This window comes from Neolamprologus brichardi, chromosome 9 (assembly GCF_056152115.1).
Source record: "Neolamprologus brichardi isolate AB-2024 chromosome 9, ASM5615211v1, whole genome shotgun sequence".
Taxonomy (NCBI): Eukaryota; Metazoa; Chordata; class Actinopteri; order Cichliformes; family Cichlidae; genus Neolamprologus; species Neolamprologus brichardi.
Genome location: NC_142112.1, coordinates 33137315 through 33387189, shown reverse-complemented (window position 1 = coordinate 33387189; position 249875 = coordinate 33137315). Strand labels below are relative to the sequence as shown.

Here is a 249875-nt window from a genome sequence, read left to right as displayed (position 1 = left end):
GATGGCATACTAAGACCTGTAGCACGGTCCAGAACCAGTAGTAGGATTATGAATAAGAACCAGCACCGGTCCATTGAGTGTTTGGTGACCATTAGCTTTTGATCTGCTACAAACCTCATAGCTCTAAATGTGATGCCTATATGTAATAGTTTCAGTATCCAGACTAAGAATTATTAGTGATAAACTGGAAGAATATAGATTTAAAACGCCAAATAAAACCAACATAAACTGTGAAAATGTGCATTTGTGGTGTGGCCAAGATCTATGTTACGGTTTAGTGAGCAATGGGCCGCCATGAACAAGACTTCAAAAGCAGAAAAAACAGGTTAATGAAAAACAAGCCCATCTTTTTCTTTTATCCACCCATCATCAAGTTTTCATGTGATGTAAGCTAAAGACAGAGGATGAAATCCACCTGGAAGAAAGTCTTGTTCCTCCCATTATACTACCATTTCATCTTTTCATTCTCCCTCCACTGACTGAAAGAGAAACCAAATCACGTCGCTGAATCTCCTTATTCTCTGTGTTAACTGTTTTATTTCTGTTCCAATCAAAATGTGCCCTGTACTTCCTGTTTTCTTTCTTTCTTTCTTCTTTAAAAAAACAAAAAACAGCAAAAACAGAAACTTAAGGACAGAAGTGTAGAGGGAGCCTTGTCATTTCTGTGCCTGTGTGTTTGTACAATGCCGTGAAGTTCCTGTTGTAGTTTCCTGTGTGTGTCAGCTCTGATGATGGCTGACAAAGCAAGCAGCAGCTGTTTTTAGTGAAATATTAAAGCAAACACTGAATCTAAGCAAGAACTCTGACTGTCTTTAATTGAACCTCCATTGCACCTATTTTCTGCTGATATATCAACTTTTCTATTAAAAGAAATTGAGCCATGTAAAAGATTTAAAACAAAAGCGTATTCCCTGTTGCTTTATGTATTGAAATCCCATACGTCATGGTTGAGTAAACTCTGTGGAGAGCAGACTCCCTTTTGTTTACCCTCTTTTCTTTTTTATTTATTGATATAGTGGCACCGTGGTAATTAAGGCTCCCGAGGGGCCAACTGCATCCAGCTTTGCTGCAGTAAAACACCTCTGTTTCTTACAGGCAGCAGCTGCTGCTAATGATGGCCACAGTTACAGAGACTTTTGTAGAGTTTAAATGGTTCTAACAGGTTACACAAACCCATGAAATTAAACAGTCCTTGGGGCTTAATTCTTGACCACTAGAGTAAATACTAATAGCATTTCATAAAGCTAGGACTGTCTCCACACCAGCTTTACACTGTTTTTGGGGATTGCTGCTAAGGTCATATTCTAGAAACCTGGCTGACCTCGACTTCTTGTACAGGGGTATTTGTGCCTCACTTTGAGTGTCACAGGTTAAATCCCAATCATTGTGCATGACAACACGACTCAGGAGAGCAGTAGAAGCCAACTGCATGGATCTGACATCATTCGGACATGAATCCTAATAGAAAGAGAAGTGAACCAGCCGGAGAGGAAGAGCTGTCTAACCCACAGGAACTAAGAGGCAGGCTAGAGGAGGTGCATGTGTTGTGGAAAAATAGGGCAACTACACTTGGTGGTTGGCAGCTGTTGGCCTGAAAGTGGAGCTTGAACTTCATTCATAACTTTGGTTACAGTCAAAACTTCCAAAACACATAATAAAAATAGACGAAGCTCAAGGATGACCTGGAAGAAGACTTTACAGCTGAAAAACATCAGCCAAAATATTTTGGATTGATTTTCTGCAGTATTAGTTCAGTTTACAATCAAGACTATATTGGTAGCATACAAATGTATAGGGATTAACAAAAAATGCAATTTATTAAATCTGTCCGAGAAAGCAAAGTGTGCAAGTGCCACGTCATTCATATATTATGACCACTCTAATGTCTTTTGGTAAAATGAATATTATATTACATTCGGTAAGATTTAAATTCACATACATTTATTACAAAATTGTTTATTGAGGTCATAGGTCAAAGGAGATTATTTTCCCACTGGTTCCTGTATAATCAGACTTTGTTTTGGAACATGCCACTGGAACTGCTGGCCATTAGAAAACATGCAGGATAAACAGACTTTCTTAATGGTTTCAGTTTTCATGCCTGTTCGCTATATTTATCTTGTACATGTGGCCTAGAAGAGCAACACGAACAGTGCTGTGAGGTGTAAGGAGTTAAAAAAAAAATCATAATGAAGTCAGAAATGAAAACAAGCATAGAAGCATTTCAGTCAAAACAGTGTCTAGACTAAAATTAGTCATGTGCAATCAAAACTGAGCTGTAACCTGTAGATTTAAATGGTTCTGTTTATTCTCATTAGATCCCTTCTGATGTAAAAGAGAAAACATACACAGACAAGGCAGGAGGTCATTTACACCGCAGAAAGAAAACAAATGAATATATCAAATTACAGACGCCCACATGTGGATAGAATTCTTTACAGCATGTTTCAGGTTTGTGTTGTTTCTTTACATTCTACAACTTTTCTACCTTGTGTATATTTCAAAGTAACAGTAACAGTACACAGGCAGCTGTTTCTATCTTTGCAACTTAAAATAACTACATTCAAGCAAATGATGACACTCACCTCGAGATTTACCAAGTTAAGGAGTGTACATAAACAACCAGCACATTCAACACCTTGAAATCTGCATTGGCATTACTGGAACTCCAAAAAACAAATTTCTAAGCCTTGCCAATTACCTTCTAATCTAATCGTCTAGACTACACAGGACATTTTCCAATCTGAGTTCCTTCTTAACTATTATAATATTAGAAATAAATATCAGAGTAGAGCTACAGCTCTGACTCATGTATCAATGCTGCTAAGATCATCTGATTTTTAAAAACAAATCAAAACTAAACTAAAACTACTGTAAATGTGCTTCAACAGATAATAAAAAGTCTGCAGTTTTAGTTAAGGTACTATTAAGTGCTTTGCTAGCCTGCACCACTTTTTAATAACTTTTCGCATATAAAAACTAAATGTTTTAACGAGATAAACGCAATCTTCCACTATGATACAGAATTTCCAAATTTTTAAGAGCATTTTCACACCTGTAGTTCGTTTAGTCTGGTCTGAATCAGTTGCTGAGTCTGTAAACTTGTAGCTTTTCCATGTGGTTTATCTGGTTTTCACAGCAAAAAATCCAAGTGAACAAAAATGTGTCACTACAAACCACCTGAGAATGTTCAGTCTGCTCACTGGCCAGATCTGTTTGAGGCGGAGCAACAAAATGAGAAACTTGAGAATTTACATTCATTTCATGGCTGGTTTTTAGGCCTTACAGACCTTTGCGCATCTATATCTGTACCTCCCCTCATTGAGAATACAAAGCATACAAGACATTTTCTGTAGCTCACACTAAAGTAAGGTAATGTACACCTTGTAGTTGGTTTGGTTCAGGGTCAGATCATTTTAACACCATAAATGAACTGCACTGAAACCGGCTCCTCCAAAAGGGTTGGTACGGCTGTTTTGGTCTGCACCTGAGTGTGATTTTTGCATTCACACCTGCATCAATGAACTGCACCAAGAGGGGGGGGACCCGAGTTAGATTTAAATGGGATTTTCATAATTTACCTCTTTCAGAAATTCTAATGTTTGTATTAGTATTAATATTTGGATCTAGTTTTCAGTCAGCACTACTGCGTCTAAAGTCTTCTCAAGCTCTGTTTCTGACTCCACCAATACCACAGTTTCATCTGTGTCAGACAGTCAGATCTTATACTACAAATAGAAGTTAATTAAATTATGTACAGCAAACATGTGATCTAATGTTTAATAACCTGCCTTAAAACCTACTTGGTCGTCGCCAAGGAAACCCATTTAGTTAAATAAGAAGTCAAACACTTTTTAAATATGGAAGTAAATCCTTTTCTGATACAACTAAGGAGTGTAATTACTCTTTAGTTGTCTGTACAGATGTTAACTCCTTTACCACAATATAATGGTTCGATAATTCCTATTGTCCAGTTTCTTGGTATAATCCCTGTCCTCTGCACCAGAAAAACATGCTAACATCTAATATCTTAATACTCTTAATTTAAACAGAAACATCGCCCAACTGATTAAAACATCCAGAAGTATGTTTTATACAATCTATAGGAATAGAAACATTAAGAATAGAATAAAATGTTGTCACCTTTCCATTGCTTCAAATCAAATCCGTTTCCACTCTCCTAAATCTCTAATTACATTATTCCTGAATGAATGACTTTCATGGTCGTTGTCATGTTTTCTGGAGATGCTTCTTGTTCATGTTCTCACGGTCTCAAGGTAGCATCTCAGGGTGGATTACCACAGTAGATCGATAATTTGATTATACCCATGCATACAAGTGGTCTGTAATTTAGAGGCATGCCACATAAACTCTTCCCACGCAGCAAGAAAAACAGGCAGAAGGTTGTTGCTATTCAGACTGTGGAGCCAAAATGGAAATTCAAAGATCTTTCCAGTATCTTGTTTATGTAGAAAGTTAAAGCTCTTTAAAGAAGTTTCCCCGTTCATCATGTACCAACAGCTTCTGTAAATTTGCATAGCTGCTCTGCACCACAGATAAGATAGATGCTTTGTACACATATGACACAAGTTGCTCTTTAACCAAAATTAAGGTCTCTGTGCTACAATACAATTTTCTATGATGAACATTAGGCAGATTAATTTAATTTAATTAATTTAAATAGGAGTCCTACTTATAGTCACCCTGACTTGAAGTGTTTTGAATCTGAGTCTTTTATTTTGAAAGATTTAACAGATTCTTGATGGTTTTCCCTGTGTCTCACTTCCAGCGTTCCTCATCTGCCCTTTTCAGCATGATGTAACTTTTGTAAAATATCAACTCAATTTTTTTTAAGTGTCACCATGGAGACCATTCCTGAAACGCCCTGCAGCACATCTGAAATTGCAAGCATTGTCTTGAGCGTTCAGTAGTCAGTGGTGCTTGGATTTGCACTTATAGGAATGCTGCCAAATTCAATATTTAAACAAAAACTTTTGAGATGAATGCCAGGCAGATGCGATTTATCACAACAGGAGTCTCATTTAGGATATTACACAGTGTGTTTTGTGTAAACATCTCCAAGATGACTGTGTTCATCCTTCATGCAACATAAAAATCACCTGGAGTTTCAAAGGTGAAATGTTTAGTATCTGGGTCTTTTATTTTTATAGCCTTTATTTGATAGGACAAAGTTAGGGAAGCAGCACTAAGATGGTTCAGACATGTGCAGGAGGGATAATGGATATAGTGGACAAAAATGTTGAAGATAGAGCTGCCAGGCATGAGGAAAAGGGAAAGAATATTAATGGATATAGTGAAGGAAGACAAGCGGAGGATTGTGTGACAGAGGAGGGTGCTAGAGACAGGGTGATCTGCTCTGATGACCCCTAAAGAAAGCAGCCAAAAGAAGAAGAAAGATTTGGAAATGGTCTCGGGCAGACTCAGACCCAGGCCAGTGCAGGATCTTCGGTACATGAGCTGCCAGCTCAACTAGCAGAGCCTGGGCAGCATCTTTAATGTTGAAAATCAACCAGATTGCAGGGTTTAATGTCTTTCCCTCCACATCTGCTCTGTGCAGCCTTCATAAAAATTGACCTGGAACTATTTTAAGCAAAGTGGATTATACAGCTGCTTCTATTACACAAAATACATATAAAGATACTTTATTTATGCCAAGACTTGTGAAAATCCTCTGTTACAGCAGTTAAAATATAATAGAGAAGTATGATGCTATGTCTCTCCCTAAAGCTTATTCAGAATTATCCTCCCTTTAATTCAAACTGCAATTCACAAAATGAACATTATGTTGTATTCAGTAAGACTCAAAACTATTGACTACTTTTGAACATAAACTCAGCAGAAAAGTCTTTACTGTGGTCATGGATCAAAAGAGCAGGAAGGTCATTTCCCCACAAACTCACAAACAAAATGAAATCTGACTGTTTGGATCTGTCTGAGCAAGATTACGCAGAATGAATAAGCCACATTTCATGGCTTAGTAGAGTTGTGAAACAATGCAAAATGCGTATCCATTTAGTTTAGTTTCTGGATTGCTGTCTCTGAAATAGTAAAATAAGGGCCTGACCTCTGACCTTAGACGTTCTTTCTGAGATTGTTTTATTTGGACTTTTGATGCCCAAAGTTGCCCCTTTATAACAGTTTCTTTTATTTTCTCCCCTTGACAACTGTGCCTTCCTTTGAAAAGAGAAACAGGAAACACAGAAAACCAGTTACGCACCTCTCATTTTTGTCCCACTCCAGTAGTCTCAATTTGTGACCAATTAGCCCCCCCCCCCCCCAGCATGGTACAATACTGTATTTTAAACCAGCTTGTTTGCACTACTTTTGCTGCTCACCTCAAACCTGCACCTGAGCCTGGCTTTGCTGGAGGTTTCTTGCTGTTAAATTGAGGTTTTTCCTTCCCACTGTAGCTAAACTACAATAGAATAGAATTGAACAATCCTTTAATTGTCCCACAAGTGGAAATTTGGTTACATTTTGGTTAAACTGTAGCTCATAGGGTGTCATTGACTGTTTGGGTTTTCTCTATATGGTTGTATGGTCTTTAAGTTACATTATAAAGTGTGTTGAACCAATTGTTGTGATTTGGTGCCATATAAAACTGAACTGTTAAATAGTATCTTACAAGACATCCATTGTGACAACTAAATATGCTATTTTTAAAGAGTCCAACCACCTTCCTAAACTTGTTTTTAAAAAATAAATTCTGCATTTATGTAATGGAATACATGATTTTATGCTTTTTCAGCCAAAAATAAACTTATCCTAAATGTAAACATAGAAACTGAATGCAATTTTACACAGCTATAAGCTGCATACCAGGATTAAACTAAAGATGAAATCCAAATGTAACTTGGTAAAGTTTGCTAATCCTCACCTGGATGGCTGCTCATTTACATTTTTTCTGAGTCAGAAGTGAGAAATTCTAGCTTCGTCATATCTCTGGCACACAGCGTTAAAGGTCTGTCACAGGGACTACTTTCCTGTATCACTGTATTATGTGAGCGCTCTCGAGGATGTATCATGGATTCTTGGCATAAGCTTGCGAGACTGTCATCCGTTTAAGCCCGGCAGAAGATGAGACTTCTCTTCCTCACACTGGGGAAAGAGAAAAAAAAAGTTATGGTTCCCATTTATAGGAGGCAGTGTTGGGTGACAGTGTGCAACAGAGTGAATAAAAGCAATATCAATTTTTCAGCGAACACTCTTACAGTATGTCAGGCAACTGGAAACTTAAATATTTGAAAGGATTAAGGGACAAAGTTCTGCGTTACCCAAGCAGAGGTGTACATCATGTGCATGTTTTAGGCCTGGAAGTTTGTTTTAAAAGACATGCAGAGGATAACGGGTGAACTTTTGAGTGACTGAAGTGCAAAATACAATGCATGATGGTTAGCATGCACCAGCAGAAACTCTGCTTTAAACAGTCCTAGTGAACATCAAATTAATTTTTATCATTCAAGTAAGGGATACTTTTTAATTTCATGTATATGTCACATAGATGTTAAGTGCTAAGCAGCGCCTTGTTCCATGAAATTAACCTGGCTGTCAGACAAAGCCTTTTGGGCGCTCTTTTAGGGTTACTTGTGACGATTTAGCTGCAAATACCATCCAGTGTTGACAATACAAAGAAGGATTTGTGGTTATCGCAGTAGACTGAGTTTTAATCTTAGCTTTTCAAGATTATGAAGGTGTTTTTGATGGGATACATTTTCATGGTAACCCCAGATAACAGATCAACAGGTACAACTTATCGATTCTTTGTAAAATAGTGTTGCCATTCCTGGAAGAAACTCCCATTTTTACTTTATTCCTTGGTTTGTTTGTACTGGCTGCAAGAAATAGAAATAGTTGTAGGCATTACTATAGCATATTATATAGGCTATAATATTGATATATCCGCCTATTATTAGCCTTGCATCTATTGCGTTAATTGAGGCTGTAGTTGTTTTTACGTGATGGAAGTGTAAGGCAGTGACTGGAATAGGTCACAAGGTGTTGCTGTTGAGCTGCCTATACATTGTAAATTTTAGCAATTTTGACTATTTGTCCTCTTCAGGACACCGTAGTTCAGATTTCTCGTTCGCGCGGGCGCCATCTTGGTTCAGTGTTTACTGTGATTTGCAAAGGTAAGCACTGTCAGAGGTGTACTGCATTGGTTTTTTGTTTAAAAATAAGTGTTCCATTGTGTAAAATGGCGGTTTGCTAAGCATATATTTTGTTTATTGAGAGGTTCATGTGCTGTCTGATGAGAGTATGAGCAGTTTGTGTGCATGTTCCATTTTGTAATATCTGCCGCAATTTCGGGCTACATTCCCGCTAGTTAGCAGAGCACCCATTCGGGCAAAGTAATGCAAGATGAAGCATTAGCTTTTTAGCTACAATTTGCTGGTAGTCCAGCTATGTTAGTTTTGTGTCATACACATTCCTGAGACCGAGGAGTTTTGTAAAGACATAATTATTTTTGCTTAATGTGTTTTTTATATATTTGTTGTTGGCTTTTACTATGTTGATAATCACGCAGTGTTTACTGTGATTTGCAAAGGGGCAGCAGCAGAGTTGGAGTGGTGTTTGCCCCAGCATCTGAATAAACGGCGCGATCCGAGCCACAAATTGAACGCCTGTGTCCGACTGGTCTCTCTACTGTGCACCCCAATCCAACACAAACTTACACAACGCAGAGTCCGGGGTGTAGGGAGGCCCCTGCACTGGTTGGGTTACAGAAGTTTATCTAATAGAAACAGCAGTTGGATTGGCTTGTGGTGTCCTGGACACCAAATATTGAGCCACTTCAGAAAAGGATCGCTCTCCGGTTGACTAGGATTTCATCTTAGGATCAGGAGTTTTTCAAAGCAAGTAATCCAAACCACGCAGCAACATATTAACCTCATGTTGTTCTCTTAGTTGAGGTCATTTACATCCAAAGTCATACCAGAGCTGTACATTTCATTTTTTAGATATTAGATAAAAGATGTTAAACTTAATTGTTACATTTGGGAGAAGGTGGGCTGAGTGAAAGCCTTGCTGCTCATTTAGTCTTTTTTTATAATGATAAAAATCATGACCCCAAAATACTTTTACCGTTTGCATTTTTTCCCGAACTTGTAAGCAGTTTTCTTCTTTAGGATACACTAGAACACTTTTAAGCTGCCTGCTTTGATTGCCGCCTCGGGACATACAGTGCCTCTAATATCAAAGAAAAACAAACAGAATTTTGGCATCAGATCGTTTCTGGTGTTCTGACTTCTGGGTTCTCTTACTCAGTTCAGATGAGGTTTAACTACGTTGTGGTTGGCCATCCTGTACACCACTTTTCATCTCTTTCTCATAAACATTCACACAATGGTGTGGAAAACTTTCTAATATTGTAATTTGATCTTAATCCATGACATCAGCTGCTCTGGTGCCAATATAACCGTCCATGCTTCTGATTGGTCAGATACTGTTCAGCTAAATGGGGAAATCCTAGGTTGACTAGCTGATTTGATAACCACCTTTGCATGACCAGTTCTTAGAATAGAACAGAATAGAATAGAAATCCTGGGTATGTTAAATATGATTTGATCATAAAGAGGAATTTCTGCTGAATTCCTCTTTATTGGTTGCTGATAAAAGAGTCTTCTGGTGAGTTCAGATCTGATCTTTCCTTCCTTCTTTATCCGGGAGAAGCTGCAGCCGACCTGACCCGACCCAGCCGGGGACGATCAAACAAATTGAAAAATGACAGGCTCAGAAAAATGACCCTCACTTCGCTGGCAAATACAGACGAGAGAAAATCAATTCTGTTGCTGATGAGATCGTTGCTTTGGCACGCGCAGGTGTGGGTAATGACAGGTTAATTAGTCTGCTTGTGTGGGGTAGTAGCAGAAACTGATGGCTGGTGGGTTTTTCAGGGTACAATGGCCTCTCATTTGCATTTTGACAGCATCCACAATGCAGGAGAGCCTCACCAATCAATCTCATGAAATTCATCTTTTTCTGGCCAGCTGAAGGCTTGATTGAGGACTCTTAATGGAGCAGTTTTAGATTTCTTTGGGCTTTGAATTTAATAATATTTATTTTTAAAGCAAACTTTGAAGAGGCAGACCCCGAGGTCATTTTATCCTGCTGAATTTAACTCCCACCATCAGGACAGAGTTTAGTTATATGGTAATTTAAGTGGGAAGAGAAGGGGGGGGAAAGTAATGAACAGATTTCCTTCCAAATTCAATTAAAAATGACACCCACTCTCAGGAAATGATTGAACATCGGGCCAAAGTGTTTTTACTTGAAAGCCAGCAAAGAAATGAGTCGGCTGAAGACCTTTGCTTGCATAATTTCTCAATGATTTTAATGTTTTATATACTGACCCGTGACACCAAGGCTTTTTAAAAAACACACTGGATTTGGGGTCTGCAGATTTTTATTTTTCGGAATCACTTTAGATGACTTCATTATTCATTGGGAGCTACTTGACACTGTGATCCCTGAAAAGATGAGCTGTGTACTTGCAGAAACATTTCTGTGTCATATCTGGCTTTTAGGGTGACATTTAAAAATGCATTTTAAGATGGCACTGACAGAGCTCGCGTTCAGGGTCATTACAAAGATAAAAACTTTGTTTGATTGTTGAATGGATCGTAATCTGCAGCTAGAAAGATTGAACAAACCAGTGCCAATAAACTGTAAGATAAGGATCGTCTCTTTGCCTGTGGACAGCCATGTTTGGGGTATTTGGCTACGTTCACACTGCAGGTCTTAATGCTCAATTCCGATTTTATGATCAAATCCGATTTTTTTGTCTGCTTGTTCGCACTACAAATAACATGTGACAGCAAATGCGCTCTAGTGTGAACACTCAAAGCGGCCCGCATGCGCAAAAGAAGACGTCACACACAACGCGCTCTGTTTAGACCCAGAGCAAACAGTATTGTTTGACTGATGGCCTTTAATATAAAGACTTCAGACTTTACGTTTCCCAATTTTTGCTTTAAGTTATTAGGTTATTTACATAATAATGTAAATAACCTAATAATGATCCTTATTGCTGTTTTAGAGGAGCGGTGCTTCAAAGGATAGTTGCAGATTTCTGTCAGAATCTGCAGATTATACAGAACAAATAAAATGTTCACGTTTCTCCAACGTTGTCTTCCCAACAGTTTCACCGGATGGCCAGGAAGCGTTCGCGATGTCTTCTCCGGCGCTGATAATTGGCTTCTGTCTTGTGTTGGTGACGATTTAATGCGACTTGACCATTCAAACAGCAGTCGCTTTCTGAAACATCGGATATGTATCGGATTCAGTACCACATACGAAAGTGACCCAGATCGGATTTGAAAATATCGGATTTGCGCCGTTCACACTGTCATAGCATGATCGTATATGGGTCGCATAGGGTCAAAAAAATCGGATTTGATGCGCTTTCGCCTGCAGTGTGAACGTAGCCTTAGTTGGTTTGCTTTTTTGACTTCCAAAGTCAAACTATGAAGTCAGTGAAGGGAAACGGAGACGGTGATAATAAACACAAGAGGTAATGAGGAAAGAGGAAACACAGCTGAGACTAATCAGGAAAGACCGGGCTAGGGAAGTGAACTACATACCAAACATGCAAGATACAAGTTACCAAAATAAAACAGGAAATAACCAAACAAGAAAACATCACTGATGGAGACTTGTCACGCAAAGATGGAACTCGAGGGAAAAGATAATACACAAATCCAGGGATCAATATAAACCCAAAGAAAACCAAGAACCACACTGAAGCTGCATTCGCTTCAGCTTTTTTGCACTTGCATTTCTCAAGTTAGTATCTTTTTGTTGTATTTTGAGCATTGAACTAAAACGGTATTACTTATGGATCTAGATAGGAACCACAATACCCCGATGTTTATCTAGTTTAATTTAGCTTCCTGTTCAGGAAATGACCATCACCGCGTCATTCCTGCTTCTTTGTTTCCTCGGAATGTTCTGGGAACAGCATGTTGCGGTCTACAGCAAGTCTTTTGCTCAGACATACTCTCGCTGTGACCTTTCCCACAATCAGGGCAGATGGCCAAACACACCCTGGATTGCTTCCAATTTTCATTCTTTGAAGAGATGGCACGCTCTCGGCAGCTTTGCACTTCTGCCTTGAAAAACAAGTTGAGATGATGTTATTTGGAGCTTCTGCTAACTTTAGAACCGAATTCAGAACCGTGTCTGAAAGTTTGAGGGCTAACAAAGGGCTCATTGGGGGATCATAAAAAGAAAAAAAGGGATTCAAGTTTTAATGGAAAAACCAGCTCCTGTGTGTTTGTCTCATTTTCTTCAGAGGATGCCCACGAGGTAAGGATGGGGTATGAACAGATGGTATGTTTTATCACCGGCGAGGACTCAGCTCTCATGCTTTTCTTTGAACATGAGTATTGTTCACTTCAAGTGAAGCCCAAATTGACTTCCTTCCTCCCTGAGCTCTATCCCCTCCCTGCTGCTTCGCTCCTGGAAATCCCTCTCTGACGCTGACAATACCCCGATTCCCCCGAGCAATTACACTTCAAGGACTTAATCACACCGTTTCACACTCTCCTCTTTTATTGCTCCGGGATTCTTGCTCGATTCTCCTCGATTTTACTTCTCCAATTGACTTCCCAGCTTTGACTTAATTACTGGTTTGAAAGACAGTGTTTCTTTTTCCTTCCTTGTCTGCCTGTGTACACATCAGCGTCTTTTTATCATTAAGAAGGGGTGTCAAGGATCGCAGAGAAGCCTGTTAAGAGACTAAAGGCTTAATTAAGGAGTTTAGACAGCCGAGAGCACTGCTTGCCTAAGTGGCCCTTTAGTTGGAAAGTTCTGTCAATCTTGGCAGCATCATTGGGGATGAAGATGGGAAGAGAACACGATGGTTGCCATGGGTTTAAAGCTTTCACTCAGCCCACTACTTTAGCTTCTTTAAAATACTCGGATTCCTCATGCAACATTTAAAACCCCCTCTTACCACAGAATGTGCGGGTTAGGTCTCAAGTAGTGCAGAAAGTTATTCAACAGCGTTTTTAATATTCAATTAATGCATTTGAAAATACAAAATATTTGTAAGTTACAGCTGTGCAGCTTCTTGATATCTAATCTCTAATCATTGAAAGGCTTTAGGATCTTTCCGTGCTGCCCCTATAATGAGAGCCCATCTGAGCCCTGTAGTATTCACACACCCAGGATCCGATCCTTCTGTACCGTATAGAAAGAGCATGTAACTGCACCACCAGTAAAAGGAAGAATCTCAAGACAACAATAAGCTCTACTTTTAAGGTAAGACTATTGGTAGGGCTGCAGTGTTCTATAAAAAATTACCTGGGAGAGCTACCACAGATCATCTAATGGTTTACCAACACTAAAAGACGCCAGATGGGCCTGACCATCAAGCCAGACTAAAGGCAAGAATGTAAGACATAGAGCCTTCAGAGAACAGATCATAGCCTTGAATCAAAATCTGAGGACAGTAAATATTGTACAAGGAGAGTCTCTGAAATAAATATTGCCAATGGTTCAGCACAACACAAAGCCTTGAACAGGACCAGATGGAAGTTGGAACCACTTTGGACAAGACAGGTAATGACTTCACAAAGAAATGAGCAGCACATTTGAAGCTTGAAGCAGAAGCTCAGAGATTCACAGATTACACATGATGAGATGTTTCTACACTTTTAAAAACTGAAAACTGATAAAACTTCAGGACAAAAGTTTGGAAAAAGCCCTCAGGTTTCTTTGCTTCTGGTTTTGACTTCTTCTCTTGGTTTTTAAGTGTATTATTATTATTATTATTATTATTATTATCATTATTATTATCATCCTCCTATATAAGCACCAATGCGGAGATTTTGTCTGAGTGGAGGTACCTATTTTTTTGGAGAATACCACAGTGAGTAGCTGTGCACTCAGTGCTAGTATAATATTCTGTTGGAATATGGTAATATATGGGTTTTTGCTTGGTCTGTGTATCCAGAGGGGTTTCCACCAGCTGTGAACGAGCTGCCTTGCAGTACTCCAATATCTCAGTGGTGCATTGTTGGACGCAAATGACCTATTTCCAGTGTCGGTCGAATGTTGATTGGTTGACAAGTGGGCCGAACCAGTGAAGACAGTGAGAAGCACAAACAATATACAATAATAAGTAAATCAAAGATAAAGAAAAAACACAGCTTGAAATGTGCAGTGTAATGGGTTAAAGGAGGGAGGATCCACAGATCCATTCATATAGGTGTGAAACTGTAAAAATAATTGATAAAGTATCAGAATTTCAGGAGCGTGACCACAGCTTCAAACACGCTCCTTACAGTTCTTATCTAAATATGTTCAACAAGCTGTTCTTGTTTACGTGCTCCACCCTCCCACCCTTTTCAATTCTTTAACTTCTTCAATTCTATTTAGTGCACGGGGATCTACCACCAGTCCCCTTCAAGACCTTCCCCAAATTGCAGCTCACGTCCAAGCCGTTTACCTTTATCTACTAAAACACAGTCAATTTTTTTTGTTATTATTATTATTATTTTTTGTTACAGTTGATGGGAAGACATTTGTTTTTGCTGCCACCACTTATAAACTGTCCCAGAGAGAAGTAATAGTGAAAGCAATCTGTCATCTATGTAGACGTGATCTGAAAAAGGTTCATTTATACATATTAATTTGTTTTTCCTTAGGAAGAGGCCGCTGATGATGGCAAGGAGTTTGTGTGCTCAGAGAGGGCTTTGGTGATTAGCTTTTACCATTTTCATTTAGTTTTTAATTTACCTTTCTTAGATGATCAGAAAGTGGATACTTGGCAGTAATTGTAAACTGTATCGGGTGATGATCTAAAATAAGTTCCTTTTTCTGGCGTGATAATTATGCATGGAGCTGGAAATCTTTCTCCCCCTGAACACAAGGCAAGTTAAAGGTTAAGAGAATCATACACGGAGTAAAAAAGCAATCCTATTTTAAGCAGAGTCGTCTCTGACATTTACACCTTTCTTCAAACAAGCTTAGAAAAGGTGCATTGTTTAAATAGAAGAGCAACCGTGCCATTTATTTTTCAAGTTGGAGCAGATAATGCAAGAAGTCTGTACATGACAACTCAGGAACTTGATACTGAGAATGAAAAGATCAATACTGAATTAAAAAGTAAAACAACAAACTTTAAGTTAAACTTGTGACAGAAGGACACTCAATAACATCTTTTATTCTTCTGAAATGCAAAACAATTCAGCTTAAACATTTTTTCCAGTATTTTTAATAGTTTTTACAGTTATTCAGCCAGGAAGGTGGGCATCAATATTTTAATTTGATCCAGATTATTTTGTTAAATTGCTAAAGAGTGGCAGAAGATGTGTGTGTTTGGCTGTGTGTGGAGTGATGGGGTGGTAGAGGTCTATCATTTCTATTTGCTTTTCTGTAAAAGCCACTGCTCTATACAAAAGTATTCTAGAGTCAAACGTGAGGCCATTTGCCCAACAGCTGAAGGCTGGTGCAGCAGGATGCACAGCAGCAAATCTAGAACTGAATGGCTGAGAAAGAAAAGGATGAAATGAACTAAATCATCACTGTAAATACCAAGGTAAATAATAATAATGGATTGCATTTTATATAGTGCTTTTCAAGGCACCCAAAGGACTTTACAATTCCACTATTCATTCACTCTCACATTCACACACTGGTGGAGGCAGCTACAGTTGTAGACACACATGTCCTGGGCAGACTGACAGAAGCGAGGCTGCCATATCGCGCCATCGGCCCCTGTGGCCAACACCAGTAAAGGCTAAAGTTGCTGCACAGCAATGTGAGAGACTGATGAAGTCATACAGAAAATAATTACTTCAGGTTATTGAACTTATTGCCGCTAAAGGTGGCTCTACAAGCAACTGAATCATGGGGTGTAGTTAGTTCTTCACATGACTTCATAGAGTCCTGTAGTGAACTCATGAACGTGGCCCAGACTGACTATTGCAACCTCTTAATTGAAGCTCTTACATTTTCTCTTGCCCTTGTTACATTTGGTGATGTAGTTGATATTTCAGTCAGAACAGAAGAAAAACACGGCAAAAAACACGGCAACACACTGCTGCAAACCACAGAAAAGCTGAATAGCTTGTGTCAGTGTGACCTCTGTGGTTTGGAGTATAAACTGATTCAGGTCTTTGTGGCACACCGTTCACACTTTATCTTTTCAGTACTCTCTGCCTTTAGATGACGACAGGGGATAATAAAATACACGAAATGATCTGGCAAATTCAGTCAGCGATGCCTATTTTCTATGATACAAGATTAAAAACAGAGCTATGAGGAAAAATAAAGACTGGAAAAACAAAGCCTTTGCTTTTATACATTGTAATGGCATTGTTTCAAGGTTATGCAAACATCAGCGGGGACTATTTTGAAAATCTCGTTAGCTGCCGACTAGCAGTGTTTCCACTGGGTTTATTGTCAGTCAGTGAAACCCAGTAGATAAAATGTAAACAAAGGCAGACCTCGAGGGATGATGCGAATTTGTTTTCTTATATTTAAAAGGCTTCTGTTTGGAAGACAGCAACAAGACAACAGATGTCGGTATCCTCGCATAGATAGAGTCGTTTCCTGCAGGAGTTTGATAATTTGCCAATAATTTACCAATTATAATCCAGTCCTACTGTTTCTACCTAATTGTTATGTTTATGTAAGTCTCATGTTCTCTTCGGTTTATACTCTAGTTTTATTTATTTTAATGTTTGTACTCTTAATTTTTATCTTAAATCATGTATAGTTTTAACTTTTGGTTTTTAATTTTAGCCCCATCTTTGCACTCAGATGAGTGATGTTTAAATAAATTGTGTTTGCTTGTTTAATGGAGCAGAAAGCTCAAGTTAAAGCTTTATTTTAAATGACAATCCTGACAATCCTGTCACGCTGCCCATCCATCCATCCATCCATCCATCCATCCAACCATCCAACCATCCATCCATCCATCCATCCATCCATCCAACCATCCATCCATCCATCCATCCATCCCTCCATCCATCCATCCATCCATCCAACCATCCATCCAACCATCCATCCATCCATCCATCCCTCCATCCATCCATCCATCCAACCATCCATCCATCCATCCATCCATCCATCCAACCATCCATCCAACCATCCATCCAACCATCCATCCATCCATCCATCCATCCATCCATCCATCCAACCATCCATCCATCCATCCATCCATCCTCTTAACTGCTTCTCCAGCTTGGCTTCATCCAGCCTGTCCTTTACATCATATCTTTTGCTTTGTGACACTTTATTTTTGGCTCATCGTGGAAACATTCACTGATTCACTACACTGGAGAGTCACTTTCCTTCTTAAAAGTTCTGCACACTTGTGTTTATATCTATGATGCTCTAGTGGCAACATGTACGGCAGGTTATTACACGTAGACCTGTCATAATCCCTTCAGTCCTCCATCTATCTTCCAGTGTTTGTTTCCCTTCCAGGGAAGGTGTTGCCTTCTTCTTTGCAGGCTGGAAAACCTATAATCAGTCACCATGGCAGACTGGTTGGTGGCTGAATACACTGAGTACCAGCAGGGACTTACTTATTTCTTTCTGGATGTTCTTCTTCAACTCTCGGTCCATCTAACTGCAGGTAACCTCTCCTGACGTGACGTATTGTCCAGCTTTTTCTCCACTCAGACTCCCACTGTGCCCGTAATGGCTGGAATCACTGCTCTTCCACTCTGGCCTAAATGGCCCACAGATGGAGCCACTTGTCTTTTTCAGTGTCTTCATCCTGATGTCCCACTGGGTTTTGTTTCCCATCTCGTGTGAGCCTGTGTTGATTATCTACTGATAGAAAGGCACAGCCATCTGGCTAATATCTTTACCAGACATCCTTTATAGATTTTTCTCCCCACGCCATACCAAAACAAAACAAGGTGCAATATCAATCTCCTGAATTCAGCAAAACCCAATAAAGACAACATCGATCCTGACCGGTCCCAAGAGGGTGAATCCTTCCGCTGGTGAAACACTTCACCCTCCATTAGATTATTTCTTAATTAGATTTGCAGTGCAGATTATTTGCCGTCGCTCGAGACAGGCTGTGAAACAGGCTGGCGGGATCGATGCTGTTCGGAGATGACCTCAGCTGCAGGTGGCAGAGATGTTCATTAGCATATTTTTACATCAGAAATATGCTTCTGGATTCGTCTGCTCTCTCTCTCCCCCCCCGCCCCCCACCCACATGCTCTTGTGTGTTTAGATAGTTCAAAGAGGCATAAACTGAAATTAATTCTGTCGGCGCCAGCGGAGGAGCAAAGCACTCGCTCTCTCCATTTCACTGACATTTTTGCCACTTGGCGATGTATTTCCTCAACTGTCCCATCGCCGCTTTAATTTATTGACGCTCCTATTGATTCAGATAGTTCCCAGCGATGCATGGCCCCGTGCGTATTATTGGACTACACTGGAGTATTGACTGTAGAAACCTTTTTGTTGTGCCATCATCACACAGGCCTGCGAGCCAATTTCTGCAAGCCGTACATTTTTTATGCTCACGATCATAAAAGCAGACAAGCAAAATTATGCAAACACACACTCGCTCATACACTCAGGCAAACACCTGCATCGCTCCACCCTCACACAACATATACAGACATGCACACCAAACTTGTTTCTTTCATTCCTTGCTGAAATGAAGCATGCTCGCTAAGAGACGGGCCCCATCCTGGCTTGTCTAATCCATCAGCTGTGGGGAAAACGCTGTGCCAGCCATATTCACTAAATCCCTCACTGTCAGAGTCATCAGCCCGCCTGTCTGTCTGCTTGTCCTCACTTCGGGCCCCTCCAAAGATCTTAACACTGCTCCATAAATATTCTCGACTTGTTCCAGACTTTAAAGGGTTAGTTTGCTCAAACTTGCCTCCAAAAATCGCTCAGCCACAGTTGTGTCTGCTGGTATTTACTAGCATGTGTAAAGTAATTATCAGTGTTTCCCTTCAGACCAGTTTCATAGCAAAACCTCACACGTTTGCAGTTAATTTCAACAGGAATTATGTTTTGTTTCCTCTGAGGGGTGTCTGAGGTCAGCCTTAGAGAGAGGGCGAGGTGACCGGTCATTTGAACCACTGTTCCTCATCAAAAGGAGCCAGTCGAGGTGGTTCGGGCAGCTGACTAGCATCCCTCCTGGGCACTTCCTGGGTTAGTATTTCAAGCAGGTTCAACTGGGAGGAGCCCCAGGGGCAGACACAGGACATACTGGAAGGATTATGTACCTTAGCTCACTTGGGAACACATTGATGTGTCCCCAGAAGAGCTGGTGGCTGGCGAGAGGGAAGTCTGGGCATCTGCTGCTTAAAGGGACCAGGTCACAGATGAGTGTCCGAAAATGAATGAATATGGATGGATTGATGTATCTGCAGCACATCCATGTATTTTCTCCATACTAAGATCCTTGATTTAAACTTAAATAAGTATCTTTATAGATATTAATTCAAAATACATGTTAACTTTCACTTTACATTGGAGATAATTTATCTGACATTTATCTGAATATGACAATCCTCTTCCAGTTTATTCTCAGTTTCATGCCCCAGCTTCCTTCCCTGGTTCTCATTTCTCATATTTCTTATTTGTACGTGAGGATCTGCTCCGTGCACTTGCCCTCACCGCCCAAACACTCGCAGCAGAAAGCTGTCCCTCCCTGAGCCTGGTTATGCTGGAGTTCTTCCTCCCCGCCACCATCACTTGCTGCTCATTAGGGATCCACTGATTGTTGGGGTTCTTTCCGAAATATATTGTAGGGTCTTTGCCTTACATTTGTAAATAAATAAATACATTCAGCATGAAAAGTTGCCAAACTTTAAGTGGTTTCAGCCAGCCTATTCCTGCAGGTTCTATAACCCAGCAGTGTTGGGGAGTAACGGAATACATGTACCGCCGTTACGTATTTAAAATACAAAATATGAGTAACTGTATTCCGTCACAGTTACCGTTTAAAAAGGTGGTATTTAGAATACAGTTACTTTGTTGAAATAAATGAATTACACGGCGGTACTTCCCTGTTTCATATTGTGGCGGGTCAGGACTGTTTGGGTTTTGTTTGACAGCTACGTTCTGTTGTTCCAGGCGGCAGCGGTACGGTTGCCATGGTTACAGGGTGACGCTCTCGCTCTGCGTGTTTCCTGGGTGAGAGAGCGCCTTTTTGTTGTTGTTGTGCTAAGCTAATAGGCAGAATGCAAAATGTAGCATCATGGGCAGTGTAGTCCGTGTTGCAGGGAGAATGGACCGCCATACCCGTGATGTGTCTGTGAGCGCGAGGTGGGAGAAAAAGGAGAGTTGAAAAGTAGGAGTTATCGTCGGGCAAAAACGGGAGCTGGAAGCATGTAAATATAATAATAACCACTGCAGCCAAGAAGAGAGCCTGACGAGCCCAGCTGTAAGTAAGCTATTAAGACTCGACTGTACACCGTGTTCGTGTTTTCCTCCAAAAACAATAAGTTCTGTTGGAGCAGCCTTTCAACGCCTCTCTCTGTCTCTCGCTAGCAAAGTTGACCCAGACAACAAAGTAAAGCTAGTTTTCGGCTACGAGCCCGACACAGAACCCACCGTATTAGCCAGAGGTCCCTTTACTACGGTTCGGAGCCGCGGACCTTCAGTAACAGTAATAAATCACAGCAATAGTACATTCATGTAGTTGTAAGCAGCATGATAATATATTAAGTAATCCAAAGTATTCAGAATACGTTACTCTCATTGAGTAACGTAACGGAATACGTTACAGAATACATTTTGGGGCATGTATTCTGTAATCTGTAATGGAATACATTTTAAAAGTAACCTTCCCAACACTGTAACCCAGATATTGATTTCAGATGATGCTAAGTTGCAAAAGATAAAACGACTTTTTAAAATTTAAGCACAATTATGATGTGAAACGTTTACCTTTATATTTAATCCATACACACCAAATAACTGCATCTGCCCATCCGTCCAGGTCTCTGCCTCATCGTTTTTTATACACACTCTAAAATCATTTTACTCCATACGTATGAGACCCCGCAGCATTACAGTGTGGACACACTCTCCTCATACATTTCCTGAGAGACACAATCATACACAGATACTGTATTTTTAAAGACACACCTGCTCCCACAGTCAGCCCATGCTGTCAGCTCTGATCTAATCAGACCCGACTGCCTGAGAATGGGCCGCTCTGACATTTACACCACCTGACCACAGCTCTACCAGCTGTCAGTCTTCCTCTGTGTGTGTGTCCTTAAAAATGCAATTTATTGAAAGCTTTTATTCAAAATGGCTCCCAGTCTCGGGTGTGTGCATGTGTGTGTATATGTCTCTCTTAAGTAGGTCCAGTGGGGAATCGAATACCTCGACTCTGACGTCACTATACCGCGGTCTGAAAATAACTTCCTGCCCATGTTTTAGATTTAGAGTCGAATCCAAAAGCACAAGTTGAAGGTAACCTCTTTCTGCAGGGCCCCTGCTGTTTGGATACAAGCTTCTTTAGTTTGCTTACATGTGGAAAAAGGACTGTTTAATAAGAAGGATTGTGTAAATTCAAGTAAATCTGCTATAAAACGTATGAATTTAGAAACTATTTTATATTCAATGTCCTACATTATTATGGACAAAAATAAACTGTGTGCTCAAACATTAAATAGCAGGTGTCTAGTATAAGTGTTTAATGTAAGCCACTGACCTCAGTACTTTAACATTTATATGTTATGGAGCACAGATGTAAAAAATACATTGCAGATACATTTTAACTTGAATCATCAGAACGAGATGTATACAACAGCTAAAATGACAGATAACTATAAATACTTAAGATGGAAAAGTAAAACTCAGAAAACCTGTAATCGGTGTTTGTGTTTCTCTCCTAATGGGGCAAAAATGAGCTGCTCTTTCCACTGGAATGCAGGAAATGTGCATTTACGAGTTTCCACCTTTAAAAAGACGCATCAGAGCACAGGCAAGAATTTCAAGACTGTGAAACAAGCCTGTAATTATCCTTAGATCTGATGGCGCAACAGGAGAGAGCAGATACAACTAATAGCGGGCATGCATTGCTTTAAAGATAAAGGACCAAGTGGTTCTGAAAATAACTGGCTCAGAAAATCAAAAGCTTTAGTGCAGCTGGAAAAGGCATTGGAAAAATAACTGAAGCAAAAATGAAAAGTGCTAAAACACAGATGTTAAGTTAAATTAGCATGCGGTATAGCAGATTTTAAAAAAAGCTAAATTAGCTTGACGATATTAGCACTATCACACACTTCAGCATGCTGAGTTATAAGCAGGGCTGCAAACTTTAAAGCAGCATGAGAAGGATTTAGGACCAGTAGAGCAAATACTATCCACATATATTGGTCCTGCTGAATGTGCTTAATATTCACCCTTAATCAGGTTTAGTTTCCATTGATTTAGCTGTCAGGTGTTCTACTTCCTCTACAAAGACACTCAACTTATTTAATCTGAAACATTTAGTTCAAGCCTGCCTACTGGGGCCTTAACACGGGGAAAAACACTAGCTGTGAGATCAGAGGCCATGAAACATCAGAGATTCTTTGACTTGTAGCAATGGCATGCTAATTAACCAGTGACAGACTGATCTGTCCAGGGTGTACCCTGTCTCTCCAGCCCCTCCCCACAACCCTTTGTTGGATGTGTATTTAATAAGCCAGATGAATGGGAGATAAACAATCCAAGTTAACATTTGCACCAGTTAATGAAGGACGCTGGGCGATCGTGGCTCAAGAGTTGGGAGTTCGCCTTGTAATCGGAAGGTTGCTGGTTCGAGCCCTGGCTTGGACAGTCTCGGTCATTGTGTCCTTGGGCAAGACACATCACCTGTTGCCTACTGGTGGTGGTCAGAGGGCCCGGTGGCGCCAGTGTCCGGCAGCCTTGCCTCTGTCAGTGCGAGGACAGAGTAGCATTGTGGCTACATTGCAAGTGGCTACAATTGTACATTGTAGCATTGTGGCTACATTGCAAGTGGCTACAACTGTACATTGTAGCCACAGCTACAATGTACAATTGTAGCTGTGGCTACATTGTGGATACACAGCTACATCTTTTTTTAATATCAGGTTTAAAAATTTCTAATGTATTGGCGTCATGACACATATTAATGATGAATGTATTCGGTTTAGATCAGCTGAACCATTACGTGTATAATATGGTTTGAAAAGTGAACCGCCATTCTTTTAAATGGCCACCAGGGGGCGATACCTGTAATTGCAAGATTGTAGTAAACTTGTCTGCCATTTTGGACATGTGACAATCATGAGGATAATGTAAGACCAGGTCAGTAATCATCTGACAGTCACCTATCACTAGGTAAAAATGTTATTCCCTCCTTGGTCTGAACTCTAGCATATTTCTGGTTGCATTTTGTATGGAAGTGTTGGACTTGTTGCTTGCTGCTCTCTAAGCTCTAGTAAAACTTGAAAAAGTATGAGACAAACTGGAAGTCAGGAAGGTTTGCCTTCAAAGTAAAAATTGCACATTTTGAAACAAACTTTAAAGGTGAACCTTCTGAATTTCTCTCTCGTGTCACATTTATTCATGTTTCACCAGAGCTGGATTAGAAATTGACAAGTATTCGCAGGCAAACATGGAAAAACTACAGGCCCGCAAAGCAATCAAAGTAGTCGATGTAAAAACAACCCTTAGTCCTTACCTGTGTAAGTATTTGTTTATGGGCTCACTCATAGTCCATTGTATAAATTTAGTTTGTTGGCAGAAAGGAGGATTATGCAGGGAATTCTCTATTAGCTAATGATTTCTGATTTAATAAGTCATTAGTTCCACCCATCATATCAGCTTTCAAAAAGCCAAGATGGCGACAGCAGAAAAAAATCATCTTGAGACATTATAAAAGGACTTTGCCTATATCCATCTTTATACCGTCTATGGTATACTGCTTAACCCTTGAAGACCTACCATAGAACCAAGTCCGCCAGAGCTTATATTATATTTTTACATGCTGTAGAGCCATTTTGGGAAGCATTTCAAGTTGCTATACATCAATACAACCATTATAGCCCAGATTTTAATAATATGTCTGCATTAAGTGCATAGAAATTACATAAATTGATGAAAGTGCAATGAAGTACAAAAAAATTGAAAATCATTTTTGTTTTTTTTAACATATATTTCTAGTTAGAGAAATTTAAGAGGCACAAAATAGTTTCCCACCACAGGAAATTTATTTTGAGTGTCTTCATAGTTTTATTTTTGAAATACACCAATTTTCATATACTGCAGGAAAAACAAAAATAAATATTATAGTGCAAATTTGCAAAAAAGCAGCATATGCATCAAAATAAACTATTTAAAGCGGTGCAGTTTTAGTTCTAAGCATCCCAGAAACGACACAGAAAGTCATAAAGTCAAACATAACTTAAAAACACCAGTATAGGCTCATGAGGCCCTGATGGTAAAAAAACTACATTTCTGCGAAAATGACGTCACTTCCGGTTTCGGGCAGGTCATGGCGGACATGCGATAGTTCACGCTGACATCTATTCTAACGTAGGAAGTGTTATGAACAGCTGATCGGATCGGCAAAGCGTGTTTCTGGAATATTATGTTTTTGTTGCTGCAAGTGCTTTTTATGCAGCTTTTGCAAAGCTATATGTGGAAGGAATCCGTGACCTAGGACAAGCTGATGGCATAAGATGTAAGTACAACTCCTCCGGTTTCATATGCAAAAAAAATTATTGTGCTAGCTTACGCGGTTGTAGTGCTACAACCATTTAAAAGTAGTTGCGCAAAACGTGCCGCTCTGACCGTTTTTAAAGGGTTAAGAACCTGCTCAATTTTACATTTAATTTAATAATTCATATTTATCCTATATCTTATTTAGTCTGGATGATCCACTTTCAGTTTTTGACATTTGTGATTATCTCCAGTGTAAATTACATGTGAGCAGTGACTGCATTTGACCCGATTTGAGGTTCCATTTCTACCTGTTCTTTAGCTATCGATCTGTTTACGCCTCTCAGCCTTAATGAATGCACCGGGGAGGCTGCAGAGGCGGCATGACGGATTAAAGGAGGTCATACTCAACTCAAAACAAATGTGTGCAATCCTGGGAATATGCATCATGCTGCTCTGTATGCACCGTGCCCTGACAAGATGCTTGCTCACTTTGCAGATTCCTATCCTCCTAAATCCACCTTCATCCTGACATCAGCTTGACACATACCAACCAGATAGAGACCTGCTTCAGACTGGACTTTTCAAAGTTATCCAGGCATATAAATCGCTGTGTTGCCCTTGAGCAAGATCCTTAATGGCAGCAGAGTTCAGTCTGTGTTATGACAAAAAATAAAGGTCAAAAATTGCTCCTTTGAAATGGAAAACTTCAGTGTAGTATTTGTAGAGAAGTCTGCACCAGCTCCTCTGTCCTCACATTTGTCTTTGGAGACTTAGTGTGGCTGCTTTTCGAGAGGTGTAGAGTCAGAGGCGAGGAGAGAAGCTTTACTTCATGTTTCTCACTGGGAGAAAGGGGTCTCAGAAGGTCAGTAAGAGGGCGAGAGTCTGTCTGTGTGACTGTAGTTACACTGAGGGAGACAGAAAGAGGGCACAAGCCAGTATGAAGGCTACTGCTAGAAAAAGGGAAGAGAAGATTTAAGAAAAAGCCGTTCAGAGTACTTAACAATTTGGGCTAAATTTGTAAATTGACTCCACTGTATATAGCTTCTTTTTTTTTAGTTACCATAGCTGTCACAATGCACTTTACAGCGTTGTTGCTTTATTTACCTCGCTCACATTCAGCCCAGGGGATCTGGAGATGTAATGCAAGACTCCAGCCTGCAATAAAGAGCAACTTTAGGTCCAGTGTGTTACACAGAGTCTCTCTCAGTGTGTGGTGGAGAAGGTCAAAACAATGTATACCCCCTAGAGCTACTTATCAGACCTTAATGTCTTTATTAATGATATGAAAAGAAAAGGTAAATATTTTTTCCAGTGTAAAGCAAACCATTGACAAACTTTTATTGACACTGTTAAGTATTAGAAGATAATTGCCAAAACAAAAGTAAAATAGGTTAGATATTGAGCAGATTGAGGTCCATTTCTGCACTCTTACAACATATAATACCATTACCAGGAATTCAAGACTAGTCTCCATGAGGTATTATCCACATGGGTATAAATAAGTACACAACAGCATTGCCCAAGTTACAATAAGTTACCTTATTTTCTGAGAGTGTATCCTTATCTATGAAATGAACAGCTGGTGGAATGTCATCAGCTGTTACATGGACAGCTGGTTAGGCTCCAATCCTGTTGCAGCCAGGCTAGGTACAAGCAGCTCAGTGTCTCAGCTACAGGTGGTACACTTTCTGATTTTTGCAGCTTCTTTAAAGATATTTATTAACGCATCTGGGCAATTGGTTTAACTCTCAAGGCGCCATGATCCTTAAGCATGCAAAGCACTTTCTATTACAAGTCTTATTCACAAAATTACACATGAATGGATTGGAGGCAACTTGGGGTTGCCCATCGATACTCTCACATATGGTCCACCAACCTTAGTAGCATCCCTCCTGGGCACTTTCTGGGTCTGCAGTCTGCAGACTTGCAACTCTACCACCTGAGCCACAACCGCCCCTTGTTTGTTCTTCCTCTTCCCTCATTTTTCATCTTTTCTGGCTTTTTGTTTGGAATTCAATTTGCAGTTGTTATTTTCGGGCTGAAGTAGGACTCTGGATTCAGACACAGGGTGCCAAAGTCGGTTTTAAAAGATTTGTTGAAAGGCAACCAGTTCTCAATATTGAGCAAGTGTGAAACTTGAGATCTAGGTCTCAAGGCAGGAAAATTAAAGGGTAGACATCAAGTATAACCCTTATTTGTAAGTGTGAGTGACTGAGGCTCAGGAGGGGTTTGTGGAGGACAGGTGAGCTTCCGGAAAGGTGAGTGGTGCAATGACAGAGAATGGATAGGCAAGGTTCAAGTAAGTCCTTCTCCTTACGGGTAGGAGATTCCTAAAGTGATGGTGGTAAACACAGATTTCCTCAGTGCAGCAGGGTTGGAACAGAGCAGGTTAGCTTTGCAAAGGCTAAAAACCACAAGACTGATGGTGAAACAAAGTTAGTCAATGGAAACCCAAAACACAGCAGCAAACAAAGAGGGCTTGATAACCATGAGAACGTAAGAGCAAAGACTCAGAGCCTGCCCAAACCATGACAGTAGTATCATGCATTTGGGTCCTCTCCATATTAACCTCCTAAGACCCGAACTCTTCCACAGCATGCATTTTTAACTTCTCTTTGATATTTGGACATATTGGGACCCGATTAAAAGATTTTTTTTTTTACCTGATTTTTGTTTCTAAGAAAAATGGGAGCCACATATGAGGATATTCATTTAAAATTTGGATAGAACAGTAGCAGTATAATGTCCTCGTAAGTGGATATCAGGCCCTTGTAGAGCAAAATTTAGTATTTTGGTATAAATAACCCAAAATATGTGGACGCAGGGTCCTAGGAGGTTAAGCTAGAAATATGTTTTAAATAATGAAAAACTCTGATGGCAAATGGTTGCATCTCTATTATTTAAGAAAAACTATATCTAAGAGCATTTTTCTTGTTTAACATCAGATATGAGATACGCCTTATAACATTTGATTTTTATTTAAAACACATCATCGTTGAGTCTGTGTGTTAGATCAAGATCCAGACTTGAATTCAACAGATGGTTTTCAGTAGATAAACTCGCCTGCAGGTGGGTGCAGACCGAGGCAGCTGCTCTTCACTCACGTGGCTGGATCTCCATGAAAGTGTGTCAATGACTGACATACAGCTGGCAGCTCCTGTGATGTATCGAGTAATCCTGGACTGATGACAGCCCTCACGCTCCACCTGTCTCCTCTGAAGACGTAGCCCGAAGCGTGCCCTTCCCTGCCAGCTCCTCCCCGCACCTGAGAGTGTCAGCGCTCGTCATGACTGACCTCTGAAACTCTGCACCAAGGGGGAATGGCTGCTCAACTTCTTGCTCTCAAGGTTCCTTGAAAAAGCCAGACCTGGCGAAAGTTAACCTTGCCTGTGTAATCCGTGTGCGTGAAACAGCTGCTGGGCACTTCCTGACAAGATTCAATAATAGATTTTTCAAAATGCCAAGGAGATATAGGATTCTTAGAAGAACTGTGCATCTGGCAATTAAGTTATTTTCTCATCAGGTCCATGCTGAGCACTAATTGGACAGAAAGTATGAAATGTCATCCATGTGGTCATGAGTTCCAGTGTAGCGGATCTACATAGGCCACGTCTCTGCAGCATTGAAATGTACTCACCTACACATAATGTCAACTTTTTACACCTCATTTTATTTCAATCAGTAAATTTATTGTTCTTCTAAATCTGGTCTAATAGTACAAACGTGTTTACACAGGAAGCACGATTCTCCACAGAGAGAAGTTCATACTCCATAGAGTGGAGACTGAGACCAGAGGGTTTTTTAATTCACTTGGTTATCTCAGTTAACCCTTTAAAGCCGGTCGGAGCGGGCACACTCTGTTTTGCGTAACTATTTTTAAATCCCGGTAGCTCTGCAACCACGTAAGCTGGCGCAATAATTTTTTCTTGCATATGAAACCGGAGGAGTTGTACTTACATCTTATGCCATCAGCTTGTCCTCGGTCACAGTTTCCTTCCACATATAGCTTTGCAAAAACTGCATAAAAAGCACTTGCAGCAACAAAAACATAATATTCCAGAAACACGCTTTGCCGATCCGATCAGCTGTTCATAACACTTCCTACATTGGATTAGACATCAGCGCGAACTATCGCATGTCCGCCACTACCTGCCCGAAACCTGAAGTGACGTCATTTTTGCAGAAATGTAGTTTTTTACCATCAGGGCCTCATGAGCCTATACTGGTGTTTTTAAAAGTTATCTTTGACTTTATGACTTTCTGTGTTGTTTCTGGGATGTTTAGGACTCACATTGCACTGCTGGAAATAGTTTATTTTGATGCATATGCTGTTTTTTTGCAAATTTGCATTATAATATTTATTTTCGTTTTCCCTGCAATGTATAAAAATTGGTGTATTTCAAAAATAAAACTATGAAGGCACTCAAAATAAATTTCCTGTGGTGGGAAACTATTTTGTGCCTCTTAAATTTCTCTAACTAGAAATATATGTTAAAAAAACAAAAACGATTTTCAATTTTTTTGTAGTTTATGGCACTTTTTTGCAATTTATGTAATCACTATGCACTTAATGCATACATATTATTAAAATTTGGGCTATAATGGTTGTATTGATGTATAGCAACTTGAAATGCTCCCAAAAATGGCTCTACAGCATGTAAAAATATAATATAAGCTCCGGCGGACTTGGTTCTATGGTAGGTCTTAAAGGGTTAAAAAAAGAAGAAACCCAGACAGCATGAAGCCAAGAACCGGTTTCTCCCAGGGTATGCCGTCTCCCCCCAGGATACAAGTGCTCAAAAAAAAAAGGATGTAGGCATGTACTTCAGATTTTATGTAAAGTAAATTGTTTAGGTACTGATTTTCTTTCACTCTCATATATCGACTATATTAGCCTGTCAAAGCTCCAGAGATGTTGTAAAAGATAGCTAGGCTTCTATCATAGCACAGCCAGGCAGTACAAGGATTCAAGGTTTTTTTTATTGTTATTTCTGGATAGTTATAGGAGGTGGAAAGATATTTTGTACTCAAAATATAAAAAAGAATAAGAATATTTTTAAGGAAAAAATGAAATGCCAAGTGAGTTTCTAAGAGTACAGAGTTGTGATGCAAAAACCCTCCTGAGAAGGTAAAGGTGCTGGTGTGCCATCTTAAAGAGGAAGTGCTGTGGCTCCTGGTAGGAGAGTGTACACCGAAATGCTTAAAGATGGAGACGACTTCAACGGCTGGAGGGGAGTTTTTGCTCCTCTTGAAATCCAAAATCATCTCCTTTGTTTTCTTGACATTAATGCAGAGACTCTTGTCCCTGCAACGGCTCTCCAGTCTTTCTACCTCCTGCCTGCAGTCACACTCATCATTGCTGATGATGCATCCCACCACATCTGCAAACCTCACAATATGACAGCTTTGATGTTTTGCTGAGCAGTCACGTGTCAGCAGGGTGAACAGGAGGAGGCTTGACACAGCCCCCCGGGGAGCTCCAGTGCTGAAGATGATGGGGGAGGAGGAGCTGGTCTTAATTTTGACAGGCTGTACCCTGTTGGTTAAGAAGACCAGGACCCAATAGCAGAGTGACGAGTTCAGGCCAAGCATTGCTAGTTTTTGCACCAGTCTGTGCAATAATTGTATTGAAGGCAGAAATGAAATTTAGGAAGAGCAGGCATGCATACAAGTCCTTAGTCTCAAGGTGTGTGAGGGTATGTATCACTGATGACCTAGTCTGTGATGCAATTAATGCCCATCCACATATGCCTTGATTTGTTGAAATGTCCCTTAATCTTCTGTTGGTTTTGCCATCTTCATGATTTATTATATATAATATTAATTCAGCAAAAATGGAATTATGATCATTTTACTTGAGAGCAACTAAAGCACCCAGAAAAATAACTTGTTTTTCATTTTGGTCTGTAGGTTTTCAGCGCGTCACCTCAGCAGGTGATTCCTCTGAAGAAGATTTCTAATTGAGGGTGTGCTAATCAGTGAAATCAGCAGTGGAGCCTTTGCCCTAAATTAAATCCTGCTGACACAACATGTGGAGCACAGTTGTTTTTTTGTTAATTCACTTGGTTATTTCAGTTAAAAAATAGAAGTCCAGACAGTATGAAGCCAAGAAGTTTAGATATGCCTTTATCCACACATGCTAACGGCTGCAGTCTGCAGAATGTGGCATCCCTGTCTCTCAGCAGAGGCTTGACCTCTGCATGCAGCCAGAGTTTCTGGTTCTGGTAGATGGTTTCGGTCTTAGCGGTGGTGACATGGGTAATACATTTGGAGACGTGTCAGCTCCACCTCTCTCCACCTCTGTGAATTGAAAACTGTCCTGTAACACAGAGATAGAGTCACTCGGCCACATAATGATGGTGTGTTAGTCAGTTTGTGGCACTGTAACAGACGACATTAAGCACAGACCAGCATGACTGAGATGTGGTCAGAGAGGTCGAGGTGGGGTCAGAGGTGACTTTTTATGCACCTAGTATGTTTGTGCACACACGGTCCAATGTGTTGTTTTTCCATGTTGCTATGGTGCCATGCTGGTAAAATTTAGGCAGGATGTCCGTCACATCAGTGTGGTTGAAGTCTCCAACTAAAGACCTCCAGGTGCTTGTTTTGGAGGGAGCTGATGTTGTCGTCCTCCAGCATCAGCAGCTGGTGGGATTTAAACAATCATGACAAACACAGCTGTGAACTCATGAGGTCTAAGACGAAGGATCCATCACAGTGAAAACACATGAACACAGTGAAATGTTCATAAAAGGCCACACAATTCTGCTTTTTTACATGACTAAACCATGCTGAATTTGATTTCACCCACGTGTTTTCTTTTTTAAAGAATCATTCAAAATGTACATCATCTATAAAAGGCAAACATTGATCAAGAAAATGTATGCTTATAGCATCAGAGTAGATCTTGAATCAGAGTCATCGGCAATAAGAAGTCGGTGCACTGTCAATTAACATTCTTTTATTTCAAATAAATCTACAAGTAACACAACACAAAGAATTTGTTCGGATGTCTGTGTCTGCTGTGTTTAACATTGGAAATGTATGACCAGAGAATGTTTAGATAAATTCTGTTTTGTGGCAGTGAAAGGTAACATTCAGTCATCATCAGGGGACTGTGGATGTAAGTAGACTGTACTCATGCTATGTTTTTCCACTCAACTTGAGCATCAAAATGCCTTCTTACTACAAAAATGCCCTTTTGTAGTAAAAAAAAAGGTGCCTCATTCCAGAGGTGTGGACTCGAGTCACATGACTTGGACTCGAGTCAGACTCGAGTCATTAATTTTATGACTTTAGACTTGACTTGAAAAATGTTCTAAGACTGTGACTTGACTTGGACTTTTACACCAGTGACCTGGGACTTGAATTGGACTTGAACCGGTTTACTTGAAAAGACTTGATATTTCACCCCAAATATAAAATTTAACACGCATATTATATAGAAAGTGTGCACCATTAATTCAATTCATTTATTCCAACCACACTCCGTACGTATGTGTGCGTGAGCTGTAGCACAGCCAATCAAATTAACCAGATTTTTTAAGAAAAAGAAAAAGAAAACGCTCAAAAATGCTGCAAGTAGTCAACAAAAAACCAAAATGCAATATGCAAAACATGCAAGAAGAGAATCACAGACAGAGATGGAACAACTTCCAACTTTCTCCAACAGTTGAAGTTGCATAAAGAACGGTAGGTGGTGCTTCTCTTTTGCTACGATGAGATAGCTGACTTCAAGAATTATTCTTGGAGCTAAGTTTAATTGAGCTGCATTTTATAGAGGTGCAATTTCACAATTTGTGTATATTTTCTAAGTTCACTATTTTGTCATGTGTTGAGAAAAACACAGATTTAAAAATTACATGGTCTAATATTTACATTTAGCATATAACTGCGACATTTTTTTTTTTAAAGACTCGAAAGGACTTGAAATTCAAAGTTTCAGACTTGTGACTTTACTCGGACTTTTACACCAGTGACTTGAGACTCGACTCTGACTTGCCTGACATTACTTGAGACTTGACTTGTGACTTGAGGATAAAGACTTGAGACTTGCAAAACAATGACTTGGTCCCACCTCTGCCTCATTCACAGATTTCTTTCTACATCTAAGCCTTTGCCTAACTTTCACACACATGTACAATATGATAGATCCATCTGGGAAGGTCTCAGTTCAGTATTTTGTCTGAGAATATGTGAACATGCAGACTATGGGGGCCGAAAGTTGACCCATCAACCTCCTAAGTGATAGACTACCCACTCCAGCCCAGGAGCCCCTCCATCCAATGGAGTTTTCAAAATCCACTCACCACATAAGGCACTGTAAATTAACTTCTACATCAACTGGATTAATGAGGAAAGTGCACAAAATTTCCAACATTTCTCTTTTCACAAAGCAGGATGAGGCCAAGAAGAAGCTGCGAGCAAGCTGCCAGTAGGTGCAGAGTTTCCCTCATCTCTGGCCTTTCACTAACCCTGTTTTCTGGAGCAGGGACCAGCTTTGAAGGGATCAAAATCATTAGAAAACGGATCCGTTTGCGCTGCTTTTGAGGATGTCGCTCACAAACTTTGGAGCAGCTTCCTCACCCCATCAGGTTGTTTGAATCTGTAGTTCATTTTAAAATAACTGTTTTACACAAGCTTCAATCTGTTTACGAATTGTTGAGTTCTTCGAGTATTGTCACGGTATTAGGTTTGCTCTCTGTTCTGTTCCTGGTGTCTTGTCTCTAGTGAAGGCTTAGTCCTGTTTCTTGTTCTCCTCATTTAGTCTCCATGCGCTGTGTGTTTGCCTGTCATGTTCCACGTCTCAGTATCGTCTGTTTGTGTCGCATGCTTCCTGTTTTATTTTGACAGTCTTTGTTCTACGTCAGTGTATCTAGTTTTGCTTCCCTTGTCTCTTTATGTCTGATTAGTCCCAGCCGTGTTTCCACCTGTTCCCCATCCTCTCATTATCCTGCCTGTGTATTTTTGTCCTCAGCTTTCCCCAGTTTGTTTTCGTGTCGTACCATCAACCTGCACAATACTGTGGTTTTCCCTCTGTGTTTCCAGCTATTTCCTAGTTACTGTTCCTGGTTTGGTTTCTAGTTGGAGTTTTGTATTTGTAGTGAGTTATTTCCAGCCAAAATGAAGCTGCCTCTTTTAGTTTACTCTTTTGTTTATGAGCGCTGCATTTGGGTCCTACATCCTGCCTGCCACACAGCAAATCCTTAACAAGTGTGGATCTTCATATTTCACTGTAGATCAAACTGGTACTTGAGATAAACTTTCATAAACCAGTATATATCACGGTCCTGTGTACTGAAAACATATTCTTCTGTTTCTAATTGTTCCTGTTTTCTGTGTTTCTCTCTGTTTTATTTTAATAATTACTTCTCTTGTTCATGCATGCTTTCCCCCCTTCTTCGGGAATGTCTGCTCCACCCTCATTAGTCTCGCCTGTGTCCAGTCTTCCTTGTATGCATCTACAAATAAAACTCAACCCCTACACAACATGTTTCACATTTTAGATTCAATTCTCTTTTCCCACCGGAAGCACAACAATTCATATTCCTCTTTTTTCCCCCTTTGTACATCCTCTTTACAAAAGCTAGAGACAAGTGGTTTGAGATGAGCTTCTCAGCTTCTGAAAGTTAAATGGACGTGGCTGTCACCTCCATGGAAATTCAAGGGAGAGTTAAAAGTAAGATCTTTTAGCTCTCCGTGTAGAAAATGTGAGCTGGAAGAATATTAAAGCCAAGACAATGCACTCAAGAAAAAAAATGTAGACTCAAATTTGGATATCTGCGCCGCTTCACAGGGAGCTGAAACTTGGAGGTTACCCTTTGTTGAACTCTCACACTCAGCTGCTTAAAAATCAGTTCAGTGTTGGAGAAATTCAGCAAATATGGTTCTGTGTTTTGCTCTTGTTTGCAAACAAAATGTGATGAATATATGCAAGAACCCACAGTTCTGGGAGTCTTTTACAAAGTGAAAGCCACTTAAGATTACTGGCGCTTTAATATTACAAAGAAATTAAGATAAAGTGAAAGAAAAATCTGCTTCTCAGATGCTGAGTTGAATATTTAAAAAGCCTTGTGTTTTCAGCTAGTTTACTATTTTAACAATGGTTTTGCTTGTGCTCTCCTAAGCATAATGTGTTTGGATGTAGTCCAGCTCCTTCAGCGAATGCATGATGTGCTTTTACTGCAGCTCGTGCTTGCACAGCTGGAATTAGATCCATGCGTGACCAAAAGTACACTAGTTGCACGTCTTCCATCTTTCTTCAGCCAACTGATATCAAACCTGCTGTGCTCAGTGGCTTTGGCCTCTGGGGTGGACAGCCATGCACCACTGAGAGTCTGCAGGATTTAATTTAGGGCAAAGACTCCACTGCTGATTTCACTGATTAGCACACCCTCAATTTCAAATCTTCTTCAAGGAATCACCTGCTGATGTGACAAGTTGAAATGAAAACCTGCAGATCAAAATGAAACAGAACTTCTGGGTGCTTTAGTTGCTCTCAAGTAAAATGATCATAATTCAGTTTTTGCATGTGTAACAGCTTATGTGTAGTTCCAATTAAAGTGTTTAATTAATGACCTTTGAGCTATGCAAGCCCACAAAGTACCCAGAACTTTTATCACTGTCAAAACATCTTTAAAAGTCTTATGCAGACAAATCTGTCTACATGATATCAAGTCAGGCATGAAAGCCCATGTTGAGGTGGGTTGCAAAGTAGCTTACAGGGGCAGGAGTAACTTATGCTGAAGAACCCTACATTGCCTGTCCCATATCAGATTTTTCAACAGGATACACAGAAGGGAATCAGATGAATCATCTGTTGATGTGAACTGGCTTTGAAATTGGCTGTAATGCTAGAATTGCTGTCTATGCTCCATTTCCACACAGATAGTAATTTTCCTCAAGCTGTGTTAACCTGTGTTTACACCATAGTCTAAAACCTAAGATGCATTTCACTAAATTGACAGTATAAACATTACAGTTTTTTACACAACAACTCCAACAAAAAATGTCAGGGGCAAAATGATTACAACCTTGCATTTTTAAATTGGAACCATGCCATGTTGAAGCACAGTCAACAGAGACTAAATGTGTTACTGTTGCAGTTTTCTTAAAAAGAGAAAAACTATCTTTAAAGATTTTGAGAGCTCACACAGTGGTTTGGATAGAGGGGACATTTCTAAAGCTTGAATTTCAATATTCTGAAGGTATACGGTTAGTTAGTTAAGTTAGTGGCAGAGGTTTAAAAAGCTCCAGAAGGAACCAAAACAGTCCATCAATAAACCGTCCGGTTCAGTGATTTGAATTAGTAGAAGCAAAAGCTTCTTATGTCTACACAGCTGTCTAGAAAAAGCTGCTGTGCCACTGGCTTTGAGCCTCAATAAAATACAGATTGAGTTATCACAAAAATCCATCCCATGTACAATAGAACAGAAACTTTGATTATGTTTATTTTACTGCTCAAACGAGGCACATTAACAATGGAGTTTATGAGGACTCACTTTGTCGAAGGTAGGGGTAATTACTTTGACATCACCCGCTGGTTTCTGCTGTCCCATTTTGAAGCTTCAAGTTGAGTGTTTACCCTGTCACCATGTTGGTTGCAAAACGCTCCCAAAAAAACAGAAGCAAAAAAACTAAACCAAAGAAAACCCCTAAAAGCTTGTGATTGACAAGTCATTAGCCAATGAGCATCTGGTTATATACTACAGCTTATCCTCCTCTTTTGTGAAGTCATGCACACATTTCTCATGACTTGTCTACCATATTGGATTTGATGCTACCACTGGATGCTTGGGAAATATGTGGGTTCTGACCAGTGATTACTGGACTGGACAAGGCCAGAAGTCTTGTTCCTATCCGGTGGCCTTCAGAGTGAATGCAGGTTTTAGGCATTTCCTTATTGGCTTATTTTCTCCTTGACCTGGAAGTTAAGTCCGTGTTTTACACCACGAGCCACTTTCAAGTGGCCACTAGAGGAACTGCATTTTTAGGCACTTTTCCCTTAGATAAATTTTTAAGTTATACAGCTCAACCCCCATGATTGTAGGTGACACGTTTCCACTGATTTCTGTATTTACAAAAAAGTTTGTTGTTTTTTATTTATGTTAAGAGACCATAAAATACATATTAAGAAATTAAATCACAATAGAACAATTGATTAATAAATGTTGGAGATGTGGGGGAGACGGAGCTAACCATTTCTACATCTTTTGGGACTGTAAAGTTATTCGCCAGTATTGGTCTCTAATCCATGATCATTTACAAAATGTTTTTTCATTTGTTTTTCCTTCAACTTTTGAGACCATATTTTCGTGCAATGTACCAGTGGATAAACTGAATTCCAACGACAGAAGACGAAGAGAAGAGAAGATGGCTTAAGCCTGAACCACCAACGATGGAAGACTGGATACATTCTGTACAAGAGATCTATACGATGGAAAAAGTGTCATTTTCTCTTAAACTTCAGAGGGATACCTTCTACGGAATATGGTCTAAATGGACAGACTATGTTAAGCATATGAGGTGTGATTTTGTATATGACGTTACAACCCTGAGTATTATGTAAGGCAAGGTCGAGGCTGGTTCATAGAGGTGATCGAGCATTTGCAGCCGTAGCGCCCAAGCTGTGGAATAATTTACCCCAATACATCAGACAGGCTCCCACTGTCAATCTTTTTAAATCTTATCTTAAAACACATTTTTATTTACTGGCTTTTAATACAGCATGAGAGTTATTTGTTAATTCATATTTGGTGTTTGCTTTTAATACCCTAAGTTGTTTTATTAGGTATGTTGTATTCTTGTACAGCACTTTGGTCAACGCCCTTGTTGTAATTAAATGTGCTATATAAATAATTAAACTATTAAACTATGTAAACCTACCTGCCCTGCTGCCTCCTAACCCTAGTTTTTTTTTCTTCTTCTTCTTTTCTTTTCTCTTCTTTTTCTTTCTTTCTTTCTTTTTCAATTATAAGTTAAAATGTGACAGCAAAGAAAGTGTAAAAAAGCATACTACTGTTATGTTCAACAGCTGTCCCAATAAAAGAGATAATAATAATAAAAAAAAAAAGAACAATTGATTAAATGTTTTCATTTAAAGAAGTAAAATCAAAGGTTGTTCTTTATATCCTGGCCTATTTTTGAGCCTAATGATGGAGATGTCATCAAGACAGCTGTGAATCAGAAGACACAAAGAATGAAATACTTCATCTCAGGCTCACGTAATGCTTAGAGCTGTCATTAAAGTTTGGGTGGGTGGCAGAAGATTTGTCCCAGTTGTCCCAGTGCAAGATAGGTTTGGTGATTTGCACATGCAGTATTTATTTAAGTCCTAATCTGAAACTACAGAGAAAGCAAATTATGATGGTGAGTTAGTGAAATGCTAAAAAAGAAGCTGATATTTTCTGAAGAAAGTCACATTCACAAATGGTTCATCTTCGCTATCAGACAGAAGGAAGACGGCCGGTAAACAAATCAGCCCAAAAGATCGTCATCTTTATCGTCTTGGGGCCAGCTTTACAAACACTCCATAGTCCTTCCAGTCCTCTTGCTGTGTTCCTCTTTGTACAAACAAGCATTCATTGTGAAGGTCCCAGATACTCAGCACACTGTGTACCAAGTCCAATTTGTCAGATCCTGTTTGTGGATCCACAGGGATGATGGAAGCAAACAAACTGGACACTGCGAGGCAAAATGAAAAGAGGAAGTATCGCTTCTTCTAATCATTGCCTTTGATAGCTACACCTCCTGGGTCATGGCTCGCCTCCCACGACTCTCAAAGATGAAAGGTGTCTGTCAGCACCATTAATAGCAAAACGTGCAAAGCAGGCGGGGGCGAATGCAGCGAACACTCTTACAGGATCAAAACAGTTTGAAGTGCAGAGTGAAATTCTTGTTTCTGTCATGAGTTTATCTTATAAAGGAAAAAACAACACGCATGACTTCCTCTGTCATGTTTCATCTCTACCTGGAGGATAGCCGCCATCCATGACATCTTTCCTATACATTCTTGTGTGTGAGGACTTTGCTGCTGTCTCTCCTTTTTTATTCAGGAAGCGGGACGGATGCTTTGATGCTGCTTGGCAGTTTTGGCTCCTCTGTATGTATGTTTAAGAGTTTTTATCTAAATACAGTGACATTCAAGTGACCTAATGCAGAGTTTAAGCTTCGAGCTTGTTTGACATTACTCATTTGTCCTCATTCCAAAGTCAACAAAAGTGCTTTTTCTTAAAAGCAGCTCTGCACAAGTTGTCCTCTGGTAGTGGATGAGGCATCGGGCACGAGTCTCACTCCAAACTCAGCATTTTTACTGTCATGAAAGTCATTTATATCAGTTTTGTTGAGTTTTCTCTCCGTGATAACCAATAACCATCCTACCTGATTAGTCTCGTCTGTGTTTTCTTCTCTATCTGCTAATGACTCACCTGTCCACTCCGTACAGCTTCCTTTTTTCCTGTCTTTTTCTTTAATCAAATGTTCAAGCATTTACTCAATAATACTCCTCAGGTTTCCATTTTCAAATGGTTTTGGATTTGTGGCTGTCTCGTTTTCTTTTTCTTTGTTCTGTTCTCCTCCCTTGTGATGCACATAGCTAAACAGGCTTGATTTGGCAGTTTTACACAACCAGATGTTTGACACGTCGCCTTTGGGCTTATGTCTCAGTCGGAAAACAAACCATCAGTCTTGCCAGGCAAAACGTGTTATGCACTAGACTATGGAGCTATGCACATTCTCATTTCCCAGTCATGTAAATTAGTGTCAAAAAGAAGAGTGAATTAGATTTTGGTGGTTGATTTCTCACAGGCTCTTTGAAATGACAAAGACCACACAAAGATGCTCCAGAAAATACATGTCATTGTCCAAAAATCTAAAATATTAACTTTTCTACCTGCGTGACACCGGCAATTAAGTCATTAACTAAATTATTAACAAAAAAATATATTTTCTAGCATAACCAGAGGAGTCTGATTCTTTTGTGCCAATGCCGGTTAACAAACAGGAAGGCTAAAACAAAGTGCATAATACAATGGTCTGACTGCCACGCCTCAAATGTCCCAGTGAGGTCCTCACAGGTCTAAAACTTTATTGTCACAGGTCTTGATTTTTTTTTTTTTTTTTTGTAGTTTTATTGTGTCTTAACATGTAAGGTGTAGCCAAAGGTGTGAATGTGGTCTGTCTCGCTGGCCACATCCACACAAAAACGGCGTTTTTGTCTGAAAACGCTCCGCGTCCACACTAGCGTTTTCAGTCGTTTTCACAGAGTTGTGTGTCCACATTGAAACAGCCGAAAATGCTTACGTTCCAGTTCTGTGCATGCATGAAACGCAAGACGATTCGGGCTACGTCCACACGTACACGGGTATTTTTGAAAACAGAGATTTTCCGTTTTTGTTTTAAAAAATAATCCCGTCCACACGTAAAGGCAGAAATGAAGGAAAACGCTGCTAGGAACATGCCAAAGCAACAGGTGGCGATATATTCCTAACCTTGCAGAAATGTTGGCCAATCAGAAGTCTAGAAGCCTCGGTGGGAAATAGGAAACAAAGCTGGGGCATAGAAGCAGAACCGAGTCGTATGTGTGGAGGGACAGTAACTGTGTGTGTATATGTAAGCATTTAAACACTGCAGAGAGAACAATTAACAGTAACAGTATTGTAGAAATTCATTTCACTGAAACAATAACGTGGCGCACACTGTGACGTCAAAAAAGGCGCACACCTTTGACGCTGTGTTTTTCTCGTCCACACGTAAATGCAAAAACGGAGTTTTCAAAAATATCCACCCTGGCCGGAGTTTTTAAAAATCCCAGTTTTCAGTGACCGAAAACACCGTTTACGTGTGGACGAAAGGTGCAAATGCATAGAAAAATCTGCGTGAGAAAACGATGCGTTTTCAAACAAAAACGCATTAGTGTGGACGTAGCCTCTGTCTTAGCCCTGTGATTGACTGATGACCTTTCCAGAGTGTATCTTGCCTCTTTCCCTATCACAGCTGGGATAAACTTCGGCCCCATGACTAAACAGATGGATGGCTGGTTGGTTCTTTTGCATCTTTGGTTTTACATACTGTTTGTTTCCATTCTCTGCGATGATCTGACCCTTCTTGGCTTTTGTTACTTCACCTGCCTCGGTGTCCTGCATTTTGATCCCACTGACCTTTGTTTGACACTGCTGGTCAAAAGACACCCTCCCCATGACTTCTGATAAATTTGCATTATGTAACGCCTTTCTTGCAACTTCATGATTACGTCCAATGAAAAGTAAAACCTAGGTCTGTGCATACCAACATTTCCCTCAATATAAATCACAATGGTGACTTGAAGAGATTCTTTGTTTGGCTGTTTGACGTGAACTATCATTAAAAAAAACGTTTAGCACCAAATTTGCTTCATACTTTCCTGAAACACCTTGATGTGCATGTGGAGCATGGAGAGAACGTCCAGTTTTATGATTCTGGCTCATGCTCACCCACTTCACCGAATGTGAAGGCTGTCTTCATTGTGACTAACTCTGGACTGCATGCAGACATGGGCACTTAAGAAAGCTGACGTCACATTGACAAAGATAGAAAATATGAATTGGCCATAAGTGTCTGAGATGACTATAATTTAGTACCACTTTTATTCTTATTCGGTAGCGTAGAGGGTCATGAGTTTTCTCCAGTGGTTTCACTTTTAGTCCAGGAACTTTTTGCAGATGTCAGTGTGCTCATGATGTTCTTACACAGATTAACTGGTCTTAATTCAGATATCAACAGGAAAAAATGTTGTGAAATATTTTTACAGTGATTAAAATATTAATATTGTTTTTGTTTTAAATTTAGACAACAATAAATGTCAGTAGGTTTCCAGCATAGCAGCTGATAGAGTCTTAAATCTATTTAATATTCACTTCATGTTCTATGCAGAAATAATTTAGCGATGGGTCTATTAGATCAGCACAACCAGTCATGACCCATGTCCTAAACTGTCATAGAGAGATTTTCTTCTAAGCTGAGAATGGATCCTGAACACTGAGTTTTTGTGAGAGCAGCACTTTCTTCTGATCATTAAAAGTAATAAATGTAAGAGAAATTGGCCTTGAGCAGCAAACTGAAACTAATGTGAACTGAAGTTCGCTGATGTGAACTGCAGATTAATCCAATATGCACTTTGATATCGACTGCAATTTTCAGGCACACCAAGAGGCCTCCGATTCTTTTATTTCTGCAACAACAAAGCCCAGAAAGTCTCAAGTTTAGTTTTCTTTGTATCTGCTTCAGATAGCACAGTGGTGCGGTAGGTAGTACCTTTGCCTCACAGCTCAAAGGTTCTGGATACAGAACTTCTGTTTGGTTGGTTTCCTTCTGTGTGGGTTTCCTCCCATGGTTCAAAGACATGCTTGTCAGGAAAAAAAAAGAAGCCAAAAACTGCAGTTCGTCTAATAAGTATCAAAAAGTGAGGATTTTGATTTGAAAGATAACATCTTTCAGTTCCTAAACCCATGCTTGTTTGTCAAGAGGCTAAAATGCAATCTAATCCTAAATAATTCAGCAGCAACCTGTTAGATGTTTATGTTGTGACGCCGGCTATCTACGTGGAGGATTTGAGGTGGCTCTGCAATAATGGCTAATAAACACCAAAAATCTAATGGGAGAAAAAACACCCAGAGGAACAAAAAACAAGGCTGAGAGGAATCAAGCAGATTGTTGCTTGAAAGTAAAGCTAGTGCGAGTGTCTGCAGCCGAGTGTGAAGTTTCTCTAATAGCCACTTAAGGCTGCTTCCAGAAGTGAGCTAATCCCTATACACTCCCATGTGAAAATGTCTATCCTAACAGCATAAAAAAAGCACATTTACACCCTATTTTGGCTTAAAGTTACTGGTCTGCTATGAAGGTAAACATTTTGCAAAATGTGAGAGCTTGCAGACACACGGAGCTGGAGCTATTAGCTAACTATTAGATCTAATCACCACTAATTCCAGTCACTGAACTAGACATCTCAACCAGACACTATCTCTACTTTCAAGATTAGGCTTCAAACTTTCCTTTTTGCTAAAGCATATAGTTAGGGCTGGACCAGGTGACCCTGAATCCTCCCTTAGTTATGCTGCAATAGACGTAGGCTGCCGGGGATTCCCATGATGCATTGAGTTTTTCCTTTCCAGTCACCTTTCTCACTCACTATGTATTAATAGACCTCTCTGCATCGAATCATATCTGTTATTAACCTCTGTCTCTCTTCCACAGCATGTCTTTATCCTGTCTTCCTTCTCTCACCCCAACCGGTCGCAGCAGATGGCCCCGCCCCTCCCTGAGCCTGGTTCTGCCGGAGGTTTCTTCCTGTTAAAAGGGAGTTTTTCCTTCCCACTGTCGCCAAAGTGCTTGCTCATAGGGGGTCATATGATTGTTGGGTTTTTCTCTGTATCTATGAAGTGCCGTGAGGCGACTTTTGTTGTGATTTGGCGCTATATAAATAAAATTGAATTGAATTGAATTGAATTGTTTGTAAGGCTGAGGGATTTTACCTGACACATAACAATTTATTCGGCAAATATTTATATGATGCACTTGTACGTTTAATGGTGTAGCTTGTTAAAGGGCATACTCATCTCTTGCCCAGTGACAGTTGAGATTGATTCCAAGCCCTCGTGACCCCGTGTTGGATAAATGGTTAGGAAAATGGTCCATGGATGGCTTCATAGTCAAGTGCCCAATTCCCTTAATGGCTCCTTTAGCTACAAAGAAGTTGGACTGGTGACTATTTGTCTTACAATATTAATGAAAATGCATGTAAAAGCTGCGTTTCGTATAGCCTGCTGCTCTCACTGGCTGTGGCCCAGTGCTTCTCTCGAGGTTACGTCAACAAGAGGAGCTCCTAAGATTATTTGGCATTATTTTCTGGCATTGCTATCGGCGACTCTGTAACAGCTCCCACAGTGTCTGGCTGCTCTAACCTAATGTTCCTCAAATCAGGACACAATTCAGGGTTTCGACTTAGTTCTAAGATGCAAAAAAACACTAAAGCTTAAACCTTTCACTTTGAGCTGGTCTTAAAAAAGCTGCTTGTGTTATCAGACTGATGTTTCAATCAATAACGGCTTTAGTCTAGCATCCAGCAAAAGACAAATTCTTATTTTAAAAATGTATCTTTTAATGTAATGAGTATTTGAAGTGGTGTTGTATGGCTAGACTTTCTAAAATTCAAAAATACTTACAAACGTTCTCCAGTGGCCTGTAATATGAAGCAGGCTTTGCCTTATTGAGGTATCTCAGTATTACTAAGGTGTTTCACTTCCTACCAAAGCTTACTTCTCCAGACCAGGATGTCTTAAAAGATCGGAGGATATTGATTCGGAAAAACCCTTTACTGGTCGATTGTTCCAACACTTGAATCCAAGTTCATTGGAGAGGATTTGTAACTGGGAACTGTGGGATCACATTGCTACAAGGCCGTCAGACCCTTAAATAACTAAAGTGAGGGCAGTATCATGCAGAGGTGTGGACTCAAGTCACATGACTTGGACTCGAGTCAGACTCGAGTCATTAATTTTATGACTTTAGACTTGACTTGAAAAAATGTTCTAAGACTTGTGACTTGACTTGGACTTTTACACCAGTGACCTGGGACTTGAATTGGACTTGAACCAGTTTACTTGAAAAGACTTGATATTTCACCCCAAATCTAAAATTTAACACACATATTATATAGAAAGTGTGCACCATTAATTCAATTCATTCATTCATTTATTGCAACCACACTCCGTACGTATGTGTGCATGAGCTGTAGCACAGCCAATCAAATTAACCAGTTTTTTTTTTTTAAGAAGAAAAAAAAACGCTCAAAAATGCTGCAAGGAGTTAATTTTTTCAGGTACATAAACTATGAAGTAGTCAACAAAAAAACGAAATGCAACAAGCAAAACATGCAAGCAGAGAATCACAGACAGAGATGGAACAACTTCAACTTTGTCCGACAGTTGAAGTTGCATAAAGAACGGAAGGTGGTGCTTCTCTTTTGCTACAATGAGATAGCTGACTTCATCTAACTTTGTGATGTCAACTATCTTTAATGTGTATGATATTTTTGTCATGCTATTTTAAAGCCGGTCCTACAAGCGCATCCAAGAATAACATGCAGCTTATCTCAGAACTGTCGGTGAAAATTATTCTTGGAGCTAAGTTTAATTGAGCTGCATTTTTATAGAGGTGCAATTTCACAATTTGTGTATATTTTCTAAGTTCACTATTTCGTCATGTGTTGAGAAAAACAGAGATTTAAAAATCACATGGTCTAATATTTACATTTAGCATATAACTACAACATTTTTTTTTTTTTAAAGACTCGAAAGGACTTGAAATTCAAAGTTTCAGACTTGTGACTTTACTCGGACTTTTACACCAGTGACTTGAGACTCGACTCTGACTTGCCTGACATTACTTGAGACTTGACTTGTGACTTGAGGATAAAGACTTGAGACTTACTTGAGACTTGCAAAACAATGACTTGGTCCCACCTCTGGTATCATGTATCTGGGTGGGTGCTGGACTCCACCATGCTTTCCCCTGTCTCCACTATCCTGTTTGTGATTTTCATGGACAGGATCTCAAGCTGTATCCAGGATGAGGAGGGTCTCTGCTTTGGGAACTTCAAATTAGCATCCATGATTTTTTTGCAGATGATATGGTTCTATTGGCTTCATCGCCCTTCAGTATTCATTGGAACAGTTTGCAGCTGATTGTGGAAAGACCAGAACCTTCAGTTTTCTCTGCTGGTTGAGGGTCTTGGGATCTTAGGTGGAGTATGTCTTAGACCAGTGAACTAAACTGAAGCACTAATGCAGGCATTGTACCAGACTGTCATGCTAAAATGACAGATGATCTGAAAGGTGAAATCCATCTACATTCCAACCTTCATCCGTGGTTATGAGATCTGGGAAAATGACAGGAAGACTAAGTGGCACTTGTCTCCCTTCAGAGGTTTTGCAGGGATACTCTGCTCCGAGGAATCCCTGAAGTAGACCCAGAATGCGCTGGAGAAATTATATGTATGCATATATCATCTGACCTGTGAACACCTCAGGACCTCCCACAAGGAACTAGAAAGTATTGCTGGGAGAAAAACGTCTGGAATACTGTGCTTTAGCCTGCTGCCAATGTGGGTGGATAGATTTCTTGTTTGGCTTCAAATAGTCTCAACTTTATTGATATCGTAGCTTTTTTTCCAGTCTTAACTGACAAGTGCTTAAAGGTCACACATATTTAAACAGCACTTAATATTCTTCTCAAAGACATTCAGACTGCAGCAGCTGTGTTGCTTTTACTTATATTATGTTGTATTAAATTCAATTCAATTCAATTTTATTTATATAGCGCCAAATCACAACAAAAGTCGCCTCAAGGCGCTTCATAGATACAGAAAAAAACCCAACAATCATATGACCCCCTATGAGCAAGCACTTTGGCGACAGTGGGAAGGAAAAACTCCCTTTTAACAGGAAGAAACCTCCGGCAGAACCAGGCTCAGGGAGGGGCGGGGCCATCTGCTGTGATTGGTTGGGGAGAGAGAAGGAAGACAGGATAAAGACATGCTGTGGAAGAGAGACAGAGATTAATAACAGATATGATTCAATGCAGAGAAGTCTATTAATACATAGTGAGTGAGAAAGGTGACTGGAAAGGAAAAACTCAATGCATCATGGGAATCCCCCGGCAGCCTACGTCTATTGCAGCATAACTAAGGGAGGATACAGGGTCACCTGGTGTTAAATGTTTGCTAGATGTTTCCAGTTGGTCAGCTGCTCCTGTGGCTACTTTTTCATGTAAACATACGGGTAGCTAGATTGATGAACGTTGGGGTAACGACCTTTATGCTCAGCCTGATTTCGACTGATTGGATAAATGAAGCTGGATAAATAGATCCTGAATATGTTGAAGTACGTTCACCCAATTTGGTGCAAGCCCCAGGCCAGCAGCAGGGTTTAGTTCACATTTACCTCACTGGATGCCATCATAGGGTGAGAAACATTTGGTTCCCCAAACCGTACTTATTTAGCACGTGATTTAGTCCTGCATGGTTCACCAGCAACATGCTAAATGTTAAAGTTAATGTAGCTGTCTATGTGAAGGTGGGAGCGGGCCCTGTGGTAATGGCCAATAAACTCCACAAACTTAATGTGAGAAAAACAGCTAGAAAAATAAAAGCTACGAGGAATCAGCAGGTTGTTGCTTGGAAGTAAAACTATGTGCAAGCATCCTCAGCTGAGTGTGAAGTTCCTCTAAACCTCTGAGACGGCGATGATGTGCCGCTCAGGAGCAAAACACCCTGACGGCAAAAGCTCATGTTCTGCTGCAGCTTAAAGAGATAAAGTGGAAATAACCCATCGCTGGGCTGAGGAAGGGAGACAAAGATGTAGAAAGAGGGGGAGAAAAAAAGGTAATGGAAAACATGTAGGGCTTTTGAGCGAAAGAAAGATTACGAGTTGAACTTGTGGGAGAATAAAGGAGGTGGAGATGCAGAGATAAGGGGATCAGAGGGAGGCAGCCCGGCAGCGATTGGGTCTGTATATGTTTCGCTCTCTGACTCTACATGTCAAATGGGTCGGACCTGCTTTTCTCTCCAGGGGCCTGGAGTTTGCCTTTCTTTCCGCCCCTTAATTTCCAGCAGAGCGTAGTGTGTGTGTGTGTGTGTGTGTGTGTGTGTGTGTGTGTGTGTGTGTGTGTGTGTGTGTGTGTCTGTGTGTGTGTGTGGTGGGTTTTTTTAAAACTTTGCAATAGGGGATGATTCAGTGGGTCTGCTGCAGTTTACCCTCGGCAGGATTAGAGCTGGAAGCCGTCTTATTATCTTCCACCGTTTGAGTCTGTTAGAAAGAGCAGTGGAGCTTAAGACAAATTACCCCCTCAGTGTCTTTCGGATGGCATGGCTTCGGCCTGGAAATGGCCTTGGGAGAGGTTGGCAGTGGGGCAAATGGGAAGGAGGAGGCGGCCTGTGAATGGGAGAGGCTGGAGGGATTGTTAGTTTAATTTATGCTGCAGAACAAGGCAAAGTGTAGAGGAGGGCACTGAGGAGGAAAGAGACTGGAAGACATGAGTTTTATGTGCTGACAGATGTTTTTGACTGCATATTTATAGTGAGAAGTGATGGAGCGTCCTTCTTGTCTTTGAAAATACACGCCAGAATTTACAAAACCCCATAACCTCTGATAGATGTGATTGTTTTCTTAAATTCTTGACGCCAGAAGTGATTGGATTTTGACAAGTTGTGTGGTAATAGGGGCGACCGTGGCTCAGGGGGTTGGGAAGTGTATCTGTAACCGGAAGGTCGCCGGTTCGATCCCCGGGGTTCTCTGTCCTGGTCGTTGTGTCCTTGGGCAAGACACTTTACCCTACCGCCTGCTGGTGTTGGCCAGAGGGGCCGATGGCGCAATATGGCAGCCTCGCTTCTGTCAGTCTGTCCCAGGGCAGCTGTGGCTACAACTGTAGCTGCCTCCACCAGTGTGTGAATGTGAGAGTGAATGAATAGTGGCATTGTAAAGCGCTTTGGGTGCCTTGAAATGCGCTATATAAATCCAATCCATTATTATTATAGAGTAGCTAGCTTTACTAGACAGTAAATTTATTACTTTATTTCTATATGTTTGCCACTTTTTCTCAAATAAAAAAACAAAAGAGAAAATTTTGAATTTTTTTCCTGTCAATTCACCACTCCTCCTTAATAATCTGTTATTATTTTTGCCACAAATGTCTGTTTCTGTCATGAAATCTGAATCTTGAGTAGCTTTTGCGTATTAGAGTTATAACCTCGATTTGGTGTTGTTTACATTTTTTCATCCACTTTCAATGCTTGCTAATTATTTCTGTATGCGGCAGCTATTTAGCCACTACCTCAAAGTCTGCAGTGGATTGTCGCGGTAGTTTAAAACACTTATTTTGAAGCAGAGATATGATGCAAGATAGGGAAAGAACAAAAGATTTGGAAACTCTTTGTTGAGTGCTGAAATTAGAGAAAACCCCCGCTGTGTAATTGAAGCATTCTGCTCCGTGTGAAGAGGATATGAATTCATTCAAGTTTAAATTCAAATCTGAGAAATATTGCAGGCTCATCTGCCGTGCAATTTCACTGTTGAGTGCCACCCAGCAGGTAAGCCAGAGCCACTGATTTCAGTTATTTCTGTTATTTGTTTTGACATCACAAATGGAAATTTTAATGTAGTGGAAAAATATCTTGAGGTGTAGATTATCACTTTCTCCTTTCTCTCAACGTCCACTTCTTGATTTCCCTTCATCTTCCTCCCTCCTCTTTAGTTTTGCTTCTCCTTTCTCTTCATTTTGATTGACATTAGCAATTAAGTGGAGCCTCTTGTTTATAATTGATTGATTTCCCATTGGCAAATATTCCATTCGTTCATGTAAACGTTACAGTGAGAGCAATCAGATGGAATGATTTTTGAGGCTGGAGGCTCAGGTACAGCAGGCGGCGTGTGGGATGAGCTTTTAATCAGTGCCGAGCATTATCGCTGCAAAACAAAATAAGTCAAGCAAATTAAGCACTTTGAGAGAAACTGTAATGGAAAGCGAATCATCTGCAGCAACACTTTAGAGGACAATTTAGCATATGATTGCAACTTTAAATAGCTGCTTTATCTTCTCAGGGACTCACACTTCTGTCACACTTCGGGGGACTGCATAATGCTCCTCGCCGCCCAAAGAAGCAGTTTATTATTCCAAATTACGCTGACAAAGATGCTCAGAGAGGAACTTTTTGTTGTCTTCCTCATTCCACTGTTGTCGTCGCTTCACGGGGCATGTTTACAAAAAGATTGCTCCCTGCAAGTTTTGTTCTGACCACTGGCACAAGCGTATTTATGATGTGGACTGGATTCATCCGTCTTTTCTCTTCTGCTTATCCTTATCATGGTCATGGGGGTTGGAGCCTTTCTCAGCTACCATAGGCTAAGAGATGGGGTACACCCTGGGCAGAAAGAACCGGACAGAACCCTGGAACCATGAGCAGAACGTGCAAACTAACATGCTAACCACCTTGCCACCGTGCTGCCCGGTGTGTCATCTCAAGCTAAATTGGAATTGAAAGTATGCAAAAATGTTGTAGAGGGGAAACCCACAGACCCAACATATGTGATAGAGGAAGGAGGCAGCCGTCTGCAGGTGGCCTAACGATCTCAGATATTGAACCTACACCTGCAAAGATGACTACAGAAAAACACAAGGAAAGAGAGGCTGGTCAGAAACCACAATGCCACTGCACTCCAGCATGATGTCACAGTTTATAAAGTTTTCATTGGAAGTCCCTTCTCAGATTCTTTAGTACATTAACTGTCAACCAACCAAACTATTTCATTGACAAAAATTACACATCAGGGTCATTTGGGAGTCCACCAACCAGTTTTTTGTAGGATCATCTATGTTAAAATTCATGGACATTATATATTCTAAAACTTTAGAAATGATATATCGTGTGATGAATAAGAATGTTCCAATTTGTATTTTAAGTATGTTTCAACGAAGAGATGGAAAAGTTTGAAATGCCTAAAGTGAGAACCAATGTTAAGTATAGATGTGTGTCAGTTTTGGGAGTGAAATTATGGAATGGACTTAATGATGAACTGAAGATGTTTTTTTCTTTGTCATTCTTCGGGAAGATTTTAAAAATTAGTATTATACAAGGTTATAGAAATTTGGTTTGTTAAAAAATTTTTGTGTTGATTTAATTTCTTGATTTGTCATTGATTTCTTTTTAAACTGTTATACAACTTATTTATCAATGCTATTTATTTTCTTGGGTAAGGATTTGATTATTTCTATGGGGGTAAGGGATAGGATAAGTATAAGCCATAAGGCTTCAGCCTATTCCTTTTTTGGTTACTGTTTGAGTACTTTTATGTAAAATTATAATCTGTTGTTGTTGACTGAAATAAAAAAATTTAAATTCAAAAATTCAAAATTCAAATTCATTTACTATGCTCTAATATGCTTTCAAATGTCTCTATTTGTATTTATACTATACTACCTCTACTATCTAAATTGTTGTAATTTAATTAATTATAGCTTTTAATCATTTTTATACTAAAGAGAGTTTTCAGCATTCCGCTAGATCTTTATACCAAACTTGACTGAAAGTGGACCTTCCTCCAAAAGTTACCAACTGTTTGTTCAATCAAACAGTCACAGAGATCAGCATCAGAGGGTAATTGGGCCTCAAACATTGGGCCCTTGAAATGCCTTAAAGTAGCCTGTCCTGCATGCCTGCTTTAGTTTTATTTAAGGGTATCTCTGAAATTGATTCTAGCTTTCTTGGCCGTGAAAATATAGTGATTACAAATTAGAACAATACAAAAATAGTTGTAGGGAAAAAAAGACTGATTTAGTAAAAGATTTTTGCAATTAATTTCACAATAGTACACAGAAATATAGCTTAAATCCTAAATGACCCCACTCAGCCACTGCTGGACAATGGAGTGATGGATTTACAAGAAAAAAAACTTTATGTCAAATTATGAGAGGAAAAAAAAGTGACTTTAAAGGAAGAGAAAAATATGTGAGGAAAACAACTGCAACTTTATGAGAACAAAACCCTTCAAATTATGATACAAAAATGTGGCAACTTTATAGTGATGGAAGCAAATGACAACAAGAAGAAAGCAGCAAAAGCATTTGATGCAAAAACTGACAAATATACAAGGAAAACATTGAAAATGTACGAGGATGCAAAAACCCCCTCCCTCAAAATTTGAACCCGACTAGAAAATGAGAAGAGTGGCAATTTCCCAAGGAAGACGCAGGCAACTTTGTGAAAAAAGTGGGATATTTAGGAGAAAAAAAACACCCATCATTTGACACGCCCCTTTTAAAATAGCTAAGATGGTGATGTCAGATGTTCAGAATGGGACTTGACACACCAGTGAATGACATCATGATGGATACTTCCACCGTTTTTTTAGAGACTCATGAAAGATCAGCTGACGCTTGTTTGTTCCACAGGTTTTCTTTTCAAATGTGCACATGGAAGAGTCCAGACCAGACCTTGCAGAGACTAGACAGAACGTTTTGCCTTTAGTCATGCAACTCTTCATTTATTGGACTCTGCACTGCCCTTCTCTCACCCCAACCAATCACAGCAGATGGCCCCGCCCCTCCCTGAGCCTGGTTCTGCCGGAGGTTTCTTCCTGTTAAAAGGGAGTTTTTCCTTCCCACTGTCGCCAAAGTGCTTGCTCATAGGGGGTCATATGATTGTTGGGTTTTTCTCTGTATCTATGAAGCGCCTTGAGGCGACTTTTGTTGTGATTTGGCGCTATATAAATAAAATTGAATTGAATTGAATTGAATTGAATTGCACTGCATAATGGGAGATTGTGCAAGTCAGAATTACCTACTGAGCCTCAGTGCACAAAAACAAAGAAACATGAAGACCAGAAGGCAGGCAACACCCATTTTTGACTTTTTATTACCAAGAATACAAAATATATCTACATTCACATACCACTTACTGTAGCATGACTCACAACATAGATTTCAAGTAAACTCCATCCAATTGTATTATCAAAATCTACCTCCACATCTCTCCCAGTTTGGAAAATCCTTTTGGTGTTTGTGTGTGATTTGCGTTTTTTTTTTTATTCTTTCCTTCTTCTAAAATGTCTTTCATTTGTCCTTTTTACAGTTGGCACTTGATGCAGGTTCTCAATGTCTCTGTAGTCCACAGGATTGGAGGATTAAGCCACATTTGTGTGGGGACAGAAAAGCAACACGGTATCTCTAACAGGACAGATCAAGCCTCGTTGCCACCAGACTCCGGCTGGCACGGCGGTGGATCCAAAATGAAAGGCGACTCGGTCGGGCGTTTGTCCACGTGTAGTCCTTTTCGCTGTGCCGCATGTCTCAGATGAGATTTAAACATCCACTAAGACAAATCCAAGATTTTATTTAACTTTTTTAATAAAATGCTTCCCTCTCATCCTAATGAATGGATACCTGCTTTATGTTTTGGAGTTACAATACAAAGAGCTTAAAAATGGTACAAAAACAATAATACAGTAAACATATTAACTCTGAAACCCCACATGGGACTACGACATCGCCGTCTCCGCAGCACGTCATGTGACATTTAGAGATGCAGCTTCTCACACGGATTGAAAACAAAGGCAGTTACATCATGTATGTTACAACGTATGCGTGATCTTTGAAGATTTCCTCGCACGGCAGAGGCTTAAAGTACAGTCTCGGCTTGAAGGACCCAAATAACTTAGCAGAACATATAAATACAGCAAGTGGAACAAAGAAATAAATTAAGACCTGCCACGGATGGAACAAAAACACGACTGCAGCAACGACTCCTCGCTTTGATTCTTCGAGCCCAGAACAGTGGATCAGCTTATTCAGAGTAAGTTAGTCCCGCTGTCTTGTTTTCATCTCTGGCATCAATTGCTCGGCGTCTTGAATCGAAGGGGCTCTGCCTGTGGCTGGGTCAGGCAGTTGAAGTTGGTGTGTGCTTTGAAGCCGTTCCTCAGCTTGGCCCCCAAGAGGCTGCCAGATTGGGCCTGCCTCTGAAGCCCGTCTCTGGGGTAGCTTTAAAACCTGCTGCAGGCCTTCAAGGCTGTGGAGAATAGAGGCTTCGGCAGGATTTTGATTTCTAACAGTCATGGATGTGGCCGTGAGCACATCTCAGCTTTGTCGTTGTCACTTCTTGGTTGTTTCTGTCTCTTTTTTAAAAAAAAAAATCTTTTTATACGTCCGTTTGTAAAGGAAAAGGCCCCGTCGTCCTACCACAGTGGAGGACTGTTTGTCTCCAGCACGCCGTACATCTCAGCAAGTTTTTTAAAGCGAGGCCCCCAGTCGTTCAGGTAGTCGTACTCGTGGTCGGTGTTTGAGGCTCCAGATTGCAACGAGCTGAGGGACTCCGCGACAGAGCCTTCCCCCTCGTAAGCGTACGTCTGCAGGGAGTCGTAAGGCGGGGCGCACGGGTCCATGTCGGCTTCCAGGAGCTTCGCCAGCACGTATCCGTGAACATTGCTGTCCCCGCTGCCGCCGCCCATGACGCATGCCTGAGGGACGTATCGGGACAGGCTTTCGATCTCCGGCAGCATGTCCTGTCTCATCTTGCCCAGATGGTGGTGCGCCTCACGAGGGTTCCACATGGCGGCGATGTCGAAGGCCTCAGTGTCTTCCTCGCCACCGCCTTCATCGTCATAGCGCACGATGTTCTCATGCACGTTCTCCTCCTCGTCACACAGGTAGGGCTTCTTACGATGGGTCCGCAGGGAAAGCATGAGCAGGATCATCACTGTTATAAAGGGAAAAAAATAATGAGTATAGAGGCCATAAGGAATCAATGCTTTAACCCTTTAAGACCCACCATAGAACCAAGTCCGCCAGAGCTTATATCATATTTTTACATGCTGTGGAGCCATTTTTGGGAGCATTTCAAGTTGCTATACATCAATACAACCATTACAGCCTAGATTTTAATAATATGTATGCATTAAGTGCATAGTAATTACATACTTTGCAAAAAAGTGCAATAAAGTACAAAAAAATTAAATCGTTTTTGTTTTTTTAACATATATTTCTAGTTAGAGAAATTTAAGAGGCTTATCCCTCAAAACTGCAAATACAAAAAAGTTGCAACAAATAGTTTCCTACCACAGGAAATTTATTTTGAGTGCCTTCATAGTTTTATTTTTGAAATACACCAATTTTTATACACTGCAGGAAAAACGAAAATAAATATTATAATGCAAATTTGCAAAAAAGCAGCATATGCATCAAAATAAACTATTTCCAGCAGTGCAATATGAGTCCTAAGCTTCCCAGTAACGACACAGAAAGTCATAAAGTCAAACATGACTTTTAAAAACACCAGTATAGGCTCATTGAGCCCCGGATGGTAAAAAACTACATTTCCGCGAAAATGACGTCACTTCCGGTTTCAGGCAGGTCATGGGACATGCGATAGTTTGCGCTGACGTCTAATCCAATGTAGGAAGTGTTATGAACTGCTGATCGGATCGGCAAAGTGTGTTTCTGGAATATTATGTTTTTGTTGCTGCAAGTGCTTTTTATGCAGTTTTTGCAAAGCTGTATGTGGAAGGAAACTGTGACCGAGGACAAGCTGATGGCATAAGATGTAAGTACAACTCCTCCGGTTTCATATGCAAAAAAAAATTATTGCGCTAGCTCACGTGGTTGCAGAGCTACCAGGATTTAAAAATAGTTACGCAAAACAGAGCGTGCCCGCTCTGACCGGTTTTAAAGGGTTAAGTAAATGCTGTGACATTACCTTCCTTTATACCTTCTATTGATGGTATATTTCACTGTTGCTAAACAAACTAACCCTTGGTGCTTATGCAAAGAGACAAGGTTATTCATTTTAAAATTCTTGGTGTTTTAATGTTAAAATGTAAAGCCAAGCCTCAACCTCTGCAGCTACAAACCATACCAACAATTGAACTTATAGGGGCTACTCCCATCTTTTATATACAGTCTATTATAGCTACTCATGGCAAAAGGTCAAGACCGGGTTTTCAAACATAAGGCCGGGGGTCCAGAAAGGCTCCAATGGGGCCGCTGGATGGCTTTGGAATATTTGAAGGAGTGCATAGATTTTTAACTTTTATAATAAGGACTCAACTTACTTATTCACATCTATGAATAATTAACTAACTCTGGGAATAGGAGCGAGTATAAAAACATTACCAACTGATACAAAGCTCAAATAAAGATATTTTTAGAAATAACCCTTCAGCTCAAATGCATCAACAGTGTTCAGGAAGAAAAGCTTGTGCCATCAAAACCAGAATTACTGCATCTACGAGGAAAAAACATAAAATTCACAAGAAGGCGAGCAAGGATGTTTTAAGAAAATTTACTGCTGCCTGTCAGAGCAGCAGAGCGAGTCAACCTGCTGAGCCCTCCTACCCACAGCTACAGGTCTGCAGGGAGAGATAAAGCGGGTCCTTATCGTCCCCTGGGGAACTGCAAGTGTGATGCTACAGGGCAGCTGGTGCTAATGAATGCTAGACTTTCTGCGAGGGTGAGAAAAGAAATCCATATTTAATCCTACAATGCTGATGTCACACTGGGAGATGACTCCTTTTTTGCAAACAGACTTTTTAGCCTTCGGCTGTTGTGTCGTGTCACGTCTTGGGTGATCTAAGATCTCTCGGCAGGCTGCATATTTTGCACACTTTGCTTTTTAAGTTCAGCTTCAGGGTTGATTAGCTTCTTCAGAGGGGGTATCACAAATATTTCAAGTAGCACACCGACTCGCTGAAAGGTCAGGGTGTAAAACAAAGTGCGGCAGTGGTTTCAATCACGGCCCGCTCCTACCCCTGAGGCTCGCCCTCAGCTGGTTCTTTCACATCCTACAACCGGAGATTAAAATGTGGTCTGACTTGGAAAATGTTTTCCAGCCACATATTCCAGCGGTTTACGGCAGCTGAATGATGTCTTTCTGCATTCGTGCACTTCACGTTTGACCTGTCAATGAGGCAGGCGTCCAAATGAGACGAACCGTGAAAATTTCGGTGCAGAAAAAGGTTCTCGTCGTGCTGGCTTTCCAACATGACATTCACAGTTTGTGCAGAGCATGATTGGACAAATCAGGGACAACTGTTTCACCAATGTTTTTCTTTTGCATTTACTTTTTTAAAACAGCGATCGCAGGACTCAAGGATAAAACCACAGAATGGAGACCAAAAGCAACATTTTATAAATATCCACAAATATTAAACATGCCTAACCCTTATCCTTTAAATCTCACTTGTTACACAGGACACTTCAGGGTAAGTATAGTGGAAGGTTTCACTACAGATTCTCAGTGCTTAGTTTAGGTCATTAACCTGAAAACAGCGCTGATGTTAACTATGACTTTTCTGAATAAAATCACACTGTCACACAGCTGGTTATATTTTCATATAAACACAGGTTCAAAAAGGCAGCTGAAGACAGAATTGCTTTACATTGCTTTAAGTTAAACACCCTACAATATACATCTGATGACTGTGGGGAGGAAGAACTTCTATTTAACAGAAAGAAACCACCAGCGGATCAAGGCTAAAGGACAAATGTGAGACTGTAAATGGAGATGGATAGTTTCTTCTATAAACCGTAAACCAGTATAATTGTCATGAAAGAGAAATTTCACTATAGATAATCTTATCCCCTTCTTATCTTAATGACCTTGTAGTACCATATCACCCTATTAGAGCACTTCGCTCTCGCTCTGCAGGCCTACTTGTTGTTCCTAGAGTATTTAAAAGTAGAATGGGAGGCAGAGCCTTCAGTTTTCAGGCCCCTCTTCTGTGGAACCAGCTTCCAGTTTGGATTCGGGAGACAGACACTATCTCTACTTTTAAGATTAGGCTTAAAACTTTCCTTTTTGCTAAAGCATATAGTTAGGGCTGGACCAGGTGACCCTGAATCCTCCCTTAGTTATGCTGCAATAGATGTAGGCTGCCGGGGGATTCCCATGATGCATTGAGTTTTTCCTTTCCAGTCACCTTTCTCACTCACTATGTGTTAACAGACCTCTCTGTATTGAATCATATCTGTTATTAACCTCTGTCTCTCTTCCACAGCATGTCTTTTATCCTGTCTTCCTTCTCTCACCCCAACCAGTCGCAGCAGATGGCCCCGCCCCTCCCTGAGCCTGGTTCTGCTGGAGGTTTCTTCCTGTTAAAAGGGAGTTTTTCCTTCCCACTGTCGCCAAAGTGCTGCTCATAGGGGGTCATATGATTGTTGGGTTTTTCGCCTTGAGGCGACTTTTGTTGTGATTTGGCGCTATATAAATAAAATTGAATTGAATTGAAATAATAAAATCTTGTTTTGTAGCTGGCTGTAAATATGTTTAAAATTTGGCATTTTAGCATGGAAGTCTAAGGGCATTGGTTGTTGTCTTATGGAGCCAGCCTCAAGTGGCCATTACAGGAACTGCAGTTTTTGGCACTCTCTTTATATTAAAACTCAAACGTTCGTTCCCTTTAATATGTAAGAGTAATAAACCATGTAGGGCAGCAGCACTTGTGTATGTCACCTAAACTTAGGCTTTGTGAGCTTTTAGCTGACACGGTTATTTGCACATCATCGTAACAGCAGCTCACCCAGCAAGACGAAAATGCAGGCCAGGATGGCGATCAGAGCCCCCCTGCTGAGGCTGGCGGGCAGGCTGTAGGCCTCGGCGTTGCACGACATGACGTTGCCCTCCTGGTCGCAGCTACACACACGGATAGTCAGCGTGCTGGTGCTACTCTGAACCGGCTGCTCGTTGTCCGAGATGAAAATGGGCAAATAGAAAACGGTCTGGTCTTGCTGTGACCAACCGCCACGGCGTGTCAGGATCCACGCTGTGTTGTCTGGAAGTGAACACAGAGGTCACAGAAAGATCAAGTTAGTGTTCAGAAATCCAACAATAAGATGCTTAGTGTGAGGTAGCAGATAGCAGCAGGGTTTCATGTATGTGCTGCGTTCAGGGTAACCGAACACGCGGAGGAGTCGAGGGATGCTGGTGAGAATTGAAGACGAGCACAGCTGTGAACATGAAATGTCAACTGAAGCTACTAAATGCAGAAATATCACACCTATTACTCACAGAGGCTTATTTCAAGACACTGATCTTTACTGTCAATGTATAGCAGGAAAAAAGAGTTTTAATAGCCTCACATACATTTGATCAAACCACGGTTTCTACAGCTGTTACTGTAGTTAAAATATCCTTTAGTGCAATATTTCTGTCTAGCCTGAGGGAGAAAAAGTTAGCAAAATTATCTGATTGTTCTAAATTACTATAAATATAAGTCTGCTTTGCATTCCCTTCCCCACGCTCCTAGAATGCAATTATAATGGAGAAACACTGAATCCTTCATTATATTTTTATTAAGTAAATGAAGATATTTGAGAAGAATCATCTTTAACACTATCAAGAACATGAAGATTCATAAGAATGTGAATCGTGTGTTTTAATGAAAGGAATTAAAAGTCTTTAGCGAGTTCTAAAATGTGATAAATACAAACTCAGATGAACTACAGCACATGACACTTCATATTTGCATAACTGATTTAGGAAAAAGAAGCCAAAATGCAGCATGTGTGGTGAATACTAAGTATACGCAAAGAGGAAAGACATCTGCAATGATCTTATAGAAGCAACTATCGCTGGATATTAGTCTGGAAAGGTTACACAATCTTTTTCAACCAATCTGAAGTCATTCTGCAAGAGAGATTCTACATAAGTGGAAGTTGTCAGGAGTGGACATCCCAGCAAACTCAACCCAAGGTCAGACTGTGCAATGCTTAAAGAAACTGAGATGTAGCTGTAGGTGTCAGTTAGCATGCTATATGTTAAAATTCTGTTACAACTAGCAGAAGACGGAAGATGGTTAGTTTGCCAGGGTTGCCAGGTATAGGCCTGTTCTCTCTAAAAAACATGGCAGCATGGCTTAGGTTTGCAAAGTTGCTGTCACTACCCGATCCGTACCGGAAACCCGATCGGTACCCCGCATGCGCAAATCTTACGTCACTTCCTCTCTTTGCCAACATTGCGATGTTCAGTATATTTGAATGACACGGTTAGCGCCCAGTTAGCTCCTAGCATTTCTCAACAGCTCTGCCTCCTTTTCAACTGCCCGGGACATTTAAACAATGGATAATCCGTATACAAACAAATTCACGCTTTTCTCCTCAACAGAGAGCGTTCCCCGATTTAACAAAAGCGCCGTAAAATAAAAAGAATGGCGCCTAATTACAGACTTAATAATATTGACTTAGCAATGTGTCACGTGAAGATTCAGCAGCCAGATTAAGTGTTTACTGACAATTGACAGTGATAGCGGACATCATCATCACTATTTCAGTCAATCCTCCCCACACAGACAAGCATAAACACACTCGACTATCACTAAATCAAATTTAACACACGTTTGTAATGACACTAATTCAGTTTACGATAGGGTTCATTCGCTCGGTCAGCAGGTGGCGCTATCCTCGAACACTGGGGAGCAGAGATGGGCAGTAACGCGTTACTTGTAACGCGTTACTGTAATCCGATTACTTTTTTCAAGTAACGAGTAAAGTAAGGGATTACTATTGCAAAAACGGTAATTAGATTACCGTTACTTTCCCGTAGGAACGCTGCGTTACTGCGTTACTAAAACCGTGATTTTCTTGCGAGAATGTCTCATGACAGTGACGTAAGCGAGTGTGATGTTCGTGACAACAGCTGTGTGCAGATCAACAATGGATCATATATCGAGCGCGGGAGAGAGTATGAGCGTGCAGCGTTTAAAGCGTGGAAGTACTGACCTTACTTTGAGTTTGATTCCGTAAAAAGTGACAAAAACATTAGTGTCCGCTGTGCGTGGGAAGAAAACTTCTTTTTACAGCGAAAAAAAAAACCCCCCTAAACTTCCAAGCAAACACCGAGTAGCTATGACGTAATGAGAAACTCACAGAGAAACTCGCGGATTCTTCCACTGACCGCGGCACACCTGCACCAGGATAAACCTCCGCCTACTCTACTCCTGCTTTACAGGTGAAAATATGAAAATAGAGCAAAAGGACCGCTAGTCTTTGATTTTATTTATTTTCTGCTGTGTTTTACTTGCATCTGAAAGAGTGAGTGTAAACACAAAAAAAAAAAAAAAAAAAAAAAAAAAAATATATATATATATATATTTATTATGTGCTGGGATGTGCAGAAAATGGGTTTAAATGTTAAACTAATTTCTTCAAGTCAGAGAATGTTGCATATAATTAAAATTTTGCTTGATGCATAAAGTTAAAAGATTAAAACTAACAAAACAAGTTTTAAAAAGAGACTTTTCCATTTGATTACATTTTGTATGATGGATTATGCAGAAAAAGTAGAATTGGGCTGAAAGATCTATCGCTTTATCACCTATTCAGGTTGTAAATCATGTTTTTAAAAAGTAACTAAGTAACTAAGTAATGAATTACTTTTGAAAATAAGTAATCAGTAAAGTAACGGGAATACTTTTTTGGGGAAGTAATCAGTAATTAATTACTGATTACTTTTTTCAAGTAACTTGACCAACACTGCTGGGGAGTAAACTGCCATTAAACGAACAGAAGAAGAAGAAAAAACATCTGCACATGCGCGGTACGGATCGGGTAGACCCGATTTGTACGGTCCGACTTTGCACATGCGCAGTAAGGATCGGGAGTCCCGATCCGTAACTATCTTTTTATTTTTCGTTTTTGTCTACATTGTACTGAAATCCTTCATTATTGCAAACATTTTAAGATATACTTATTATTCTTAACATTTTAACAGATACTCTGACCCATAACTATCGTAAAACGCTATGACCGGAAGTACACGCCTTTCGCGCATGCGGGGTACCAATCGGGTTTCCGGTACGGATCGGGTAGTGACAGTTGCATCTGAACAAACCGCGAAACTTCTGCATTAATGTCTTCTGGACATAAAAGACCAAAGTGGAGATGTTTGGCTATAATGTGCAGCAAGTACCAATCACAGCATGCCAGCACTAACGCCCCATACCAAGTGGTGAAGGGGTGATGATTTGGCACAGGCACAGGACCTGGCCACCTTACAGTAGTTGAGTTAACCACGAACTCCAGAGTATCTGCCTCCACTTCCAAGTATTCTAGAGCCAGTTTTGAGGCCATATGTCTGTTTCATCGAAACTGAATCATGCAGCAGGACAATGATCCCAAACACAGCAGCAACTCTACAGCAGACTGGCTGAAAAGAGAAGCGGTGTTATAGTGTAGTTTTTGTTAAAAAACAAACACATGCTGCAGTTCATTTGAAGTTGTATTTGAATAATAATTAAAAATTTTTGACTTGCAGATGATTTTTAATTATGTCCTGATTCGTAAGACCTTAGAACAGAAGGAAGCTGTACTTGCTTTTTACCACGACTACATTAAAATGTAAAAACCATGAATATTTACTGCTGGGCTGCATATTTCCATACTACATATTTTACTGTGGATGCTGCTCTTCCATAGATAAAGACAAACAGCGATCTTATTTTACTGGTCCGACCCACTAGAAATCAAAGTCGTGCATGACACAGAACCATGACTGAACGTGTACCTTGGTTATCTTTCAGGGTGAAGTTAGGGTTGTTGACGGCCTCTGGAGCCAAGCTGTAGTAGAAGTGCTGCCCACCAAGCGGCTCGTCTGGATCTACTGCTGTCACGGTCTGGATCAGCTGGATTACAGACATGAAAGTCATATTTAAAATCTGCTAATGGCTTATTTCCCTTTCAGCAAGAAATGGTAGAAGTAGTAGTCGAACAGATGTCATGTAGTGGAGAAAAATGTGTTTTTCTGGAGTACAGGTGAGGGTGGTATAAAATGTGTCTCAGATTTTACTCTAAGAGCACCAGAATATAAATTATACAAGTATTTTATCATCACTAATGACTTACAAGGACGTATTTCAAACACTGATGCAAACTGGTGTCTCCGTACCTGCCCTGCTTTGGCATTTTCACACACATACGCCTCCAGGTAGTGCATCAGCGACGGAGGATTATCATTCACATCCAGGACCCTCACGGCCACCGACACGCTTGCGATCTGTGTGGGGTTATCTGCAGGGAAACGCAAACTGGTCAGAGGCTGACGGACGGAGATAAATGACTCTGAGAAATCCTAAGGTGCAGCATGTTTGCTGTAAAAGATTAACGGAGGAGCTCAGCAGGATCCTCGCAGATATTCCCCATTACAGCCTGCCATTTGCATACCCTAACCAGCTGTGTAATAAGCTGTGAAAACACAATTAGTGCAAAGTAACTACTTTCTCAGGTTTCATCACATGATCCATCCATCAGAGGTGTGAGATTAGCTCTCGAGGTCAAAGCTCCGCGTGGTCTTACTGTGCTTTAATATTCAGTGAGCGTGCTCCAACGTTGCTGAAGTTGAAGAATTGGTAAATTAATAATCTACGAATTAGTTTAGTTCAAATTGAACTACACTGTGTAACAAATTAAAGTTCTGACACAATCTCCGAATTAATTATCACTTTTGGTAACAAAATGTTGACTCTATCCTAGGGCTGGGCGATATGACCCAAAATTCATATCTCAATATTTTTTAGCTGGGTGGCGATATAAGATATATATCTTGATATTTTTTTTTAAAGCCATAAGTTAAGAACAAAAAGAGAGTTCTTAGTCACACTGTGTCCCAGATGTCACACAGGCATTTTTATTTACATACAGCATAGATTTACATGAAGAAATTACTCAAAAATAAATTATCAGCATTTATTAAATAATCATGCTCCATAAATAAAAGAAAACAATGTTGTTTTTTCACACAATACGGTAATATTACGTTGAAGAACAGTACGTATCACTCCGCGAGGCTCCTCGGTAGCCGTAATGCTCCGACAATCCATCAAGCGCTGCAGCTCCGTAGCTTAGCAAAGTCGTACTAAAACATTTTTTGACAGATTGCTGAGCGCCGTGTAGCACATAAAATCGGTTCGCGGTCAGTAAGCACAACCAGAATTCATACATAAGGCGCGCTGTCAACTTTTGAGAAAATGAAAGGATTTTAGGCCGTGCAGCCCATGTCGTTAGCGTGGTTAGCTCGTTAGCGCGGTTAGCTCGTTAGCGCGGTTAGCTCGCTAACACGTTGACGCCGTCCAGCCCCACAACTCGCTAACTGAGATTTGCCGTGCAGTGTTGCCAACTCCTCAGTAAGGAAAATCGCTATTGGTTGTCCTAAAAGTCGCTAGAAGTCGCTAAATGACGTCATCACCTAATTTGCATAATTGGTCATGCTAATGTAATTGTAACCTACGCTGCTGGAGAGAGAAATAACATCGTGGACGAGACATAAAGTGAGCAAAAAACGTCCTAAATGCATTTAGAATTTATTTAGAACTACAAATTAAATTTCTTTTAGCAATTATTGTTTTTTGTAATGTCTTTCACATCTTTTTTTTAAGCGACTTTTTTTTCTAAAAAAAAGTCGCTAGGGGGTCTGAAAACTCGCTAAATATAGCGACAAAGTCGCTAAGTTGGCAACACTGTTGCCGTGTCCATCTTGTTGCTGCCTGCAGGTGAAGTTGGGGGAGGAGGGGGAGTTGTGTTCAGTGAAGGAGAGGCGAGGCCGAGTAACGTTGCATAGAGACAAAAGTGGACGAAAGAGAGGGAAACTTGTGGCTATGTTATAATGTAACATAGACTATATCGATATAAAGGATATTATCACATCTTATATCTCGCATGAAAATATATCGATATTTTTTAAAACCTCGATATATCGCCCAGCCCTACTCTATCCTAAACACAAAAATTCTTAAAAGATTTTTCACTTCTCACATAATCACTTTTTTAATTACTAGTATTGTTAGTGTCCGACTGCTTTGTGTTTAATTTAGGACATTTAGCAGTTTTTGGACTCAATTTCATTAACACAAGTAACACAAGTTTGTCATTAAGAAGCTAATGTAAAATTGTTGACACATCATAACACACATACCTTTCACAAACATGGCTCAATCTTAGTAATCTTATGTCCACAGGTCTAAAAATACTTATATCACAACTATAAATTTACAATTTCACGTGAGTTCTTCGTTATTTTTGCTCTTGAATTTACAGCAACATATAAAAAGCTGCTCGTTTTTAAAGTATGAAGTAGTGAAGTAGAGAGAAAGTTTTTTATCGTCAGCTTTGCTTTGTTCCGGTTCATTGAAATCTTTTCCCTCTTCCTCTCTGTGCCCTTTCCGTCTCCGTCACATCTTTAATTAGCCACCATGCGGGAAGTTCTTTAATTAGTCATTAATTCAATTACCATCTCCTTTAAGGTGTGTCTACCAAACAAAGGCACAAACAGACAAACAAAGCAAAGGGAGGAGGGGTGAAGGTGACTTTCGGGGCTACCAGCTGTGTGCGGCTCTGCGCGGCATCTCCTGCTCAGCATTACATAACTCTGCAAGAGCTGTTCTCAAAAAATCACTCAGTCTGCGTTCATTCAAGTTTACTCCATCCACCTGTGTGTTTGTGTTTTCTGCATAAAGCCGCTGAATGAATCTCACAGATTTCTGCTGTTAAGTCCTTAAATTCAATATAACAGTTATTTAAATTTGAGCTGCAGTTTTACAGGTTATGATAACTGTATGCATGAATGATTTCTATATTTTTTAAATGTTAGCACTAATCTGTGTCACGTAGTGCTCCCATACCACCTATGGATGCACAACTACAACTAAAAAATAGAGACTACACTGTAATGGCATAAAAGCAGCAAAAGCAGAACTCAGTTACAGCCAGATGCGTCTTTATTAGCATGCGTGTAAGACGTACTCATCTCCATGGCGAGGATGGTGATGTTGTGCCAGCCGACTTCCTCTCGGTCTAGTGAGCGCACCGTCATCAGTGACCCGGAGGTGATTTCGATGTAGAAGTACTTGTCGGGGTCACTGGATCTGTCAATGGAGTACCTGGTGACACAAGATGATGACATAATGACAACAATGGTAAATAAAATGCACCTTTGTGTAATTTTGAGTGGTTCATAGGGTAATGCACGCCAGTGTTGGGGAGTAACGGAATACATGTACCGCCGTTACGTATTTAAAATACAAAATATGAGTAACTGTATTCCGTTACAGTTACCGTTTAAAAAGGTGGTATTTAGAATACAGTTACTTTGTTGAAATAAATGGATTACACGGCGGTACTTCCCTGTTTCATATTGTGGCGGGTCAGGACTGTTTGGGTTTTGTTTGACAGCTACGTTCTGTTGTTCCAGGTGGCAGTGTTACGGTTGCCATGGTTACAGGGTGACGCTCTCTCTCTGCGTGTTTCCTGGGTGAGAGAGGCCTTTTTGTTGTTGTTGTGCTAAGCTAATAGGCAGAATGCTACAGGTATAGCTCTAAAGAATGTAGCATCATAGGCAGTGTAGTCCGTGCTGCAGGGAGAATGGACTGCCATACACGTTATGTGTCTGTGAGCGAGGGAGGGAGAAAAAGGAAAAGTACGAGCTGTCATCGAGCAAAAACGGGAGCTGGAAGCATGTAAATATAATAATAACCACTGCAGCCAAGAAGAGTGCCTGACGAGCCCAGTTGTAAGTAAGCTATAAGCTGTACACCGTGTTCGTGTTTTCCTCTGAAACAATAAGTTCTGTTGGAGCAGCCTTTCAACGCCTCTCTCTCTGTCTCTCGCTAGCAAAATTGATCCAGACAACAAAGTAAAGCTATTTTTCGGCTATGAGCCCGACACGAACCCACCGTATTAGTCAGAGGTCCCTTTACTACGGTTCGGAGCTGCGGACCTTCAGTAACAGTAATAAATCACAGCAATAGTACATTCATGTAGTTGTAAACAGCATGATAATATATTAAGTAATCCAAAGTATTCAGAATATGTTACTCTCATTGAGTAACGTAACGGAATACGTTACAGAATACATTTTGGGGCATGTATTCTGTAATCTGTAATGGAATACATTTTAAAAGTAACCTTCCCAACACTGATGCACGCACACATAATCCAGCGCGTGACCCACGCGTGGATGTGTGTGATAAGATGTCAGGCTGGAAACTCCTGAGGGAACTATGAGAAGAGGCTCCAGATAAGACTTAATCAGAGCATCTGCCTCCTCTGCCAAACTTCCAACATGTTGGGACATGCAGACCTGCAGAGTGCCGCCCTGGCTCCTTTCCTGCCACCGTGGGCCGTTTTCCAGAAACGCTCTTTTGAGAGAGACACGCAACAACAACAACAACCGGCGACACTCACATACACAGGAGGAGAGGGATGAAGAGCGCATCCTCTTCCAGGCTGTGGAGCAGAAACCAGTTTATTCACACAGAGATGGAGCTCACCTGTCACTGCCGTGCTCTCCTCTCACCTGGAAGAGCCGCCGATGTGTGTTTCAACCAGGAAACAAGCACATGTGTGTAAATCTGTGATCTGATCTGATGATAACTCGCATGTTGTTGCACTTTCATTTTTTCCAAACATAAGGAAAAAAAGGAAAGTAAACTGTATTGTGTTAAATTCCTTAAAGGAACGTTAAAATGATGGTACAACAGAGCGTCGGTGACGTAAGATTTTCTTCTGCGGTTATATTGGACCAGTGAGCACTAGACAGCACTTATTGAGCAGAAAATCTCTCATATGCTGAGGCAAGACTAGCATGCACAGATGATCAATAATAGCTTATGAAAAACCCACTTTTGTGCTATTTTGAACTTTTATAATTTGATCTGAGAGCAATGCATTCACGCGGATATAACACATCTTCTCCTTCACTGCATCCACGAACCTCCTCCGAGGCCTTCTTCTTTTCCTCCTGTCTGGCAGCTCCGTCTTCAACATCCTCCAAATAAAAGTTTTAGCATCTTCAGCTCTGCCACCTCCAGCTCGACCTTCTATCTGCTTGTTTCACTCTTGCTGCTAACCTTTAGTCAGAAATCACTCCTGACACTCATTTCCACCCACACCACCCTCTCCTTCATCACTTTTGTGCATCTCAATTGTTTTGGATTGTTTACCAGAGGTATTTAAACTCGGGTACCTTCACTAACTGTACATCTGTCTCCCCCCTCATTCACACACATGCATTGTGTCTTGCTTCCATTAACATTCATTCCTCTTCTCTCCAGACCATACCTCCACCTCGGCAGCTCTCTTCTACCTACTCATTACTTTCACTACAGATCACAGTGTCATCTGCAAACATCGGAGTCTTCACCGTAGATTTCTATCTGACCTTATCTGTCAACCTGTCAAACAATACCCCAACCTTGAACCCATCTGTCACTCGTACTGCACATCCTATCACTCTCTCGTTGTCCATATTCATGTCTAGCACCACTTTCTCTCCCACTCATAACTAGGGATGGGTATCGTTTAGGTTTTATCCGATACCGGTGCCAAACCGGTAGTTTTGAAACGGTGCCGGTGCTTAAACGGTGCCCAAACCGGTGCTTAAAGAATGGAAAACACAAACTTTGTCCAAAAACCTCTCATGTTCAGCTGTTTTTTTGTAAAAAGATAACAATGTTAGCCTTTTCTGCAGGTATAGGGGATTTATGGTATCACTCTTGGCTGGAAGCAGTGCTTAAACAATGGGCCGCTGAGTTTGCATACTTTGCTGTGAAGTACAGCCAGACTTTTGACCGCTTCGCCTTGGGCATTTTTAATCTGTAGCTCTGCTCTAAAAGAACGTACGTACCTGGACCCGCCTACTATCCTCGGAAACGTAAAATGATTGGCTAGAATCTAAAGTGTATCATTCCATACCAGTTGGTGGCGGTAATGCACCTTTCAGTTGTTTGCCAACCACCAATACAAATGTAAGGAAGAAGAAAGTGTGTTACAGCTCAGGGGGAAAAAAAGCACCGAAATGTGCGCTGCTTTTCGGTCTGGTTACTACCGTTTATGTCAGGATACCGGTACCCATCCCTACTCATAACTTCATCGTGTAGCACCACAGTTCCTCCTCATGTAACCTGTCATATGCTTTGTTTTTCACTGCTGCAAATCCTGATATTTTAGTCTGAACTTGCCCTGGTTAAGTCTTCTCTTTTAATAAATATGACCAGTTTTATTTGTCTTGTAGAAGCGCATTAAATGCATCACAACATACTGACACAGGCAACATACTGAAGGAAGAAATATTTTTGCCTTTAAATGACTAATTAACACACATGCTGTTGTGATCATCACCAGATGCAGATATCAAATGTTTAATATAAGTCTGTCGCTGGCACACTGATGCATTAGCAGCAGACTGTGCTTGCAGACTTGCTCGCTGTGCGCGTTTTTGACCAACTGCCGACAGGAAACAGTCGTGATTGGCATGTCTGCCGCTGGCGAGGATCTCCCTGAAGGATCTCTATTAATATCACCGGTCCACAGTCCTGAGGAGAGGGGGAAGGGGGCGGTGTGTGTGTGAAAAAGCAGGTGAAAAAGTGTGAGGTGAGTGCATACAGATGTATCTGCCAGTCACGCTGCAGCGCAGAGAGGACGGAGAGATGACAGATGAGGCAGACAGAGACACTGAAGGTCACCTGCAGCTTGTTGTTATCTGCCATCTGATGTTGCTGTTGCTGCAACAGCTGATTCCTCAGTTATCTGCAGCTCCCGTTGCCAAAACTCGCTTTTTGAAAATCTCTCATTGATGCTCGTTCGTCTGAAGATTTTAGTGACACGACATTTTCAGACTGCAACTTCAGCTGCTCTCAATCCTGTTGCTTCCAGATATTAGAAATCAGTTTTCTGCTGACGGTCGTGATTGGGTCTTTTATTAATCATCAAAACCTTGGATGGCTACCTGTAGATCTCCCATAGCAAAAAAAAATAGTCTTAGAGTTACTTTTGCTAGTCTCTCTGTCACATCAGTAAACATGAGGATTACTGGGGTGATCGTGGCTCAAGAGTTGGGTGTTCGTCTTGTAATCGGAAGGTTGCCGGTTCGAGCCCCGGCTCGGACAGTCTCGGTCGTTGTGTCCTTGGGCAAGACACTTCACCTACCGCCTACTGGTGATGGCCAGAGGGGCCGATGGCGCGATATGGCAGCCTCGCCTCTGTCAGTCTGCCCCAAGGCAGCTGTGGCTACAAACTGTAGCTTGCCTCCACCAGTGTGTGAATGAATAGTGGTATTGTAAAGCGCTTTGGGTGCCCCGATAAGCACTATATAAATGCAATCCATTATTATTATCATTATTACTTTATAAACTCGGCCACTTGTGTCAGTATAAAATAAAACATTGAGCTCATTTTCAAATTCTTACTCTAAAAGTCATTAAGGAGGATTATCCAGTGTTAGAGTTGAACACAAATCATTAACCGATGACTGTGAAGTTTCACAAATTGATCTGCCTCTTCTCATCACAACAAACAAACAAAGGTGAGAGCAGTGGCTCACACTATGGTTGCTGTGAACAGAATGCATCCATCGTTAATGTCTTTAGTAACACCCGTGCTTTCCTGTTTCGAAGTGTTAAAAAGAAGCTGATTAAAAAGAAGATGGGCTGTTTGTTCTGTTCTTTTCTTTGGAGAAAAGCCACTTCAACAGCTTCAGAACTTCAAGTGAACGAGCTCAGCTTTTACTGATCATAGACAGACATGTGAGAGAAGTCTCCCTTGTCCTCATTACTAGGCCGTAATAAGAAAAACAGCTTTTACTGTCAATAAATAGCAGGCTTTTATAACAGTGAGTCAGTAAAGAATGATTTGAACTTGTTCTAAGAACTTCCAGAATACCGCAGCCACTTCAGTCGCAGCAGTACACAATAACCTCATTGATGAATGTGTACACGGAGCGTCAGCTGCATCTTGTGATTTTAAGAAGCCTCAGTCTTCAAACAGCAAACAAAAGGGCTGTTTTTAGGGGAAATGGAGGGAGAAAAAAATCAGTTTTCTGCTATAAGGTTCATTCAAAAAACACAAAAATAAAACACATTCTCTAGGCCGAGAGACTATTTTTAATGTGTCCTGAACAATAGTTCTCCAGGCTTTTCTTTGGACAGTGGCTGCTTTTTCACTTATTTTCAGTCCAGTCCTTGTAAGAATATTTTAAAACCATATATAACATATATAATCCTGACCTATGAGTCCTTCAAGGATAAAAAGGCATCTAACTGAAGGGATGAACCAGTGTTGCATCTACACAAAACAGAGCACTTAGCAAAGAACCAATTTTAAATGGTCTCCTTAGCCACTTTTTTCACTACCAGCCTGTTGCAAAAACACATAAACATATTTCCCCATTTCTTTAGTTGAATGTATGAAAGATGTCAAACCGTCAAATTGAATTTTTCTACCAACAAGATGATTCTTGAAGCGCTTTTAGCTGAAAGCCTGATATATCTAAGCATGGCAGTGTCCTTAAAAGATTGTGAAAATGAAGGACAAAAGAAGAAATGGCTCATTGCCACATTCACCTATTCATATAGGCACTTTTTCCTGTCCTTAAGTGCTTTCTATCTAACATTCATACGCATTCACAGCCATCTGTAAAACACGGTGGTTTGGGCCCACTTTACAGACAGGAGAAATTGTCAAAATTGATCAAATTATGAACACAAAGAAGTACAGTCAGATTTGTATCCACCATGTAACACCATCTGGGATGTATCTCATTAGTAATGGCTAAATCTTTCAGCATGACAATGATTTCAAACACAGTGCAGTAAAATCATACCTGGGTAGAAAAACACAATCAGTCATGGATTGTCCTCCTCAGAGCTCGGACCTCCACGTTACAGAAGAAGTGTGGGGTCATCTGAAGGTAGCTAACATCCAAAGATGAGCTTTTCCTTCAAGAAGGTTGGAGAATTGTTCCTATAGACTACTTAAATAAATGATAAGGAAGCTTTAAGAGAGTTCAGGCTGTGTTGAAACATAAAGGGGCTCCTACCAGAAATCAACTTTCAAGCTCATTAGAATCCTCAAAACGGTTTCTGTAAATATTTTCTGTGTTTTGTTTTGCATGTGTTGCAGGTATGCACATGTATGTCCATGTACATTTGCACATGTTTAAATAAATCACCTATTTCTCTCACCCCAACCGGTCGCAGCAGATGGCCGCCCCTCCCTGAGCCTGGTTCTGCCGGAGGTTTCTTCCTGTTAAAAGGGAGTTTTTCCTTCCCACTGTCGCCAAAGTGCTTGCTCATAGGGGGTCATATGATTGTTGGGTTTTTCTCTGTATCTATGAAGCGCCTTGAGGCGACTTTTGTTGTGATTTGGCGCTATATAAATAAAATTGAATTGAATTGAATTATTTCCTCATCTCACAGCAAAATATGAAGAAATGGGGAATGACTTAAGACTTCTGCAGTACTGTTATACAGTTGAGTTGCATGACGTGTTACCTGTCAGTGAAGGGGAAAACAATAGAAGTCAATATAGTGAAAGAGGACAAAAAGCCTGACACAGCACTCGGGTTAAACTGCTGAGTGTCTGTGCAGACGGATGAAGTGAGCAGCAAACACACACAGAGTCATCTACATCGTCTTCCTTTACTTTTCACCCTGATCGAGGTTGAAAAAAGGGAAAGCTGGGACGAGGTGCAGCTTGTGTGAAGCGCTCAGTCACCCCCGCAGTCGCTCATTCCTTCAGATGATTAATAGCCTAATTAAAAGGCTTTATGTCTAATTAGTTTATGAAAGGTGCAGTCTGGACGATCAACGCGCCACGCAACATCTGTTCCACCTGAGCACAAACCAGACTGAAATAAATGACATGCGTCGTCAGCGTCTCCACTTCTGCGTGGTCTTTGGTTGTTACACAGATTAGTCCTCTATCTCGTGTCAGCTGTCCTGCTCTGAACATACATGTGGATAAATGGGAGCTCAGTCACATCAGCCTGCAGCTGCAGCCAGCTGTGAGTTGTGTTGTGATGCTGCCCCCTGCTGGTAAACAGGTTACTTTACTCTTATTTTACTTTAAACTAATGAAAATGCAGATTTAACTAAATATGTTGCTCCAGATAGACTGCAGTTATTACATTATTAAATGACTGAATTGACAACACTGGTAAAATTGTGATGAAATCAATGAAAATTACCTACATATTTTAAATACATTTTGGTTTATAAGTTTCCAAGCTTATAGAAGAGTTGCTTTGGGAAGTGGGAATTTTTTTTAACCTCTGTTTTAAATTCACTCATAAGTTTAATCTCTGAGAGAACCCAAACACATTCTGTGAGTCTTTCTTGGTTCCAGTTGACTGGTTTTAGTCAATGGCGGGATGGGTAATTTGTTTGCCGAACACAAATTTACTCATTGATGCATCTCAGAATTGGTTCAGTTTACTGCCTTCTGAAGCCAGTGGTCTCAGAAGCTGATCGAGGCTGGGCTGTTGGCACGCAGGATGTTGGCATGCATATCCATGAGAGCACCATACCTGATCTGATTGTTTCTGGTGGAATCTGAGCTACCGAGACCTAAGCTTGTGCCATATACAGACTTCTCTAGCCACCATTTAGTCCCTGTGTCTCTGAACATGTTGGGTTGATGCCTTCATCAGGCTCAACCAGTGACCTTTGCACCCACTGAAGGCTACACTTATCCAAGAATGGAGAAAAAATCCTCAGATACAGATTGTGCAGTCCATGTTTAGACAGTGACTGCTAGCATCACATCCAGATAAGGCCACACCTTATATCAAGCATCTTGTATCTACATATATTACAGTGTTGGTGCATAAAATCTGAAGCCAGTAGAAACAACAAAGAGGACTTTTAGCAGACTGTTTCCGCCACACATCTGCACAGAAATCCTGCTAAATCAAACCATACGAAGCACATAACTGGAGCATTAACACAAAAAATAGAAACTTTGCCTTTGATTTTTTTTTTTTGTCGTATCAAGGGTATTTATTGACTTATTTAAATGCTTAAAATGTAGACGAAACTCTTGCACAGTAAGCATGTTTGCAGTAAAACTGCAAAACTACTGAAGCACATAAAGGAGTGGTTTATTTGTCATCCTCACCTCACAGTGTTGTTGGCAGCATCCGGATCCCTCGCTGACACGGTCTTCACCATAGTCCCGATCTCTGCGTCCTCTGGCAGCTCGACGTAGTACGCCGGCGAGTCGAACAGCGGGGGCTCGTCCACGTCCTCTATGCTCACATGCACGATGGTGACGTCCTTGAAGGGCCCGCGGTGGCGAAAGACCGGATCCAAGTGGGTGTTGGCTCCCTCCACCTTTAGAGTGTAGCTTGGCTTGATCTCAAAGTTTAGCGGCTGATGGGGTAACACGCAAAAAAGATTTTAAACTTTTAAGAATGATCTCTGGGGTTAAGAGGTTGATTGAGATTAAAAGGTTAAACTGCTGGTATTTCATGGTAAAATCAGCGAACGCTGGGCCTATCTGCAGGAACTGTCCAGCTCAAAATGAAAAATAAATATTAAGTATTTATTTCAGTGCTGAATTGACTGAAGAGATGCTGCAAAAAGAATGTGATCTTTCCCTCACTCAAGGTGAAATTAAACTGAGAGATTCCTGGAGGGACTTTTGAGTGTAGACAAAGAAGCTTTTCAGCCTTTTGTAAATGATAAAAAATGGACTGTTTCTTTTTAAAAAAAGAAAAAGAAATCGGATAGTTAATATCTATATCATAATATCATCTTTATCTCTATCACAGATCTTTAGTCTGTACCTTTTTCACTGTGATGACGCCAAAGAGGTTTGTAGGGTCGGTGCTGATGTCAAAGGTGTCCCTTCCATCCCCATCGATGATGCTGTACTTCATCTCAGCATTGACCCCAATGTCCCTGTCCTTCGCCCAGATGCGTCCCACCACCGACCCCACAGGAGCCGACTCGGGAATGCTCATCTGGTAAAGCCCTGAAGACACAGATTAACATGAGTGTAATCAAACTGGTTCACTTTTCAGTCCTCTAGAGGGAGCCAAACCTCTTCGGCTCCTCTTGTCTCCAAACCACATCTCAAGCCGGATAAAATAAATGGCTCCATAAACGCCTCACAATTGGGTTATCTACTGTCTCATGGGTCGGCTTGAATTTCATCTACCGTTTAACCTCAAAGAAGAGGTGACAGCTGCCCAATTTGTGGAGCTCCCCGCAGCCTTAAAGCGAAACGCTTGCACATTGTGTTTGTCGGAGGGGAATCCCTGAAGCTCTTCACAACCGATCAAAGTTCCATCGGAGTGATGGCGTTAATTGGTTTGGGGACTGGTGATGGAGGAGGAAGTGGGCGCTGGGTGTTTTCTTTGTCTAACAGCGAAGCCACCGGTCGGCCAAGCCGAGATGACCGCAGACAGCTAGACAAACCCCTGACCTAATGAGAGAAGTAGAAATTGGTATATTGAAAGAGACAGCATGGGGCGTCTGGTGGCTGGGAAGAAGGAGAAGAGGGAGGGAGGGAGGAGGCCAGAGGGTAAATGACTGGGGATTGGTGGCTAGAAGTGGACAGAGGGGCTAATGGCTTGGGTTCTCCAGAGAAATGAAGTGGATAGATGTAGAGATGAGTAGTTTTGCACAGTTCTTATTGGGGGCAGTTTTAAAAATACACAAAGCACACCACGAGTGAGGTGTCAACCCTGAAACTAAACAGTGATCTCAGGGTCATTTCAGGGCTCTGAGTTTGGGTTCCTGGCCTGTCTCAGCTGCAGCACGCTCAGGCTGTACTACGATGCACAACGCAGAGTTCAGTGTAAAGTCAACACCATTTTAAGGCCAAAAACACCAATTGGCTCAAAATCGAGACTTAATTCTTCTTCTTACCAAAAATAATAAAAGAGTATCAGTACTATGCTGAACCATAAAAATATACAAAACTGCATGATAAGGTCGACATCTGAGCTTTCTCCAGAGACTCCAAAACTTAACTTTGAAAAGAGGACTTCTTATGAAGATTAAAAAAGTGTTTACTGCAGTAGAAGTTAAATGGTTGTTTGTTTTTCCTTTTAGTTCAGTCATTTGTCTGACAAAAATTAAGAGCTAATTTGTGGACTGCTGGTTGGACAAATCAGCTCACTGGAAGAATATCTTCTGACATTTAAAGTAATGCTTTGTTTCAGCCCTCATTACCTCAGGGAGTCATGGCTCAAAGCTGCACAGTTTGTATATACTCAGAGGCTTTTTCTTTTGCTTTTCGAAGTTTTCCTGCAGTATATCACATGCTGCTGTTTCATAGCTGCTGAGACAAAGTACATGTTGCTCCTCCTCGAGAAAAGGCTGATATGGGTTCAGGTAGAATATCGATAAAACTAAGAAAAACATCTGCAGAGGGTTGCTTACTTTGATCAAACATGGGCGGGTTGTCGTTGATGTCGCTGAGCGTGATGTTGACAGTAGTGGTGCCGGCTAGCCCCCCCAGCTGCCCGCCCATGTCCTTGGCCTGGATGACCACAGTGTAGTTTTCTCTGGTCTCACGGTCCATGTCTGCCAGGGACACACGGACCACGCCTAAAAACAGCGAGGCAAATTAAAGGTCAGTTGACACAGACTGAGGTGAAACAGCCAAAGGATGGTGTCCTGAAATGAACGTAAAACCTTGATGATCAACTTTGCTGTTCTACTTTTGACAACCAGCACAGTCTTGTGGCTTTTTATTAAAAAAAATAATAATGAAACCTGTTTCTGGATACCAATTTTCATCTACCTGGTCTCATTTTATACTGATCTCTGTCCTGTGCACACAAAAATTAATTGTTCATGAGGGATTTTTCCTGCATCTCGTTGAATCTGTGCATGAAGAATTATGCAAGTCATGAATGCAAAAAGAGTTCAAACCCATCGCTAGCAAGGTGTACCAAATAAAGTCGCCAGTAAATGTGCATTCTGCTACATCCAAAAGGTGATCTGCTGGTGCCTGGGGGGCTCGAGAGGAGTCCAGTGTCATCCTAATCCACATGTATGCATGAATCATCCTCGCACCACACACCGCAACTAATTAGTTTCTCTAATTTAGAGTCCCCCACCCGAACACACATTACTGTTATTTCTCATTTGGATATCCAATATGTTAGTATGATATGATGTTATGGCAACTGTAGCAGAATGACAGTCTAGTTAGTTTATGCCTGATGAAAAATGAAAAACGTTTTTTTAGAAATCATAATTAATATTTTCCTCATTAATGATGCGTCTCACAAACCATCCTCTGTTTTTCAGGATGTTAATTTTTATGCAGATTAACCACTGTGCCCGCGGACATACGTGCAATCTGTGCATCATTACTGTGGATGCCACTTAAGCCCAATAATCTCATTGTCATGTTAATGAAACCAGGTTCAAATTACTTTTTTGGCTTTGTGACATGGTGCATTATCATGCTGAGAGCAGTCATTAGGAGATTGAAAACCAATGCGAATGACCAGCAACGGTATTCAGGTATTCAGATAATAATGAATCAAAATCTACGGGCAAATGTCCCAGACCACAAAGAGTCAATCAACACCCAAGCTGGGAAATATGAAAGCCAATCATCTTGTTGCACTGAGGCATGCACAGAGCAGAGGTTTGAGACTATTTTAATTGTGCAGCAGCAGACACATCTACTTGTTAATGTGGTAGAAATGTTGATAAGCATTCTTTTTGCTTTGCTGTTGTAGCCATAGCATGACTTTAGATTGTATTTGTCCAGAGCTTTTGTGGGACAAGCAGAGACACTGACCAAGTTAGCACAGATGTGCAAAAAGCTGCAAAATAGCCTGATATGAAAACATGTTTCTGGCCTCTACGGATAGTTTCTCTACAAAGGGCACATTGTTTTAAATCATCCACCTGGATGAGTTAGGGGTCTGGCACAAGCAGATGAATGCACAGGTATTTGCCATAGACAGTACATAAGATGTAGCCAAATTAAAAATTGGTCATCCAAAGGTCCAGAAAGGACTGTTATCCTGGTGATGCTCACTCGTTCACTTGCTTATTGATTTTGATTTATTTATAGCGTTACTTCACCAACCAGTGAGACGCATCATGTTCCTATGTTCCTGTTTATTCTGTCTTTGGTAGTTGGTAGACTTCACCTCTGCTAATGGGAGTCAATGAACTGGACCTCTGAATTGAATTGAATTACCTGACAAATAATATGAGCTGCTGCTAAAAACAGCCTGCCCAAGAAGCTTTTGTTTCAGTTTGGGTGAGAAGATCTAGATAATTAGCACTAATTAGCAGGTATAGGTGTTGCACTCATACAATTTGCCAATTTCTCATCCAAGAGGTTTCTTCAGTTTTAACAGCTGATGGGATTCTCAGCCAGTTAAACCCTAGTGGAGTTGTCACCTTGGAAGTAGACCTGAGGTTTGACTTACGCTGTTATCGTGAGAGTTATTAGGGTCAGATGCATCTAGATGTGAGTGGGAGTTGAAACAGATGGGATCTCAAAATATATCTGTAGGCGACTGATCGATGACATCATTTTCAAGGACCTAAAAGAGTTGCCTTCAACCCAAGCACCTAAGACCACCATGACTTTGGAAAAAAAACAACAACAATGTGGTGGTGGTCATGAAGATGTAATAATGTCCTTTTTAGATTCTATTTTGAGTCAAAAGAATCAAACTTTGTGGCTTCATATTTAGTGGACTTCAAAATAATTTTGCAGTACCCGACTTAACGTGAGTTGCTTCTAGAACTACCTTGAAAAGGTCAACTGTGGTACTGAAAACATCATCTCTGACCATAGATTTGAGCCTGCTATCTCCAGCTTTAGGACAAAAAGGAGACTAATTAGACCAAGATACATTTTTGTCCAGTTTTAGTGAGTCTGTGACCTCTGCTGCCTCAGTCAGACTCAATGTGGTCCTTTGCTGTTGTAGCCTGTCCACCTCTGACTCAAATGCTTTCTTTCTCAGCACGGACGTGAAGATTGGTTATCTATGCTACTGTCTGCCAGCTCCAACCGGTCTGACGTCTGACCTCTCACCTAACTGAACTCGAGAAGCAGCTGTGGTGGAAATCTCACAATATCAGCAGTTGGAGAAGTGATCTAAGACCACATCTCCTGATTCTGATGTTTTATGTTTAGATTAAGTAAGCATTCGGACTTATATCTGCAGATTTTAATGTTTTGCTCTGCAAACACATGATTGCGTGATCAGATGAGCACATAATTACACAGATGCACAGGTGTTCCTAATGAAGTTTTCACTCAGTTTCCTAATCAAGAAGTGGAAATAATCACATTTACTTTAGTTCAAACTGAAAATGAGAGCAAAGTAAAGTAAGAAATTGTTGCTTCTAGAGGATTAAATAATAAAATAATATTTTTTTGCATAGCTGCACAGTTAAGCTTAGCTTACAGCCTAATTTCTCTGAATCGCATTTGCGTGCTTTTTTAAATTGCTTTTATTTTAAATCTGCAGCACAATTCATGCAAGGTAAAAGTTTTGTGCTACAGAATCAGAAAAGGAGTTCAAGTTGCGGGCAGCTCCAAGGCTGTCTGTGTTTAAGTTGTACATTGTGGCAGCACCAATAAAAGCTGTGCCTATAGTCGAGGCAGCGAGGCTGATTGATGGCTGCAGAGCCGACCTACAGCAGTCTGACTGGCTGTTGATGGGCAGTGCACCCTCAGCGGTTTGGCAACAGATTCTGTGCTGACAAAGAAACGGGACAGCTGTGTTAAACACTGGCCAGAGGTACTAATGGATTTTTGGACATGGTAGTAAATCCTTTAACCACATCCTAGAAAGCTACAGGTTTAAAGAAATCTTCCTCTTTTACAAGTTATGTTTACCTTATTTTTATATGCTGTTATTTTGTAAAACGCGCTGGCCAACCAATAATCTTTATTCTTCTTCTTTCAAAAGATACCTGGCTGCAGTAATTTGATCTAATTCAGACCCAAGAGTATTAGAGAGGTCTCTCACTCTTCTGGGTTGATAATTTAGTTCATCCCAAAGCTGTTAGATGGTGAAAGTCAGAGCTTTGTCTGGACAAGTCCAGTTTTTTTCCACACCATGCTGTACGCTGGCTTCACGCACTGAAGCACTGTCATGTTGAAACAGGAAAATGATAAATACACAAAGGTGGAAGTGCACTACCAAAAATGTCTCCACTTTTTTAAACACCCTCAGTGTGTAAATATTCCTGTCTCCCTTTTTGGGATCGTCTGTTGTCATCCTGAGGTCCCTGGTTAGTCTCCATGTTGCTGTACTCTGTTTCTTATCTGCAGTTAGTATTCATGCATTATTCTTCCTGTCTTTTTGGGGGCAGCTGTGGCTGGTTGGATGGTTGGATACTTGGCTCCTCCCATCAATGGTCTGAAGCACCATTGAGTAAGATGCTGAACCAGCTAGTTACCCCAGTGCTTCATGTGTGTAATGTTATATCTAGATAAAAACACTGTATGAATGTATGTGTGACACTAGGAGTGTTAAAATGGTGTAGTTAATGCATACTTGACAACATTTAATTAGTTAACTGGATGCAACATAATGGAATATTAGTTGGTAAAAGGCACTAACATCACTAAAAAAGACACAAAATCTAGTTCAGTGACTCAAATTAGAGAAAGTGATGACTAATAGAAAGCTAGCAGGCAGCTGTGGCTTCCAGCTGCAAGTCAAGGTCGCCACAGCAATAATAGAAAACTTAAAGCCTGAAAAAACCCAGGTGGTTAGGTTGCAGTTTTAAATCAAGGCGACAGCACAATTATCCTAAATATACAGACAGGTTGTAGCAAGCTGTAAACGTATTTATTTCTGCTATAAAGCCAGACATTTTAATGTGAGAGTCTCGGGGAAGTGACTCCGTTTTTGCCCGTGAACCAAAAACTGCTTCTTTTTTTTTTTTTAAATCTTCGCTGCAACCAAAGGGAGTACGCCACACATAAGTTTGGGGCCCTGACTTTTGTCAAATGTAGTAGCCTATATCATTTAACTTTAAGTACAGGGTGCAACACTCCCCTTTATTATCTAATGTATACTAATAATTATTTTTAATTACTTCTGGTACTGATTGAAATGAAGAAGGTCAAGCTGTGTGCTCAGAAGCATTTGCAAGAAATACTTAATACAAAGCCAAGTGTGCTGTTTGTTTCTTGATCCAGTCTTTATGCTAAGCTAGGCTCACAGGATGTGGGTTAAAGCAGGTTTCTCAAAAACTTCAAATAGTCCTTTACTAATAAAATGACTTAAAAAATAAATAATTATATATTTTCTGTCACCATTGATGGATTTATCATCTCAGAAGAAAATACTTGTTGATTTTCAAAATATAAGCCGGTAACTGGGACTCAACTGCTGCTTGGAAAGAGATAAAAAAGAGAAAGCAGGTGAGAAGAAACCAGCAAGATGGTTAAAAGTACTGCAAAATACATAGTATTTAATTTTATATTTCTCCAAGCGTTTGCTCTCCATGCTATGAGGCGCCGTCTGTCTTCTTCTGTCCTCATTTTCAACAGAAAAGTCACACTTTGAGCTCTTTTTTTGTCGGGTGCCAGGATTTAGAGACGTGGCAAGTTGCGTCGCGTTTCAGACAAGTGTTCGGTAGTCTCATAGCAACAACAGGAACCATGCTGAGCTTCCTAAATTCAAAGTCGGTTTGGTATACACAGGGGTGTGGACTGCTAAAATCAGACGAAATCAGTGTGATATAGTGTTAAAAAAGAGGTGGTAGGTGCCTGGTAATAAATCTTAAGGAAGTTTGTGGACTTTATCAGGTCATCTGACATCATTCCGAGTAATTACAAATTCATATGAAGCTCATAAAATAGTTAGTAGCTGGTGAAACTTGAAATTTCCAGCTTCTGCATGCAATGAGTGGTTTTGCAGCTTCGTACCAGTCTTGGCATCTACAGAGAAATAAGGCTGGCCCTCCAGGATGCTGTAGACCACACGTGCGCTGTTGCCATATGTGGGGTCGTCAGCATCTGTAGCGGTCAGCTGGATCACAGATGTTCCTGGAAGCAGAGGTTAGGGGGAGATGATGCAGTTATAAATAGGAAGCATCCTTTTAGGTGGAGATTTCTCCATCTGTAGACACGAACTAACTGTGCTTATTTACTTTAAAAGTATCTTTATGAATTGTGAATGAAGCAGATGGAAACGAGGCTGTAAGAACAAGCAACTGCGTCAACTCTGAAGGGCTTTTATGCACTTTGTTATTGTTCGCCATGGCTGCAAACATGGACAAACATGCACAGAGAACATTTTAGTTTCTGTCTCCTACCATGCGCACGCCTTTCCTTTTCCTTCTGCTTACCTATTTTGGACATCTCAGGCACAGTCGCCTGGTATGGGCCATCTAGAAATCTCGGCTCGTTGTCGTTGATGTCCTGGATCTTGACGATGAACTCGGACTCGGGCTCTAGGGGCCTGTCCGTGAGGCGGTTGCGGGCCTGTGCACGGAGTATGTACAGGGCCTTGACCTCTCGGTCCAGCCTCTGGATTGCGTGGATGTCCCCCGTGCTGTCATCGATGGTGAAAGTGGTGCCCGCCCCTTCCCCCGTGAGGATGTACTTAATGGAGCCATCACCTTTGTCCATGTCTGAGTGGAGCTGTGAGGTTCAGAGTTGTTAGTTAAAAGTGAAATTCTCATGACCAGCATGAAAGACCAGTCATAAGTTGACAGTACAACAGACAAATGGTGCAGTCCAAAAGTATTAGAGCATTGACATGTTTTGGGAATGATAATTAGGTCGTATCTTCCAATTTTAGAAAAATGCAGCAGCACAGCGATCCTAAGCATACAGAAATGACAAACAAACAGCTTTACTGGGACAAATGAAGCAACGTCCAAGTCAACCTCATGATCTCAGTCCAACTAGACATGTGTTGTAGTTGCTGCAGAAAAAAAAACACACACCCAGAAATGAGGATACACAAGAAAAGAGGCTGTAGTACATGCCTGGAACAACGTGGCTCCCTATTTAGGAAATTAGTCAAGTTATCAAAGAACAGTAAAGTATGTGATGAAAATTTGCTATTTCACATTTTTGCAACCTGACTGTTAGGAGTAGGGATGGGTATCGTTTAGGTTTTATCCGATACTGGTGCCGAACCGGTACTTTTGAAACGGTGCCGGTGCTCAAACCGGTGCTTAAAGAATGGAAAACACAAAATTGGTCCAAAAACCTCTCATGTTTAACTGTTTTTTTGTAAAAAGATAACAATGTTAGCCTTTTCTGCAGCTATAGGGCATATATGGTATCACTCTGGGCTGGAAGCAGTGCTTAAACAATGGAAAAAACACAAACTTTGTCCAAAAACCTCTCATGTTTAACTGTTTTCCACTTTTTCTTTGGTCATTTTAGCCTTTTTGGCCAGGGGGAAGGGAGTATCTGCCATCAAACAAGAAGACAGCCGCATGTAGCTATGATGATGTTTGCTAGTTCACCTTACATGCATTAATGTAATAACGTGGTTAGCCTACTCAACGTAAATTACACACGAACAACATTAAGCTACTCACGCAGAGAAGAACGGCTGCTGCTGCCATCATCATCCTCATCATTTCTGCTACACTGGCAAGGCTAGGGGCCAGGACTCTCCTCTTCGGTCCGATAACAGGCACCACATCCGCAGTAGATGCGCTAGGTGTGAGGTCTCGCAGCAAGCTATCAAATACGGCGCATTTCTCGGCTTTAAAAAAAAACGCTATGCGTCGCCAGGTGTTTCATCGGATTTGAGGAGTTACCTCCTTTGACAGTATCACAGTATCAGCTTAAAGCACTTGTTGCAGGCTGCTGAGTTTGCATCTTTTGCTGTAAAGTACAGCCAGACTTTTGACCGCTTCGCCTTTGGCGTTTTTAATCTGTAGCTCTGCTCTAAAAGAACGTACGTACCTGGACCCGCCTACTATCCTCGGAAACGTAAAATGATTGGCTAGAATCTAAAGCGTATCATTCCATACCAGTTGGTGGCGGTAATGCACCTTTCAGTTGTTTGCCAACCGCCAATACCAATGTAAGGAAGAAGAAAGTGTATCACAGCTCAGGAAAAAAAGCACCGAAATAAAGCACCGAAATGTGCGCTGCTTTTCGGTCTGGTTACTACCGTTTATGTCAGAACCGGTGCCATCATGGCACCGGATACCGGTACCCATCCCTACTTGGGAGTGTAAGAGTAGCCATGATTCAGTGTGCACAACAGAGTTACAGGGTAACTTTCTTAAAGTAGACTTGTTGTGCTCCTTTCCAGCTCCATATTTTTATTTTGGGCTTTTTATTAGAAGGGCTCTATCAGGGGCTTCGGATTCTCTGTCTGAAACAAGCCATTTAAGCCCCTCCCCCTGTAACCAGCTTTAGTCTTATTGACTGGCCCTAACAAAGAGACGGTTTGAATAGCAAGTAGGTTGAGTAGGTTTAAAAAAATCAATGCATACGCTAGCATTGTTGACAATGGTTAAGGTGATGCTTCATGGATATTGTCAAATTTGGGTAAGTAATTTGTTATCTAAAATCTGCTGCAGCCCACTCAAACCTTTGATTCAAGAGAACAAGATGAATTAAAGTATCTTTGCCTTTGTCAGGGATTCGTTTTGATCTTCTGATGATTTGCTTGTTGAAGATGATTCTTCATTAACAGCTTTCATTTGACCACCTGCTCCGTTTTACTCCCTCTTCTCTCGTCAGTAATGGAATATAAGATACGCTCTGAATCAAAAGTAGGTCAAATAAAATCAGAAGAACATAATTCAAGTGATGTCGCTTTATCAGGGTTTTTTTTCATCTTTTTTCAGCCCCAGAGGTTACTCCACGGTTTCAGCCAGGGGTGTCAAACCTAAGACCCGAGTGGGGCCAGAACGTCTCACTGGCAAAGACCTCACGTTGCTCGTCGTACTGCATCAAAGTACTTTGGTTGTAGTTAAATTGCTTATTATTGTTCGTATTACATTAAATAACAGAAAATTTCCCTTTTTTGTTGTTTGTTTGTTTTTTACAGTAAAATCACAGTAAAAGAAAAACAAAGAAGAAAACAAATAAACATATAAATTCAGCACTTTTTTGCAAATTAACATCTACATGTCCTGTAATTTATTTGTGTTGACAATGTTTTTTGAGTGCGAGCATGTCGAGCTGTGCTGGTGGGTTTGCGCTGCACTACAATTTGTAGTTAAACTTCTTTTCACTGAATGTTTTCTGCGATATGTAGGATATGTACCAATAAAGTTCCCAGTCTGGCCCACTTCAGATCAGTGGGTATGTGATGATTCTGACACCTGGATCTAAGCTTTTCCTGATGTAATTTGATGTAATGTGATTAGCAATTAACTAATTTTGACCTCACCAGGGGCTCATTGTTGATGGTTTTTACTTTGTAGTCTAAATAATCTGGAAAAATATGAAATGTCCTCGTGATAAATTAATGCATTACTGTCAAACTGATTTGAGTCCCCCAAAATTGTAAAATGCTTGACCTCCAGGGATGGTGTGTGCTTATGTGTTGTTCCTAATATTGTTGCTGGGAGTAGACATGTAATCACAGCTTACAGCCTGAGACCCTGCAGTGCAATCAGAAGCCTTTTGTGGCCTCTAAGAGCAAATGTCATCCTGTTGATCTGCAATCAGACTTTACTTTGTACTTAAAGGGCCTCTGCGTATGATGAGTGCTTGCTGCCATCACACTAGCGGAGTGAAATTAAATGCCCCCAGTCTGTCTCATATATAATCAACAGGTGTGCAGCCAGGCCACAACACAGCACTAAATCTGTAAACACTCCTTTCAAGTCCTTTTTTCTCATCTGGGGCCGAGCCGAGGTGGTTGAACTGCTAAAAGTTTTGCTATTTGTTATGCCAGTGATAATGCACTAGTAGTTTTTACAATATCTTTCATTGCCGAGAAGCAGACAATACAGCTTTTCCTATCACTGCCGACAACATGCCCACCTGCACGCTCTCCTGCAAAGCCCAGCTCAGCTCAGAATAGATTTTCTAATCAGCACCTCATTGTGGACTTTAGCCCTGTGTCTGGTAGTGATATATCACAGGCTCAGCTTTCCTCTGCTTATCCACCTTCTCCGGCTCCAGTGCCTCCTTTCCTTCAAAGCCTTTGAAAGTAGCGAGTTTGACACTCGGGCTATCAATTACCTGCTCCTTCTCAGCTTTGCCCCAAACCTCCAAACCTCCAATAACCCAGCGGCTCTGAATACAAAGTTCCTCAGCAGAGGTAGGGAGAACTGAGGGGAAGCAAACTAAGGACGGAGGCTGCAATACATCTTCTGCTTTGTCCCGGACTTGAGTGGCCCTTTGGGTTGTAGCTCGGCCTGTTAGAATCACTTTATCCATTCAGTGTGCAAAAATTAGAGATGAGAAGAAACACGAGATAAATGGAAGCAAAGAAGAGGTACGGAAAATTTTCACGCCATATTTAAGTGGAAGTAATATTTTTCCTGCAGATCTCTCTGTCTGCATAAGCACATGGCTTTTAGGAATCTGACATTTTCCTCAGTATTCCCAAGCGGTGGTAGTGAAATTATTCCAGAAGACTAATTAAAGCAGGTTTGCATCACTCCCAAAGGGTGATTTCTGAGGATGAGCAGTTAATACTGCAGTGCTTTAAAAGCTGATGAGGGATATTGAGGGAGTGGTAGTTCTGGAATCAGGGCTTTATACTTTTAGCTATTCAGGAATATCTAAAAGTAGAAATTAAAGTATAAAAGTAATAAATAAATAATAATAATAATAAAAATAATAAAAATAAAAAATAATAATAATAGTAATAATAGTAAATAAAGTATAAAGTAGAATTGGGCTGAAAGATCTGTCGCTTTATCACCTATTCAGGTTGTAAATTGTGTTTTTAAAAAGTAACTAAGTAACTAAGTAATTAATTACTTTTGAAAATAAGTAATCAGTACAGTAACAGGATTACTTTTGGGGGGAAGTAATCAGTAATTAGTTACTGATTACTTTTTTCAAGTAACTTGACCAACACTGATTACAGGTAATAAAAAGAAACCCAAACAGGTTCATGCACGGAAGTATGTAAATTTAAACAGTTTGAGAAGGATTTTAAGTATTAATTATTACTTTTCTGTGTATAACTATTCAAAAAAAAATCAGGCAAAGTCAGGCATTATGTACCTGTTGGGCATCACAGCAGTCTAAACTAGTGTTGGGTAAGGGGTGGAAAAACATTTACTCAAATTTTCAAGATTAAAATAAAGAAATTTAGGGGGGAAAGTAGCAAATATACAGGAAACAAGCTCAAATTTATGTATTAAAACTGGAAGGGAAAAACTGGGAAAAACCTTGTAAATTTACAGGGAAAAAGTGTTTTTTGCAAGAATTTACAAGAATAAACAAACAGGTTCAATTAAGGAGTAATATACTTCACCTTAGGAAGGTTATCTTGGAGAGAAATTCAAATATTTGGACTTCGTGGATCAATAAATCATCATTACTTTAATCTAAAAAAACAGATCATTTTTGTCCCAGTTCAGCTCGTCCTGCAGATACAGGTGTGTTGTGCAGGAAACTGAAAATGTAGGATCATTCTAAAGAAAACAAGGTGTCAAAAAACTGTATTTATTGTTCAAACTCAAACTGGCTTATCATTTAAAGCATCTTAACAGCTTTGTGTTAGCGACTTAGCTCGGCTGCCCATTCAGTTATAATAAAATCTTGAAGTTAGCGTGCAACAGGAGGAGATTAATTTGTTACTTTGGTTGTCATTTAACCATCGATGGAGATCAGATTTGCCTCTTGATAAGCATTTTCTTGGTGTTTTGAAACCAGCTGTGATGAGTGAGTGATTCATCAATCACAAGTCATTAGCCAATCAGCGTTCTCAGAAAGACCAAAACTTCTACAATTGAGTTAATATTTTACTCAGAATGACCCAAACCTGGTGGTTGAGTTCAGAAAAAAGAAAGACTTCAATAAGCACTGGCTTCACATCCATCTTTCATGGTGTCTGTGGTGTTAGCTGCATTGATAATACGTATTTGTTGCTTGCAAATTGGTTAAAATTGGCTTCACAGTAAGAGAAAATAGAGGGCATGAGCAATTTTGTTTAAATTTAGATACATTATTACTTCTGTATTTGTTAAAACTAAAAGAAAACATGTGCTCCTGCAGACAATTTCTATACTGCAAGAGTAATACTCAGTGAAAAGGCTCCTAAATCGGCTCAGATTCTTGCAGGCACTTGACACTAAATTATTTTTTTGCTTTCTTTCTTTCCAGAGAAATCTTTTTTAGTGATATAATGGCATTTTTTTTAAAGTTTGAGCTTGCAGAAATGATCCTTTTCTCTGCAGATGATGACTAGAATTACAACTATTGATCAAATGTTCAATTCACTTTAGCGAGCGAGCAATCAAAGTGCTCCATTGTGAGCACCTCTCCTCTGCTCTTGTGAGAGCATGTCAGCGGTGCTGCAGATGTGCCGTCCACTTCTGAGAAACGGAGACCGACTGAAGCTTCGGTTCGAGTCAATTAACTCAATCACTGCTGTCTGGCTCTGGTTCAAAGTGGACAGAAGAGAGGCTGTCTCTCATAAGAACTCAGTGCATCCAGGGATTAAATTGGAATTTCTTTTTCTTTTTTCTTCTTCTTGTGTTTATTGAAGCTTGCCTTTGCCCACCCATGATCTTTTCTTTTTGTATTCATGTGCTCAGCTCTAGCCAAGCTGCCGATGACCTCCAGCAGCAGAGCTCCCCTATAGATCTTTTAGTTTGCTCTGTTTGAAGGAGTTGGAGTTAAATTCACTTTGCAGCACCTATCAGTTCAAAGGTTACTTAGAAACCATGCTCTCTGCAAGGCTAGAAACCCGCACTCTTTGCATCTTATACCTCCACATGTACGTGCATGTTCACGTCCATAAAGTGCAACTTATAGTGAAGACTGACCTTTCCAATATAAAGTGGTTCCAGTCCAGTATACTCCTCCAGGACAAAGAACTGATTCCACACCCAGCTTCGCTTTGCCCGTTGCAGCAGTGCTGAGCTCCCTACATGTTCCTCCTCTGCCAGGGTACCCAGAAGGCTATGAGGCAGAAGGGTCAAAATGCCAAGAGCCACGGGGAGCAAGGTCCACGCAACTGCTGGAAGATGCACTCGGTCTCCCATCGTGAAACACGGAGTAGTATTTGAAAAGACTTTTCCCTTTTTCTTGACAAGTAGAGCTATTTCCTGGGTCCCGTCTTTGTGGCTGCTGGAAGAGAAAAAAGGAAGAGCACAGATGAGTCTCAGATTCTGTTAATATGTGTCATCCACAGGTCTCCCACAGTGCCACGGGATACAAGGACATTTCCATTGACTCCAGATTATTTCTCTACTACTGAGCTTTTGTAGAGTTATGAGCTGTGTATCTGTGTGAGCCTTATAACGGCTGAATGAGAGGGTTCCTCTTGTACTGGCGATGTGGAGTTGGAAAGAAATGAGGAGAATGGGTACATGTTCTTCAGATTTTTTTTGTTGCTTTGAGGCAAACCAAAATAAGTTGTGCTGTATTTTTACTCTTTAAAAGTTATAAAACAAAAAGACTGTTGATGTCACAGGTTTGTGTAACTATAACATCTCTAGTGAGGATTGCCTTAAAATGAAGATGACCTTTTGTGGTTTCTTACAAAATTCAGGAACTGAACAGACTAATGTAACTTCCAAACCACTGTTTGTCATTTCTATTTGAATGTATTATATAAAGTAGTGAGGATCAGAAGCACTGGCAGGTGCATTTTTAAATTTTAATAGTAAGGCAACCAGTACCAAGCTAGGCCAACAGCCAACCAGCTTTAACCCTTTAAGACCTACCATAGAACCAAGTCCGCCAGAGCTTATATTATATTTTTATTCAGCATTTTTGGGAGCATTTCAAGTTGCTATACATCAATACAACCATTACAGCCTAAATTTTAATAATATGTATGCATTAAGTGCATAGTAATTACATAAATCGCAAAAAAGTGCAATAAACTACAAAAAAATTAAAAATCGTTTTTGTCTTTTTAACATTTCTAGTTAGAGAAATTTAAGAGGCTTATCCCTCAAAACTGTAAATACAAAAAAGTTACACAAAATAGTTTCCCACCACAGGAAATTTATTTTGAGTGTCTTCATAGTTTTGAAATACACCAATTTTTATATACTGCAGGAAAAGAAAAGAAATATTATAATGCAAATTTGCAAAAAAGCAGCATATGCATCAAAATAAACTATTTCCAGCAGTGCAATATGAGTCCTAAGCATCCCAGAAACGACAGAGAAAGTCATAAAGTCAAACATAACTTTTAAAAACACTAGTATAAGCTCATGAGGCCTTGATGGTAAAAAACTACATTTCCGCAAAATGACGTCACTTCCGGTTTCGGGCAGGTCATGGCGGACATGCGATAGTTCGTGCTGATGGAGTAGGAAGTGTTACGAACAGCTGATCGGATCGGCAAAGCGTGTTTCTGGAATATTGTGTTTTTGTTGCTGCAAGTGCTTTTTATGCAGTTTTTGCAAAGCTGTATGTGGAAGGAAACTGTGACCGAGGACAAGCTGATGGCATAAGATGTAAGTACAACTCCTCTGGTTTCATATGCAAAAAAAATTATTGTGCTAGCTCATGTGGTTGCAGTGCTACCGGGATTTAAAAATAGTTATGCAAAACGGAGCTTGCTGCTCTGACCGGTTTTAAAGATGAAGTCACTAAAACTGTAGTTCCTCTTATGGCCACTTGAGGCTGGCAGCAAAAATTAGTCAGTCTAATTTATCAGCTTCCTCCGCAAAGCAAACTCCATAAACTTTGTGAGAAAGGACTAATTAAACACTAGAATTTCATTCATTTCAGTTAATGCACAGACCTCTTGGATGGTCTGCACGACACAGCAAGCCGCAATATTAGTCACATAAAATGGTCAAAAAGGCACCAACAGCACAAACACAGTGGAGAGGTCCAGTACAATATTAGTGGATGAGCCCAAGCAGATGCCAGGATTCCTGTCAGTAACAGCAGCTACACTCATGCAGGTGGATGAGTGACAAAAAGTTTCACTCTACTCATGCTATTCAGAAGTTTAGTTTACTTTGCAGTTGGGCAAACTTTTAGAGCCTGCCTCAGGTGGCCACTAGAACTGCAGTTTCTGTCGCTGGCTTCATTTTCCACTTCGTTGTTATTGTAATTATTGAACAAAGACTACTGCTTTCTATCGGCTAACTTAATCTGTGCTTCAATTAATACTGATTAGCACTCTTAGCTACACAGCATCCAACTAAGGAAAAGGACTCAGGAACTGCACGGTTAATCCATTTATCTGTCCAGTTCTTTATTTTTGTTTCTTAGCAGCAATTAGTAGGTATCTGTGTTTGTGTGATACAGTAGCTGTAGCGCTCCACCCTCTCTTACAAACAAGGTTATTTTTAGCTACAAAAACCCAAGATGGAGTCACCTAAAAAGCTAATTTGTTGCTAATGGTGGCTAATAGACTATGTGCACGTTAGCATATGCTACTTCCGGGACGGTGCGGAAACTCCTGTGGGGAGCTTTGTTTCCGGTGTCCTATTCGCGCCTTGTTTACGGTCCAAAACAAGTTAAGCAAATGAATGAATCAAGCGGCGATTTACATTTCTATAGATGTCTTGGCCATTTACCCAATATATCTGTAAATGATGTTCATCGACTTGTCGACATTTTTCCCCGCGCCTCAGAGCAAAAGAGAAAAGGGATTCAAATGTTATATTTCTCAGCTGTCCCTCGTTTATCGCGGGTGTTATGTTCTAAAAATAACCAGCAATAGGTGAAATCAAGTAGCCAATTTTATTTTTTGACGGTGCAAAACGTTTCGTGGACATTGTGGACATACAGCACTGCACTTCAGAGTCACACTGCTAGCGATTGATGCAGCGATTCTGTACTGTACAGGAGAGACGTCACGGAGGAGATCGTCTGCAGCGATCAGGACGCAGGACACAATGTGACGTAAAAAGCATGCAAACTTGCACTAAAAAATCCACGAAACAGCGAGGTGAAAGGTGAACCACGTTATAACGAGGAACCGCTGTAATTTTGAAGGTAAGTCACAACATACCCTTCCTACATACTAATATATAGAAACCCTTACCAGCAATCATTCATTTTTTGTGTGGGCGTGGGTGTGTACTTGACTAGCTGATCTCGACATAACGGGGGAAACATCTGGTTTGACTATTGTTCACCTGTAGTTTGAATGCTGAACATTTGCCTGTTTAAATCATAAGACCAGTCACTATACAGAGATGTGCTTCTGAATGTGGACGATGTGTCTTCTGCTGCAGTTCTGCTTGTGTTGAGTGATGTAAACAACTGATCGATCGAAACTCTTTAAACGTCAAAATTGATCATTAGATTTTTTATGACACAACAGTGGTGAGTGTTCCCACCTTCTCCTCTTTGTAACTTAACGCAATCTTTCCGTTTTCAAATTTTGGACATGATTTTGGAGGATATCTTCGCAGTAGCGATTGACCGCAAAGTAAAGCTACCGGAAATGTACAACCCCACATCCGGTCTCAAACCAGGAAGTTAGCATTTTCTCGTGCACAGGGTCTATTCCATCTTTTATATACAGGCATTTCATCTTTTATCTCATATTATATAGTCATACAAAAGCCTGCACATTTCATATTACATTAGCCCAAACTTCCCCTAAAAATGTTAAAGCAATGTAAAGTTTTGGAGCCTGGAGGAGATAACAGAAATAATGAAGCACCAGCTCCAGCTTCTTTCCCTCCAGCTCGGGACACAAAACATCAGCAAGTGTAAGCACACTCTTTCTCTTCCTTCCTCCTCTTCCTGTCATGAGGAGAGGTGAGCTCCTTCACACCTCCTGTAAAAGGCCCGGGGGTGTGATGTTCTGAGATTGTAGTGTTTCTGTTAACACCCCTGCTCAGCTCTACTCACACCGTGTTCTACAAGCTCCCGTCAGCGCTGCACACCGTTCATTACAAGTGTGCCGTGTACGTTTTTTTTCTTCTTCCTTCCATATCGCAGGTTTTGAATGCCCCTATGGTGCTGCCTGGTTGCAGGATTTCATGCCTCTAAATACCATCTCCCTCCACATTGCTCTTTTTGACACGAGCATCACAGGAATCCTTAAGATCAGTGAGGTCACGTCTGTGAATTTTTGCAGGAGATGCTTTTTAAGGTATTGATCTGAGTTAATCAATACCTTTTCACATGCAGCGCATGGCACCTACGCTGCCTCTTCCCATCTGCATCCTTTTTTTATGTATTAGGAGGACGGCTGCATCTGCCCGCATCTTCCTGCATTAATGAGCTCAGGGGAAAATAGGCAGATTTAAGGTCTGAAAGTAGAAAAAAGGAAGCGAGGAGGGGAGGGGATAAAAGGAAAAGAAAAGCTAGGAGAGAGGAGGCTGTTAGCAGAAAGTTTGCAGCAACGGAAGAAAGAGAGACTGTTTGACTCATTGGTTGACTCCATTATGTTTTGTAAGAGAGAGTGCATTGTGCTGCTGTGGAGTCCCTGAATCGCCAAACTCAGTTAATCATTGTTGAAGAGGCACAAAAGGCAGGGAAGGGTGGGAGGCGTGGCTGCATTGTCAGCGGGAGGCTGAGCTGTGTGTGTGTGTGTGTGTGTGTGTGTTAAGACAATCCCCGCGAGGGCCGCTTGGCAGGACGACTGACACTTGACCTCGCTGCTCCCCTCTTTTCTGCCTATTCAAGCCGACTGGTTGCCATTATGAAGTCAAATTAGCTCCCAGACCTTCCTCCCCTTTCGGCTCCTCCCCTCAAAGGTCGCAGCTTGCACCCGGGCATTTTGCTCCATTTTGTCGCGCCTAATGAGGTGACATGCTACGTAATTGTGCCGGCAAAACATTCTTCACATCTCCGTTCTGTTAATCTTGTGGCATTTCGCCTGTTTAAGCAAAACGGCAGCTGGTGCGAAACAGCGGATAGAAGGGGACGGGAAGATGAAGGGTTGAGGGGATGAGGAGCTAGGCGGAGGGCGGCGGAGCAATCATATGAAAAAGCTTTGCGAGACTTAAGGCAAAGAGGTATTTTCCCACCGGGCTGAAGCATTCCTCCAAGTGGAAAAATCTGCCTTTGTATTCAAAAGAAAAGTAACAAATCAAAATAGAAAGGAAGCTACAGAAACATCCAATTTGTCCAGTGTTTGTCTTAAAATGAAAGAAAGCGTTGGAAGGAAGGGTTGGAGGAAGAAAACGAGTGACAGTGATTGTCAGAGGGAGCAGCTGGCGTGAGAAAATGATAGACCATATTGTCGTATCATCGTACTCCGAGTCCACCTGCTGCTCCATTAGCTGCGATCTGACAACAACAGACTATATCAAACTGTTCCTGCGTGAGGGAGTGAGCTGAGTGATTTCTTCCAATGGAGGAAAACAAACTGCTGCGGTACGACTGACAGACAGAATCTGTACCTCCACCTGTTCATACTGAGTCACTGCTGCTCGAATACACTCAGAAAGCACCTCCATCCAGGTGAACTAACTGGTGGAACTCATAGGAGTGGGTGTTAAACCCGACTGAGCCATCATAAAGTGAAGAAGTCCCAAAAGTTAGTTACGAGAGGCTTTTGGAGACACGTTTAGGGTCATGTTGGGCTCCATCTTGGGTACTTGTGCAAAGGTTTCAGTGTCAACAGGCAGAAAACAGAGCATGTAAATTTGTACCAGATAAATCTGAGAGGTAAGAAGAGATATGGAGGAACTAGCTGTAATTGAAAACTAGTCCCAGACTCTTTACTGTGAAGGAATGCTTCTGAGGCCTGACCATTGAACTGCTAGCTTCCATCAATGCTGTTTCAATCCAGTTTGAATCAACACACTTTTCAGACAGCTTAGGTTGAGCTGTTTGAAGGCAGAGTTAGAGAGGCAAGGCTGAGATGGTTTGGTTATGTCCAGAGAAGGGATAGTAGATTTATTACACAAAGGAAGTTAAAGATGGAGCTGCATGGAGCAGGAAAAGAGGAAATTAACAGAAGCAGGTGAAGAGGACATCGCTTCACCTCTTTCTAGTCAAAAGTCTTTTAGGGTTCCACAAGAAATCTTTAATAGAAGAATGTATTTGATTCCAGAGAGTTTTACCTTACAGGCCGTGTCCATATGTATTCGGTATTTTGCTAAATCATAGTCTTTTCCATGTTTTGTCCTTTCATCCGAATGTAAGCCGCCTTTTAGGTCACTGAGAACTCTGTAACGGCTGAAGCTTTTCAGAAGCTGAAACTGAAGGTTGTCTCGCTGCCTCAAACGCGAGCGTCTTTAACTCCTTTCATGATGCCAGACTTTATAGGGTTATTATTTGCAGGTTTCTGATTGTTCAACATTTCTATACAGTTAGGGTTATATTTTTCCACCTGTTGCTTTGGCGTGCTCTTGACATTCGTTTTTATTTTCATGTGCACAGAGATTTCTCAAAATGAATAAATAGGATTAAATAAGTTACATTTGTACTTCATGCTACTCTTTTACGAGCATATAAACTGAATGGTACACTGCTGTTGGAGGTAACTCTTTCTTTTTTTCTTTTCTTTTTTTTACCAGTTAACAAACAGTTAAACGATCTAGGTGGAAAAAACTTTGTCTAAAAACTACCTCTGCACTTCTGCATATAGACTAAAAGCTTTTTTTTTTCAGTGAACAGACTTTAAACAATACATATTTATTGTAAATGGCCGCTCTTTGCCCATCTGCAGTACCTTCACAGTACTCCAGGGGGCCACTCTCTGGAAATCACAGCAGTGAAAAGTTTACAGAACAAAAAACAAGCATCTGCATAGCTTTTCTGACACGGATACTGTGCATGACAAAATTTGCGCTAGAGGCTTGCAGATGCTGAGCCCATAGCAACCATACTGAATTGCACGCTTCATTACCTACAAGTAGTTTCAGGAATTACAGACTGCACATTACATGTGTTGTTTCGCGTTGTTTTGTGTTAAATGTTCATCTATATTGATATATAGAATAATATAGTGTTCAGAGAGACACAACAAGCTGCAAAAGCTTATAAAATGTAGTACCGAGCGTGACGGTCACAGTCAAATGTTGCTAAAGTTTCTTCTGGCAACTACACAACACACTGTTCACTTTGACTCAACCCTGTCAAAATAGAAAATACTACACAACTAAGTACAACAAAGCTACTATTTAGTCACTAAGTTAGCACATAGTTGGTTATGCCTGTAGCAAAGCTCGGGGAGCATAACATTCCAAGTTTGGAACCTCATTAATTTTTAAAGGGAAAGTTCCAAAAAGTTAACTTGTTATAATTTCTAAAACATTTATGGGATCTAAACTTTACATTATGTAAAAAACAAGCAATGTTAAAAACATTTCGAAAGTCATCTTTTTCATTTTTCATATATTTGTTTATTTTATAGGCCAGTTATTCGTCGATAATAAAAACGAGGTGGCTAATTTGATTTTAAATGCTATTAAATACGTTCCAGAAACGTTTCAATTCTTCAAAGCCGTTACTTTGTGAGGTTACCAGGGGCCAGCTCAGTGTGTGGCACATTAGTATGGGTTCACCCTGTTCAAGTGTTATGTGGAGCATTATTAAGTGTTAATTTCACAGTGGCCATGTCTTTGCTCCACTCACCTCAGCTTTAAAAAGAGGCCTCCCAGACTGTGGAGAAAGGTTCTTAAAAACTGGGTGGACCCATGAAAAAGGGATCCACCCACCCCGGCAGGGCAAAACGTCACGGCCAATTTGTTAACCACAATTGATTTTGCACGGTGAAGAGCGATGGTCATGTGGAAGGTCTGAATATCTCCGACCCGGGCGAGGTTGCTGCCTCGATGCACTTTTTTGAGATGCAGAAGCCCCGGCATGAGAAAGTGTCTTTCACTAAGCCGAACACAATAAGCCGAGCGGCTGCTGTTACAAAATGCAGAAGGGCTTTCTGAATCTAATTTCCCTTCCAGGGCGAGCGTGACGGGCTGCATTCCCTATAGAAGTGTCGTTTTTTGTATATTTCTGAATGTTTATTTACTTATTTACGTGTAATTAAACGGAGACTCGGCTGCTGCGTGCGCTAACTTTTAATAAACAGGCCTTTACTTCAGCGTGGCCTCTGGTGTGGTTTGTGTGTGGATAAAGCTGACCGCTTCTTGTGGTTTCTATACCGTCACTGCCTGGAGCAAAGACCCAGTTTCCTGAGCTGGCTCACAGGGCGAGCCTTCAAAGGCAGCATCGAGCTAAGGGGGGGGGGGGGGGGGGTGTGTGCAATCTGGCCGAACTCTCTCAAGATCACACAGTTGTTTGTATGCTGGTATGAATATAAGTTCACAGCACGCCTGTGTGTGTGTGCCCATCAGGCTGCTACCCTGTATTCGCCTTCCTTCCTCCAACCTTGGACCCCCTCAGGACACAGATGCTGGCGTGGGCCCGGCTTTGAACCTGCTCCTTTAATTGCGGGATGCTCGGCCCGTGCAGCTGTGCACGCCGCCACCGCTGCGCCGCAACGAGCGTCTCCCTCCCTGCGGCTCGTTTACTGTAAGGTGTTTTTAATTACTCCGCCCTCCCTCCAAACTCTGCTTCTCTTTGTGTTCTGGCTGAGCTTCAGATGTTTGGTAACAAAAATAATCCATTCACCCTTTCATCATTCTTCCCTCTTTTTCAACATCTGTGCTCGTGCACCGCTCCCGCTTATTTTTAACTTTCCATAAAGCTCTTTCATTCCATCTCTACTGTAGTTTTGGCCTCTATCTCCTCCTCCGATGCACATTCAGTTCATTCATCGCTCAGTAGAGGCCATAAAAGGAGCCTTGTCATTTATTGAGAAATTAAATCACACAAACTGGCATTCATCCCGGGCACTGGTGCATGGAAATGATGTCACAGTTCATAAGCGTCATCTGGAAAAGTTTGCAATCAGTGTCACAAATTAAACCGCGGCGTCTTGGGGACGGATCCTTTCAAATTAGCAGCTGGAGAAGCCCCCGCTCCTCGTTAGGCCCATTTCCTGTGCTGGAAATGTAATTTGAGAAACCTGAACGGTGTTGTGAATATGGATTCCAGCGCTCAATGCTCATCTTTCAGAGAATCCTGCTTCTGATAAAGCCGGTCAGCTCCTGCGAGGACGCACCTGCCAATCTGGTATCTTATTTGTGGGCCTTACAAGAGAGGCGATAGCTTAATGGGTTTGATAGCGGGGAGAAAAAAAAAAAAGCCCTCATCTTGAGAAACTAGAACCTCGACTCAGGCTGTCGAATGAGGTCTGAATGCCAAGCAGTGGTCCTTTAAAAGCAGATAGGCATTCCTCTCCTTCGGCGTGACTTGTTTGAAGCAGCGACAGCGCAGACGTGCTGAGAATTGGAGCTACGGAAAGTTTGTTGTGCCCCCTCCTCTGCTAAAAAAAAATACTCACCACGACCTACTTTTGACAGCCACATGTGTGTTTCTCTAAGCACTCCCTATTAATTAATGCATACCAAAAGAAATCCCAACTATTGATCGGAGGGTGCAGTTACTGCTGAGGAATCCCCAGTGGCACTTACACCATCCCTAACTGTACCCTGTTTACAGCTTGAAAGTGTTACAGTTCAAAACGTGACCGGTGAAAGACACACGCACACATACACACACACACGCACACTAAAATCTATGCCTTACCTTTTTAACTTTATTCCTCCGTCTGCTCTTTGTTCTTCTTTTCCCTGCGCGCTTGCTAAATTTGCCTTGTAAAAGTTGCGAGAGCTTTTGCCTGCAGTGAATCAGCTTCCCTAAAGTCACCCTGAGTCCACACTCCGTCTCTCACTGGCCTCTTTGTAAAGTTTCCCTTCTCTCCATCTGTATATATAAATAAATATAGATCTTCTGGTGCTGCCTGTGTACTCCGTCTCCACTGCTTTCTGCCGCTCATGCCTGTCTGCACACTCTCATCCCGGGTGTTGCTTATCTGGGAACCCAATCAGACTAAAGGACCAATTGTCCCTCTCTTTACAATCAGTGGGACGACCTCCCCCCAGCTCCAGCGTAATCCAGCAATCTACAACCTTGGTCAGTGGGTAGAGAAGAGGTGGAGAAAGAGGACGGGAGCGGTGGGGGCTCTGAGAGCAGGACGGGGGTGAAATTACAGCGGGAGGGGGTGCAAAATCAAGCGAGCAAAGGATGAAGGAATGAGACGAGAGAGGCATGAGGTAGGTGGTAGATAGTATGCTGCGGAGGGGCGTGCAACCCATTTCATTTCGGGGTATTTGCAAGTGAATAAAGTGGCCAGTGTGGAGTGGAACAACATGGGCTGAGTGTGGCAACTGGCAGGGGCGCAAGATCACCGACTAGAAGCAGAAAAAGGACGGAGGACAAAGAGGAAAATGCCGGCAAACCTGCCCTAATGCATTTTAATGAGCCGGTGTTGTACACCGCTGGATCTGTAGAGGGATTTACGGGCATGAAAGATGAAGCTTTACACTGCATTATATTCCGCCGCTCGCCCGGTCAGAATCAAAGCAATTAGTTTTCCAAATTGGCAAAAAGAGCCCGAAAAAAATCAGGCGCACACCAATACACACAATAAGCGCGGCGGAAGATTAGTCATGGTCACGGAGATCTGATCCCTGTTTAGCGCCGACGGAGAGAAAATAGCAGCGTTTCATTTAAGCAATCATGGAATTAATGCAGAGGTTCTCGGAGTCGAGTCTCTTGCATATTTCTCCTCAGGAGGAGGACAGCGAAAGTGAAATCATATTGGAGATGTACTCAACCATGTTTAAACAGAAATGAGAATATATTGCACAGAAAGTGTTCTAGGCAGCTGCTTGGCTTCCTGTTTCCCTCTTTCATTACACAGTTTGAACTGTTTACATATTGTATTTACAGACAAAGTAAAGTGATGGAGCAAAGTTTATCCACTGTTCCCTCTGGGGCAACTTTGCTCTTTTTTTTCCACTCGACAGCCCTTTGACTCTCCTTAATCTTCCTGACAGAGTAATTTGGTGTGTTGTACAGCTCTAAAAATACAGATGAAGGCTGTTGTCACCCACCGAGCCAGATGGTCAAAAGGTTGCACTTCTCCATCGGTTCAATATGTTTTTTCTCTCTCCCACTCTGTCCCTTTCAATATGTCTTCTTTCTCATTTGGCAGGTCATTCTTCTTCACCACCGACCCCTCTCCCCTCCTTTGCTGCCCTCCCCGTCGTCTTTGTCTCTTTGAAGACCTGACTGGTTAGCGCCCCGGCCAATCTGTTAGCGAATGCTTGACTGGACCCCCGGAAAAAAGGCAGGGGCTCCCTCTTTGTTGGAGAGGGTGGCATTCAGGCACACTGAACAACACCTTCCATCACTGTGGCAGAGCAGAGGATAATAATTGGCAGAACAAATTGAACCTATAGGACTTATGGAAGGGCCTCTGTCTGTGTTGGTGGACGTCTGGAGAACAAGTCCCTTTGGGCACCCGTCACAATGGCCCAGAGCTGCTGTTTAAATAGATTGGATACAGCTATGTTCTGCATGTTGCCAGACTTTGGTTCTGTTGTGATATGCGGGATGTTATAAGGATACGCTGCTTTTCATGCGTCGGATAAAGTACGCCTTCTCTAAACGTTTTTAAAAGCCGTGACTTGTCGTGTCACCTCAGTGCACCTTTTGCCACAACTTACAACAAACGGAGGCGTCCGTGAGGAAAGCGGATGTCATGGTTGTTAGAAGGTTTTGGTACCACACCACTAATCGCTTTATTGATTGTTTTTCCGTCGTTCGCCAATCTTTAGAGAAGCAACTCAAAACAAAGCTGCATTATTGATCCCCCCTTTTGTTGCACCTTAAATTATTTTCATTTGCTAGTTCGGTGTAACACAGTCCACATTGTATCTATGATTGATAAATGTAATTTTCTTACACACAATGACATGAAACAGTCACGCTAGCTTTGTTCTTGATTACAACATTTTACAGTCAACTCACTGATGTTGCAATGAGTGACGACCCCCCAAAATTATAAAATGCAGTTCATCCATTGGCCACCAGGAGCTGCTTTCAAAAGTGAGTCAACCCCTGACACCTATGCTAGCTAATATTCCACTATAAAAAAACCTTCTGGGGTGATGTTCTTATTCATCCAGTTTAAATCTGATCAAGTATTAAAGGTATGCAACATAAAGCCCCGTCCACACTGGAAGCTGTTTGCTTGCTGCGCATCACTTTGTATCTAATGGCTGGTCTGCAGGCTCCATCTCTCATGTATAGGGATGGGTATCGTTTAGGTTTTATCTGATACCGGTGCCAAACCGGTACTTTTGAAACGGTGCTGGTGCTTAAACGGTGCTCAAACCAGTGCTTAAAGAATGGAGAACACAAAATTGGTCCAAAAACCTCTCATGTTCAGCTGTTTTTTGGTAAAAAGATAACAATGTTAGCCTTTACTGCAGCTATGGGGCATATATGGTATCACTCTTGGCTGGAAGCAGTGCTTAATCAATGGAAAAAACACCAACTTTGTCCAAAAACCTCTCATGTTTAACTGTTTTCCACTTTTTCTTTGGTCATTTTAGCCTTTTTGGCCAGGGTGAAGGGAGTATCTGCCATCAAACAAGAAAACAGCCGCATGTAACTACTACGGTGTTTGCTAGTTCACCTTACATGCATTAATGTAATAACGTGGTTAGCCTACTCAACGTAAATTACACACGAGCAACATTAAGCTACTCACGCAGAGAAGAACGGCTGCTGCTGCATCATCATCCTCATCATTTCTGCTACACTGGCAGGGCTCCGGGTCCGATAACAGGCACCACACCCGCAGTAGATGTGCTCGGTGTGAGGTCTCGCAGCAAGCTATCAAATACGGCGCATTTCTCGGCTTTAAAAAAAACGCTATGCGTCGCCAGGTGTTTCATCGGATTTGAGGAGTTACCTCCTTTGACAGTATCACAGTATCAGCTTAAAGCACTTGTTGCAGGCTGCTGAGTTTGCATATTTTGCTGTGAAGTACAGCCATACTTTTGACCACTTCGCCTTGGGCGTTTTTAATCTGTAGCTCTGCTCTAAAAGAACATACGTACCTGGACCCGCCTACTATCCTCGGAAACGTAAAATGATTGGCTAGAATCTAAAGTGTATCACAGCTCAGGAAAAAAAAGCACCGAAATGTGCGCTGCTTTTCGGTCTGGTTACTACCGTTTATGTCAGAACCGGTGCCATCATGGCACCGGATACCGGTACCCATCCCTACTCATGTATTTACCACGCGGTCACATGTCGCACTTCATGTTTCTGTAATTATTGTGCAAACAAGAAAATAACTAAATATATTAGATATTACAAGAAGATATTATGAGCACTCACGGGATAGTGATTAGGTTGACTGCAATTGAATTTACAACCTACCAGTTTGTTGTGTTGGGCGCACTGGCCTGCACAGCCCACAAACGCCACATTGTGACGACACAAAACAACCAAAATAAATAAATAAATAAAACTAAATTTCTCTAAGTTGAAAATGACTGTTTGGTTTCAATAGTGATCTATTAGAGAAAGGGTTGGAGCCATAGGAGGTTCTTTTTGTTGCTTTAGTAAAAGTGCTCTCCAGGGGAAATTGGCTGCATCCATCTCTCCGACTGCATCCACGTAGCACTATCTTTTGTGTAAGCTGAAGAGCTCTGAAAACAACTTTTCAGATAGACCAAATATTGTTTCTTAGAAAAAGGATTGGGTTGGCTGGGAGACAGATATTCACAAGGCCACCCTTCTAAGGGAAAGTAGAGAAACCTACACTTAATAAACCCCAGTCTTCCACATTCAAATGGCTCTCAATACTGCCATGCTTCAGAGAGCCGATTAAAAATAATGACAAAGCTAAGGTCCAAAAGAAGTGATGGAAAAAAAACCATCCCGGGAAGGTAAAACCCGGCTTCTTTACTCTCACTTATCATGTAACAGCTTTCAGGCGGAATAACCTAAACAAAATTCAGCCAGTCTCACTCAGCGTATCGCTTTGCCACCACAACCACCACAAGGAGAAAGCATGAAAGAGGGTTAGGTTTCAGAAGAACAAGATGAGAGAGCTCCAGAGAGAGGGAGCAAAGCCTCCATGTCATCTAAGATAAGAGGAGCAGCTCTCTTCCCTTCTGCCCGAGATTAGAAATGGCATGGAGCAGAACAAGCCTGAGTACAAAGAGCTCTTCTGTGTCTTTGGGGTGCACAGTCAAGCCTTTTCATGTCTGATTTTGGCTACGGGTCGAAACAAAGGGAAATTAGACGGGGAAGTCATTGTGTCTTTGTAGAGAGAGAGACACACACACATGTGAAGGTTGATTTGTGTACGTAAGCCAAGTTGCGGTAACCTTTACAGTAATTGGTAGAAAAGACAAAAATAAGATGTTTGGCCTTAATTGTGAGGCATCAGAATTGGCATGGGGTTGAAAGAGTGAACCGTGACATTAAGTGCCTGCCTGGCTTCATCTGGCTTCCTGCTTCTCGTGCTATTGTCTCAGATAAGCTGCCTCTTTCCAGATCCCATTTTCCCGGTGACCTTTTCACCATTTCCCCCTCTCGTGTCTGAGCTACGCCACCTCAGCAGGGTATTGACTTTCACTCCACCGTGTTAAACTTCGCCATCCGTGTACGCCTTGTTGCCGAGCCTCCGCTGTGACAAGAGGCGGCATTCTGTTTGGGATAAAAGGCTCCCCGGGCTGTTTGATGCGGTATTCCAGCGGGAATAGGCAGCGACTTGGCCTTGATGAGCTGACAGGAGCTGAGGAGACGTGGGGGCCTCGAAGCAGCAGGACCACAAACCTCAGGAACTGTGTGTCTTGCTCTGATATTTACCCCTCCCTGTTCTGTCATTCCCCATAACCCCTACTCTGCGCTCTGTCCCTGTGACCCTGTCTGCGAGGCTCAATTTGAAAGACTGGAGCAACTTTTTGAAGTAGGAATTAAGGATGAGCACATGCGTTGTGACTGATGCAAGCAACAAACGCGAATGCGTGCAGAACATGAAATGCCTGAATTATGAATGTATTCAGTCTGCAATGCTACTCCTGCTTAATTATTTACACGAAGCCAACAAAATGAATATAGAAAGAAGAAAGGAATACATGCTTCTTCAAATGTAAAATAGCATCCTGTTCAACAGTATTTTAAATCACACACTGGCAGCATCTGGTAACTTTTGCATAAGCATAAAAAATATTTTCTTCAGGACTTAGTGGAAGTAATAGACACACATCTGTGGTTAAAAAATTCTCATGACGCTGATATAAGCATGTTTGACTGAGTCTGAGTCCTTATCTCCCCTTCCTAGAGTAAACAAAATAACAATTAGGTTGAGTGTGCGCGCTCCATTACATGTTAGGTATGCCAGAGGCAGCGACACACATGACAAATGCCTTCTTTTGTAGGTTTCTGTGTGTTTGTAGTTCCACACTGATCCACTGATCAGAGAAAAAGAAACAGTTCAGCGGGGGTTTAAACAACACCATCCGCCACTTTCTTCCACCTTGAAACAAACTCGGCTTAACATAGGGGTTCCTTTCAAAGCTTTGTGCATGAAAAGTTTTCCGGCTAAATAAATGTGGCGAATCCAAAAAGAAGAACAGAGAATCATCTTCTAAAACTTGTGCTGCCCAGTCTTGGCTGACTCCTCGTTAGTCGGAAAAAATGAAAACAATTAGGTTGGTTATGAAGTCCTCGCTGAAGTCTAACTCGTGAGGTCTGTCACAGCATAACATTTTTTGCCCCTGTCACCTGGCAACTAAAAGCTTCAAAGGTCCCGTTCATCTCAGAAGGTCTACGATCCAAAAAACCCGAGCTGTGCCTGCTGCTTTATTCTTGCAAACAGACTGTGTGGAGGTCAGAGATTCTTGGGCTGCAGCAGTGAACCCTTTTACCAAAGAACATGACTTTTTCATCAGTGCACTTAACAATTAAGTTGAAGAATCCCATTTTGGTGACTTTTCAAGCTGCTACGGAATAAAAGGTACTCGCATATTTTATATGTGTGTCTGGCTTCGTGTAGCTTCGTAAGCAACAACCAGCCTCTGTGCAGCCTTGCAGTGTACGCCAAACGGCATTAGTGTCAAACTTCCTGCACGAAAAGGGGGGAATAACAAGACACAGAAAGAGGTAAAGCACAGATAACAGTAAATAGTGATGCATCCGGGAGCTGAATATAATAATCAGCTATTAATTAAGGGATAATCATTTCAGCTTGCATATAGTGAAGTCAAAAACCCTCATACAGATACATTTTCAAAATTGTAAATGAGCTACCAGTCTACAACAGTCACACTTGGAGCTTAAAGGTAACACTAATGTGAGCGTGCTGACATGCTCAGGCTAAAAATACCAGAAATGTCTGACTCACAGTCCAACTCAAGTCACAGGTTAATGTAATCTGTGATGTACAGAAAGAAAGTGATGGATTTTGTTGTCATGGGTTGGCAGTATTGCACAAACGAATAGGAATTAAAATCCACTGAGAAGTCAAGGAAGCACCCAAACAGTCAAATCCGGTACAAATTCATCTTGTTTCACTAAAGTCTGATAATAATGTATAAGAAGTAGCAATTACCTGGAACATGAGAAAGTGCCCATGAAAGTAACAAATGCGACTTTGAAGACCCATTGGAAGATCATTGTGTTTAAGTGTGAAATTCTTACCAATCCTGTGGGAGAAGTAATGTTTTGTGAATTGTGGATGGAGGAATGATGCCTCAACATCATAAGAGCTCATCAGCCATTTGGCTGGATGAGCTAAAAATTTTGTTAATTAGGTAGCCTACTAAGAGACCCTAAAATTTAGCTATGGCAGAATAACACAAAGTGGGCTGAACTCAACTATGAAGTGAGTGATTGAAGCGACTACCAATGGAATCAGAGAATATCACTGCTTGCCATAAAGGGGTAGCGACGCAATTGTAGATTGGCATACATGCTATACTATATTTGAATAGTGAAACTATATTTGAATGGATGCACAATGTGACAATAAAAGCGGTGAATCTGACTGAAAAATCAAGGATTCTACCCTCACCTTTGCTAATGACTTCCTGTTTTTTACGCTACATCCACTATTTTTACTGTCTGTAGCAAAAATGTTTTTATACATGTAATCATAACTAAATCATCCTAAAATTTGGATGTTTATTCTCAAATTAACAAAACAATCCTAATCCGGAAAGGGACATGAATAGATAAAACATTTTATGGTTATCAAGTAAAAAAAAAAAAAAATCAGACAAAACAATAGTCACTCAAATTTATCCTCTGGGGAACATGAATGTCTGAAGCAGATATCATAGCAAGTCACTGAGGCATTTCTCTTCAAACCTGAAACCTATAATTGTGTGATTGGGAAATCACTAATAACCAAAATCATTAGGGTTCACCCTCAGGGGAACATGAATGCCTGCACCAGATGTCATGGTTATCCATTAGAAAGTTGACCTTTCTATTCATGGCAAATGTCAACCTCACGGTGGCTTTAGGGAAAATGTTTTAAGATTACAGCACTCGTTAGGATTCACCCTCTGGGAAACATGAATGTCTGAAGGTTGTGGGCTAAATGTGTGAAAGGATAACATTTTCACTGCTTGAGAAGCTACTTTGGCTAAAAAAGAAAATACAGTTTTACAAGGACAAATTTAATCAGGACTTTTTCATTTTTCAGTGTAGTTTTATGTATTTTGATCTAGGTGCCTCTTATAGGGGATTATTGGATTGCTGGGTTTCTATCTATAACGTAGGGCTTAAGCTTACCCTTTAAAAAGCCCTGACTTGACTATTGTTGTGAATTGGTGCCATATAAATAACTAATGAACTGAACTGGCAAGAAAGCTGCCAGTTTCATTCTATTTCAGTGTTTTCAAGACAAATTAATATGTTTTTGGCAGTCTGTTTCAAGTTGTAGTAAAAGGTTTCCGTCTAGTGCATACTGAATAATGAATTTACTGTATAGTTACACTGATTCTTACAAAGAGAAAATGGAAATGGAGCGAACAGGCAAAAGTGAAGGAGCACAGGAAAACAAAGGTTTGAAATGCTGCTTGATTTGTGGAAAAATCTGGCACCTGTTTTTCTAGCTGATTTAATAATGTTCCCATTAACTCCATGCCCGGTTGACAGCCTAGAGGTTGGTGACAGACTGATCTGAAATCATCTCTCTCTCTTCTAATGACTCTACTGCTGTGCTCAGCTCTACACCGAAGTAGGAATCTGGGCTGCTGAATCTGGAGGCGTAGCTGAGACGTCACCATCAGTTATTTCTAAAGAACAGTCTTTTTTGTGCTGGATAGACAGCCACGGAAAGCAAAGAAGAATTTTAATACCTCATTTACGGAGCTGACAAAAACTATCCTGAGATGTGGAAACGTTTGGTATTGACGAACGTAGAAGAAAGCAGGCCTACGCTCCTAAAGTCGGAATTAATTGCCATCACTTTGGCTGCTGCCATGAATGAGTTTTTTTAAACGTGACACTTCTGGGACTGATCTGGGCATTATCTGTAGGAAAATTAATCCAGAATCCATCCCCCGTGCACAAAATGGGATAATATGATACCTCCACATTCACCAAATTGACATCTTCGAATTTAGTAGAGATGCTGAAGTCAGGGAGTCAGTGTGACATGGCCTATTAGGAGCAGAATCGTGTCAGGGGACTTTAAAGTTCATTGGAAAAGTGACCCAGTGCATGAACCATCTCCTAAACCTATTTCAGTAATGGTAAATTGCATTACCTATAAACAGATGAAGAAAATACATCACAGAAAGCACATCAAAGTTTTGCACTTTATTCTGCTGTGGAGCATCAATCGAATCTAATCTCAAAGAGCTCCAAAACTCATCTGTGTTTATAATCGAGCAGTCAGGAAGCCCATCGGCTAGTCTGCCTACTCGTGGCAGCAGCGGCGTTTTTCAGAGCATCTAGGTTCAAGACGTCCTGTTTGTTTAGTAATGGAGATAAATATGAAAGAGCTAATAAAAACCTAAATTACTATCAGATGACACAAGTGGTTTTGAGATTTGCTTCTGGTGAAAGCATTCACACTCATAATACACTTTTCTTTTTGCAAGAATGCAAATTGAAAGATTACAAGTGGAATCAGAAAACTTCGGGAACTAAAATTCTTGGCCATTTCCCTTTGATTCCACCATATATGCAGATATTCATTCATAGAGATGCTTTGTTTTTTAGAATTATTTTGGAGATTTTAGGATAGTAAAGAGGATAGACAGTAGGCAGAAGGTAAGGGTGATGACAAACCTAAACTCTGGCAGTGAGAACTTTGACTCTTTAGTGAGCTGTAGGTCTGCTATAATGACATGCTCTAGTCTAGACTGTTTTTTCTGTAGTATAAAGATTACAAAGATTACTTTTTTCTCTTGGTTCTTGACGGAGGCGGTCGCACTTTTCTCCGTCTCCCTCTCCCTTATCTTTCCTGCTTGGCTTCTCATGTCTTTTGTATAGTCTCGCTTATTCTCTAACCCTCAAAGATTTTCTCAGTCTTGTTCTCTAAAACCTAAAGAAGAATTATGGATTTGATCAACTGGTCTCATAACTGAATTGACACCCTCCTGGGCTTGGGAGAGCCCGATTGTTCTGCGGAGACGTTTGCTGCCGGATACTCGATGGTCGGTTGCGTTGTGTGTCTGGCGACACTCTCGATGGAAGACATTGAACGACATCTACCAATTCGGAACCACAACAACAGAGTTGTGGCTGATTGGAGCTGGCTAATCGAAGAACAAGAAGCGGCTACAGCTGTTCAAAATCCCATAAGGCTGGCTGACATGATAGACGATTGGCAGGGCTGTGAGCACTCAGTTTTGAAAGCAATATGGATAAGATCTTGGAGAAGAACAACGGGAATTGAGAGACTTGGTGACCAGTGATGGACATTAGTCCAACTGTAAAAATTGGATGCAGTTGTTTGCACTAAACCCAAACATTCACCATCTTCACTCATGCGGCTATCCCACTGGCACCAGCTGAAGGCCTGCCAAGGTCGAAGCTGGCTGGAACAACAAAATTCTCCATGATAACAGGATTGTTGTCAGAAGTCTTTGTCCCTCCTTCAAGGCCATCTGCGTTGATCGAAGATTGTTGACTTTTGCTTAACCGGGTGAAGGAACACTTTATCTCGGTTGAACACACACACACACACACACACACACACACATATATGCATGTACACTGACACAGACCTAAACTCACCCCCCCATCCCCTCTAAATGCCTTCGAAGCTTATGTCTTCTATGTTGTGAGATGTGATGATTCATGTGCTGACGTGTTTTTTTCTGTTCTTAAACTGATCTCCCTGTTGGAGCTCAGTCTGGGGGGAGTTCTTTTTTCTCCTCGTCTTTCCTCATGTTGTGCATTTTCCATTGTTATACCTCTCTGACCTGTCTTCCCCATGTGATGTTTGTGTAATGTATGTATGGTCGGAAGGGTAACCCAATTTCCCTCAGGATGAGGGATGATTATCAATCAATCAATCAATCAATCAAAGACCCTTTCCTAAGAGTTTATCTTGGGTTTCTTTCACTCCTTTGTTTTCTAGGGTAGTTACCATACTTTTTATATCCTACTTTAAAGGATTGCTTCCTAGCTGACTTCACCACAAGGTTTTGTCTTGTTCTGTGCGTAATCCCCAGTTCATCGTCAGTGTTTATGCAGTGCTGTCCTCTCTTTGTCACAACGTCTGCTCCTGGTCAAATTCCCTTGTGGCGTTTGAATTCCCTTATTGGACTCTGATGCACTGGACTTATTAAACGTAATTTTCTGCTGCACATTCTGCAAATAAAAGTTTGGTGAATTCCAGTGTTTTTACCTTGCTGCAGTGACAATGAAATTACATGCAGGTGTAGTTCCAGGAGTAAAAGGACAGAAGTAGTTAGGTTTTTAATTTATTTGGTGTTCAGAATTGTCTGATATGTTGTAAGAGATGTGAGCTGGCAATGGATAGTGCATTGAATTTTATCCTAATTTAATAAGTGCTTTGCGAAGATGATTTATAGGAGTTCAGTAGCACTATCCTTCCAAATCCAATTGCAAATGAACACCTTTGACAGACAGTGACAGTAATAGATGATACACCTTCCATCAAAGCCAAGTGGTCTCCTACGAAGCAGAAAAACATGCAAGTTATTGTGTCTTTGTTGTCCCCTTTGTGTCTTTTGTTACTTCAACAACCACTGCAGATCTTCAACTCCGTCCAGGAATCAATTAGATTATCTCTGCTTTCGGAGCAGCTCTGTCATCGAGAAATATTTTAAGCAGAAAAACAAACTCAAGTTTGCTCATAGGTTCAATTCCCTCTACAGCCAGCATACGTCCATCAACAACCATGTGTGCTTTCAAAGTGTCCTTGAGCGAGACACCAAATCCCAAACTGCTCAGTCATGCAATATAAATCACTGTGAGCTCCAAAGGATTTCATTATCTCCATCCCTGATATTATGAAGCTTAAAACAAAAGAACAATAAAGAATGTGTGTTTCTTGTTTCAAAGGGGCACTGAGCTATTTTTTCTAAGTCAAGTGGATATGAGGACAGCTGAACCTTGCGTAGCAGCCTTCAGTCCCGGAGCACGCCAGACTAAGCTTTGTGCTGTAATGCAAGGCGACACGCCAGCGGAGATGAGAGGAAAAACAATTGACAGAGCTTTTGTTACATCTTTAATTACAGGCTTTGTGTTTGTCTTGTTCAAATGAGGGGCCGTGGGGAGAGGGAGCTCTCTCAGTCTGATCTGCTCTAGTGTCTGTGAAATAAATGGCCAGACCTCCCATCTCCTCGAGACTTATGGACCTCTAGCAAAACACGTGGCTGGAGAGAAGGTGCTGTATATCAGAGCAAGCACATTCTGCAACTCATCTGCTTCGGTGCATTTTGCATGTATCTGCCAACCTTCGCAAGAAGAGACTGTGGATGTCTTCGAAGATGAGGCCCGCACGGAGAATCCACGAGGCGTGAAGTGTACCTGGGAAGCTGGGGAGGAAAAGGCATGCAACTGAGTCCCCTGTATATGCGGCGAGTTCTGGGATATGCCTGCCGGGACAGGTATGGGATCTGGGTTGCTGCCGCCAGTTAGATCCGAGGCTGTGTCAAAGCAGATGATCCGCGGCTAATATGCAGCTGTCTGACCCTATTACCTTTAGTGGCAGGGCCAGGCTGCTGCCGCCCAGAACTCCTCCAGTCCTTCAGAAGAAATTTAGTCTGGCTTTTAAACATGCCTCCATGCATTCTGTACAAGTATTTGTATCTGCATTGAGGGTTTAAAGTGGACTGCAGCGATCCAGAACATCACCTTCAGTTAATGAGTAATTAAATCTGATAGACAGTTTAATACAAAGCATTGTCAAGCGAGCCATGGAGGAAATAATGTCACCCCAGGCCCAACCTGCACACTCTGCACATCATTTTTTAACTTCTCATCCCTGTCATGTGTCAGCAGACGCAAATATACAACGAAAGTTGTGGTCACAGAACCTCAGAATCTAGCGAGCTCAGCACACAACAAAGACACAGTTGCTGTATTTTCCAAGGAGAACTAAAGGTTAATAGGGGTCGGGGTTACTTTAACTCGCAGCAAACTTTTAAGCGTTTTTTATCAGATTTGACTAGATAGACCTGCACATGCAGATTTTATGTCCCGCTGAAAGCAAGTTAATTTAGTGCTTTAAATGCATTTTAGTGAGGGTGCTGAGTAACAAGAGTAGCTTCTGGAAGGGCTCTGTTAGGGGACATTAATTTGAATTTAAGTTAGCGATGTTCTTTAGTAACGCTTGCCAAGATCCACCTTTATACTAGTTTTTACTGGGAACTGCAGGGGCTGGAAACTAGATGTGATTGCTCATGTAACACCTGCATACATCATGCAGTATATATTGTAGAATGCAGTTGGCTAAATCCACAAGGATTAGTAAACCCCAGAGCAGCAGCAGAAACAGCACAGGTCAGCCTGCCAACAAAGACAATCGGCTGGAGCTAACAGTGGAAATTATGTTGCTTATTTGTAATTCAATTTTCAATTCAATTTTATTTATATAGCACCAAATCACAACAACATGTGCCTTAAGGGGCTTTATATTGTCAGATAAAGACCCGACAATAATACAGAGGAAACCTCAACAATCATATGAGCCTCTATGAGCATGGGGAACCCATATGGAAAAGATCTATATAAATCTTATAAAGTTTGTATCTGTCTTGTGTGAAACTTGTATGAAAAGCATACAAGAGTGAAAACAGATATAAGAACCCTTGAAAAATTATATAAATTAAACTTGTATGTTTTGGATACTTACTAAAACAATATATGAAAGTGGCCACTTTCATGGGTAACTCATATAAGCCGTATATGATTCACTATAGGCAGCACGGTGGCACGGTGGTTAGCACTGTTGCCGCACAGCAAGAAGGTCCTGAATTCAATTCCCCCATCAGGCCGGGGTCTTTCTGTGTGGAGTGTGCATGTTCTCCCCGTGTTTGCGTGGGTTTCCTCTGGATACTCCGGCTTCCTCCTACCAAAGACATGCAGCTTGTGGGGATAGGTTAATTGGATAATCCAAAATGCCACTAGGTGTGAATGTGCGAGTGAATGAGAGTGCGAATGGTTGTCTGTCCCTGTGTGTTGGCCCTGTGACAGACTGGCGACCTGTCCAGGGTGTACCCCGCCTCTTGCTAGTCTGTCACAGGTGGGATAGGCTCCAGCGCCCCCCGCGACCCTGAAAATGATAAGCGGAAGTGAATGGATGATTCACTATATGAAGTAGGCCACATCTGATGCAAGTCTTTTATAAGTTTTTTCTATTTCTTTTCCATATGGGTACAAACAGTGGGAAAGGCAACAGTGGAGAAAGAAAAACTCCCTCCATTTGTAAGTACCCAATTCTCTCTCAACTTTAACTTCTACTTGCTCCAAAAATTCTCTTTTGTTTAATTTGTTTGGGTTACATACATAAGAAAATGTGGTCTCGATCTGCATCTACACTCAAAGCTTTGAAGCTGATCGTTCATTCCAGACTCTGGTTGGTAACCCTCTAATATAATTACTACCAGGTCATATGTCAATCAATGGTATTCTGTGTGCTCATTGAATGTTGCTCGCCTGGGATTTCAAAAAAAGTTTATCTTGGTTTCACACACTTTACGTCACCGATGATACTTTCACCTATAATTGCTCAAAGTCACTGAATGTGATTGACTTTATACGTCACTTCTGGTGTGGACGTAGCTTCAGTGGCTGACCATTGCTGCAAAGATGGTCACATATAATTTAGTCTGGTCATATGTTACCCTACTAAGACCTAAGTTTGCCTAAAGTTTTGGAGAAAAAACTAAAAGGACCTTTTTTCATCACGTGTGCCAAGACTTTGCAGAATGTTTTCCAAAAGCCAAATAAGTCTCCTTTTAGATATCATACAGTTAGGGATAAAGTTTAGTTGTGATTATGGTTGGATACTGAACTCGAAAATCCATGATAACTTCACTAACTCTTCCTAAGCAAAACTGAGCATTCAACTACACCCAAAGAAAATAAGTCAAGTCACAGGAGATGGACATGAAGTTGAAAAAGTCAAAAATAAAACCGGAAGTACAAAGAAAGAAGACAAAGAAAGTAACAAAGATATGGACTAACACAAACATTAAAGAAGAAACCATGAGCATGAGACTTTCCCAGTTCATATTTGTAAATGAAAAACTACTAATAAGGTCACATCAGTGAGATTCAACAACTATGCCTATTGCTAAAGTGACTGCTAGCAAACTTGCATCCAAACAGATTGAAGATATTTGAGCATTTATCAGCTAAAGAGAGAGATATCCCCCTTAGGAGTTCTATAATCTGATAGTGATAAAAGAAGAGTGAATGTTGGACTCAAACACGACTCCTTACGAATGAACGATAATGGGGCCCATTCTGCGCTTGATATGTAATCAACCCACTATTAGCCGACGTGTTCACCTGTGCTGTAAGATCAACTTTCAGGTTTAAAGTGCAGTATCAGCTGACATATTTAAGCAGATCTCCATGTCAAAAATCAAGTTTAGAGACCATCAACCTTGGGTCAGGGGGTATTCCATTACTGAGAAACATTGCGCACGGAGTGGGAGTAATGGGCAGTTAATGAGAGAACCAGCACCTCATCTTTGCCCCTGGGGCCTTGTAGCAGATTAATGCAGCCATGCTAGATGCTATAACTAACTAATGAGCACCTTTTAAAAATACATTTATCTGCTTTGTATTGTGGCTGATGCAAAACCTTGCAAACTTTAAACCTTTAAAACTCCATACTACTCAAAATGAACTGAGACTAGACTTCTCCCTAATAATCTGGAAACCAAGAACTTTAGCTACATATTTAATCCCCTTTTTTCAAGTGCAATTTCAGTCATGTTTTTTGTAGTAAATTAAAGAAACCTGTCACACACATTTCTTCAGAGAAAGAAGAAGAGTAGTTTCTGAATCATGTTGGCAGTTCCAATACTAAAGTAGCTGGTTTGTTTCCATGGGAGCAATCCCATAAAAGGTTCCTTCAGTTCTGGAGAAGAAAGAAAGACTTCCAAGTCCAGTTGTCTTCAACTGAAGTGCTAAACATTATCACGACCTGGATAACCTACATACAGTGGGGCAAAAAAGTATTTAGTCAGCCACCGATTGTGCAAGTTCCCCCACTTAAAATGATGACAGAGGTCAGTAATTTGCACCAGAGGTACACTTCAACTGTGAGAGACAGAATGTGAAAAAAAAATCCATGAATTCACATGGTAGGATTTGTAAAGAATTTATTCGTAAATCAGGGTGGAAAATAAGTATTTGGTCAATAACAAAAATACAACTCAATACTTTGTAACATAACCTTTGTTGGCAATAACAGAGGTCAAACGTTTACTATAGGTCTTTACCAGGTTTGCACACACAGTAGCTGGTATTTTGGCCCATTCCTCCATGCAGATCTTCTCAAGAGCAGTGATGTTTTGGGGCTGTCGCCGAGCAACACGGACTTTCAACTCCCGCCACAGATTTTCTATGGGGTTGAGGTCTGGAGACTGGCTAGGCCACTCCAGGACTTTCAAATGCTTCTTACGGAGCCACTCCTTTGTTGCCCGGGCGGTGTGTTTTGGATCATTGTCATGTTGGAAGACCCAGTCTCGTTTCATCTTCAAAGTTCTCACTGATGGAAGGAGGTTTTGGCTCAAAATCTCACGATACTTGGCCCCATTCATTCTGTCCTTAACACGGATCAGTCGTCCTGTCCCCTTGGCAGAAAAACAGCCCCATAGCATGATGTTTCCACCCCCATGCTTCACAGTAGGTATGGTGTTCTTGGGATGCAACTCAGTATTCTTCTTCCTCCAAACACAACGAGTTGAGTTTATACCAAAAAGTTCTACTTTGGTTTCATCTGACCACATGACATTCTCCCAATCCTCTGCTGTATCATCCATGTGCTCTCTGGCAAACTTCAGACGGGCCTGGACATGCACTGGCTTCAGCAGCGGAACACGTCTGGCACTGCGGGATTTGATTCCCTGCCGTTGTAGTGTGTTACTGATGGTGACCTTTGTTACTTTGGTCCCAGCTCTCTGCAGGTCATTCACCAGGTCCCCCCGTGTGGTTCTGGGATCTTTGCTCACCGTTCTCATGATCATTTTGACCCCACGGGATGAGATCTTGCGTGGAGCCCCAGATCGAGGGAGATTATCAGTGGTCTTGTATGTCTTCCATTTTCTGATGATTGCTCCCACAGTTGATTTTTTCACACCAAGCTGCTTGCCTATTGTAGATTCACTCTTCCCAGTCTGGTGCAGGTCTACAATTCTTTTCCTGGTGTCCTTCAAAAGCTCTTTGGTCTTGGCCATGGCGGAGTTTGGAGTCTGACTGGTTGAGGCTGTGGACAGGTGTCTTTTATACAGATGATGAGGTCAAACAGGTGCCATTCATACAGGTAACGAGTGGGGGACAGAAAAGCTTCTTACAGAAGACGTTACAGGTCTGTGAGAGCCAGGGATTTTCCTTGTTTGAGGTGACCAAATACTTATTTTCCACCCTGATTTACGAATAAATTCTTTACAAATCCTACCATGTGAATTCATGGATTTTTTTTTCACATTCTGTCTCTCACAGTTGAAGTGTACCTCTGGTGCAAATTACTGACCTCCGTCATCATTTTAAGTGGGGGAACTTGCACAATCGGTGGCTGACTAAATACTTTTTTGCCCCACTGTAGATACTCTGTGGTTTGCCCTGTGTCTCATCAGCTCTGTCTCTATATAGTCTTACGTCTTCCCTCATCAGTTGTCAGATAATCTGATTGCCTTCTATGTTTCCATCTATTACTGCTTGTGCTCGACCATCGACCATAAACAGTTTGCCTTCTAGTTACTAACTTACGACTTACTTTTGTCACAAAGGTGATGGAGAGTACAAAGTTAGATTAGATTTTTCGGGAGGTGGAGTTGACATTTCAGTCCTTGTGGAACCTGCGTGAAGCATGATGACCTGACTGTTTCGGTGCCTTCTGTTTTGTCTCCACAAAAGACCTCAAGGACAGTCCAGCTGCTTACTGATAAAAGCTAACTGTGGCTCCTTATCAAGTGTTGGGTAGACAGACAATTCACAGGACCGCCGTGTTTGTCCTCAGCCGTCCACTCCTTGATTTCGAGTATTTAAATAATAAATAGCATCTGTATTTCATGCCACTATAAACCTATAGATGATAGACAGGGTACACCTGGTCTCGCTGCTATTCCCAGTTATTATAAATCCTTTTTCTCTAAAAGACAGAACGTGGGAGAAAATATCTCAATAAAAAGAGAACTAAGAAAGAAAAGGCTGTTCATGAAGGTTTAAGCTGCTGGTAAACCATCTTGAATTGGTCTGCAGGTGCTCACAGTCAACTCAATAATGGGAAATAAACAGGGTGAAGTAAACTGGACTTTAACCTAAGTCACCATCTATGATTATCCTAAACCTAGACCTATGCTATCAGAATATCATTTTAGGGTTGTGACTTTAACAAGCACACACCACAGGACACCCTCTATCATTAAAATCTTGCTCTAGTCCGCTGAAGAACCCTTGAGCAGGGAAAAAAAAATCTCTGGCGAGTAGCTCCTAAGTGAACAAACAAAGCACGAAGATGCAGAAATGAGGACCTCGAGAGCAGGCGCGTGAATATTCTTTGAAGTACCTTTTTTTTTTTTCCGTTGCCACAGTGATTCATCTTTTCCTCTCTTTTCCATTGGGTGTCTGTCTCACCTACCCTCCTAACTACTAGATCTCGTTATGTTGGCTTTTCACTGAGTCACACTGAAAACTGGCTTCATCAAAAGAAGCACTGTCAGAAGTCCTGTCCTCAGTCCCCGTCAAACTCTCACCCTGCCCGATGGAACACAAGGTTTCTCTGCAGAGATCTTGTTACAGGAGTTATGACCCATTCATAACAGCCTGTGCTCTGATGTGCTTCTCAGGTAGATTTTCTCCTGTTCGTGACAGATAAGCACATTTCTGTAACCACATATTGAGCTCTGAGTCAGAGATATGTCCAAGTGTTGCCACACTAGTGACTGCAAAGTTATATTTTAGGATACTCTTTGAAATTTAGAAAAGAGTTGCTTTGGATTGCTACTAGCTTTTGTTCCTATGGATAAATTTTGACTTTGGATCCCTTCACCTGTGGTTTTAGTTGCTTCACATCACTTTTATCCTTCCATTTCTGTGTTTAACCGTGTTTGCATCACCGATATAATTACCCATGCTTCATTTGTGTATTTTATTCCACGTCCACTTTTTGTACTATGTATTAAAGCTATAAGGCTTTCTGCAGAACATGTAGTTTTAAGCAAAGTTTGTTATTGACTGGCAACATCCCTCCATTTTTTTCATGTCATGAGGCCGGCAATTCAAGCAAAGATACCCAGACTTCCTTCTCCCTAGCTCCAGCAGCTCTTGTGGGAGGACACTTAGGTGTTCCAGCTGTACAGGCATAATCTTGAGGAGACCTCCTCAAAACACCTCACTTAGGAGGCAATAAGTAAGTCACGTCAACTTGCTGTTTTTAATGTTTAAAAGTTGTGACTTTATCTTACTGAACAACCAAACTCGTCACCTTATCTCTAAGGGGGAGCTCAGGCACCTTCCAGTTGCTTCTATTGTGATTCTTTCGAAACTACCAACAGCTTGTCATTGGCTGAGGTTGAACCACAGCAAACCTTCCCTGGAAAATATCCGCCAGCCTGGGTTCATCTCAAACCCAAGGGCCTGTGCTGTCTTCCCTCTTTCTCCCCGCTTTCTGATCTAGTCACTGCTGCGCTATCAAAAAAAAGGCAAAAAGACCCCAAAAATATACTTAAAAAAATATATATAGTACTTAAAGCTTTAGAGTGTCTAAAACTTAATTTAAACAATTATGCAAAAAGTACCCTTTCTTCAAAAGTCATATATAAATAGAAAAACAAAAATAAAATTATGAAATATTCCCCACTACGCACCAAGAGGGAGGGAAGTGCCAGGAATATCAGCTAGGGCTCTTAGGAGAGTGAAAAGGAGAGTGAGCAGTAGTGTCGGTAAAAATGATCGAAACTAAGTCTTTTTGTTTTTTATAAGAACTATGTGCTTTTGGATTACACAGTAGTGTCAGGGGTTGCTGAGTGGATGAGAAGGAGGACCCAAATGCTGGACTCACAGGTAGGTAGGTGAAGGTTGGTGTTTATTGTCGATGGAGTGAAACAAACAGAACAGAGGTAGGAAATGGCTGGCTGGCTGGACGACTGACTGAATGAATGAATGAAGGACTGACTGAATGGCTGGCTGACTGAACACAGGCGGAAACGACAACATAACATCAATGACACGACAGAGAACTGGTGAAACCGAGGAACTTAAATACACAGGTTGAATGATGACAATGATTGGAAACAGGTGAGCACAGGGCTGAACATAATCTGACTAATGACACAAGAAACAAGCTGACACGGGGAAAAAACAGGAAGTGAAAACATTGATGTGGCAACATAACCTAAATGTGACAAAACTGAAAACACTGGGTCACCGACCCAGGAACCCTGACAAGTAGTTTAGAATAAAAGTGTCATAATGTTAATGACATAGCTGCCTGAACTTTGTTCATGTGTGGGCGTAATCTCAAGAAAACTAAAGATGAAGACTGGATTTTTATGTAGAATCAATCCTGTTTGTCATTCACTAGTCGTAAGATCATTGTACAAGCCACGATTTAGTCTGCGCTTGATTATGGTGATATTGTTTATATTTGTGCTTCTATATCCACCTTGAAGCCTTTTGATTCTGTGCATCACAATGCATTTGCATCTTATATGAATAAGAAAGATAGTTCCGCCTAGTAACTTGAAAAGAGCAGCATTGCATGATGCTTATTTTCAAGGCTTCGCTGCAAAGATTCCCTGCTTACCTCCACTCCTTGCTTGAATTTAAATACAGTACTTACGATGTCAGTTTGTAGGACATTTTAACATTAGCTGTACCTCTTGTTCATACTGAAATGGGAAAAACTGGATTTAAATAATGTGCTGCCTATAAATGAAACAGCTGTGATGCTGTATTCTTTGACTTCACTGGAACATTTTAAAGGTTGCATTAGTTCATCTGCAGCTATTCAAACATTTGTGTATATGTGTCCTTTTGTTATGTAGCTGTATGTATGTGTATTTGTATAGGTGTTTTTTAAGTTCTTGATCTCCATGATTAACTTAGTACTTGTTTAACTTAGTACTAAGTACTGACTTGGGGTGATTGTGGCTCAAAAGTTGGCAGTTCGTCTTGTGTTGTGGAAGGTTGCCAGTTCGAGCCCCGGCTCGGACAGTCTCCGTTGTTGTGTCGTTGGGCAAGACACTTCACCCGTTGCCTACTGCTGGTGGTCAGATGGCCTGATGGCGCCAGTGTCCGGCAGCTGTGGCTACAATGTAGCTTGTGTGAATGTGTTTGCGTATGGGTGGATGACTGAATGTAGTGTAAAGCGCTTTGGGGTCCTTAGGGACTAAGTAAAGCGCTATACAAATACAGGCCATTTACCATTTTAAATAAAGGAGTTAATGATAATAATATTAATAATAATATATGGCTTGTTGAGCCACATGTTGCTAATTGTTAATACATATTGTTATAGCATTGTGTAAAGTTGCACGTGCTGGCCCAGGTGGGATTTTCAGGTGGCATGTCCAGGCTCTGAATGTCCAAAGGAATGGCACCAACATGGGTTTCAACCTGGCTCCGGTGGATACCAGTGGAGGATCTGGAGGATCTCCATCACCTCTTGCTTTTTATTAACAAATAACAGCTCCTCTATCAACTCCGATGGCCCTGTCAGTCCCACCAGTTTTGCTCTGAAGTGTAAGAAAACTCACAGGAAGGCTGACGTTGTGAGATCTAATCAGGGAAGAGCAACACAAGTGAAAACAACATAAGTGAAAACAGATGTGTGGGTGTAATGTGGTTAATCATAAATTCATTTTTAATTTAACGAGAACTTTGGTGAGAATTAATTAGTCGGATGATTAAAAAAAAAAGCTTCTCTGGCTCTCACACTATTAATACCTCCTAAAGTTTTCTCTGAAGAATTAGTGACAAACACAGAGAAACTTATTTTACGAGCCCGGTGAATATTAAACAAATGCCAGGGAGCCACTATTAAAAGCAGTAGGCACTCAATTCGAGTCCAGCTGGTAAAATCTCAGTTGGGAGCTGCTGATAAGCAACAACCACGGAGGTCCACTTTGAGTAAGGCTTTTCATCTTTGCTATCACTGCTGCTCTATAGGAGACACAGTGTTTCAAAAAATCATCAAAACCTGTATTTCTACTATATTCTTGCTCATATAGACCTATGCAGAAAGTCTCTAAGTGCAGTAATCTTGCAGTAAATTTGGGAAAGGCCCGGAAAAGATCACATTAAAAGAACAAATACAGAAGTAATTCAGAGTATCCGGGCCTGGAGCATCGTTACAGGTTGATCCACACACAGTGAAGGATGTATTGGACAAATGAAAACAAGCGCCGGCAATAACAGAAGCGGGTTTTGAATTTTAGCTAAAGGTGATTGGATATTTTCTAATTCATTGGCTTTAGTATAATCTAATGTGGGCTCTGAGAGTAATAAGCAATTACCGTGTGTTTATCCCCACAACTCAGAGAGAACTAATCTGCACTCAACAGCCAGGGCCAAAAATAATGAAATTAATTACGAGCATTAAGGCTATGCAACTGCCAGAGAAAGGTAGAAATGTAATTATCCACATTGAGACAGAAGCCGCTCTGTGTTTCCCTTCTGTTCTCTGTCTCATTGTTTGTGTCTCTTTTTAGCTATAATGCTTCCTCGCTTTTCTTACAGGTCTTTTTCTTGATGAGCAACATCATCCACTGGCGCACAAAAGGAAACAAAAGCTGTGTTTCGTCTTTGGAAACCATCCATATCATTATTTAAATTGTCCCTAAAACAAATTTATGGTGATTTTTGTCATGTGGCCCGCCTTATCTCCATTTATTACGGCTTCAAAATTCTCATAACAGACAAAGCAGCTTTAGAAAGTGATACAGTTTGATAGGAGCTATTTATTATGATGGCAGGACCGGCAGATATTAAGATTATAAGGGGTTTATTCAAACAACAACAAACCAGCTTGTAACGGGATTATAGCGTGTCGTCCTGTATGCCAGCTACGTTACATTGGACTGCGATGCTGTAATCTGCCATCAGGTCAAAAGTAAATCTAGTGGATATCAGTTTACATGTTATTTCAGTTGCACAAAAAAAAAAAAAATCAAACAAGCCTCACCATTAATCTGCGTCAAGTGAGTTTAAAATGATCTACGAGTCCGCTAGATATTAAGATTTAATCATTAGTGACATAAAATCAATCCACACAAGACCCAATTCAATTTTTATTAAATTTTTCTTTTTCATCTAATTGCTCTCATATCAAAGACAACATCTACAGTCCCAGAGGAAAATTTGCTTTCACGAAAAACCCCCAAAATACAGATAACCACACTGTAACAAGTGAACTCAGTTCTCTTATGCTAACACGTGTGCGCGAATACAAATGAACACTATTGATTTAGTAAGTTCACGGCTGTTACGATTTACAATGCCAACGTGAGCACTTCTATGTTCTTTTTAGTCCCACATCTGCAAATTGACCGTGGCAAGGTGGATTCAGGTGGTTATCTGTGCCATTTGCTAGTACTTTAACAAGACAGAATAGCAGATTTCGTGTAAGCTTGTAGGTTTTGGACATGGCTAACAAGGTTGAATTATGCTTTTATAAAGCTGCAGCAGACAGTTAGGGGCATTGGACAGAGACAAATATTTTTAAAGTCCTTAGAACCGAGCCAACAGACTGAGTCATCAGCTTTGAAGAGCAGCAGATTATAAATACATCGTTTCTGAAAATCGAGTATTTTTGTTGTCTGGTTTATGCGGCTTGTATTTTTCCCCCTCTTCTTGTAGATCTTGTTTCTCTGTAGGATGTAACACATAATACTAGTTTTCTAGACAAAACATTACCCATATAAAACTTTGTATTGTGTTGTAGCGCATGCTTTTTGTGTCCATGTGACAATACATGTGCGATATTTTGCCTCCTTGAATTCGTTTTGTGCTAGTTTCTCTTACAGAGGCTTTTTTGTTAGTCCCTGGACCTTGTATTAAGGTTTTCTTTTTTTGTGGGTTTTTCAAACATAAAGTATTACATGAGTGTCCTAATTCGTCAGTATTTAGTTGTTTTTACTCACTCGTGGTTGTACATCTTCTGTATTTCATGGGTTCTTTATGGTTCGTTTTCTAGTCTTGTTAAGACTTCTGTTACTGTGTCTTTCAGCTAGTACTTAGTTTGCTCCCTTTTTTGTTCCATTCTGTTCCAGTCTCTGTGATTTTTGTCTTTTGGTGTCTCCTGTCTCAAGTTAATGTTGTTTCAGTTGTGTCTTACTTTCTGTTTTATTTTGGTAGCTATTGTTCTCTGTGTCTTGTGTTAAGTTTACCTTCCACCCGTCTCATTACGTTGTCTTCAGCTGTGCTTTGTATACCTTTTTTAAACACTGTCTCAGTCATTGTCAGATCATCTTGGTAAGCTGTGTCTTCCTTCTCTGGGCTCCTTGGTAATTATTCCTGATGTTCTCTGACTTTGAAATCCGCTTTTCCAAACAGTTCATGTTTCGATTGTTGCAGGTGAACTTGCAAAATTAAAGCACTTTGAAATTTCTCTTTTCTTTCCATGTTTAGTGACTCTGTGTTAAAGCAACTTCTGTAACAGCACAACAAATTCATCTTAGGACACAATAAGGTACATGATATTGTAAGGCTGGGCGATATGGCCTAAAATCCATATCGCGATATAATTTGAAGCATGTGCGGTAACGATATATATCACAATATATTCTTTTCTTCTGTATAACGTATTTTCCACACTATAAGGCACGCTTAAAATCCTTTAATTTTCTCAAAAATCGAGAGTGTGCCTTATGTGTGAATTCTGGTTGTGCTTACTGACCTCGAACTGATTTTGGCTGCAGAAATCTGTTAAAAAATGTTTTAGTACAACTTTGGTAAGCCGCACTGCTTGATGGATTGTCAGAGCATTACGGCTGCCGTAGTGAGGAGCTTCACGGAGTAATCTGGGTCCAAAACTCCATCCGCTTCATGTCCCAAAGTCAAACGAACACTGAGAGTTAAAAACGGTCTGAATTCTTTCATCTTTAATTAAATCATCAGGGTTGTTGCTTTACCAGGTGCAACAATTAAGTTTAACATCCATGCATCCATGAAAAGAGAATTTATTAAATTTAATGGAGTTACAAGTTAACAGGAAGTTAGCTCGCTAGTTTCCACCTAAACATTTCATACCATACCACCAAGAGATTTTTGAAACTAATTAAAACGTACAGCTCTGCTGTCACTTCCAACATAAATGAAGACAGAAAACTAAACAGCAGTGGCGTTTGCAGGGTTCCTGAAGTTGGACTACCTGGTATATAATGTTGTGCTACGTGATTGCTAGCGACACAGCTATATTAGCATAACATTAGCTTAATAATAATATAATAATAACACTAGCTAACTTTTTTTCCACTCGATAAAAGTTAAGGTGAGGGATTCTGGTGGTCAGGGACAAATGTAATCACATAGCAGGATGCTATACACGGGCCAAACTTCAGTCAGGAGAACAACTGAGATTATTCATCCACAATAGGAGGTTAGTTATTAATATACTGCAACAACATGGGAATAGAGCAGCTGAGAGAGAATTCAACATTAATAAATCAATAGGGCGACCGTGGCTCAGGGGGTTGGGAAGCGTATCTGTAACCGGAAGGTCGCCGGTTCGATCCCTGGGCTCTCTGTCCTGGTCGTTGTGTCCTTGGGCAAGACACTTTACCCTACCGCCTACTGGTGTTGGCGATATGGCAGCCTCGCTTCTGTCAGTCTGCCCCAGGGCAGCTGTGGCTACAACCGTAGCTTGCCTCCACCAGTGTGTGAATGCGAGAGTGAATGAATAGTGGCATTGTAAAGCGCTTTGGGTGCCTTGAAAAGCGCTATATAAATCCAATCCATTATTATAATGTTACGGAAGTGGATAAAGCGCCGTTTTTGTCTTTTCCCCATATTTCAAAAGTGTTTCATCTCTTTGGTATGACTGTCGCCCGGCATAATTTGCAGATGATAATGGTCGACCAAAACAGGCGCAGCTTGATGACATCATCAACATGCGATAGAGCGGTATAGTCAAAATCTCTATCGTTGGCCAAATTTATATCGTTTCTATCGTATATCGTTTATATCGCCCCCCCCCTATGATATTGTATTACTTACAAACTGAACGAGAACAGATTGTTTCATGATTTGCTGTTAGACTGGGCTAACTGGTAACAGCAGTTTTCCTTTGCATCTTTAATGTTTTTATTTAGGAATCAAATTAATTTGTTCTCAATGTTAAATTCAGAGACTGTCTGATAGCCTAATTTTCTCTGGGTTCATCAACTGCACACTAGCCCTTTCTTAACATTTGTTATTTGATTCACTGTGAGTATGAAATATTTATTTAATTAACATTGATTTGTGGAGACCCACAAAGGATCAAAACATACTGATAAGAAACTGCTGCCACTGGCAGCTAAATTATAGAAGTATGAGGACTTTAAATGTCAGACTAATGAAAGCTAAATGTTTTGTTAATAGGAGCTTGTTTGTGTCATCAGCTCATCTCTAGTAGCAACTACCCGCTGTGGTCAGGTAAGACCGGCGAGGCCAATCCCCGGAGCTTGGGGCTTGGTTGTCATGGGAGACAGGATGTAACGGCCTTGTATAACTGCGGGCAGCAATTGTGCTGAAACATGACTCTGCCTTTGAGGAGCTATTGTTCTCCTTCCTCACACCTTCCTCTTGTGGGAGACCGGTGTGCTTTGGGGAAGTGGAGTCGACTTTCACCAGTACGCCATTTCTCAGGAATATACTTCATGAAATGAACATCTACTTCCCCTCACAGATTCACTCTCACTTCTCTGATCTCCGTCTCTCGCTGTCATCTACCTTCACACCCAAACTACTAATTTTCCTGGTGTATATTTCACACCAGGCTGACAAGACGGAATCTGATGCTCTTGCTTTTATTGAAACCTGTTTTTCAGGCTCTTTTCGAGGAGGTGCGGTGCATGTTGCGGTGGATTAATCGCAGCCTACTTGACCCTGATACAGAAAGCTGGACTGGTCGAGGTGTTAATGGTCTCTCGGGCAGCTTTAGGACGACGCAGGCAGGCATACATATGCACTCGTCCCCTCTGTTAGTCATTTATCATGATTCGGATTACTGTTAATGAATAAAGGTGTCTAAGTATGAGTTATATTAACACAGATCCCTTCTCTTTTTTATCTGCATGCACAAGCGCTGCTGACTGACTGTGTGTTTAATGGCTGTATTGTGAAACCACACAGAATCAGATGCAAGCTCCTTATTGAGTAGTGGATAAATAGGTAGAAAGGGCTTTGAAAGAAAGTAAGTGCAGTTTCCCATTAACGCGCCCGTGCGAATGCATCCCTCCAGGTTTTTGCTTTCCTCTCAGCCTCTCTCTCTCCTCTACCCTCCCTGTCCTCTGAGTGGGTGATTGAATTAATTATGTTTTATCACCTTTTAGCTGATTGAAGTCTACCTTACTCTCTTTAGACAGCTTGTGTTTGTGTCTTCACGCGCTGCGCCAAATGGATCGGGCCTGTCACCCAGTGCAGACGCTGCCATCAGTGTTGTCAGAGACTTGGACTTTGAGATCTGAGCGCTGAGTCTGGGTTGTCAGTCTGTGTTTCTGCTGCTTTTGTAGTGTTTTTTCCCCTTCGTTGTCTTCTTTCTTCCATTCTCGGTAATTCATCTCCATCAAAAAACGAGTCTCAGGCCTTATCCTGTTCATTACTCACACAATGATTGTTGGAACAGTTTCAGGTTTTCTGTAGCACAGTGTGTCTGTCAAGAGAGGTGAGCTCAGGTTTCTTTCATTAGCAAGATACAATAGGACTGCTGGATTAGTTTTGCAACTAATATTCATCTTTCTTATCGAGTAATCAAAGTTTATTAGTTCTGTTAATTGCTGTTTTGTGCTCTTTCTATGAGATGTCAGAAAATAATTGGGTTGTCACAACTGGAAGAATTTCGAGGGTGAAACTTTGATATGATAGTTTTTTTTTTAAACATCTGGTTAATTAGAAAGAATTCATGATTTAACCGGCCATTTTATAACCAGGTTTGATTAACCCCTGTCTAAAAAATAAATGAAATCATCATTGAGAAATGAACAAAAAACTATAAATATATATATTTATTTATTTGCATTATCTATGTCTGATATAAAGCTTGTTTTATTCGCTGTAACGTGCGGCAAATGTGACAAAAAAGGTAAAAAAAAAAAAAGAAATCAAGAAAAATACTAAATAAATACTTTATTACAGTACTGCAAATGCAGGGAAATCTATTCAGTTCCTTTTTTGTGCATGCATGGCATCACCTTGCTGACACCGCGAGCTGTTGCTGTGGGCTTGTGTGTATCACTGGCACAACAGATGCTGTCACATGTCAGAGTGTGAGCATTTTAAAGATAAGAATTGTGAAACCCATTCACTGAACAGACCCTGTATTTGAGGTGCTTAAAATTCATTAGAAATGCTTTGTGACACCACTTGTAAAAACTGGCCTTTGGTTGTCCTTGATCATCTAATTCAAATATGTCTCAATACCCATTCCACATGAAAGAAAAGCAGGTGCTGTTACATTTGTGAAAAATCAACTTGCTGCTAAAGTATCAGTTGTAAACTTGTATAGCTTGTCCTCACTTTCCCGAAACCTAAAGTGATGTATTCAAATTTCTTGTTCAACGTTATTACAAACAGTGTTGGGCAAGTTACTTTGAAAAAGTAATTAATTATAGTTACTAGTTAGTTCTTCAAGAAAGTAACTGAGTTACAAGATTCTAAAAGTAATTAATTACTTGAAAAGTAACTATTGTGTTACTTTAAAAAAAAAGTTTAACCCTCTGGGGTCCAGGGGATAATTGGCCATTTTTAACTACTTTTGATTTTCCCTCCACATTTCACCTTTAAAAACTATTTACTTTGCCTTGTTTGGCATCATTCTTTTCAGCACAGCCTCACGTGTCTGAATTTACAGTTATGTTTTCATTTTGACATACTGTACTAACACAATTGATCTAAAATCAGACAAAAAACATAAAATCAGAGTAGAAAAAGTGATTTTTTTACTGTAATAACCACAAACATGTTTACCTTGATTTTTTAAATAACCATTTCAAACTATTTACATGACAATCAGCTGTTCTGTATTCAATAAGATGCCACACAAATTATTTGTGCCACTCCAAAAAAATAATTTCTGTCCACTATAAAGGAAACATCACAGCCTGATACCTGCAGGTCTGACAGCAGCAGGTGTGTCACTCCTGTTTCTACCTGGAGACAGCAGTCGCCTCATTGTTCTGACACACAACACAAAACTATCCACAACACTACACACTAACTACACAAGACAACACATTAAGTACACACTCCAAACACGCTAAACGTCACAAATCTCTCAAAACTCTCTCTCTCTCGCTGTCACTCCTAAAATTTCCCATTTTTTTTGTTTTTTAGCTCATAAGCAGAGAGGTCTCGCTGCTCTATCCTTAGACAGTAAACGTGACGAAACTATTGAGGAAAAAACGCAGCGTATATATTGTTTATCATGACTCTGGTTTTACGTGGCCTATCAACACAATTTAAAAACTGGTATATATCACCTTGTTGCTTTGTCTTTAAGTGGTCATGTGATTGTCTTACCACGACTACTTTACTCTTCCTCAGTCAAACAGCAGCACTCATGCGATTGTTTTGCCTCCTTAGCTCCAGGTGTTGTGCTAGACAGTGATCGTGATTACCGTCCGCGGGAGCGTGCAGCTGCTTAAAGCTGTAGCGCCCAGATTACTTCCAGCTACTTCCGTGCAACTGATATAAGATGCGGTAAACTGAACACAGCTTCAACCGTCTGTTTGTTGAAAAATAGTAACGGACCGCATTTTCTTGTTAGTAACTGTAACGGCGTTGTAACGATAGGAATAGTAATTAGTTAGATTACTCGTTACTGAAAAAGTAACGCCGTTAGTAACGCTGTTACTTGTAATGCCGTTATTCCCATCACTGATTACAAACAATATTTTTATTTAAAAAGCATCTTAATTGGTATCTACAGATTCTCATTTAGTGATCAGTTGTTAAGGTGACTTTTTTCAGATAAATAATATTCCTTGTTCCACAAAATAAAAGCATCCCTTCCCAAGTTCTTACCTTAGGTCAACAAATAATGCTGGTCTGGTTACTATTGCACACGAACCACTGTTTTTCATCAGTTTTAGCAATTTTAACTAAGGATGTGCGCAAATATTTGACTATATGTTTAAACATTGCTGCTCTTAGTAGCTGGCATTGGAAATACTCGTCATTGAAAGTATTCTGTTTTATTAGTGTACCATGGAAGTTATCATGTTCATTCGTTCACACTTAACGAATACATTTATGGTCTCAATCATGAATTCCAGTCCTTATTTAACACATCACAGTGTGCATTTTGGAAATTATTTTTCAATTTAGAGTAACACAGACAATAAAAAAGGCTGTTTTAAGGAGTGGCGACCTTACCTTATGAGTCTGCCGGGTCCCTGGTTTCAAGATGTCAAGATGGTGCTGTCCGAAATGTGAACCTGAACCGATAGGTGACTTCAGGGTGTCTTAAAAAAAGAAAAACAGCAAAGAATCACAATCAGGCAGTCAGAATGAGTGAATATGAATGTTTTTCATATATGAAATAATGAAAGCATATACTTTTTCAATTTATTTGTTTGTCCAGATTTTGAGTCAGCAGATAAAAAAAAAAAATCTGTATTTTATATAAGACTCAGTGTGATTAAGTGTCCTAGAAAAAACAATTAAACTAAACTTAATTAATAATATTACAGTGAGCATAAGTCACAGTCATGTTAACGTATGCCTTGCTTCAGTGCTTTGTTTCATATTCATCAACATGACAAACATCCATCAGCCTCTCTCCACACGTGTTCTCCACACCGCTGTGATAAACACACGTCGAAACAGGAAGACTCCTGTGCGTCAATACGATCGATCAGCTGATGGATTACGTCGAGGGATGAATTACACACAGTTCACAATTGCCGACAATTAACTAAACAGGCAGGGGATTGATCTACGAGCAGCTAACCTGGCAGGCAGGCAAGATCCTTAATTTTAGGAAGGCGAGTAAAGAAAATGTGACTGCAAAGCTTTGGGAGTGGAAAATGCGATAAGATAGGTGTAATGGGTTTGGGGGGGGGGAAGATGATAGGGGAGCAGGAAACTACACTGGTAGCTGACACATAACGCAGTTGATGCATCCCAGATCCCAAACAACAGAACTCCTTTTGTTAGTTCTGTGCTTGGTAATGTTTGACATCAGGGTCCTGGAAGATACTGTTTACAAAAGACTGTTGGGAGCTGGTTTCAAACTTGGATATCTCTCTCTCTTTCTTTGCATGCAGCTCATAAGATTTGCCTGTTTGACGCGGCACATTGGGCTTAAGCAAATAGCAGCTTTTATGTGTCCCAGTTCTGTCGTACATGCAAACTCTAAGCTATTTAACAGGCAAGTGCAGGTCAGAGGCACTGACCAGAGAGGAAACAAAAAAAATCACATATGAACCAATGCACGAGTCTCCCATCCAAGCATTAATGACAGCTGGTTATCTCCATGAAAGGAGCACACTCTCTCCTGCAGAAGGTCATTCGATGCAGTTAAAGCACTAGAAAAAGCAGCAACAAGGCCTTAAGGACAATTTTGCTTTGCCATGCAGTTTAACTGATCTTCTCGTAGATTTCTGGTAAAATAATTGCCAAAGTATAAAAAATGCAACATAACTATCCAATACTTCCATACTGGGAAACAGATGCTATGTTTATTTATCTGTAATTGCAGTCTTCACATTCTATCCTCTGCTTACATAAAAGTATAAAGATTTTTTTCCTATGCTATTTTATAAGAATCAACACAGAATGTGTTCATTATAATGATACTTGAAAAATACTCGCAATTAAAACTATTGGTTCACTATGTTCTGTGTGTGGTTTGTCCGAGTTATGCTGCTGTACATTAGCAGAAGGGACTATGGTGAGTAGGTGTAATCAAAGAATGTATACAAAAGATGGCTTTGGATTAGTTTTGAAGCCCTACGGTGAGTTCACACTAAACATGAAGGTGTGATTATATACAGTCTTTCCAGTGAGGTAAAGCAAACTGTTCATGCAAGTTAAACATTTCCTGTTGTGTTGAAAAAACTTGTCAGCCTTCGCCTGGTCAGACCAACAGTTGAAAATAGAGGACAAGCAGATCAGGGAAACAGAGGAGGGCTTGACTAAAAGCCAGTAAAGTTGTACGACTGCTTCTGAAAATATGTTTCTGTAGTTTGATTTCAGCTTTTGACTGAAGTCCTCATCCCACCGGCAGTCCGTGCCACGGTAACTGGCCGATTTTGGTTGGGGTTCTTTGTTCTTCTTAAATTCTTGGTTTTCGGTTAGTTAATCTCGTTAAAATGACGTCATATGCGCAGTAATGCGGAAAATCTCCGTTAGCGAGTTAACGCGGATCGCCCCATGCAACGCGTTAGCATGGTTAGCTCGTTAATGCGCCCCTCGCACGGCGCTAACGTGTTAACAGCACTATTTAGGATTTGTTTTAATTTTGGTTTGTTTCCACTATTATGTCAGTGTCTTGCAGTATTTAAATTATGTGTATTATCAGAATCAGAAAGGGTTTTATTGCCAAATGTTGAGCAGGTTTACAACATTAGGAAATTGCTGCGGTACTTAGTGCAAACATACTGTCATATAACGCTTAAATAGACATAAAAATAAGAATTAAAAGTGCTAAGTAGATAGATATATACATGAGTGCAGGTGGTGATCAGTGCCAAACGTGGAATGATGCAGTGAACACAGCGTAGGGTCATGTGTTAGTGGTGGGAACAGTCATACGGTTATTGTTCATGAGTCCAACAGCAGAGGGGAAGAAACTGTTCTTATGGCGAGAGGTTCTGGTGCGAATGGACCGGAGCCTCCTGCCTGAGGGGAACAGGTCAAACAGACTGTGTCCAGGGTGAGAGGGGTCAGCTGAGCTCGGAGCTGCATGCCCCAGTGTCCTGGAGGTGTACATGTCCTGCAGAGATGGGAGTCTGCAGCCAATCACCTTCTCAGCAGAGCGCACAACACGCTGCAGTCTCTTACGTAAGCTTGTTTTTGCCACTGAAAACTTAAAAGACTGAACAATCCATATAATCTGCTTGACAGTTTCAGGTGGTGGTGCCATGCGATTTTTAATGGGATTGAAGACTTTGAATTCCTTTGTTTCATGTTTGGTGTGAACACAACATTATTGTGTTAGGGTTATGTTTTGCTATTGTTTGTTATTTGGAGCCAGAATTATTATTGTTATTATTAATCATAAACTGTGCAAATGCAATGCCAACTAACAGATGCCTGCTAATTAAACCTAAAAAGTGCTTTGACAGTTCAACCATCCAGCAGTTTATGCTTTTTGTTAATTAAAAATGCTGTCAGGACCTGGGGGATAGCTACAACTCTGTATGTCAAGACATCGGAAAAAAGTGGCACAAAAAGTTAATAAATACATAAAAGTATAATTTGTTGTGTTTTAAGAAAGATAAAAGTAGTCACAATAGGCACATTTGCTTTTTCTTGCAGGCTGTAAATATGATTTTTTTTTTACCTGTAAAGTTTGGCAGTTTAACTCTGGCGTCTATGGAGATTGACTCAAATTTCGAGGCAGCCTCATGTGGACATTAATGGAACTGCAGCTTTTCTTTTTCATCTCCTGTGGCTTCATTTTACACGCTTAACCTCCTAGGACCTGCCGTCCACATATGTGGACATCACATTTTGGGTTATTTAGACCAAAATACTCAGTTTTGCTCTACAGGGGCCTGATATCCACTTACGAGGTCATTATACTGCTACTGTTTTAGGGCTGCCACAAACGATTATTTTGACAGTTGACTAGTCACCGATTATTTTTGCGATTAATCGACTAATCAGATCGTGCATCCAATGGACGTAAAACGTACAGCCAATTGCACCAGCAGCATCTGCTCTTATATAACTATCATTAGCTTACAGCTTTAAGTGTGTAAGGTATGTGCTAACTAAAAATAAAGACAAGGTGATAGTTTATTAAATTTTAATGAAATTTGCAGATTGTTTTGGTGAAGTTTAATAAACTCCTTGCTATCTAAAATATAACAGGACACCGGAGTATATTCTCGAGCATCTCACACTTCTGATAATCAGTTGTTTGCTTGACGTTTATTCAGCTGTGTAAAAACTATAACTTTAATCTCAGCCAAACCGATTTACTCAGGAACAAATAAAATACTAAAAAAAGCCAAACAATAACATTTTTAAGTTATCTAAGTGACTTATATATCATGTTTAACCTGAGTAGTGAAAGATGGCGGTGGATTTGAAAACGATTTGCCGGGAGTCCGGTGTTCTCACGGCTCTAGTGAGCCTAGCCCCCGGCTAGCTATCGAGCTAGTGGGTAACAGACGTCTCCGAAAACGTCGGAGCGCTTTTGAAAATATGTGGTGTCTTGATAAACTGAGCAGATATTTGAGGTTTACACAGCTACATTCTCGCCTGAAAGTATGTTAAGCGTTTATTTTGTGACCCAGAAAGAATAATAAGAGTAATATTAAAACTAACTAGCTGCCGCCATTGTTGTAAACTGAGCTGGGCTGCGCTATGAATTCTGGGACAGAGCTACTTCTTCTTCTTCGGGGTTTAACGGCAGCTGGCATCCTTGTACAAGCAGTGCTGCCATCTTCTGTTTCAGTCCGTTATTACACTCTTAAATCCTACTACTTATTCCTGCGTCTTTTGGGATCTTACAAAGCTTCAAACGATGTGTTGAATCAGTCGTCGACGATTTTGAGAGTCGACATAATCGTGGCAGCCCTATACTATACCTATACAGGCAAAAAAAAAAAAAAATCTGGTAATTCTTTGTTTTCACATTCATCAGGTCCCAATCGGCCCAAATATCAAAGAGAAATTAAAAATGCATGCCATGGAAGAGTTTGGGTCTTAGGAGGTTAAAGGTGGTTAAAGGTGGAGGTTAAAGGTTAACTTTTGGGTTCAATCAGTCCCTACTCACACCATAATAAAATTTTATCTGAATACAATTTATATAAAATTTAATGTGTTTTATTTCATAACCTCTAAAAAGACCCAAAGCTTTTCTTATCACTAAATGGCTTATTTACTGTGACAGAGCCATAAAAGTAAAATGATGTTCTCGACGTGACAAAACTTAATCCCAGTGATTGAGTAAAAGCCGGTGACTGAGGATTACCTTCTGTTTGTACTCGACAGAACTTTTCATACCGAACACACGAGTGTGTCACTGCTGTATAAAAGTCATCCGCCCCCTGAGGATGTTCTTCACTTATTTGGTGTCGCACCTACCCGCATCAGCATGGTGCTCATAATCACAGTAAAGCCAACCCTCCCAGGTATTATTATGATGATGACATTTGCCAATAGAAGGGCAGGCAATCACAATAGATGTTTCCATTGCACTAAAAGTGATTTATAGTGGCGCTCGTGGAAATGATTATCCAGAGAGGGCATGTCGACGAAGGAGGATAATAGTACCCTTGTGCCCACAGCCCCTTTCCATGTGGTGTGGAGAGCCTTGACTGCCTCACAAACCCTGTTCCCTTGGATGACTGAGCCTCGCGGCCTTCGCTGAGTCTATTCCTCCCTCAGATAAACGCTGCTATAAATAAAAGAACACAAAGCCAATCACCTCTCTGTTTAAAGAGACGTGCCACCTTCCCACACACGGGAGCGTTTGTTTGATCTAATCTCCCTCGTTTGGTCTGAGGCCGCCGGCCTGACTGACTGATTGTTGGAGCTGCTACTGCTGCTGCTGTGTTTGTTGGGGAGACAGAGCCCAAGCTGTGGGTGGTATTTGCCATGTGAGGATTTGCAGCGCTGTAGACCAGATGGCCGTCAACCTTGTGTTGATCTTGGAGCGCAGTCATGCCAAGACGGCTTTCCCCATAGTGGAATAAGAGAACTCGAGATGTTAAACATGCTCCCAGCCCCAAGCTCCTGGCTTCAGTGTGCCACAGAGGGATTATGGTTGGATCTGGCCTGACAGAAGGAGTTGGTCAAGGCTGTAATAGAGCCTGAAGCGAGTGAGAGCTGGCACAGAGCAGGTTCATAGGGTGCCAAAGACTTCCTGTTTCTGCTTCCCTTCAAATCTTAATTCTTACTTTTAAACTTTATTATGATGTCCCACCCTTCAGATATGAAACTGTGCATGTCCCCTAAGCCCAACAGCGTGTTTTACTACCCCCTTTATCATTTTGACTCCCTTCTGCGCCAATAGCTGAAAGAGGTTTCAAGAAAGGAAATATCTGCTGTGACTCATGAGGACGTGGGTTATCTGCTAATCAGAAAGTCATTTATTTGATCCCCAGCTCCTCTAGTCTCCCTGTCAAAGTGTCCTCAGCTAAGAGGCTGAACCCCAAGTTGCCCAAATGCATCCATCAGAGTGTGATTGTGTGCTTTAAAGCTCTTACACAAAGGGCTTTTAGTGCTCAATCAGAGTAGAAAAGCACTAAATACCTACCAGGCCATTTACCATTTAAAGGTGCTAATTTTCATCAAATTTTAGATTCGTTTCAGAGGTGTAAAAGCAACGCATAGCAAAGGTTCCAACAAGCAACACAGCAAAAATATGGAAAAGTTAAGTTCAGTGAAACAAAAATAAACAAGGCATAAAAATCAAAGTGCTCACTTGAACAGATTGAAGAGTCTTCCTTTAAAATCCACCACACAGTTGGCTCCAACAAATTAAGGAACTCATTTTAATAAATTAATTATTCTAAAAGTTTCACGCTGTCTACCTGCAGCCAGTCTCTCTTTTTTGACTTTCCACTGGGCTCTACCCAGTCTGGAGCCCTTCACCTCCTCAGCTGTGCTCTTCAGGCCTGAATTCAACTGCATATTTCTATTTTTGCCTGTTTGGTTGAGTTGTCCACCCTCTGAACTATATGTTCAGTTCATGGCTGCTCTGCACAAGCAGCAACCTTCCCAGTTCTCTATGTATCAGGTCTACTCTGCCTTATACTCAGTATCCAATCACCAGCCCATCCAGCCCTGCTGTTATTATTCATTCCCTGTGTATTTGTCTATCAATCAAATCTCACAAGCTCTGACTGATGATATAACAGCCTCGACTGCTGAGTGCTTCATTTTACATTGATTTTTATGGGGTCAAAATGACAGAAAAATAAAGTCCTTGAGAGCGAAATCAACACAGGGAACACATTAGAATTAATGGCTAAGACAATGACAGTAAAAGCAAATGTTTTCTAAAAAGACCCGTGAAGTGATAATGGAGGAATTTGCTCATTTACATGCACCTAAAGGTAAATCTACAAGTGCATGGATACATTTTAAAATTTACCACTTTTCCTTTTCAAAAATACCTCTGTCTACATTATATCCCAGCCATATAGCCTGTACCTGTTTAGCACACCATGGGAGGCGCTTGACATAATTTTTTTGCTATGTAACTCCAACCATATAGCTGTTGGCCTAGGGCTGTGCGATATGACCAAAATCTCATATCCCGATATAAAACATCTATCGTCCGATAACGATATAAATCACAAAAAGTGTAATATTTTTTGTAAATTCTATGAATCTCGGGTAGGGGAAGTGTTTCCAGCCGCGCGTCATGTAGCTGGAGTCAAGTGTTTTAACCGATGCATGAAACTATACATTTTTAGACATAAGTTGTTTTCTTTGTGATTATTTATTACACGGCGTGCTTTGGAGAAAAGCCTGTTCTAACATTTCAGTCTAAGGTTTATTTTTTAGCACCTGGCGGCTCTTTTTTGCTTCTCATCCATCAATAATACTTTTTCACATGATTCCGTTTATTTTGAAAAGTCTCAACAGGATCTTGAGCTTTATTTTGAAAGGTTTATGTGGAAAATAAACAAGCGAACATGCGATGCTGTTACCATCGTTGTTGCTAACGACAACACATAAAAACAGGCGCTTGTCCGTCCGTAGTGTGGTTATATTAAATATAAGAGAAAGAGAGAACTTTAAGAAATTAATATAGCCACTACAGTGACCATCAAAAAGATGAAAAAATATTGCCGTAAAGAGTTTATTTTGCGACACCACGAAACAAACGATAGCGTAAAATGAAACGATAGATAAACGATAGACGTCATCCGATGTACATCGTTATATCGAACAGCCCTATGTTGGCCAATCAGAAGCCATCAAACAATACAAGGGCACAGTTTGTCTCAAATGTAGATAGAGACTCGCACATCTGACTCTGTAAGATAAAATGTTGTTTTTCCTCGTACATATCTAAAAGCAGAAACTAAAAGCAGAAACTGAGTTGGCTGAGACGGAGTTTCTTCACCTTGGAAGAAATTTTTAAAAGCTCAGTTTTCAGTGACCTCAAACACCACTTCCATGTGACCTGAAGGGCAAATTACATTTAGGTTTACCACAGCACATGTTTAGGAGTTATACTCCTAAAATAAAACAAATATAACACAAATACCTGAATGTTAATATTGTCGTTCACTATATGATGAATAAAAATAATATTTTTTGAAATCAAATGAAATGAGATATTACTAGCAAAACCCCACCTTAATGGTGTTTTTTCCCCATAGGGTGGGGTCAAAGCACAGCTGTGAAAATCTACAACTTTACTGTCTGCCTCATTTTCATTATTTGTATTTGCCGACCTGCCTGAGTAAGCTTATGCAAACTTTACGACTGTGTCTAAAAGTTCAAACAGATTAAAGCTTAAACGTCCAGCCTGTATGAGAAGCACTGGCACTCTGTGGTCATGAAAACAATATTCAAAGCAACTCAAATACTGAATTAAGACTTAATTAGCGAGGCATGCTAGCACCAGTAGATTCTGGTTATATTCATACTACTGCTTATATTAATCATCACAGAGCTTACTAACATCAGGAATGTGAGTACATGGCTGTTATTTCTTTCTATAGTTGCAAACTTTACATTTACACCAAAAACAAAAGAAATATTTTGGAGCATTTGGAAAAAAAAAATAGTTAAACAGATTACAAGTTAAACTGTTTCCTGCACTTGTCCACAGTAAGTGAAGAAACCACTCACTCAACAACATTTTGCTGCATCATTCTGCTCATGTGTCTCTGTCATGAGATACTCTGACTAGTTTGTCTGTGTTTACATTCAGGAATGAGTTGGAGCACTTTTCAAACATCTCTACATCACATTAGGTTTTATCAGTAACGTAATTACAACTCACTGGTGCAGGCAGCTGGCGGGGAAGACAACATAGAAGACTGAAAGACAATACTGCAATTTGAACATCTCTACTCGTGAATAACACTGCTATCTCGGCGCGAACTTGATAAATTGGTATATAGTGTCAAATTGAGTGATCAGTGAAGCCATTAGGATCAGGAAAAATCAACACATGTTCATAAAATTTGAGACAGCACCTTTCATCCAGTCATACAGGAGCTCCCATCTTGTCTTTGTGGTTTTAACTAAACTTTGCAAAGAACCACTTTTCTCTGCCTCTGAGAGAAGGTTGTTGACAATCTCTGACTGCACACCTCAAAAAAATGAAGCTGAAGTACTGTAACAGCACAGCTGTAGAGTCATCTGCCTCTTCAGATCCTCCACAGCTGTCCAACCATGATTACATCTTCACTCCTCATTTAGTCCTCTGTCCACCTCCCGCTCCACTCATCCGTATATCGACTACAGTCTCCATGTTAAAAAAACAGCAGGATACTCCATCTCTCATCCCGAAACTTGGTGTTTTGCCGAGCTCTGAGAGACGTGTTTGCTTCTCTGGTTGCGATCCTTCACTCTGACCCCCCCGAGCCCATCAGCCAGTCCGCACCGAGTTGTTCTCATCCCTCATTACGTCCAATTCCACATCTGCCACAGGTCACGAGGCTCATATGCAGTTGCAGCTCTTGGACACACTCGAATGTTGAGGTGCAGCTCTTCACGCCAGGTATTTCCGATCCCTGAGAGGCCTGCTGTCTACCTCAGATGCGGTTTCTAATCTATTTGGGAATGTGAGTCCTAATGCTACACAGCAGCTGGATCTTCCAATCCTCAACCTCCTGCCATGTCTCTTGTCCTTCTGTAAGTACTGTAGAGGGAGGGTGGGGTGAGCCAATATTGGGTCTCAATCCCCTTCTCAGCACATCCGAAATGAAGCAAGGCTGGAGGGATAGCCGATGAATAAAAGAACGCTCTGTGCTTAAATGCTGCAATATGTTCTCTGATCCTTGTCGGCAATGACTTTTAAAAGCAGCAGATGTGACTTGTCTGGGATGTAAGGTGAACATGATTGATTCTTAATGCGCTGCTACTAAATAATAGTAACAGGAACACATGGAAATAGCAATAGAAATAAATCAGTGCAGCTATGCTGTATTCAAATGAGCAAAAATTACAGAAAAGTAAAGCATTTCATTTAAAAACTGAAATATGCTCAGCAATATAAAATGAAGTCAGTGTTCCTGGATGAGGGCCTGAAGATGTAATCCTGGCTGGACAGCTGTGACAGATCTGAAGATTCTCAATGGTTAGTTTTATATTTTTTCGCAAACTGTCATTCGTTAGGTTTTAAACCATTGTGATTTTTTTAATTAAAATATACATTCACAATATCAACACCAACCCTGCATGTTAAAAAAAATAATGCTTACTGAGTAGCAGAAAATCGATTCTGCTCGTCTGGACGGCGTGTTTTCAGTGAGAGAAAAATTTAGTCACGCGTCCAAGTAATGTCCTCAGTGTCTTTAGTGACTTATTCAGAGATAATTGCTCGAGCATACATCAAGACTTATATTTATATATTTTGAAAGTATGGTGCCAGATGGATCCTTTAGAAGAACATATATCCAACTAGGGCTGTGCGATATGACCAAAATCTCATATCCATCTATCCATCTATCATCCGATAACGATATAAATCACAAAAATGTAACATTTTCTGTAAATTCTGTGAATCTCGGGCAGCTCGACTTGCGGGAAGTGTTTTCAGCTGGGCGTCATGTAGCTGGAGTCGAGTGTTTTAACTGATGCATGAAACATACATATTTAGACATAAGTTGTAACGGCCGCCGTTTTCTTTGTATTTATTACACGGCGTGCTGCGAGGAAAAGCCTGTTCTAACATTTGAGTCTAAGGTTTATTTTTTAGCACCTGACGGCTCTTTTTTAATTCTCATCCGTAAATAATCTGCATCTTTCACGTGATTCTGTTTATTTTGAAAAGTCTCAGGCTCTTGAGCTTTATTGTGAAAGGTTTATGTGGAACATAAACAAGCAGACACGCGATGCTGTTACCGTTGTTGTTGCTAACGACAACGCATAAAAACAGGCGCTTGTCCGTCCGTAGTGTGGTTATATTAAATCAGCCCGTTCTCACTCCCGAGGCGTAACATGCCGACGTTTTGTGACGTCCCGCGGCGTTCCTGAGGGACGCGAAAGGAGACCTTCAGCGTTCTTATGGTGCGCGGTGGGTTATGGCTGAAATCCAGTGCAATGACGCTCCCGCGGTAATAGACGTTCCAGCCCTGTATTCCAGCCCTAAACCTAACCTTATCCCTAGCCCTAACCATAACCTTTTTCCTGACCTTAACCAAGACTTTAATGATGTTAAATAGTGTGTTTCTAAATGATTTGAAGAAAAAGAGCGAACATGTGTAGATTGTGTCCATACAGTTCTCATATTTCCTCATTTTTCCGAGGTCGTCATTCAGGAACGTGGTGGGTAGCCGAAAACGTAATATGTTGACGATTTGTCACCTAGCGTAAAATGTTACGCTTTGGGAGTGAGAACGTGTTGATTAAATATAAGAGAAAGAGTGAACTTTAAGAAATGAATATATCCACTACAGTGACCATCAAAACAATGAAAAAATATTGCCGTAAACAGTTTTTTTTGCGACACCACGAAACAAACGATAGCGTAAAATGAAATGATAGACGTTTTTATATCGTCATCCGATATATATGTTATATCGAACAGCCCAACAAGTAAGAAGTGAGACCCATCTCACTTTGGCACTGTGAGGTTTTTTTCTTCTTTTCCTAGTAAAGTCAACAGCGGATGGGATGGGACGAAGGAGTGCCATCTGAAAGTAGACTACTCTGTGAATACTATGAACACCACTGCCCTGAGATAAGGCTCAGCAAAGCTAATGTTAAATCAAAGCAAAGAAGCAAAGAAGATAGCACAATATCACGTACACCTCACATCCTTCATGTGCAAAGACATGGTGGGTTTTCTTGTTTTTTTAAAAAAACACAGAAGCCCAGGTATGTCAGACAGTTAGTGTTTTTTCACAGTACCGAGGCTCACAGAGAAGTGAAGCTTAAAGTCGAGGAATGTTTGCGAACAGAAGAAAGGGTTGCATTAACTTGCAACACCTGGACGACGTCACGGGCTGTGGGGTTCATGTGCAACAGCTCATTATCTCAGAGCACTGGTGACTTGCTTTCTCACGTTCAGAATGCCTGTTACAGTCCAATATTCCCACATGCTCGCATTCAGTTAACTTGGGCTAGACTGCAGTACAAACAGTTCAGTTTGCCATGTGCATGCAACATTTATGACAGGTTTTACTGATATTATTGGCCAGCCTGTGTGCTTTATGATCCTATTTTGGAGCAATAAAAATGGCCGAGGTGAGACGAACACACTTTGTCTAATTAACATTACAAATATTGACAGCGTTTACCTTTGGGAACATGATTTACAGAATTCTTAATTTTTCATAATATTTCACAATATATCTTCCACAGGTTAAGTGCCTTCTCTGAGTTAACAATCTGTGTAATATGGTATCATTGGCTCTAGTAGGTGGGAGGATAGAATGTGCTTCAGATCAAATAAGGAAGTCCTTTCTCTTTGATCATACGGATTCATGGGTTTAAAAAAAGCTATTTGGAGCAGTCTGAAGTCAGGGATCTCTCACACGTTCAGCGAGCTCATTGTTGGAAATTTACTTTGTGTTTAATACGAATGTCCAGCGTCTTAACAGGGTATCTATGAGAGAAAATAAAGCATAACAGACCCCCCTTTTTAACATTTAAATTCCTTTAAAAACATGCTTTTAAGTTCAATTTCCATCTTTTAGTGACCAAATGCATCTCGACTCTTTGACAGATTAATATAGCTAGTCTATAATTAAAGCAGAGATGCAGCAGAATTACAGCAATAATCTGTGATCATGGAGGCAGCTGTAAAACAGCATTTGTCTCATTTGTTTTTTTGGCTTGCAAATAAAATGTCGTTGACATCTGTTGCAGCACGAAAGCACCTGCCTCTTTTGTTGAACACTTCAAAATACAAGGAGGCTGGTGGGGAGTCGCTGATCTCAACACCTGGCAAAGCACTTGTTGGTTCATTTGAGGGTCATTTAGTGAAATCAGACAGCAGAGCCTGCATCCTTTTTTAAAAAAAAGGAGTAAAACAATCAGTCAGGGGGTTGAGACTGTTTTTAAATGCAGCACCAGTTGTTTTCAGGAAACAAGTGACATTATATCGCTGTGGCGTCAAGATTGCATCATTTGATTCTCCTCGAACCATGAAGCAGTGATATTATCTCATCCGAGCGTCTGATTATTTCAATTGTTTTCGGAAAAGTTTGCTGCTAGATTGAACTGTTTGTCCAGATGGGTATTTTCTTCGACAGGTCTCCTCCTGTTATCCTATTCGTATGCCCCCTTTGCACCTCTCTCCATTCAGGCTGTCTAACACGCTGCCTCTGAGGGCTTTCATGCTTCAGTAGGTGCACATACACCTAGATAGAGCTTTTCAAACGGGCAGATAGGTCAAACACTTACAGAAGCAGGAGTGTAGTCAACACAGGGTCTAGAGCTGGACACACGACCAGTGTGGCCAATTATTTCTTTCCTCTGGCCTATGCCTGCTTCTTTCCTTTTTGTTCTTCACGTGTACAAACACTCCAGAGAGTCCTGCATCAAAGTACCTCTCTCTCGTTAAAGGCTTTTGGACTGAACGGAAATATGTGTTAGCAAGCTGGAAAGGTGTGGGCGGACAGCTTTTTGCGCCTTCACATCATTTTTAATCATCTTGACAGGTTTCCTGGTTGTTCTGTCAAATACCTCGGCATCGGATCGGGAAACCAACCTGTGCCAGCTCCAGCAAGAACCCATGGAAATCAATGATGTTTGGATAAGTTTCTGACATCTGCCCTGCCTCCTCTTCATCTCTTTTTTCCTCTGTGGAGCTCAAGAACAAGAAAAACAAGCCTCTGAAACATGTGCTTTGTATACACGTCGGATCAGAGCATGCCGGGGCGAGAGGGGGCTCGCCGGAGCACGTTGGGAAGAAGTTTGTGGGGAAGGCACAATCGCTCTAAATTATGCTAATTTTACTCAAAGCCTGAGCCTCACCTCAGCAGAGGAGTCGAGGCTGGAAAGTTTGGAGATCTCACTGTGTGAGGGGATGGACCGAGGAGGAAAATATTTACTTAGAAACTTGTCTTGAGGCAATATGAGGAGATATTTGAGGGAATTGTGGATTCAGATTAAAGACAATGGAATGAATAAAATCCAGTGTTTTTATTGTGTATTTGTCATCGATTGATTTTTTTATCTGAATTACTATTTTTAACAAAGTCCAAGTGTGTTTATATGCCAGCTTTATATAGGTTTGAGCCAATAGCATTACAGAAACTCAGTGCATTGGTCAAGACGACCTGCTGAAGTTCAAACTGAGCATCAGAATGAGGAAGAAAGGTCATTTAAGTGACTTTGAATGTGGGTTGGTCTGAGTATTTCAGAAACAGCTGATCTACTGGGATTTTCCCACAGAACCATATCATTGGTTTACAGAGAAAATATCCCATGAGCATCAGTTCTCCAGGTAAAAGTGCCTTTATGATGCCAGAGGTCAGAGAAGAACATCCAAATAACCACTTGTAGCAACAAGTATGAAGAAGAACATATCAGAATGCAGAACACCCTGTACCTTAAAGCAAATGGACAACAACAAAAGAAGACCACGCCTACTTCCATCATCTATCTATCTATCTATCTATCAATCTATCAATCTATCAATCTATCAATCAATCTATCAATCTATCAATCAATCAATCAATCGGATTATGGGGTCAGAACAACATGAAAACATGAATCCATCCTGCCTTGTATCAACAGTTTAGGCTGACGGCGGTGGTGTAATTGTGTGAAGGATATTTTCTTGGCACACTTTAGGCCCCTGGGAGATTTGCATCACAGATGTGCAGCCAACAAATCTGCAGCAACTGTGTGATGCTATCATGTCAATATGGACCAAATCTCTGAGGAATGTTTCCAGCACCTTGTTGAATTTATGTCACAAAGAAGTGAGGCAATTCTGAAAGCAAAAGGGGTGTAACCCAATACTAGCGCGGTTCAGGTAATGAAGTATGATGACATATTGTAACAGACAAAAAGTAATGCCCACCTCCACATTTTCTCATGTAATGGAAAAGGATTGTCAGGTTTTAGCATCCAGGATTGCGGTGAATTTCAAGGCAACAACACCTAACAGCTCCTTATGTCAGTGATGCCAGCGTTATCTGAGAGAACGGCAGTGTAAAGCAGTTTTTCAATATTGGATTGGGCTGGATCAGGTGACCCTGACCTGTCCTTCAGTTATACTGCTATAGCATCTGGCTGCTGGAGGACTTCCCGTCATGCACTGAGGACTTATTTGCCACTACTGTGTGTCATTAATTTCTGCCTTCTCTCTCATGTTGTTTGTCTTTTGTCCTTATCTCACTGCCCTCCTTTTTTCAACCCCTCACAGCAATGAGATATTGGAACCTGAGCTTTGTTTGGTTGCAGGTCTTTTCCTATAGAAAGGGAGTTCTTCCCTCCCACTTTCACCAACCAATTGCTCATAGGGGAATGTCTGATTGTTGGGGTTTTCTTTCTAGTCTTGTGGGCCTTGACCTTACAGTATGAAGTACTTGACCATGACAATGGTTGTCAGTAAAATTGACTTGATAGATTGATAGATGTGGTCATAAATCGATAGGGAGGGAAAAATTACCACTGAATTCAAAGAAACAATGACAGAACTGACTCATGCAAATAACACTGATAACATGATATTTCGGCGATCGTGGCTCAAAGAGTTGGCAGTTTGTCATGCAACCGGAAGGTTGCCGGTTCGAGCCCCGGCTCGGACAGTCTTGGTCGTTGTGTCCTTGGGCAAGACACTTCACCTACCGCCTACTGGTGTTGGCCAGAGGGGCCGATGGCGCGATATGGCAGCCTCGCTTCTGTCAGTCTGCCCCAGAGCAGCTGTGGCTACAACCGTAGCTGCCTCCACCAGTGTGTGAATGTAAGAGTGAATGAATAGTGGTATTGTACAGCGCTTTGAGGGCCCCGAAAAGCGCTATATAAATGCAATCCATTATTATTATTATTTCCTGCTTTTCCACCGTCTCAGATTGCTGAGATTGAATGCAGATTGAATCCCAACCATAAACTTCGATCTTTTCCAAAAAATTATAGAAGGCACAGACAAAAATCTGCTTTATTTTTGGTTTATTTACTGTAGTTTAAAATAACTAGAATTTGGAGTGAAGCTGCTTTCTTCAGTTTTAGAAGACACTGACAAATAATTACTTTATTTTAGTTTTGAGGAGTTTTACATTTTGTTCTGAATAGTTTTCTTTAATTTTCAGATATTTCTTAATTAATTTATGGTTTTTGCCTTACATAAACCCAAGATATTACAAGTTTAATACCAATTAATCACCTTAACATGGCATTTGCTGGTTTTGTCCTGTTTAGACCTTTGTAAAATGACCTACTTCCTCCATGACCCCAAACCCAAAGTTCTCCCTCGCCACCTTTCAGGGTCTTTATCATTCCTCAGCTGTTTAGATGATTTATTCTGCAGAAACTAAGACATGTGCTCATAGCGAAATGTCAAGGATTGTTGCTGCCGCCTGTTGTGTTTACTTCCTCCTCCCTTTCCTTCTGTTCCAGACCGCTCGTCTCTGTTACCTCCAGGCAAGCGGGCTTCTCACATGCCCCTTGTGACATGTCCCATCTTTAAAGTGCATCTTTGACGGCACATTTGTTAAACATGACAATGAGGGTTCCCCAACCCCAGGGCAAGCTGAAATACGCCCGCACACAGATAGTACTGTGCAAACATGCCAGTGTTTGTACACATTTGTTGTCTTCGGCGTGTGCATATGCAGATTTATGTCTGTATATCTTCATGTTTTCCTTGCTTAAGTATTGTTTATCCTGAAGATTCAAGGGATTTGTACAGAAGATATAAATTACAAACAAAAGTGATCCTCAGATGCAAAGACCTTTTTAAAATATTGCTTTGATCATATTGACCTTACAGCACTGAATTAACATTTTTACCAGTGCTTCCTTCTTATTAAAGTTAAAACAAGATTCACCAACACTTCTCCTCTTTAATGTGCCCGGGGCTCCAAATCCATTAGTGGTTATCGCCCCAATCACACCGGGAAAAACTCAGGCAATCTTCTTAGCAGCAAGGAGGTTGAAGCAAGGAAGGAGGAGGGCTTGGGTTTATTTGGGAGGGTGAGTATCCCCCTTGCAGGGTTAAAAGAAGCAACAAATGTGCCTCAGAGAAAATCACTCCTCCACATTGTGCGGACTAAATCAGAAAGCGCTGCCGCCCCACCTTTCCCTCTCAGTTGGCGCTGTGGATGGTGGTGCTCCTGAGTGGGATTGTGCATAATGCGTGCGTGTTGTTTTTGCCTCATGCAGAAGTGGAAGGAGTGAGCAGTAACATACAAAATATCCTAAATGTTGACAGTTAGCATCTTGTTTGGTTAAGTCTGACAGTATTTGCTGGTGGATCTGCAGGCTTTGAGCAAAGCGAACAGTCATTTTTAATAATTCTGCCTGCAATGCAGGAATCATACATTGTTTTGATAAGAGATGCTTTTCACACTGAAGACTGAAAAACAGCTTTTCCCCTGAGTAAATGTCTTCAACAGCAAAACATAAACATAGAGCTTGCATTACCATTTAAATGTTCTTAATATTTGCATTAGTTTCTTGCTATGATAATAAATTATATTATTTCATTTATGCACGGAATAGGTAACAATTTCTATATATTGCTTTAAACACATTTTCATTGAAAAAAATCTAAAGTTATTATTGTGGGTTTTTTTGTTTTTAAGTTCCCGTGCTGACATTAATAAAATCCCTAAAAAGAGTCAGTCACTACATTGGTTGTTACACCCACCAAGATCCATTGGTGGGGGCACTCCATTCTTCTCCTGAATAACAGGTGTTCAGAAAAAAACAAAACACAAAATAGCTTTTTTTAATCAGCTGTAGTATAAAAGTAAGCATGGAGGTCTTTTTAACACATTTCTCAAGAATGTCTCATGAATGGGCACAGTGGTTAGCACTGTTGCCGCACAGCAAGAAGGTCCTGAGTTCAATTCCACCATCAGGCCGGGGTCTTTCTGTGTGGAGTTTGCATGTTCTCCCAGTGTTTGCGTGGGTTCCCTCCGGGTACTCCGGCTTCCTCCCACCGTCCAAAGACATGCAGCTTGTGGGGATAGGTTAATTGGATAATCCAAATTGCCACTAGGTGTGAATGTGCGAGTTAATGTGAGCGCGAATGGTTGTCTGTCCCTGTGTGTTGGCCCTGCGACAGACTGGCGACCTGTCCAGGGTGTACCCCGCAACCCTGAAAAGGATAAGCGGAAGCGAATGGATGGATGGATGTCTCGTGAATGTTGTCTTTTTGCTTGTGTACTTATTTTAGACCCCAACTGATATAGTACTTTTAATGATTAAACATATATACGGTTATTTAAAAAAAACTGATATACTGGCTGATATATTTTTCTTTCAGACACACAAAACAGATTTCCTAATATTTGTTAAATGTTATATACGAGTCATAGATCCATACTGCCTGATTTTGATTGGATCAGTTGGTTACTTTTCCAAACACCTCATGCGTAAACTTTTTGAAAAGTGAAGAATCAGAATCAGCTCTGCTCTCCTGCCATTCCTGAGCACATGCCACCTTGACGCTATCCTCCATGTTGCTGACTCTCTTCAGGGCATCAACAGCATTGAATTCAATCCCGTAACCGTCCATGTGTTGGATGCGCAGTATGTTGTCTCCAAACAACAGGCGTGTTCATGTCTTCTGCTAGCCGTTCAATGTCTTTGGACTTCATGATGTGGTTTTTGGAAGCAGTCACTTTCCATGGTCCAAAGTTGAAGTCCTGCTTACTGCTCTTGAAACCACGTGACATCATCATGGACAGATGCAGAATAGCCTGAACCCTGCATTCTTTTAAATTGTGATTGCAAAAATACTTAAGCATGTCTTAAGACTTGACTTCTGTAAACATTTCCTGTTGAGTTTATTGCCCCAGTGTCTCATTTTGGAAGAAATAAGTCCAATTTACTAATTTTGGTAATTTCAAGTTTCAGAAAATAGGACTATTCCTGGTATCCTTGTTGGCTCAAGATTCGTGACTGACAACGCCAGTCAGAAGTGACAGATCATCATATCTGGTTTCAAAACAGCAAAGACGTCACAAACCACTGAATAATCTGTGGATTCACCATTGAAAACAATATAGATGAATATGTCGACTGCTCTAGTTTCACAACTGGTAAAATGGAAGTCTATGGAAACTTTAGCTACTTGAATCTATGACCCTGCTAAAAACTTTACTGATGAGCTTATGATCTCAGTTGCTTGTTGATGTTTTACTAAACATAACAAGATGTCTATTTTATAAGCTATGGTCAAATTTAGATTCAAAAAGGACAATAAACAAGATGTGTTTTTGGGTAGGCCTAGGCTTAGAGCGATTCATCTGTTTCAAGATACCTCAAAGGTAACCAAAGGGGCTTTACTTACTAACAGGTGATGTCACCGTGATCACATGAATATTTACATACAGTACAGTGCCACCATTAAACTACAAATGCATGTTGTTTACTTGGGTCTCGATTAAAACCTCTTAGCAATATTGACATTTACTTTTGGGGACTCTCTGTAGATGCAGGGGTCAAACCTGCTGGCTTTTCAGCTCTCTCCAACCTTTCAGCCACCTTGCCACTGGCAGTTAATTTCCCTTAATCTGCAGGCAGGTCAGGGCAGAGCAGGGCAACAAAGGTTCAGGATAAAGATACGGCTGATTGCTCACTGGACTCTCATTTCCTTTTTAGTGGTCGTGGAGAGGAGTCAATTATAAACTTAAATAGCCAAACTTTTTAAAAAGTTACCGTCACTTAGTTGATTGCATGAGATTTCCATTGTTTTTAGTAGACTTTCCCGGGTATTATAATTGCCTGGGTAATATGCAGAGCCTTTTATCCTGCTCATAAAAGCCAGTCGCATTAATCAGGCAGTACTGGTGTTGGTGAGCCATATGAGATGATTGGGACAATAAGTGGTGCGTGTCTTTGAGAGATGCGTGTCATCCTAGCCACGTTCCTTCCCATTAAACGTTATGACACTATACCTCCATTAAAAGTGCGGATATTACTCATGTTAGACTCCGAAACTGCTCTGGAAAGTTTATACGCTGGTGTCAATCTCATATCTCTGGTAATTGTGGAGCAGGTCATATATGGAAAACGGGAGGAGGGAGGGGAAAATAGCTTCCTCAAAAACATGGCAGATTTAATTTGTCAGCTTGGATGAAAATTGGCCAGTGAGGAAAACAAACGGCAGTTGCATGGGCGAATGGTACCAATTCGTCAGGGGGAAGATTGAGGAGCCAGTCTAGAGATAGCTCACATCTCCATAAATCATGTTGACAATTGACTTGAACTGCAAGAGGAGGAGGTCTCCCATAAAGCCAGCCTGAACAGGCGCTGATATAGGACATCTCTCTCTACCCACTGCCCAGAAATAGAATGACAGCCTAATGCATTGAGGATGGCCCTGATGGCTGGCTGAAACACAGCCTGCTTGCTCACTTAAAGTGGGAATTTGTGGATTGTTTTGATTTCACTTTGGCTCCAGATTTATTGGCCACCCTTTTATCAAACAAAAAAGTAATTATTAACTGAAGAGTGCAATTCCTAGATAAATTATAATGTGATGGTTGAAAGCTGTTATAGCCTGTTGAAGCTTCCTGCTTGCAGGCTGAAAGGGCTTGGTTGCCAAAAACTTACAGTTATACAGAAGTCTGTAAGGAAAAATCTCTTCTTCCGTGATCTCTGTGAACACTACTTTCAGGTCACAATAACTGTGGTGTGGAATTGCTCAAAGGCTTATGACTCTTGACTGTTAGGTTGTTAGCTGAAGGGTCTGCAGTGTTCCCCTGCAGTGTTTCTCAATCTGATTCACTCCTTGCTTATTGCATTGGATTTCACAATGCCAAGATGGCATAAAACATTGTTTGGTGTTCTGCTATGTAGGGACAAGCCAAAGGGTGGCTATAACCCATATAGCATGATGGGTGGGGCCTTAAACCTGAATGCATTAATTAAAGAGAATGCAGGTTAAGTGAATTTGATTTCTTATATTTTGTGAAAGAACTTCACAAACCTACAAAAGTCCAGCTGCCTTCTTTGTCAAGCTCACTAGAGAATTTGGAATTGGTTTCCTTGCTTGTCTGTTATGGGTTAAAAGATTCAAGATTCTTTATTTGTCACATGCATAGTTATACGAGTACAACACGCAGTGAAATCTGTCCTGAAATGCTCCTCGACTCTGCAAAAAAGAGAACATTATATACAGTAAGTGAATTATGTACAAATGTTTTGAGCCCTAAAACATGTTTTAGTTTAGGGCTCGGATGGCCTGAGGATAGAAGCTGCTCTTGAGCCTCTTTGTTTTAGCCTGGATGGTGCGGAACTTTCTGGGTGTTGCAGAAGTTGGGACAGTTTGTTGCTGGGACGGGACGGGTCCTTTAATATCTGAGCTGCTCTGGACCAGCATCTCATGGTGTAATTGTCCTGTAGGGAGGGGATAGTAGTCCTGCAGCAGGGTTCTGCCTTATGGATCACTCTCTTTGAAGAACTTTTTTGTCCTTAACACAGATGTTCCAGTACCAGGAGGTATGGGAAGGACTGGATTGAAAACACATCCAATGTCCCAAGAAAAACTTTGAAAGACCTTCAGAAAACCTCAAAAACTGTAGCTTAAGACCACTTTTAAAAATCACAAGAAAGTCCTTTGAAACAAAATGTAAAGAAATGAGGTGTGACTCAAGACTTCTGCACAGTGCTGTGGAAGTCTGTGGGAAAACTGTCCTGTTTCAATTCTCATTCATATTCTGTTGATATGTGACCTTGAAAAACAGTTTACAGTAATACTTGCTAGTCTCACATCTAATTGGATATAACATGATTTTCTTATCTTCAAAATTTTGTCCCAATTAGTGTCAAAAAAGATGACAAACAAGAAGACGTTCAGTCAGATCTGCTCTCACTGGTGAAACTACTATGCCAGATCATGCTATGATATCTTTGTCCATCATTTCTAAGCATCCATGGTTTAAACTCAACAAATAAACACAGGATTAAATAAGACTTGGATCTCAGATGAACCAGGAGCCGGAAAAAGTCATTAAGCTCCACTCACTCATTTAGCGTCCTTAAGTCCTGCAAAATGCACATTGAGCCAATAAAACACAGTTAAATCTGTTTCTCTGGCTATTAGCCTCTCATTTTTCCTGCATGTATCCTCTACCTCTGTGCTCCGTGTTGTAATGCAGGGGCGAGAACAAAGACTCCCATAAATGAATAAGACTTAAACAGGTATGATATTTCACAATTATTTACAACGCTGTGGGTGTAATTTGAGTCACGACCTGTCGATAGGATCAGTAAATGTAATGTGATAACTAAAATTAGAGCTTTAATATCCTGCATTACTGTGTTACAGAAAGGAGTAATGAGATTACAGCTCTATAATGCATTACTTCCACCAGAATTGACTATGATGCACTGAAAATACTCCATCACTGGCTTCTGCTGTTCTGTGTAGGTGCTTTACAACACCCAGTCGAGTGTATAAGCTTTTAAATATCCTTCGCTGCCTCTCTGTCGGTGGCTCAGAGAGCTGTATTTATGCAGGATTCACCAGATGTTGAGTCAACTATTGAACAGATGACAGACTTAGCCAGCAGCTGAGGAGACAATTCCACAGTCCAACACTCAGCAGGCGTCCACCTCGCTTTTTCTCTGCTTGCTTTGTTTACATATGTCTGTCTCTGTCTTGCTGTCTCTTCCTGACTCACACCATCTTAACGTTCCTCACTTTTTCTTGGCACATTTCGCAGTCTCTCTCTTTCACACACACTCTATTCCTTGTGTTTTTGAATACAGATCATCATGTACAGTTGCAGATTATAGTTTCACAGCTGCAGTGCAACCAAAGAAAGTGTTGCATACGAAGCTGGGTAATTGTTGGAAAAGGAAATAAACCTTGAGAAGTAATTTACTTCAGGGGCTCAAATAAACATTAAATCCATCCAGCGACGCCAAATGTGTAAAGCTGTCGTCGGTGAAATGACAGATTAGGGCGTCCACCGAGCCAATAAAACACGTCTCTGAAGGCTGCGAGCTGCTTTTCAAAATAGCAGCTCTCTCATGATTATAGACACGTTCAATTCCCATCACAAAACAAACACAAAAAGGGGGGAATTATTATTATTATTGTTTTAGTTCTTGGTTGGTTTGACCACCGGAGATTGAAAAATGTATCCAGCATGCCAGGCAGATAATTCCATGTCTAATCTCTGAAAAGACATGTTGTTATCCACAGGAAAAGTCCTAAAATCTGTGATGCTGTATTCTTTTTTTTAACATATGTTCTCCAAATAAATGGGTTGTGATCTGTAAAATACCCCAACCCCAAGTTATTGACAGCCATTTGAAGCATCATGCGGAGAAAAATCTATTGTAAGACACAGACCAATTTCTCAAACAACAGTGGGTTCAGCAGACCATGGTGCCGTACAGCTACAAAACATGGACGCACTACACGACTCCCATTTTTTTCCTGACTGTATGTAACCCCCGACTGCATGCAGCATGCTGTCTGGCACTTTTCAAAAACATATTCTGGGAAATGTCAGAAATGACAAACTCAAGTTGACATACTCTGCAGGAAGAGGGGGAAAGTGGCTAAGAGTTCAAAAATACTATAGTAGACTGCACACCTGGAATCTACTGAACTCTTCACTGACAAATGAAATGTTTAATTCTTCTTTTTTTAAATAACCATCACGCCTTGCATTTCCAGATCAGGAAAAATAATTGCTATTCACATTGCATGTTAAACATGTAAAACAAGTTTATTCACTTGCCGTGCTCGTTCGCCTTGAAATAAATCAAGAGCGGGAGCCGAAGCACATTCATTATGAATGCTGTCCTATTCTTGCATGTGCACCGCAAAGCCTCTCATCTCCTTGTTCTTAATTTGCGTCTGGCTCTTCAAATATTTAAAGGTAGGACTTAAGAACTGAAGAGACTGCAAACATGGATCCTGGTTCCACTTGATGAAGCGGTTGTAGGTTGTTGTACAAGACAGACGCCTACTCAAACATACGGCCATGAGAGTTCGTCACTGAACAAGGGATGCCAAACCACTGTGCTTCTGTCCTTGAAAGTGTACAAAGTAATTACATCCATTATTATTTTTCTTTTTTTATTAATATTATTATAAAAATCAGCATTGGCTCAGTTGGTACTAAGGGGCCCAAAGTGATGCCAAAAACATATCTCCCACACGACTGCATCAGCACATCACCACTACTAGTTTGAAACACTGACTGATATCAAGCAGGAGGGATTCATGCTTTTTATGTTGTTTACACCATTCTGACCCTTCCATGTAAATGTTGCAGCATAAATCAAGACTCATCAGACTAGGCAACAGTTTTACAATCTTCTGTTGTCTAATTTTTGTGTGAATTGTAGCCTCTGTGTCCCGTTCTTAGCTGACAGCAGTCGCACTTATTGTCGTCTTCTGTTGCTTTGGTCCATCTGCTTCAAAGTTCGATGTATTTTGCATTCAGATATGCTCTTCTGCATACGCTGGTTGTAACGAGCATTATTTGAGTTTGCTTCCTATCAGCTTAATGCAATCTGGGTGCTCTGTCATGACTGCTTGCATCAACAAGACATTTGCAGAACTGTTGCTCAGTGCATGTTTTCTCATAAACCCTGGAGATGGTTCTTTGGGAAAAACCCAGTAGATCAGCAGTTTATGAAACAGACCAGCCATGGCACCAGTGACCATGCCACATTAAACTCACCTAAATCGCCATTCATCTCCATTTCAGTGTTCAGGTGGGAATTCAGGAGGTGATCTCGACCATGTGTACATGCCTTAATGCAGCGGTCTCCAACCTTTTTTGCGCCACGGACCGGTTTATGCCCGACATTATTTTCACGGACCGGCCTTTAAGGTGTCGCGGATAAATACAACAAAATAAAACTAGTACCGGTACCGGAAAAAAGAACATTTATTCATAACACACGTGAAAAGACCAAGGAAAACCGAGTTAACGATAAAAACGATAACAAAATAACGCTGAAAACCATACATGTCACACCTGAGCCTCAACTCTCGCGGCCCGGTACCAAACGACTCACGGACCGGTACCGGTCCGAGGCACGGGGGTTGGGGACCGCTGCCTTAATGTACTAAATTCCTGCCATGTGATTGGCTGATTAGATAGGTGTATGTAACAAAGCCCAGGTATGTTGTAAGGTTTGTATCTGGCATAAAAGTTTCTTAATCTTCTATGTCAGGTGTACAGTGCTGTGTAAACCAGCTTTTTCACTGACTAAAAATTAAACCAGTAAATGTCCAAAATTACCACTAAAATGGCAGAAAATCAGTGAGCTTGATGATAACGTTGCTAATGTTGTGTCTGATTGAATAGGCAGCTGTTCACTGGCATGATAGCAATGTCGACTACATAAGGTGATTTCATGTAATGAAAACAAAGTGATGTTGCCCTTAAATATTCATATATTCAATATATACTGTATTAAAAACAACCCCCAAACATCCACTTTTGAACTGAATTCGGGCCAGATGTAATCTAGATGTCTAGACATTTTTGACCTGTGAGACATCAAAACTATGCTTACTGGAGTTCTCCTTTACTTTTGGATTTCATGGCAACCACACGAGACATAAGTCTCCTCAGGAGACATATGAGACCCTGAATAAAAGAAGACGAGAAACTGATCCACCCACTTGACTGGGAATTCCTGTAGACGGGTGATATAAAACTCAAGCTGTGGTTATTTCCTCACTTCACTCCTCCTCTACATTTTCCATTCTGTCTCATCTACTAGCATACACTCCTCAGCTCACAAAGAGAACACAGGTAATGTGATTTCAAAGGGAAGAATAATGATACCAGGAGGAGGGAAGGAGGGAGGGGGAGGGGATGGGTGTTGAAGTGATTTCAGGGGAGCGGTTCAGCCTGCGGTTCAGGGGTAGGGATTTTTTTTTTAACTTGAGTGGAGTGAGATCAAACGGCTCATCCGTGTTGGTGCGTAGAGTGAGACTGAAAGTAAATAAAGAAATTAACAGCTTGGAACAGCCATTTTGCTGGCTGAATTAGGGATGTCCATAAGGGACAACTCGCCAGCAGACCTAATCACCCTGGTTTGTTTACATATGTGAAGCACAGTTTCTGGAAACTCGACTGCCAAATGCAATGGCAGATTATCCCATAGATCATTCTGGGATGTTCCCCAGGCTGCATTAAAAAGATGAGGAGCTAAATTAAATGGAAGATGGGATATGGAGGACAGGACAGAGGCAGAACGACAATCACCTCTTGAACCTGGTGGGACCTATTGATGCCAAAAAATCTCCATGTAGCTGCCGAACTGAGGTGCATAAATGAGCTATAACTAATTCATTTGAAGCTCGGCAGCCAGCCTCAAACATAACATTTACATTGCACCAGCTTATAAAGTACATTTGAAAAAGAAAGCACACTCTCTTTCAGTTCTAAGGTTTTACGTATCAGAATATAATAAAAAAAATCTCCACAGCAGATCTTAAAATGAGATGAGATGAGCAACAACTTGACATATTACACCATGTCACTGTTTGTTTAACATAAACTAAAGCAAAATGTGGATGCAGTGTGAAAAACCTGTAAAGTACACACTTAATGCTTCCACAGGATTTAAGAGGGTAAGTAGCAGCTAGGTGCTGCTATTCAAATATACCTGATTAAGTGATCATCAACAAACGTGAAGGCTTATGTGAGATCAGAAGCTTTCACAGTTTACAGGTCTGAAGCATTCAGGTGTGTGCTAACACCACAGGGTTACTAACTGTGGATGTTCCAGCAAATTCAATCCAAGGTCAGAGGTTGCAATGCACTGAGAAACTGTAAAAAACCAAAAGCAACATCTCAGGTTTTACAGGCCTCAGTTAGCTTGTGAAGAGCTAAAGTTCATGACAACACAATTAGAAAAAGACTGAACAAGTTGTTTGGGTTGCCAGGAGAACGGGTCTTCTCTGCCATATTCTTTCTGGGAGAACGAACATGGCAGCACATCTTAGGTTTGCAAAGTTGATTCTGAACAAACCACAAGACTTATCTAGCAATGTGCTTTGGACAGACAAGACCAGAGTGGAAATGTTTGGCTATAATGCACAGCAACATGGTTGGAGAAAACCAAACAGAGTAAATCAACACAAACACCACATACGAACTGTTGGGTAAATTGGTGGATGGGTGATTTCTTGGGCTTGTTTTGCAGCCATAGGACATTGCACTCACTAAGTTGACCATGAAGTCATACAGGATCAAATGTAAGGACATCTGGCTAACAGCTTAAACTTTGCCATGCAACCAGACAGTGATCCAAAGCCCATTGGCAAGTGTCCAACATAATGGCAGAAATAGTAAAGAATAAGGGTGGCGCAATGGTTCAGTCAAGGTTCTTAATAAACTGAAAACTTAACTGAAACCTGCTCTGCCACCTGAGCTACAGCCACCCCAGAACACCTGTTACATAAAATGAATCAACATTTATTTAGCCGTGTGCGAATGAGTTCAGCAATATTTGACTCTTTCCTTCAAAAAGACTAGACGACCTCCCCTATACCCTTAATGATGATCAATAAATAGAGAAGTTCCAGGTTTTTTAAAGGCAGCTCTAGTAAGGCAGAGATTAGAAGATTCTCTTAAATTACAAGGGTTAAAATACTATTTTATTACTTCTAGTTGGAACTTTTTCCTCAGATTCATGGCTTTTTTAAATAAGACCTCCAACAAACGTTGAAGGTTGGAGGTCTCACCTTCAAATGATGCCTAACAGTGACTTCCAGACCTCTTACGGACTGTTCTTTAAATCTTTTCTTACCATTTTAGCCGGACCTGGATGTAAAGAAGTCTTTCTGCTGTGCATTTAGAGGCTTAAAATAAAAAAAATATGTGTCTCTTTGTCTGCTAAATGCTTGACTACATTCACCAGCTAGATGCCAGCATTTAATACACCGTGTTTAAAAAAATGTATTAAAGCTTAAAAGCCCAAAAGCTATTGCTTTAACGAGACACAGCCAGCAGAATTTCAGATTACATATCTGAGGGCTGCTTACAGATCAACACTGTGATCAGATATTATTTGCTATAGCAAAGTTTGGGAAGAGTGCATGAACTACAGCTATTTCACTTCCAGTGATTTATTGTTCTACCTCAAACAAGTAGCTCGTCTTTGCAAACAGCAGGAAAGAAACACATGTGAGCGTCTAGTTTTCTGACTTTGTCTGCGTGGTCCTTGCTGTATCGATCGGAAGCTTCGGGATATGAAGGAAAAACAATGTTTGTGGAAAGTTCAGACAAAAGCTTTCCAGCCAATCAGAGAGCAAACTATCATACAACACAATATATATCTTTAAGCCTTGAGTGCATATTCTGCAGAAAAAAGTTGTCTCACAACTACAGATGATGCGGGTGATAAATGCAATATAGGGGCCCTGTGAAATGTGTACGGTATGCTTGTGTATATGTGTGTTTGTGAGCATCCAACACCGGACACCCGATCCTCTCTTTCATCCTTGCATCTGTGGCAAGCTGCCACAAGCCCGTATCATTTACCACACTACACCTGTTGGGATGAATTTGATACCTGGAGATAATGGATTGGAGTTCAAAGAGGAGAATGCGGACAGGAAACTTTTCCAGAGGTCGTATTTCATGAGCAATCTGCGCTGATTCAAATACACACACACACACACAAACACACACACATATACGTGTGAAGTTGAGAACAGATGACAGGCAAAACGAAATGTTCTCATGTTTGGGACTGTAGTAACAAGTTTCACATCAAGCTTGGACATGAAAAGAAGGTGAAAACAGCTTCAGTTACAGCACAATGTATCTCAGAAAATAAATCTTTTTATTGCCTCTCGTGTTTAACGAAAAGTTCACCCATGAGCCAAGAAAGACTTCAGTAGTTTTGGGCGTCTATATCAACTCAAAGCACACTAATAACTTGTGAACTTTTGCTGAATTTTTGCTAAAAATACAACGTGAATGCATCTCCAATTATACAACAAACATTTATGTATGTACTAAATTAGATATGTGATTTAGTATCACATATCACCTAAAGAGTGATGGTTGCTAGAAACAGCCATGTAGGACTTTTACAAGGAACCAATCATGCAAGTCTAGAGATCATTTGGCAAACATGGCCAAGACTAGGAGTGCAGAGAAAGTCAGCCAGGGGTTATTCATTGTCATATAAAAGATGGACGTAGCCACAGTAACCATTGGTAACCATTGGTTACTAAAGTTCCAGTTTGTCTCGATCAAAGTGTTAGCTGTTGTCCATCCCTGGTCTCTGATAGCCACATACCTGCTGCTTGATTCCTACATAGACATACCTTTCATCATTTACAAGATAGGCTTAATAGTCTATTTAACATGAGCTGGTAATTCAGCACATAAACTCATCAGGGACGTTTCTGTAGAATCACAGCTCTCTAACCCTTTAGGTTAAGGATTTCACTCTGGAAGCTACATAATGTTTTATGTTTGTGGTTGAAATCTTTATTGTGTTTTGTTCTCTATATAGAAAAAGAACTCTTAAATAAGACATTCGCCAGTGTTTATATCTTGTGGGTGATCAGTTTAACCCCAAGGTTGCCCAGTATTCAGTAGCTGGTATAAACCCAAGCCATTATTTTATGGTTATTACTCCAAGTCATCTAGAAATTTTTAGCTCCTACTTTTAAAACAGTCCTGTGTACTGTTTGTGTCCTGTGTACTGTTTGTTTGTATATTTGTCTTTTTGGCTGCTGTTACAACCAAATTAAAGGGACAATTAAAGGATTATTCTATTCTATTCTAAAACTCCATTGGAAATTATACACACGGCATTAGTATCTAAATGTATTTTTGATAAAATTGTCTTCATGACCAACAGATCAGCCTAAATCCAAATCATATTGAGTGAAGGTCTGAAAGTTCGAATGTATTGCATGCATTGCAGTACATTTTAGTACATTTTAGTACATTTTGGAGAAATGAAGCATTATGACAGGAGCAGGAATTTGCTTGTGCTGCTTTTTGGTGAAACATGCCCCTGCTTTTTTTTTTCTTTTTTAATAGACTGGATTAGTTTTGATCATGCTGTGTGTCAAATCACAGTAAATAATTACTCTTTTCAAATGCTGGCTAATTGGTGGTGCATCATGCTGTTTGTAGTGTTGGAGATCTCGCTCTAACTCTGGTTAGCATTTAGTCTTCTACGGGTCCGTGTTTGAAAAATATCCAAGTGTCCTTGGATTCCTTTTACTTTAGTCTCTCTCTCTGTAAAATGAGTCTATGGATTGAATCCAAAAAGTGGTCGACGAACAATTCAAGTAATTCATTAGCAAAATGAGCACAGCCATATGAGCACACTATGTACTGCATGTATGGGAAAAATGCACCAGAAATTCACAGAGAGTAGCACCATGCTGAGAACTGCAGAGCACAGAAACCTAATGGATGTCTGGGTCAGATTTATGGTAGCTCATCCCCTCCACTGCTATGAGAAAAATTTGACTGGAGCACACCAACTCCAGAGACTATAATTCATTTGCCATCTCACTCCATTTTATTCAGCCAGAGTACATTGGTGAGTATTGGGCTCCTTTTTTCGGGGCCAATAAAATGTAATCACTGTCTGCCAGGACCAAGGTCGAACTATATTCCTAAAGCAATGCGATGATCATTCTGGCCCTCTCTGAAGGTCGACTGGCTGTTTATTTTTTCCCTTATGCCTGCAAGATGGATTGTTAAAAAATTAAATAGGGGATGTTTGCTTTTGATGAAATTGTAGATTATAGTTTATAGTTTCATTTTTTTTCCTGATGATCTAATCCAGAGTGTGATAACTGAGCAGATAGGATGTTTGAACAGGTTTACAGTGAACACATTTCCTGTTGCATGAATTACACTTGTGAAATTTCATTGTGGTGATGGTCTCCTCAAATCCTCTATTGGCATTAGTAAGCCAGTCTGACATCATCCTGTTGACTCGCATCCCTTGTGAGAGCTCTTCATAGACCAGCCTGTGTTGTAAACTCCATGATCTAAGCCTGAAACCCCCACCAGTGTTGTTCTAACTAGACTTAGAAATATTATGATTATCTTCCCAATTCTGCCACTCACCTTGAAATTAAAGGTAAAAGGAAGCTGCATAGGGATTTTCATAGGGATTTGTAGTGCCCTGAATACCACTCAAAATGTTGTTTTCCAGAAGACATCATTAGAATGAACTGATAAAAATATATTTTTTATATTTTTATTCTTTTTACTCACATTTTGTTTCATTTCGAAAATCACCATTTAAATTACAATTCTGTCAGCTGTACTTTGAGTGATTGCCCTTCTTCGTTATGTTAATTTTGCCAGAAACATTTTAATTATCATTAGCAAAACTTAGCGAATGTCAGAAACATGCATATTTAATATTAACTAACAGAGATGGGCAGTAATCCAATTAAATTTTTGCTTGATGCATAAAGTTAAAAGATTAAAACTAATAAAACAAGTTTTAAAAAGACACTTTTCCATTTCATTACATTTTATATGATGGATTAGGCAGAAAAAGTAGAATTGGGCTGAAAGATCTATCGCTTTATTACCTATTGAGGTTGTAAATCATGTTTTTAAAAAGTAACTAAGTAACTAAGTAATTAATTACTTTTGAAAATAAGTAACCAGTAAAGTAATGGGATTACTTTTGGGGGCAAGTTATCAGTAATTAGTTACTGATTACCTTTTTCAAGTAACTTGACCAACACTGTTAACTAATATCAACTAATATTAGCTAAAGCCAGAAACACACATACTGAACATCATATATTACTGTAGGGTCTCTAACTTAATATAAAGCACCTTGAGGCACTGCTGTTATAATTTGGTGCTATATAATTAAAACTGAACTGAATTAATTTAAATATGTGGGCTTTGGATATGGTTCACAGAAGCTCAAATGTTTGATTAATATCTATCAAGCACTCTGTGAAAACAGCTCTACAGGCTCTACAATGTAACAGTTAAGGAAAGTTTATGTGCTCAGTTTTCCCTCCTGGCTCCAGTGAGGACCACTGAGAGAGAAAGCTCATCTCTCCGATCAGCTTCATTTAGACATTGATTTTTACATGTGGCCTTGGATATTGAAAATTTCCTTCTCAAAACCCTGTCAGACCAGTGGGGGGAAAGACTACGGGGAATCAATTCAAATTAATTTTTCAAGATGAGGTGTTTCTGTCTATTACTGTAAGCAACTCTCATTTTAAATAGATCCACTGCCTGAAGTCAGTCCCAGAGAAAAAAGAAAGAAAAAAAACCATGATTGCTTTCTTCAACATGGGCATGGAATAATTCACCATCTGAGTTTGGAGGGAGCTGCAGGACCATCTCAGTGAAATGAAAGCCTGCATCTTTTGGTGCATGATCAGGTATTGAAGAATTTGTTCCAATGAACAACCAAACTATCAGCTGTGTGCACACAAGTGGCACAAAGCGATGGATAATATAGCAGTGTATAAAGTGAGAATATTTCCTGTATTTAAAAACTCTGAATACCATGGGAATGGACTTATTACTTGCTGTAGGTGTTCTTTAAGGATGGAGAGCTATATTAGCTGTGTTGGCACTGACAGTTTAAATTGTAGTTGTACTTTCTAGCTGCCTGAGTCCATTTGTTCACTATGTGCCTCTTCTTTAACCGCTAAACAGATGCTTCTGGCAATGTGCAGGTTCTGACTGCTAATGTGGTGCAGGAACAGAGGTCCTAAAGTTTTATTGCCTATTTGTTTGAAATCATAAACAGGTGTAGATGCACAACTGCTTCCAGCGATCATGGCTAAAACAGTAACAGCATCTCCCCGGGCAGAACTGGTTGTAGCAGAAACTCCAACAAAAACTTCTTTGTGAAACTGTAGCAGTACATGTAGCCAACAACAAAGTTACATTTCCAACGTCAGCACAACCTTGTCAACTGTCAACCTGTCAGCTGACAGTTACTGAACTTGGAAATGTTAACTTGAATAAGAGCACCAAGTTTAACTTGTCCAAAGTCTCTGGGGATGTGAAGTGATCATAGAGTGTGGAGTGATCAAAGAGAACCACATATCCACATCTTATTTCAGAGAAACCAATGAATAAAACCACTTTCATGTAGTTTGTCAAGTGATAATGGTAATTCTAGATTGCCAATGGTGTGAATGTGAGTGTAAATAGTTGTTTCTCTCTCTGTGTTAGCCCTGCGACAGACCGGGTGTACCCCGCCTCTCACCCTGTGATCGCTGGGATAGGCTCCAGCCTGGGTTCAACCCTAATAAAGATAAGTGGAAAAGAATGGATGGATAGATGGATGTTTAACAGTGCAAATTGTATTTTGGTTTAGTTAGGTGCAACTGTAAATATCTATCCGAACGCCAATTTGGGATTTCTCAATGAAGCGAAAAAGGGCCATTTTTAGTCCACATTATTACAGCCAAAGTACCTTTGTTAGGTTTTAAAGAAGACCTTCGTAAAGAAATAGCAAAGTTTTTCCAATTGCAAAATCTACTACGTCCATGTACTGCCTAAACAGAGAAATTTCTTGTACAAAAGTAGTTTTCATTGCAAAATCTGACCAAGTAGTTTCAGTGCCTAAACATAACCATGTCATATTTATTGCCAAACCAACTAATTTTTTGTGCCTAAACCAACCCTAGTGACTTTCAATGTGTAAACCGAACAATGTTCTTGTAATGCCTAAACTAAAAATAATATCAGGATGTTTTTAATGCCTAAACCCAGGGGTCTCCAACTCCAGGCCTCGAGGGCCGGTGTCCTGCAGGTTTTAGATGTGTCCTTGGTCCAACACAGCTGATTCAAATGGCTAAATGACCTCCTTAAGTTCTCCAGCGGCCTGGTAACGAATTAATCATGTGACTCAGGTGTGTTGACCCACGGTTATATCTAAACCTGCAGGACACCGGCCCTCGAGGCCTGGAGTTGGAGACCGCTGCCTAAACCTAACAAACTACTGTATTGTTCAGACAATAAGGCGCACTTGATTATAAGGCGCATTAAGCGAAACAAGCATTAGCATTCATCCTCCAACTTCACTGGTTATATTATGCTAACAAAGCTGTGTTAACTAGCGATCAGGTAGCACATCATTATATACCAGCTAGCCCAACTTCCGTAACCCTACAAACGTCACTGCTGTTTAGTTTTCTGTCTTCATTTATGTTGGAAGTGATAACAGAGCTGTACGTTTTAATTATTTCAGAAATCTCTCAGTCAGAACATGCTATATCATGTTTAGGTGGAAACTAGCGAGCTAACTTCCTGCTAACTTCTAACTCCGTTAAATTTAATAAATCCTGTTTTCATGGATGCCTGAATGTTAAACTTAATTGTTACACCTGGTAAAGCAGCAACGCTGATCATTTTGTTAAAGATTAAAGAATTTAGATGGTTTTTAACTCTCAGTGATGCTGCAGTGTTTGTTTGACTTTGGGACCTGAAGCAGACGGAGTTTTGGACCCAGATTACTCTGCGAGGCTCCTGACTACGGTAGCGGTAATGTTCTGACAATCCATCAAGCAGTGGGGCTTCGTAGCTTAGCAAAGTCGTACTAAAACATTTTTGACAGACTTTTGAACACCGTGTACCACCTGAAATTGGTTTGAGATCAGTAAACACAACCAGAATGCATTCATAAGGTGCACTGTCGATTTTTGTGAAAACTAAAGGCTTTTAAGTGCTCCTTATAGTGCAGAAAATACGGTAGTTTTTCTATATTAAACCTAACCCTGTAGTTTTTAATGCCTAAAGTTAACCAACCAACCTTTTTTTATTTTGTAATATATTTTAAAAAGCAAACAAACAACAAAAAACAATACAAATGGAGTGTGAACATCTGTGAAATCTGAAGACTGAGTCTGAGTCTCTGGTGTAAATAGATCCACCACCAAGGCCTCAGCCTTCGAAGGTGGCTATTTTCACCTTATAAATAAGGGGAAAAGGATAATGAGCACATATGAGACCGGACAAATGAGAAATCATATTCGGGAGACAAATCAGTAGAGCTCGAGACTATTTCATGGATGGCTATTTACTAAATCGGGCTTTCATAACAGCCAGTGCATAGCTGCTGTTGTCTCATGTTTGTTTACTTTGCGGTATGCTTGTTATTGGATCATTGTTGATTTTCCAGATAACGGTGCTGTTGAGTGGTATGCTTTAAAAAAAGAGTATGTGTGGTGTAAATTACAGTATTGATAGTGATTGTTTTATTATAAATGTTTGCCACATAAGTCAGGCTTTCCTGTGTGCCATTGAGTAGTCACGCTATGTGTGTATGCTTTATATATACAGCATTAGCATTTTACACATATATTCATGTAGCTGTTTGTCGTATGGTTGCTGCGGGTGCTACCAAGCTCCTATTGCATTCCTGTCATGATATCCCTTACATAAAAGACGCTCCACCTGCTATGGATTGACCTTCAATTGAGCTGTGCCCCCTCATGCAGTGGTTTCCCAATGGTGTGTCAAGGCACACCAGTGTGGCTTAAGAAATACATAATTGCTTTGCTTACATGGTGCCAATCGAGCTAATGAGGAAACGAAATATTGAGAAACTTTGCCTACTTTAGAGTTCAGGGTTAAACTGTATTTGTAATTGTGACTGTTTTTGTAAAGAAAATGCAAATTCCAAAGCATAAGTAGTCCTGCTCTTTGCTACAGTTTGTTATAAAATGTTCTCTTTTAATCGCAGCCAGTGTGAGGTTGTTGAATGAAACTGGTTTTCATCAGCCTATTTTCTATGGATATTTCCAGTTTTTGCATATTATTGCACTTGGCTGGTATGGATAAGGCTATGTACTGGTAAGTGCAATGAAGTTAGCAAATATATCCTAAAGCATCAAATCTCAATGTACCGGTGTGAACTCTATTGTTTCTGCCGTTAAAGAATGAAGTAAAGAGCCTTGTTTTAACACCATTTACCAAATCGGTTTTCATCATTTTATGGTTTCTGGATATTTGGTTCAAAACATAAAACACATTTAAATGAATACTTTTAGTATTTTCCCTTTTTTGGGTTCAGATTAGTAAACAGCCCACAAAATCGTGCAAAGATAACACCCAGCAACTTAGTGCACATCGCTGGAGTGTGTTAAATGTGTGAAGGAGAGGTGGCGTGACAGACTCTGCTGCCTAGAGTTTCTCTGAAGTTTGCAGCTGTTGTTCATGACCTGATATTCAGCACGACTAGCAATGAGCAATAAACACCAGAAGCAAATGGAGCTCTGCCTGTTTTCATACCTGTTCTAGCTGGCCGATTGCAGCTGAGAGTGAGAGAGCTGAGAACTAATGCTGGATACTAGCTGCAGAAACTGGCTCACGCAGGACCCCCATGAAATAAGCTTTTCAGCACTTTATGACTACCAGAGCAGCTCTTCTGCCAAAAGAGCTCTTCGCCATTGAGCAAGAATGGCTCAGAGAATACCAGTTTTCATGCTATTACTTAATGCATCAACTGTACAATACTATATTTATCCCAGATTTGAGGAATTATTTTGTTACAGTATAATAATAATGATGATGATGATGATGATGTTGAGGATAATAAAAAACTATTAAAAAAAGCAGCTTTTTTATTCCGAATAAAGAAAATATTTGAATATTTGGACTTGATTAAAAATTGCATATAACTGTCTCATCCCAACTAGTTAACAAACTGATGGGTGAAACACTGCAGTGTTAAAAGAGTGTGACATTTAACAAATTGGCCAAAAGTGTCCATCGTAGTCTTTTGTTTCTGCTGAAGTGGCGAGCGCCCCGAGGTCAAGACAATCCATCCATAGCTCAGACAGATGACTTACAACTCCGACAAACTGATCCGCACCACCACACAATACCACACGGGTGTTTCCTGTGCACGAAACATATCTGGTCGTGTTCCAACTTTTAAACCCAAAGGCGGTTTTCTGTCTTCGATCACAGCAACGGTACCTGTGACACGGCTCCCCGGTGTCAAATAGCACTGAGAAAATATACTTCGTGATGATCAAATGAGCCATAAAAAGTATTTCAAAGGAAGAAAAGCTAATTAGAGGTAAAGTGACACCCGCTTCAACTCAAGCATAACATGGCAGGTGTACAAGCGCTAACGCCGTCCCACAGCCGCTGTTGCCTGCCAGGCCTGGCTGATTGACATGACGTTGCTTCCCAGACCACAACAATGCCAGCAGGGTCCTTGTTATTTTGTCTGTTCTCAAAGGCGCCTTCTGGTAGCCCATAAAGCACCATCAGGCTCCAAGCCCTGCAGTCATTCAATTAAGAATTTACTGGGCTATTGATTTCACCACAAGCGAAGCGCCTCACATCTTGGAAACAATAAGGAGCCCATAAAGGCTATACTAGCCTTTTACCTAAAGGGTGATGACATGGTCTTCAGTGTGGAGAGAAAGGCAGGGAAAGGCTAATGCACGAAAAGTGAACAACATCTGAGTTTTCTCTTACTTCAGTCGTTCTCCTTTTTAAGCAGTACCTTCATTTTCAGCGTGACCTTTTGAATAAATTGTGATTTCTTTTTTAAAGAAAAACAACTTTTAATTAATGTTGTCAAGAATCACTAGTGTCTCTGCTTCTAGAAACTAATTAAAGATTCCCTAAAGTCAGAGATGGGGTCGAATAAAAGTTTGAGAAATTAACATAAACTCTGGGGGACTAGCCTAAGTGCGTAGAAGAAAATAAATGGCATGCTTGGCAGAAAAAGAGCCCACAATGTATGTGCTGCCATAAACAATTCTGGGGTGATAAAACAGCTCTGAGCTCAGTTATTGACTATTTTTTATTAGATAAATTTTAATTCTGTGTATTGTTTTGCCTTTTCTCTAAATTTAATGAATTTCTTCTTGTTAGCCTTAGCGTGAGCTTGCTGGCAGGCAAACTCATCTTTTTCTTTCGGACCAATTACTTGACAACCAATAACAATCTTTAGGTCAGTTATCAAATAATGTTTTTTTTTCTGTGTGTGTGTGTTGACCACACGAATGAGCAAAAAGAAACAAAAACCGTAAAACACCAACCGAAACCTACGGCAACGAGCTTTTTGCCCACTTGGGGGCAGCACAAACGAGCTGCAAGCAACACACTGATTTGTTTGTTAGCAAATGCAAACATCCAGAAAAAAACAGAACAGCATTAGCTTTCATTTACATCTATTTATAAGCTCTTGTAAATCTGCTATTTTCATCAGGTGGCGTTTTGGTGCTTTTGCCCTGAGACATGAGCTAAAAACTGATGACAGCAAACAAAAGCAGTTTGTGGACATGAGCTAAATAAGGCGAAGGAACACAAAAACACACTTATGTGTCCACTGTAGTATAAAAGTGTTACTGTTATAATTAGTAGCCACTGTAATGTTGCATTCTTTCATGTTTTAGCAGGATTTCACAGCCCTCCTTGTTATTAATGCCAGCAAAGTTCCCGAGCTGCCATCTAATAAATCTCCCATGCCCCCCGCCCCCTACCTACATTGAGCGACCCCATGTGGCATCCTGAAGCCAGGCTTAATAAACTTTGGGGTCATTCTTGGCAAAATTGTGTTCACAGTATCATCCACTGCAGAGCTTTGGGGAAAAAAAATACAACTGTTGATGCAACACAAGTTGAGCTGGGCCAATTGAGACTACAACGAAAGCGAGAGAGGAGGAGCGGTCGCGTAGAGTGAGTATAAGCTGGAGAGAGGAAGGAGCGTACGAGAGTAGTGCGGCCAGAGGAGAGTACATGTAGATGCTTAATGAATTCAGCCACAGCAGCACACAATGAAATCTTTATCCATGGGGGATGAGGCAGGGGACTTGGCAGAGCCCCGGCGTATCTCAGCAAGGGTGAAAAATAGAAATCCCACTGTCCCCCTGTTGGCTCTCCCTCATGTCAGCTGCCTTGGTTACTGAATTGGCTGCCAGCGAGCCCCCGCCACTCCACTCTATCCCTCCTCCTCCTATTCCCCTCTCTCTTTCTCAGTCGTTCAGTTCAACTCTCCTTCACACTCGTGTATTTTTCCCTGTTTCTGTCACTGCACTTTGAGCTGTCCCTCTGCTTTTTCTTGTATTATTAACCCATCCTCCTGAGTCAACTTCCTGCCGCCGCAAGTGCACATTGCTGCTTCTCCTCGAAGTCCGTAAACGATGGCTGTAATACACACCCACTGCACAAAGACACACTCTGCACAAGCTCTTAAAATGCAAGGATTTGACTTACCTTGTTACAGGTTGTTCTGATAATTATGTTTTTATTAGACGATTTGGAAAAGAGAGGAATAAATTAAAATCCTTACCTTTTGGAGCTTCTCTGAACTTCTTTTCCTTCGCAGACACTGGGATTTACTGCAATTTTCTCACTTTCCCTCCCGACGTGTTGGTGTCTCTATCTCAGTCTTTCCACTGTGGGTTTTTTCTTGCAGACAAAAGTCCGGCTGACCCCCTGCGCAGGGAAAACCAGGCAAGAGGGGATTTAAAAAAAGAAAAGAAAAAGACCAGAGAGCAAGCGCTGGCAACTCCTGATGAACTCAGCTTCTACCTCGCTGCTCCTTCCAGCACTCGGGGTGAATGAAGTGTGAGACAAAGTAATCTTCAGGTGAGGAGACAGACTCCCTTTCTCTCTCCTTCTTTCACTTTCCTCCTCCTGCACGCTCTCTCTCTCTCTGTGTCCTGTGCTCGCTCTACCTGCTCAGAGCGCTGTGGATGAGCTCACACTCAGCTCTCCCTCTTGTGTCTGAGCGCTGTGCTGTTGCTCCATCTATTCCCCTCATTTCTCCCTCCCTCTCTCCCTTCATCCATCCCTGTACGGCTCATGAATGTTTAGACACGGCAATTGTAGCTGAAAGGCACTGAATTAACCCGCAGGACTCAAAATACACTCTTTCGCTCCACTCACTTTTCCCCACTTTATTCTTTTGTTCTCGCATTGGCTGCAACCCCTCTCACTGTGTATGTGACCCCCCTGAGCAGCACAATCAGTTCTTTTTAGGGGGAGTGATAGTCTATTAACTTTGTGGTCTTTTCTCTTTACTGGGTTTTATCAACAGACCGTCTGAAGCTTGGTTAAAGGATTGTGGCTCGAACATCCCCAGCAGACTTCAGCCTGTTACATTAGAATGCAGCACACATGACTTCACATTATAAGAAAATTGGTTCATAAAATAATCACGAACAAAACAAGAAATAAGTATGATGAATAAGTAAATATTTGCTTCTCCCTTGGCTGATTAATAATTAACTGTCCTTAAACAAGTCTAATTGGGCTTAATTGAAGGTATTGAGTCATTGGAAAACAGATAAAAATCAAACCGCTCATGTCCCCGCGGGCTCAGAAGCGTTTCCGATGAGTCAAATGAAAGCCGAGCTCGTCATATGCCTCCGAATCAAAGTCTGAAGAAGTCCCGGATTTAAAGTCTTACATCAATTTATGTCAAGTCACCGGAGATAAGTGCAGCTTCAATTCCTTAACCCCGCTGACAATTCTGCTGCTGTACTTTGAATGGCATTGGCCCGTTCTGCATCATATTATACATCGCTTGAAAACACACCTCCTTTTAGATTCAGATACCAATGCCACAGCAATAACAGCAGCAGCTGCAGCAATTGTTGCCCTTTTTGTCATCTATAGGGACTCTTTAAATCTTTGTGTTGCACTTAGCTTTCCAGCAAATACACTTCCTAGCTTTCATTCCCACTCACAAACGATCCTATACTTTAGATTTTTGCTGTTTGATTATTCTTTCTCTCTGTAACAGCAAAAACAGTATTACCACACTAGCTACGTATAACAAAAAAGGAGACCTGCTTATTTTTAGGTCTATATTTTTGTCTCTACTAGGGTGGCTTTGCATGAGTCCCAGCTTAAAACAATAATTTATTATCGTATTTATAATCTACTAAGCCTTGGTGAAGTTCATCAGCTGATTAACTGCCCGAAGCCAGACCTTTTAGCTCCTTTCTATTTAAGCTGACCTTCCTCTCCACTTCTCCTTGGGAGCTTGGGAATGACCATATTAAGGATTTTCTCTTTGAGATTATATAGACACAAGTGTAAAAAAACAAACTCTAAAACTAGTCTAAGAAATTTATTCAGCTCGTGTATGTAGAAGGTTGGCCAAGTTAAGCTTTCTTAGCCTACAAGCCACTTTGCAACCCACCTGAGCTTCACCTTCTTCTTTTCATACTCCACCTGACTTATTCAGCATCAGTGTTGTTGGTTTCTGACACATCATCTGGTCTTTGATACTCTTCCTGCCTCATGCAATGTAATGCTGGTTGTATTGCAATGGGTTGCAATTTAAGAAGCACAGGTGATGCAATGGTGCTGGTTTTGATTGTAACCACAAGTCAGATGACCGAAGAGGTCACTTGGACAAGTGATAACATGTTTCTCCTACTGAAACCATTGCATCCAGATTAACAAATTAACATTGTTTAATTGGATTATTGGTGTCAACATACTCCCTGCATCATGCGCTCCATGCTAGACCGCAGAATAGAACCACACTGCCAAATCTACTATATATTCCTGCAGATGTATTGGCAAAATACATCTGAGACCTTATTCTTTGAAACTTGTAGTACGACTATCCAACATGACAACGAACAATACCCATTGATTGCCTGTGGTAACTGGCAGTCCAGCCCACCCTCCTCCCTAAAGTGTTAAATGTTGTTTTTGGTAATACCGGGATAGATTTCTCACGCTCAACTCATCACAAATCAATGTTTACAAAAAAAGAGCTCTTCATCACATTTAATCAATATGGGTGGATGTTTGAGAAAAATATACTTAAGAAAAACAAAACAAAACAAAATCCTTTTCAAAATCTACAGCAATTTTTTGGTGCCTAATGCCTAACCCTGGGAAGGGAAGGGAAGTGAAAACAGCTAGAAAAGTGTAAAACCCAAAACATGCAAATTACTTCAATGCCACTCCTCCAGCCTTTAAATGCCGAGGACCAGTTTCTTGACATTTCTTTGGTTGTTGTGTTGAGGGACAGATGCCAGAGAACACCTTGTGAGTTGTATCTATGAGATGTCAGCACCATCTGACAAAACATTTGCAGTATTCCATGTCACGTTGGTCAACCAGATGGTAGCAGCAAATCCTCTAGGTCCTGTAACACCCTGTCATCAGTTGTTCTGTCATTGGGCTACTGTCACCATGAGTCTCGCCTGTTTCACAGATGCTTCCCTCGGTAGTCTGGCCATCAAAATTTCACTTTCAGGCCTTTAACCTGACTTTTCTCCCACAACAAGATTAATACAAGGAAGTTGACTTTGGTATTCTCTAGAGATAATCAACATTAGTCACATTGTCTGTGAATTTTCACAATGTTTAAGCTTACTAGTGTTCTGACACATTATTCTAGCAGGAACAAATGAATTACATGCACACTGCAGGGTTCTGCTGCAGCTCACGTGTTATATGCATTGTTTTCCACATGTTTTATGGATAACTTCCTGGAACCATTATCTGAAGATTATACCGCACATTGAAGGCACGGTAGTTTCAGCAGGTTTTGACTTGTAAATGTTGTTTCCTTAAGTTAAAAAGCAAATTTTTCCTTCAAAGTGTCCAATGTGGCATGTAATGCAATGCAAATACCTGAAACCAAACACTGCGAGTGCCTCACATCAGATTTGTTGTTGTTGGTATATCCAAACTGATGTATTGTCTGTGCACAACACATAGTATATAATGTTTAGACAAACAACATGGAAATCCTTTCCGTCTCTACCATCCATCCCACTTGATCTGAATAGGACATAAATCCTAGTTCGACAGATCAATTGCATGGCGTCAAAAGCTATTATAACGAGCCATTACCACCAACCTGCAGATGTAACAAACAAAGTGAAAGTGCATGTTGGAGAATCAATGTCTCAAAAGAGAGAAACGACAAGCAGGAGATGGCTTGAAAACCAAAGTTAATTGTGAAAGCATTTTGAAAAGCAGATATACCCCATGACAAAAAGTGTTTGATTTATTTTTGTTCACTTCAGGGCAGCAGAATCTTATGAACTTATAATATCTAATTTTCTGTTCACACAGAAACTCACAGAAACTTTAGTTTTAGCTCTATTTTGGTCTCCACGACCTTTGAATATCTTAAAAGATCATAAAGAAAAGCACGACGAGTACAGAAAGCAGCTGCAGCGACACTTTTCATTATTTTTATCTCTCGGTTTCGCTCTCTTTGTTATAATTTCGATGTTCTCCGCGACTGGCTCATGGACCAACTACACCTCGAGCAAAGTGACCCAAAGACCGGTCGTACTTCTACACTGGCTCCATCTGACAACAGACCTCACTCCAGGCAGGTGGAGTGGAGTGGACAGCGAACCCACTGGCTTTACTGGACCATAAATTCCACTTAACTGTGTCTCCTGTTTGATGCTGTGTGGTTGTTAGATTTCACTGTTTTAAACCTGGAAAAGCTCAAATAAAGCAGCATTACTGAAACAAGTACTTGTTGCTTATGGAAGGACTAAAGTCTAATTATTATCATTATTATGATTATTATTAAAACCTGGCTTATATATAGACACATGAGCCATGGGCTATATTCTAACAAGCTTGAATGTCAATATTTGGTATTTTTCAAATTTACAAATGGTCACAAAAGTAAAATGTGAAAGAATATTATAGGTTTTCTCCTCATTTGAGGCATAATCAGCCTGGATAAAAAATTTAAGCTGGCCACAAAGCCAAAGTTATTCTACACTTCCAACTGGCAAATGTCAAGTATTTAAGCACTCACAGCCTGCAAGCAAATTTGGAGGCAAATTTTATGCTGTGCCCGACTTAATCATGGCTGTTGGTCTCTGATGCCTGCTCTGTTATGTGCTGGTGTCTGCACCTCTCCTCCTTCTCAGCAAAGCCATACGGAGACATTTACTGTATTTTACTGCAGATGCATTGGCAAAAATAAAATATACAGCAGATTGAAATCAGACTGACATATATTCATCCTTCTGTCTCCTATTTCTTAATATTCTTTAAAGTGTTTGCTGAGTTTGATGGGGGTGTTTTCTTTTTTTTAATACGTGCTGAGCCCAAAGGCTGATTCTGAATGCTTAACTGTTTGGTATTGATCCAGTGGCTTATCTGACATACCTTTCTGACAGGTACTCAGTGTGATGCATTATCGAGGACAAGAGAGACTTAAGAAAAAAAAATCCCACCATCTTTAATCCAATACAGTATGCGATAGTACTGTTGTATCCTGAAGCCTTTATCAGCCTGAGTCATGTGTAAGATCGATAAAAAAAAAAAAACAAGCTGCAAATCTACAGTCGATGTGTGCCTGACTCAGTTGCGATGCTCCTTTTTTTTTCTCTAATGAAGCCGAGCTTCTTAAAGAAAAAAATGTTTGTTAAAAAAAATGACGGCAGTTATCATCCAACCTTGGTGGATTTATTTCTCCACAGCTACAGTATTTTACATTGTGCTGTCCTGCTGAGGGCCAGAGCGATAACGTTAGGAAGGCCAACTGCGTCATAGCAAATTAGCACAAAGTACAGTTGCATAAGGATATTATATTAATCAGCGGAACTGTAGAGGCAATCACAAAATGGTACGTTTGGAAAGAAATGTGCTTCAGTTATAAGCGAATAAAGGTATATTTTTAGCAGATGTGGATAAAAAGGAAAAAAAAATACACAGCTCAGAGTACGATTATTAAATTGAGTATTTGGGATAAGAAAAGAGCTTGATTTGAAAAGCTTCCCTGACAGTCTTTGGAGAAAGTAGTTTTTTAGGTCTGGATTGGCCCACACAAAGTGAAAGCATGTGATTGATTTCCCCGGTTTATCCCCGGGAGATGAGAAAGTTTGCATGTCTCGCTCCCTAAACCTATAAATCACATCGATCAGCTGGGATAACAAGGCCATGCCTACACATCCCCGGAGAGTGAGGTGGGAAAACAATTAGAGCAGCGTGGAAGACACAGAGACAGCGATGGAACAGAAGTAAGACCTAGATAGATAGATAATAGATATATAGATGGATAAAGAATAAACGCGATAGAAAAAAGGCAAAATGAAGATGATGCTGGTGCGAGCTGTCAAGAGTTTCAGAAACAGAACGTGTCAAAGAGAGGAGCCATTAAATATAGGGCAGAGCGGGTTATTTTCTATATCTTTCTCACACTGTTGCTGACATTTTTTCCTAACCCTGACCTGTGGAGTCTGTCTAACTTGTCTCAAAATACTGTAGTCTAGATATAAAATGGTAGGCAGAGACTTTCTGCAAAATAAGTGTGAAATAAGCATAGTATGTATATATATATATATATATATATATATATATATATATATATATATATATATATATATATATATATATGTAACAGGGTCATAAATCACATTGTTATAATTACACAAAATGTGTCCTAAACCCCCAAACCGTTCCTTTTATACCTGACTTTTAGGACCTCCAAGCCTGTAGTTATGTTCATTATCAGTTAGAGCCCCTCCTCATTCTTTTCTTCTTCTTTGGTGCAACCCTATAAATACAGTGTATCCCTTTTGCCTCTCCCCTTTTCTACAATTCCCCTGTGGGAAAGGTTGGTATAATTTCTTTCCCAACACTGTAAAACGCTCATATAATGCATATTTAGCCACCTGGATGTTTCTGATTGTGATTTTAGTTCAATTATTGTCATTATTAAGCCTGTTTTTTGTTAGATGTTACAAGTGTGTAGTATGTATGCATCATAAATGGGTTTTAGGTGCCATAAATGCTAGCATGAATATATACTTCTTGCTAGCTTGGAGGTTGTGGTGGGTTGAGCTAACCCTCTTCCCCACTGTTTGTATTTGGTCGTAGGAGCTGGAGTGGGCAAATTATTTACTTGGAGGCCTTTCTTTCTTTTACCTTTTTTATCAGACACAACGCAGGATCACACCGGTTACATATATACATACATAAGTGTGTGTTTTACTTGATATTTATATAGAGTCATGTAAAAAGACAGTACACCTTTTGTGTGCATATCATAAAATAGGATTTATAACAATTTAATCTCAGATGAACAGTAACACATGACATTTAACAGTGTTGTTTCATGCAAAATAATCCAAAAGTGGAAGCAAAGGGTGTAAAACTTAATACACCCCTACAGCTTCCATAGGACTGAAAAGTAGCAGCCAGGTGCTGCTAATCAAATGCACCTGATCATCAGCGAGAGTGCACACACACCTCTTTAAAATCAGACGTTTTTGCACTCTGTAGGTCTGGAGTGTTCAGGTTATTTATTTCTTATTTTTTGTTAAGAAATAATGGCGTGGTGTAATATGTCATGTGTTGTTGTTCATCCGAGGTTGCATTTAAGTAATTTTAGAACCTGAAGGACCAGATGACAGTTTTTATTATGTCCTGACACATAAAACCTGAGACTTGAAACGGAGCATACTTTCTTTTTCACACGAGTGTTGAATGTTTCTTGTAACAAAATGTTATTTATCATTTCAGTACCTTAATAAATGAGATCTGAAGATGCCTAATAGCCTCTGGTTTTCTGTCAAAGGCTCTCTCAGCTGTCAACAAAATCCTATGAAAAGACCCAAATCAATAACTCATGTATTCTTTAGCAAATAAATGGACTGCATTTATCCACTGCTTCTTTTACTCTTAGTGATAATGAGGCACTCATGATGCTTTACATGTCACATTCACAAAGCTTCTGTATCACACACCAATACCTGGTAACAAACCTCCTGCCACTTTGTGTTAGTCCAGTGTGTATGCAGTAGAGCTGTAGTGTCCAAAAAGAAATAAAAACCACCTCATCGAGCTGCCAAATATCAAATGCATCATCTTCTCCTCTTGGAATTGCTCCCAACAGTGTTCTGAATATTATGGAAACTTTTCAGGACATTGTATTTGTGACTTGGAAAGTCCCGAATCTACATGACACTCTTGTTATATAATGACAGTTACTGACAATAAAAAAAATATGTAAGATAACACCAACCATGTGCTACAGTTTCTCTGTGAGCTTGACTTTCAGCTCATGTATCACTCCACCACGTTTTTGCACGTTCATCTCCCACACCCACTTCACCTGCTCCCTTATACAGCACACAGTTTACTTGTTCTCACCAACCTGGTTTTAGCCTTTGCATTTTTTGTTCCAGCAGTCTCAGTTTTACTTTATCATTTCATTTTTCCTGCTTGCAAGCTTGTGTTTTTGGCGTTCTACAGTAAAAGGCGCTGTAACTGTTTCTGCGTGCTCGGTACATCCTGTGCCTGTCCTCACTATTTTTCTCATATAACCTCATTTAACCCTCTAACCTTGCAAAGGGTTGTATCACTGTTTGAAACTCAATATTAAACTATTTGGAAAAAGTTGGCGATCATGGTGAACTCACTGGTGAGGCTTTCTATTACTAACTACTATAAACTGTTCTTCACTTTAGTAGAGCTGCAGGGGACGAGTTCAATATCGATGGCACTGATTCTTTGTTAAAAGGTTCGTTTTTTACTCACAAATTTAAAAAGATGTATTGTATTTGAAAAAAATCTCTCAAGTGTCTTATTCACGGAGCCCAAGGTTATTTATTTGGTTGTTACAGTTGTACAGAAGCTTCTCACTGAATTAGAATTTTTACCTTTTATCTTACGTTTTCTAGAGTTATTTCCCTTCAACTTGTGTATGAAACCACAGTTTGAGATTGTTATTTCCTGTGGATTTAATGCCCTTAGTGTTTCCCTAAATGTATCTTCCATAGGATTTGCGCCTTGTTCCTTGAGTGTTTCCTTGTCTCCATTATTAGTAGGGGAGACCGGGGATAGTTGTAATGTGGGTCAGTTGTAACACTTGCAATTTCTCCAATCAGGGCTAAGTTTCAAATTATGTGATTCATCCTGTACATGTCCAACTCAGTTCTGCTATCACATGTGAAAAATCTGCACATTTTGTCAAACACAGACAATTTAACATGAAAAAAAGTAATTTGTATGCCAAAAAGTAAGTTTTTCTACTTTATTTCAATTTCTAATAGCATTATCTGCTTTGCAGTTAAACTCATCAAACTTAAATTATGTTATTTGTATGTCTATGGGGATATATTCTGTGTAGGTCTTTAGTGCTAATGTTTTAGCCGTTGGCTGTAATGTTAGCTAGTTCATGGCTATAGGAGTCTGGGTCAGTTGTAACAGCAACAGTCTGGGTTAGTTGTAACAATAATGCAGATGTTACAACTTACCACACTATTACTTTAACTTATATTAAACAAGTTGGGGCAAAGACATCAGCAGAGAGAGGTTCACTGGTCGCTTTTGTATATGCGGTTAATGCCATTGGCAACACAATTCCTCCACTGTTTGTGTTCCCACACATACATTATGCAGACCACTGTGTCAGAGATGGACCAGTAGGAAGTATTGGTAATGGAAATAAATCAGGAGGGTGCAAGAAACAGATTTCCTCATCTTTCTGAAGCACTTTGCAAACCACACCAAGGTAAGCCGATGCGATGCTGGCGAACAACTACATTTTTTCAGTTTCATTGTTATGTTCAAAAGTTGGTGCAAGAGTTGTAGGTTATAATGCCCACTGAGCCAATGAGGCCAAACTCAAGGAAGACCAACCAAAATTAATGAAATATTCAGTTGCAGAAAATTCCATAATTTGTCTTTTTTGGGGGGTTGACATGTGTTCAAAAGCTAGATTTCTGCATTCTGTCACACACACACACGCATAGCTACATAAATGGCTCTACTTTAATTGAATAAACAAAGATTACATGTTAATGTTTTGTTAGTACCCTTATTTCATTGTGTTACATTTCACCCCAGGATATGTTACAACTAACCCAGACTATGGGGTTAATTGTAACATTTCACTCTTTGTGTTTGAGACCATACCATGCAATGGGTAATTGAGCTGCAGAGAAAATAGCTGCACTATTTAATAGCAGAGACATGTAAATACTTTGCATTACATTATGAATCCACTACCTTAAAAGAGCTCCAAGCTACAGACAGAAATGTCAAAAATGTTACAACTATCCCCGGTCTCCCCTATGTGTCTTTTTGATTGTTTGCAGTTTTACTTTGAAGGTTCGTTTTCTTTCGTGTCCTGTGTTAGGGGTGTGAGAGGGTTCCCTCTTCAGGCTTCACAAACTTTCTCTGAATAAAACAATGCAAGAAGTTCTCAGCTCAGCTCTTACATTTTCATAACATTGCATGCTAGATAAGAGATAAGATAAGATAACTCTTTATTGCCATTGCACAGTCATATGTAGTACAGTAGTACAATGAAATTGGAAAACTGTCCTACGTCGGCACTACATATAACACAACACGACACGATATGACACATCACAACGCAACACAAACAACACAACACAGTATAATAACTTAGTAATAAAAAAGAAGAAGAAGTGTATTTGTATTGTACACTGTTATTATTGCACATTAATTATTATTGCACCTTGTTATAAATCTAAATATTATTATTGTTATTGTTTTAAACATTGTTACCTCCCCCCTAAAAAAGTCCAGGGAGGTAGCCAATCAGGTCAAGCTGTCCTTGAGTCTATTTGTTCGGGACCTCAGCAGCCTGAACCTCCTGCTGGACGGCAGCAGCTTAAACTCCCGGTGTCCTGGGTGTGTACAGTCCCGTAGGATGCCGCGTGCCCTCTTGAGACAGCGAGTGCTGTACAGGTCCTTCAGGGAGGGAAGAGGATGTCCAATGATTTTTTGGGCCATATTGATGACCCTCTGGAGTGCCTTTCTGTGTGCTGTGGTGCAGCTGGAGAACCACACACCGATGCAATATGTCAGCACACTTTCAATGGAGCAGCGGTAGAAGACTGTCAGATGCTCTATTTATTTTAAGATCTTACAATGCAACAAGGTCAGAAGCAACTGAAAGCCTTTATTAGAGCAGAGAGCTTGTAGTGGTCAAAGAGTATCAATTAGAATCTGGAGATTCACTGTAGTGTGTGTCTTGTATTCATGCCGGACCACTACAATCAAAAGAAAATTGTTGTTTTCCTCCTCTCCAGTAATTTAAAATTGTATGTTTATAAAAAAAATTTAAATGTCATCCAATCAGTCGGAATCAGGAATGATTTTCACCACATCATCAGTCAAAGCTCTCTTGCCTGACTTCAGCTAATTCAGATGTTTAGATGGCACCAAGAAACATCACCACACAACTCCTGCCGTGACAAACGTACATTTTTAAACTGTCACAAATTAATTTTAAAGCTTTCAATGAGCTTATCCCATAAATAAATAACTTATAAATCCCTTGTGCCTGGGTGTTTAATTAGATTGGTGAAGGGGGGCTCTGCTGGTTACACCAAGGTCTCGGCTCGCAAACAAAAGTGATCTGGCTTTTGTCGTCAGAGCTATTGTTGAAGTTCTGCATACATAAAGCTATTTTCATTCATTGCATTTTATATTATGGCTCAGAGAGCATAGGCAGAACTCACATACTGAAAAGGGAAGGTATTGCTGTCAACAGACATGATACTAATTAAGTCTGGCACAGTGTGAGCTGAAGGATCTGGGGTGGAGGTATATTCCAAAGCAGCTTGCAGATGAGCAACAACTGAAAACTAAAAACTCTAAATCAACATTTCTTTGATTGGCATGAATATTGTGAAGTTTGCTGCTCCTACCGCAACTTGTGTGCTGCGGCACCCGTCACCAGTAGCTGCAGATGCACTCCACTGTAGAGATTTATGTTGACTGTCGCCATAAAATCCAGTATTTTGACACAACACTGCATCGGGCATCATCAATCCAGACAGAAAACATGCTGAGCAACATAAAGCTGTTCGTTCGAATTCTCACATCTTTTGTGAGTTAATGCAGATGTGCAGAGATCAGGCTGGTATTAAATGACATCATACATCTCCCTGCTGGTTTGCCCGCTGTGCAGGGACATTGCAGTTTGCCTGAAAGTCACATGGAGGAAGCACTGAGGATGTGCCAGATGCCTCTAGGGTGTCGTGGTTGATGACCAAATCTCCGGGATTGACAGGTAGTTAAAGTTTCTGTGAAGCATCAGTGAGCGATAATGATTGAACATGATTGGTTAAAATCCATCCTCTGTTTCTGGACCGCTGGCTAATCTCATATAAGAATGATTTGGGAATGACGATAACTTCCTAATTGTCAGCTGTACTTCTTTCCTCGAGACAGTTGCGTGTTTGGGGACTGGCTGGCGTTTTGACGGCGGCTTTTTGGGCCAGCTGCCATTTTCTCTGTGATGGACATGTGCAGTGGCTGCCGGTCCTGGCTGTCTGATACTTGATTCAGCTCCTTGTTACCGTTAGAAGCCTCTGTGCAGAACCTGGCAAATCAAGCTCTTCTTCAAGTGTTGAAGCTTTGAAAAATACACAACAAAAAGTTTCAAGTTACATATTAATGACAACAGAAAAACATCCAGTGTTTTCACAGTTTAAGGAAAATTTGAAATTTGTGGTGTGAAATGTGAGTCGTGGCTGTGCAGCCGGAAAATAAATCAAAATCGTCAGTTAGCACAAGAAACAAGCGAGCCACCGGGGTAACATATACAGCAAATTAGGTTTGGAAGCCTCGCACTTTTCTATATTGGATCAGTGTTGCACTGCAAACACAACTGTCACATGAAGTTTGTCATAGTTTGAAGAGAGAAGAGAAAAGAGACCCGCAGAGGCGCTGTAAATTGTTGATAAGGTCCGGCTGTAAAACAACAATGGCACAAATTCAAATGACAAACAAAATCTCCCTGAAAAGGTGTCCAAAATCCGTCAGCAACACATGCAAGATTGATGTTTTGGTTTGTTTTTCAGCTTGAGGAGAGAGAAAAAAGGGTTGCACAAATGTCTTTCTTGACAGTTAGTTACCATTCTCGTGGTTCCCATTTTCCAGTGATCGTCTGGCGTTGGCGCGACGAATAATGCTCAGAGAGGAGTTCTGCGTCGGTCCTGCAGGTGACGAATCAGAAGAGATCAGACTTGATACGGCACAAGCTGAGATTTTTAGGGTTTGATCATAACCCGTTTCTACCGTTAGTCTGCTGATGTTTAGCTGTCAGCACCACAGAACTGAAATGCAACAACCCGTCAATCAACAAGCAAATAATCCGAATGGCCTTTTTTCTTCCTTAGCTAAACACCGTCAGTCTGCTCCACGTATCTCAGCATGACTGAGCGACTGTGTGTTTGTGCTCGGGCGTGTTTGTGTATTTATGATACGGGTGTGCGGACCCCTGGCAGAAGCTGCTGCGTCTCACCGCGGGGACCGTCTCTCTCCTCCACAAAGATGAGATGTGTGAAATGCGAGATGCCACGCAGACTGATCCATACATGCTGCGCACATGAGGATGCAAATCAAATCCAATATCTAAAATTGTACTGGAATAAATGTTACATGGTGGATCAGACATACTGAATACGACTGCCAACCCAGGCAGATGGGGGAAACAAAGGAAAAGATTTGCCTGTAAAAATAAACCTCGATCTCATGAGTGTATCTTAGACGCCGCTTTCATTTGTTACAAGGCCTCACAGACTGGCCATATGAGTGACATCTGATAATGAGCTGAGGCTGAAACAGTGTTGTTACTCATAATATCTCTTTAGACGCGCATACTGTTAAAAATTCATAGTACCGCTAACCTTGTAGACAAATATTTGTACTTTTCATTATTTTTTTTACAGTTCTTCTTTAAAGTAGCATTTTTGTTCATTGCAATGGAATTAGTTTCAAAGACATTCTTTACCAATATGGAGTTGACTTGAAAAGGAAGATGATTTTCTATTCAACCGGTGATATATATTAGACATTCTTAACCAGAAAGGAAAGAGATTTTATTTTTTTTTATTAAGAATAAAGCAAGTCTTACATTTCATTGCTGGAAAGAGAAAAATGGAGAAAAATGAGCAAAAAAAATGTGACTTAATGTTACTTGAAAACAGTGTTGGAGAGTAACGGAATACATGTACCGCCGTTACGTATTTAAAATACAAAATATGAGTAACTGTATTCCGTTACAGTTACCGTTTAAAAAGGTGGTATTTAGAATACAGTTACTTTGTTGAAATAAATGGATTACACGGCGGTACTTTCCTGTTTCATATTGTGGCGGGTCAGGACTGTTTGGGTTTTGTTTGACAGCTACGTTCTGTTGTTCCAGGTGGCAGCGTTACGGTTGCCATGGTTACAGGGTGACGCTCTCGCTCTACGTGTTTCCTGGGTGAGAGAGCGCCTGTTGTTGTTGTGCTAAGCTAATAGGCAGAATGCTACAGGTATAGCTCTAAAGAATGTAGCATCATAGGCAGTGTAGTCCGTGCTGCAGGGAGAATGGACTGCCACACACGTTATGTGTCTGTGAGCGAGGGAGGGAGAAAAAGGAAAAGTACGAGGAAAAGGAAAAAAACGGGAGCTGGAAGCATGTAAATATAATAATAACCACTGCAGCCAAGAAGAGTGCCTGACGAGCCCAGTTGTAAGTAAGCTATTAAGACTCGACTGTACACCGTGTTCGTGTTTTCCTCCAAAAACAATAAGTTCCGTTGGAGCAGCCTTTCAACACCTCTCTCTGTCTCTCGCTAGCAAACTTGACCCAGACAACAAAGTAAAGCTAGTTTTCGGCTACGAGCCCGACGCAGAACCCACCGTATTAGCCAGAGGTCCCTTTACTACAGTTCAGAGCCGCGGACCTTCAGTAACAGTAATAAATCACAGCAATAGTACATTCATGTAGTTGTAAACAGCATGATAATATATTAAGTAATCCAAAGTATTCAGAATACGTTACTCTCATTGAGTAACGTAACGGAATACGTTACAGAATACATTTTGGGGCATGTATTCTGTATTTTGTAATGGAATACATTTTAAAAGTAACCTTCCCAACACTGCTTGAAAATGTGTGACCAGTGTTTTGGATTAAAAGAATGTGGGTTTCACTCACCATTTTTAGGATAATGTGATGTGATTTACTCATTTCAGTAAACAAATATTGATGAAATTTATAGCAAATGTTTTATTTCCGTAGATCTAATGTCAGTTTATTAAGATTTATATAATACGATCCTGCAGGATTGTTGATAAGCACGCTATACATTAAGTATCCATCTGCATATTGTTCATGTATCCCTGCAACACTATCTCCACCACTGACATCGATCCATTTGCAACAGCGCTCGAATGAAGCGATTACAATTCTGATTCTGGTTTCCAGTTAATGACAGCATTCCCTCCTCCCAGTCATCCTGTGCATCCCAGTGTTTTCCACACTGGTGAGAGCAGATGTTGACCTTTGGCTGCTTTGCACAGGGGGGATCGGGGAATGAGGTGTTATTAGGCCACTCCATCAGTTCACAGCTTGTATGTGGATATTGGATGTAAATATTTCATATTTCGGTCTTTAGGAGCTACTCCCCAAAGCTGACTCAGTCATGCATATTTCCATTTTGGGAGCCTAATTTTTCTTTGGTGTATGAAGGCTTTTACTTTTAATATCCCTGTAAATTTTAAACATTATTGCTGCATTGTTGGTCCGAATGATCCTGTCCAGGAACCGATCAAAATATGGGATGAGGTACAAGGAATAAAATTGCTTTACTCTTTTTATATTCAACCAAAAATTATTTCTGTGTTATGCACCGCAAAACACAAATTTAACATGTCTACATGTGTTGACTTCCTAGCTATTTTTTCCTGATTCCTTTCACAGTGCCTTTACACTGGTTTTCTTGATAAGGAAAATATTCTCCTGTTACTTCAGGATATTTTGGTAAACAAAAACTGATTTTATGCAGGGTTGCCCTTTTTCATTAATTCTATTCATAATATTCATGGACAGAATGTCTAACGTCTAGGGTTTGTTGGTCTTAGGATCTCACTCTTGTTGCTGTTCTGTTGGCTTCATCAAGGTTTGCAGCCAAGTGTGAAGCTGCTGAGATAAGAATTAGCACTTCCGAGTCTGAGGCCGTGGTTCTGACTTGGAAAGGCGTGGGGTGCCCACATTGAGTTGAGAATGAGTTTCTGCCCAAGTGGAGGTGTTTAAGTATCTGGGGGAAGAAGGGACCTGGAGACAAACAGATTGCTGCACCATCTGCAGTGCTCTGAATATTTGCACCAAACTTAAACAGTGATCTGTCAATTTATCAGTCAAACTATATCCCCACCTACACCTATGGTCACGAGCTCTGGGTGGTGACCAAAATAATTGAAGGGGACATGAAAGGTTAATATACAGCGATTCACAGTCCTCATTTATTAAGTGCTTTACAAACCCAAACATTATGACTACCAGCTACATTTTCCTGTTTGAGTGCATCTAGCCAAACGAACAGCGATTTACTGCTAAAGACACAGAGAGTGAAAGTGGACAGTATATCCTTGCGTGTTAACGTAAAAGTCATTGTTGCAGCCAGGGACAGCCCAAAAGTGATCTCCTTAAACAGATTTTTAGTTTTAGTGTCGTTGTTTTCCTCCTTGCTCCTGAGTTATCGATTGTGTCATTAGTTAGCTAACTAAAGTAAGTCTATTTGCTCCAACCAACCGCATGACGTCACGTTCTGTACCGATAGAAGATGGCACTAAACATGTTTTAAATGTAAAACTTCAACTTTAAGCACTTGTTTCTTAAATCCAGCTTCGCAGACAGAGTCAGATCTACGTCAGTTTTTGAGAGCAGGGATCAAAGCTGTAAATTAGCCTTTATATGTGTCGCGTCTCATGCCCCCTTTAAAGTAGAGCCATTCACCTCCACATTGAAATGAGCCAGTTGAGGTGGTTCAGGGACCTGACTAGGATGCCTCCTAGTGTTCTCTGTGTCCCAGCAGAAGAGCTGGATGAGTTGGCCGCACTGACCTGGGCATATCTGCTCAAGGCTGCTGCTGCTGCAACATCCTGGATATGCACCAGAAAATGGATGGAAGGATGGATGGATGATAGTCAATGCATGAATAAAAATATCTTTACTATAATCCTGATGATTTTGCTTTGAAGGACGGTTTGGGGGTGGGGTCCAGCTTGGCTGATTGCAATTGTAACTCTGACTTCTTTTCGTTTCTTTGACAGCTGTTTAACATTATGGCTCATTGATGTGTTTCTTGCTTTTCTATCTCAGCACCAGGCATCCAGCACAACGCTGCCATGTTTAAAAGTGAACCTTGAAGCCTTGTTTCTGATCAGAAGACTGGAGCGATTTATGGGATTAGTGTGTAATTGATTGTTGTACTTCCAGGATGCTGTGAGTGTTGATTTTCCTTCCAGTTCACTTGTGTGTCATAATCATGACTGATGGATCTCTAATGGTAAACATCTGTGATGTGCTGCTGAACCCCAGGAGAGAGGCCACAGAGGCCTGTATATTCAATATGTGTGCTTTTTCAAAGGGTGCACATAGCTGGCCAGGCTCCCTCTGCTATCCTTACTTTCTCCTCAGGAGTAGCTACACAGGAGGGTGAACAAAGCAAAAGCCCCCCCACCCCCACCCCCACCCCTGCCCCCACCCCCTTTCTCTAGAGGTTCAGTAGTTGCTCTTTGGATTTTCTGACCCACACGGATTTGAAGGGAGAGCCGCTGGTGGAGTTGAGCTCCCTTGGGATTACCCTAGCTTGGGTATTTGGCTCGGCTTGAGACAGAACCCTGGAGAGCTTTTGGGTTAGAAGTGTGTGAGTGTGTATGTGTGCTTCATTTGTGCTGGGGAGGGCAAGTAGGGTTCTGTACATCTGCCACTTCCTCCCAGGGGATAGTGCCAGGAAGGTTAGCCTAGATTTCACCTCCATCAGGACACTGCAGGAGACAGAAGGGTGAATTTATTCTCACCAACTGGGACTATAGAGGATGTACAGTAAACTACTCTTAGTTAGATTTTATTATGGCACGTATAGCGCAGTGCTTTTCCCACTGGGGTTCTATATGTGTTTGCTTTATTAATTACAGTCACAAATACAGTTTTTTACTTCAGGGCCTGTTGGTTTGCCTAAAATTAGACTGCTATAACGGATGTTTTTACTACGGTTTCCTTCATCTTTATTAAGCTTTACAGTTAATGTTAGTATTCTGTCAGGAAATGTTACAGTTTATTACAGTGTTTAACTACTGTCTTCAATAATGAAAGAAGGAAAGCAGCAAACAGACACAGCTGGGGACTTTCTCCAAGCTAAAAAGGAGACAAAAATACTATATTATGAATAAGCTAATGAATTTTAATTGGTTAAAAAAAATGATCTCCAACATTTTCCTCTCAAATATAATAAAGCAGACATATAAAAAAAAATACCTTTCATTTTATTTTAGTAGCTTTCTTAGTTGCATTGCAGCACTGATGCCACAGAGTCGGCAGGAACAGACTGGTGTGGTGAACTTGAAGTCAAAGAGATTTATAATGTTCTAACTGCTTCTTTCTTATTATGAATGTTTCAGTCAGCAGTTGTCATCCCTGCTCAGCCTGCTTGACTAAAGAATAGAAAAAGATGAGCGGGAGAAGAAAGATGCCCAGTGAAGAGTAGCACAGGATGCAATTAAACAAAGGCCAGGGGAAGTTCAGTGCATCCGGAAAGCATTTACAGTGCTTTGATCCACATTTTGTCATGTTAAGGCCTTGTTCCAAAATGGATCATATTCATTTTTTACATCAAACTTTTACTCAGTATTCCATTATGACAAAGTAGAAATCATTAAAAATTCTTCTAAGTTTTTAAAAAATGAAAAATATAACATATGTATCCACAGCCTTTGCTCGTTACTTTTCTGAAGCACCTTTGACAGCAATTATAGCCTGAAGTCTTTTGAGCATGATGCTACAAGCTTAGCACACCTGTTTGTGTGCAGTCTCTCTGATCCTTCTTTGCAGAAGCTCCATATGCTTGGATGGGGAGCATCGGTGCACAGCCATTTTCATAGCTCTCCAGGGATGTTCAATTGGGTTCAGATCGGGGCTCTGGCTGGGCCACTCAAGGACATTTACAGAGTGATCATGAAGCCATTCCTTTGTTATGTTGGCTGTGTGCTTTCAGTTGCTGTTGGAAGATGAACCGTGGTTCCAGGCCAAGGTTCAGAGTGCTCTGGAGCAGGTTATCATTAAGAGTGTTGCTGTACATTGCTGCATTCATCTTTAACTTGAGCCTGACTAATCTTCCAGGATGAAAAACATCCCCACAACATGGATGGATGAAGGAATGGAAGTGGTCAGGTGATGATACGGTACCTGGTTTCCAGACATGATGTTTGGCATTCATGCCAACGAGTTCAGTCTTTGTTTCATCAAACTAGATATTTGGTTTCTCGTGGTATAAGAATCCTTCAGGTGCCTTTTGGCAAATTCCAAGTGGACTGTCTTCCATCTGTACTGTAATCCGATTACTTTTTTCAAGTGACGAGTAAAGTAAGGGATTACTATTGCAAAAACGGTAATTAGATTACCGTTACTTTCCCGTAGGAACGCTGCGTTACTGCGTTACTAAAACCGTGATTTTTTGCGAGAATGTCTCATGACAGTGACGTAAGCGAGTGCGACGTTCGTGACAACAGCTGTGTGCAGATCAACAGTGGATCATATATCGAGTGCGGGAGAGAGTATGAGCGTGCAGCATTTAAAGCGTGGGAGTACTGACCTTATTTTGAGTCTGATTCCATAAAAAGTGACAAAAACATTAGTGTCCGCTGTGCGTGGGAAGAAAACTTCTTTTTACAGCGAACAAAAACCCCTTAACTTCTGAGCAAGCACCGAGTAGCTACGACGTAATGGGAAATTCATGGAGAAACTCGCGGATTCTTCCACTGACCGCTGCGGCACACCTGCACCAGGGTAACCCTCCGCCTACCCTACTCCTGCTTTACAGGTGAAAATAGAGCAAAAGGACCGCTAGTCTTTGACTTTATTCATTTTCTGCTGTGTTTTACTTGCATCTATTTGAAAGACTGAGTGTAAACACAAAAAATATTTTATGTGCTGGAATGTGCAGAAAATAGGTTTAAATATTAAACAAATTTCTTCCAGTCAGAGAATGTTGCATATAATTAAATTTTTGCTTGATGCATAAAGTTAAAAGATTAAAACTAATAAAACAAGTTTTAAAAAGAGACTTTTCCATTTGATTACATTTTATATGATGGATTATGTAGAAAAAGTAGAATTGGGCTGAAAGATCTATCGCTTTATCACCTATTCAGGTTGTAAATCGTGTTTTTAAAAAGTAATTAAGTAACTAAGTAACTAAGTAATTAATTACTTTTGATAAATAAATAAGTAATCAATAAAGTAACGGGATTACTTTTTGGGGGAAGTAATCAGTAATTAGTTACTGATTACTTTTTTCAAGTAACTTGACCAACACTGTTGGTCACCTCCCTGACTGAGGCTCTCTAATCCCAGTCATTCAGATTGGCCAGGCAGCCAGTTGTAGGAAGAGTCCAAGTGGTTTCCAAACGTTTTCATTTCCAGATGATTGAGGCCACTGTACTCATTGAGATCTTCAATGCTGCAAAGGTTTTTCTGTACCTTTCACCAGATCTGTGCCTCCACACAATCCTGTCTTGGAGGTCTACAGACAATTAGACTTCAACTATGTGACCTTTTATAGGCAGCTGTGAGCCTTTCCCAAGCATGTCTAGTGGACTGGATTTACCACAGATGGATTCTAATCAAGCTATCTGACAGACGATGCACCTGAGCTCAATTTTGGGTGTCAAGGCAAAGGCTTATGTACATGATATATATTTGTTTTTTATTTTTAATTAATTAATTTGCAAGTATTTCAAGCAAACCTTTTTTCATTTTATCATTAAGGAGTATTGTGTGTCGAATTTTGAGGCATAAAAAGAATTTAGTTCATTTTGCAATAAGCCTGTAACATGACAAAATGTGGACAAGTGAAGGGCTGCGAATACTTTCTGTACGCACTCAGCAACCAGTGGTTGGTGTTTTATTATTGGTTCTTGTGTAAATCTGACTTTCTTGTGCCCCGTGTGTAGCCTTTATTTTATCTATAGTTTGTCAGATTATTATCCTTTCTTTTCAAATAAATACCGTGTTTTTATCCAAAGCAATGGCCTGTGCACAGAGGAGCGCAGGCAGGGTGGAGAGGCTGGAGATGAGTGTCAGTGGTGACTTGTGACAGCAGGATACCAACAAGAGCAAGTGGGAAGGTTCACAGGGTGGTCGTGAGACCTACTATGATGTATGGTTTGGAGATGGTGGCACTAACAAAAAGACAGCAGGCTGACTCAGAGGTGGCAGAGCTGATTTTCATTATGAGTGATCAGGATGGACAGGATTAGAAATGAGCTCATCAGAGGGACGGCTCAGGTTGAGAAGTTTGGAGACAAACTTAGAGAGGCAAGGCTGAGATGGTTTGGACACGTGCATAGTGAATATACTGGACAAAGTATGTTGAATATAGAGCTGTCAGGCAGAAGGAAAAGAGGAAACCCTTAGAGGAAGTTGATGGATGTAGTGAAGGAGGACATGCAAAGAGATGGTGTGATAGAGCAGCATGCTGGCGATAGGGTGAGACGGAGGCAGATAATCAACTATAGCAGGCACTAAAGAGAAAAGCTGGAAGAAAAACACCATTAGAGTAGTCGCAGATTTTAAAGGCAATAATCATATAGATGCATATACTGGAAATACTAATGGAACAAAACATTGATTATGTTGCTCCACAACTGCTGAATGAGTCCACAATCAATTTAATGTGTTAATCTGTAGTGTTACAAGTTGTTTCTTCTTTCCACAAGGGTTCAAACAAATTGTTGCAGTCTCAGAGTGCAGATTTAAAGCCTCCAACCATGGAAGAAATCACAGATCAACCCCAGTGCAGTGAGCAACCCCGTAAAAAGGTTTTATTAGAGTTGTGTTACTTTTCTATAAAGACACAATAATATGGAGCCCGTACAGAGGGTCTACAAAGGCTATTTTACAGTGACACGAGCCCACTGTCCATCCAGAGTGGTTAATTTCGTTATCAGCACTGGGGCAGCAGCAGGAACATTTAAATTATCCAATAAGTCTTCATCTGAGGGAGGATTGCGGGGAAACAAATAATTAAGTGAATGAATGGCAGTCTGCATGGTGTCTTGGAAATGCTAAACAGCTTTTTACAAGTTCTAATTTGCAAGTTTGTTAATATATAAAACATTTTTTGATAGAATTTATAGTCGACACTTCTGCAAATGCCATTCAGGGTATTTGGGTTTGAGTTTTAACTGTCACTGGCAGAACTAACCATTCTTTCACATGAGGGAGATTGGATTTGTGTGAAGAGGGATTCACAGAAAACAGGCTCGGTGCATGTGCACGTCTAATGTGTAATATCATTTCTGACAGATTTAGTTTTCATTAAGATAAAGTTAGAATGGCCCTCGATTGGGAGATCATAGAGGTATGAACGATGGCCTCTGAGTCAGTTAAGCCAACATAGAAGCTCCTTCAACATACATTCTTTCCAGCGTCCACCAGAGGGCGATACCTGTGGTTTAGGGCCTTACAGGAGTCTATGGGGGAAAAGCCCTTGCCCCTGACCTCTATCGACGGTTTCCTGACAAATGTTGGGACTTTGTTTGTTTCATTATTTCTATTTCATTATTTTTAAGTGTCATAAATGAGGATTATCTGAGCTATGCTGTTTAAGAATGAGTACATAGATAGACTGCTCTGCAGTAAAATTTGTTTTCAAAACACAAAGATGCTAACGACAAAGACATTCATCTCAAGACTTCACAAACTCATGGGTGATGTCATAGTAGCTGCTTCCATCTTCGATTTGGTGAATTGTGGGGAAACCTGTCAGTCAAATTCAGTATCCAGGTAGAGGAGATGAATGTATCTCACTCAGAGCTGTTATGATAGATGGGAAATACTCCGCAGAGGCCAAACAAGCAACGTTTAAGTTATGGAAAATCTGCCCTATGTCACGATCGGGCGAATTACACACAGTAACTCGGCATGCCCGTGTGGCGTGCTGGCTAGACCCAAACGCGGCGAAGGCTAGCGATGGGTTGACACGCAGTTATTCTAGTAACGATCAGTGCACCAAGCGTGGCTTCGGAACTGGCATTACAGACGGAGAGTGAGGCGAGCCAGGATGAGAAAATGAATTGAGAAGGAAAACACTCACAGTTGCTGAATCAGGTGGAGACTGACGTCGGCAAGGTTTCGGAGCTCCTGACATGAAGAGAACAATATCTGAGCGGCGAACAGGTGGGTGGCGTCTCTCTTTTAAACCCGGCCCCGTGATCAGCTGATCACCAGCTGACACCCTACTCTCTACTGCATTATGGCTAAGCTGAATATGAGGGAGATGATTAGGGAAATGATATTGCATTAGAGACAAACAGAGGCAGGGGAGGGCTGGATCTTCCAAGAATGCAAGTTGGGGGAAAAATGAGGTCCTTAGAGAAGTTAAACGCAAGTTTTTATTAGCAGAGGGCGAATTGTGCATAACTGAGACATGCCAGTAATACACAAGGAAGCCTGTTGTGCTGGCCCCTGATGTATGAGGGAAACACGACTGTCAATGCCCCAAACCAAAATCTTTTGATAACCCAAACTAAGTAGCTTTTAGTGCCTTGACCTAATCAGTGAGTGGGGAAAACATCTGATGCCATCTTCATTCCACCAATCTATGGAACATGGACTTTATAGGTCTATAAAACGGTGCCATTATCTCTCAGCCAGAGCACCAAGGCATCAGTGCCAAAAGAAACAAAAAAACAAAAACAAACCCCAGTAGTTCACATTTCTGTATAACTGTATCTCTCAGATTTCTGTATAGTTTTTTTATTTCATATTTATATCCTGTTCATAGCTTGTACTCACTACAGCCTGTACATACTTATAGTTATAGAATATTCATAACATACTTCATACCGTGTACATTATAACATACCATAATACACCCATTTCTGTAATATACTTACATATCTATATTATTGCTAATATATATTGTAATATATCTATATCACTAAAGCACTTCTGGATGGATGCAAACTGCATTTCTGCCCTGTACCTCTGCACGTGCAATGACAATAAAGTTGAATTCTATTCTATTCAAACCACCTTGTGGCTGTCTGTCACATGATGAGACACAGGCAGCATTGATCTAAACAGCATCATGTAACTAAGAATAAGTCTATTGCTAGGTATCAAACTTTTACTTAGGTAATGAAAAGCTAACATGAGGGATTATTTTAGGAGGCTCTCTGCAGGATTCCCAGTGATATATGAAAACAACAAAAATATAACTGTGTCAACATTCAGTGTAATTACTCCCTGAGAGGAATATGTATGCACTATTTTTGATGCAGAAAGGGGAAAAAATTAAAGCTTTTATTCTTCAAGTAATTATTTGTAAACTCCTTCTCACTCCTTCTTTCCATTGTAGAAGATTGACGGGGGAAAATAAAGCGACTGCTATTGTGATGCGCCGCAACATTTCCAAGAAAAGCCTGAATCTTTGGCAATTAGAAGGAATGTCAACTGGCGAGGAAGAACGGGGAGAGAGGAGGGTGAAGCAGCTAATTGAAAACATAAAAAGATTCCTCAATTATTTCTGGAAGGAAACGCAACGAAACAGGTTGTGGAGAGAAAGCATTTTAATAATTTGCATCATTAGGCAAGAGCAAAGGCGTGCTGTGCCAAGTTCCAGTGGAAATTTGTGCAAGATCCTCAACAGGGAGTGACACGAGACACTCTCATCTACCTGCTCTGGTCCTAGATTGTTTTCTGTTATTACCCAGAGTAGAGAGCACTGTTAAAAACCACGCTTGATAATATAAGGTGGTTGCATATGCCACTTGAAATTGCCTTTGGCCATCAGAGGAGAACCTTTTTAAAAGCTCCTCAAGTGACGCACAGCTCAAAACAATTTCCATCACCCACTGTGTTTTTGTGTTTTTGCAAAGAGCATCCAAAAAAAGGGAAAGTGAAAAAAACCCACTGCCAACTGTTAAGAATGCAATCCATAAAAAGCAAGCGTCTTACATCTTCCGCTGCCTCTGTGAGCGAGCAAAGCGGTCACCTGTGGAAGAAAACAAAGTGACTGCATGTGAACTATCAGCCTGATGGAGACGTCAGATTGTGTCAGCTGCTATAAACTGTGTCCGCTCACTGTGAAGGCAAAACAGAAGTCCCGAGATGAGCTGCAGATGCTGTCGAGCCGCGTGGAGTTTATCAGAAACCCATAGATTTCATAAACAAATGAAAAAAAGGGGGGTGAGGACAGACACATATACTGTAACCCGCTCAGGTTTGGCTCGGTACACCTAATGTTGTACAAATTTATCTTACATTTCTGAGATCCCATGTCGCCGCTGACCTTTCACGGGAAGGAATAATCAGGTTGTTTTTTTCTCTTTTTTTTAACTTTTGCATTCGGCTGACATTTCCTTGTATCAGTCAGATAGCTTTCTCCATGAAAGCCGAGGGAACATCTGCAGGGACCTTTTTCACTGTTATACAGGAGGGAAAAAAAGAATAATAATGAGAAGAAACCGCAAGCCTTTTTAATGTGCAAACACAAGGAGAGCTGTGACCTGTCTTCGGCATGCTTTCCCAACTCACCGTAGAGACATCACAATAACAATGTTATCCTAAAACAAACAAAAGAAGAAACACAGGCGGAATTTTACCCGCCGCTTGTCTTACTTATTAACAGATACTTCAACTCTCCTCAGAAAGTGTGAAATGAGGTAAAACAACAAACATGTATTTGTTTTAGCTGCTGAAAGAACCAGATAAAAAAAAAGAAAACACTTCTTTTTGGAGCCCATGTTATGTGAAGTACTGTAAGTGGAAAACGAAAAGTTTTTTCCACTGATTAAAAGATGAATAGAGATTTAAAAAAAAGAAATAAAAAGCAGCAGCATGTAAAAGTGTGGATGGAAGGTTTTTACCTTCATTTTTTCCCCATTTCTTCACCTTTTGGCAATAAAACTTAACTAAAGTGTTTTGACCTAGTTTAAAAAGTCAAACTATTAAGAACTGTTTATCAACCTCCTCAGACTCCTTTTAATTGCATTAGCTTCACTATCTCTACTGGTGGCTTTATATCTATTTGGACTATTTGGACAGCTTGGTGGTGCCAGTTATTTGCTGATGGTATCCAGGTTTATTCTCTTTCACACCAGTCGAGGTTTAGAAGGTCTCTAGGCTAATTCACCTTAATGTCAGGGACTGGACAGTGATAAATGTCCCACTTTAGAACTTATAAGACTGAGATTCTCATATAGATCATATAGAACAATATAGTCCCTCTGTCCTCGGCTTGTCATCTAATCTAGGGGTTATCTTTAAGCTACTACTTTCATGCCCATCTTACAAATAGCTCTTCATATTCATCCATCCATTTTCTTCTGGTTATCTAATTCAGTCTGGAGCCTCTCCTAGCTATCATTAGGTGAGAGGCTGGGGTACACAATGGATTTTGAGTGTGAGAGGAAGTCAGAGTATCCAGAGAGAACCCACACAGGCACAGTGAGAACATACGAACTCCACACAGGAAGCTGCTCCAACACATATGAAGAGTAGCTGGAAATGTGCATCACTGTGCTTACTTCTATTCTCGTATAAACTTCTGTAATTCATAGTTTTCTTCACACTGAGTAAATCTGACCTGCACCAACTGCAGGTAACTCAAAATGTTGCTGCTCACTAGATCAAACAGTCTCATATCATCCCACACCGGCTGTCTGCAACATCCAGTTTTAAATCCTCATCTTTACCTACAGTGGGGGAAATAATTATTTGATCCCCTGCAGAATATATACATTTTCTCACTTACTGTAATCCCCACGCAAAAAACCCCAAAACAAAACAAGGCAACGAGACAAATATCTGGGCCTTTCTTAAGTTTGCCAGTGAAGATCTAAATGATTCAGTCTTGGGAGAAAGTGCTGTGGTCAGATGAAAACAAAGTATAGCTTTCCAGCATAAACTCAACATTAGGGGTGGGTTTTGATAATCGATTTATCAATTACAATCGATTCTAGCTTGGATAACGTGATATGGATTCATTAAAATCCTGAATCGATTTTTTAAATATTAATTTATTTTGCCCGAAATGCCAGAATCTCAGGTGAAACCTCACAAAATTTCAACCACCACCAAACAGCTAAAACAGTAAATGAGAGCAGGAACACAGATTCTGCACAAAGACGTAAACACAAAGCACGGACCCGCCGACGCATCAGGACACGGTCGGGGCTGAAAGCCGACAGCTCGCTATTCTGATGTTTCGGCGGCTCCGCGCTTTGTTTACGCCCTTTTTGCGCTGATTCTGAAGCTGTAGGTTTTACCTCTCCAAACGATATTGACCGAACCAGCAGCAAAAGAAGATCCAAACTACGCTTCACATAAACATCATCATGGATTCACTCTGACTTTTGCTATTTTGCTTCCACCTCGATAAAAATCACACTTCATGCACAGCTCTCTCTCTCTCTCTCTCTCTCTCTCTCTCTCTCTCTCTGTATACTTCAAGAACAGTTTCCCCGTCTAAAAATCTGTTTTCTGCATTATTCGCTTGCTTGTTACGCACAAGTCTACCGTTCTTACAGCGCTGTCGGTCACTGTTTTTTTTCCCCTTTTACTTACTTCCGAAAAGAAAACCTAATTTCTGCTGTTCAATAGGCTTCTGAACAAATGTAAACTTTTTAAAATTATGCAAAATGCAAAACGCTTAGCCGTGTCTCTAATAAAACCGCTGTAACTTCAGAGGTAGTGTTCATAAGTTGATTAATGGTTTTCTTTCGTTTTTGATGTACTGCAGAATATTTTTATAAAATCCCAGGCCAGGAAAATCACCTTCATGTTTTTCTGTGTTTTATCTTCAGCTGCTTTGACACAAAGGCATCTGCTGTGATGCTTACACCTTTGATAAAGTCTTGCGAGTGTCAGCTTCCTTTTTATAGATACAAAACTATGTAAATGTACTGATCTGAATTATAGTATTTCTGACTGTCTGAGGCAAAATTTCCCAGATTTAAATCGAATCGAATTGAATCGAATCGTGGATCGAATCGATTCGGGACCTTGTGAATCAGAATCGAATCGATTCTAGAAATCAGTGACGATACCCAGCCCTACTCAACATGTCGTGTTTGAAACAAGAGGAATGCTGAGCCGAAGAACACAATCCCCACAGTCAAGCACAGAGGTGGAAACATTGTGGTTTGTGGGTGTTTTTCTTCACTGCATTGAGGGGCCAATGGATGGGCAATTTCCTTCCCTCAGCCAGAACACTGAGGGAAGAAAGACTGGTCACTGATGGGTCTTCCATCATGGCAGCGACTCAAAATAGCAGCAAAGGCACTGAAGGAGTGGCTAAAGAAGATGCACATTAAGGTCATTGAGTGGCCTAGTAAGTCTCCACATCCCAGTCCTAGAGAAAATCCAGTGTGGGAAGCTTCAAGTTGCCAAATACCAGTTTCTTTACAGTGGACTGAGCCAAAATCCCGTTGGAGACGTTGGCAAACCTGGTGGCGACCTGCAAGAAACACCTTACAGCTGTGATTACCAACAAGGGTTTTCCATCAAGTTCAAAGTCACGTTTTTCTCAGGGATCAAATACTTATTTCATTCAAGGACATGCAAATTAATTTATGTGATGTGTTTGTGTTTTTTGCTTCTTCGGGTTCACTTGCAAACTGTTTGTTCAGCTCACTTGTCTAAGGACTTTTGGTAAAAGAACCTTTGAGGCAACGGTGCCTGAGCTGAGGAACACTAATTGTTCACCTGAGGTTTGCTGATCCTGTGAAATCTTTTAAAAGCCAGCTAAAGACGTATCTGTTTACTCAGGCATCTCAGTAAAACACTGTATGCCAGTTCTGCCTTTGCACAGTTTACATGCTGACTTTGATTCTCGTACTGCTTTTAATCATTTTTAATAATTACGTTCATACATTTTCTACATTTGTGTTTAGCTTTTATCTGTTTTAACTTTTATCTTATATTTTTTGTGACTCCTGTTTGTCAAAAGTGGTTTACAGGTAATGCTTGCTTCATTTTAATGTGTTTTCTTACATTTCTGAGGTGTTGGTTGTTTTTCGTGTTCTGTGATAAATACAGTATTTATTTTATCTTATGTGTTGTGCTGTCAGTGAACCGGTGTATTCTTAATGTCATGACCAACACGTTCACCAAAAAATTAGCCAAATCGAATTCAAATTTAAACCAGGTGATAGTCAAGGTGATATTGTGGCTTGTTGGGTTATTTAAGAGGGAACAGCGTAAAAAAACAAAACGAACATCAAGACTGTAACTTGGCCTTGTTGGATAAATATGGAGGATGATAAGGTCGGACAGCAAGTATCCCTGAATTGATCTCCTTAATGCAGTTAGCAAAATGTCGATTCCCGACAGCAACTAATTTATGTATTCACTTCCAGTCAGACTCAAAAGGAGATCTTTAAATAATTAATGCAATGATTTCATTTAAGGAATATGAACTTGAATATCAAATGCTTTTCTTTTTGTGTCACATTAATGGGCTTCAATCTTGTAAACCTTTAGAAGCAACTGGATGGTGCTGCCGTGGATGCTGCGAGCTACACTGAGGGCTGCAGGATGAGTCAAGTTTCTTTTAGCATACAATTGCTGACATTTCGGAAAATTCAGAATCCACTCTCAAGACTTCTTTTTTTTGCAATTTACCATTAGATGTACTAACAGCTATCAATGAATCACTGTTTTCTTTTCTAAGTAAATCATGAGAAAAAGTTGAATTTCCTTGAACATCTTGCATGGAAAGGCTTTCTGTTCCCTGAAGAATATTTTCAACTATAGCAGTTTAAAGCAGCCACAAATAGCTGCAAAGCTTCCCTGGTTTTCTTATAAAACTGAACAAAACAAAGTGCAAACAAACATTTTTGATTTTCAAATTTGGAAAAAACTGAATTCAAATACCTAACTCGACGTTATGTTTGCAACCCACAAACAACAAATGAAGTGATGACATGAAAGACTTGCTCAGGAGTGACATTACCTGTTCTGAGGCAGTATGAACATCTGACAAAGTAATTCAGAGGAGGTACAGTATTCGCCTCCGGGGCTGAAGAGGTGCGGCGTGTTGATTTGGCTCATGAAAGATCTCAGATAGAGCTTGATGCCAGATGACTCCGGGTTGGGGGTGCGTGCGTGCACGTCTTTGCTCCTTGCAGGGGGCTAATATGAGATGACGAGGTGCCTGCTTCAAAGTAGGGAGGGGGAAGTTTCCGGCGGTACGCGTGGTCTTTTGGCGATGATTGGCTCTGTCAGCTTTCCGGGCTACCTTGTAGTGAACATCCTGCAAGAAACCGAGTAACACTGATTGGCTTAGACTTTTCAGCCTGCTATCTTTCTCTCTCTCCAAACGTGATAAGAAGATAGACTTAGGGTGCAACTGTGAGGAGAAGAGAAATTCAAATGGATGCTGTTTATTATACAGCGAATGGGGAGAACAAGTACTGTGATATGGCGTGGTAATTAATAAAAGCAGACCAAAATACAATAATCTAAATACTGAGGGACCCTCAGAAGCTTTTCTTTATACAGTCTGTTGTATGTAGCAGTTGCCAAGTTTTCTACAGAGATATTCCACATGAGTTTATTTGGCACACTAGTGGGAATGACTTCAGAAGGTAATTCCACTTCTTACAAATATGTGATGCCAGTTCTGAATGCTACTGTTCAATAAGGAACTATTAAAGGTCGATTAAATGATGTTTTGGGGGCTGTAGAAATAGCTATAAACACACCACAGGATACATTATGATTTTACCACACTTCTGTATTTTTATATATGAAGCTAATAAATGTATGTAAATGTTTGGATTCATTCCTGTGGGCTGGGGAAGAGAGGCTGCCCAAAGTTCAAGTATCTTGGGAAGTTTTTCATAACTGATAGGAAATTGTATCGTGAGTACTGTCAGACTGGGACGGTGTTAGCAGTAATGTTGTGCCAGACTGCCACGGTGAAGAGAGAGCTGAGCCGAAGGTGAGGTAAAGCTTTTGATTTACCAGTCCATCTAGATCCCAGATACATGACCAATGGTCATGAAATAAGGGTAACGGGTAAGGTTTGGGGGAGTTTCCTCTGGGATCAGACTTAGAGAGAGGAGCTCAGGCATTCAAAGATATCTCGGTGTAAATCTGCTGCTCTTGTTTTTTTATTTATTGAGTAAAATAGGATGCTGAGACACTGAAGATGCTGGGAAACGTATTAAACAAAGGTTTAAAAAATGAATAAACGTCCTCCATGTGTGGCGATTACATAATTGTTGGGAGTGGTTGTATTATCTCCAAAATTATGCAACTCACACCAAATTCATCTAGACGAATGAATGGATGGATGGATGAAAGGATGACTAATACAAAGGTACATTTATAGATTTGATTTAGGGACTTACTTTCCCTTTGGTTGTATGTTTTGTTTATTTTTTGTTTGTGAAGCTCCAATAAGTTCCCGCTCAACTCCAGAGTCGGTGAGGAAACCAAAATAATTAGCCTTAATGTCGCTCCACACTGTGAGGTCTATTGATAATCCCCTGTGGGTTTCACACTACGAGCAACTCTTTAACATTACTCATAACTATCAGTCAGTTTGTTAATATTATATATTGATCAGTGCAGCTTTAAGGCTTAAAGAGAGTTTGCACTTTATTATGTTCAGCTAACTGAAACAAATGCTGTCTAATATGGCGAGCATGCAATAAATCTTACGGTGATGAAGGTTATTAACGATCAGTTTTGGTTGTTAAGTTTGTAATTATTATGCTGGGGTTTTTTCTATCTATACTATTGTGTTGTACTGAAATATTATCCCCAAAATTTAGCAATGTAGACAAACTCTTGATGAGTTTTTAGCAGAATTCCCTTTCTTTGAAGATAAAGAAGTCACTGCACGTTTGTTTAAGAATCTGTTAAACTGGTATGTTTATGATCAGGTTAACTGTATTGTAGCTGTCATAAAGGTCAGCTGAGAACAGCTGGACTTTGTTTGGGATCAAGTAAATCATAGTGATGTGAAAGGAAGCGTAAATGTGAAGTGTTCAAGTGATGAGGATATTACTGTGCTTTAACATTGCAACAATTTTTTATAGCCACTTTAAATGCTTCCCTCTCTGCAGTGTCGTGTCCTGTGTATACTGTAGTATGAGAAAAAGTAACTAAACATGAACATGTGCAGTTATTAACAACTGTATGTAAGATAAACAGAGAAGAAAATAAACATTTATTCCTTCTGCAGTCTATGAGAATGAAATGCTTGTTTGTAATTGTGCAAATAATAATTTCCATACTGAAACTGAAGGGCAACAGTCAAAAAATAAATTATAAAGTTTATTCTACTTTATTTTATTTATGCAGCATTTTTCATAGGTGAAAAAAAAACACACACACACACAAAATGCTCTACGGTAAAAACCAGCGTGAAAGAAAACACAGAAGACAAAAGCATAAAACAGAATACATATCATGCAAACTCAAACTGGTTAAAAGTGAGTCTGTAAGGGAATCTTCAGCTGCTTCCAAGGCCAATGTGAGTCTTCTTCAAAGGGCCTCAATTTTTCCCTCACAGGACAAACACACAAGTGTCTGCTGCACATAACATGAATTTTAGGACTATAAAAGAAGACCTTTACTGATAGGGAAATAGTAAAGGAGTGTTTGGAGACTGTTATGAAAAACAGAAAAGATATGAACTGTGAAAACATTAACAAAATCCCCATTTCAGCCACAAAAAGAACAAAAATATCAGCACATGTGCAGCCATTGCTTGATGATGCTTTTTAGAGTGCACCTTACATTGCTCTGGAGGCCGATGAATCAACTAATGACAACGCTCAGCTTTTGTTGTATATTAGATGAAATGCTTCAGTGAGGATACAGCACTTCCAACACACATGAGTGGGAACGCTGACACCGAGCCACAAGAGTATACGGGATCCTGAAAGACCTTCCGATAACAGGAAAAGAAAATGCAGAGGTGCATCTTATAAGGCAGGATAACCCAGATGTATTATCCATCAGTGTAATCTACCCTTATTCTCCAACATGGAGAGGTAATAAATTCAGTGATGAAACATATCCACTTCCTTATCCCGTCAGCATCGCCTGCTTTAAGAATTCCCGACAGAAGTTGATGCAGTTTTGAAGACTTACGTTTGCACTGCAACATTAAACGAAAAATAAAACATATTCTTGGCACAACAGACGAACCATGAGGCCAGTTACATCCGTTTCTGAAAGATGGGAAAAAAGGATATTATGGTACAGTAGGTTGCCATGCTATCACTAATTAAAGGCTGTTTATAAAATAACGTTTTGGTCAACACCTTGAACCGGAGATTGTCGTTTGCTTAAAATGAGTGGACTCTGTGTGGGATTATTTGGTAACAACTGTTCAAGTCTCTCCAGCGGGAGTTGGAGACTTTTATAACGTGGAAGATCAAGAGGACTGTACTCATTTTCCCGCAATAAAACAATTTCAGAGCTTCTTCTCATGCTGACTTCAGAGAAAACCAGCTGAACAATTACTTTGACAACCTCAACCTCGAAGGACAGCGCCTCATTTTCTGGTTTGTCATTGCATTTTCACAGAAGACTGAGCACATCTACAAGTGGGCAGATTTATATCAGGTTTATACAGACTTGTATTCACCAAGCCAATCAATCTCCTGAGCAATACCTGGTTTGTTTCTACTTTTCTGCTGCCCTCTGTTCTCATGTCTTTCTGTTTGGCACTTTTACTGTGAAGGTTATTTTTCTTGTTTTTGTTTCTTTTTTACTTCCTGCTGTTATGGCCCGTCTAGGCGCGGCCAGACCACAACATAAAGGGTGATCCATCCCCGTCCAACCCCAAGCAGCACGTCACACACTTAATATTTTGTGACAGTGATTTATTTACAATAAGTGCAGTTAAACCAAGGAAGGGAGCATATCGTAACTTCAGGGTGAACCCAAGGCCAAAACAACAAACAAAAGGTAATCTATCTCAGGAATAAACAACTTACCTACCCAAAAAGAACTAAACCAAACAACAATCACTTTCCTCCCTGCCTAACGAAAACAGGAGAAAACTGATCAAACAAAAAGGCGGTCCACCCCTACATGCTCTTACATCAAGTAACATAGCAACATAGTGACACAGTGAACGGTCTGCTGGTTTGGTTGGGCCAAGGATGAATGAAGTTGTAGTCCCCGGCGGTCTCCTCTTATCCGCTGCCTCCCGGTCCTCAGCCAATCGGTGCGAGCCATCCACCCTGGACGCACCAATCCCGGAGGAGCACCTGGACACTCAAATTTACATATGATTACGATCACAGTCGTAACACTGCCTTTGTTCCTTATCCACCCTTTTCTGATTATCTGGTTTACCTTAATTGTTCCCACCTGTGTCTCCCCCGCTGTTTAACATCCTGTTAAATCCGCGTACTCCCGGTGCTTCTGTAAGCTTGCTGTTATTGGTGCTTCTTTTAGTTTTTGTGAGTTATTTCAGTTTGGAACTGTCTTGCCAGTTTCACGCTGTACTTTGCTGGGTCTACTCTTTGCACTGAATCATAACCAGCCAATTTCTCTCCTTCAATTAGAGAAGTCAAGAAAGTGCATGCGAAGTTTGTGCTTCCATCTCTAAATAATTGTTAAGCTTAATTGAGCCAAAAAGAGCACTTTAATTTCATCTTCCTTTGAAGATTTCATGTTTTTAAGGACTAAAAGGAACATATTTACAATGCAAATTTATAAAAGATGGGATTGTTGCACTTTGTTTTTTTACTCGGCATATGTTTGTCCAGCGTGCTCCTGTATTTTCACTATAAGAAGTCATGATTGAATTTTTATCCTCATTAAAATAACCTGCAAATACATCCTGGATTGTAAACCCTGCTAAAACCATATTGCAGCTGCAAATGAATATGTTGTGTTGTATTCAATAAAAAATAATAACAACACTCATTCATCACAGTGGAACGGCTGATAACATTTCCATCTTACCAGTTTTCAACATCTAAGTCAATATAATTCTTTCATAATTCAAAGTGCCTGAAAAAAGCACACAAATGATGCAGAAAAATATAGCACTTTTCTATAAATGCATTTAACCTCCCTGCGCAGTTACACAAGTGTGTCTTCTATTGTTTTAAAGTTGGATTTGATCCAGGCTCCTGGGGAAATTATTATCTGGCTCAAATTCCTGTATTTAAAAGCATTAGCAAAAAAATAACTGAGTTCTTTAATGTAATTTGTTCAGTGTAGAAATCCCCAGGCTTCCTGTGGGGAAAAGCAACCCCCGCTACACAGTAGACCGATAAATCACAACAAATAGTAATGCTGTGAAATAATACCAACACAGAGCTCCTCACTGCAGGTGTCAGTGCTAGCCATTTTAGAGCTGTGATGGGTTATAGTCATGTACAAATGCAAGAAAAGGTTTGATATTGCCCGGATTTCGGTGCCTCATTAACAGTGGCAACCTTTATATCTTTATTTCACAAACTGAGTAATCACGAGTCCAGGATGAAAAATGTAGAACCTGTTAAGCTAATGACTTTTTCGAAATTTACTTGGGGGCAGATGTTGAAGTTAAGAAAATGAGAGTGCAAGTGTGTGTTACTCAGATGTCCTCCCTTTATATAACACGCATACAGTGTGCACAAAAGGAGTGCAGTCTTTGTATGAAATATGAAAGAGAGGCTACAGAAGCATCTCCAAAGACCTTAGTATTACATTTCAAATAGGGTAAAATTTCTACATTCAGGACTTCAGGACTATTGCTGCTCTTCCTGTGTGTAAGTATCCTTGAAAGATCCCACAGAGAGTGCAATCTTACCAATCAAGGTGAAATCAAAGGACAGATTAGGGAACATTTAGAACACTGTTGGCAAGTTTGGGCCTCTTTCCTGTCTCAATCTGGACTTTCTGAAGGAACAATTAATTCAAAATGCTATCAGTCATTTCTTTTATTTTTTTAAACACGGGAAAAGACAAGTGTAGCACTTCACTCTTACCAGAGGTCAGTGGATGAAACAATTTTCATTGTCACTTTGTGGCCTTTAAGTTTTGATTATTTCTGTTTTGATTTAATTTTAACCCTTTAAAGCCGGTCAGAGTGGGCACGCTCCGTTTTGCGCAACTACTTTTAAATCCCGTAGCACTGCAACCACGTAAGCTAGCGCAATAATTTTTTTTGCATATGAAACCGGAGGAGTTGTACTTACATCTTATGCCATCAGCTTGTCCTAGGTCACAGTTTCCTTCCACATATAGTTTTGCAAAAACTGCATAAAAAGCGCTTCCAGCAACAAAAACATAATATTCCAGAAACACACTTTGCCGATCCGATCAGCTGTTCATAACACTTCCTACTTTGGAATAGAGTCAGCGTGAACTATCGCATGTCCGCCATGACCTGCCCGAAACCGGAAGTGACGTCATTTTTCCGGAAATGTAGTTTTTTACCATCAGGGCCTCATGAGCTTATACTGGTGTTTTTAAAAGTTATGTTTGACTTTATGATTTTCTGTGTCGTTTCTGGGATGTTTAGGACTCATATTGCACCGCTGGAAATAGTTTATTTTGATCCATATGCTGCTTTTTTGCAAATTTGCATTATAATATTTATTTTTGTTTTTCCTGCAGTGTATAGAAATTGGTGTATTTCAAAAATAAAACTATGAAGACACTTAAAATAAATTTCCTGTGGTGGGAAACTATTTTGTGCAACTTTTTTGTATTTACAGTTTTGAGGGATAAGCCTCTGAAATTTCTCTAACTAGAAATGTATGTTAAAAAAACAAAAACGATTTTGTAGTTTATTGCACTTTTTTGCAATTTATGTAATTACTATGGACTTAATGCAAACATATTATTAAAATTTAGGCTGTAATAGTTGTATTGATGTATATCAACTTGAAATGCTCCCAAAAATGGCTCTACAACATGTAAAAATATAATATAAGCTGGCGGACTTGGTTCTATGGTAGGTCTTAAAGGGTTAATGAGGGTCATGATGAGCTTCAATTCTTTTTGTCCAGAGTCCAGAACACAGCAGCTGTTGTTGGTCCCGCCCAGGCACATCTGGCCAATGAGCCACTGGTTTGCATTTTGGTTTGCAAGGAGTTTACTTGGGTTTAGAAACTAATCACAGGGAAAGCTACAAGTTTCCAAACTCATCAACCCATTCGGACCAGAGTAAATGATCAACTGCACAAGTCTGAAAACACCCTTAGACCTAAGAAACGGTCATGGAACTAGTTTTATTTCATTGATTATTGTATTTTTCTCCATGTTTCCTGTTTTATTGTGAAGGAGTCTTGTGTTCTTTGTTCATTGTATTTAGTTTCACTTCCCCTGTCCTGTCATTAGGTTCATGTCAGTCAGCTGTTTCCCCACTTATTGTGTTCCCACTTCCCCTGATCGCCTCCTGTGTGAATTTAAGCCCCGTGTTTTCTGTATGTCATCGTCAGGTTTTCTGTTCTCTCCGCCATAGTCAGAGTCAGTCATAGAGTTTCATAGTGTTTGTTTCACAGTGTTTCTCCTGCCATCATCCAACTAAAGGATCGCTTTTTGTTCAAACTGCATTCCTCTGTCAGCATCTGCGTCCTCACGTAAACACGATCGGTGCGCCCCGCTGTGACAGAAGGTTAACTCAGCCAAGCAGTGCTGAACATAAAATAAGAATAAATATAAATACAACAACAGTAAACAGACAATGTAGCGTCTTTGTGTTATTTGTCCTTTGCTTACTAGTTCTAGTTTCTGCCTTTCCCTCCTCTGTGATGTCCTGTTCTTCCCAGATATTGTAGTTTTCACCTGCTGTTAGGTTTCCTGCTGTGTTTTTGTCCTCACGTCCATCTTGTTCCCCTAATTAGTATTCCATGAATCCCGCTTCCCCTCCTGTGTTTGTCTTGTCTGTTGTACTTTCTCATTGTGTTCCTGTAGCCCACCTCTCGTTTATTGTGCCTCTTCTTTTGAATTGTTTCTTCTTCTTTTTTTAATTTCTTTGGGGCTTCATTCAGCCTTTTAGGATTTTTGCCACTGGCCTAATAAATGTTTGCCTTTAGTTGTTTTGTCTGGTGAGTATCCTGAGAGCAGACCAGCTGGCTTTTACAAAGGAAGATAAAAACTCTAAAAAGAAAAATAAGAAGAGCTTAAGAGTGCAAGTTTGTGTGTTAGGGAAAAGACTGAACAGTAGTGTATACATGCTAAAGTGTTGTATCAATATGTGCGTGTGGTTTAAAACATTTAGTCAGTAAGATGGAAAAAGACCTAATATATTAATAAAGTTTAGTGTGAAGTTAGGAAGGAAACTAGGCAAAAATACCCAATGTGAAAGGAAAGAGTCAGTATCACAGCTCTGTTTGAGACTCAGGAGAAGCTGAAGGACTATAATGGTGAAAATATTCATTTAATGTGCAAGACAGTTTCAGTTTTTTCCTTACAGCTGCAGCCTTGGTATTTAACAGTCTGAGAGCAAGTAATGAATAAATATATTCAGAGAATTCAAAGGTAGGTTGAGCAAGTGTGATTTAAGTACAAATCAACTCATCAGACACGTTATTATGTGTTTAACATTTCAAATGTTTTACTAGCCAATCATATTGCAGGACAAGATGATCTGATTCAATTTAAGTACCATCATAAAATCGGAAAAAAGGGCAATTTAAGTGTCTTTGAACATGGTGCCAGGCGGGCTGATGTGAGTATTTCAGAAACTGCTGATTCAGTTTAAGTCAATTATTTATACACCACCATTTATTTATATTTATTTATACAGCACCAAATCACAACATCAGTCACCTAAAGGTGCTTTATAAAGGTAGACCTTACAATAATACATACAGAGAAAAACCCAACAATAGTATGACCCCCTATGAGCAAGCACTTTGGCGACAGTGGGAAGGAAAAACCTTTTAACAGGAAGAAACCTCCAACAGAACCAGGCTCAGGGAGGGGCGGGGCCATCTGCCACTGATCTGCTGGGATTTTCCACAGAACCATCTCCATGGTTAACAGCAATATTAATTTTGTCAAACAATAGTTTTTGTCAACAATCTTCGTTTTTCTGATGAAAAGAAAATTATACTCAAATAAAAACTGACGAACACGGACAAAGACTATGATGACATGTATTGACACTTGTGTGAGAACATTCAGGTGAAAGGAGATCCAGTCAGAACTAATAAAATTTTGTGGAAAATGGCACAAGTTAGGAAGTGATCCAAGTGATCTCATTGTGCATATAGGGTTAGATGTGCACATTTAATCTGCACCCTGCAAGTGATGCAGCTAGCTTCCATGCTCCCTGTTTCTCATGAAAATACGAAAACATGTTAAAGGTTTGAAGGGAGAGAAGATTAGACACGTGGACACATTTTGCATTTGATGTCAAGCAAAATATATTTGGAAACTGTGGAACAACTCTCACAGGTAAAAACACACCAAACACTTTACTTTTAGTGAACTTAATCAACTTTAGATTTAGTCTTCTACAGTCTTATGATATTTAGTCAACTAAAACTAAAAAATGTAAACGTATAGTGTCAAGAGACTATGACTAAATATAAATCAAAATTTATTGTAAAAAATGAACACGTGCAGTCGGCGGTATTTCCGTGGATGAAAATGCCTTGTTGATGTCAGAGAGGTGAGGCAGCTGAAGACCAGACTTCTGTCAGGTACGAACAGAAGACTGATGCTCGAGATGGCGTAGGCTCACCAAAAACATCATCTGATCTGATGAATCTCGATTTTTCTTTTTTCTGCAACTTTATGATGGTAGAGTCAAAATTTGGCACAAATTTCATGAAAGCATGGAGCTCAAATCATCTCAAACTGGTTTCTTAAACTATTAAAGAAATTCCCTGTACTCAAGCGACCTCCACAGAATGTTATGGATCACAAATGTGCAACCAACAAATCGACAGCAACTGTATGATGGCTTCATGTCAATATGAACTCAAGTCTCAAAGGAATGTTTTGAATCTATACTATAAATAATTGTTATGGCCCTAGCTGGGCCTCCTGATACTGCCCTTGTGTGGGCGTGGTGTTTTTCTCCGCCTCCTCCTCTCTTGCTCCACCCTCTGTCTCTCTCTTGCTCTTCTCTCTCCCCAGGACACAGCTGCTGCTCATTGGGCCCAGTTAGCAATCACCTCTCTGAGGTCATATAAGCTGGGGATGAGCTGAATGTAGGAGGGTGGCTTTCTCTGGTGTCTCGTTTTGAGTGCTAGGTGTGTGGTTGTCCTGCCTTCTGGTGGTTTTCCTCTGTGCTGGTCAGTGTGTGATACTGGTCTAGGTATGGAAAAGGCCTGCTGTGTGTGACCAGCACCACTGTGCGTGGCTCTTTGAGTAGCTCTTAACTGAGCAGTGCTTTTCCTTAAGTGACGGCGGCCTCCATTATTTGGTCTGGCCTGCCTGGTTACTTCTAATAGCAGCGTTGCTGTCTTTTTCTGTTGAAGCCTTATGGTTGTTTTCTTTGTTGAAGTGGTCACCATCTCTTTGGGTTGGCCTGTCTGATTTATCGTTAAAGCAGCATTGCTGTCTCTTTCTGTTGTTACTGTTTATATGATTATTGGGTTAATTGATCATAATAAAGATTTATTTTGTGTTAAACACCTCTGCCTGGCGTCCTTTTCATTTCAACTCGGATCCAACTGTTGCTGTCCCCCACCCTCTTCGCCTAGCTTTCATGTGGGGACGTAACAATAATTAAGGCAGTTCTCAAAAAAACTCGAAGCTAGTAACAAGGTGTCATTTGTATCCAGTGAGTGTAGCTGCTCTGTTGTACAACTGATATGAACACATATAGTGCTTTAAAATTGCTATAAAGTAGTTTGCAATCCAGGAATAAAGTTTCATCTATAAGAATCTATATTTATTGTTTATGTTCATCAGGGAAATAGAAAGGCTTTTAATAATTAAAAAAACCCTGAAACGTACATTATCCATGCACAGAGGTCTGCACTATTTTCTGGAAAACTGACCGGTCAGTAGATGGTGATTTTGTGGCTAATCTTGAAGCTTACCTGTTTGGGAGCAGGTTAGATCTGTAGCCCAAGTTAGCTGGGCGAAGAAACTTGTAATACTGAGAAAGCAGGGTTAACCCTAATGTTACCTGGATAAGCCTAAATCCTGCTTCATCGTAATGCAGGCTTCTGATGAGGGCTTTACAATCAAATCACTAAAACAAAATGCTGAAGAGCTGAAACTATTTTTGGAGGAATGATACAAAAACGAAATCTTTTTGTGCAAGTCTCCAGTTTCTGATGGAAGTTGTTACTTTTTCCATCTGGCACTTTGATTACTCAGTGGGTTTCACAGTTTGTGTCATTATTTAGTCAGATCGTTTGTCTGCTGTTGCTAATATCACACCACATTATACGAGGAATCAATGCAGAAATCCCGGTTTCTTCTAAAGGCTTCACAAACTTATTCAGCTGCAGCTGTACATAATCTGATGTTATCCTCTTCTTTTTTTATACAGAGTCTTTTGTTTGATTGAAAATGAATTATGAGAGGAGAAAGGAAAACTAATTGGACTTCCTTTCTCTTGCTGCTTTTAACATAAGCTCGGGCATCAGGGACCTTGAAGCTCTGATCAAAATGCCAAAGGCGGTATTGTTGGGAAGACAAAAGAAATCAGTCAGTGTGGCAACCACGGTGGTGGAGGTGGTGTGCAGGGGTTCTGACAAACCTGTGTTTACTACAAAAAATGGCACTGAAGAAATAACACCGTTTTGTAAGCCTTGGAGGAAGAAAATAAAGGAAGCAGCAACAGTAGTTGTTTCTTTCGCAGGCTGCTGGATTACAACTTGATTTCCACCAAGAGTGCCCATGAAATATGAAAAGATTCCCCCGATAGTTTCTGCGGCTGTTAGTGAGTATGCAGTCTAAAAATGAAAACTGCAAAATTTTCTCAAAGGAAAGAGCATCAAGAGGATCCTCACAGCCAAGGTAAAGGCTCTCTACTGTGGACTTGTTATCTATGGACTTCTTTCTCTTCATCAAAGGAGTTGTAAAATGTTTCATGGTTTGGGTTTACATCTGGTGTTGGTTCAGTTAGATAGGGCTGGAGAGGAAAATGTCTAAATGGCAGATGCAGCCTTTATTGCTACAAGGAAATGAGCCTCTGCCAGGGCTAGATAGGTGTATTTTGTAACCTTAGACACATCAAGGTTATCTGTGAAATGCTGCTGACTTCGCAGTGATCTGAACAAGTTGTCTTTTAGCAAGATGAACATAACACTATGCTTTCTTAAATTCTGTTTTGAAGCCTCAAGATGCAACCAGTGACACGAGCATCAGATATGTCATTCATAAGCATTTCAATGGCTAAAACTTTCTTTTGCCGTTGATGTCTTGATGCACCAGCTGCAGCAATATTGCATGTTAGAGACTGAGTTCCTCTTAAAATGAGGGATACAGCTATTGTTTTATATTGGATGCTATGAGTTATATCTCTACAGGCCTCAGGTGGTATGTTAAAAGTCAAAGTTCATGACAGTACAATTAGGAAAAAACTGAACAAATATGACTAGTTTTGAAGAGTTGCCGGGAGAAAGCCTTTTCTGTCTAGAAAGAACAGTTTAGAGTCGCAAAGCTGGACTTGAACAGACAATACGACATTTGGAGCGATGTCCTTTGAGCAGACAACGCCAAGCCATTATCCACAGCCACAGAAAGGCGGAAAGAATAGAGTCAACATCTTACGATGACCCAGTCGAAAACCAGGCCTCAACCTAACTGAAATAAGATAATAGAAGGGAAAAAAATATTAAAAAGAAGCGGGCTGAAATTTCATTACAGCAATCTGAGAAGCTGATAAAATCATACAAAAAATATTCTAGTTAATGGTGGCTAAAGTCGCTCAACAAGTGACTACTTTGTTTTTTCACAGGACAACATGGAGTCGCCTGGAAAAATCGTTTTCATGACTGCATTTTTTTAAGAAAAAAAACTTTTTTATTGTAGCCACAGTATAAATAAGCATTTGTTCAATGTTGTCTCTGCAAAAGCAAAGGTGTTGTTAGCATCCAGGCATTGTTAGCGCCATGGAAGGAGCTGTTAATAAAGTTGCAATACTGTAAAAGTGTGAATTGTTTGTGGAAACAAAAACTTTAGAAGCAAAAGAGTTGACTGCCGATCCTATTCATGCCGTTTTTATGTCCACGTGACACTAATTACACTTACGGTTCTCTTTGTATTCATTTCGACAGGTGTCTGAGAATACCCACGAACCATCACTTCCAAGATGGCTGCTGAGTTTGCAAGACTTCCATGGCAGTAGCCCTTTATTTATAGTCAGTGTCCTTAATGTCATTGGTCGTGTCCAAATTCATGGGCTGCATCCTCCTGAGGACCCGGCCTTCGCGGTCTACGTGGGCCGGGTCCTCAGAAGGTCGGGTAGGCCGGAAGTAAACAGCCGTGGAATTGGACGGTCTAGCCTTCTGATTTGCGTCACCGCTGTCTCGGTGGAGTTTAATAAACTCGGCCGTCTGCTCCTTGCTATCTAAAATATAACAGGACACTGGCGTAAATTCTCGACCGTCTCACACTTCTGTTTAATCAGTTTTCTGTTTGACGTTTCGTCACGTCATCACTTAACGAACGGATATCTACTCTCCATTATATCGGCCACAACTCTCCTTTAATCAGTCACAATTTCTACAAGTCTCTGCTCTCACCTCCACTCTCCTTCCTTGCTCTGTCAAAAAATGCCTTTCCCCTCTCGCCTTTACACAACAGTAGCAAAGTTAGCACGCTGTTGGCAAACTGCACTGAAGTTGGTGATGGTTAGATTGCAGCTTGAGCATTTAGGTATGAAAATACCTGAATGATCAGCCTGTTGATTTGGCAAAAACTCTATGCCCACTGAGCAACTCTCTACATTTATCTGGCTTTGGGACTGGCACTTGTGGGCCCGAGCACCAGGGTTACAAGATGGACCAAGATGGATAGATGGATGGAGTTCATGTAAGTCATTTATTCTGGAGAAAAGACGTGAGAGCTGGTGTAACTGTCTTTTTTAGGTTTTCAATGTATAAGCATAGAAGGACAAAGACCAGAAAATATAAATCACTGCAGTATGAGTATCAATCAAACTGTATTTTAGTTAACGTTGTCCTCACAGAACTCAAGGTTTTAACCTCAAAAGATGCACACTGTCACATACTGTGTGTAATCCCACCTACTTAGAGGTAGGCAGATGCTGCACAGCTGTTTATACGCACCAATACAGCTCTGATCTCCTTCCTTCAGCGTGAAAATGTCCAGGCTGACTGGTAAACATGCTGTGTGCAGTCAGACAACACACAACTGTGTCAGTATTTTAATATCAAGTAGCATTTCTCACATCTGCTAGTGCGCACTGCTGCCTATACTGAAGCTTTGGATTTATTTACTTACCATTAAACTGCACAGATGGTTACTACACTGTGGGAAACACCCAGCTCAACAATTCATTAAATTTGGCTTATGTCTTCAAATAACATTTTATTAATGCGTTCTTTTGCCAAAGCCAACAAGCTGTTTCCTGTAGGTCCCCGTCAAATATTTACCTTCACATGAAGAAACATTTGTAAAAGTGTGCAGCCTCTTTTTGTAAAAAGTTTTGGAGTAAAAAGTGTTGAATAAGACCAACTCCATTTGTGCTACGTGATTCAATGTCACTGTAATGTCACCTCAACCAAAATGAAAAGCTCAATTTAAAACATTAGGTGGTCTGAGAAGTCATTCTGACACATCTTTCAGCAGCGGTGATATTTAGTATCCACTTTGCAGTCGGTTTGACCGCAGGAGAGGCAAATTTTCATCAGCCCGTTGCCCTGCCAAAATGGTGAAGGATAATTTCCCTTAATTACACACAAAGGAAGCTTTGAATCTGACCGTTCATTTCTCCCGTCAGTCTAATGGCACCCTTTGGTGAGACTTTTCCATTCCCACTGGGGTGTTCAGAGGCCTGTCATAGGTTCAGAGGAGCTGCCTGATAAAATATCGATTTGACAAAAGCACACGCGGATCTTCCTGCTTTGGATATTTTGGACTTGGAGTCTGTTTTGATTTTTGTCCTGCTGTCAGTATGTGAGGCCTGCAACTCTTCAGTCGACAGCAAATGCAAGACTGGAAGGAAGGAAAACTGGGTTATAGTGAAATTTAGCAGAGACTTAATCAATTTATGATGTGACAACTTTTATTTCCTGAAATCCCTATTAGTGTTCATCTGTGCCAGAAAAAAATGCATCCACTTCCTCAGCCTGGATACTGTACACTCAAGTGAGCAGAAAAAATAATTCAGAAAATAAACACATTTCCATTCTACACAAAAATAGACCGCGCTGAGGAAAACAAAGAGCAACGGCTGAGCGTACCTGCAACTGCTTCAAAAACGTGGAAAACATTAGCATATTGAGTGGTATTCTATTATAAAATTCAGTATGTTTTTAATGCTTTGTACTCTCAGCAATTACCTAACATATGCATAATTCAAACATACATTTTACCTTTTCACCCCTGTTTTGACAAAAGGGGCCTATTGTTGTTTTTGAAAGGCAATATTTAACACAAATCTTGACAATAAAAACAACAGAGAGGATAAACTGTATACGTACAGTGTTTAAACTTAAATCCACATCAAACTGTCTGAACATTGCTTTGCTGCTATGGCAAACATTGAGGTCGGGCCCTGTCAGAGTTTTAATTTGAATGGAATTAAGGAGAAACAAGGTGGGGATGAATAAATGATGAAAGGGCCACATTTAGGAATGTGCCTCCTGCAGTGGGAAGGAGGAGGTTGGGGTTCATGATGGGCGCACAAAACACCTACAACATAATGATAACTTGTATTCAGACTCTGAGATTATGATTAGTGGATGTTTTTTATCTATTAAGACCAGAGATGGGCAGTAATGCGTTAGTGTAATCCGATTACTTTTTTCAAGTAACGAGTAAAGTAAGGGATCACTATTGCAAAAACGGTAATTAGATTACCGTTATTTTCCCGTAGGAACGCTGCGTTTCTGCGTTACTAAAACCGTGATTTTTTTGCGAGAATGTCTCATGACAGTGACGTAAGCGAGTGCGATGTTAGTGACAACAGCTGTGTGCAGATCAACAATGGATCATATATCAGTGCAGGAGAGAGTATGAGCGTGCAGCGTTTAAAGCCTGGAAGTACTGACCTTACTTTGAGTTTGATTCCATAAAAAGTGACAAAAACATTAGCATCCGTTGTGCGTGGGAAGAAAACTTCTTTTTACAGCGAAAAAAACCCTAAACAAGCTCCGAGTGCGCAACAACGTAATGGGAAACTCACAGAGAAACTCGCGGATTCTTCCACTGACCGCTGCGGCACACCTGCACCAGGGTAAACCTCCGCCTACCCTACTCCTGCTTTACAGGTGAAAATAGAGCAAAAGGACCGCTAGTCTTTGATTTTATTTATTTTCTGCTGCGTTTTACTTGCATCTATTTGAAAGATTGAGTATAAACACAAAAAAATATTTTATTTTATGTGCTGGAATGTGCAGAAAATAGGTTTAAATATTAAACAAATTTCTTCCAGTCAGAGAATGTTGCATATAATTAAATTTTTGCTTGATGCATAAAGTTAAAATATTAAAACTAATAAAACAAGTTTTAAAAAGATACTTTTCCATTTGATTACATTTTGTATGATGGATTATGCAGAAAAAGTAGAATTGGGCTGAAAGAGCTATCGCTTTATCACCTATTCAGGTTGTAAATCGTGTTTTTAAAAAGTAACTAAGTAACTAAGCAATTAATTACTTTTGATAATAAGTAATCAGTAAAGTAATGGGATTACTTTTTGGGGAAAGTAATAGTAATTAGTTACTGATTACTTTTTTCAAGTAACTTGACCAACACTGATTAAGACAGACCGTAAACTTTTCTAACTTTATCCAAGGGCTGCCAATTCATATAATATAATGTAACAATGCTCAGTAATACTCACTATAGCTGGTTATTGTCCTACAAACCAATGTAAAAACAGTAACATACAACTTTATTTATAAAGCACTTTAAAAACAACAACAAGGCTGTATAATAAAACCAAATGTAAAAGACAAACACAGGTCAGCGGATAAAAGATACAGAAACACAAAAGAGCTGTAGAAGTCAAATCATTATGACGAGATTGCATTACTCATGTGGTCTGTCTCCTCACATGTTAATTACTACCTGCTTAAAAATTAATACTTCCTGTTGCAAATAAATTGTACCGATCTGCACTTTCTTGCGTAGAAATTGTGCCCATATAAAATGTTCCATACCTAGTTTTAATAAAAAATAACTCATAATAGATTACATGTCACTGTTTTGGGTCTTCGACTCTTTTATTATTGTATGTTCTCAGTTTTTCATGTTTTATTTTGTAAGTGTGTGTCTTTAGCATTGTGTTTAGGTAACGTCGTTACGTTCATTTGTGTCAGCTGTTCCCTCATGTGTTTACACTCCCCCTGATTATCCCTAGTGTGTATTTAATCTGTGTGTTTCCATTCACTCATTGTCATATCGTTTGTAATGCCACACCATAGTTGTCATAGGTTTCACAGTTTCATAGTTGTTCATACTCTGTACTCAGTTTTGTTGTCATTTTCTGTTTTCTCCTTAGCGTTCTTGTCATTTGCCTTCATTCAGCCCAAAGAAACGCTCGCTTTTGTTTCACGATCCAGCTCCGTCTCCTGCAGTATCCGTGGGTCCGTTTAAAAAAATACATCGGCACACCCTGCCTCGACATTACACGTTAACATTATGCTTTTTTTTCTAAGGAATTATTAATTCCTAAGGACATGAAATGGAGGTGATGTCTGGAGATGATGCAATAGTACAAGGCAAATTGTTAGTATGGCCCAATAGGCCCTTTGGGCATAGATATGTAAAAGACGCCCTTTTATATAGAAGAAAGAGAAAGTCTTTTAAGGTCTCTCATTGTGTGTGTGTGTGTGTGTGTGTGTGTGTGTGTGTGTGTGTGTGTGTGTGTGTGTGTGTGTGTGTGTGTGTTATCATGATTCTATTCAAAAATAAATGAACCTGAGGACTGTAACTGTGTTCTGTCTGCTTTTATCGAGTCGCGTAGGAGAAGAGAAGTCTCCTTATTTATAGTAATAATCCACATTAAGACCTAAATATCTATATTTCACATGGCATCTCTGTTTAGGAAGCGATTGAACACAAGTTTTGTTTATTTAAAGGCTTCCCCATTTGCATAAACGTTGAATCTTGCCGCTTGGTCTGTTTGCTGGCAATTTAAGAAATGTGGGATTTGTATTGTTTTCCTTAAACTCTGTGTAGAGGTCGGGCATCAGCAAAAACACAGTCTGGATGTTGGTTTAAATGCATGAAACATGGTACTGGCCTCGATTACTTATGTGTTGTTACGATGCCTTTCAGTGTGGGGTGGGCTTCCCTGGAGGTGCAACACTGACAACCAGGTGAAAAATATGAAGTGAAGCTAAAGGGAATTATTGTAATTAATATTTCAATAAGGGGAGATCATTTGGAAGAATTGGACATGATGTAATTCAATTATGCTCTTTGGCAATTAGACTCTGATGACCAGTCATAACAGAACAGGATCCCAGCAGTGGTAGGAATTAGAACAGGACACCCAGGAGTCTAGATGCTTAATGATGTTGAGGATGAAGATGGAGGCTTGGCTGAGGCAGAGATGGTGAAGACGCCTAAACGAAACAGAATTTAAGCTTAAATGCTAACAGAAAGCAGGCAGAAAGTGATTGCATCAAAGTAATGATGTCAGCATTGAGTTTGTAAGTATGGGAAAGTGGAAGTAATGTAAGGAATAGACCAAAAGTCGAACAACCAGGAAAGCAGGCTAATGAGTAACCACAGATTGCTCCTATAGTAAAACTGATGCACAAGCTTTAATTTTGTTAATGTAATAAATGCAACACCAATGCACAAACCATTTTATTCAAACCAGAAAGAGATGTGAGAGCCACTGAGTTACAATATATCTATAGTGGGTTTTTTTTTTAAACCCATTAGGCTTTGAAAACTCAAGAAGGTCAGTGGTTCAATCCTCGGCTCCTTCAGTGTCCAATTTAAAATGACCCTGGACTGTAATGTATTATGATCACATAAATGTTGCACAAAAGCTTGCCATCAAACAGGATGTTTTTTTGTAATTATAAATAAATGGACCTCTAACCCCACTTGGGTAAATATAAAAGAAAAACACTTTTGTTATTTTTACGTTTCTATGTATCAAAATCCACTGATTGAAAAGTGGTTACTTTTTTTGGTTAAAAGTGTAAATTCTTGTATCCATGAAACGATTACATGATTATGAGGAACAAATGTGAGATGTTTTTTTTTACTGATGTGACAAAAACTGTGGGGATTATTTTTAACCCCCAAAATGTTATTCACAACCAACTGTAACAAAGTGGATGAGCACTTAAAACGCACTCATACTCAGCACTTGTCTCACACATGTTAATCTGACACACCACAACATGCTGTTTTTCTACATGTGCTTATTTGCTGTGATTAACACCAAAGCTACTGAGCAGGTAAAATGCAAATACACCTTCACACGTTTCAGTCTGTTTTGTTACGTTGTACTCGTAACTCTTTGATAAGAGTTTCCACAAAGATCAAGGGTTTAAAAAAGGGCCTGCCCAACATTTCTTGACTTTCATGCTGTTGTTGATGTCACATTTGACATTTGTTTTTTTATTTGTGGGAATGTTTGTTTTTGTTTATTTTATGGATTATGGAAGAAACTATTAAATAAAGAGCATATTTATGCCTTATAGAGATCCATTTAGCTGTATAACTGAACTCCTGGTTTGATAGTGAGTGTATGTGATTCTCAGATGTTCCTTTTGGTTTCTGGATATACTGTGTTGTGTTGTGTCATACACAAGGGCGTAGATTTGGTTTTGGCATTGGTGGGGACGGATGATTCAACCACCAAACCCTGCCCTGTTTCTTTTTGTTTTTCCCTTTTTGACTTTGCTTCTTGATAAATAAAAAAAAAAAAGGAGAAATATACTTGCCTACATATGCTATTCTATATGCTTTTAAACCATATAAAATTACAATTTATCTTTTTATATGTGAATTATATAATGTTAAATTACAAAATACATGCAGTCACATATGTGCACGACCAAGTCATCATCCAATTTCACCTGTGATCTTGTATCACCATTCCTCTCTGAGCTTTGTGTTGGTTCTTCTGTCACCTGACAAATAGGACATACATGACAATAAGAATAAAATGTGGAGCTGCTTCAGTGTTTCTGTCAATTTGCGCAGATCTTGACTCATCATTAATGTATGTAGGGTGAGTGCATTTTTAACTACCTCATGATATTTTGCCTCAAAAATTAACTCTATGAATATGTCAGTACCATTAGGATGAAATTATTGTGTCACCAAAATTTTAACGTTAGACATAATTTTAACAGCCTCTGTAAACTAATATCCTGGCTCGCTCAAAGCTGCCGTTTTCTCTGACAGTTTTGATCAAAATTAGAAATGCTGCTCTGAGACTGAGAGAACTAATAGTGCTGCATGTTGTGCAGTTAGTTTCCAAAACACGTTATTCATGGTTACATACAATTTTAGACTGATGTGGGCCAAAGCCTAGCATAGCCTGTAACGTTATTGTGACGGACACATTTTATGAGTGAACTTGAAAAATACTTTCTTATATCCAGGTTCTTCCTTTTTGCTGCCGTTCTCCTCTCCTCCTCGCAGCGCAGGCTTGCCGCTGCTAAAACTAAACAGAGCTCCCTGAAATGCACAGCCAATCACATTGGCCATATTTGTCACATGAGGTAGGAGAGAACGTAGTTTAACTCTTTCTGCACCGCTGGGTGAATGAGACATTGAAAAATCTTTTTTTTTTTTCTATCGGTTTTGTTTTTCTTTACTCGAATACATCAAATTATTGGTGGGGACAATTCAATAATCGCTGAATATTGGTGGGGACACGTCCCTTCCGTCCATGCCAAATCTACGCCCTTGGTCATACAGGAAATTTTGTTATGGATCTGATACTGGACCAGTATTGCCAATACCAACACCGATACTTTGAACTTATAAAAGCAGCTTATGTAGGGGGGAGCAGTGTGTCGTGACTTATGAGATGAATTGTCGTCATTAATTTGCCAAATTCTGAACACATTTTATTGTCCACTAAATCACTTTGATTTTTACTTTCTACAACAAGTAGCTAACACACACAAAAAGACACCTTTTAGCTTTTGTATATTTTGAAACTGGGCTTTTTGTTTTATGTTTCTTTCTTTGAAGCACTTTGGGTCAACGTCTGTTATTAAATGTGTAAATGGCCTTCATCGTCGACGTAATGTTTTATTATATTCAGACATTTTTTTATACTTGATGTTGGAGGTATATTTTTTCAATTAAAACACAATAATTTATTTAACAATCAATGGGCTGAATATTGTATTGTATTGTATTGTACATTGTACATTGTATATAATGTATTATACTGTGTATGCTACCATTGTATATAGTGTATTATCTTACTTTTTTTGTATTATCTTACTTCTTTTCATTGATTGTACTTATTTGTATTTTTGTATTTCCTTCTGATATCTGTACCTGAGCTGAGGTGATGCAAAAATTTCCCCGTTGTGGGATCAATAAAGTCTTATCTTATCTTATCTTCTCTTATATATTATTTGATCACCTGAATCTAATCTATGAGTTACCTGGTTCTTCTTCACCTCTCTGGGAAAACTGTGACAGTGGGCTCTGTCTCTGTGCTGGAGGTCTGGGTCTGTCTGAGGGATTTTCTTCATCCTCTCTCTTCTTTTTATTTATTTATTTTTTATTTTTGCTGCTTTTTCCAAGGTAAAACTTTTTCTTTTTTTGGGGCCTTTCATGTCTTTATACAAGTTGATGGTTTTGCCACAATAGAAAATTTCCTTGCAATATGCATCGCTGTTTGGAGTGTTCTTCTTTATGTCTGTAAAGTGCTTCTGTACAATGGCGCACTCTCTCACTCACTGCAGTCTACATGTTGCTGCTCAGTGCCGTTGAGTCACGTAGGGAGGAGGAGCATGGAGCAAAGAGTGCTATTATGAGAGGAGCGATGTTTGCACAGACGTGTACTTTCTCATGAACAAGAGCAACATACACATGAATCCTGTTGCTGTAGTATTGATCCAATAACAATACCAGCGATAGTATCAATAATATTGGTACTGGCTAGACTAATTAGGTGTGGTGAGAGGTTGTTTTAGATGATGAAAGGTGACGTGTGTTGCCTGATTATGTGCATTTTGTTTTGTTATTATGAGTTAATCTGGGGATGTTTTTTCTTAGTTAGGTCTAAATGCCACATCGTGGACAACACTGTAATCAAACTGTAAACTACTTACCTCTTGTAAACCCCATGTTTGAGATTTTCTACCTACCACCTTTCTTGAGATTTAAGTCAGATAATCATACAGGAACCAATTACACAAGCCCGGTCCTACAAATACGCTGTTGACTACTGTAATAGGCTTTCTCGTCTAATAGTGCACCTGATTCTTGTGGTAGAGCAAGTTATCTACCAAGCTGAAGATCGATTGAGCCTTAGCCTCCAGTCCATGTGCTGAAGTATCCTTGTAGAAGATACTGAACCTTGCCCCTGATCAGAGTGTGAGTGTGAATGTTAGATAAAGTACTTGGGCATTGATTCTGTATGAAAGTCCTGTATGAATATGTGTGATTGGGTGAATGCAACTTGTAACAGAAAATACTCACATTGAGTAGAAAAGTGTCTCTGACAGCCTATACTTAATGTAAAAAAGAAAAAAAAGGAAAAAAAGGGGGAAAATATAGTAAAATATTAAATATTCACATAGTCATTCTTTTGTATTACTGGCTTATTGCTAAATTTTGATATTAGTTCCTGGCCACTGGAAAGCAATTCATGACTGAAATTCATAATAAATATTCGTCTTGATGACAAGGATTGGACTTGGCAAAGTTTGAATTTGGACGCTTACACCATAAGACAGTTTACGGGAAAAATGCACTGGAAGCTGAAACAGGATTTTAACAACGTCGACAGCTGTGAGCTCTGAGAAGCTGAGGAAAGTAGGATATTTAATGTGGCTGTGGTGGGCTGTGTTACTTTTAAATGAAGAGATTTTAGATCCAGGGTGGGCTTTTCAAGGACAAGAAGAATCTGAGGTTTGAGAGTGAGGTATGAATGAATGTTGAACCTGGAACAACATTATTTATGATGACGAGGGAACAACACCAACATGAGGATATCAGATTGTCCACGAAGGAATGGTTGTCTGTCTTTGTGTTAGCTAGGGCTGCCACGATTAGTCGACTAGTCACGATTATGTCGACTATCAAAATCGTCGATGACTGATTTAATAGTCGACGCGTCGTTTGAAGCTTTGTAAGATCACAATAGACGCAGGAATAAGTAGTAGGATTTAAGAGTGTAATAACGGACTGAAACAGAAGATGGCAGCACTGCATGTACAAGGATGCCAGCTGCCGTTAAACCCCGAAGAAGAAGAAGCTGTCCCAGAATTCATAGCGCAGCCCAGCTCAGTTTCCAACAATGGCGGCAGCTAGTTAGTTTTAATATTACTGTTATTATTCTTTCTGGGTCACATGTTATGACCCAGGTCATTGTTGCCGTGTGGTGCTGTTACTCGCCACACCATGTGGGGGCATTGTTTGTACTCTGTGATGTCTGTTATGTAAGTTCCAGGTGGAGGCTGACCATTGGTGGAAGAGGGAATGAGGCCAGCTACAAATTGGGACCTGACTGGGCCAGCAGCCTCTCCTACTACTTCCTGTTTCCAGTGAGCTGCGCGTTTGGGGCCTTTTGTGGCATGTGACAGAGCTGGGCTGCAGTAAAAACAGTTTAGAGAGTCATATCTGGGCATGGTAGCTGTAGGGGTGGGAAGCCATTTCTTTTACAACCTTTTTCTCCTGTTTCGGGTAGGGAGACAGGTTAGAGGTTTGTATTTTCTTTTGGGGTTGATTCACTGGTTGGTAAGTTAGTTCTGATTCATTTCCAGTGTGTTTTGTTTGTTGTTTTGGCCATGCCCACCCTGACGCTCGCTACCTGTCAAGTTAATAAAACGACTAGTCATTGTAAAGCTGTGGCTGTGTGATTTACTTCTTTTATTATTTTTCTTGTGTTGCACTCCAGCCCCCCAGGCTGGTGTGTAACACACAAAATAAACGTTTAACATATTTTCAGGCGAGAATGTAGCTGTATAAACCTCAAATATCTGCTCAGTTTATCAAGACACCACATATTTTCAAAAGCGCTCCGACGTTTTCGGAGACGTCTGTTACCCACTAGCTCGATAGCTAGCCGGGGGCTAGGCTCACTAGAGCCGTGAGAACACCGGACTCCCGGCAAATCATTTTCAAACCCACCGCCGTCTTTCGCTACTCAGGTTAAACATATATAAGCCACTTAGATAACTTAAGAATGTTATTGTTTGGCTTTTTTCAGTATTTTATTTGTTCCTGAGTAAATCGGTTTGGCTGAGATTAAAGTTATAGTTTTTACACAGCTGAATAAACGTCAAGCAGACAGCTGATTATCAGAAGTGTGAGATGCTCGAGAATTTACTCCGGTGTCCTGTTATATTTTAGATAGCAAGGAGTTTATTAAACTTCACCAAAACAATCTACAAATTTCATTTAAATTTAATCTTGTCTTTATTTTTAGTTAGCACATACCTTAAACACTTAAAGCTGTAAGCTAATGATAGTTATATAAGAACAGATGCTGCTGGTGCAATAAGCTGTACGTTTTACATCCAATGGATGATGATCTGATTAGTCGACTAATCGCAAAAATAATCGGTGACTAGTCGACTATCAAAATAATTGTTTGTGGCAGCCCTAGTGTTAGCCCTATGAAGGACTTACGACTGGTACCCCGCCTTTCGCCCTATGGTAGCAGGGATAGCCTCCAGCCCCAACGTGACCCTGAATTAGTGTGGGAAGGACTGACTGAACCAATACTCCGCCCAAAAACGAAGCCCGTCACTGCAACTCAGAGGCATGTTGAAAGAAAAGAAAAAGAACAGGAAACGACCTAGTCACGACATTACAGTTTCAGTGGATTCACATTTATTGAAATAATAATAATTTTTTAAAAACGGGTTAATATATTTAACTTGATTTCTTTTGTGGTAATGTAGTTTGACGATGTGAAAATCTTTTTTTTTATCTTTTTTGTTGGTTTATGAATTGGATCGCACTTCATGCCCAACCCAAATATCGTCCCTGCGAGTAAACTTTTCATGAAAGTATTCCTCTTGCATATGAACAATGAACTGCTCCTTATGCATATTCAGTCATATCAAGAGACTCAAATTCTCCCTCGCTCTCATATCTCTTTCATCCCCTTTGAGTTGTTGAAACTTGTGTGTAATTCGGTGAAAAGCCTCAGATTAATTAACTGATTAATTCACCTTTTAGCAGATGCATTCAGGGCGTTCTGCTTCATATTTCACACCACATAATGCAGACTACATGTAGCCTAATTGTTTGGAGACTAATGGGTTTCATAGCTATGAACTACTCTTGCTTGTTTTATCCTGATGGCTGGGTGTATTTATTGAGCATGGATGAACATTTTTAAATAATGAAGTGCAGATCTGCATGTATCCCACTCATTTGAATATGTGAAGGGCTGCAGGGCTTCTTATTATCCCTTTTGTCTGTTTGTTGGCGCTCACCTCACTGAGAGTGTCGTTTTTAATGAGGCAAACATGATATTCTCCAGGTCTTTGCTCCATGGTAGCTACATCTCCTCTTGTACATCTGTGGGGCATGCAGGGCACGCAGTAAAGAAGCTTAACAGAAATATGCCACCACCGCCGCCGCCACCTCTAGAGCCTCTTTCTGTCTTTCTCCACCTCCCCCTTTAATGTGTTTTTAAATCTGTTTTTGTGCATCTGAGGCCATTATGCTCACAATAGCAGTGCTCAAAATTGGAACAGCAAGAAAGAGCGATGAAGGGGAAGAGAAGATGATGTGAAGATGAAGAAGGGGCAGCAGCACAAGTCTGGAAAAGGGGAGTGAAAGACTTTGGGGTTTGAGCCTTGCAGAGGACACGCAGCTGTGCTTTAAAACCAACTGTAATAAGATTTTTTTTCTCTTCTCACAAGCATCACAACATTTCATCTGTTTATTTATGTTTGTTGCTGTGGCTCTCAGTGTGAGAGATCCTCACCCTGAAAAAACCCAAAGCTGGGCGCGCAGCACACGTCTTCATGCTTCTGAGAGAGAGACATGATGCAATGACATCTTATCGCACAAGAGTAATCTTTCTTTGTGTACATATATTTTTGGCGCTGGATAAGCAGCTGCATCATTTCACGCTCAAGCAGGAAGCGCAGGCGTCTTTGCCGCTGCTTCAAATTAACGAGAGCCTCTTATTTTTATTTTTTTTCCACTAAATTTCTTTTAATCAGCGCCTTCCCTCGCTTGTTTTCTTGTTCGCAGCGGGCTCGACGATACGCGGCAGATGGCTGAGGCACAACTGCAAAAGAAGATGTTGACACAGTAATATTGCAATTAATGGCACCAGTTATCTAAGGAAAACACTGATGTTTAAAATCTCTATTTTGAATTCCTTTCTCCAGTTAATAATAAAGGAACGGTGCAACGCTGCAAATGAACCGAAGGGCCAAAGTAAGAAAAACTCAAAGGACAGGATGGTAATGAACAAGTGAAAACAGACATTCAGAGAGGCTCCTGAGCCAATCCTTACAGTTTTATTTATTTATTCTCTCAACAGGGACGGAGAACAATAGCTTAATGATCTGCAGCAGATTGCAAATTTCCATATGCAGTCCCTGCGCAGCAGCTACTGTAGGCTTCATCATTACAAAGATAAAAAACACAATTATAACAACATTGTTATTGACCTCAGACCAAACATAATTGCTTTCCGTCATAAAGTGAGGAAATGTCCATTTTCTAAGCTATAGGCCCATTTTTTGCCGAAAGGCTTTAAAAGTTTTTTCTCACGCAGCAGATATTGACATAAAAAAACTAATAAAAAAGGACCCCGACTTCACATAGAAAGACACAAATATTTATCATATTTGGTTGTTTCTGGCTGAATTTTTAATGTTTCTCGGTGTGAGATTATATATCAGCAACAGTAAAAAGTATCAACTAATAATAAGAGTTGTAATTAAATGATGCCTAGGTAAAAAGTTTGCTTCCTCAACAAAAATATGAGATGTTAAAGACATAAATAAATGACACATAATCTATGATAACACCCTTTATCCTGCGGGCATGGAGACTTGTGTTGTTTTGCCTCAATGATCTCCAAAATCCAAACTCTGCAGTTCTAACCAAGACAAACAGATCAAGAGGAAAAGACCAAATGAAAATCAGCATCTGGTGCTCTAGGTTTGGGATTAGGTGAGAGGCCAACAAACTTACCCTGTTAAAACATCAAGTTATGGAAACAACAAGGATTACTGCCACCACAGAGCGTGCAGAGACTTAAGCCAACCGAGTGGCAACTTGAATTCTTCTGATAAAGCTCTAAAACAGGATGTCAAATATATGAAAGATAGTGCGGTGGGGCTGAAAGCTTTAATTTGAAATGTGGAATATATGAAACATCAAATACAACGCAGGTCAACTGGAGCAAAGAGTGAAAAAAGAATAAATCACCCCTTAAGGGACAAAGATGACTAACTAATTGCATAATCGGACAATTGAAATTTGGTTTCCTCACTTTCATCTTTGTGATCCATACATCTTCTGCAACTTATCCGAGCCTGGGTTTCAGGGCCAGCGGTCTAAACAAAGATTTCCAACCTCCTGAGAGAGATAATCTCTCTGGATCTGGCCTCCGCACGAGGACTGTCTGTCCAGAACGACAGAACTCCTGACCCAAAGTTTATTTTATAACTCACTGTTTTTTATTTATTAAGGATTTAAAAGTTAGGGACATATTCACTTTGACTGACAGGTCTGCTGATTGGGTTGGCCATAGCTGTTAGGTCTCTGCTTGGTTTGACCAACAAGACAAAAAAATCTGAGCTCTATTTATTGTGTCGTGGTTGCTATGGTAGTTTTTAGCCTCATTTTCTTTTCTTCTCTTTTCTGTTCTTTTTCTTACTGTTGTTGGACTGTCTATCCAGCCCTTATTACTCATTTTTGTGCCTGTTTTTGTGCATTCCTATTTTGGTTTACTCATTAGACTTTGAATTTTTTGGCTGAGCTAGAAAATCCAAAAAATAAAAAATACAGTTTTCTTTTTGCTGGTTATTTTTCTTGACTGTGTTTCTAGCGTTTTCCCATGTTGCCCATGACAACCACTTGCAGAGTTGTGCACCTAATTTGCTCAAAATTTGAAACACTTTATTTATTATGTTACAAAAAAAATGGTGTTTGGACTGTTTTTCGTATGCTAGCAGCATATTTACTGAGGGTTTATGCACTCACCTTAAATTTGTTAAATATTTAGTGTGAAGTCTGAGAGCACATCAGAATTACAGGGACAATAATAGTCATATCTCTGACAATATGTTTAATTTTATTTTATAATCTTTCTCTATCAACAAATATGCCAACTTCTACAATCTTTAAATTTTTTTACTGCAGCTACATTTCATCTGATTTGGTTCAGGATTGCAGGAGTTCCCATCCTTAGGGCCGATTCAGAACTCTATGAAGAAGTACAGGCAGCAGCTTTCTCTGAGTAAACCCTTATGTGAACAAGAGGACTGGATGGACATAAAAGCACTGGCTGCATCCTTTCTTGCTATTCCCCCTCTTTTTCTTTCTTTTCTATCTGCTCCCTCCTACCCATTCGCACTCAAGTGTTTGCCCGACATCCTTTAATTTCAGATGTTTTGTGACCATCTAAGATGCCGAGAGAGACAGCATCTCAAAAAGCTCTCCAGAATCCCTCAAATACCCATTTTTATGCTGTTCAGAAAGATCCACAAGCAGCAGCAGCACCAACGTCTACTGAGAAAACCCTTCTACTGTTGGTGGCCGCAACATCTATAGAGCGAACTGCAGCACATCAAACAAAACATCCCAGCGTGTTGACTAACAGTTCCAGTTTTTGGCTTATGCCTGCTGACACATTCATCATTCATGATTGGTAATTGGATCCCAAATTATTTGTATTGTTAGATTTGGAGACAAAAAAAATCAGTGTTTGATTTTACAACTACCCATTTAAACCTGATTTGCATTCCCCGAATGATGACACTTGATAATATAATGCAAAAGAATAGAGGTTGATTATAAAAAGGTGGAAAACACAGATACAAAATCATCCAATGTGTCCTTGTTAACCTTTTATTTATTAAAGATGGAGAAGCTGCTGATTCTCTAAATATTTCCCCCACTGTTACTTGATTTATTTAGTTTAATGAGCTCGAGTCCTGAATATGTTCAACTTGATCCATGAAAAAAACATGTTTTCTCCTGCTAGTTTTGCATGGCAGATACTGCAAATATTGCAACATACATGAGCCTCACATAGTTAAAAATCATTAAAGTGGAACACCTAAACTGTGCACCAGAAGTGCACATTTAAAATTGAATAATACCAATTACCAAAGTCAATAATGCTTGCTTAAATTAATGATAAGACCAAGACTTATTTTGATTACTAGCTATGGAAATCAACAGTGCTAAAGTAATATTTAATATCTTTTTGTTTGCTGGAATTTAATTAACTATTTAAGAATACGCTTCATCCATCAGTCAACTCGGGTTGCACAGAGCTGGAACCGATCTCAGCCCACTGGTTGAGTGGGAGCGTAACAACTGTCAACCTCAGTGGGGAAAAGTAGCGTTCCTCTTGGAGCCACAGACTGTGCCCAGAAGGAAATCAGTCCCCATAAATCCCTGTGTTAAAATGCCCAACTCCAGCCATAAATATATAACGCCTTTATTGTAACCTACAGTAAACAAACTGTTTTATTATTTTTAGCTAAATTTCTCAACATAATATTGGTTTTTGTTTTTGTGCAGGCTCAAAGTTATGCTGGCATTAAGAGGTATGCTGATACAGGAAGCTAAAGCAGCTAGTTGTCTGCTAGGCTAATTAGCGGCACAAAACTGGACTTTGACAGCACATGTGCTGCTGGTATTTCTGACCATTTTTATGTAATATCTGGCAAATAATGTGTGGCTTCATGTGACAAAGCATTTTTTGGTAAGTGAAATTGTACTATTTTATTTTTATGGTTTTCAGTACTAATTAGCACTTATTTGTGTCTACATGCAATGCTAATATAATGTATGGATATAGGCTGTATCCCAATTCAGGGTCTGCAGCCTTAAAGTAGGCAGCCTCAACGATCCTCAAGGGCCGCATACTTAAAGACCGCTAAGGCGAGGCTTGTGAAATTGAACGGTCTAGCCTCCGTTGCGCTGCCCAGGTTGCCTAGCAACCATGATACTAACAGCTGGACACGTTTCATACAGCTTTGTTTGACAGAAATGAAGGAGAAAATCGTTTGTTTATTTGTTTGTTTGTGTCTACATGAGCTTTGATCATTCTCTGTAAGATTAAGCTCAGCTATTGAACGGCGTATATTTTAAAGTAAAGGCTTTAAAACCAAGTTAGTACAAACGTCACTAATGTCACATAACTTTGCCGACATGTGGCCAACAGTAATGTTTTAATGTTCTTCGTTATTAAAAATTTGCACATAAATAAGTGACATAATATTCAGTACTTACTTAAAGTTTACTCTTCGGGCGCCCCTCATCCGCCGTTTTTTTTCGGCAAAATTATCCACACCCACCGCCGCGCTATGCATTCTGGGATATGTTGGGCCACGAAGTCTACACCGCCACGTCCTTAAAATTCAGGGAAATGAAGGACGCATTTGAGGGCCGCATTTCGAGCAGCCTTTGAATTGGGACAGCCTTCGTCGCGTCGCTGTGACGTAATCGGCCTTAAAATGCAGCCTTTAAGGCTGCAGACCCTGAATGAGGAGAGACGATACAGCCATCGTCTCTCCTCTTAACAGTCCAGCCTCTCCTCCCAGTTTGGTAAACTAGGATGCTAAATGCTAAAAAAGTTACCCGTTCACTTATTATCTCCACAGAATCTGTAAGAAATCAGTACATTTTCTGGAAAATCATATATATATATATATATATATATATATGCAAACTTTTGTTTATTTTTTGAAATGGAACGAAGTGAACGAAGTAATGAAGTGTTTTATGGACCCTACAGCCTAAGAACACATATTAAGGGGAATCTGGAGCTTTAGCTGAAAAACAAAATGCACAATTTAGACTTTTTGTCTTGCCTCTGGATGAGAGCTGTGATGTCTGTGACACAGCCCGGTTATTTATCTTTGTTTGTGGATTAATAAAAGAGTTTACGATTACAGAGGAGCTTGCAGTGATGCAATCAGTGAAAGGGACCATGACAGAGTGTTGATTAAATAGTGAATAGCGATAGTTTTACTCTGCCTATTTTACATTTTCAATAATTGTAACATCTACTCTTACCATCAGCAGTTTATAAAGAGATAAAGTTAATATCGAGCAGAAATGAGCTCATCATCTTGGTGCAGCCCTCAACAACAGCTCCAGTTTCTCATGTGGCACCTTGGACAAACGAATAGCCCATCCATGCCCGCACAAATGTATAAGTCAGAGTAGTTTGTTAGTTTGTTACAGCACAACTTTGCAACTGACCTGTTGCCCCTGAGCAGTTTCTCTTTGTTTGCTGGCTTGCAATACAGGCAAAATACATCCCCCAAAATGTTGAGAGGATTTTATATTAACTGCCCTGGCTGAACTGGCAATCTCACGCTGACCTCTCTCAGCAGACGTCTGTAATCTGCAGCCTCGCCATGAGTGTCGTGTCGATTGTGGTCAACGCAGAAAAGTAATTGCCGGGCACCGTCTTGCACAATAGCTCGGTAGTGTGCTGAGACTGCATGCTTAGTCTCAAAGAGGTTTATTGTCTTTCTCAAAGTGCATGGACTTCTTAGGTGAAGCTGCAAAACAAAGTCCTCCTGATAATTACAGTCACTGCTATTTGTTTGTTGGGTCTCCTGTGATTTATCTCCTCTGAATGGTTTTGAATCATCATTGCTCCAAAACATTAGATTAATTCCCTGCTTTGGCAAGCAGCCTGCCAATTACTTTTAGGGTCAACCATAATCAGCACAACACTCTTGTGCTATTGTGCAGATTAGATGAGAAGCATATCATTAAAACAACAATACGGAGGTTGGCAAAATGACCAAATCAGGACAACTGTCCCGGCGGGTTGGTGTTAATAAACTAAAGTCCATGTAGAAAGTTTTTCTAAGCCCACTCCAACTCATCAGGTCTGGTGTCGAGGTTTTTCTGGAGATAGGTTTATTATAAATCCAGAGCAGCTGAAATTCTACAATAATATTGTTTGATTTTGACAAGCCCAGTCTGTCCGGGCTCGTGCAGAGTGAAGCAGTCCAAGGCTCACCAAGTTCTGAGAGTTTGCTGGCAAATGTTAATGGCAGATGAGAAGAACAACAGTGAAAGAGAGCTGGAAGGGAAGTCAGGATAGTTTATCAACTTTGGTTTACACTTTACTGCTTGTCGTGGGGATCAATAGACAGAGTCTCCACTGGTGTCCTGGCGAAAAAGCAAATAAACGTATTTCTTATAATGCGGGAAATTCTTTAAGCTAATTAGCCGATGGTGATTAGCTAAGAATTCAGTTAAAACAGCAAACTGTTGCTGTTTTCCAGCTTACTTTACATCACTGGAAATGACATCTTTTTAGGTTTCAGCATTTGGGCAGCAATTTATGGTCATTAGCTGCACCACTGGGAAATTTTCATTTGCATTTTAAATTCTTTTAAAAAGCATTTGAGTAACTCCACAAGGAAGCATCTGTTATTAAAATGGACTCATGGCATATTCAAGCAATATTTAAACTAAATGCCAAAATGTATTATTTTTGTTACTTGTTGAGGCAGCAGTTTAAAATGTTAAGAAAAGGTTCAGGAAGTTATTATTTTTCAAATCTCACTTGGGCCTGGTGATGGAGACAAGATCACTTATACTCTATATGCAAAAGGTCAGTTCCTAGCCATATGTACTATAAGCAGTGTTGGTCTTATTTTCAAAGAAAATAAGTTTTTGTTACCTTATTAGGCAGGATGTTTTGTTTTTTCTTGTTTTTGTTAGCCGGCTAATTGGGCTGGTCTACAGCCAAAATGCTTCTGCAATTAATGTACTAAACTTTACTTTTCTGGATCACTCAGTAATGATAAAAATACATTTAGACCCCAGACTTTTGCCAAAAATGGGTCAAAAAGTGAAAGGCTGCAGTCATGGAGGCCTAAAGACCGGTCAGTGAGACCACTGAATGCCATAGTCACCATAAGTTTGCATGGCGGATGCCAGCTTGTCTGCAGACACACGCAGCGTACTCTCCAAGCCGTAATGCAAAGCGGAAACAGAGGTCGCTCACCTTCAACATAAAAGCTGAGCCTTTTGAAATGTGTTGGTTGCAGTGTTGAGGCAAACCATTTATGTTTAGGGTGAATTTTCTCCATTTCTACTTTGTGTCACATCTTTTCAAGTTTCACTACAGCAAAGAAAGCAAATGGTGAGTGTTGCCAGACATTTAAGGGTTTTTTTGCACAAACTGTGGGCCACCATAGCAGTCTGCTAGTGAGCAATGCAATTGCAAAGATGTTTTTGTTGCAGCACCCTCTTTGCAGCAGATTACCTCAAATGACTGCCAGCAACCTCCAGCAGCCACTCACCATTTTTCCCTATCGACCGGAGATTGCCAGGACATCGCTGATAAGTTGTTAGGCCTGTGTGACAGAGACCTGTTGTTTATGCAGCTTTGATGAAATCGCACTGCTGTAAGCTTGGACTGTATACATGTAATTCTCGTGTTGCTCTTAAGCCTGAATGAATGGGGAGAGTTGCATCAGGTGTAAAATCTTTGTCAAATTGAAAATATGAATCAAAATAATTATGTAAGATGATCTGCTGTGGTGGCCCCTCAGGGAGGAGGAAGAGGACAAAGATGAATAAGATGAATAAAAATGAGAATCTTTGTCTTACATTTCAGGCCCATCAGGGAAAGGAGAGAAATTTATGGATTTAATGTAGAAACTTAAACTTTATTCTGCTGTGCTTTCTAATCTTTGTTCAATATTATTTTTTTCTCCATATGGACTTTTTTCAGATTTTTTTAAAAATTGAAAATAACTGACCATAAACAGATAAGAAGAAATTTAAGTTTATGATTACAATTAAACAATGCACATAAGAGTAAACTGTAAAACATTAAATATCCTGCATGGCATCCCTTGAAATCAAACCATCATCCCTAACGGGTCACTGCAGATGGCTGCTCCTCACTGAGCCTGGTTCTGCGGGAGGTTTATTGTGTTAAAAAGTAGTTTTTTCTTCCCACTGTCTCAAAGGGGGTTGTTTGATTGTTGAGGTTTTCTCTGTATTATTGTGGGGTCTCCACCTTACAACATGAAGCACCTTCAGGTTACTGCTGTTGTGATTTGGTGCTATATAAATAAAACTGATTTGCATTGAATTAAATGTGATATTTGGCTCCAGCACTTGCTAACCAGTGCAAGAAATCAGGAAACAGTATTATGCTATTATGTTTATTTATGCTGGTTAAAAAATTCTGCAAATGTGGATCACAAAGGTTGTTAATTGTGGCTTCAGTCATGGAGCTTTTACCAAATGAATTTGGGTTGAATTTACAGTTTTGTTTGTTTGTTTTTTATTCAAAAATGATACTATTAAGTAACTGAAATGGGAATGTAGGTCTGAATGACTAAGCCCTTTTAGTCTGACAATCATCTCTGCCCTATCGCGTACTGTGAACAGTCTGCGCTGCCCTTTGCAAGAGAGATTTGAGAGCTCCTGTTGTTTGATCCCAGGTTTAGTCTGCAGCTCAGAGTTCTTCCTGCTGCTGAAGAGCAGGAGGAGGCGCGCTGCTCATAAACCAGCCTGAAAGATTTTATCTTCTATTGCTTTCAATGGAAAGCTTGGATGTTACATGATGCAGAAGTTATTACTGGATTTTGTGACTACCAAACCGAGCTGTAGAGTCCAGTTTGTTGCTGACAGTCATATCATGTTTTAAGTCCACATAAGGCACTACTAAATTCATTTATTCAGAGTTTGCAACATCAATTGTATTATTAGCTGTCAAATATAAAGTTAAGGTGAGCTTGTTATTAAGACATATTGCAATACGCTGGAAAATTCCCTTTACAACAGCCAACACAGTACACACAACTGACATGAAAATATTTTAAACAAAATAAAAAAAACTTTATAAATTAAAGAAAAGAAAAGAAAGAGCTAGATTAAATAGCCCAAAACCAAAAATTAAACTCAATGAGTAAAACTCAAAATTTAACAAAATGCAATCTCAAATCTGAATATTGCAAATAAGTGCCTCTATTATAATATATATATACATAATATAATATAACATAATATAACATAACATAATATAATATAACATAATATAATATAACATAATATAATATAATATAACATAACATAATATAATATAATATAATATAATATAATATAACATAACATAACATAACATAACATAACATAACATAACATAATATAACATAATATAATATAATATAATATAATATAATATATTATAATATAACATAATATAATATAATATAATATAATATAATATAATATAATATAATATAACATAATATAATATAACATAACATAACATAACATAACATAACATAATATAATATAATATAATATAATATAATATAATATAATATAACATAACATAACATAATAATGAAAATCATGCAAAATAGAAAAACTAAACCAAACACCAGGTATAAAAATAGCAAAGCATGGAAGTACGTAATGAACACTGCTCGGTAACAGAGGATGTTGCGTTGCTCTCTAAGATAAGACAAATTTGTCTGGACAGGACAGGAGTTGTCTGTTGAGAACAGAACCACAATGATGCTCCTAGAACCAGGGTTCTAGGAGGGACCAATCAGCAGCTGACATCCGAGCCAGGTTTAGCCAATCAAGAAGAGAACTGTAGACAGCTTCTCAGAGATCATCAAGTTCACACTCATACAAAAACAATATGCAGACAAACACTGTAGAAGGACAGAGAGACAATACTTTATTAGGCTTATGGTACTATGAGATATGATGTGGCTTGACCGTTCAGCACTTTCCACATTCAGGTAGGTTGCTGTGATATCAATGGAAGGGGAAGATGAAGGCAGAGGAATGAAGAGTCATCCTGCCATTGTCATCAGAGCCAGCTGTTTATCAGTGAATCCCAGTTGTACCCATTTACAATAAAGTGTAAGATAATCACTTCTTGAACAAGTGTTGGTGGTGATTATCAACTCTCCATCTCTTGATCAACATGATTCACAAAATCAGTCCACACAATCAACGAGCCTGAGCAGTTTGGGAAATTTTGGCACACAGGGAAGAAAGATTTGTAGGTTGACAGCTAGCTAATAAACTGAAATGATGGCAGTAAGCTCTACTTTTTATAGTGTTAGAACCATTCAGCTCTCCTCAAAACTCCTGAAAAACACCATGATGAAAAACACGACTACATAGTTCAATCTTTTCATGTCTTCATCAGTTGTTTTCCAACACACATTGATTTCATCTTTAAAATAGCAAACCTCTGCATTTGCTTTTCAGAGACTTCAAAGATTCTGATCTTCCTCCTGCAGATCTATTTGTTGCAGTAGCCCCCTTCAAGACAACTTGAAGCCTTTTTATAACTCGAGTCATAACAGTCAATATCACAAGTGTGCAAAGGAGAAATAACAATAAAGCCTGTCTGAAAACAGATGAGGGCAAACAGAAATATGGTGCACTGTGTTATGAGAAGCAGAGCACTACTCTCCAGTCCGGTTCAGCAAGGTTTTTGTGCTGAGTAGAAGTTCAAAGTGTCAAAGTTCACTCACCTCCAAGTTTTCTGCAGAGTTTACATTTCTTGTTACTGAAGTTTCTCCCTTCACCAGTTTGTCCAAAATTGCAATTTCCTCTCCATTTAATTGCCTTGTATCATTTAAGTTGCAGCTTTAATTAATAAAATCAATATGTTTCTGCTGCAGTACAATCAATCTGCGCATGGAAGCCCATAATAAGTTAGGCTGAGGATACAGTTATGGAAAAAGTGGACTTGGTGTGATTAAGATAATGTCAGGGTTGGTTAGCTAACTAAAATTATTGCTTTTTTCTTGTTATAAAGGAGTGGTTTAAAAATCTATACAGGGTGTATCCTACTTCTCGCCCTGTGACAGCTGGGATAAGGTCCAGTTCCCCCTCCGACCCTGTGTTGAATAAGCAGTTGAGACAATGGGTGGCTTCGTTTACCTATGCCTGTATTTCATGACATATATTGGTGCTTCCTTCCAATGCTGTAGTGAACTATGTGTATTCAAGCATTTAGGCAGATTCAGTCACACCTCTGGCATCTGGCACATCTCTTTCATTGCTAGGGTTTCATTTCAGATAACTTCAAGTGCAAACTTCACAGCTGGGAAAAAGGCATTAACTGTCAGGAATCAGTGAGGTTTGACTGAATGCCTGGTTTTTCATCTAGTGTAAGCTAAGAAAGCTAAGGCCAAGGTAAATTTGATCTATTTAGTAAATTTAAACAAAATCACTTTAAAGTAAAAATGAGAGGGAAAAACAGAAGGTTTCTAACCTTCCTCTACACATGTAAAGGCTACTTAAACAATATTTTACTACAAAAAGTAGCTGTTTGAAAGACTCCCTGAGCCTCGATTTGCTGAAATTGTTCTTCAGGGAGGGAGAAAGACCTTTGGTTTTGTTTCGGTCATTTAGTATTGTAGGATTTGTAGTCTACAACATAAAGCACCTTGTACATTTTGAATAAATCACACTGAATTGAACTGAAGTGTTTGCATACAACGACCGTGGTTCCAGAGATCAGCGGTTGCTGAATGCTTGAATGAAAAGCCATGTCACCTTGCAGCTTAGATTTATAAAGTGTTGAGCTTGCTTAGGAGATCTTTCCAAAGTCTCATGCAATGACAGCAAAATCATGGCCCATTTTTGTATGAGCTGAGACCCTTGGAGAGTCTAAAGTAGTTGAGATGGAGATGTAAACAGTCCAGAGGGAGTGTCCAGTTAAAGCTTTAAAGGCCAACAGTTTGTAGGTACTGTTTGTAGGCAAATGAGAGACTTAGAGTTGGTTAAAATAAAAGATGGGCCTTTATTACAGTAAATAAAAAGACATCTGATGAGGAGCATTATCCATTATGCACCCATCAACCACAACCACACCTGTTTAGCATTACGTGGAGCTTTGCTATTTTCTAATCTAACATGGAAATATTTTTGGAGATTTTATATTCTGGCAGGATTTGAAGGATTGCATGTTACCTGCTGCCTTTGCGCAGTTTACTGGGTATGTTGTCATTTCTGAGTGCATGACTGTGTGTAACACTGGAAATCATTTGTGTGATATGTTGATGTGGTTGGGCTGTTTCCATTTTGGATCTAGCTTTGTTCTAGTTGGTAGAATGCCTCTATTTGCAAAGCTCCAAGTTTTTCAACAGTAATCTCTTATCCCCTGAGTTCTTTTATTTGTTTTTATATATTTATTTTCCAAAACTAACAGACAAAACATTCATGCTCACTTTATTCAGTGCCAGTATTTTGGATTTGGCTCTCATAGTTCATATTAGTATAAAACACCCTTAACATTGGGCCAAGGGTTTCAAAAGGTGACAGAACATGGATTCATACAATCACTCGTCAATTTTTCTAGTTTCTCAGAAGTAGTTTTCAAAGTATTATGTTCACTCACACTTATATTTTGGGTTTCTTTTGGCCTGTCCAATTGCTGCAGTGTCTGTGGAGCTTTGAAAAGAGAAACACATGAGTGAATTCAAACTGTTTCTGCAGTCTGAATAAAACTAAATGTAGAAAAATAGAACAGTACATGTGCAAACATACACAGAAATACAGTCTATAAAGCAAAGGTTGTACAATTCTAAGATAGTCAATATTTGATATGAACCACTTTTATTCTTCAACACAGCCTGAACTCTCAGCAGTATTCAGGAACAGTTCCCCGAGGTTCTTGAAGGACAATCGAAGGTTTTTCATTGAATGTTGGAAGCCCTTTTCTCCTGATGATCCTTCGCTGCTTCCATAATTTTGATGTCCGAGTTCTGGGGATGCCAGTCCATGAGTGATAATGTTGCATTGTGTGTTTTTCTGTCCAGATATGCTTCTGCTGCATGGTGAGTTAGGTTACTCTGCAGGATGATCTGATATCGTCGTGTTGGTGTTGTTCCCAGATCATCATGAAAATGTTGTTCCAGGTTCAACATTGCAAGTGACCAATCACATTATTGTGACGTTATTCTTTTGCGCACCAAACCATTCATGCATTTATGAAATTCCAATGTTGCAAGGACAATATCAATTCTGCTTAGCGTTTATTAAAGGGTCAGGGTTAGGGTCAGGGTTAGGGTCCGTTGATTGGCGGACAAAGGCGGTTTCTCGCAGCTTAAGTACAGTTTTTTGTTTTACGCCGGTTTTTCCCGAAGTCGCAAAAGTATGACATCACAACATTCTGATTGGTCACTTGCAATGTTGATCCTGGAACAACCTTTAGTATGATGATCTGGGAACAACACCAACACGAGGATATCAGATCGTGCTACTCTGCATGCAACAGAAACATATGTAAGGAACCGGAATAAATAAAACAAGTGCAAGGTCCTTCAAAATAAAAGCCCAGCTATAACCGATTTGGGCAGCTTTGTGTATGCCCAGTGTCACCAGTGGGCCGTGTGCTTACTCTGGCTAGATAAATAGTGTTGCTTTAATCATGTTTTTTAAACTGTTTGCCCTCCTGAAGTTTTGAAACTGGTTGTGACAAGTGAGGACCTCAAACCTCTGCGACTTATCAGTCAGAAAGCAGCCATGACCTACAAAATTTCTTTTTAGCTCTCACGGGAGTGTAAATTACACAATGAATGGGGCTTTTTGTATTAAAAAAAGATATGAAACTAGCAACTGGGACCATGATTTTAGAGAAAGTGTTCACTGAGGACAGAAATAGGGTAATTTTCTCAAAGATTTGTATATGTCAAACTTCCACCAGTATAATGCATATTTTTAAAATCAAGAATCTGTCTTTTTTTGATAAGAAAAACACCACCTTGTGTAACCAAATCCCTGCCAGGCTCTTCTCTGGATGCCAGTTTGTTGATATGTATGGGTCTGTGGATAGCTTTCTGTTTTGGGAGTTTGTGCTGGAGAGGCCTCAACAAACAAGATAAAAGGGTTTGTGTTGGCAAGTTTCTGGATTGCAAGATTTTACAAGATGACAAGGAGCACAAGAGAGTATGTCTGCAAATTGACCATAAGTACGGGTATTCGGAAACTCCTGCTGGTTGACTATTGTGGATGTAGCGAGCACTTCAAGAGGGATCACAAGAAACACCCTGTTGGATCGACAGAATCGAAAACAAACTATTAAAAGTGGTTTGGGTTAAATGAACTGTAGGGATCTGTGTTGTTGGACACCTCGTTTCCTCAAACCTAAAAAGTAAAAAGTCAGAATGACTGACTCTACAGTCACAGTTTTTGTAGTAAATACCTCAAGCTGAAATAAGCTATAGGATTATCCTTTGAATGTGTTTCTTTTTACGAGGCAGCTGTTATGAAGGTGTCCATGTGAAAACTGCCACCGATTTGTCAAAGTAACAAAAAAGAGGGAGTTTAGAAAGGGTACATTCACTGGCGCCTCTTTCACTTCTACACAGCTGTTCAAAAATGCTGTGAAAGTTGGTTTTTGATGTTAGATCGGAGACTATGGCCAAAGCTATCTTACCATTTACAATGCAGTCCACACAGACCATTAATCCAGCTTGAGTATAAGCTACAGCTCTTCATCCTTCAGCTCTTGGTGGTGTTCTTCTAAAGAGATAAAAGATATTAAATCCTTTATCATGTGTTTGTTCGGTTGTGATCCAGAGTGCTCTATGTTGTTGGAGCCTATAGCTTCAACACCAGAGCACAGGGTGTTTTAAAGCAAATCGATTGATGCGCAATGAGACAAAATGGCTTTAAGTTGCCCAAAAAGTTACCCGTTTTGGAGAACTTTAAAAAAATCTGAATGTTTTATTATTTTAAATTACTTGGTTTAGTTTAGGCGTTATAGAGAGGAACTGTGGTACTGGGTGAGGAAATAAGGAGGGACAGAGAAGTGCATAAGGGTGGCACAGGACATGTATGAGGGCAGTGATATAATGGTAAATGGCCTGTATTTGTATAGCGCTTTTACTAGTCCCCTCTAGGGACCCCAAAGCGCTTTACACACCCAGCCATCCATCCATTCACACACTGGTGGAGGCAGCTACAGTTGTAGCCACAGGGGCAGACTGACAGCAGCGAGGCTGCCATATCACACCATTGGCCCTTCTGGCCAACACCAGTAGGCGGTAGGTGAAGTGTCTTGCCCAAGGACACAACGACCGAGACTGTCCGAGCCGGGGCTCGAACCGGCTACAAGGCGATTACAAGGCGAACTCCCAACTCTCGAGCCACGATCGCCCTGAGCGGTGAGTTGTTTGATAGGAGTGACAGATGATTTCAAGGTGGAGGTAGGATTACATCAAGGATCTGATCTGAGCCCATTCTTGTTTTTAGTGATGATGTTAGGCATGAATCTATGAGTCGACTATGATGATTATGTTTAGGTCTAGCTGTAGGCATTACAAACCTCTTGGTTGGGATTAGGCATTTCACACAATTTGGTTAACTTCGTACGTTTAAAAGCCTCAACTTAACTAAGTTATATTTCAGAAAAATGTCATGATTTGCTTGAAATGCAAGGATTGCCACATCTTTTAAAGTTTGCTTTGGTGGTGCTAACCTGGTTTCTCTGGGTAATACTGCTAATATAAAGTGTATTTCATGGAGAAACATGAAAGTTTGTGTGTGGGAACACGAACATATGGATTGCTTTTTCGTCCCTATTTCACATTCTGCAGCGAGGCTGGCCTGTGAGCTGGTTTTGTTCAGATTGTGCTCTTTATGCACTAGCTTAAACCTCTGAATGTCTCTCATCTTCCTTTTCCTCAGCAAAAACCACCTCAGCCCAGTACTTTATCTGTGTATTTCCTCCTCCACCACCTCATCAGACTGAACCAAATGTATTATTTTTTTTCTATCAGTCTGTCAGCTGGAGGAAAAAGCCAGAAGAGAAACGAATCAGTGCAGGACTTTGCAGTGAAACTCAGTTAGGATTGGCTGGGCATCACCTCTCATCAGTATTCCATAATCATTCGCGGAGTCTAGAGCAGAGCATGGTCTTCTTTAATTGTCCCTCTGCAGGCAAAAGAGTTTAAAAAGAAGTCGAAAAACACCGCATTCACAGAGCTGTCAAGACGAGCTGAGAGTAAATACAGCTAGCCATCACCCCAGCTCCTTACACACCCTATTATTTATTGGCCTTGCAGATGCCCTTGCCTGAGATTGCTTCTTTTGCAGCCCTCTCTCGTCTACCCTCCATCACTGAGTAAAGTCATGATCCAGCTGGGATTTTTAGTGAAGCTGTTGGCCTCAAAACATGCTAACCCAGGGCGCAGTATTTCAAGCTGACATGTCACCCCCGGTGCTGTAATCAGGGGCTCGGTAGTGCCAAGCAGCTGGTGCCATAGCTGGTCCTTCATCTCAACACACAGCATTTGAATGGAAGCTTTAAGCAAACATCAATCCAAGCTCAGTTTTGAAATTCAAAATGCAGGAAAACACCTGGTCTTAGGCGCTTGTCAATTATAATTCAGCCAGAGGCTCATTAGTAAAATTACTTCTCTTAACAGAGATGAAAGGACATTTTCATAATAAAACCGTCATGTTTCAAACGCTGCGGTTCATTGAGCGTGTTTAGCAGAGCACATACAACCTATGATGAGCTCACTTGGGGTGAAAATATTCGTGCGCACAAATACAAATTTGCACACATGCACGAAATCAGATTCAGTTCAAAGGCATAGTTAGGAAACACGAGACCCTTTTGAAAAACTCAAAGAACGTGCACACAAAAAACCTTTCAATCAACCAATCTTTTCACTGTGAAATCTGAATTTCTTTATTCGCCAAAAGAAGAAAAAAGGAGAGGCTCAAGGTACAATTACAACTCTGATAATGGAAAATTCTCATTTTTTCAGATTTGCTAGACTATGTTAAAAAATAGTGCTTTCTGTTAAAAACAGAGAGCACCTAAGTACTCAGATACTAAATGGGGAGTCATTTTTCTAAAAAGGTCTTTTGTTCGTCACAGTAATAATTCTTTCCTGTGTTTTCGGCTGACATTTACCTTGTACAATCGCTTTTTAGTGTTCAAAGAGACCCAAATCTTTGCGTTTAAAGGCTTATTCATGGGTTAGATCTTTTTGGAGGACCCAATTAGATTTGTATAAAAGGCAGGTGCACCAGAAAGGTTGAGGTTGGCTTCAAGCTTTAGATGCGCTAAAAGCAACTTTTTTTTTGGTAATTATTTCTTTTGCTGGTGTCAAAAACTATAATTACACATTATTTATTGCAACTTTTACATATACAAAAGTGCAGAAATAAGTCGTATCATGTGTTTTGCTCATACTGTCAGAAACGATTGTCCTGTGGTTCCACTTTGTAACTCCGAGATTGACGTGATGCTCAGCTTTCTTTAGGTTTACATGGGAGTTGTCCATACAATGCCAGCAGTGCAGAACTATTAGTCTTTTTTTTACAATTTTAGAATGTAGAATATTTATTCTGATGCAATCCCACAGGGATTTATTGCATCAAGAAGTGCGTTTTTGAGTTTAGAAAGATACGTTTTAAGGGGCTTTTCAAGGAGATCACAGTACTGAATGTGTGAGAGTTCCAGAGTCTGGGGGCCAAGAGGCATTTTAATCAATCATATTATATTTAAGATCTTTACAGTCTCACATCTTCAGTTAAAATACCTAACCAAAGTCAGTTGTAAGTTGGCTGCAGGTAAAACATGAACAATGTGGGGAATAATTGCTGGTTTCAAGCTTCAGATTTCCTCTTCATCCTGACTTGAAGAGATGGGGGACTTCTTGAATGTTAAATTAAGACAAGGGGTAATTAACAAAGATGGTGGAAGCTCCCTAAGGACAACCACCCCTTGCATAAGCAATGAATATCAAGTATAACATCTTAGGTGAGTCTCAGAGAGGGGCTCTGCATGTAATTGGAGTTGAGAGGGTCACCAAGTGCCACGGCAGAAATGAGAAGTACTTATCAAGATATGGATGATTTTGCCCTCAAGATCCCTCCTGTGAAAAGAATGGATCCTTCATGTGTGTTAATAGTTTTTCTTTTTGCACAATATCTGAAATGATTTATGTTTGTGTGCATGATCTATTTTTATTAACATTTTCAAAGTGTTTTTACTAAGTACATTCTTGGAAAGGCACTTCCAAGATTAGCACTTACCTTTTTAGAAAAGGTTAGCATGACTCTAGAGCAAACTTGTGGGAAAAAAATGTTTTTTTACAGTTGTGTATCTTGTGGATTAGGACACACATGTAGCAGACAGGGAGTAAACTTAAAGTGCAGCTTTACTGATGCTAAATTCACAGGAAATATTAAAATGTTTGCAATACAAATCTCATGAAACAGAAGCAACACAGAGCTCACACGATATAAACGGTGTACCAAAATAGATTTTCTGATTTCAAAAGGCTATATTTTTTAAAGTAATGAACATTTAAATTGGTGCTAATTTTTATTTTTAAATAAATGGCTGAATATAAAGTTTTATATATAAAACTCAGAGTCACTGCTGTTGTTAGGCTACCTATGGGCAACCACATGAAACTCAAAAATCCCGTCTGTCTAACAGTACAGTGTGTGCAGTGTGTTTCGACTGTTACTGAGCCGAAGCTAAGAACTGGAAACATGAATGACAACAACATAAGGAACTCATACGAAACATTAATAGTTAAACACAAAGAAATAAGATTGTGAAGAAGTAAATTCCAATAAAACAGAACTCCAGTCTAAAGATGACTAAAGCCTTGGACAGAGATCCAGGGATCATAGCATTTTTTGTATAATAACATTTATCAATATTAACTGCACAGAACTGCAGACAGGGCTTGTGTTTTATCAAAATGGGTACTTTTATTCACCTTAAAATACTGATTTTTAAAATCCACAAAAAGCTGAAAAGTTTTGCATCACTTTTAAATATTTAATGTTAAATTCAGCTACTCGAGATTCTGGGGTATCGGCCTTTGGGGGTTTGATTATATTCTTAAAATTGACCCAAAAAGCTCAGTGTGTTCCTGTTCTGAAAAAAAGGCTATTCCATGTTGGAAATTGCCAAAAAAATAAACATTTTATTCAACTGTGTACTTCCTCATTCACACAGCTGTGCAAATTGGCTCTGACCAAAATAGAAGGAGAATTGGGGAGCACCGGTGCACATCTGAGCAAGAAGACGATGATACTGTGGGTGTTCTCGTGTTCCTTGTGCCCTTTGGATTCATGTTTGGATACCCCGTTGGGCTGCTTATTATGGATTCCCGAATTAGCCACATTCAAGGCTCACCTTTTGTTGAGCATTCTGCTTCCTCCTTCCTTCTGCAACTCTTCGACACTCTTTTGTTGCTGTAGAGACTAATTTCACCTACTTTGTATGGTAGGCTGTAATTTGCAAAAAGGTACCATGCCTTGCAAGTCGATGTTTTTTTGTGCAAACTTATTATATCTGAATATACTGGAGTGAAACCTGCATGTTTTCATAAAATTATTAAGTGAAGTATAAATTATAAAGAAGTAGTAGTTAAAAAAAATACATCCAGCAGTAACTAAACACTGGATGTTTTCAATGTGATAGTGTGTAACACTTCAAACAAGATTTATTATGATTCACGCAAGAAAGACCAACCATCAACTAATGCATGAGGTCATACTGACACACAGCCTGGGGCTACTGCAACCTCTTTCTCCACTTCCCAACAGAAACCATCTAAGCATAGCTCTACCACTAACACAGTTAAAAATAATGAATGCTACTGATGGTTGTTTGATAAACAAAAGTCTTAAAGCAGTTTTTGTGATATCCTGCGCTGTGATGCAAAACCAAAATCAATACCAAACTAGTTAGAACGAGCGACCATAAACAAGCTGTATCCTGCTGTCACCCCCAGCTCTGAGACTAGTCCAACTTTCCTGGAAGAGGAACGTCACTCGCTATGAGAAAGACTGACATTTCTGCAAGATTCAGGGAAGATTCATAGAAAAAAAAAGTAGCTTTTCTTTTGACATGAATATATAAATGTAGTGCGCAAGGGCTGGGGGATTTACTTTAGGTGGAGAATGTGCTGCAAGGTGTTCATTTCCATACAGTTTTACACTTGCAGACATAAAGTCTATTTTCCTCCTCATAGTGCCATTACCTACGGGAAATGTATTCATCCTGACATTAGTCAGAAAAGGACAACTGTCTTTCATTAGTTCTTTTTTATCTACTAATTTCCCCAGTGTTCCCTGGCTTCTTTCCAACCCTCGTGGAAGTAATTTTGCTGAGTGAGGGTAATTTTAGCTGACTTTAAAAATAATGTGTGGTCTTCATTTTGGTGAGGCCTGAGAAAAGATTAGTGTTAGTGTAGCTTATACGATCGCACTGGGTGTTTTGGCTTTACGGCTACAAGGACAACCTGATTGCAGATAGTGCAGAGACACAATATACTGCCATATCTGGCTACTCACAAAACAGTGGGTTTATGAAGCAGGGTGAGAGTAGAAGATCATAACTCAATGATCATGCATGTAGTCGAGTAATATTTCATTATATTTCGTACTATTTATCTGTATTGTCATCTTCAAATTTCACATCATTAAAAGACAGACTGGCAAGTTGTATTTGTTTTACTTAATGTTAATGCACAACAGTGCAGTCATTGATACCTCACAGCAAGAAGGCCTAGGGTCTGAACCCACTGGCTGACTGGGGTGTGGTGAGGTTTAAATTTTCTCTCTGGGTTCTTTGGTTTGTGGCCACACCTCAAAGACATCATGTTAGATTAACTGGTGATTCTACATTGGCTGAAGGTGCAGAAGACTGGTACCCTGCCCAAGGTGTAACCTGCATCTTAACCTAAAACATAGGTAAGGCTCCAGCTCCCATGAACCTGAACTGGATAAGTGGAAGATGTCTGGATGGTTTTGTTTTAGACTTTAGTTGTAAAGACAAGTGTGTCTATCTCATCCAGTAGGACTATCAGGAAGGCTGGCTCTGTGGTCGGCATGAAGCTGGACACTCTGGTGTCAGTGGCAGAGAAAAGGACACTAAAGAAACTGCTGGACATTATGGACAATGCTGGGCATCCTCTGCACACGGCCATAAACAACCAGAAGAGTCTGTTCAGTGACAGGTTGCTTCTCCCAAAGACAAGAACCAACAGACTTAAAAACTCCTTTGTCCCACACGCCATCAAACTGTTTAACTCCTCTCTGGAGGGGAGAGGGAGGGGAAACAGGAGGACAAAGGAGGGGGGAACAACTAAGCTGTAGTGCCTCTCCACTTCACTGTGCAATTACCTTTTGTGCAATACTTTTTGTTAATAATCAGCGGTGCAATAGATTCCATACTTGAAATGTGCAATTCACTTGTATTTTTATTTTTATTTTTATTCCTATTTATTCTATTTATCCCCTTTGTATATTTTATCTATATATGTCTTTGTATTTATATATGTGTATATATATATATATATATATATATATATATACATATAATATTCTTAACTCTGTAACTTCTGTCGGTGCTGTGCTTTTTGGAAACCAAATTTCCCAGAGGAACCCATCCGAGGGATTAATAAAGTTTTATCTAATCTAATCTAATCTATCGAGGAACCCTCCAAAAACAAAAAAGCAAGGCCAGGGATGGCAGCTCTCACATAAATAAGACTGTTTTTTTTTTTTTATTATGCACCTGATAAACAACAGGTTGAAATGTAGTTGGAGGGTACTCACGCAGAAAGTAAACACAAATGATCAAAATCTTCAACAATTTAAAAACATCTAATATCTACAAGGAAAATGTATATATTTCAGATTTTGCTTTATTCCTTGGTCAGTCATCAGTGTTCTGCTAATTTGTGGCACGGACCATAAAAAGTATTTGTACAAAATAAAAGTGTCAGAAATAGAACTATTATGAGCAAAGAAGTGCTTTCTCCATCAAAGCCTTTGATTGGAGGGTGCACTACGTCGCACTGTTGTAAGCAAGATAAACACAACACAGACCAAAACTTACAACACCAACCAAAAGCTCACTTACGCTGAAGTTTGTTCAAGGAGAGACAGATATGCTTCTTCATCACAGATGAAGGCAAAACACAAGTGCTTTCAAAAGAAGGCTGCCCAATAACATTTAAGATTTCTTAAAGCAAACAAGGCCAGAGGATTGGGATGGACAAAGAGATAATGATGGAAAAACTGATGAGTCCAAGTTAGAGATTAGTGGTAATAATAGATGAGTGCATGTAAGGAGACAGTGAATCAGACCCGGAGAAAAACATGGTGGTGAGAATATTTTACCTTGGAATTGGGTATCAAAACAGACCAACCTGCAATATGATAACGAGTCCAAAACACATGTTAAAGTTTCATGAGAACTCGCTGAAGACCAAAAAAGACCGAGGAGTTCTGTTTAACAGGCTTGAGGTCAAACATTTCTGGGAGAACTGAAAGGCTGAGAAAACCAAACATGTCTGGCATCACAATAACATTGTGGAAATAGATTGTGCTGGGAAAAACAGCCTGTTCTCACCCCTGCAGCTTCAATTAGTTTAGTTTTGTCACATGTTTTGTGAATAAATGGCATGGCTCATTTAGTCACAAGGTGTCCTTTGAAGTCTGTGCCTTCACAGACTATTGGTGAGAAGGATCAGGCCATCCCAACGTGTAATTTGTCACCGAGCAGGGTTACCGTTGTGAAGGGGCATGTTTTTATCCAAATCATAGCTTTTCTTAAAACACTTTCAGTTTTCAGTGCCTAAATCCAACAAAGTACTATCTGGTGCATGGATTTCAGTGTGTAAATCTAACCAAGTAGGTTTTAAGGCCTAAACCAAACCAAAGATGCCTTTTGTCTCTAAAACTAAAATTGTATTAGTGCTTAAACACAAACAAATAGTTTTCAAGGCTTAATTTTTAGACTTTAAACCAAAAAAAGTAGTTTTCCATGTGCTGAACTAAACCAATAATTTTCAGTTCCTAGTTTTCTAAACTCTGAACCTAACCAGGAAGTCTTTAGACCAAAAACCCAACCAAGTTGTGTTCGTATATACCTATACTTACCCAAGTAGTTTTCAGAGTCCAGTTTTCATATTCTAAACCAGCAGTCCCCAACCTTTTATGCGCCACGGACCAGCTTATGTCCGACAATATTTTCAAGGACCCGCCTTTAAGGTTTTGCAGATAAATACAGCAAAATAAAACCAGTGCTGGTATCAAAAAAACCCCGATTTATTCATAACAGAGGGGGAAACTGAGTTAAGGATAAAAACCATTTAAAAAAAAAACGATAAAAACCCTGAAAACCATAAATTTCACTCCCGAGCCTCAACTCTCGCAGCCTGATACTAAACGACTCATGGACCGGTTCCGATCCATGGCCTGGGGGTTGGGAACCGCTTTTTTAAGGCCCAAAGCTGCTGGCTTCAGCTGATGTTTGTTACAGTTGCTTTTAGCATCCTTCTAAGTTCATGAAATCCTCAATTTTAAGGTCTGAAACATGGTGAGTGACCTAAGCCCAGTCTAAGACGCTGGAGTTTTTCTTACTGATAAAAGCTTTAGTTCCACAGGCCGAATGTTTGGAGTCTTGTTGCAGGATAAAGGCCCAGCCCTTGAGATTGGCAGAATTGTTCTGTACAAAGCCAAACTGTGTGTTGTACACTCCTAAATCCACCCTGCTGCTGCCTGCCATGGTTTTGTGTTTCTTTTTGTCCAGTTTTATTTGTATAGCTTGTCACACACTTCAGTTATTTTTTACCTCAAGCCTTTGTTCTGTTTCTCCCCCCTGTGTCGCGCTTTTGTTCAATCAATTAATCACTTGCCTCAGTATATATAGCAACAACTGCTCACCTCACACTGGCCAAATTGCCTTGTTTTCTTTTAGTTTTTCCTTTTTTTTCATGTTTCTCATCATTTTCTACATGTACAACCACTTTCCTGTTTTATGAACTTTGCCTTTTGCTTGTTCCATGTCTGAATTATTAACCTCTTTTGTATGACCTCTAGTTTGTGGATTTTGGATTTTTATTTTTCTTTATTCGTCCAGCAATTGGGTCTTTCCCTCCTGTGACCTTTACAGCTGCCAGCATCTGTTTCATAATCAATAAAAAGCGAGCCAGTTCCAGAAATGGCCATATCTGCTGGGGCCATGACATGACCTCTCCATGATGATGGTCATGCCCTATTATTCTCCACACTTCACGGAAACACTTTGCGCTCATGTGTCCACACAACCTTTCTTGCTTTAATTCAATCCCATTTTAGCCTTTCAAGTCTTGCTGCTCATAAGAGATTGCATTTTCCAGTACAGTCAGTGTAATTCTACAGAGATTATCTAACTTGTACAATCTTTCAAAAGTATAGTAAAACTTTTTAAAATACTTTTATTAAAAACAAGTAAAACTAAAATAGCCTTACTGGAAAAAATAATAAAATCACATAATACACATCTGTTTACACTGCTAGTTTGGTTTGATATGTAGACACTGACTTCAGAAGAGTGTGAGCCTGTGTGTGTCCTCTATAGACTCCCGGTTGCAGCCATTAAACACACTGAAGAGGCAAACATCAGTCTCTGTCATACCTGCTCTGAGTGTTCTTAAAGCCACTTCAAAAGGTATTTTTCACTTAATATTTATGCTTTAAGAGAACAGTAAAAAATTGGCTGTCAGCCATTAAAATGCGTTTCTTTTAAGTTAAGAGTCTGTTTTCTGATTTTGATCTTTCGGATCAAAGGGAAATAAAGAATCATCTTTCACTTATCTGTGATTTTGACCAGAGCAGAGAAAGTGTGAGACTGCTATTTTAAGAGGAATCAAGCGTCTTCTCGAAGGAGGTGCAAACAGTATCTTTGCGTAACAGCCTGTGTTTGTGCCTCTAGCTCATAACAAATGACTTTCTTTTCGTGTTGCATATAGATTTTATGCAGCATATACGGTCTTTACTTGTGTCTTTTATCTCCAAACAGTTCAGCTTGAAGAGGGATCAGTGGGGGCTCTCTGCTCAGCACTACATTCACACTATAAATAGAAATGATGTGCTTCTATATGCACATCACACTATATCGAAGGCCATGTCTGCATGTTTTGTGCAGTTTTGGTCGGGTCAGACCTTGACTGCAAATATTTTAAACATTCTTGTCACTGTCCCTGGAGTCCAGTGCTCCATCCTTCTCCTTTCCCCCCTCTTCTCACTCTTGTCTTGCTCTATCCAGCTCAGTCCCTCTCGCTCCTTATCTCTCCTGTGTGCAGTCATTCGTGGTTGGTGGAGATCCCTAGAGTCGTGCCTCCAAGCTGCAGCAGAAACTTCAAGCACCTGTTACTCATCTCCCAGTCTCCTCAGCAGTACTTAAGGACAGGTTTCTCTTCTCCACTGTTGCCAGATTGTTCAGCTAGTTCCGGTGGTAATATGAGGCTCGCTGGAAAGAAACTCCATTTTTGATTCCATACGCTTACCCTTTTTCTTGTCTGCCTTCAAGAAACTCCTGGTGTATTTCTCTGTTGCTCTTCTTATCTTGGATTCTTCTGTTTTTTTACTGCAGCTCTATATGCGCCATCAAAATTACCTGCCTGGAGTTGGCAGGCGGGTAATTGCTTGCCTGCCAACCTACTGCTCCATTATATTTGCTGCTCAAGAAACATTTTTTTTGTGTGAATTTTCCTCCATAAGTAAGCATACTATAAATTATCTAAAGTCTACATCTGTCTGAGTGAAACATTGGCAATTCATGATTGATATGTATCTTCAAATAAAAATTTTGAAGATACATATCTTCAATTCAAAGGAAACTGTCACAGTTTGCCGAGGCAAACTGCGTGGAGTGTGAAGAGTGGACCCAGGTGCAGACATTCTAAAACTCAAACTTAACTGATGAGCTGTTTATTAAGGCAGACAGAACAGTACAAAATAAAAGGGCAAAAACAATGCAAACTAAGCAATAACCTAAACTGGGTAAACTAGAAAGGAAGCACGAACTATGAAAAACCCTGGCAGAAAAACAAACAAAACTCTAAACATGGCAATGAAGATGAGCGCATATATATATATATATGAAAACCTGAACGCAGGACTTGACATGGGAACAACACAGACGATCCGACAAAGACTGAATGAGAACGCACAGACTAAATACACACAGGAGGCTAATGAGAGAAGTGGGAACACATGGGGGACAGCTGACACACATGAACATAACGATGTCACAGTGGAAGAGTAAAACTAAACACGATGAACACAGGAACACAAGATCTCTTCAAAATAAAACAGGAAACATGAGAGGCAGACATGACAACATAAGACACACAGACATGAAACACACGAAGGGCAAGGGAGACTTCACAGGGGTTGAAAACACAAGGGGAATAGAATAAGCAAATGAACATAAGAAACCTAATAAGCTTAAACAAACACTATAAACATCAAAAGAACTA

General features: G+C 40.2%; 1 protein-coding gene across 2 annotated transcripts; it reads right to left on the bottom strand.

The window, feature by feature from the left end:
• Positions 1-52081: 52081 nt before the first annotated feature.
• Positions 52082-167852, bottom strand: LOC102782851 (cadherin-20-like). 2 transcript variants are annotated; one of them, XM_087846315.1, is made up of 13 exons: positions 167455-167852; positions 128107-128195; positions 87870-88173; positions 81279-81573; positions 80857-80976; positions 75366-75533; positions 73763-73950; positions 73093-73346; positions 64945-65081; positions 62096-62217; positions 61715-61832; positions 57735-57986; positions 52082-53917 (listed from the first exon to the last, which is right to left on the bottom strand). In XM_087846315.1, exons 3-13 carry the CDS (start codon positions 88086-88088, stop codon positions 53397-53399), a joined length of 2394 nt encoding a protein of 797 aa, XP_087702441.1. In that variant the 5' UTR covers positions 88089-88173; positions 128107-128195; positions 167455-167852; the 3' UTR covers positions 52082-53396. The 2 variants fall into 2 exon arrangements, with proteins under 2 accessions (XP_087702441.1, XP_006799262.2); XM_006799199.3 differs by lacking the exons at positions 128107-128195; positions 167455-167852 and adding an exon at positions 97579-97866.
• Positions 167853-249875: the final 82023 nt, after the last annotated feature.

Bases quoted from the DNA above. Each gene is read 5' to 3' on its own strand.
- LOC102782851 (XM_087846315.1), bottom strand. From the start codon at position 88,088: ATGGGAGACCGAGTGCATCTTCCAGCAGTTGCGTGGACCTTGCTCCCC. The intron at 57,987-61,714 runs GTACACGTTCAG...GTTCACTTCCAG, and splicing joins CACCCTGAAAGATAACCAAG to ACAACACAGCGTGGATCCTG. The intron at 53,918-57,734 runs GTGAGCTGCTGT...CCTTTATAACAG, and splicing joins CTGCATTTTCGTCTTGCTGG to TGATGATCCTGCTCATGCTT.